Source organism: Pseudochaenichthys georgianus, chromosome 5, assembly GCF_902827115.2.
Source record: "Pseudochaenichthys georgianus chromosome 5, fPseGeo1.2, whole genome shotgun sequence".
Classification (NCBI taxonomy): domain Eukaryota; kingdom Metazoa; phylum Chordata; class Actinopteri; order Perciformes; family Channichthyidae; genus Pseudochaenichthys; species Pseudochaenichthys georgianus.
In genome coordinates this window covers 9,208,962-9,452,754 of record NC_047507.1, presented here as the reverse complement: position 1 = coordinate 9,452,754, position 243,793 = coordinate 9,208,962, and the positions used below count along the sequence as shown (strand labels likewise).

Sequence of the window (243,793 nt, the reverse complement as noted above, 5' to 3'; positions counted from 1 at the left end):
TCAGAATCAACGAATGAAGAAAAAACATTTTATTTTGTATTTATGCACGCCTGGAAGACCTTTTTTGTGTTTGCAACATTTAGCATTTTTGGCAAACTATTTGGCAAACTATTACAGTCTAATTCTGTATTTGTACATTGTTGATTATTGTTGTGATTAGTAACTCTCTCTTTGTGTTTCTCTTTCTTCTTTATGTTTACGATGTCATGTTGCTTTATACAGCACTTTGTTCAGCTCAAGCTTTTTTAAAGTGCTCCAGAAATACTCACTTTGCTTTCACAAAGGGAAGTGTTTACATTGGAACAGAATGGCACGTGCCCCCTCTGCTGGTTAACGTAGGTATTGCAACATAGACCTTGAAAATAATGGAAAAAAACGTCCTTTTTGTCAATTATAAAAACAAAAACAAATGGCACATCCATAATGTGTATTGTTGTTATTATTACCAAGCATAATTACACTGCCACCAACATTTTTTTACAAAACCCATTGTGTTGATTACTCCTATCTAACCGCAGAGTGCCTCTCATATTTATTATTTAGTAATCATTGAACTCATCACCAGTCATTTCCAGGAGGCATCTGGGAACATTACCACTGGGAGAATTAGGTGGTTTCCTAGGATGAGGAGACCAATTAGGAGGAAAAGACATGTCCCTCAGTGGAAAAAAAGATTACACTGAAAGAACTGTACTGGTGGAGTGTAATTAGCCATGTTTACCAGCCAAGCTATTAACGCTAATTTGTAATGGTGGAAAAACAAGGCGGAAATAAGTTCCTTGTTCAGTTGAGTTAATAATACAACTGTCATTTAATTATTGAAATATAGTAGAACAGAAAACAAGAAGAAAGTTTAAAATAACATTAAATGAAAAAACTCAATTAGGTTTACAATAAGTACCCCTTAATTTAATGTAATGTAAGTGACCTTCAACCAATGGCAGGGTGACCCATATAAATGATATAAGCTGGTTCTGATCCTTATATTAATGGCTGGCTTTTAAGGAAGGAGTTGATTATTAATAATCAAATGTTTTACGTGTTTGAGGCTTCATCGTTTACATTACATTACATTACATTGCATTTAGCTGACACTTTTATCCAAAGCGACTTACAATAAGTGCATTCGACCAGGAAGACACAACCTTGAAGAAAACAGAATCATAAAGTACATCAGGTTTCATAGAGCCAAGTATTTCAAGTGCTACTCAACTGGCTGTAGATAAGCCAGTCCTTTATTAGTATATAAGTGCTCTGTTAGCAGTTCTTCGTTAGTAATTCTATTGCTCGAAGTGGAGTCGAAAGAGATGAGTTTTCAGTCTGCGCCGGAAGGTGTGTAAGCTTTCTGCCGTCCTGATGTCAATGGGGAGCTCATTCCACCATTTAGGAGCCAGGATAGCAAACCCACGTGTTTTTGCTGATGGGAACTTGGGTCCCCCTCGCAGCGAGGGTGCAGCGAGTCGTTTGGCTGATGCAGAGCGAAGTGCACGCGCTGGGGTGTACAGTTTAACCATGTCCTGGATGTAGGAAGGGCCAGATCCATTCGCATTTTTTACATTATATTCACTGAATTTGAGTAGCACACGCACGTACTTACTCAATTACTCACTGTAATACGAAAGTAATAATTGGTTTACCAAAAAGAAAAGTAATTCCAGATAATTAGTGTAAATAATTTGCACAAAAAACTATTATTCTCATTTGAAGAGCACAGTGTTGTCTCATATTAATTATGCCTAAAAAGCTGATTTTTTAATTATTGCAATGAGTTAGAGTTAGAGGAAGAAAAAAAGGGTTGAATCTTACTCAATGGCTTTCTATCATATTGTGAGTCAGCGTGAATAAATTAAATAACTCAGTCGAAAAGTCAAATCTGGTGACAAAATTAAGTTGTCTTTTACTAATGTGATTATGTATGCTTCTTTTTGGGATCTAAAAAAATAAAGTGTACTCAATTTATTTACGTAGTTAATACTAAAATTATGATTTTATATTACATTTTAAGTATAATTTTCTCCCTTACAGTTCTATGTAATCAGAGTCAATGATGTTGAGGAGTTTTTTCGAGTTATTTTGAGGGTGTTATCTCATAAAACAAACACAGGATCAGCTCCTTGCTCGAGCCAATAGTTTTTAAGTAGCCTAGATTTCCATGAATTTGTGATAGAGACTTTACTCCATTCATCCATTATTTTTTTTGTTATAGCAATTCACCTTATGTCTTTAAACCCAACAGGAAGAACAATCAAACAAACAAAAAATCAAGTGAAGCTCAGCCAGGATTGCATCATAACAGGAGAAGTTGCAACATTTGGATCAGTCGTTTGAGATTACGTTTCATCCCAATAGCCGTTTGCTTTGACTTCTGACTAACTTGACCAGGAGAGGGCAAGCTGAATTACAGAAGGTTAGCATGAATGTTGATGGAGCAATTTATGGGAAGTGATGTATAGAAGCTCACTTTGTGATCAGGAGGGCAAAGATGATAGGAAGCCTTCATGATCGCTGACTTCCCCTGGAGGCGGAGGTCAGGTAAACAGGAAAAGAGTCCCAGTGGGTTTCCAGTTGAGCTCCAGGATGAGTCAAGGAAGGTGGGTTAACGTCACTTGCTATAAGTAAAAGGCCTGGTCATATGAAAACGAAAATCTTGCATGTTTAGCCACATTAACCATGTTTACATCCACAGGTTACAAGGAAACCAGAACGACATGAGTTTGATAAAGATAGAGGTCCCCTGAGACATGAATGCTTACCTATCGTTTAACCAAAAAACGACATTCAGCGCGTTCACACCGCAGTACTTTTCCCACTTTAGTTCCGATATAGTTCCGAAATGTTGCGTTCACATCAAAAAGAGCCGGAATTAGAACTTAGTTCATGAGAACCTTTTCACCCCGTTTTCCGTCCCTGCTAGAGATCAGGTACTTTCGTGGGAGAAAAAGGTTCCTATTTCTGATTGGCTGGGCGGATTGCAAACCACGCCCCGTAAAACTCCCAAAAAGTTTTGTGAAGCCGCCATTTTATTATCCTCGCATTAGCATTATTAGCATTAGCATTAGCCCAGCGCAGAAACGCAGAGAGACTAACTTATGGCAACACAAAATAAAACATGGGAGCGGTGGAGATGAGGAGGTGTCGGCGTTCTGGCGATATACTCGGAAGTCTTCAGTAGAAGATTCTTCTACTGAAGCCAGTCCCCAACTCCGGGGACTTCCGGCTGGGGACTTTGGGCGGCAGTATACGCCCTGAAGTGGTTTGCGGCCTGCCAGTAAACCCAAAGCAGAAGAAGAAGAAGTGACGTCAGTGGCTTCATTTGCCTAATCCACCCAAGCCCCCAGGAAGTGCGTCGGACTCAGATGAAAATATTCGTGCTGGCCAAACGGCGGTACTACACTTCCGTTTGGTTGCCAGGCCCGGAAACACTTTTTCCCATTGACTTACATGGGGAAAGAATGGTCTGTAAATCGTTGGATAATTTTTTTTAACTAAATAAACTATCCAGTATGAACACTTGTATAGCCCTTATTAAAAACATTCGTTCCTCAAGTTGTAATAATGTGCTAATAACGTTATTCTGAGAGTTATTTCCCTCTGCATTATGAACGGGCATCTATCCCACGGGACCGCGCTGCCCGGCACGTTCATGTTACGTGTCCCGACCAATCAGAGCACACTGTGCTCACAGGGAGGGTGGGGGCTGGAGCTATTGGAGCTACAACGAGCCGTTAATTATATAATAATCTCGCACATGCGCACTGCAGATCGGACAGAGCTGCAGATCGGTTAGTGACTGTCACTACCCGATCCGTCACCCTGCCCGATCGGTACTGCGCATGTGCGAGATGGTCCGCCATATTGGACAAGTCCGGACGGCAACCCAAGATGGACACTTGACACAGTGGCTTTTAGCAAAGCTCAAAAAGAAAAACCGAGAGAGATGAGTTATTGTTATTACAACGTGACTTCACTATTATTTAACAACTCTTTTTATTGGGTTCTTTTATTTGGGGTTAAGTACATTGTCAGAATAAGTGAGAAATGGATTTAACTTCTGTTATCATACTGAATACATATTTACTGTGAATGTATGCAAAAATGTATGACATATGGCTGTCCAACACAAGTTAAATTCTTTTCTCACTTATTCTGACAATGGACTTAACCCCAAATAAAAGAACCCAATAAAAAGAGTTGTTAAATAATAGTGAAGTCACGTTGTAATAACAATAACTCATCTCTCTCTCGTTTTCTTTTTGAGCTTTGCTAAAAGCCACTGTGTCAAGTGTCCATCTTCGGTTGCCGTCCGGAGTTGTCCAATATGGCGGACCATCTCGCACATGCGCAGTACCGATCGGGCAGGGGGACGGATCGGGTAGTGACAGTGACAACCGTGCTGTCATGAACATGCGGTGCTGTTACGTGTACGCAAATTGACGTGCTTGATGTGAACGAGCATTTTGGTTAAAGTTGCGCATGCGCTATGAGCGCACATACGGGTACTTCTCAGGCATGCCGGGTAATCTGTGACGTTTCGCTCTCTCAAAAGTTGGGCCATTTTATCATCATGCGCTAATGAGCAACTCTCATAGGAATGAATGAGGCCCCGCCTCCCACGCAGACTTATTCCGGTGTGAACGCGATCTGTACTTAGTTCATGAGAACTAAAGAGTTCTCATGAACTAAGTTCTCATGAACCTTTGTGGGAAAAGTACTGCGGTGTGAACGCGCCTATTGTGCTATATTGCTTGAAGAGTGCAATAATAATAGAAAATACTTTATTGTCTAGTTGTTGGTGCTAAAGGCAGAAATGTGTTTTTGGCTTGTGAAAACTATGAAATATCTGCTATTAAACACGGTATATATTAAAACACATTTTCCAGAGAAACACATCCACAGTAGAAGTTAGTATATCAATAGAAGCACCAGGTTATTCATAGTAAGGAGGTATAATAGCTTAAACAAGTTGCTTTTCTTACAGATTAAGATGTGTTACAACACGTTCTCTATAAATGTTCCTCTTTGTACGGGGGACTACCTTTTGGCTGAGGTCCGTAGATGAAAGTATTGATAAAGGACCTTTTCCACACAAGCAGCGGTGATGGGACATAGAGGTTTGTTTTGCAGTGTCTAATTGTGTAGCCAATTCAAGAGACTCTTTTTGCCTTACTTTTGACACATAGCTTGAACCATCACACAATATTCAAAGTGAGTATACTTCAACGTTTGTATAATCTGTTAAGACTACATTGGCTGAATGACCTGGTTCACAAAGAGTCTCTGCCCTCTCACTTTACAAACTAAGGGATTTTGAGGTGAGCCAATTCACTTCAAACGGAGTATACCAGTCCCTGATAGAAATTACCTCTATCCAGCCATTATAAATCACAATACTGCAGCCATTTAAAAAGCCCCAAACGATGTCCTACAAATGAAGGCTGCTCCGTCTCAGTTATATTGATGGAGGCAATTATGGCAAAGACAAATTGCGAAAATTAGCATGTTAATTGGTTATTATCACACAATCAAGTACATTGGTCCCAAAAGACCTTCTTCGAACACTGGTAGCTTGATGGAAGTGTTCCCATGTGTTGAAGATGGAAAGGAACAATATGTAGTGTTTGACAACTGACAAATTGGAAGAATATGAATTATGAATGCAGGGTTAATGAAACCACATGAGGGTGGTTCAATCACAATAGAACAATTTACTGTAATATGTGAATTTCTTGGTATGTAATTTTTATTTTTGCACTTTTTATTTTTCCATGAACAGAGAACTCGTGAGGCAAAGACAATCAGAGGTTCAGATAATAACAAAAAACTAACAATTGTCCTGATGATTACAACAATGCAATTTTTCCTAGCAATTTCCCTTTCCTCATTTGAAGTCAAGGAACAAAAGTAATTTCCTCCTAATTTGGATTTCTAGTTTGGGATAATTAAGAATCTGGGCTTATTTTTTGAGCAGAAATCCTCCAAAACAAGGATTTATGGGAAGTTGACTGGGTCTCCTATACATGAAGCCCATTTCCTCTAATATTAGAACATTAGATTATGTTCCAACACTGCCTTATGTAATTGATTATCAATTTTAAGACAATAAGGTGAAACTCCTTACAGTACCTATGAAGAACCATTATGTCTCTTTTGTTGCACTATTTTAACTTTATTTCTTTTATGTCTCAGGGAATAGTAGTTGCATACAAGACTTAAGGTTATCATTGCCATAACTATGATGTAGCTATTGTACATACTTCCCAATATGTAAGAAGCAAAGTGTAAAAGTAATGCTATATGACAAACAAACCTTGTCCCTATGAAATGCACAGCACATTCTCAGTGTACCATAAAACCACTGGGTGGCACTCTGACACCGCAGCAAAGCATCCCTCCCTGTACAGATGTTATTCAAATCTAAAGGTTAGCTTGTTCCTCTGTGCCGACTCTTTGCTGTTCGAAAGGTCATAATTTGCAAGCAGAGGACAATCTGATGTAACATTTATGTTGCTGAATCACAATCATGGTCTGAGAAAAGGGTGTGGAGTTGATCACTATCACAGTCGGATGACATTTGCAGACCCTCACAACGTTCTCGATGTAACCTCAAGGTGCATGTGGCGAAAAGAGGGCCATATTAATGTGTACAGCGTCATCCCTCCTACTCAGATAACAGGTCTCCTCTATGAGTTTTCCAGCGGCGTGAAATTATTTCCCCACATGCACAGTTACAGTTTGTTCAGAGTTCTCCTGTGACTAAAAGTGTGAGCGTGTCACACTGATGCCAGATTGGGGCCAGTGTATCGGCTCATGGAGGGATGAATCAAATGCCAGTGTGACAGGGAGCGCACGAGAGCAGATCCATATTTATATTAGGCTGCACAGATGGACCTGAAAGAATGCATGTTTGTGCATATGTTACTGTAATGCAGCTCCTCCATCTTCATTGACCTACAGAGGAGGTGATAGAGATGCCCCCGCGGAGTTAACACATATGGACAGGGATACACACTGTCCTCTTGTCCCGCTTTTATGTCCCGAATCGATCTGTACAAACCGAGATCTGTACATGCTACTGCCACAAGAGCCACTTTTCATTCTGGCTGAGGTGGGTGGGGGGAACTGGTGATATTGATCCATCTGCATGCAGCTGCCTAAAGGGAACGACTGTCTGATGAAATGTACTTGTTCACATCTGGTCCCTGTGCTGCAGAGGCCTTTAGCACAGTGTGGGCCACATTGGCAGGCCTCACATCAACTGTGAGCTCTCAGACCCTCATGACACCGGCGGATATTGACTGAGCGGAGAACTCTGAGGTGTGGTAGTAGGAATTACACTTGGGTGCACCAGGGGAGAAGTTTCAGCACAGCAAGAGGATTTATAGAAGGATCATCAAGGCTATAGTTGTGATACAAGTTGTCCAAGCTGTTTTTAATTGCCTCAACTAACTTCCTCTTTATATTGTATACCTTTATTTTGTGTGCATTATATTTCCAAGATATGTTTTATTTGAAATCACCTCTAATATGTGCATCTTATTTGTTGATATATGGCTAATTCCTTAATTAAAGCTTGGGTAGGTAACATTACAGACACCAGTTCGATTTTAAATAATATCCATTTCAAAAGCCAAACATTTTTACTGAAAAAAGCTAGCAACAATTTCTCCAAAAGTTGTGATGTGTTCTGCCCTTTTTGGCCACAGGGTGCAGTAGTAGTCCATTACAGTTTGATGCAATTGTATTGTAAGAAAAATAATACTTCTGAGGGTGATGAGATAATGGGTTGTTTGGCTAATGCACATCTTGTTAAATTCTTAAAAAGAGCATGAACATGACAGCTCTACTGAACTTTAAAAAGTCTGCATTGTATGTCTTCAGTGTTTATTTCTGTACAAGCAATCATCACAAATTGCTTTAGTCCACCGAACATGGATCACGGTGTCATATTAATAATAATGCATTTTATTTATATAGCGCTTTTCACAACTCAAAGACGCTTTACAGTATGAGGGAGGGTAGACAAACAAGGACAGGCAAACAAGTAAGTATAGTAAAATAAAAAAATAAAAAGGCAATCAAGAGGAAATTGATTGAGAGGGGGGGGGCTTATGGGTAGACAGAGTTGAAAAGATGTGTTTTGAGGCGGGACTGAAAGACTGTGAGGGACTCAGAGTCACGGAGATCTTGGGGGAGGGAATTCCAGAGCCTAGGAGCTGCCACTGAGAAGGCTCTGTCCCCAAAGCTGCAGAGTGTGGATGTGGGAATGAATAGGAGTCCGGCTGCGGTGGATCTGAGGGACCGTGGGGGTTGATAAGGAGTGAGAAGGTTTGTGAGATAAGGGGGGACCAGATGGTGGAGTGCTGTGTAGGTGAGGACCATCATTTTGTAGTTGATGCGATGGGAGACAGGAAGCCAGTGGAGGTCTTTGAGGACTGGGGTGATGTGATGCCATGATTTGGTATGCGTGAGGACACGTGCAGCTGCATTTTGAACCCGTTGGATTCTGTTGAGGGATGTAGTGCTGATGCCGTAAAGAAGTGAGTTGCAGTAGTCAAGGCGGGAGGAAATGAAGGCATGGATTAGCCGTTCGGCTGCGGGGCAGGTGAGAGAGGGGAGGATTTTTGCAATATTGCGGAGGTGGAAAAATGAGGTTTTGACTGTTTGGCGGATGTGAGGTTCGAGGGAGAGGGTGGGGTCAAAGATTACGCCAAGGTTGCGTGCCTAATTGGAGGGGGAAACAATGGTCCCATCGATGGTGAGTGTTATGTTAGTGACCTTGCTGAGGGTGGATTTGGAGCCGATTAGGAGGAGTTCTGTTTTTTTGCTGTTCAGTTTGAGGAGGTTATGTTGCATCCAAGTTTTAATAGCTGTCAGACAGGAATCGATGTGGGTAAGGGGTGGGTTATGGAGGGATTTGGTGCTGAGGTAGATCTGAGTGTCATCAGAATAGCAGTGGAAGTCCAGGTTGAAGTGGCGGAGTATCTGACCGAGGGGGAGGATGTAAATGATGAAGAGGAGGGGGCCAAGTACTGACCCTTGAGGAACGTCTTGAGTGACTGAAGCTGTGGCAGAGGAGTGGTTGGGGAGGGAGATGAAGTGGGATCATTCAGTGAGGTAGGACTGGAGCCATCTGAGTGCAATACCTTCAATACCAATGTCCCTGAGTCGGGTGAGCAGGATGTTGTGGCTCACGGTATCAAAGGCTACACTCAGGTCGAGGAGGATGAGAATATTGAGGGAACCAGTGTCAGCAGAGGTGAGGAGGTCATTGAGGACTTTGACGAGTGCAGTTTCTGTACTGTGGTGAGGACGAAATCCAGACTGAAGTGGTTCATAAAGCTGGTTGGTTTGGAGATAGCAGTGAATTTGTTTGGCTACAATGCGTTCAAGAGTTTTTGAGAGGTAGGTTGGAGATGAGGCGGTTGGAGATGAGGCGGTAATTAGTGAGGGAGGAGGGATCAAGACCAGGTGTTTTGAGGATTCGAGTAACGGCAGCAGTTTTGAAGGCAGAGGGGACGGTTCCATGGGACAGCGAGGAGTTGAAAAGGTTAGCAAGATAGGGGCAGAGGACGGGGAGGCAGGACTTCAGGAGAGGAGTGGGTAGAGGGTCAAGGGAACAGGTTGTGGGATTTGAGGAACCGATCAGATGGAGTATTTCAAGTGGGGTAACCAGGTTGAACTGGGAGAGGCGGCGCTGGGGAGAAGGAGTCAGGAGGTCAAGGGAGATGGGGGGAGAAATGGTAGCGGTGGAGGTTGGGGGAGATGCTTGTATATCAGATGGAGCTGAGAAGGAGTGGTTAATGGCGTTCATTTTGTCTGCGAAAAACTGGAGGAATGAGCTGCAAGTAGCGGAAGTAGAAGTAGGGAGGTTATCAGCACAGGGTTTGAAGAGCTTGTTAACTGTGGAGAAGAGGGTCCTGGGGTAACGGGAGGGGTCAGTGAAGATGTTGGAGAGGTAGGCAGATTTAGCGGCAATAAGAGCATCTTTGTATGCATTGAGATGGAGTTTGAAAAATCCTGGAGTGTACATTACGGAAGGTGATCTGGTGGGCAGGGGTTTCGGGTGGGGGGGGCAATGGTGAATTGTATGAGTTTGTGGTCGGAGAGGGGAAATGGGCAAGGGTGGAGGTCAATCACTGGGAGGTTGGTAGAGCAGACGAGATCAAGAATGTGTCCTTTGTCATGGGTGGGGAAGGTGACATGTTGGGTGATAGAGAAATTGTCCAGTAGGGTTGTGAATTCGGATGCCAGCTTGCAGGTGGGTGAGTCAAGGTGAATGTTGAGGTCACCAAGTAGTAACAGACGTTGAGAGAGGGATGATGCAAGTGTGAGGAATTCAGTGAAATCGGAGAGGAAGGAGGGATGAGGTTTAGGAGGCCGGTAGATGAGGATGACTGTCAGTGAGGGAGGGGCTTTGAAGGCAATGAATTCAAAGGATGATACTGAGGGGAGGGTTAGTTCTGTGATCTGGATGTTCTGATTGTGGATTACAGCAAGGCCGCCACCACGGCGGGAGGGGCGGGGTTTAGTGATGTATTTAAAGCCAGGGGGGGGGTGTTTGGTTGAGGGAGAAGAAGTCATCGGGCCGTTGCCAGGTTTCGGTGATATTAGGCAAAAACAGGAAAGATAATGTGAGCAAATCTCACTTTCAAGTATGTGTGTGTGTGAGAAAGTCTTGCAAGAGGCTAAATAAAGCATGAGAAATCGGTACAGTGTTGCACAAGGCTCTGTGGAGCGTCAAAGCAGCGCCACTAGACAGCAATCAGGCTTGGCAGGGATATCCGTCACTGCAGACACAAAGACAGAACGGCTTTAGCGGAACCAACGAGGTGTGTGTGACTCACATCACCCAAAACATGCCTCTAATTGGAAATGAGCATATTAGTCTACACAAAGTAATGGAACTTTAGATTTTAGTGCACAGGCTTTATTGTCCTTTAAATGAAGTTGTTTCGCCAGTCATGCATGAGAAACATCCCCCATTCTTCTCCATCAGACCATTAGCCTACGTCTCGAATGTGTGTTATCCATGGGGTAGAAAAGTGTCTTCTCAGTAGAAAATGCAAAAACCTGCTGGTGAATTATAAAGAAGTGAGACTTGGTGAAGTGATTTATCAAAGGGTACAGCATGCTGCAAACAAAGCTCCCCTGATTCATTTTGCAGCTTTTGTGTCTTTGTTGTTTGGGTGCTCTCACCTTCCTCCTCCTCAGCACTTAGGCCATGACAAATGCAAGTGTCATCTGTGACTAGGAACCAAAGCAGGGAAAGGCCAGTCAGTTAATACCAGCGGAGGGAGAAAGTCAGCCACACTAGTTGTGATGAATAGATACCGTATCTCCTTTGAGATAATTTTGTGTAAGTTGCTTTCTGTGAGGAGACTGGCTCTTCATTTTCTCCTGCTTTTACAATAGCGCATTTCTTCACAGAGGATTCAACATTTAGGCTTGATTTTGTCCACAATTACACTCTTTCAGAAACATTTTTAAATAAACATGAGGATTTTTCAAACTAAATATTGACCCAAATTGGATTTCTTAGTTTATCTCAAAATATAACATAGATAGTGTATAGGCCTAATAGCTGTGCTTTTACTAATGCTAACATTAGCATGATACATGCTCACAATTACAATCCTTCATGTTGAGGTTCAGCAGGTCACTGGTGAAATGTTTACCATTTTAGTTTAGTGTGTTTTTTCACGGCCAAAAAGCTTAACTCATTTGTGACACCTCACGAAGAAGGTAACGTCTGTCAATCTGACAACCAAAGCCAAACATTCACTTTTTCTGTTTACATGTTAACACTGAAGGAGTTAATAAAAATGTTGATGATTTTTTGTGATCTATAACAGAGTTTGCATGTAGAAGAAAGGCTAAGATGCATAGAAAAAGCTAAAAAAATAAATAAATAAATCACTTGTATAGCTGCGTCGACTAGGCCTAATATTCTACATGCTAGCAGCTGTGAAGCTTTGTGCTAAATGCTAACATCAGCTTGCTAACATACTCACAATTATCACCCAAACATGTTGATGTTCAACAGGTGTAATGTTTAACATGTTCGCCATTTTAGTTTTGAGGGTTAGTTAGCCAGAGAATCGTACAATAGAAAATATAAAGATCAATATCCAAGGAACACACAATGGAATGGGGGATGGACGTCACATCCTCTCGGGGGGTCCGGGGGTATGCCCCCCGGTAAGATTTTTTTTGAACATTTTAAAGTAAAATGCTTCAATCTGGTGCGCTTTGAGCAGAATTACTACTAGATCTAGGGGGTACAACTCTAAACACCCATATGAAAAAGATCGGTTTACATTTTATTAATCAAATAAGTATGTGAACATAACCAATAACAAATAAATGTAACTTATTTTATCTTTGTTGTTCTTTCATATCTTATTTGACCTATTAACATTTATTTATTTGTGTATATTTTTTTATCTCTCCAGTTTAAAACGATATTTTTGGTTTACTGTCCTACATTGGAATGATTTCAAACCTGTTTATCCCAATAATTATAAAGGAGTGCCTTGGAAATATTTGTTTACATAAATTGTGATCAAAACATTTGAGACCCACTGAGATAACAGACTAAAGTGAACTATCTAAACACTGAGAGTCCTTTACCTCACTGAGCTGTAGTCATCAGCCTCTCAGTCTGACAGGAGAGGACTCTCCCTCCACATTATTGTAGAAACATCTACTTCTTATATCCATTAGAGCAGCTAGCACCAGATTCTAATAACGACAGCGCCGGTACCGGTGCGCCCTTCCTTTCTCCCACGCTCACTCGCACTTTGGCTGTGAGCTGCGGGCGCCTGATAAGCCAACATCCCCCATTTTCATCACATACTGCGCCCATCGTACAGGGCAAATGAAAAGTGTAACCGGGGTGAAAAGGGTGTTACATTTACTTAATTATGAATATTGCTACATCAAGGCCGAAAATGCCGAGTGCCAACGGTCAAAAATGTTTTTCTACCAGCGCAGCGCCTCCACAGATCTGGCGCCCTAGGCGAACATACGCCAGTGCGTACAGAGTACAGTTGAATATAGGGACTGTCATTAATTGAAGTCTTAACAGTTCAATTATTGGACCCATTTTTTGAAATTTGACCTGATGGTTTAGGTCAATATTTGAAGGCTTAAAGTATATTTTATCTGCAACTAATATGAGAAAAAACTCAGGCATGTGACCATGGCCTTTACACTTATCTGTAATGCAAGCAAAAATAAATATTAGAATATAACTAAATTGTATCGAATCCAAATGTCACCAAAAATATTCCAAGCTTTATTGTCAGAGGGTGAAAGATGTCTTGACAACTGATGCCTCTATTGTGGCCCCTGCCAGTGGACAGCTATATTACAGGAGGGATTATACCCGTCTTGACAAATCAAAGCCATCACAGATCAATTTATGTGACAGCCCTTCGCTCAGCTCACCTACTCTTAGCGAAACGACGACAACCGAGCGCACAGTGTGCAATGTGGTGAAATGGTTCACTGTAATCAATACGAACCAGTGAAGCCATTGGCACCGCTGCAGCAAGAGGAGGCGGCATCAGGAGTGCTTTGCCTTGTCTGTGATCTATCTATCTTTAGGCGGGAGTTAGGCATGGGATCAATATGCTACAGGCAGCTCATATTTCACCGGTTCCCCAGCAGGGATGAGAGGGCATAGGACGGAGAGTTAGAAGGGAAGGGGAAGACGGGATGATGACAAGGCTTTGCAAGGCTCTCGGGGTCAATCCAGAGAGCAAAGGGCATGAAGCAGAAACAGGTGATATGAATGCAGGCAAAGGTGAGAAAAGAAGGGAGAAGTTTTGGGTGTGACGTAGGAGTCAATAGTGCAACAGAGGCTTATACGCTACATGGACGGCAGCGCAGCCTGACAGCTTGTCGATTCAGTGAATTTATAATGAATGTTCTTTTATTTATTCTCCTCTTTCCCTCTAACCTTTCTCTTCTCCTTTATCTCACCTCCCTCCTTCCTCTCCTCCTGTCACCTCCCTCCTCCCTCTCTCCCTCCCTGTCACCGACTCATATAGCCTATCATCCTGTGAGTAAAAACAAAGACTTATATGAAAGGCGCTTAGTCGCATTTCCCAGTACCCCTGCTGTTGCGGTGTCCTAATGATGCAAATGTTAGGCCGGCTAATGAGCAGGAGTTATGTTTCGGTTGAAGTTTGCAGCGCTGCTCGACCACCCTGTCTCATGAATAACATCACCGTGTCAGACTCAAGGTGTGTGTTCCTCTCATCTCACAAATAATGACCATTGCAGATGGTGCCTTCTTCAAATTACACATGAGAGGGAAAAAAGGAACATTGTTGGTGCACAGCGGTGTCTAAAATGAGCAACTCAGCCTTTAAAATTAAGGTAATAAAAATTAATTTAAAGAAATGTAAGCAATCTGCCCTTTCTGAAATAACACTCATACACACACAGGCATACAAGGTGTTTTAAAACTTCAGGTGGAAACATCTCTCCTGTGCAAGAAGCAACCTTTTGCCTCCGAGTTCATTCTGGCTGTCATCACACACACATGCCTCTAAAGGAGTGAAGCCAATAGATGTTGGCTCTCTGTTATTACAATAACCCTTATGGCTGCTTACATTTCTCTCCCTCCCCAAATCGTTGCTTAATCCTCCGCGCTTTTGCCCTTCAGATTTTCAAAGACAGCCTGCAGGCTAGAATTGCCCTTTGCCGACTTGTGGCTGACAGTGAATAAGTTCCCCTCTCGTCTCCTTCCTTTTATCTCTGAGATCATACTCAGAGTGGGTCAAGATCAATGGTGCTCCCTGCAAATCTGCCCAAGCTCTGGGTGCTTCTCATTGACCTTACACAGGAGTACCTGAACACTCTGACTCTCATCCAGCCACTTTTTACATTAACTTCCCTCGATATAATCACCCAATGCTGTGGGGATTTTATCCGAAAAGTCACAGAGCAGTTTCTGCTCCATTAAAGTTCAAACTGTAAGCTTTCAGCTGACATGTAACTGTGAAGTCACTCAGGATTAGATAAGGTAAAGCTAACAGCTTAATCATCACATGGAAATAAACACATATTTTAGAAGCAAAGGTTAGCAAACCACTTTCTTATTGACTCCACAAATCTTCAAGAAGTAAACACACTTATTGTGTCCAGCCTTGTTAAGAAACTTCTATGATTTGTACATTTTGAATGCCACCTAAGTCCATTGGGACTTACAGGTAGTATTTGGAGCACACATGACATAAGTCCCAATAAGCAAGGACGTACTGTGACGGGGTGATAAATGGCTTAACATGATGGAGCAGACAGGACTCGAGACACTGCAAACTTCTCAACAACAACCGAAGAAAAATCAATTTCAGGTATGGAGTAGAATTAATGCGATGTATTGACTAAACTGAGGGACAAAGTCTTCCTCTGGGATGGGCTGTAATGTAATCAGCGGCAAACTGACAGTGTCACAATAAATAACAGTTGCATTTACTTAGGGGAGTAAAACATGAATAAATAATGTTAAAGCCTGATACACCAAAGCAACAAAAACCGTTTTCTTTACAAGCAGTGTCATATTCTCTGAAGTCTATCTTATGAAGTGCTGCATCAAGATAATAAAAGCATGAAAGAAAGTGATGCTACTGCTGTCCTCGGGCCTAACACATATCAAGACAGCAGCCCAGTCCAGATCCAGCTGCGGCTCACATCCAATGGGATCCCTGCGAGACCCGCTTCAACAAGATGGATGAGGGGCACCGAGCCTCAAACTGGGCGCACTCAGCCCAGACATCATCAGGTCCGGGCTGAATAAAGAGGTGGCGGCCCCTCGCCTGCTCTTCTCTAATAGGAGGCGCTGCCTGGCTGACAGCAGCCCATAAATAACCCAGTCGGCGTGTCACTGGAAAAGAACACACTCACCTGAGCACACTCACTCAACAGGATCACGGGGGAAAGGGGCGCGAAAATATAAGTGCTCGCAGTAATGGGATAGCTACACCAGAGTGTGTGAAGGTGGGCACAGAAGCAGAGTAAAAATTGAAACAAAAATCTTAGTTTGTTGCAGACTTCTATATCGATTTGGCTGTTAAATAATACAGTATTAATTTAACAAGCACTTGTTTTTTCCCTATCTTTGTCAGAAGTGGAAACCCTCCATTCAAACAACAAAACGGTTATCTCGATTGGGACAGTCAGGCTACTTCATCATTTCTGAACAACACCTTATGAATCGCCTGTGGCTGAGAGGAAGAGCTGTTGTCTTTGAGTCAGAAGGTGGTGGGTTCAATCCCAGCCATGCAGTTTTCATGTTGATTTATCCTAGTGTGTAGTTTGCTGCTTGTTAAATGTGTGTGTTGTCTCACTGCTATAGTGGAGAAGAGCTTCAAAATCTAAAATCTCAAACCTGTTAAAAATCCCATCCCTTACACCTCTGTTACTGAGTTTCAGGTAGTAGCAACACCTTTAATAGCAACATATTTGATGCTAACAAACATTTATATCTGGCTCTTGAGGGCTCTGAAGTGAAGTGTACTTCTTGCACCAAATAGATCAAAGTAAATCAGAGTTTATTTATAAAAAAAATGTAGAAATACATTAAAGATACGAGTGTTCTATTTTATTCTTAACTATTTTTTTATTTATACATTTATTTATTTTTTCTAGTGTTTATTTATTCCTGTATTTACTTCCACATCTATTTATTTATTTCCTAATTCATTTATTATTTTATTTATTTATTCCTGTATTTATTCATACATACATACATTTATTTATTTATATACACTTATGTCAGGTTCCGTCTTCTATACACTTAATTCCCCTCTGAATATTGTTTGTTTGTATCACTTGCTGATGTTTGTACTGTTTAGGGCTGTGGGTGTGTAACGGAGCTGGGTCGAAGCGCAGCGGAATACATAGACACATCACTTAGTTTGGTTTCATAACCTGCTTATTTTTCCTGGTTTTAAATAAAGGTGTAGCACCAAATTACAAATAATATAATAATAATACACTTTATTTGTATACAAATATGAAGCGCTACATCTGTAGCACCTTTCATGCACAAAGCAGCCCAAAGTGCTTTACAGAAAACATATAAAAGCAAGACAGAAAGAAAATGCAGTAAAACATGGACAATGATACGAGTGACAATGGAAAGTTAACCCAAATTAAAAGCCATATTAAAAGATAGGTTTTTAATTTAAACATTTCAAGGGAGTTTGCTGTTCTAAGATCCACATGATCCGGGCCAAACACCTTTGGCTCAGGTAAAGCACCGGCTCCGGCATTGGTCGATGACAGCCACGGAAGAGTGGCAGCAGAGTCCGAGTCCTGTGACAGCCGAGAGGAGGGTGAGAGGGATGTCTGCATTTGACCCTGAATATACAGTATGTCTTAAAGTCACAATCACTATATGACAACAAACATATATTGCAAATTGTGTGAGTGTATTTGTATTCTTCTTAGTAATTTCTTTGTATATTACTTTTCTATGGAATTTTAAAACACAACCCCTACATACCTGCATGTTGATGACGAAGTCTTGGTGTCAACTGAAACTAACCTTCCTTTTTCTGCAACAAAAAAAGTCTGTTGTTCCTCCAGTTTGGAACATATTACATTACAAACACTTCAATACCGTAGACATGCCTACGGGAGCGATTTGTGCTAAAGTGTCTTGCTCAAGGACACATCGGCGTGTGACCCAGAGTCACATCCGCATAGGACTTTCTGTTTTCTTAATGACTTACCTGGTAGAGAATAGGTAAAGAAACAGAAGAAAACAAACCCTATTCTCCAACTCCTACTTTGTGTAAACGTCGGCACATGACACATTCCCTGTATCACATTTTACGAGTAGAGATGGTCACGTCTCAAGAATGCAACATCCGCCAATAATTTCCGTTTTCTTAATGACCTACCTGGTAAAGAATAGGAAAAGAGAGGGTCATTTGTGAGTCTGCCGCGTGTTCATCCACATTACATTACATGTAATTTAACTGACGCTTTCATCCAAAGCAACTTACAAATACTTCAATACCGTAGACATGCCTACGGGAGCGATTTGTGCTAAAGTGTCTTGCTCAAGGACACATCGGCATGCGACCCAGAGTCACATCCGCATAGGACTTTCTGTTTTCTTAATGACTTACCTGGTAGAGAATAGGTAAAGAAACAGAAGAAAACAAACCCTATTCTCCAGCTCCCTCAATATGCTAACAGCGGTACACTTGAGTTGTCTACTGAAACTAACCTTCCTTTTTCCGCAATAAAAAAAGTCTGTTGTTCCTCCAGTTGAACGTTTGGAACATATTACATTACAAACACTTCAATACCGTAGACATGCCTACGGGAGCGATTTGTGCTAAAGTGTCTTGCTCAAGGACACATCGGCATGTGACCCAGAGTCACATCCGCATAGGACTTTCTGTTTTCTTAATGACTTACCTGGTAGAGAATAGGTAAAGAAACAGAAGAAAACAAACCCTATTCTCCAACTCCTACTTTGTGTAAACGTCGGCACATGACACATTCCCTGTATCACATTTTACGAGTAGAGATGGTCACGTCTCAAGAATGCAACATCCGCCAATAATTTCCGTTTTCTTAATGACCTACCTGGTAAAGAATAGGAAAAGAGAGGGTCATTCGTGAGTCTTCTGTGTCTTCTTACACATTACATTACATGTAATTTAACTGACGCTTTCATCCAAAGCAACTTACAAACACTTCAATACCGTAGACATGCCTACGGGAGCGATTTGTGCTAAAGTGTCTTGCTCAAGGACACATCGGCATGCGACCCAAAGTCACATCCGCATAGGACTTTCTGTTTTCTTAATGACTTACCTGGTAGAGAATAGGTAAAGAAACAGAAGAAAACAAACCCTATTCTCCAACTCCCTCAATATGCAAACAGCGGTTCTTGAGTTGTCTACTGAAACTAACCTTCCTTTTTCCGCAATAAAAAAAGTCTGTTGTTCCTCCAGTTGAACATTTGGAACATATTACATTACAAACACTTCAATACCGTAGACATGCCTACGGGAGCGATGTGTGCTAAAGTGTCTTGCTCAAGGACACATCGGCATGCGACCCAGAGTCACATCCGCATAGGACTTTCTGTTTTCTTAATGACTTACCTGGTAGAGAATAGGTAAAGAAACAGAAGAAAACAAACCCTATTCTCCAACTCCTACTTTGTGTAAACGTCGGCACATGACACATTCCCTGTATCACATTTTACGAGTAGAGATGGTCACGTCTCAAGAATGCAACATCCGCCAATAATTTCCGTTTTCTTAATGACCTACCTGGTAAAGAATAGGAAAAGAGAGGGTCATTTGTGAGTCTGCCGCGTGTTCATCCACATTACATTACATGTAATTTAACTGACGCTTTCATCCAAAGCAACTTACAAACACTTCAATACCGTAGACATGCCTACGGGAGCGATTTGTGCTAAAGTGTCTTGCTCAAGGACACATCGGCATGCGACCCAGAGTCACATCCGCATAGGACTTTCTGTTTTCTTAATGACTTACCTGGTAGAGAATAGGTAAAGAAACAGAAGAAAACAAACCCTATTCTCCAGCTCCCTCAATATGCTAACAGCGGTACACTTGAGTTGTCTACTGAAACTAACCTTCCTTTTTCCGCAATAAAAAAAGTCTGTTGTTCCTCCAGTTGAACGTTTGGAACATATTACATTACAAACACTTCAATACCGTAGACATGCCTACGGGAGCGATTTGTGCTAAAGTGTCTTGCTCAAGGACACATCGGCATGTGACCCAGAGTCACATCCGCATAGGACTTTCTGTTTTCTTAATGACTTACCTGGTAGAGAATAGGTAAAGAAACAGAAGAAAACAAACCCTATTCTCCAATACTTATCATACTGTGTGAACGTCCGTGGGAGAAGAGATGGTCATTTGTGAGTCTTCTGTGTCTTCTCACACATTACATTACATATACAGATATTATCCAGAGCGACTTACAAACACTTCAATACCGTAGACATGCCTACGGGAGCAATTTGTGCTAAAGTGTCTTGCTCAAGGACACATCGGCATGTGACCCAGAGTCACATCCGCATAGGACTTTCTGTTTTCTTAATGACTTACCTGGTCGAGAATAGGTAAAGAAACAGAAGAAAACAAACCCTATTCTCCAACTCCTACTTTGTGTAAATGTCGGCACATGACACATTCCCTGTATCACATTTTACGAGTAGAGATGGTCACGTCTCAAGAATGCAACATCCGCCAATAATTTCCGTTTTCTTAATGACCTACCTGGTAAAGAATAGGAAAAGAGAGGGTCATTTGTGAGTCTGCCGCGTGTTCATCCACATTACATTACATGTAATTTAACTGACGCTTTCATCCAAAGCAACTTACAAACACTTCAATACCGTAGACATGCCTACGGGAGCGATTTGTGCTAAAGTGTCTTGCTCAAGGACACATCGGCATGCGACCCAAAGTCACATCCGCATAGGACTTTCTGTTTTCTTAATGACTTACCTGGTAGAGAATAGGTAAAGAAACAGAAGAAAACAAACCCTATTCTCCAACTCCCTCAATATGCAAACAGCGGTTCTTGAGTTGTCTACTGAAACTAACCTTCCTTTTTCCGCAATAAAAAAAGTCTGTTGTTCCTCCAGTTGAACATTTGGAACATATTACATTACAAACACTTCAATACCGTAGACATGCCTACGGGAGCGATGTGTGCTAAAGTGTCTTGCTCAAGGACACATCGGCATGTGACCCAGAGTCACATCCGCATAGGACTTTCTGTTTTCTTAATGACTTACCTGGTAGAGAATAGGTAAAGAAACAGAAGAAAACAAACCCTATTCTCCAACTCCTACTTTGTGTAAACGTCGGCACATGACACATTCCCTGTATCACATTTTACGAGTAGAGATGGTCACGTCTCAAGAATGCAACATCCGCCAATAATTTCCGTTTTCTTAATGACCTACCTGGTAAAGAATAGGAAAAGAGAGGGTCATTTGTGAGTCTGCCGCGTGTTCATCCACATTACATTACATGTAATTTAACTGACGCTTTCATCCAAAGCAACTTACAAACACTTCAATACCGTAGACATGCCTACGGGAGCGATTTGTGCTAAAGTGTCTTGCTCAAGGACACATCGGCATGCGACCCAGAGTCACATCCGCATAGGACTTTCTGTTTTCTTAATGACTTACCTGGTAGAGAATAGGTAAAGAAACAGAAGAAAACAAACCCTATTCTCCAGCTCCCTCAATATGCTAACAGCGGTTACCTTGAGTTGTCTACTGAAACTAACCTTCCTTTTTCCGCAATAAAAAAAGTCTGTTGTTCCTCCAGTTGAACGTTTGGAACATATTACATTACAAACACTTCAATACCGTAGACATGCCTACGGGAGCGATGTGTGCTAAAGTGTCTTGCTCAAGGACACATCGGCATGTGACCCAGAGTCACATCCGCATAGGACTTTCTGTTTTCTTAATGACTTACCTGGTAGAGAATAGGTAAAGAAACAGAAGAAAACAAACCCTATTCTCCAACTCCTACTTTGTGTAAACGTCGGCACATGACACATTCCCTGTATCACATTTTACGAGTAGAGATGGTCACGTCTCAAGAATGCAACATCCGCCAATAATTTCCGTTTTCTTAATGACCTACCTGGTAAAGAATAGGAAAAGAGAGGGTCATTTGTGAGTCTGCCGCGTGTTCATCCACATTACATTACATGTAATTTAACTGACGCTTTCATCCAAAGCAACTTACAAATACTTCAATACCGTAGACATGCCTACGGGAGCGATTTGTGCTAAAGTGTCTTGCTCAAGGACACATCGGCATGCGACCCAGAGTCACATCCGCATAGGACTTTCTGTTTTCTTAATGACTTACCTGGTAGAGAATAGGTAAAGAAACAGAAGAAAACAAACCCTATTCTCCAGCTCCCTCAATATGCTAACAGCGGTACACTTGAGTTGTCTACTGAAACTAACCTTCCTTTTTCCGCAATAAAAAAAGTCTGTTGTTCCTCCAGTTGAACGTTTGGAACATATTACATTACAAACACTTCAATACCGTAGACATGCCTACGGGAGCGATTTGTGCTAAAGTGTCTTGCTCAAGGACACATCGGCATGTGACCCAGAGTCACATCCGCATAGGACTTTCTGTTTTCTTAATGACTTACCTGGTAGAGAATAGGTAAAGAAACAGAAGAAAACAAACCCTATTCTCCAACTCCTACTTTGTGTAAACGTCGGCACATGACACATTCCCTGTATCACATTTTACGAGTAGAGATGGTCACGTCTCAAGAATGCAACATCCGCCAATAATTTCCGTTTTCTTAATGACCTACCTGGTAAAGAATAGGAAAAGAGAGGGTCATTCGTGAGTCTTCCTGTGTCTTCTTACACATTACATTACATGTAATTTAACTGACGCTTTCATCCAAAGCAACTTACAAACACTTCAATACCGTAGACATGCCTACGGGAGCGATTTGTGCTAAAGTGTCTTGCTCAAGGACACATCGGCATGCGACCCAAAGTCACATCCGCATAGGACTTTCTGTTTTCTTAATGACTTACCTGACGGAGAATAGGTAAAGAACAAATGAAAACAAACCCTATTCTCCAGACTCCCTCCCCCCAAATATGCAAACAGCAGGTACACTTGAGTTGTCTACTGAAACTTAACCGTCCTTTTCCTCCGCATAAAAAAAGGTTTTGTTCTTCCATTGAACACTTTGGAACATATTACAATACAAACACTTCAATACCGTAGACATGCCTACGGGAGCGATTTGTGCTAAGTGTCTTGCTCAAGGACCATCGGCATGGTGACCAAAGGCAAACATCCGCATAGGAACATGCTGTTTTCTATAATGGCCATTAGCCTGGTAGAGAATAGGGTTAGAAGAAACAGAAGAAAACGAAATCCCTGTATTCTCCAATACGTACTGTTGTGGGAAAACGTCGGGCACATGGACAAAGTCCCGTGTCTCACATTTATGTGAGAAAGAGATGGTGCACGGCAAATCAAGAAGCAACATCCGCAATGATTTCTGTTTTTCCGTAATTGAACTACCTGCCAGAGAATAGGTAAAGAAACAGAAGAAAACTAAACACTATTATCCATACCCCGCCTCAATTTGCAAACAGCAATAAACTTGAGGGTCTCTACTGTAAACTTAAAGTCCTTTTTCCCAAATAAAAAAGAAAATGGTTGTTCTTCCAGTTTGAACATTCAGACATAGTAACATTACAAACATTCAAATACCGTAGACATGCCTACGGGAGCGATGTGTGCTAAAGTGTCTTGCTCAAGGACACATCGGCATGCGACCCAGAGTCACATCCGCATAGGACTTTCTGTTTTCTTAATGACTTACCTGGTAGAGAATAGGTAAAGAAACAGAAGAAAACAAACCCTATTCTCCAATACTTATCATACTGTGTGAACGTCCGTGGGAGAAGAGATGGTCATTTGTGAGTCTTCTGTGTCTTCTCACACATTACATTACATATACAGATATTATCCAGAGCGACTTACAAACACTTCAATACCGTAGACATGCCTACGGGAGCAATTTGTGCTAAAGTGTCTTGCTCAAGGACACATCGGCATGTGACCCAGAGTCACATCCGCATAGGACTTTCTGTTTTCTTAATGACTTACCTGGTAGAGAATAGGTAAAGAAACAGAAGAAAACAAACCCTATTCTCCAACTCCTACTTTGTGTAAACGTCGGCACATGACACATTCCCTGTATCACATTTTACGAGTAGAGATGGTCACGTCTCAAGAATGCAACATCCGCCAATAATTTCCGTTTTCTTAATGACCTACCTGGTAAAGAATAGGAAAAGAGAGGGTCATTTGTGAGTCTGCCGCGTGTTCATCCACATTACATTACATGTAATTTAACTGACGCTTTCATCCAAAGCAACTTACAAACACTTCAATACCGTAGACATGCCTACGGGAGCGATTTGTGCTAAAGTGTCTTGCTCAAGGACACATCGGCATGCGACCCAAAGTCACATCCGCATAGGACTTTCTGTTTTCTTAATGACTTACCTGGTAGAGAATAGGTAAAGAAACAGAAGAAAACAAACCCTATTCTCCAACTCCCTCAATATGCAAACAGCGGTTCTTGAGTTGTCTACTGAAACTAACCTTCCTTTTTCCGCAATAAAAAAAGTCTGTTGTTCCTCCAGTTGAACATTTGGAACATATTACATTACAAACACTTCAATACCGTAGACATGCCTACGGGAGCGATGTGTGCTAAAGTGTCTTGCTCAAGGACACATCGGCATGTGACCCAGAGTCACATCCGCATAGGACTTTCTGTTTTCTTAATGACTTACCTGGTAGAGAATAGGTAAAGAAACAGAAGAAAACAAACCCTATTCTCCAACTCCTACTTTGTGTAAACGTCGGCACATGACACATTCCCTGTATCACATTTTACGAGTAGAGATGGTCACGTCTCAAGAATGCAACATCCGCCAATAATTTCCGTTTTCTTAATGACCTACCTGGTAAAGAATAGGAAAAGAGAGGGTCATTTGTGAGTCTGCCGCGTGTTCATCCACATTACATTACATGTAATTTAACTGACGCTTTCATCCAAAGCAACTTACAAACACTTCAATACCGTAGACATGCCTACGGGAGCGATTTGTGCTAAAGTGTCTTGCTCAAGGACACATCGGCATGCGACCCAGAGTCACATCCGCATAGGACTTTCTGTTTTCTTAATGACTTACCTGGTAGAGAATAGGTAAAGAAACAGAAGAAAACAAACCCTATTCTCCAGCTCCCTCAATATGCTAACAGCGGTACACTTGAGTTGTCTACTGAAACTAACCTTCCTTTTTCCGCAATAAAAAAAGTCTGTTGTTCCTCCAGTTGAACGTTTGGAACATATTACATTACAAACACTTCAATACCGTAGACATGCCTACGGGAGCGATTTGTGCTAAAGTGTCTTGCTCAAGGACACATCGGCATGTGACACAGAGTCACATCCGCATAGGACTTTCTGTTTTCTTAATGACTTACCTGGTAGAGAATAGGTAAAGAAACAGAAGAAAACAAACCCTATTCTCCAATACTTATCATACTGTGTGAACGTCCGTGGGAGAAGAGATGGTCATTTGTGAGTCTTCTGTGTCTTCTCACACATTACATTACATATACAGATATTATCCAGAGCGACTTACAAACACTTCAATACCGTAGACATGCCTACGGGAGCAATTTGTGCTAAAGTGTCTTGCTCAAGGACACATCGGCATGTGACCCAGAGTCACATCCGCATAGGACTTTCTGTTTTCTTAATGACTTACCTGGTAGAGAATAGGTAAAGAAACAGAAGAAAACAAACCCTATTCTCCAACTCCTACTTTGTGTAAACGTCGGCACATGACACATTCCCTGTATCACATTTTACGAGTAGAGATGGTCACGTCTCAAGAATGCAACATCCGCCAATAATTTCCGTTTTCTTAATGACCTACCTGGTAAAGAATAGGAAAAGAGAGGGTCATTTGTGAGTCTGCCGCGTGTTCATCCACATTACATTACATGTAATTTAACTGACGCTTTCATCCAAAGCAACTTACAAACACTTCAATACCGTAGACATGCCTACGGGAGCGATTTGTGCTAAAGTGTCTTGCTCAAGGACACATCGGCATGTGACCCAGAGTCACATCCGCATAGGACTTTCTGTTTTCTTAATGACTTACCTGGTAGAGAATAGGTAAAGAAACAGAAGAAAACAAACCCTATTCTCCAGCTCCCTCAATATGCTAACAGCGGTACACTTGAGTTGTCTACTGAAACTAACCTTCCGTTTTCCGCAATAAAAAAAGTCTGTTGTTCCTCCAGTTGAACGTTTGGAACATATTACATTACAAACACTTCAATACCGTAGACATGCCTACGGGAGCGATTTGTGCTAAAGTGTCTTGCTCAAGGACACATCGGCATGTGACCCAGAGTCACATCCGCATAGGACTTTCTGTTTTCTTAATGACTTACCTGGTAGAGAATAGGTAAAGAAACAGAAGAAAACAAACCCTATTCTCCAACTCCTACTTTGTGTAAACGTCGGCACATGACACATTCCCTGTATCACATTTTACGAGTAGAGATGGTCACGTCTCAAGAATGCAACATCCGCCAATAATTTCCGTTTTCTTAATGACCTACCTGGTAAAGAATAGGAAAAGAGAGGGTCATTTGTGAGTCTGCCGCGTGTTCATCCACATTACATTACATGTAATTTAACTGACGCTTTCATCCAAAGCAACTTACAAACACTTCAATACCGTAGACATGCCTACGGGAGCGATTTGTGCTAAAGTGTCTTGCTCAAGGACACATCGACATGTGACCCAGAGTCACATCCGCATAGGACTTTCTGTTTTCTTAATGACTTACCTAGTAGAGAATAGGTAAAGAAACAGAAGAAAACAAACCCTATTCTCCAACTCCTACTTTGTGTAAACGTCGGCACATGACACATTCCCTGTATCACATTTTACGAGTAGAGATGGTCCGCCAATAATTTCCGTTTTCTTATTGACCTACCTGGTAGAGAATAGGAAAATAAACAGTAGAAAACCAACACTATTCTCCCACCCCCTCAATGTGCAAAGAAAAAGAAAAAATACCTCCCATTTCCAATTTGCCTAACAGCTGTTGTGAATGAATACAGTATAGAAAGAAAAAACAAGAATAAAACAAACCTTGTTTTCTACCTAGAAAATTAAATGGAATTCTTCCTTGACTTATGCTACAATCTTTCACCAAGTTACATACAAAACCTGATATATGCAAGAGTAGTACAAACAACGAAATCTAAGGCTTTGCTCCAGACTCAAAAGTTGTCTTTCGTAATCCTGCGTAAACAACAAAACAACCTACAGAGCCAAACACATAACCTCTTTGGCAGAGGGAATAAAGCGCACACTTTCAAAAGGTAGTTCTCTAATATAGGCTTAGAAAATTAAATGTAGGTAGACACCTCAAGTATTTCAGCTTCAAAACACTCACACTTAAGGTGTATATGCACATTTGCAGGCACAATCTATCGTCTTCTAATAACTGAAGATGCCTATTTCACAGTGTTAACAAAAGGAAGAAAATCATCAACCTCCCCATTTAATTTAAATATCCCTCCCAAATGTAGCACTATTTTGCAAATAGTCCACTGCGGTGTCGTACCAAACCTGTTAGCTTTCCTTCATAATTAAAAATCCCCATCTTACTTAAAAAAACTCTCAAAATGATCACACACCTTCGTTCCTTGGCCTCCGCTGTCCAAATGAAGGAAGGACTGATCAGCCTGGACCTTATAGTCTGTCCCAACATTCCAGCCTTCCAGAATGCCAACACTCCAAAGCACATCCTAAATGACCATGTGCAACATCCTAAATGACCATATATGGACATCATTTTCTGGCTTCCTTCACATCTTCATCTTATAATTGACCGCAATAAGGAAAATTACAGTTTTTTCTCACACTCAACCTTTTTCCACCAAACCGGTTATGGTTCAAGATCCGTTCTTGCACTTGCAGACCCCTGAGTTAGAGGGAGGATAAGAGGGAAAGGGAGGATGAAATGAAGTCAGTTGAAGAGTTATTTGCAGCAAAATGGTTGGAGCTGTATGACAGTCAGGCCTACAGGTACATGCTTCTTCTGCAGGTTGATGAGGAGCTGTGGTCAGACCTAGTGAGGTAGTAAAATGCTTGCCCAAGTATTTTTCTCTCCTCTGTTTTTTTCTAAAAATATAATTTTTTATTTATTTTTCCTCAAAGTTTTCCTTACACTTACCTGCATTTGACAAAGGCATGTTTATGTTTACACAACTGTAACTATGTGTTGTGCAGGATAGTTTTACCAATTTATTTTGGTATATAACAACTATATTTGTGTTTCTGCCCATATCGACTTGAACAATCTTTTTATGCAGAATTCTCTACAGAGCACCATAAAAGAGGAGTGCGCTTTAGATAATGCACCACAGTGTTTAGTTGGTTGGACAAAGTGTATTGTATACTATAAGTGAAGTGTGTGCCATTTGCTGCAAACGTTTTGGTAAGTCGTTATGTAGTTTTGGGTACAGTGCTTCATTTCGCAAGAGATATATGATGTGCTTTGCACTTTGGGTGTGTGGTTTTGTGAATTGTGTTAAGTGTTTTGTCAAAAAAAGTGTTTTAGCAATTGAAAAAAACTGTAATACGAAAATTATTTAAATAATAAAATAAAATGGGAAAACATTATGCTTTAAACAGAGTTAAATAATAATAATAAAATACATAATACGATCATAAAAACTTTAAGGAAATGTAATATGATAGATATATCATATAATAAAACTAAATGGCCCAAACATATTATAATAAAATAATACACATGATAAACTGAGAAAACTCAGGTAAAGTACAGTACTTGAGTGAATGTACGTTGTTACTACCCACCACTGGATATCACCGATGCAAAATCTTGCATATTCTTGGTAGAGTTAAAGCAGAAAGCACAGATTTAATGTGATGTATTTATTTTTTGCTTTCCCTGTCACGTGATAAGCTTTTGTCATGACGTAATACGGAAGAGATCCAACCAAGATGGCAGCGTCCTTGACAGGCATGTTTTGATTATAGCCGGGTGTCAAACATGCTTAACAGTTGCATATTTACGGGCAAAGCAACACAATAGAGAGGGTTTTGAAAGCGGAGCATGGAGAGACGAGAGTTCGTCGCGTACATGGTGGTAAGTTTGCACATTTCAAAAGATATTAGTGCTATTTGTTAATATTTCTACAAACACAACCGGTAATTCCAACATGTTTAATGTCATCTCCTTTGCTCAGCGACTGACATTAATGTAACACACCCTCGAAAATACTAAATTATAGTCGGACATTACAGGACATAGTCATACATACATATATATAACTAACAATGCTGGACAAAATGATTTACAAAGACTTTTGCTTAAGGTTGAACCAGCTGCTTTTGTTACGTTTTAAACATAAACTGTGGGTTATAAACAGTTATTGTGGATGAGTAGAGCATCTCTGTGTGCACGAGCCAGGGGGCGGGGCCACTATAGATTATAATGACTTCTACTTTCACTGTTTAGGTGTTTGGGAAAATTGCAACCTTTTGTGTTCCTTCCTTGAAAATGAACCATGTTAAACAAGGAGTAGCAAAGGTCTGTCGCCAGTGTATCATTTAATTGTGTTTGCTACACTGATGTTTTTCTACTGGTTCTTAGACGAGGTGAAAGGCCAGTAATGGCAATTAGAAGTAATGTAATGGCATTACTTGGAGGGAAAACATGTTTGTGAGTGTAGTGACCTCCTTTACTTTCTTTGATATTGTGCAACATTTTTGTACTTTTACATTTAAAAAAGTATTGTACTGGAGTACCTTTTCATTTTTATATTTAGGTTACTTTATTCTCCCACCGTGTTACTTATCCACTCAGAAATAGTGGCATTAGGCCACTTTATTTACTGAAGACATAATCAGTGATGAAGAACATAATAGGACATATATATCTTACACCACCTTCTTACTCCTACATTTCTTTGGCATTCCTTTTCCCCCCCAAACAATAACTTTAAATAACGTATGATCTTGTTGTAAACTATGACGCATTGTTGTGTGTATATAAAGTAGGTACAATTAGCTCCATTATGACCCGCTGCAACATTTAAATGGTGCTTATTCTTGAACGTCTTAATAATTTAATAATGTTGCGTATTAAAAGACAGAATTCGATACTTTAGTGCATTCAACTTAAAATATTTGTCTTGTCATTATTGTGCTTCTACTGTGACTGTACCAAACTCAGAAAGACAGACCAAGTAAGGCGATTTAGCCGCTAAAAGGGCAGATATTTCCAGAGAGTTTTTACTATTTCACACAAATCGGGTGGCCAAGAACATGACTCATGTTGCCCTGTGTCTGCAACAGCTAACATATTTGCCATATCAAGATTCAAGGCTTTTATTGTCATTTGTACATAGTGTAGTTATGACAATGAACATCTTAGGTCACAGGCTCCTCCAACAGTGCAACACAATAAAACAGATAAAATAGTGCAAGTAAATACAATTACATATAATATAATATAATAGTGCAGAGTTGTCTATATACAAGTAATTGGAATAGAGTTGCAAACAGATGAATGTTATGGATGTTCTTTCAAAAGTGCAGGTGTGTACAGTAACAGTCTTATGGCCTGTGGGATGAAACTGCCCCTTAGTCTGGTGGTTATCCACTCAATAAGATGATTATATGTCAGCGTTGCATTTACAGCTTGGCCCCAAGTCATTCTACTTTAAGTAAAATATCTGTATCTCCCACCACTGGTGTGATTGAGTGTGTAAAGCAGCATTATATCTCACAAAGTGATTGTTTCTCCAGGCGGGGGGCTGCGCGGGGATGTGTGTGGATCTGACCCTCTTCCCCTTGGACACCATTAAGACACGACTGCAGAGTCCGCAGGGCTTCCAAAAGGCAGGAGGCTTCAGGGGCGTCTACGCTGGAGTCCCATCTGCTGCTGTCGGGTCCTTCCCTAATGGTACCACGCTCTGTGATAGCTAGATATATGATATGAAGCTCCATTGTTCATTGTTGTTGGTAATTGATATTCATACCACACAATTAAAGTTATTTTTCGTTGTGTGTGGGCGGGGGTGATTCCCAGAGATAACCTTGCACTGTGCTGTTCATAATCTCTGTGTTGAGAGCTTAGAGCTTCTTTGAACTGTTGCTCATGAATTACCTTGTTACCTTGTCTAAAGTAAAAGCACAGTGAGAATTATTCAGAGGGCCACTAGTGGACTTTTGTTGGTTTGTGGCTGTGTGGTGCATGGATTAGTTCTTCAGTTAAAAGTAGTTTGATTTCCTCTCTGCTTCATGAAATAATTTCAAGTGGTGGCAAACTCCTCTTCTTTATTTTCTGGAGGAGATCACCCTTAAGGACTCTTTTGTTCCTTGCTTTTGAGGATGCTTTGGTCACGTGATAGTTATGTACACGAGGGGCCTCTTTGCAGAAACCCAGTTTAGGATGACATTACAGAAGCATTTTTCCTTACTGTATGTCGGAAAAAAAACATTTAAGGATAGGAAGTAAGCTATTACAGAACTGTACTAACTATGTGATTTACACATGTGAGTACTGACTTAGGATGTCATACATAGACTAAGTCCTAAGTCCAAATAACTTCCAAAGATGGCAGCAGCCCTGTTGTTAGGTCCATATGACAATGAAGATTTGGAATTATATTAACACTGACATATAATCATTGAAAGCTTGCTTGTTCTGTAAGATGACACTTGTATAAACTGCCCAGTCAAATCATTTAAAACGTGAACGCTCTATTTGTTGTCACCTAGTTAATACATGCACTATAACCAAAGATACATGAAGTCTATATTCTGAACATAAATACAGGCATGACAGATGAGTGCTGATTGAAGAACTAACCAAGAAACCAAGATTGCTCACCAAGATTTCTCGTTTCAAATATTTGTATTGAGAAGAAGCATACAAGTGTAAGCAAGAGTACAGACTTCTTTGGGGTGGAAATCATGCTTCTCTTTTTCAACATGGAAGACAAACAGAACGGCCAACAAGAAATAATAAAGAAAACACATAGCATGACAGGAATACCATACTTATGACATACATAGTCATAGTGGGAAAGAACATACAAAATAGTATACATACAAAGAAACTTAAAGGGGGCGCAAATGAGCCCAGACTACCCCCCCCCCGCCCCCCGCCGCCCCCACCCTTCCCTCCCCGAACAGTGCCACCCAAGCCATTAAAAAAACGATTGTTTGTGCAATGCATCTCAGCCGACCGTCCCCCTTATGAATGAAACCATTGGACCCCACATCCTTTCCAATTTCCCCAGTCTATCTTTTAGGATATATCAAATTGTTTCCAAATGCAGAGTATCAGTCAATGTTGTTATCCAAGCTTTGCTCATCAAGTTTTCTGATGGGCGCAGTGGACCAGTGCGTTGGTGTTCGGATAAGGGGGAGCACAGGTTCAAACCCCACTGCAGTCAGCATGTCGTTGTGTCCCTGGGCAACACACTTCACCCTAAATTGCTCCTGTGGGGATTGCCCACAGTATGGAGCATGTAAGTCGCTTTGGATAAAAGCGTCTAACAAGTAACATGTAATGTAACATATTGATAATCCCGTTGGTGGGAAGTAGATCATCTGCATTTTAGAAGCTTCAACACATCCACCACTCTAATTTAAGTTTCTTCACAGCATAAACAAATGTTTAAATGTTTGTGATTGAAAATGCACCAAGTTCATTTCTTATTTTAAAGAATAATATTCGGTTGAAAGAAGTCATAATCAATGATACTATTCAATCAAACAGCTGCAAAAATCAGTATGACTGCCCTTTTTGAAGTGCATACCAGAGAACGACTGATAAAGATAAGACGTTAAAGTCCTATCGTGTTGGTTTGAATATAATTAAATCTATTTGTTGCCGTTTATAAATTAACACTCTTGCCGTGTGAATTTATGTGACTAATGGGAGTATAAAAGAACCGAACTCTATCCGCATGACACACACTTAACTTTCTTAGCTTTTACCCTAATTGTACAAGCAGACACACACACACACACACACACACACACACACACACACACACACACACACACACACACACACACACACACACACACACACACACACACACACACACACACACACACACACACACACACACACACACACACACACACACACACACACACACACACACACACACACACACACACACACACACACACACACACACACACACACACACACACACCGCAGTTTCTCCCCTGTCAGTGGTAGTGAGGGATATTAATTGCTGTATGCTGGTTGACTAATGGGCCTTAAATGGCTGTGGTTCTGCTTGGTTTCAGCCGCTGCTTTCTTTGTCACCTACGAATTCACAAAGTCCCTGCTCGGCACTGGGGGGGGGCTAGCAGCTCCACAAGCGGCACCTGTCACTCACATGATGGCCGCCTCCCTCGGAGAAGTAGTAAGTGTCCTTCATTCTTCCAACTTTTGCCTCCTCCACTTTGGATTTTGTTGAAATCATGTTTGTTTGACCCCCTTTTAGTTGTTCCAGAAGGCCAGCTGCCTTTTGTATTGTTGTTGCTCTTCCACGCACTCTTTTCCCTTCTTTGCTTCTTTCCCACAACCACAAGTCCCCTATGAACACCATTGGCATGTCTGTTGACGTAATTGCCTTTCAAATTTCACAGACCACTAGACAGGGGGGGCAGCAGGGAGCAGGGTGAGTATGCGGTTTTGGCTTTAGGCCGCGTAGTCCATCTGGGCGAGTTAAGGGGGCTTCCTCAAGACTGTCCCATCATTTCCCCCACTTGCTGGGTAAATAAGAACTCATTACTGCCTATTTACTCATATACTTCCCAGCTCAGACCCCAGACTCCGCCAATTTGATCTGGGGAATTCAGTCTTGAAACCAAACGAGGAGCAGCGCAATTTCCTCAGTCCATCCTGTCACAATCACTCGCAGTGAACCTCAGGATCTGAGCCATATGGGGGCCACGCGTATTCACATTGGCATGAAGGGGGGTCGAGGGATGGGGAATGAATGGAAAGAGGAATGCCCCCCTGCTATACCACCATGGCTTTCCTCAAAATACTGGGTTTTTAGTATTCATGGCTTTTGGATGGATGTAATTTAGCCAAGTTTTTGCATGTTTATGAAATGGATTATTCCATATGGGATTGTGTTGACTCACTTGAGTTTAGTGTCTCGCAGAGAACACGTTACTCTACAGAGTGGTGCAGGGCTGACGTATTTCTGAAGGCTGAATGGAAGTAAGCATGGCAAGTGCTCTCTCAAAAAGGCAATGGGATATTTCCATGACATCAAAGAAAAAGCTTTGTGGCAAACAAACTTTTTGATACCTCTATGTTCAGCAAGATAGTCTCTATTAACCACTTTCATCATAATTGAGGCGTAAATGCAATTGCCACAGGTAAATAGCTTATGTTAGGCAAACAACATCTTGGTTGCACCAACGCAATGCTAAATGGGGATTCGTGTTGGCCGTTTGTCGTTTAGCCACTTGTTAGCAATCTCTGTTTTTAAAATGCGTAAAAGTTTCAGATCTTCACAAGCGGGTATTTTTTGACGAAATTACAAAATCTAGTAAGCTTGTATTAACCACCGCCCTTTTGTCATTTCAACTAACTAAAAAACGATGTACTATGAGACGAGGAAACCCAGAAGTGCTAAAATGCTGACTCATTACCGGTTTTAGGACTCATTCCTGCACCACTCTTTTGCAGATAAGGCCGGAGTGCATCTTTTAACATTTTGGGCACTTTTTGTCTGTGGAACTTGAGTGTGAAAGGTGAGGCTGAGGTTGCGGCTACCTTTAACCCCTTCCCCGCTGTTCTGGATTTGAGCACATCAAAGGCACAAATCCTCGGAGTGGGGCTCAGCAGAGCAGGGGCGGTATCCCACTGCATTCTGAAGAAAACTGGATACGTCTTGTTCAAAGAGAGTAATCTTCAGGCTTAGCCATGAAAGGCCTACCCCGGTGTTGCCCTCGACTCGTATGAAAGGCCTAAACGCCCGCACTATGATGCAATTGCTGCCATATGACTGAGAATTTTGATTAAAAGTTATTTCCAAGGGTCTTACATAAGTTTGCTGAGCCTTGGGCAAGTGGGTGTGATGCATTTGTTTCGTCTCGTGATGAAACAACTGTAGTCATTTGCTTATTTATCGAAATGAATTGAATTGGCAGTGTTGTCCGCTTGTCTTTGTTAGTTGTAATTGTAAATTGAATAACTTTTGGCTTTGGATAATACAGTGAATCTATAAAAGTCACTTTGGCCTCTGAAAAATTGTAGCAGCCATTTTTTCAGCTATATTGAAAATGAACAGAAAAAAGTATTGCTCATCCCTAGTCCTTTGTTTTTTTCCATCGTACATTGTTTTGCACAATATATTGCATTATTTTGCTTTATCATTATGAGTTCTGTTGAGGTTGCATAATCTCTGCAAGACCATTCAAGCCATACCTTATGATATGATTCTCACAACATGCACATGAATAAAGTGCTGGAAAAAGCCTTTTCAAATGATTCCTTTACGTCCTTTTTATGCTCTGCATCATGTGCTGCCTATTTATCATCTACCTTGTGGTTTTATTTTGTTTAATTTCAGTGTGAAATGTAATCAAATGGCAGCTCCATTTGGAAGTTCCCTTATGTTGGTCTACTTAAAGCCCAGAGGCACAAAGACAAAGACAAACGGCATTGCCAACATGAATGCAAACTCAAACAGATTTTCATCAACATTTAGTTGTATCTTCCACTCTGCATTGCATGTTCCGTCATGCCAGTAAAAGACAAGGGTCACCCTTGTGTTTCCCTGGTCCCCTCCACCTGCTGGTCTTTCTGTTGCGTGGGTGGGCGCAGGCTTTGACACACAGAAACTTAAAGAAGCAGGAGAAGCTACTTGATTGTTGGTTCATGTCCTCACTTCCCGATTCCACCCCTTCATCAGCCCATCATCCTTTTCCCCAGGAGTCCATTTAGTTATGTTTGACCAACTGTTTCCATTCAGCAACATTCACAACAGGGGTTTTATGGGACTTTTTGCTTTAATAATCCAAACCCCCCAAGCCCCCCTCTATCTATGATGCACTCCACTTGGCACACACTTACTAGATGTGTACTTCAGTGTGTTATGATCATACCAGAGGGAGATATAACTTGTTGGAAGTATGAGATAGCTCTTGGACATACTTGCATCCAAGCACTCTTTTCTTTATTGTCGAGCCTTTAGGTTAGCAGATATTCATCCAGCATAAACAGTAAGAAAAAGCCACATCGGAGTAATATGTGAAATGGATGATCAAGAACTTCCATGAACCATTTTTTACAATAGATTTAAAGTTCACTAACTAAATACGTTCATCAACTAAATTCGGTTTTGAAGGTGGTTGAATTGTGTAGTTTAGATGGCTTTCTGATTCGTAACAAATAACGAAATGCGATTGTTTTGACTGACATTTCAATAGTAATATGATTCACCAAACTAAAGAGAACGACGATTTTTTGAACTTTATTTAGATAACCATTTACAAATAGGGTTATTTTATAAAGTTTGTAGAATACTGCTTGGTATTAGGGACTTATCTCAGCTCCACAATACTTCAATCAGAAGGATATTTGTTCATATTTTGCTCTTACCAAATATTTAGCTTACAACGATTTGGATATTCCAAATGTAATCCATATTGCGATCTTTTGGGTTGATTGTGCAACTCTACTTAAGTGTACAGATGCAAAGCAGAAATGTACTCCAGCTGTTTGGTATTGGTCTTCACATGTCATAACTAATTCCCTTTCTATGAACCTACTTAACGCCCGCCCTGTGTAACTTGCAGACAGAAGCAGGACAGACAGAAACGGTGAGGACAGAGAGGAGGAAAGTCATAAAAGAACAAGAGAGGGTCAAGACAATGAGAGAAATCTCCCCTCGCTCAAGCGTCCTGGTGTTTGTGTGAGTGCGGCGTTGGGACGCTCCTATAAAGAATGTGTTAGCTGATGGCGTCTGTCAGGCTCTAGCAGGCTGTTATCCAGCCATTAGATCAGATTTATCTTCATTCCCATTCGCTCGACGTCTGCCCTGAAAGCTCATTTGTCAAGGCCAGGCGGCGGGTTTCTCTCGCATCTATAAATCCCCCCCCCACCACCACCTCCACCACCACCACCTCCACCACATGTCTGTGCGAGGATGTACTGGAAAATACAGTGTGACATGACAAGATGGGGGGACAGTGAGAAGGAGGGAGGAGTTTTGGGGGTAGAAACTGGCAGCCACTTAACTTGGCACTGAGAAATAATCCATGCATCGCCTTCGAGCAGCGCCACACTCTGTGATTTATTGGCTGTTGTTTCAAAGTTGGAGACACTCGGCGTCCTCATCTCTTCCCCTTTTCTTCATGACCTTTTTTTTCTTCCATCTCTTCCTTCCTTTCTTTGTCAACTCGTATTTCAGCCTACCTTGGTATTATCATGCATATCTAGTTGTGGGCGTGTGAGCAAAACTCCTGAAAGAAGTAATGGGAATATGGTTCATGTGATGGGACATACTGTCGTGTGTTTCAGGGGCAAAGATGGAGATATTGAGTTTTTATATGAGCTTTATTGGAATTGGAATTAGTATGCCATCGAGTTGGAAGACACACTTTGTCTACCATTCAACTTTAGTCCAACGTATTGTCTCATGATCAATAGAAAAGTGAGAGTCTTTCAGCTGGATTTATTGTGTTTATTCAAAGTAAGCTAAGGCCAGGACCATTCTTCTCTTCACATGTGGGACTGCAGTATTTCCTGTTTGGAAAATGGTCTGTTTTGTGAATGCGGTATATTTTAATGACAAATAAATCCAAATAATTGAGGCCCATAACAGTTGTGGCTGCCAATATGTTTTTCCAACCTGTTGTCTCTTTATGGCGCCAAATGATAATTCTGTTCCTGATTGACTGACCACTGTGTCCTCCATGAGTGGTAAAAGAGCGATGGAGCGAGGGGGGTGGGGGTCTGAGGGATGTAATGACTCAATCTGCGCATTGATTCGCCGTCTATGCCCATAATGTGCTGTGAGTCTCTGCTAATTTCCCATTCCTCACTGTGGTTCGCCCGTGATTGAGCGCCGTCTTCTCACCTTGTTGTTTGGCGGCCAGGGCTGGAAATTGAAAACGCGCTCTGTCATTTGGATTAACAACAACAACAACAACAACAACCGGCCATGAGAAACTGAGAGGCTCCGATCACAGGCAGGCAGCCTCCTAATTAACGCTGCCTGACAAACCTAACAGCTTGTAAATAAAGATGAATGGTTGCAGGAATGCAAAAGACTTCCAACGGATTTATAATAACTCGACACGCCAGAGGAAAGCATCGAGAATGAAAGGCAGGCAAAGTAGGGGAAGAAACGGGCGTCTGTCTTCCTGACTGCTTTCTCCACGTACAGCCCTCTCGTGAACATGAGGGACACATATCTAAATCTTTCATTTTTTACTTTGGTGGGCTTTTAAAAATATGATGACATACACCGATAAGACTCTCATCCTTTTAAAGCCCCAGCCTTATCTTATCATGCCTGGATTTATCCGCATTGTTCCCCTATTTGCTGCTGCTTTCTTCTGAAAGGGTCTTGAAGGCTTTGAGGTGTATCTTCTATCCACTCGGCATCATTCTCTCCACCCCTAGACGCACAAATGACTCCCAAACAAACAATGTCCCTAATTTATTTAGTATAATCTCTGGCTCATTTTGCCTTCCCTTCTGCAGTGACAGCGGCGGAAAGGCGGTCTCAACTCCAGGCCCCCGATCCAATTACATCAGTAATTACTTGTCATAGGCACTTTCTTTCTATTTAGCTGCCTTATTCCGGTCCTTTGGAGAATTTGTTAGAGGGGGGAAATGATGTACAATGTATTATAAATGGTTACTTGACCAAAGGGAGGGCAAATGAGATCTTTGAGATAGATGCAGCCGGCTTTAGTTATCTCTACAAGGCAATGCAGATAAACGTCAGGCCACTTGGTGGTACTGTTGCACCATGGGAATGCTGCAGCTCGACTATGGTCACCTGAAATGCCAAACAGGATCGCTCTTTTTTGTTTTTGCTCTCATGTACACAGAATGAGGGTTTATGTTCTCATGTTGTATTGAAAAGTGAAAGAACCAACAATGAAAGTGTTGCAGTGAAGGTCAAACTAAAGTAATGCAGCATATAGTCATCGAGAGTCAATAATATTTTAAGAGACGCATGATCTTTTTCCATGTCATGTCTGCAAGGTCTCCTTCAGCCGAGTCTGTGATTTCACTTGACTTCCAGGACTGCTGACTTCTCCTTTTTTGCTCGACAAATATTCACGTTCCTGCTCATAAGGTGTCCTTGGTGTCTTGGAGAGGGTAGAGTGGTTGACAGACGGGAGCCCTCTAACAGCTGTCGGAGTAGCCTTCTCCCCCCCTCGCAATAGAGTCTTATCCTCCAGGGTCCATCACCTCCAGAACTACCTGAGGCGCCCAAACGCTAAATCAGTATGGATAGCTGAATGGAGATGGAGCAGAACAGGATTGGGTAGCATTTGTATCTTTATTGCAATGCCTACATCACTCTTTTTGCTGCTGTGGCGAGGGTGGCACTAGCAGACTGGCATCTTTATAACGTGGGGGAGTCGCAGCGAGGGGGCTGTCTCACCAATCGCTCTGTGAGATTGCTCTCCGTTAGCCGGTGTTTCCGCTCCGGTGCAGGATAAATGGAAAATCAAGTCGCCAGGTGGGCAGCTGTGCCCGCCCGCCTGCCTTTAGGGCGATGGGAGTTTGAAGCATAAATATTCATGTCTGTCTTCACTAGCTGTTGGCAGTCCATATTTGTGTTGACACATAGCGGATGGGTTGGAACTAGTGGCGGGGAGTGTGGTTACTGAGGTGAGCCTGAAACGATGAGTTTTGATGGCAGCACATGCATGTTTTTCACACACAGATACACAGGTGAACTTTTAACCTGTTGCTCAGGTGTCATGTCTTCTGTGTGCACTAGTTTGTTAATTGGCTCGACTCTAACTACAGCACTCGTTAGCCCGCCGGCTTGATGTAATTGCTCTCCTCAGGCTGTGCCACATCACGGCCACCTGCCATGTAGAAAGAAACACAGGCTAGCACTCGGTACCTGGGCGGCACCTGGGACATAGTGTGTGGCTCCTGACACACCCACTTGCAATAAGAACAATATGGATATCGTGGAAACCATTGGACATGATCTACTGCTACCACCCATTGATGTATGAAGGAACGATGATGTTGTCTTCACTTGCTTTACTGTAAAAGATGAGCATGAGCTAACTGGATACAGCGTAAGAGGCAGGGCCCCGTTCATTATAATAAAAGCCGCTCAGTGGCACATGAAGTCAAAATGGCTCAACTTTTGAGTGTAAACATTTTTTCAGGTGATCTTCCCCATCCATGGGGCCCATAAAGCTTGTGTTTTCCTTAAAGCCTGCTTCCATTCGCTGCGTCCTGGCTGTTCAATGATCATTGATATGGACAGAAAATAACTTGCAACCTAATAATTTAGGTGCTGAGAGTTATTGGCGTATAAATAGTCTTGCATGTGGTGTGTCGCTCCAAATCATATTCAATCACCTGCATTCGCGATTGGAATAAAACTAAAGCAAATTTGACAAAAAACTCTAAGAGAATAGCTTTCCCCGACTTCACACATAAATAAATACTTTCATCACACTTTTAGTAGCTGCAACTCCTTTTCTTTGTCATAGCTTCCATCATATTACGGTGAAAACAGATCAGTGGACCCTTGACCCCACCCTTTCTTGTGTTGATTGATCTGACACAGGCAATGGTGATAGCCCTATCCTGCTTTCTGAATTAGCCATTGGATAAAAGGCAAGTTTTAGAATGGCGACTGTCAATCAAATGTGGGATATCGGCTCGATTTGCAGGATTGAAAATGCTGAGCATGGCATCCCGTGACCGACACAGAAGTTGTAATTCTCTGGTTTGGTCACCACCAACATTTGCTTCAATGCCTGGCGCTCTTCCTTGGTCGTGGTTAATCCGTGTTCTTTCCATCCTGTAGGTGGCGTGTCTGATCCGGGTGCCCACTGAGGTGGTCAAACAGAGGACCCAGGCCTCTCCATCTTCCTCCACCTACAACATGCTGCTGGCTACACTCAGAGAGGAGGTATGCAGCAGTCAAAGGCACTTTTAAATCATAACTCCAGTTTATTATTGCTCTCATCTTTATTTCTAATGTGGATTTAGTCATCATTCCTATCATTAATACCATCCGGCAACTTCTCTGGTTTTTCCAATAACTAAATCCCAACCCAGTAACTTTAATAAGTCAAATATGTTCTGCCGTTTATGATGACATTTTAAAATGTCACCAAAGATGGTAGAAATTAAAGGCCATATTGAGAGAAATAAGTTATAAAAATGTGTAACTATTATACAATTTTTCTTCCAATTTGTTTTACAGAATCTTAAACTAAAACATTTCATTGGGTGTGGATTGAACTCTGCTGCTTGTACAACAATCACTTTTGTTATACTGTCTTGTGCTAAAGTTAAAGTTTGAGATTTCATTAACATTTTCTGTATTTCTGTTATTGTAATTTTGCTGTGTCCTGTTATTTTTGCACAGGGTTTCCGAGGCTTGTACAGAGGATACAGCAGCACGGTCCTCAGAGAGGTAGGTTTCTCTACGTTTGCTTTTCTCTCTCACATATTCATCATTCATAGTAATCACAACCAAAGTGACCACCAATGAGATCACACACTCGCCTTTCTCTGATTCGGGCGCGTGCGAAGCACTTCTTACAGATTCTATTGAAATCAATTTCAAGAGTTTGCACTAAAGACAATTACTCCTTCAAGGCTGTGTAGTGAATTCTTTCTGATAGGCTGAACGAATATTGTGGCTTTCCACTCTTCTGACTGAAGACGTTTTAATTTCCTCTGGGCTTTATTGAGGTTGGAAATATTGATTTACAGTTTTTTTTCATCTCATTCAATTACTCGAGCAAGATGCTCTCCCTCCTATTAGGGCTACATCTGATTAATTAATGCAATTAGTTGCGTTATAAATGCAAAACAAAACGCGGATAAACGAGCATTGGGCTGCACTCCCTTGATGGCCGCTCACCTTTTTGTAATGAAAAAGCCGCTCTAGTTCTTTGATTCATGATCTTCTGTTTAATAGAACTTGCATACAAAATAATTGTTGCAAAATGCTGCACGGATCTCTCAACCCGCCTGATTAGTTTGAATAGACCCGGAGAAGAACATGAGAAAGGGAGGCAGAGACGGAGAGAGAAGTGTATGAAGGTGACACTTGTCTTTCCATCCTATTTTTTGGGGAGGTGGGTGTAATCTAGTCCCCTCTGCTGTGCTAGCCTGTACTTGTTTTCTGCCTCACTAAACTGATGTTATTCACGCAAATTCCATCTGGACAGACGGGGAAGGGGGGAAAAAAGGACAACAAGACACTGTGATTTCTCCGAGGGGCTCTGAATAAATGAATACATTTGGAGGCTGGCGCACGGCCTGTGTGCATACTAACACTAGCAGATGAAACACAACGGTGGCGGCGGGGATTTTGGGGCGCGGGAACGGCGAGGGATGCTCCGCGGTGATTGGCTTTGACGTGTGTCAGGAAGGTAATTCATTTTCTCTCGGCCTCCTTCGCTATCCGCCTATCTCCCCCCTTTTTGTACAAGCGACCCTGTCAGGATAAGTTTGTTTTACGTGGTTTGGCGTGGCGCCTCCCCCCTCTCGCTGGTCCACTAATTGGGGTCCTCTCTGTGCTATATATTCATTAAGCTTCAGAAGGCATTTGTGATGGGCATGATATCACATTAGTGCAGGATGTGTGAGGCTGGCCTGGACATGGAAGGTGTGACCGAACCGTTTCACATTGTAACATCAGCCGACATTCAGATAATCATCCCTACCAGAACAAGTTTGAAAGAGTTATGGGGGATTTCACACGGCGCTCGCCATCAATGCTTTTAATCAAACCCCATATCTGGATTATTGACTGAAAGTAATTATTTTGTCTTTCGACCACATTGATCTCTACTGTGGTCTGCACTCTCCTTAAGAATAAACTGTCGAGCTGTCTGCTGTGTCTGCAACTGTTGCTTTCCGGCTGAATAGAGCATGAAATCGTGAGATTCAGATTGTGGTGGAAATATTGGTTGCCGAAAAAACACTTTATTCAAGTAAGACTTCATTCAGTGGAGAAACAGTCTTATCATGAAGCTCCCAAGACTTTGTTCCGAAGTAAGAGTCTACTTCTGCTGTTCATGCTGCCTGGGTCTTTATTCATTTGTATTCATTTTATGGAAATACAATCATACTTTGACTTTTTCTACATCTCGTGATGCCTGGCAACTTCACAAAGTCATGTATTCCAAGCTCTTTCAGGAAAATAAATACCTTTTACCACTAGATGGCATGCTTACATTATCACTGCTTTAGATTTGTGTCTCTTACTTTCTCTCATTTCACTCCAATCCCCTCTCTCCTGTACTCCCCCCTTCGCCTTCTTCCCTGCTTCTGCTCCCCCATCACACCAATCCAGCTTTATGACATTTATGAGCAGCAGTCACTGCACTGAAAATGATGACTTTTTTTTTTAATGGCCAGCCCTGTATATTTCTGATCTAAAGTGCTGTGAAGGGATCTTGGATTGGATCTAAACTGCTCCAATTTGAGTTTGAGTAATGAGGCTGGGATGGGTTATTAGATAGTCATTTAGTAATGTGGTGCTATGGGGGCTGTGCAGGGATAGGTGTAAGTGAAGCTGACAGTGTCTGACACAGTCGACTTAAGAGCCCGGAACATCGTCTGATTGGCTCCAGCTTACTGCCACACTACATATATCTCTCAGACTTGTGCTCTTTCACCCACTCAGTATGATAGCCACTTTATCCAAATCCATTTTCACATATTTAAGTGGGTAAGCAAGCACACAGACAAGGAAGGTAATTGGCCTGGCTAAATGAGACTTGCCAATGAAAAATGTGTTCCCGGTTTCCATGTACCGGTGTTATGTACACTTTTCCTGTGAAGCAGCCTTAAAGTTTCTCCACCCTAACAGCTGGGACCTGGCAACCCGAGGTTCAAGATTTGGCGATGGGTGCTTATGAAACACCTCTCCATCCAGGCTCCTCCCTACACATCTCTGCTTCCTCTTTATTCTCCTCCTCTTCAATTCCCTGGTTGATTCCTTCACTGCTTCCTCCATCAGAGGCGTTGGTTGTAATGCAAGACTTACCAACATTTGATTTAAATTATTACCTACAGGCCAAATTACATTGCTCCAACTTCTTGCCGTTATATTTAGTTTTAGAGCTGGTTTGAAGGTGTTAAGCAATCAGTTTTCCTTGAGTTGCCTTCCATCTACAGATCAGTAGCGTCTTCGGGTTCAAGAAAAGCGCTGTAGAAATAAAATGTATTATTATCAATGGGTGACCCAAACAATGTTTTACCAATGTGTTGGGCCACTACAAGCTTCAAGATCAGTTTCAGAGCTCCCTCCCCGATTCTTGGAATTTATTTAGCTGGCTTTCTGCCTTGTTATTGGATAGAATAGTTGAACAGGAATGCACAGCATGCTGCAAAGGGCAGAGAGTTCAATTGAAACTGCTGTTGTAACTCGTAAGGTCTAATCAGTAGATTGTTTTCTTGATTGATTATTTCATTGTTTGGTCTGAGTCCACTACACTTTTATAATCCCAAATGGACATACTGTACACAAACTGCTTATAGTGCGAAACCAAGTGTTCATTCATGGAAGATACAACAAACGGCACACATAGAGTACTGATTAGCTGGAACCATTTCTGCCTAAACAAGTTACATCATGCTACTGTTGCAACTATTTGCTTAGTTTCTTATCATTTGGACTTTAAAACATTAGAAACAAGATTAAAGGGCAAACGGCATCCAAAAGATTTTTTGTCGGAGTGACAATGCAAAACCTACAGATATTCATTTTATGTATGAAGAAAAGCTCTGAGTATTTGCTAATATTCACATTTCTAAGCTGGAAGCAATACAATACTTGGTATTTCTGCTTAAAAATGACTTTACCTATTATCAAAATATTTGCCTAATAATTTCTCTAGACACAGCACTCACCTGATCCCCGTCCCCTTATGTTCTCACTCTAATTCCTATAATCCTGTCTGGGCCCTTTTTCCACTCCAGGGTCCTAGTTGAACCTCCACCTCCTTCAGTGTTTGATTTCCCTTGCTACATCTCAGTTGTTGAAGTGTGTACATTGAGATATGATTGAGTTGTGAAGGGTCCATACTGAGCAGTGAGGGGGGTTCTGCTTCCTCTGCTGGGATGCTGAGGCTGAAACTGTATTAACAGACAGACAGACTGTATTAACAGCGGAGCAGATCTGACCCCCGTGTGGCCCTTTTTTGGAAAAGAGCCACCTTTCACCATCTGTGACGCATGTTCAAACGGGAGAGGTGAGGGGAATCACTCTCATCCTGTCTCTGTGCTCGCTGGACCACAGAGGCTCGTGTTTATACACCCTCATATGACTAAGGCAGAGGAGAGACGGAGCAGAAAGAAGACAGACAGGCCAGGGGAGGCTAAATGTGTTTATTTTTTCGCTACATACTGTATGTAAAGGCAAGATTTGTGGGACAAGTGTGAAGGCAAGGAGGCTTCCTCCTGCGCTGTGTTTAGAGTTGGACATCGTCAGAGCTGCTGCCGTTTGTCTCCGAGTCTGACGGCAAACCAACTCCTCTAAAAGGCTTCAACACCTCCGAAAGACTGGATTACATTTCATGGAAAATGTCATAAGATCACCCTGAAACAATGAAATGCTAAACCATGAAAATGATTAATATAAAAGCGGGATGTAATGCTTACAAGTGAGATAACTTTGTTTCAATGTGTTGCTCTTTGCAAACAGATTATTACAAAGAACAATATTTGAACAGCCTTTTCAAGTCAGTTGAACAACCACTTAAAGGAAGTATGGCTCTGTTGGTTTCAAAGATGGATCTGAATGTTTGAAAGCCTACGAGCTACTGGTGCTACCTTATCTGTTTACTCTGTGATCAATAAGACGCTCTAGAGACCTGAGAAAACCTGTTGACCTCTGTAGATCTGACCCTTGACTTGACTTGACTTGACCTATAGACGGGTGTTTGACCTCTTATGTGATAAGGACAAACAATAGAACAGTGTGTGCTATCTAGGTGTTTTGTCAGTATTGTGGACACAGTTAGATATGCAATGCCAATTAGCACATCATTAAATGATTCTCAACTTCGACATTGTTGTATACATGTTTGTATAAAAGGATTGTACATGAATGTAAAGGTATGAAGATGAAATGCTAAAGAGAGGCCTCAACCTGAAGTTTATATTCCCATTTTGAATTTTCCCAGCATTCATTTCTTTATGGATCATTATCTGTCTTCCTGCTGGAATATCATTTTGGAACGCCTCCCTCGTGTTGAGTTGTTTGCAGGTTGATCTGACCCTTGTTAGAAGACTGATGGCCTTCTTAAGCTTCAGAGAACGACTGCGTGATCTCTATCACTTTACCACACACGTCCCTCTGGGGATTAATGCTTTACTCCCTACGTCAATCTTGATGACGGATGGATGGGCTTCTGTTCACAGTGCACATGTCATTCACATTAGTGTTGTTTTTGGTATCCAATTTTGTGTTTTCACTTTCTTTTGTGCGTTTTCCTACATCCAAGCTGGCCTATGTGCCTCTTTTTTACATTCCCTTAAAACATCTGGCCTTCCTTGGGGTGAACTTTGGTGGCTTTTCCTGCTACAGTAATCCCACTAAACCTCAGTACCTTCCTAAGATCAACACGTGGTGTTATTAATGACCTCTACAGTCGGATGTATTTAAGGAGTTAGCTGCCATGCTGTCAGAGCCACATGTGTGCTTTCTGCTCGGTGCAGACTTGGCCGAAGGGACGGTGGCTCTCTGCGGTTCTCCGTTGAGGATGATGCATTGGAAGTCTGTCCCACTGTGAGCCATGCATCACACGCTTATGTTAAGTACGTTTGTCCCCATTGAGCTCTTCAATCCACTCTCAAATCCATCATTAAACTGTAACATGTAAAGAAAGGAATTCTCTGTGCATTTCTGCGTCTCCCTGTGGAGATGTATCACCAGATGCTAATGCCAGACATTTTTTTTCAGGAAGAAGACAATGTTTCTTTTTACACAGATAAAGTTGTTTTCATGCGTCTCCCCTCTTCTGTATGTGTGAGTGCTGTGAACATGACCACAGCAGCCAATATTAGTCAGTGTGTCTCTCCGGGTCTCGGGGCTATGTTTGCTTCCCACAACTTAAAGCATGTTTGTGTCAATCCGAGCAGAAAACCTTTGGTACTCCACATGTGTTTCTAATAATGCACAGCCTCAACCGCCAGGCAAGGGACTGGGAGAGGGGGGGGGGGGGGGGGGGGGGAGTGGGAGTATGTAACGGAGGGGGGTAGTAGGTCTGGATTGGAGGGAAAAGGGACAGCAGTGGTTTTGAATGTCATGTGGAAGGAAACTCGTGTCAAGAGTCTGCTGGAATCTGGTGCCAGTACACACGATTGAGTGTGATGCATTATTCCCCTGATGGCAATTCTTGCAATGTAGATTTTGTTTGAATTGGACACCTGTTCCACTCGAGTTCCACAGGCATTGAAGTGACATAATGCCCTAACTGTCTAAATACGGTAATCCCATCTCAATCAGCCAGCCTGTTATGCAGTCACTATAGGAAACCTTTACACGAGGTAAACCTTCAATCAGAGCCACTTTAAATAACAGTAACATCTTATTTTCACTTGGAGTGACAGGAGAAAGTGAGAGTTAAGGGAGTGGAAGCAGGATAAATCAGTGCTGTGCGATAACCAGACATGGGGAAGCAACCAGTAAATACACTGAAGGATTACAATGATGCATATCCCATCTCATTTCTCATTTCACAGTAACTTTGGATTCAATGAAACCTATGATCCACTGTGTCTTGCAGATACTTTTTACATTACATTGCATTTAGCTGACGCTTTTATCCAAAGCGACTTACAATAAGTGCATTCGACCAACAAAATACAAACTTGAAGAAAACAGAATCATATAAGTACATCCGGCTTCATAGAGCAAAAACATTTCAAGTGCTACTCAACTGGCTTTAGATAAGCCAGTCCTTTATTAGTATAGAAGTGCTTTGTTAATAGTTCTATCGCTTTCCACACTGTTTGTAGTTTGCTAGGTTTTCTGTTGCTCATTTTCCAAGACAGTCTTAGGAGTCTCTCCAGAAGCTGCACCTGCTCCCCCCCCCATACAGCCAGTCATATGCCTACCCCCTTTCTCCTCAGTCACAACCATCATCATGCTAGCAGCAGCGCTTGCGACCTACAAGCATCTGGAACAGCCCACCTGAATGTCAGGGGTCACGCTGTGATGTCACTGCTTAATGTCTAATGGAAAGAGAGAGATATAAAGTGTCACTAGCACCACGAGCGTTCACCTCGCTCAACCCCTGCAGAGGTTAGGGGTTCAAAACAATTCATAATTCAACACTCGTCTACATCCAAGGCAGTGAAACCTGGAGCGGCTGTTTATGTGAGCCGGGGGGCTTACATGGTTTAATACTTGGAGCTTGGTATACCACAGAAGTCATTCAAACCATGTCAGATTAATAACATGTACATGTTTGGTTCCAGCAATGAGTAAATCTTTACCAGACAAAGGAGCAGTGTTCTTGTAAAAGACAGTCGTAAAACACATCTATACAAGATTATAAAACGGACAAGTCAAATCAAGCAATCTGATTGGTTCTTAGCCGTGATATACTGAGCGTATACCACGGGTAGAATTGTAAGTTATTTTTCACAACAAGTCAGTATCCCTCCGCGTCTGAGAAAAACAGTATACAGTATACGGTTGAAAAGCAAACTGAAGGCAGTTTGCTTTTCATACTGGAACAAGAAAGCAGCGGAGAAGTAACGGGGCATAAACCCTCCTTTTTACGCAGCGGTCCAGACATAGACATCAAACGGCAAAACATATTCAGTGTGCAGTTCCTTTGGCATTAGGGCAGGGATATCTAGATACTTTCCAAAGTTTGACATAATGAATTGTGCTACTTTTAAAGCAAGCAACAATGTTTTCAAATCTGTAATCAAAGAGGTCCGCAAAAACGCTATCGAAGCAGTTCCTGCCGTTGCTACAAACAGTAACAACGGACTATTTTTCTTAGCGGATGCATGTCAATTTAAATCAATACATACAACTATTTTTTAAATCAATAAAATCATTTTCTAAATCCATAAAAGCATTTCAATTAATATTGGGAGTCATAACGTTACTTTGTTGAGAATGTGGCCATGTAATAAGCGGGATAATGTGCAGCGACTTGCCGATCTAGATCCCTCCGCTTCGCGTCGGGCTCCTGATCAGCCTGTCGGTGTTCTTTTCCCCATAATGACCGCGTCGCTGCACATTATCCCTTACTTATTAGCCTAACCGGCTGGGATCATCTACCACTTGGTTCAGAAGACAAATATCTCAACCATGGGATAGAACTGAGGTATCAAGACATGCATGCTCCCCAGAGGATGAATCCTACTGACTTGATCCTCTGAATGTTATCCATCTTATCTTTGCTAGGGTCAATCAATAATGAGGCAAATATTGGAAGTATTACGTATACATTTGGTTTAGATATTCAAGGTCCCCAGAGCATGGATTTCACTTTAACAAAGCTTTCTGACTGTGATCGCTTCTAACCAAAACATTGGCACTGCCCATAGAACATTTAAATTCCATCAACAAAAATCTGAGGGTTTTATCCCAGAGTTTCCAACTAAAGATGATTTCTGAGTTTCAGTCACCAGAAAATGGCAAATAAAGGGCAGCGAAGGACTTACACAATGACGTGGAAATGACTGAAATTACCCTGAATATCATGTTAGCTTAGCACCTTCGTTTTATTAATGTATTTTATTTTGGCTGTATTGCCTAAAAAGAGGAAGTTAGTGACTGGATGAGAAGTTAGATAATATTTAAAAACAGCTCGGGTGTCTTATCCATAACAGGCTGGTGTTTTCATATCCACAGATAGTGCAGCCCAGCTTTATGTTGAGCAGCCTTTGCCGAGGCCGTGAAGCACATTGATCAGGTCCATGCAAGGTTTTGTTTGACTAACTCATCTATCTGTGTGTGCTTTTTCAAAGTAGCTGCGTCACTGCCAGTATACACTTCTCTCAGTATGGAGATTCTGTTATTTCCAGCTGTGATGCTGCTGTTATTATCTGATTCCCAGCTGATAAGATGTTTCTGTTAGTGAGAGACAGAGAGAGAAGCATTTCTGTTGGCCGTCAGGCAGCGGTTGGTTTGCTGGAAGTACTGTGATCTGTGTTTTATTGCTGTGGGCAATGCTCCCAGAAAACATAGTGTGTGTGTGTGTGTGTGTGTGTGTGTGTGTGTGTGTGTGTGTGTGTGTGTGTGTGTGTGTGTGTGTGTGTGTGTGTGTGTGTGTGTGTGTGTGTGTGTGTGTGTGTGTGTGTGTGTGTGTGTGTGTGTGTGTGTGTGTGTGTGTGTGTGTGTGTGTGTGTGTGTGTGTGTGTGTGTGTGTGTGTGTGTGTGTGTGTGTGTGTGTGTGTGTGTGTGTGTGTGTGTGTGTGTGTGTGTGTGTGTGTGTGTGTGTGTGTGTGTGTGTGTGTGTGTGTGTGTGTGTGTGTGTGTGTGTGTGTGTGTGTGTACACCTCTGCCATGTGTGTTTAATACAGGCATCGGCGTGTGTTTGCCATGCTGGAGATATCAAAGCGGGAATCATTATTACCTACCTGCACGCTTCACTCTAGGTTATCTTACAGACTTGAATTTACCTTTGTTCATGTTCAAAAATAATACAGGAAAACCCATGTAATGCTTTCTGCCTGTAGCCAGCTTTTGGCTCATTAGAAATGTTTATAAAATAACCAGTATTCATTGCATTGCTGCTCCTGCGCAGTCCCACCCTATTTCAGTAAACCACAATTAGCATGCAAATGTCTTGCCTGACAAAACCACCCATATTTTTGTATAGAGTTCAAATACAAATAACTGTACAATATTGACATTTCGCTGTAAAATGAAAAAGCAAATCTTAATCACTTCATTTATGGTTGCCCTGTAAAAAAATCTGACTTTGTTTGTGCTGCCGTCCGCAATAGAATCCGACAGAAGTAATCAGCCTGTGGTAAATGTAACTACACCATACACCCACTACACCTGGGTTATTGATGTTCTTCAATAAAAGACAAAAAGAAGACTCGTTATGATGGGATTACACCAGCCACAATGCCAAATCAGGACGGGGGGAAAAAGTTGAGGGCTAAAAATGACAGTGTTTACATAGTTAGGTCAAAAGCTATGAGATATGTAATCATCCATCTTTGCTCAGTACACCTTATGCCCCGATACACCAAGCTAGGGCCTGCCGTTGGCTAATGTCGGTAAGTCAGTGAGTATCAGTGATCCCTTTCTTGCCTTGTGTCCCGCAGTGTTGGCTAAGTTCGTCCCATGTTAGCAGATTTTAGGCCAATTCAACATTTCAAGTCAAATGAACATGTTGAATTGGCAGCTAGACCCGTGGGAGAAATAACTCTGTGAATGACTTCAAATGTGGGATAATGACAAAGCACATTTCCCTTTTAAGCTCCAGCCTTTCCCAACTGAGACATATGCTGCTCAATAGCCTCTTTGCTTCTCCACCAGCTGTGTAGCTTGGGTAATGTTGCACCTTCAACCTCTCCCATGCCTTGCACCAACACATTTTCTCTCCGTCCACTCTCCCACGTCTTACTCCTCGCCTCAGCCAGACCCTCGGGCCGCCACACATCTCTCTTCCTGTCAGCAGCTAATTGGTCGACCCTCAGGGCATCCTGTGTCACACCACACCACCATTCATTGGCTAATATGCACTCTGCCATTGATGTCATCAGTCAGCGGCTGTGACGGATCCAAACTGTCATGTTTTAACCCAACTAAATCTTTCACCTGGTCAACATTGAACCAATAAATGATATGGTAAAACTGCATATTTTTTCATATACGCAAATTGTGAATATGTTTTTACAGAGTGAATCCCATTCATCTTGTTAAGCATTTAAAATGTAACGTCACATGGGAATTTGAACTAAAATGTTACATAAGCAGCAAGCTATACTGTACTTTATCCATGTACTAAAAGCTTTGCAGAAAAACAAGTCGTCTGTCAAGGAGAACGTTTCTGTTTTTCCCTTTCGTGCCTTTGCCTGTTCTGCTGTATCAGGCTCCCATTGGAAAGCAACAAGCTGCACACAGGTGGGAGGAAGAAAAAAAATCACCAGCACAACATAAATATTATTCGGAGTTTCTGGGAAGCATTTCTCTCATGTCGATGGAATTGCTCACTTGAATCCTTGCCAGCACACTGTTTCCCCCTCCACCTCCCCCTCTCTCCCCCTCTCCCCCCCTCCGCATCGGAACAAGTCTTAATTTGTCGGAAATATTACTGCCCTGTGCCGACATTCGCCTGGACTGTAGCGGCTTACGGGAGCAGGGACCAGGTGTGATTAGTTTTGCGCACGGGAGATATGCCGATACTTAAACCCCCTAGTTTGGCTTGTTTAAACAAACACACACACACACACACACACACACACACACACACACACACACACACACACACACACACACACACACACACACACACACACACACACACACACACACACACACACACACACACACACACACACACACACACACACACACACACACACACACACACACACACACATCATGCTGCTCTTGGCATTCAAAACTGTCAGATGGAATTCTTCAGCAAGTGCATGCACTCTCATTCTAGTTTTTACAGCACCGGGGAGCTGGGAACGTTGGGATGAGTGATTGCTTGTCGCTTAAGGCAGAACACTCCTCATAGTTGCACAGTTTAGGCCTTTAAGGGACGCATGCTCCTGCGCAGGATGCACGGCCTCATGCGCTTTAATCTGTGACAAATTTAGGTTTTAAGGAACCGCGCTGAGCACAGGGGGAGTTATGCTTTGTATGTGTTACATGTTTAAGTTTAGATAAGCATATGATTTGTGTGAAGTGTGCCTCAGGGGTGTGTGTGTGTGTGTGTGTGTGTGTGTGTGTGTGTGTGTGTGTGTGTGTGTGTGTGTGTGTGTGTGTGTGTGTGTGTGTGTGTGTGTGTGTGTGTGTGTGTGTGTGTGTGTGTGTGTGTGTGTGTGTGTGTGTGTGTGTGTGTGTGTGTGTGTGTGTGTGTGTGTGTGTGTGTGTGTGTGTGTGTGTGTGTGTGTGGTGTGTGTGTGTGTGTGTGTGTGTGTGTGTGTGTGTGTAAGATGGGGGGGGGTTCTGTTTTCTGTTATACTGTAGGGAGAGCAGGCCTTGGCTTTCACTAACCAGCACGATGCAACCACCAAGAGCGAAGTAATCCAACCTCCTCTCTCTCTCTCTCTCTCTCTCCCTGGCACTCTGTCCCCTCCCTTATCCCCCTTCTCCCCCCTCTCTCTCCCCCAGGCCTCTCTTATGAAGTGAGAGGCCAAACACAGGCCCGGAGTGCCGGATCAGGCTCCCTCTATCGATTGACTTTATTTATGTGTTTGTTTATTTATTTAAAAGGCCCTGAACCCCTCTGTCCCTGAGGTGTACTTAGGTGCCACACACACACACACACACACACACACACACACACACACACACACACACACACACACACACACACACACACACACACACACACACACACACACACACACACACACACACACACACACACACACACACACACACACACACACACACACACACACACACACACACACACACACACACACACACACACACACACACACACACACACACACTCTCTCTGTATCTCTTACTGGACTGTACAAATTGCTGTGCTCCTATGTTTAGCCAGGGTTTTTGCAGCGTCACTGCTGGGTGTAATGTGCGTCGTCACGGCAGTAACTAGGTGTGACATTAGCTCATGTGCGCACGCTAGCTAATGTCCTGTGTTTTAGAAGCATAACATAGTTCTGACCTTAATAGGAAAATAATTAACAGTTGAAAATGAATAGGGACAATGTTGAATTAATTTGGACAAAAATTCTTTTTTTTAATATTTTCTGTCAGAACTATTAATTGATCAAAATCAAATTATAGTTTTCGATAACTGGGAAGATGGAGCGTTCAAACAAAGCATATCAGTGAATATGTAATACATTGAAAAGGACAACAACAAATAAAGTAGAGAAATATATAAATAAATACAAAACAATAACATAAAATGTTATGTAAATGAATATGGACTGTTTACATTTTTTTTTCCATATCATTGTATATTTCAACATTAAACAATATTATTAAAGGTGGGGTAGGTAAGTTTGAGAAACCGGCTCGAGATCGCTAGAATTTGAAAATACACAACCGGAGAAAATCTGCCACTTCCTTACAGAGCCCCTCCTCCAACACACACGAACGCGCACATGACCAATGAGGGCACGAGATACGCGCTTAAGATATTCATATTCATTGCTATCAGGATGTTGAGAGCATTCCATGGAATATAACAAAAAGTGTATCTCGAGCCGGTTTCTGAAACTTACCTACCCCACCTTTAAGTGTTTGTGAGTTATTTTAAGGAAATAATGATTGCCTTCCAGCATTTACTCAAAGTGTATTTGGTATATTGCAGCATGGATCCTTATCGCAAATCTGTCCTACTTTATTTCTATGTACTTGTGCTTTCTCTGGCATGTACTGATCTTTTCATTAGTGCATGTTCTTGTATTTTTCCTACATGTACCAAATATGCATCCAGAGTGTCCATCAATCTTCTAAACAGGTCTGTCTTCCTCATGCTTCCTCTTTCTAAAACTTGGCACAGTCACATATAGAAGTGTCCAACACCACCTGCCTCCCTCTCATTCATGATTTATGACTTAATCAGCCTTCAACATATTAAAATCCGATCTCTTTGCTATCGGCGTGTCACCGCAGTCAGTTCCTCTTCAAACTTCGGTGACACGCAGCAGCAGGAATGTGTGTCTGAATGTTTCTGTGTATGAATTTGGCGATGAATCCAGTGTACAGCCCTGTTGCATTAGCAGGTAATAAATGTGGACTTAGCGCTCAGCTTTGCTCCGCCCGGTTAGTCCATATGAGGTTTTTTCATGTGTTTCTATGGTCTTCACGTGGCCTATAGTGATTCCTCATTTTTAATAAGGCTGCTGTTGATCGCTTCACCATCTGACTTCCATCTGCTTTCTGTTAAAATCTCCTCTCTCGTCTCTCCTCTCCTCTCCTCTCCTCTCTAGTCTCAACCTGAACTTGTCACTGACTCAATATCTCTTAAACTGACTACCTTAACATTTGAAAGGAGGCCTTGTTTATTTTATTTCATGTGTAAATTCAATTTGAGAGAGTATGCATGGTCTCATTCGAATGGTACATTTGGTAAATTCCAAATCTGTGGGTGTCGGAGATTTTTCTAAATGGATTTGGACTGGTCATTCAGTATCAAATACTAACGGCAGCCCTCTCTGGCTCATGAATCATTTGCTGCACATCTGGTGGCCACAGCAGAGCAGAATGAGCTGCAAGTGCGCACATTGTGGGGTTCAGGATTGCACCACAGTGTCTTGACTGAGTTAGAGCTCGAGTAGTGGTTTTCTGAATACTGTCATTAGTGTCTGGGATTTCATAATAAAGCAGTACAATCTGGGAGGGTATCCCTTTAGTCATTGTGATGATGACAGTAAACATGTCATTAATCGTAAACTATTGTTGTCACAGGCTTTTCGGTACCAGATAAAGACATACAAAGTAATTCAAATTGTTGGAGCAGCTTTTTGCTATTTAAAGGTCCCATGACCTGGCCATTTCTACTGATCTTAATGCCATTGTTGAGGTCTACGAGAATAGATTTATATTGTGCAATTTTCCAAACTCACATTGGTTTCTCATACAGCATCTCTGTATGGTATGTGTATTCACTCTCTGTCCTAAACGGCTTGTTGGAGCTCCTCCCCCCCCCCCTCCCTGTGAGCCCAGTGTGCTCTGATTGGTCAGCTCGCCCACTCTGTTCTGATGAGTCCTTCACCGTTACAGCGGAACATCAGTGTGTATGTGTTACAATGGCGTTAGCAACCAGGAAATGACACCAGCGAGACATCGCGAATGGAAGGGGGGGGGGGGGGGTGCTGAGAGGGCTGTAGCACCCCCATCTGCACGGCTCCACTAGTACCCGCACCCAAACGCGGCGCACCTACAGTGTAATGGTACATCCACACGGCAGCGTGCGTTGAAGCTTGCCGGTGGGGGTGTCTGGAGCGCGACCAACAACCAATCATAATCATCTCCCGCCCCGGACACACAAGCACGTGGTTTAATTAGCTAGAGCTTGTACTGGCATATGATTTGATTGGCTGACGCTTCCGTCAAAGCTTGAAAAGTTGAACTTTTCTCAACTTTCGAAGCGAGCAACGGAGGCAAAGCGATGCAACGGAACAACAATGCAGTTCGGCAAAGCCTGACGTCACCCCATTCAAAGTGAATGGGAAGCTGCCATGTGGACGGGCCGTAAGCGCGTGTGTGCGTGTGTGTGTGTGTGTGTGTGCGTGTGTGTGTGTGTGTGTGTCCACAGATTGGTCTATTTTGGTATGGTCACGTCACTGTACCCAGCAAGAAAAAAAATGGAAAAAGAAAAATCTCCAATGAGGCGTTCCGGGGCAGCATAGGCAGGTCTTTTCTGTGTTAGAGTTTTACTCGCTACAGGGTGTACATGCAGAAAAAGCTACACAACACACAAGGGGACTATTTTCATCGATGTTAACCATTTAGATATTTAGCTTGGTCCAATCTCCAGACTGAGATATCTTAACAACTATTGGATGGATTGTCATGAAATAAGTTACAGATGGTGCACAGATGATGGATGTTCATGACTACGATGATCCAAGGACTTTTCCTCTAGCACCACAAACAGGTTTCATACTGGTTTGTGGTTTAATATGAAATGTCTCAATAACCTTTTTGACGCATTGTCACTAAGTCTGGGACAGAAACTCATGCTCCTCTGAGAGTGATTTTTTCCATATTGTGTTTTAAACGTGTACATATTGTTTTGTCAGAAATATGTCATCAGCCTCAGCATGCTAATTGCTAACACCCCAAGCTAAGATGGTGTACACAGGTCCACTTAAACATTTAGCTCATTGGCTTCAGAGGCACTAGCATGTCGTTACACTCTTTAGCTGCGTTCAGATCAGCTTGAGCCCTGCCTGAATAAAAGTAACCCGATCTCATTCATTTCAATGAGGTCAACCCATCACACAGCGGGGGTGCCTATGCAGAAGGTTCCAGCAAAAAGTTGAACTACAGAACGAAACATAATTTCATCTCCAAATCATTGAGATGAAACCGGCTCTATATCACCTCAGTGGCTCTATTTCATGCTAACTATAAGACATGCTGAGATAAATTCTTACATTTTGTTGGAAAGCATCAGATATTTTGTTTCCAATAAGGTTGTTCTTGGACAGCGATGCCACGCTACCAGCAGGTAGATGTTTTAAAGTAGAAGAACTGTGAACATTAAGGCATGAGGTACTTTATTTTGGAAAGGGATCTGTTGGAAAATATGAATAATGTCCCATCTGTTGATTTGTCTGCTTGTCTCTCCATCTTCACATCCATCTTCCTCACTCTTTCTCTCCCTTTCTAATCACTCATCAGTATGCAGAGGGTACAGTATGACCTATTAAATGTCATTTGTCAAATTGCAGCCAACTGGCTTGCCTGCAATCAGGCTCAATGTGAATATATTTTGACATGTGTTTTTCCTGCCCTCCGCTGAGTGCCTAAGGACCTGTGACAGCCCTGAGCCGCTCTGAATGCTAATAAAGTTAGCGCTAATACAGTTGGCAAGGACGCATACAAACACACACAAACTGGAGCACTGTCAGCAAAATGACACAGCCGACGCAATCTCCATATTCCTATATAGTACCTGACAGTCACAGCAAGTGGCGCTGTCACCTTTGATCAGTGACAAAATGTGTCAGCCAGCTCACACTAAATCCCGCTCTTCAGCACACACGTACGGCTGAAATATGATTAAGCGTGCCTACATATTCATACCAAAATGCAAACACACACACGCAGGATAGCTGGTCATGTGTTTCCCAGCAGTAGAATCCGCTCCCTGGAGGCCAGCTGGATGACACAGATGTTTGTGGGTTTTGGGAGCAGATGCTAAGTTCCTGGAGCACTGTTTTCACTTTGTGGCCAAGATGCACACTCATACTTGGGGATGATTTGATCTAAAGGAGGTATATAGTGAATATATGAATGCAGCTCTTTCCAAAAAAAGTGACAAATTGTGATTTATTGACTTTGGGGTACAGCAAAATGCATCAAAAGAAGACAGTGGTTAGGAGAATGGAGAGGGTAGATGGAGAAGGAATAATTTGATGGAGGTTTGAAGCAGACGGTGAACAGGAAGATATACAGTAGTTCAGACGGCCAGATGTATTAAAGGAAAGCATGAAAGCGTGACGTTGACGTGGCGCCTGGCCATGCACCTCCACATGTTTGTAACTATAGGCAGGGTATTTCAAACAGGACTCTCCAGAATAATGATAAAAAACAATAACTTTAATTATATAAATGTTTAAGTGAAGTAATGATTCCATTTTACAGATTATTATGTGTAAGAATGTTCTTACAAATCTGTTTTGAGTAAATATATCTATACAAGAGAATCTAATTGGTAGCAGACAGTATATGCAACCTTTAATCCATTATTATACATATTTTGGTTCCAGGTATATTCATAGGGATTGTAATAAGGCAAAAAGTGCCTTTTATAGTTCATCCTCCAAGGCCTTGAGGACTGTCATGTTTGGTTTATGGAGTTTTGCAAGTAGGCCTTGTTGACTTTTTGAGAGTATAATGTAATGTTCGCCGTGTATTTTGTTTGCACTTCCCCTGGCAATTTGGAATAACAGGCAAGAGAGCTGCAGCTGATGATTATATCCCACAATCTGTTCTAAATATATAAATAAGCTATGGTCCAAAACCATGAAAATTGCAATTCACTGTGAAAAATCACAGTCAGTAAGAATGACTCTTCTGGGGAACATGTGTACAATTTATCAAAGCATCCAATAGTCATTGCTTGCATGTCTGAATAATCCACTACAGTTTGTGTACATTTTTTGCAATTGCAACTCTTCTTATTCCATAGCTCTAGAAAAATACCTGCTTATGCCTCTGTTTCTTGAAAGTGTGTTTTCTATGTCAACATTTTTATGTTAAGTGAAAGGTCATGTTTGCAAACCTCAACTACGTGTAAAACGCACTGGGTGTGTTCGTCGCCATGGTTATCGTTACGATTCGCTTGCTGCTCACATGGCCATGCAAGTCCACTGATTGGCTCAAGCTGGAGTTTAGTGCACTAGTAAAGTTTTGGCAGGCAGAGGAAAACCTCAGTCGTTTTCAATGGACATAAACATCACTGCTGCTCTGCCTTCAGAGTGGTGATTTCTTCTGCTAACTGATCATTTTTATGACTTTATACACATGCATGGAAATGACACACTAAAACCAAATATGTTTTCTCATCTTTGCAAGGAAATATTTTGACAGTGGGGTCTAGATTGTTTATGTCCCGACGATGTCGTTTTTTTACTTGCATTCATGGAGTTTAGCTTTTTTTTTGGGATAACAGTACATATCTGGATTGAGGGTTAGTGAATTTGGCTTGGCTTCATGGCTCTGAACAGGCCATGGTAGCTGAGGCATTATACTATGCAGGGGTGTGAGACAGAGTCAGCAGTTAGCACCATGGAGCAGTGTGGATTTTATGCTGCCTGGCTGCCTTTATGCTAGCCTAGCGTAGCACGACCCTGGCCGTCTGCGTGGCTGTGTGCTAGTGTACCATGACTTAGCTCAGGTCTAAATGTGCCTTCAACACTTGGAGCAGACCTCTGTGTAACTCTAGAATATCAAAACCATGCGTTTCTGCCACTGGTCCACTGGTTAGAGAAAATGTCCCCTTTTGACTTCAGGTTTGGCACCTGCAACCATTTACAACCAGGTGGTCCCTCACACTGTCCTTAAGCAATATGCTGAGCCCCTAAATCGTTTAGTCACAAGCTACAAAGGGTAACAGTGTAACTGTATGAGGTGTGTGGAATGGAAGCTTAGTAATGGTTGGGTTAATATTTGCTTTTTGATATTGATTTTAAAAATGCATAATCAACTTTTTATTTATTTTTAATTCATTTATTCACAAACGGTTAAAATACATTACAAAAATAGGTAGAACCCTAAGACATAATGTAGATATGTGAAATGGGACATCCCGATAAGCTGTCCAAAACATAGGAATAGGGGCCCAGACATTAAACGGAAAGCATTGGCACTATATTTTACCAACACGTCTAAAAGTGAAAGGAGTTCATGTATTATACAGAAATATTATAAGGTAAGAAACACTAACTCCAAGCACACTAACCAAATACTTTCAAAACATTTATTTAATCAGTCTAAACAGTGGTTTCAAATAGGTAAGGTATAGTAAACACAGACACACGAAAAAGGAAAATAATGGTACAAATAACATGGTCCCTAGCCATTTAGTGTGAAGCTTTGACATATTTGATTAGCAACTACTGCCGTACGCACTAACATTTAAAAGCATTCCAATCTCTAAAAACGACTAAATCTATTATATAGTATTATAACTAGAATAATCTAGATGCTTCAGTAATGAACAATTACAGGCCCACATCAAACCTGCCATTTCTAGGTAAAATCATTGAAAAAGTTGTTTTTCAACAATTGAGTAATTTCTTGCATTTAAATAACTTTTTCAATGTGTTCCAGTCAGGCTTTCGTCCAAACCACAGCACTGAGACTGCTCTTTTAAAGGTCTTCAATGACATCCACTTAAACACAGACAGTGGCAGAACTTCATTGTTAGTATTATTAGATCTCAGTGCTGCGTTTGACACTGTTGACCACAACATATTACTAGACCGACTAGAAACCTGGGTGGGACTTTCGGAAACAGTTCTAAATTGGTTTGAATCCTACTTAAAGGACAGAACAAACTTTGTTTCTATAGGTAAATACATATCTGAGTTGACAAATATGACATGTGGGGTACCTCAAGGCTCCATCTTGGGGCCTCTTCTCTTTAACATCTACATGCTACCACTGGCTCAGATAATGAAGAACAACAAAATAAGTTACCATAGCTATGCGGATGACACAAACATTTACGTAACAATTTCACCAGGAGACTATGCTCCAATTCAAACACTGAGTAAGTGCATTGAACAAATCAATGACTGGATGTGTCAGAACTTTCTCCAATTAAACAAAGATAAAACTGAGGTAATGGTTTTTGGAGCCAAGGCAGAACGTATAAAAGTTACCGCTGAGCTTCAGTCTGCAATGTTCAAACCAACAGATAAAGCCAGAAATCTAGGTGTAGTCATGGACTCTGACCTGAGTTTCAACAGTCACATTAAAACAGTTACTAAATCAGCCTACTATCACCTAAAGAATATATCTAGGATTAAAAGACTAATGTCACAGCAGGATTTGGAAAAACTTGTCCATGCTTTTATCTTCAGTAGACTGGACTACTGCAATGGTGTCTTTACAGGTCTCACTAAAAAATCTATTAGAAAGTTGCAGCTGATTCAGAACGCCGCTGCTCGAGTCCTCACTGACACTAAGAAAGTGGATCACATCACTCCTGTTCTGAAGTCGTTACACTGGCTTCCTGTGTGTCAAAGAATAGATTTCAAAATACTGCTGCTGCCGGTTTATAAAGCTTTGAATGGTTTAGGCCCAAAATACATTTCTGACCTCCTGCTAAATTATGAACCATCCAGATCTCTCAGGTCTTCAGGGACTGGTCAGCTTTCTGTCCCCAGAGTCAGAACTAAACATGGAGAAGCAGCGTTCAGTTATTATGCTCCAAAATATCTGGAACAAACTCCCAGAAACCTGCAGGTCCGCTGCAACTCTTACTACTTTTAAATCCAGACTAAAGACTTTTCTTTTTGCCGCTGCTTTTAATTGAACTATTCACATCTTAAACTTTTATCCATGTATTTTTTCTTTTAATGTTTCTTTTATTATCTTTTCTTTTTAATGACTGATTTTAAATGCCATTTTCTTAATGTCTTTCATTTTTTGTAAAGCACTTTGAATTGCCTTGTGTTGAAAAGTGCTATATAAATAAACTTGCCTTGCCTTGACTATAACTAGTATATGCTTTTGAGTCAACAAAGCAAACACGTACAAAATTATTCTTACAATTTTCAAATCTAGAGAAACTTGATTTTTTTTCTGGTTGCCTGAAACATTGTATCCTCGCGCATTTGAATGCTTGTTTGCCAGAATCTGTCATTGACATTGTATACGATTTCTAGCCACATTTTATATACTTTTTTGATCTTTTTCTGTTTTAAATTGTATATTTTCAAAATAACATACAGTCCATTTAAACGTGTTTCAAAGCACAATAATGAATGTCCATTGTGATGAAATACTGTTAGTCTGAGTTGTTTCTGATGGAGTGATATGCAGTCCCTGGTTCCCCATGTGTCTTCTGAGAGGCTACACTTCATTAAAGTTTCATTAAATGTTAGATAAGTAAACTTGGAACTGATACAGATGTTTTTTTTGTTATTTATTTGTACTGATTATTATCTGTCCCTCGGTTGAGAAACACAGTGATTATTTTGAATCTTCTCTCAGCGGCAGAGTTTGTCGTCTGGTTATTCCACCTAAGGCATTTGCACAACGATCTAATTAAATAATAACCGTCACACATTCATCTTAAAGAGTTTATTATCTAATCTCTGATATTGCGCAGAGATTATCTGTTTTGCCTGAGGAGTTGAACGCAGATTTAACATCTCAGTTCCCACAATGTCTAACTCTAATTCTGGATCAGACACTGTGATGATAATTCCTGTATGCACTTCTTGTATGATGTGTGAGGGTTTGTCTTTCTACCTTTTTTAAAGGTTTATTATACAACCTGTAGATTGCCTAAAATGTATTATCAGGCAAATTCTTTAAAGGCCGTATTATGCTTTCTGGGGTGTTCCCTTGCCTGTAGTGTGTTCTATAGGTTTGTGTGCATGTAAATGGTCTGCAAAGGCTAAAATCCCAAAGTTCCCTCAAGACCGAGTTTCTCTCCCGCACACTCTCACCCCCTGCCTGAAACGCCTCCATTGGACTCCTTTGTTTACTTTTGTAACATAGTGACATCACTATCTAACACTAATCACATCACTATCTAACACTAATCAACAAATCAACTAATCAACACCACTCGGAGCAGACTGGGCTCTGGTTTCAGACTGAGGGTGAAAAGAGGTGCTGTTGAGAAAAATAACACACTTTTTGAACATTAAAGCACTGACTTGGCAACATACCTCTGAGTTTAAATAATCCCTCCTCCCCTAAAAACTGCAGTAGTAGTATGGTTATGAGCAATGTTCGCTCTATCAGGTGCTGTGGTGTGCTGTGGCACAAGTCTATCTCCAGGGTTACCCCACATCAAAAACAATAGCAGAAGCAAAACAAAAAAAAGCTTGCTCCCTTGGGCTGTTTTCAGAAAGCTTGCTTGTTTATTTTAGCAAGTCAGAGCAGTGACACAAGGATTGAAGTTGTTTTGAAATTGTCTACAGCGCCACTTACAGGCCTGGCATATGTACTACAGTGTCTCCAGTGCTTTCGAGCGGTCTCGTGTGAACGGACACGTTTCTGGTGCCTGTTGCGTGTGGACGGAAGACTTTTATGATAACGATTGAGGTCCGTTTGCGTTATCGTCCTCGTGTGGCTCCAGCCTTAGTATCCCCATGGTACTAAGAGCCGATCGCGTTCACACCGGAATAAGTTCCCGCTGACGTCACTTCTTCTGCTTCGGGTTAACTGGCAGGCCGCAAACAACTTCACGGCGAATACTGCCACCCGAAGTCCCCGGAGTTGGGGACTGGCTTCAGTAAAAGCTGCTGGGACTCCCAGCAGCTTTTTTTTGTTGTGTTGCCATAAGTTAGTCTCTCTCCGTTGGTGCGCTGGGCTAATGCTAATGCCAGCAAATACAATTGCGGCTTCACAAAACGTTTCAGTTTTACGGGGCGTGGTTTGCAATTTGCCCAGCCAATCAGAAATTGGAACTTTTTTCACTCCAGGAAAGTACCACCTCTCTAGCAGGCAATACAAAGGGGGTAAAAGTTCTCATGAACTAAGTTTTATTTTTGGTGTGAGCGCAAAATCTCAGGAACTATTGGAACTAAATTGGAAAAGTACTCCGGTGTGAAAGCGCCTATTGCACACATTTCTCACCTCGACAGAAAATAAGGCTCCGGCCACACGAGGACGAAAATGGCTAAACGCATAGGATTAACGCAAACGCAATCGCAAAAAAGCTTCAGTCCACATGCAATATTCACCGGATAGTGTCTGTCCACACGAGACCGCTCCGTTTAGCTCCAACCGCTGGAGAAGCTGCAGTACATATGCAGCAGCCTGTACGTGGCGCTGTAACTTCCTCCACAAAAGCAGCGAAGAAGCATGGTTGTCATGGTTGCCCTTCTGTTTATTCTCCGCGGTGAGGGCCGAGGGAACCGGGCAGAGTTTTTCGCCAGTCAGCGTGTATTAAAGTTGAAATCTTCCAGACAAAATTATAAAAGTGCCGCTCAAAGGTCTTCTTTGTTATTTATTGAGCTTTAAAACAAATGAATAACGACTCTATATAATATAATAATAAAATACACGGAGCCTCTCTTTTTCCTCCCTCTCTTCGGACAGCGTCAGTGTCTGTCTCATGCAACAGCTGATCCAGTAATGAGTGACCCGGCCGACAGTACAAATAAACATATTTATAAATAGTTTAGGGAGTTTGAGAGGTAATTAAAATAGCTAAGGGTGATGATCTGACTTGAAGTGTGTGTTTTGCTGCAGCGGGAGGAGCTGCAGGTGAGCAGAGCTGCGTGTCTCCGTCCTGTCAGATTAGACTTCACTCGCGTTTATGTCCATATCGAGAGAAAGATAAATAATCTGAATTCAGTGTGCAGTTTACTTTGACGCGGGGGTGAGCAGCAGAGGTGGGGAGAGGCGGGGCTATTGCCTCATCATTATCAGAAAATGATCGTATAGGGCGTACACACGGAGCTGTTTGACCCCCCAGAGCGTTGCGTATGCCGTTCTATCCACCTTGGGACCCGTTATCGTTACCGTAGTCGTTTAGTGCCGTATGCTGTCGTCCTCGTGTGGCCGGGGCCTAAAAATGCTTCAGGTTCGTTTTTGATTGGGATGATACTTTGGTTCAAGACGATAACAAGAAATACAGATGGGAATACTTGTCCATTTCCATTTCTTCACCACTTCTCTGTCTGTCTCTCATTGCTCACTCAGCTTAGAGATGTATTACATCTGTCATCTCCTTCCATCACTTCCAACATCAGGTGAAAGCATTGCATTGGTAGGTCGGAGCGTGTTGATGTGAGACGAGCAGAAAGCGCTTCAGCACTGGAAAAAATAACACTGCAGTGATGAACTAACAGTGATTTGTATATTAAATGTCTTAACTCAGAACAAACAGAAAGTTACGATCTGCTTTACGCTTCAGGTTCAAACACGTTTAAAGTGTTTGTGTGCCTCCAGCCTGCTCTGAACTACAAATTGCTCATCAATTGAATCAGACTACACCTCTGCAAGGTTACACACACACACCGTTTCAATGATTTTGAAAACGTTATGTTCTCTCGAAGGGCAGATGAAGCACATTCCTTTAGGTTACTTCAGAGTGTTTATATGAGCCGCTTATTACGCTCGTTAAGAGTCGTAAACACAGCTCATGTATTGTTTTCTTTCTTCGGCTGCCTCTGAGTTGTATCAGTTCAGCTTACACCGACGCGCTGACGTAGTCTGATGGAACATGTTGGAGGAGGCGGAGCAGAAAGATGAATGATCCTCGTGTTACTGTGATCAAAGACTGATGACACAACTCAGTGTCACTTTTATTTATTTGTCTCTTTGGTTTTTGTTTTTCTTCCCCTCTCTTCCTTCCTGTCCCGCTCTGCCCCATTCCTGCAGTGCAAGATGACAGAACGTGTGTGTGTGTGTGTGTGTGTGTGTGTGTGTGTGTGTGTGTGTGTGTGTGTGTGTGTGTGTGTGTGTGTGTGTGTGTGTGTGTGTGTGTGTGTGTGTGTGTGTGTGTGTGTGTGTGTGTGTGTGTGTGTGTGTGTGTGTGTGTGTGTGTGTGTGTGTGTGTGTGTGTGTGTGTGTGTGTGTGTGTGTGTGTTTTTCTATATGTTCTATAAAATGTGCCCATTCCTTTTCATGTGTCTAAATATATATGTGTTTGTGTGCTGGCACATGTCCCCCGCTGTATCTTCCTGCCTGAGCTGATTTTGTGTTTTCAATGGCCACACTCTGGCTCCAACCATCACTTTAGTTTCCTCCCTCCATGCCTCTATTCCTCCAACTTTGCTCCATCTATCTGGCCATCCATCCATCCATCCATCCATCCGACTCTCCACTGAGAACTGCCAGACCACAGCCCGTCTCATTCATTAATCATCAGCAGTGAGAAGGAACAAGGGAGCAGTCAGACGAGAAAGAGAGAAAACAGAGAAAGGTGTCAGGAATGACAAGTGCAGGAGATTGGAGGTTAAAGATGAAACATGATCCTTTAAGGGGCCTTAAGTTGGAATGCTCTCTTTCAGGTTCATGTGTATTGTGTGTCTCTACTGTGACATGTCTCCATGCTTTAATGTTCAAAAAGCTCTTTCTTTTTCTCATACTGCCTGTGTTGCAGCACCTCTTTTCACCCTCTGTCTGAAACCAGAGCCCAGTCTGCTCTGATTGGTAAGCTGACCAGCTCCATTGTGATTGGTCAACCACTTAGAGATGTCCCTCCCCTTACCCTTATCACATACAGTGTGTTGGAGTGCTAGCCAATAATAGCTTGAATGTTACATAGTGTTGTCGTTATGTTACGGAAGTACAACGAGGAGTCTAATCTAGGCGTTACATGCACACAAACCTAAACAACACACTACAGGGTTACAACTCCAATTAAATCTCTTGTCTCTTTGTTTTTCAGATCCCGTTCTCGCTGGTGCAGTTTCCACTTTGGGAATATCTAAAGGTATGTATTAGATATTTGCCTAACTGGCCTTATCCCCTCTCTTTCTTTATTATCCATCTGTTTGTATCCCCTCCCCTCTCCACCATTCCTCAGCACAGTTGTTTACAGTAATTATTCTGTGTGATCAATCCGCTGTAAAGTTATCGTGTGCTAACACTCTGACACATTTATAGCAGGCTCGCCCTCTGTACTCCCCTCTTTCATTGTGGCAGGGGGAAATGGGACTTTTACACACGGCTTTAATGGGTTGTCACGACTGCCATCAAACCGGATTTCAATTTATCAAGAGAATATCCGGCCCTTCATTTATGTCTCCTCCTAGCGTTGTCCCCCCTTGCCCTTTCTCTCTTTTCATTGTTTGGCCCTAACCACATAAAAAGCTGTTCCTCTTTGATAAAGATGGCGTTTTGTCGGAGTGACATCATGTCTCAAGGGCGCGAGAGGCGGACAGTCGAACATTCCTCCAACGTTAGGAGCTAACGGCCGAGCTAAGACGAACAATACACTTCACAGCTGTATGCGTCCATACATTTGTGAGAGTCCGATTTTGTCGTTCACAAGTGTCTCTTTGTGCCTCAGTCAAAGGCCCTCTCTCTCCAGGCCATCTGGACACGTCCGTTGGCGGAGAGCTGAGCTGCTGGAATCTGGACTTCTCCTCTCTTTCTCCTTGTCCTCTTCTCCATCCAATTGGCTTCAGTACTCCCAGTCCTCCCATATGTATCCTCTGCTCTGAATAGCTAATGAGCCGTTTCCTCAGTTACAATGGCACAGCCTGGCTGACTAGTCAAGGAAGGAGAGGACAAAAACAACCAAAGAAGATTTCGTTTTGCTGCCAATCCTTTCAGAGTGACCACCAAGAGGTTCAGAGGCTCTCATTATCAAGAATAATGTCATTTAATATGAGAAATGCCAGAGTGAAGGAATTTTAGAGTGAGTGCATGTGTGTGGCAAGATCTCACATCTGTTTCGTGGGATGGTAATGTGCTGCGTTTTCCCTTTCGGCACAGCTGTTAGTGAGAGCGTCAGAAAGGGAGAAAGACCAACCAATTAAAGGCCTGTTAGAAAAGGAGCGAGCAGACACATCGTAGAGAGCATTGAGTTCAACATGTCCGTGCATTTCTTAAATATTAAAGGTGCCCTTGCGCTTATTTCCAGGTTCATATTTGTATTTTGTGCCTCTACTGTGACATGTTTACATGCGACTGTGGCTGCGAGGGAGTGCGGTCATCTTTCAACCAGAAGGTTGTGGGTTCGATCCCAGCCCATGCAGCCAACATGTCGATGTATCCTTGGGCAAGATACTTAACCCTGAGTTTCTCCCGATGGCATGGCCAACGGTGTGTGAATGTGTATGTATGTTAGTGCATGTCCTAACATACACTGCTCTGTATGAATGGGTGAACGACATGTAGTATGTAAAGCGCTTTGAGGGGTCTTAAAGACTGGATAAAGCGCTATATAAGTACAGTCCATTTACCATTTTCATGTTTAAAAAGTGATTTATTTGTCTCATACTGCCTCTGTCTGAAATCAGATCCCAGTCTGCTCTGATTGGTTAGCTGGCCTGCTCTGTTGTGATTGGTCAACTGCTTAGAGATGTCCTGCCCCTTAGCCCATCATATTAAATGTGTTGGAGCACTAGCCAATAGCAAGTTTAACATAGTGATGTTGCTATTCTGTGGAAGTAAACAAAGGACTCAAATAGAGGCAAACCTAAAGAACACATTAAAGTCAAGGGAAAAGGCCAAAAAGCATTGTAGGGCCTCTTTAAACAAATGATACATTCATCATCAGGAAAATCACACAATATGAAATAATGTTATTCCATTCCTTATCGATGTGAATAATTCTCACTGTTTCTCCACACATTCATTGCACAATATTGCGGTGTTTACTCCAACAGCAGCTGTAGAATAACACTTATAGTTAACACCATCTGTTGAGACCTCAAAAACAACATTAGTAAAACAGGAGGGTGTAACACTTTTAGGACTGCACACCAAGAAGAGGCCGCAGAAAATTCAAGGAATCTGCGTCCAAAGGCATGCTGGGAACTCAAAATGAACCAATGACACAAACATGATGCACTGAAACCCTCCCATGCACACAGACAACTGCTTTCCTGTGGGAAGTCGTCCAGGTGCAAACTCCGACCCTGACACAAGGGTTCAAAGGTCAAACTGTTTGTTTTCCCAGGTTTACCCCTTATTATTTATTCATGAAACCGAGAGGAAGGGAGGGAGGGACTCGCAGAAGGAGAGAGATGGAGAGGAATCCCCCAGCGTGAAGCCTTTGATGTGGGAAAAAAAATCTCCTTTTTTAATCTGCCCTCTAATGGAACACACATGACACATCCTGAGCCAGCGCGCACTCTGCCAGTGTTTACTTGTTTGTGTCTGCATGTGTTGCGCACACACACATGGGTTCTGTGATGTCCACATGTGTGTGTGAGAGAGGAGGAGAATGAGATAACGTGCTGCCGATTAAACTCACAGGGGGGGAACGGACAAAGAAAATATTAGTAATCGCTCCATGCTGTTGCTCAATTGCTCTCCCTGAGAAGTAATCATACCTTAAAGAGCCCGAGGCACCACAGCTGTCCACATGCATTTCAGACAAAGGCTAACCCCGCGTAGTCGCTCTCCTCGTCGCTTTGCTGAAACTAGTTAGGGGAGAGGAAAAACAACGTGTTTATTCTCGGAATATTCAAAGGTTTCACTCCAAGCTGCCCTGTGGTGGGAGCATTTTTCAGACACACAAAGTGCTTGTTAAATGCATTCAATGTCCTTTTCATTGACAAAATCCTAATAAAACTACCCTTTGTAAAGAAGGGCTGCCCCACTACCAGACCACATCCGACTACGGGTCAGTTTCACAACACCCCCTCCCCCCCAATCTCTTATTACCTCCACCAAGGAGGGAATGTGTTCTGCTTCGTGTGTCTGTTTGTCTCTCAGCAGGATTACGGAATAACTACTGGCTTGATTTTCATCAAACTTCTTTCTATGCTCAGGACCCCATCAGGAATTACAATTTGTTTACTTTACCCCGTGATTGGCTCTCCAAATGCCCTTAAGGTTTTTCACAAAAATTTCCTCTTTATTGGATGTTTAACGTCATTTACCGCTGTCAGCATAAAGACTTTTAAGAAAAGTTGAACTGGAGCACAGACAGTTTTAAGAGGCATGGACAAATTAGTATTATAGAATGTGGTGCTACTTCACGCTACAGCTCTCCAGGAGTATAATACATCTATTACTACGATAATAGAAATGGCACAAGAGTATATTATGTAGGAGGGAAACGTGAAGAAAAAGGTTTCCTAGTGTATATAGTTGCATATATTTCTATATTTTGTTCTGTAGGATGTTTAAGTGGCCCCACTTGGACCGTACAATCTAGACCACATGTGTCAAACTCAAGGCCCGGGGGCCAAATCAGGCCCTTGGTGGATTTAATTTCGGCCCGCAGGATAATTTCTAATTACTATTAGATCCGGCCCGCCGGTATATTGCACGCACACCTTCACTCCATCCTGAGGGTCTCCTCCGCTCAGAGCCTGAGCCCAAACATTGATGAACTTGCACCCAAGTCTCTGGCTTGAGCTAGCATCACAGAGCAGCAAACTGAGCTCAATGGATGTTTCCTTCTGCACTTTTGTTCTTGAGACAACAAGGCATGTTTGGTTTTCTCTTTGAGGGGAATTGTTTTTTTGAAGCTGTTGTTGGCCTGTGGGAAAATGTAATCATAAGAAATGACTCTGGAAAAGCTGCAGATAGAGCCATAAGAAATTAATGCAATTGATTATTTAATGTTTAATGTTGTTTTTATTGGCAATAATTGAAGCTTTGTTAGTTCCAGGTTTAATATGTGCAATAAGTTCATTTCAATACGTTCTGCAATAAACATTGAACCAGTCCGGCCCTCGACTAGTACCGTTTATTTTTATTTTGGCCCACTGTGTATTTGAGTTTGACACCCCTGATCTAGACAGTGGCCAGTATTTCTTTAGCCCCCAGTTATATAGCCTATATTTATATCGCTCTACTTTTTTAATGATATTTTCATTTAATAAATTAAAGAATGTGTTGATATGTTAACACTGTAAGCATTGACATACTGTGTAGATGATCGAGTGAGAGTGCTGCAGCACATTCTCATGTTTTCTCCCTCTTGTCCCGTCCAAGTTCTTGGGAAACAAGTAGCATGACATCACTGGGGAGAAAAGAAACACAAAAATAGCCCGACAGCCCGGTTCCCAGCCGCGCGCTGGACCCCCGACCAAACCAGGGTTCACAATGTGTTTTCAATGTGTCTGATATCTCCGCTAACTACAATCTTCTCTCTCTTTGTTTCCCTCCCTTTCTCTTGCCCTTTCATCCTCCTCCTCTATCGACAAACTCTCCCTTTCTCTCTCGACATGTTCCCTCTCTTTCTTCCCAGACTCTGTGGTCACGGAGGCAAGGTCACACGCTCTACTCTTGGCAGTCTGCAGTGTGCGGAGCTTTTGCAGGTGCAGGGGATTATTTGCTGCTTTGGGAAAGAGGCGGAGAGGGAGGAGAGGGGGGGTGAGGGAAGAAGGAAGGGGAGGAATGGATAGTGAAATCAATGGAAGGATGGAAGGTGAAGAGATGGCCACAGGGTCAAAACAAGTTTACTCAAAGCCACATTCTTGAAAGATTTCTCAAAGGTGAGCTCAGTTTGCAAATCCCATTCTCACCTGCACAGCAGATTAAAGCAACAACAACAAAAGTATATAAGAATGGATAAAGGTAATGACAACAGGCTATTCGAGCTATTTCCTTTAACATTGCTTTTTACAGCGCTAATCTACCATCTCCTCAACTCAGTGATTCTGCAGTGCCGTCTCAAAAAAACATCTCATTATCACATTTCCCAAGCCCTTCAGCCAATGAAAAGCAGACCATAGCCAGTTTGAATGATTCTGTCCTAGCCCGGATGTGTATCAGGGGAGGGACGGACAACAGAGGGAGGAGAGAGCAGGGACGAGGGGCCGGTTCCTGGGTATGGGCCCCTGCAGCTGTGCGACCTCCTGAGCACTGGGGCCTGAAGTGGTTTAAGAGAGAAAGAGAGGCGTAGGAAGGGAGTGAAAGAGGGGAATGGGAGTGGACTAAAACAAGAAGAACAGGGGAAAGGAAAAGACAACAGCTAGAGAGGATTAGATCAGACTGTAAAATGAGAGATACAGAAAAAAAGTTAGTTTGTCAGAAATTGTTAGCGTTTAAAATGTGCAATTTGACAAGTTAAAGGTCTCACAAATAAAAGAGAAAAGTCCCAGCCCATTGTATACCGTACCATAGGTAGACCATTGTTTTATGATTATACATTTGAATGTATATATTGCATATTTAGTTTGTAGACACACTTTTAAAGTATTCACAAGAAGGTGTAGAAGTGCTTGTTCCCTTACTCACCGTGCTATGGTTGCTTTTGTCTTACAAACACGAAAACAAAGGTGGTAGTGACCGTAGAGCTCATGTTCAGGACATTCAGTATGTACATATGACCAACAAGTAACGCTCCCTGCCCGCTCATCCACTCCAAAAGGTTCAGCCTTTATCTAAACTCCAACTGTAGATGCATAACACAACGGGACTCCTGAGTCTGCTTTATACCAGTTGTTATTGAAAGGCTTTTAATAAGCATGTAGGAATGTGCAATTCTATAAAAGCACTTTATTCTGCATTGCACAATCCCGAACTTTATTGATTTGAAAGCCTCTGCATAGCCCGGTTAAACCCACACAGGTGTTTTCACTTAATACGCTGGATCACACTGGAGGTGGTTGGCATCTCCCCGACTCTCCTGTTCGTTGAGATGCATCTGTCGGGGCGGGACAAGTTACAGCGTCTCGCACAACACTCATTCTTATTGGCTCGTAGAGTCTAGACATCATAGCTCCTCCCTCTATGAGGCAGAAGTCAAGTCCATCAAGTGAAGACACCTGTGTGGATGTGAGGTGCACTTCATTCAGGTGATTGTTTGAACTTATTTAGGTTGATGGATATGTTTTGCTTATATGTGTAAATCACAAGTGTGCTTTTGGATCTCTTTTTACTGCTTTTAGGAAGTTAGATTTTCCTCCATAAAGTTTTAAGTTGATGGAGAGGCATCGGCAGGGGAAATAAATCATTATTTAGAAAAACAAAAACACTGCACTCAGTGTAGTGGACATTATCTCTGCAACCAGAGACAATAAACCCACAGGGTGCATGTACTGTAGCAACATGGCGTGTAGCGTTCATATGATAGACCTGGGTAATTTTTTGTACACATCATCTATCTTTCCACTCAGTCTTCACCTTGTTCTCGATGAAAAGCTAGAACCACGACCAAAATACATATTTTCAGAAGAACAGTTTTGCAGAAGTGGAGAATTTGTTGGACAATTTAAATCTATAACTCTTGCGACGCCACAAACGCGCCAGACAGGACAGGAAGACTGAGGTTAGCTTCTCCAGGGGCGATGGAGACATGGAGATGGAAGTTAGGGAGAGGAGAGGGGATAAGGAAACGGCACCCTGAGGAGCTGAGACGTGGCCGTGCGCCACCCAGCCTGGAAACAGAGGAGCCAGGAGATGTGGATGAGTGGGCGTCAGGCTCAGACTAAAGAATTGAGTGAAGATTAAAATCTTAATGATAATATAGTAGTTGTAAATATTTATGGACGTTTTAAGATGTGCACTATTAGGACAGTTTTAGTATTCCCTCTTACCTGTAGTGCTATTTTCAATCGAGATGGTTTAAGTGTGAGTTGCACTGTTGGAGATACCCAATTGTCATGTCTTCCTCCTCTGAAACATAATGGATCGACAAGGCACTTGACTTTTGGTACTCAAAGTGAAGAAGACATAAGTCAAAAACTCAACAGCAATTTCTCTTACAAGAAATCATGACCCATTTCCTAAAGATACCAGACTACCGTTTTCTGTAGGAACTGTTTTATTTCTACTGAGTCACTGAGCAGACAGAAGTGTGTATCTTCTTTGAACAAGGTAACATTACCTTTATTATGGTTAATAGTTACATCTCTCACCTTCATGAGCATGAAGCTCTCCTCCATGAGTAGAGACACGTTTATGGTTTGCTGAGTCTGCTAAAAATAAAACATGAAACCGTTCCCTTTTAGGTCTGTAGATTTTCTTGACTGAAATGGTCATGAATTCAGATTTGAGCATGTATTTGTTGGTGCTTTGAGTACACAAGCCAAGTGCCATCTAGTTCCATACATTTTGTATAGAAAATGTTTAGGCTGATATTCACAACACTTGTATCAAAACAATTTAGATAAATTAATAGCTAAGAGGACAAAGATGTACTTTGGATTTCTTAGTGAATTTAGCTTTTTAAGTAACCGCTCAAAACGACCAGGCAGCCTTATTATCCAGTAGAATGGCAGAGTTGTCAATTGGGATATGAAGGCGAAGTGATTGAGAAATATGTATTGGAAGATAACAATCTGAAACACAAGGAGGAGAGAAGGGGGGGTGGGGGTCCATGGTGGGAATCGAGTTCACGTCCCTCTGCGCTGGAGCTGCTGTCCAAGAGAGATCCTCGAGTTTCAGTCACTTCCTCTTACATCGCGCTTCACACTCTTCCCCTCACACATACTCTGGCCAACTCTGGAAATGCTCACTCCTTTAATCAGCCCATATATCTCCAGTTGAACCCTGCGTTGACTTACGACGGACTTGACCCGGTCTGAACCGCCTACAAAAGAAATCTCCCCGGCCCGAGACGGGATGACATCACCGTCTGATTCATCCTAACCTTCATCACATCACATGTTTCTTCCAGACACATTTAGATCCTCCAAAGTCAGCGCTCGGCATGTAGATTTGTTTCTCGAATGCATCCTTTTTACTGCGATCCAATTATAATAAAACACAGGCTGCAGTCCAGGCTGTACACTTAATGCTCGATGAAGTTTAATCTGGGGGAAAACATCATATAAATCTTATAACTATATTAGCTAATAAAATGTAACGGTGTGTTACTTCACAATAATCCCAGCGCTTTCCTCAGCTCACTTACAGTCACATTGTTCCTCGGTGGCCCAATGGATATGTTTACTGAGAGCAGTTGCTATGTTTGCGGCGGAGTGACACACACACACAGTTTATCACTTTAGATACACACTGCAGCTCAGTGTGGACACCTCTGCTGCCCATGCAGCTTCCAAGTTGGAGGGATGGAAGGAAGTTGGGGTGTAACTGCTCAATAAAATTAATTGTGTGTGTGTGTGTGTGTGTGTGTGTGTGTGTGTGTGTGTGTGTGTGTGTGTGTGTGTGTGTGTGTGTGTGTGTGTGTGTGTGTGTGTGTGTGTGTGTGTGTGTGTGTGTGTGTGTGTGTGTGTGTGTGTGTGTGTGTGTGTGTGTGTGTGTGTGTGTGTGTGTGTGTGTGTGTGTGTGTGTGTGTGTGTGTGTGTGTGTGTGTGTGTGTGTGTGTGTGTGTGTGTCATGTATCAGAATTTATCATTTTTTCACACGTCTTATTTTTGTTTTAATCCTTTCATTTGTTTACCTTTTTTTGTCTGAAAGGAAAATGATGTAACATGTTGAAATATAGAATGAAGGGAGTTTATACCCTCACTCAGTTCATAAACTTATGTTATATTATTAAACAAAGATATAAACCTCTGAAAGGTGTGGCTTGGATGAGGCTTGGATGAGGGGATAAGAGTGTGACTGTCCAGTATTAGAGGTCTAAAAACAGTGAAGGTCTCAAATGGGGAATATTTTCATTTTTATGAAGTTAATGTAGCGTTAGGGGCAGAGAGTTCCACTTTTTATTGCTGAAATAATAAGTTTCTGTAACTGTGATTAAGTAATTGGACGTTTTTATGGTTTTATTTTCAGTATTTAAACTAAAGACTCTTCGGAGAGCAGAGAGAGGGCCTTTTATGTTTGCACTTCGCTTAATGTGTGTGTATGTGTCTCTTTAAGGTGCGGTAGCAGCATTTGTTACCACTCCTCTTGACGTGGCGAAGACCAGGATCATGCTCGCGAAGGTACACACACACACACACACACACACACACACACACCACCTTCCCTGGCAGCGACTTTTAAACACTGCTGTCAGGTGATGCCTCACAGGCAGAGAGCCTGAGCAAATTTCAACGGTGTCCGCTCACTGGACGGAGCTAAGGTAGCACCGGGACAGGAGTGAGACGCACACACACACACACACACACACACACACACACACACACACACACACACACACACACACACACACACACACACACACACACACACACACACACACACACACACACACACACACACACACACACACACACACACACACACATCCATCATCCGATCCGGACTATGCTCAGTGTTCGGGAAGACATGTTTGGGTGCATGGTTATTGTAAGAACGAGAACTTGTTGCTGCTCCAGAGGAATTTCCATCTCAAGGCTGCTTGTCACTGAGAGGTGAAGCAGAAGGCCACTGTCCCTCCTGTTAACTCTTCTACCCTCCGTCTTCTTAAACAGCCCCCCCCTTCTCTTTCTCTCTCTCTATTTCCATGTAGTGGTGTCCCTACTTTTTCTCCCTCTCTCCCCCACTCTTGGCTCGCCGCAACTGTACGTCTGGCTTCCCTCACGATGTGTGTGTGAAAAGGGTAGTGAGTTCAGAGTTACCCCCCCCCAATCAGCCCCCCCACAATCAAACACACACACACACACACACACACACACGCACGCACGCACGCACGCACGCACGCACGCACACAAACAGACCGTCCTAGGAGGAGACACAGTGTTCCATTCCTCAGCAACCCCCCCATCCTAACTAATGAGATACAGGAATTAACAAAACACTCAGACGGTCTTGATCTGTGGTGAGAAGCCGTTGGCTGAAGGTGGAACAGCGCGTTTCCAAAGCTTCCTGTAAACATGATTTGAAATGCAGCTGCTGTAATTCACCACCAGCAGAGGACCTGGCCTGTGCTGCCTCCACGGGGTTCAGTTATAACTTTATAAGGCCAAGATGTTGATGCACTTGAAGGCTCCACAGGTAGGCTGGGAACTAAACTGGAGTGAGAGTCAATACTCCTTAAGGCTTTGCTAGTAGAAAGTTAGCTGATAGCACCCCAGCACTACAGTATGTATTTACTTTGTATTCTACAAAGCCAGGATGATAAAGCCAGGTATATTTCAATCCATTCAAGGTGCATTTTCCTACATTCTTTGACATTTTTTTGTAGCCTGGAATTGCCTAAGAAACCGGGAATAGTATTTTTTTGCTTTTGATAAAGTCTATATACATTCCTTTGTGTAATATTTTACGTTTAGTTATGAACACAAGCAGCATGCTGGATTTGGTGGTTACATTGTTAACCTTTTACAGGAAGTAATAATAGGAATCTGCTGCTCAATATTAGCCATAACACATAATTGTTCTGTCCTTATTTGAACTAGCTGGTGCATACAGTACATTGCCACTTACATGTACTGCATATTGAGCTGTTATTCATTTAAAGATTCATCGTTAAGTTCCATTAATGTAAAGAAATGTCTCATTTGAGCTAACCAACACTATAAAATGTGATACTTTTCATCACATATGACAAAGAAAAACAACAAAACCTCACAATGGAAGAAGTTGGATCTAGCAAATGATGGTCATTGACGGTAGTTTGGAACATGACTATAATGATTACATTATATCTATATCACTTTTGCACCTAAAGTGCTTCGCCTAAAAAGGTAACATGTCATTAAAAGGGTGTCAGACTTAAGCTTGGTTTAGTTGTATAAACTCGCGCAGAGGCTGACAGGTCCAGGCTGGAGGGAAACCGGCAGAGAGCGGCTGGTGTTGATGGGTATGGATGCTTTGGATTGGATGAAAGGAGGAAGTATGGGTGCTGGAACGTGTCACATTAGTTTCTGTCACTGCAGTAGCAGTAGCCTTCTTTTTCTACGGCCTGCAGAATGAAAGAGCGGTGTTGTCCAGCAGGCGGATGTCCAGGGCGTAGCTGGACGTGAAAACCCCCTCCAGGGCTCCACTGCTGCCTGGCGCTCCACGCTGCTACTGTACAACACGGCTCTTCTCCTCGGGGCTGGCGTGTTTCCTGCCGGTTCACCACACGGCTGCCATCAGTGCCATGTTCTCCACCCTCCAACATCCGGCTGGTGCGCTCCAACACCGTGTTTATCAGTCATCTCGTTTTATTGGAGGACATGGAAAGGTTTTTACTATTCACACATAACTGTAAGGAACTCCGATAACAAAGCAGCAAGCCAATATAAGCAGGAAGAAACTTAAAGATGTAATATTTTTATATGTCAGCGTTAAGTTACACAGGGGTTGTGTGTGTGTGTGTGTGTGTGTGTGTGTGTGTGTGTGTGTGTGTGTGTGTGTGTGTGTGTGTGTGTGTGTGTGTGTGTGTGTGTGTGTGTGTGTGTGTGTGTGTGTGTGTGTGTGTGTGTGTGTGTGTGTGTGTGTGTGTGTGTGTGTGTGTGTGTGTGTGTGTGTGTGTTGGACACCTTTCTCCTCCATTCCCTCCTCCCTCCAGCGGTAAAGGAAAAGAAAACTTGTCAGACGAGGAGAGAGTCATTTCTCAGCCACCTGTCTCCAACAGAAACAAAAGACATAGGGGTGTTTCCCCCCCCCCGCTCTCTTGAAAGAAATGTGGAAATCATCCTCTCGTTCCTCTCAGCAGATCTGGGAGTCACAATTTACGGCAGTGGCTACAAACTGTTTCCTACATGCTCAGTGAGCTGTAGATTGCCGTGCATGCACACACACTCAAACACACACACACACACGCGCCTTTTTTTCTTTCCCTCTCCTGTCGGCAGAGGTGGAAAAGTACTTTTTAGATTTTGCACTTTAGTAAAAGTAGAAAATGATTGGCATCAAAATCTACTTAAAGTACCAACAGTAAAGTACTCATTATACAGATTGGCCAATTTCAGAATAATACACATTATAGCATATGTTTTGATTATAAATATTGCTGCATTTAGGAATTATCAAAGCTTTTCATCACTTTGTGAACTACAGGATAGCATGGTGAATTTGACTCCAGGTGTAACTTAAGTCTTATTTAAGTGTTGATTATATTTCACATCATTATTCTAAATATGCAAAGTAACTGAAGTTATTTAAAAAATGTAGTGGAGTAAAAGTACACTATTGACCTCTGAGTTGTAGTGGAGTAGAAGAGCAAAGTAGCAAGAAATGCCCCCCCTCACTTAACCCCGGCACCCCTCTCCTGCAGCTCTCAGACCCCTGTGCCACTCCACAGTGATGGATTAGAAACTCTCTGGCCGGCTAAGCCTTATTATGTAAATAAAAGTTCTAGACTGACAGGTGGGGAGGGAGAACTTGTCGCGTGTGTTTTTGGGTGGGCAAATGGTTGGGTGTTTCTCCAACGGGTGCCTGGGTGGGTGTTGGAGGTGTCACCTTCGCTGACCCAGCTGTCCATGAGGAGAAATGAAGGGATACAAAAAGAAGACTAAACAGGGTGTCCGTTGGGGGGGCAGGAAGGGAAGGAGACGATCCATCCGTCATCATACCTTTATTTTCTCTTTCTGTCTCCCTCTCTATAGGCCGGGTCGAGCGAGGCGGGGGGGAACATCCCCAGGGTGCTCTGCAACGTGTGGAGGAGCCGCGGCCTACCAGGGTGAGTCTTCATTTCAGAGGGATTGCCAACGTGACAGCTGAACAGCCTCTTTACACAAACCGCTTTTAAAAACCTCTTATTTTACATGATTTGATTGAAGCCGCGCCGGATCCCTCACGTAATCAAGTTTGATGATAGAGTCGCTACTCTGGGAGCAGGCGAATTTACAGCCGCAGCTGAAAAATTAGACTTATAAAAGCTTTTCCCGCCCACTCGCTGCACCGGCCTATTGATTAAGGTGTTACAGGGGCCAAGTGGAAGGGGTTCTTTGAGTGTGTTTATGATGCGCACCGGACAAAAGGCCGGTCTAATGGGGCCGCCGAGGGCTGCCAGCACTAAAACAAACACTCAGCCGGCGTGAATAATAGCCCCGCTTGTGTACAAGCCGCCATCACTTAGTTAGGATGCACCTCGGCTTAACGCTCATAGCAGATTTGGTTTGGGACTGGGCCAAGCACCAGTGAGACGCACAAACACACACTCTTACAAACACAAACCTCTGTTTGTTTGTGCGGGCTGCAGCGCTGGAATCTAATCAAAGACAAACTACATTTCAGCTTTGTGTTTAATGTGAGCCAAGGGTGATTCCCTACGAACCGCTCTCGAGCATCAGTAATAAGCCAGCCGTCAATTTTAATAAAGAACATGTTTGAGACTACTGCACGTTCTCGATGAGGTGATAGTTGGCGGGCCCCGATGGAAAAGGCCTGAATCCCACTCTCCCAGCTGCAACAGTAACCCACGGAAATGGACGGAGGTGCTTTGATGCCAGTCCCCCACCTCTGCACCACGCTTTGAAGTTTTCCTATCTTTCCACTCCTCTATCTCCTCCGGCGCTCCCCTGGGTCCAGCTGTAAAACTCACTCATAATGTGCATCGCTATAAGCCGTACAACACGAGGAACCCCTGAAGAAACTCCTCTGATATTGATGTAACCAGAGAAGGTGACGAATGAGAAGAAAGAGAGCAACTAATATAATGAAATGCAGAGACAGGGGAGAGTGTGTAAAAAGGGTGGAGGGGGGAGGGGGCTTTTTCTCCGCAGGGCCAAAGGCCTGGTGGTTGCGCTGGTGCATGCCTGATACAAATTGCTGGGGCTTTAAAGCTGTAATTATGGTAATAGGCCCAATTGCAGTGTAGTGAAGCTCTAAAGTGCTTCCATGTGTGTGCCATGCCCCAGAGACCCCGGGTTAGCAGAGAGTAGGGGAGCTCACCCCGCACCCCCCCTCCATCTCTAGTAACCAAACTGCACCAGGAATCATGTCAAAACAAAGACTAATAAGCAACATGGCCTCCGGGCTGCGTCCGCTTTGTGCCTCATGTAAAGCAAAATGGAGGAAAAGTAAACAAAGGACTCGTTTGTGCCGCATACACACAACAAAAGGATGTTTTTGTATGAACTTAATTATACTTGTATGGCCCAAGGAATATTTGTTTTTCACCATATCAAAAAAGAAAAGGTAAGTTGGGCGATTTGAGCACTTTTGACAAAGGGAAAAATATAATATTACTAATAAAGTTGTCTGTCTTCATTTTGAGGTTAATTACCTGTTGGAAAAACTAGTCAGTACTCCAATTGAATCACAATTATTAAGTTACTGCAAATAAAGTCAGAGAATTCCCCAGTCAGTCTAAAGCAGAAGGGGAACACCATCGCAGTACAGTGCAAGTTCTGCCTTCCAGATGTGAAAATGCTGTCATCATCCTGGGACTCGAATCATTCGGCACATCTCAGTTACTGGATTTAACTTGGAGCAGCAGCAGTACCCGTATAAATCATATTTAATTAACTTACACTGAACAAAAATATAAACGCAACACTTTTGTTTTTGCTCCCATTTTTCATGAGATGAACTCAAAGATCTAAAACATTTTCTATATACACAAAATAACCATTTCTCTCAAATATTGTTCACAAATCTGAAAAATAGATAGTGAGCACTTCTCCTTTGCCGAGATAATCCATCCCACCTCACAGGTGTGGCATATCAAGATGCTGATTAGACAGCATGATTATTGCACAGGTGTGCCTTAGGCTGGCCACAATAAAAGGCCACTGTGAAACGTGCATTTTTGCTTTATTAGGGGGGTCTGGGGGATCCGAAAACCAGTCAGTATCTGGTGTGAGGGGTAGGGTTAGGGTTAGGGTAATGTTGTGAATCGAGTGGCCTGTGTTCGTCATCCATAACATACGCCTGCCCATACCATAACCCCACCACCACCATGGGCCACTCGATTCACAACATTACCCTAACCCTAACCCTACCCCTCACACCAGATACTGACTGGTTTTCGGACCCCCCAGACCCCCCCAATAAAGCAAAAATGCACGTTTCAGAGTGGCCTTTTATTGTGGCCAGCCTAAGGCACACCTGTGCAATAATCCTGCTGTCTAATCAGCATCTTGATATGCCACACCTGTGAGGTGGGATGGATTATCTCGGCAAAGGAGAAGTGCTCACGATCACAGATGTTTTCAGATTTGTGAACAATATTTGAGAGAAATGGTTATGTTGTGTATATAGAAAATGTTTTAGATCTTTGAGTTCATCTCATGAAAAATGGGAGCAAAAACAAAAGTGTTGCGTTTATATTTTTGTTCAGTGTAGATGCAAATGTCCCCGTTTGTCCTGAATTGCTTTTTTTTGGCAAAATGTTTTTCACCCATTGGAGCAATTTTCCTGTAATAGACTTTTTAGGTTGGTTGTATATCCTTCTTACTACAAAATGTATTTTAAACTCCTGTTAATATCCACCATTTGTGTTAAACGTATCGCCAATCTGATTATTTTTTTGTACAGTTTCTTTTTTATCCTAATAAAACAACACTATTGCATGTATTCTGTTTATCCCCAAGCCTGAATACTAGACTTATGAAGGTGTTTTGCTGGAAAATATATGAAAGCACCCCTTTTCCAAAGACCATCCCCAACACCTCACATACTTTACATTTAATCCTTTTCCTGCGATGTCTGTTTGGGCTGACAAAGTTAGGTTTCGTGTTTTTAGAGACATGACGGTACATCTGTGTTTCTTACTTTTTGTTATTTTGTTATTATCACGTTTTGTCCCAGAAGTTCAAGTCGACCCACTCTCTACTGAAGGGATGTGTAAAACATCACACTGATGTAACTTCTTTAGTTTAGTCTCTTCCTTTTGAACTTATCCTCTGAAAATGTTAACCTCAGCATTCCTGCTCTTCAACAAGTACCACAAATGTACTCTAATATGTAATATTTCCACCCTTGTTCTTCGAGTACCCCAGGCTTTTTCTACTCCCTTATCTGAGACATTTATTGGAGTCTACCACTGTTCTCATGCACTCTCCTGTCATGCAATGGAACTATATTTAGTCCGATCCTCAGGAGAGGTGATTTGCCGACAATAGGGGGCTGACAGCTCTGAGTCGCTGGCCAGGCTGTGATGTCAGAGCGAGTCAGGGCACCCGGGGGAGCCGAGGGGGAATATTGAGCTCTGCTCTGATGTCCCGGACTCCACAGGTGGGCCTGATCCCAGACAGGACATGTAACAGTAGTCCGGAGCCGAGACAAAACAAGAGCGTTGAGTTTAAAATTAGTTCATTCCTCACACTGCTGGCGATCAGATCCATCACATGAGACGTTAGAGGTGAATACGTCCAGACTTGTTGTGTCTATCACGTTGTTTAGCTGCCCAGCTGCTCTGTGTACGTGATTTTATCTTTTTGATTAGCTTTGGATATCATATGTAATATTGCTGTGTCAGTAATGCTAAGTCATTTCCTGCAGCGGGCCTGTGGCTTATGTTTCAGCAGATGGTGACGGAAAGCTGTGTTGGGATGGAAAGAGCTCGCTGAAGGGCAGGACAGCAACCTCTGACTAATGTCTCGCTCTTTATTTGGAGCCTTTACTCCAGTCACAAACACACTAGGATTCTCCTTGTCTCACACAAGCACACTTTTTGCCTCTCCCACACAACTAAACCCTTCACTTGACGTCTTTTAGAAAACACCCGATCCGGGCCTTGGCATTCTGTGAATACTTGGGATGACTGAGAGATCCCTGACACGCTTTGCCCCTTGTACAGCTTTGCATTTGCAGTGTCTGTTGGTGACCTAAACCTTACATTAACAGTGAAAGCTGAAGTGTCAAAACCTCAACTTAAGATCCACGTAGTAGCTTTTTGTTCTTGTTTCTTGGTTGTCAGGAAAACAGTTAGTGCATCATTGTAAAAGGTAACGGACTGCCAAGCTAAGATCAATCAAAGATGTCCAATTGTGATGATAAGATCTTTTGAAAGACTTATGCTGTTTCCCACGGGCCCTTGAACGTTTTGAAAATGACTCATGTTCTTTTGATATTTAGTTTTCTTAACCTTAGTCAATAGACTGCAATCCACTGCATGGGTCTTCCTTCATTGTATCACGTGCCGTCTGCCTTGTGAAGAGCGATGGTCACATGTTATTTTAAACTTTAACAATTCATTTTACTGTTAGTGGGCCTGATAGTCCTTCAATTTGAGAAGGTGTTGCGACCCAACATGACAATGCATGTTCTTTCATGTCTAATGCTCATTATTCTCAAAGAGGAACTCCCGTAACTTAGTGTTGCACCCACATAAATGAAAGAGACTCCTGAATGACGGGTTAAATTAAGAATATTCAAAATGCAAGCAACATATGTAGTGTACTGACTGCAGAGGTATACAAACTGTTAGTCCCTAGTATGGGTCAAACTCCAGAGAAAAATAGTCCTCAATTTCCCATCAATCGGTTGAATCAGAGACTGGATGTCATAAAATAAAGCCCAACGTTGCTCATCTCAAAATTAGATCAAAACTGAATGACATGATCGTCCAATTGCCTCTGTAATTGGTTTCATCTCATGAAACAACAGACAATAATGTAACATTTGACAGTTTGAAAAGCACAGCTGTAAAAAGTTATATCAAAAATGGTTGAATTGCATTTAGCTGCTTCAGTTTCAGGGTCCTGGTGTTGTTACATGACTCAATTGGACAAGTGATCAGAACAGAGCCATCGTTACAGTTATAAGTAACACTTGTGCTTTTTCTATTATAACAATTCAAACCTCTGCCATGAAAGCAGGACCATACAAAAGCCTCTGCTCACCCACAGGTGATGGAAAAATAAGTTTCACAAAATGGGACAGAAACACAAGAACTTACACAAACACCAACCCAAATGATGAATGCAGACTGACATTCTGTGTGCATCTCCCCTCACACACACACACACACACACACACACACACACACACACACACACACACACACACACGCACACGCACACGCACACGCACACGCACACACACACACTTACAGGCAAACATCCCTGTAGGCACAATCCTCTTCATCCATTACTTCGAGCTTGGCCGGGGTCAGACCATGTGAGCGTGGAGGCGTGTTGGCAAGCAGAAGGTGTTGGTAGGCAAATACACGACTAGGGAGAGACAAGGCAGAGAGAATAGTGGAATGAAAAGAAGAGCGAGACATGGAAAGCCAGACTGGACAACGTGAGCATGTGTCTGAGAAATGGATGACGCAGCAAGAAAACGGAGATGTTGGAGGAGAAATCCCCGGACAATGGAGCCAGCTGAGGGGGCCGCCGCTGGCCGGAGGACAGCGGAGGGACATGTGTGGATGTCATCCGGCCATCAGTCATGCACAGAGGGAGAAATAAGGGTGGGGGTGAGAGTTCCAGGGAGGCCTCAGGGTGGGGGCTTTATGCCTAATCCCAAAAACAGCTGTGTGGAGCGGTTCTTGGGAGACTGGTGCTTTCTCATAGCTCATCACATCCTTCGACCCCCGCAACGTCGATAGCTTTTTATTTTGCCTTAGTTGCTGTAACGTGGGCTCTTATTGCTCTCTATGAGGTGGAGGCAACATGATTGACCCACACCTGAAGGCACGGTAAATTACCCACAAATACTGTGGAAGAGTACCTGAGACAGTCGGAGCAGCTCTCAGCTCTGTTCAAAGGGTTTCTTTAAGCTACAACTGGTACATTTTGGAGGTGTGATCACGAAAAGAAAAGAAAAACGACTTCCTCCTGTAACATGTGCTTCTTGATGAGCTTCAGGTGTGTGCATGTGGCAAAGTAATTCCAAACATTTTGTGGAAATGAAACACTCACATTCATGCTTAGCTTAGTAGGCCTACGGGCCGTGTTATGAAATGAACTATATGCCATAGAGTGAAGCCTTCTTTTTTGGTTAGAAACAGTTAGTTATCCTGAAATCCTTGAAACTCGAAAAATTTGAGAAGGCCTACCCAAATCAGAAAATGAATCAGCAATTTTGCACTTTTGTTTCCCTTATCTCTTTTCAATTCAATGTGCTTTTTGAGTAGTTTTTGGTAAGCCGTCTAAATACTTGTGAATTTTTAAGCTTTGATGTGTCTGAAAAGAAGCTAACAAGTGGCAACATGAGACGATTAGCTCCAACACTAGTTCGCCTTTAGCCCCAAGTTATCTTTTTGCTTTTTCTTTAGCCATAGACTGTGGTGTGATCCTCCATCACTGTGCAGTACTGTGTTAGTGTTTGGTTGGAACCTGCACAGTTCAACTTTATTAATGCAGATGCACTTGTGAACGCTGCCTTGCACAACAGTGAGAGATTAATGTGTGTCATGTGTCCTCTTGGTTTTAGTATTTAGCAAAACCATTTAGCAAAACTCTTTTACAAAATGTGATTCCAGCAATAACACGTATCGTTCTTTCTCTTCTTTGTCTGCAGTCTGTTTGCAGGCTGCATACCGAGGATGACCTTCATCAGTGTGGGCGGTTTCATCTTCCTGGGAGCTTACGAGAAAGTCCGCTGCACTTTACTGTAGCAGCTCGTCCTCTGACAGAATCCTGAGCCCCAGCCTGGTGGAGGAACAGCGGAGGAAGCATCTCTTGGAGAAGCACCCTCTTCCTCTGGGGGCCCCTGCACCTCCATGCTGCTGGGCCCCGAAAAGCAAGGAACACCTGGTGCTCGAGGGAAGAGTCGTCCAGGGCCTATCGCTGCATTCCTGCTCATCAGTGCTGTTGAGTTTAACAGCCTGAGCTCACACTCCTGTAACAAATGGTAGCGTGTTAAATGGAGCCACACCCTGTCCCACAAGTCTAGCATCTTTACTGTTCAACATGTATGTGTGGGAACCAATGAGTGATGTAATTAAAGACTATTTTTATGTTTTAAGGTGAGGTTTGTTGATTTGATTCCCAATAGAAGGCCCTGTTAAGCTTCCAATATGTGATTTCATGATCATTTTAATGTGTAATCCATATTTTTCTCTTAGCTAAGTCTGGCCACCTGTTTTAAGACCCACCGGGGGGAGACGGAGTAATATCTCATCATTGTTACAATCCCGCTGGAGCACAACTGAGCTCATCCACCTGCAAGGGCTTTCATTTTATACTAAGGATCCCTACAACAATGAGCACTTTGTCAAATTAACAAGGCTCTAGTTGTATTATTAGCCTCTGGTGTATTACAGTTTGGGATAGGCTATAGCTGTCTGATTTATTGTGAAATATTTGTATCAGGTCGTTAGCCTGATTGATTTGACATTGTAGTGACTCCTAAAGCTCAAACCTATAAACTTGCCAGTTAAAAAAGTTAGCTTGACAAAACAACAGCTATTCAACAATACAGCTTTGTGTGACCTCAGTCGCTTTAGTTTTGAGGAGACATACATTTTCTTCTCCACTTAAAGATGTATATTCAGGATAAAACATTATTGTTAGGATACTGTTAGCTTAGCGCAACAACTTGAAGCAGGGGGAAGAGCTAGCCTGGCTCAGTCCAATAGCAACACAATCTGTCTTTAGCACCTCTGAAGCTTACTAACTAACTCTTTATAGCCAGGCAGGCTAGCTGTTCCGTTGTTTCAGTCTTTAATATGCTAGGCTAAGCTAGCAGTCTGCTAGCTATAGCTAAATCGGCTTACTGCACAGGCATCTGTATTTTTTTGTAATGTATGTTGGATATAGTATCCACATTTTACTATAGGAAAAAGGAAGGCTCTAAAATGTACTGCAATAACGGAGGAAGGGTTTAAAATGTATAATGTCGGTGGTTTTCTCAGATTCATTTAATGGTAGCCTATGTGTTTAAGTTGCACATGATCTTTTCTTGTACTGTAGTGTAGCTGCAGTAAAAATACACCTTCCTCTGCAATTGCCAGTCAAATGCATACTGTTGCCAATCTCCACTAACGTTCCCTCTTTTCAAATTGAGAGCACACCAAGATAACCTACGCTGATTTAAGAAGGAATATTTAAACATGTAGGAACAGTTAGCCATAGTCAAGTGTTTTCCCTTCTTGTATTTAGTGAATGAGCTCAGTGTTGTCCTTCGGAGGTAAAACTGAAGACTTAAATCCTGTCAGGACTGGAGACGGATGGCCTCACAGGTGGGAGCGTTTGTCATGCTGCTTGTCACTGGGCTGTTGGACAACAATGGTCAGTGTGTGATTGGTGGAGGCCACGGCCGGGAGCATGTCAATCATCCGGTGACAAACATCCATCTGGAATGCACATTCTGGCCAGCCACTGACCCTCAGTCAGCTACGACCTATGGCTACGACTCAATGGCAAATATTTTAAACAGCCCGCAGAAGGAAAAAGTATGCCTGCTGTCTTTGGAGCTTCAGAGAGCCAGGACACATTCCTGGTCGGAAGATTAGCGTTGTGTGTACGTGTTATCCAGGCACAAGCGTCTTCAGTGCTTTGAAGATCAAGGTCTCTTGGATTTCATGTCTTGGTGCATGCTCCATTAATTGATGGCTTCTCCATGACCACTGTGACGTGACGGTTGCTAAATGCTAACTCAGCTGTTTGTGACTACTACTGTCACTCTTTCCATACAAAAAAACACATGAAGACACATCCCATAATAGCAAAATGTGATTTTTATTAGACACTTCAATGCCATGTTAGACACTTCACTGTTTCAGCTTCGACATTGGTACAACGGTTTTTCGAACAGTTTTCAATAAATTACTCGGAACATGAACTGCCCCTCCCTCCCTTTTGTCCCTTTTATCTGCTACACTGGGATTAGCTTTCCAAACCGGGATCTCTGATTGGTCTTGCTGGTAAAATCACCTCTGATAGGTGCCATCAGGTGTAACCAGAGGAGCATGTCCTCCAGTTTACCTTGATAAGGCCACTGGTAACGGAACACAGTTTGAACAACTGGCGAAACGCATGAATACAATGATTGGACGATGTAACTACTTTTGACTGAATTCTGACCCAGTGTATGCAGGGATTGTAGACACACACGATTGTATTATTCCTCCAATAGTTTGGTTAGAGCACATTTCACAAACGTCCCAACTGTTCACAGCATCAACCTTTTAGATACCTTAAACAATATTCAACTGAAGTGATGATGATGAAGTTATTGTTACACTGTGGTGATGAGACGGAGGCAGCGTACTGGCCGTTTGCCTGTGAATTGCACAATGGTGGATGTTGAGGCACATTACAGCAGTAAAACAATTAAACATTCTCCGTCTTTCTAAAGCCCCTTTCACACATGCCCTGCAACTTTTAACTAGGACAGCATTTTAACAAGGAAGACTAAATATAAAAACGGACTTTAACCAGCCAGATCCCTAGTACGAAGTCTATGAAATGTCCGATGTCTGGGGGCGTTGATGACATTTCTAAAGCAAAACTTAAAAGGAACGCAGAACTGCAGAAAGCAATTAAAAAAAAAAAAAAACCCCGCTTACAATAAGGATTACGGTTTAGACCAGATTCTCACACTTCTAGCTGGCATCGGAATTGGCAGACACATTACGAACTGGCTACATGATCACAGTGTGGTGTGTCATGTAGGGCCTCCTACAAAACAAACTAAATATTTCCAGGAAGTGAGACATTGTCTGACACGACTAATCTTCTGTTGTGTGTGACATGTGTGAAAGGGAAACTCCAGACAATGTGCAGACCTGATTCTCTGGACATTGAAGAAAATGTCAGCATGGAATAACATAATTAAGCATTCTGCCAATTAAATGTCACATAGCTGTAGATTTCCCAATGAACGTGAACAAGAACACATAGCAGGTGTTCCATTTCTGAATGAGCAGTACTGGCTTCTTGCAGCTTTTAAATGAGCTGTTAGAATGAATTTGAACACATTTTGTTGAAAACTTACAAACGTTTGTCTCCAGTACCTTTCTTGGACAAATAAAGAAACAAATCAGACTCAGAGAGGAACATGTTCTACCTCGGAACAGCTTGGCAGTAATTTGTAGAATTGTGAAACAGGTGGAAGAGCCTTAATGGTAGAGTATGTACTGTATCCTTTACCGTGTCAAAATAAGACGAATGTCTCCTCACATAGAGGGGGCTCCCGCATTCCCATTGGCAGATATCATGTTCACAATCTGCTTGCTTATGACGTGAATACAAAAAGTGCTTGAACTGACCGCCCACAAATATCCCAGCGTGAACCGTACCGAAATAATTGACATCAAAGCTCTTCCTTCATAAAACAACAACGAATGTGAACTGTGTTTCTGTAAGGCCATGTTTGGCAGCGATAAAACATTCAAGTGCAATCAAGTGTTTGTTTTGTTTGCTATAAGAGTGTACCACTGTCTCTCACAAAGTCTCTGGATATAGGCTTTACAAGATGAGTTGTCTTTGATCATGCATTAAGGCACCGCAGCTGAATGTTGGTCAAAGCTGAAAATGGCTGTTTTTTTTGACGAAAAATAAAAATACCATCACTCCTTTCTTTGTCATGCACATAAATTCAAATACTCTTTTGTAAAAGTTATATAATATATAATATAACAAAACTCTTATGTACAGTCAAATGTCCAAAGGTATATTTCTCTTTTCCCCTGCACATACGTATACTGTACAAGATTCCCTACATTTACATGCTTCAAATGCAAGTCACATTTTTAGGAGCTAGAACTTTTTTTTAATTGGTCACCTCCCAGAGGAAGGTTTTTAAACTATGTACAGCTGATAACGCTCAGATGGGACACCACCCACACAAGCTCCACCTTCAAACTCCGGATGCCCCCCCCTGTGCCTCCCCCCCCTCCTGGTGCTCTCTTGTAGTCCAGATCCAGGAGGCTAGGGATCGATCGCCCTCGATATGAGGTAGCAGTTTATTTTCCCAGTGCAAAAAAATATATAGAAAGTCCACTCGGCTACTGCGAGTCCGCTTTGTTGGGGCTGGATGGAGCGCCTGCTAGTCGCTGGCTCTCCTTAGGGGGGCGCACTCATTCTGCGAGGCTCTGACGGCGTGTCCGTTAGACAGCAGAGTCTGTCGGAGCTCAGGCTCAAAGTCACTGTCCGGGCGGCCGGGGCTCGCCAGCTTCACCGGCTTGTGGAAGGAGTCCTCCTGCGACGGGGAGAACGATGAAGTCTGTCTCACTGATGGAGAAGAAAGAAGAAATCAGTCAGTGAGGTGGTGAAGAAGACAAATATGCATTCAGCTTTAGGATACAAAGGCGGTGGAATGTGTGCATAGCGCTGCGTTGACATGTGGAGGTGAGAATTGGTATTCGGAGGCCATTTTCCCCTCGCTGCAATCCCAGAACGGGCCCGGGCGTGCGACTGCAGCAGTTTGGCAGCAGCTGAGGACGCGGAGCTTCTTTCGAGTTTCCAAAGAGATGTCCCGAGGGGCTCTGAGCGAGCAGCTATCATATTGTGTCAAATTCTGGTAGAAGCCAATCCATCAACAATCACATTCAACGGAATTTGCCTTGACAAGAGATCGTACATTCCTAATCGTTTCTCAGGGTATCGCCTGATATAAATCATATTCCAGGAAAGACCGCTTTTAGCCTTCAGGAGGAGTGTTTTTGTCTCAAGCTGTTGCATGTATCTGCACTGCCGCTCATTTGAGTCGCACTGGATGCTGTATCGCCGTACCTTTTCTATCGTGTTGGTTCATCTGTAACGTGTTGTGGTTTTTTGGGAGCGTGGAGCCTTGGTTGTCCTTCCGGATCCCGTTGGGGGTCCCGTTGCAGAGCGGGATGGAGTACGGCTCCCCGGGGTAACAGTGAGGGTGTGGGGGGGGCAAAGAGTGCTGCTGGTACTCCAAGCCTCCAGCGTGGCCGTACCCGTGCGTCAGGTAGTCCGAGTCTTTGGAGTAGCTGCTGCCGTTCTCCATGCAATCTGTGCACACCACGGCGGGGTCGAAACCTGCAGGCAGAGAGAAGGAATTATTTAGAGGCAGAGAATCAACACTGTGGTTAGAATGTCTGCTGTAATTATTTCTGATGCAGAGCAGGCCTGTAGAGACGAAGGTGTTGCGCAACACGCCAACTTTTTGCTCATGGGATCTGGGAGAAACTGCAGGGTAGCATAAACATGTGTCACGTACCTGTGGGGTCCACGATGTGTCCGTTGGGCTGAGGTCCCGCCTCCACGCGGATACACACATCCTGCCGCTCGGACAGCGTGCCCTGCGACGAGAGGTAGCTGGGGACGTCTGGAGGAACTATCGTCTCATCTGGGGGGGAATAGACGGGACGTTACTACCAGAGCTGGGGGGGGGGGAGTATTCTGAACTAAAACTACTAATAACACACTTTGAATATACTCCACTACAATTACACACCCTTACTTCTGTAAACGGATGCAAGGAGTCGTTACGCAGTCAAATGTTCCCTGACCGTTTTTTTAACAATCATAAAGGATGTTTATAATATTACTATTGCAGTGTATGTTACATTTTACTGCTGTTTATGGTTGTTCTAATTGTAACTATATGCTGTAGGGTTCATTAATCAACATCACTGCATTATATTGTAAAATCCTCCCATGTTTTCCGTGTTGCTGTCCCATGAGACATGTTTCTCAGAAATGTCCCCTTTTCATGAGCTTCCCAAAAAAACAGCCCTGTTTTTATTTTTTAAAGTCAAAGCTTTGTTCAGCTTTCTGACTTGGCTCAGTGCATTTTCCATTAGTTTCCCATTGTTTATTTAGCTAGAGAAATAGGAGAACCTTCTTAACCCCTACTGGAACACTTTATCCTTCAGTTTATCACACATATTCAAAATCTACTTATCTGGAGATACATGGATTTTAGTGGGCATAAAAAACAGTGACTCTCATGTGTAACTAAATCAAATGGAAACAGTCAAGTAAAGTCCCATTTGTACTGAAATACAGTACTTGAATTAAGGTGCTGAGTGATACATGTTTTTATTTTCACATCGCTCCTCCTAAATGGCCTTAAAAGAAATCCCAGCGTTTGCTTCCACCCCTGCTATCAGGACCGAGCAGTCACCTGTGTTGGTGACGCTGCACTCCTCGCTCTTCTTCCTGGTCTGGTAGATGATGCACACCCACACCAGCGACGTCACCACGATGCTGGTCACCACGGCGATGACAATGATCCCTATAGTGACGGTGCTCGGGCCGGAGGGGGAGGGGCAGGGTCCGCGGCGGCGCGTCACCAGCAGCTGGCTGTGGGCGCGCTCCGTGCCCAGCGTGTTGGACATCATGCAGGTGTAGCGCCCCGCGTCCTCCACAGAGGCGGCGCCGATCACCAGCAGCTGGTTGCCGGGGGTGAAGTGGTGTCTGTCGGAGGGGCGCAGCGGCTGGTCGTTGCGCAGCCAGGTGATGCGGGGTGGCGGGCTCCCAAGGGCCTTGCACTGCAGGGCCACCGTGTCGCCCACCACCACGCTGCGGTCCTCCATCTCCTGCGCCAGGTGGGGCGTTTCTGAGGGGCAGAGGGGAGGGATTCTGTTACTCTCGGGTTATTTTACAACATCAGTCACACAAATACTGCTGCTGTTGCTACTTTTCTACCCGAATGTGTACTTATACTATACTCTTACCTAAATTATTATAATTTGTATTCATGACCTATCTGTGGCCATATAGTGGTTATGTCTGTTGGGGAAATACTTTCCAAGGTCCATAACTTTGACCCAGTTTATCAGTTCAAACCGTCCTGACTGAGCACACGCACCTGTAACCGTGGCTGCTGTGCCCTCAGTGTTCTGTCTCCCTGTTCCTGCCTGGTGGCGTCAGCTGATTGAGGTGTTATGGTTCTATCTTGTTGTGCAGCATGTTGATGATTCTCTCTGAACTAGCTAAATACACGGGTCGGGGGTAGAGTTCTTCAGAATTGACGTGAAGTCAGAACCTCTGACTCTTTGACTTGTTTTGTGAATTCTCTGGCCGAAGCTCCAAATAAACCCGTCAGTGTTTGCCATCAAAGCTCCAGCTCTCCATCGTGTCTCTCTTTGAGTCCTGACTCCAATGGCTTCAGAAGTGTCCCCCACAATGTCCACATTTGTATTGTATAACATTTTTGTCTCTGATTGATTTTATTGTATTATTCTTTTCCAATTTTGTTTTACTGTCTTGCTATTTGTTATATATGTAAGGCCTCCCTTGACAATGAGATGGTCCATTTCAAGTTGTCTATCCTAAATAAATACATCTCAGTTATAACAAATAGGTACTGTAATTTTTATTTTAAATATTATGTGCATGCCATTTATCTAATAGTGTTTTCTTTGTTGTCTCTATCTTAACTCTTGCTGTAACAATGTACACCCCCCCTCTGTGGGGCGAATAAAGGAACTGTATGAATTACAGACAGGTGAGGCAGTCGAGCACAGAGTGAGATGTCCCACCACTTCTCAGTCTCATCTAACTATCCTATTTCTACACCTGAGATGTTATCTGAAACAGGTTCTCACATCACTTCACTTCATCATACATTTTAATTACAGCACACAAACAAGATCTCCCTCGGGACGGGATCCTCTCAGGAACAATGTTGTCGGTGTTTCCCCGGCAACTTCTCAATATGCTCAATGGGGCACGTTGAGAGAGAGAGAGAGTGTGTGTGTGTGTGTGTGTGTGTGTGTGTGTCCTCTCAGACAGAGCACTTCCCTTCACAGTGGGACATACACAGATTAAGAGATCTCACTTAACCCACTTCAGATGCCCCTCTCTCCTCCATCAATACTTTCTCCATCTCTATCAACCCCCCCCCCCTCTTTCTTTTCTCTAAGTCCCACTCACCTCCCCCCCCAATCACACACACACCAACTTCACCATTCCAGTTCTTCTTTGGCTCTCATTTTTCTCCCCCGCCACTCTTTTCCAGACATGGGGCCCCTCGACTGCAGCCCCCCCCCTTTCATCCTCTCCTTCCCCCTCCATCTCTCAAACCCAAACATCACAGATTCGGTCCGGAGGCATGGCCGCCTGCTTCAATATTTGACATTGTTGAGTGGATTAGCACTCGGTCTGAACTGTTGTAAATTCTCCCACAAGTCGCACAATGTCTCACAGAAACGTCCACGTTAAATATAGAAACCTCCGAGCCCTAAAGGGGAACTTTAAGGCCTGTCACTATTTAGCAAAGAACCCCCCCCCCCCCCCACCCTCTGGTCAACAAGGGACTGCTTTTCCCGAGACAAAGCACAAAGATGATCTGTGTCCTGATGGTTATAGGAGAGCCGCTCCGTTGTGTTTGATTTAACAGTGTAAAACAGCCAATAAAGTGGGAGCACTGAGGCCTGCAGTGAAGCAGCCATAACTGTCCCTCCCACCGAGAGAGGAGAACGGGGGTGGGGTGGGAATGCCTAACAAACACCCCTCTGTGAGACCCCCCCTTTGCTTCATCACCATCCCCCCCTTTGACCCCCCAACTGTGACCTTTGGCCCTTGACCTGCAGCAAGGCCACAGCTGCCGAGAAAAGAAAAATATAAAGCTCTCATTCTGCGGCCTCGGACCGACCGAATCCCAAGTGAACGCCATGCGAGGCTGTTGGAACGCTATCAACACTGGAGTCAAACATGTGTCGATATTAGCTCAACTAAACACAGAGAAAGAGGTAGAGGAAAGAAAAGGGGGCTCTTACCCAACACGGTGAGAGTGGCGTTGGCGGAGACGGTGCCGGCGGTGTTCTTGGCGGTGCAGCTGTACACGCCCATGTCCTCCGGCTTCACGTCCATGATGAAGAACACGTCGTCGTCGGGCATCACGTGCATTCGGCGCTCCCGGGCGGCGGGGAAGTCCGTGCCGCCGTCTTTCTGCCAGGCGATCTGCGGCGTCGGGTGGCCCTCTGCGGCGCACTCCAGCCTCGCCGTGTGGCCCGTCCGGATGGTGCTGTCCCGGGGCGTCTTCATGAAGGACGGCAGGACTGTGGGCAGAAGAGACATGTCCGGACCGGCTGTGAGAAAACATCTCCAACGGAACTGTGTTTTTAGTTGAGAAGCGATTCCCTCAATCCTAGTTCTACACTTTCACACCTGCAGTTATTTTGCGTTAAGAACCTTCACAGCTGTTGTCCGGGATTACAGAGCATTACACGCTCTTCACACTTCTACCCACGCATTCACAGCTGGTGCTGGCATCTGAACGTCGGAGCACAAGCCCCTGAACCTACTTAACTGTTACATGTATGACGTGTACGCCACCACAGCAAGAAACCACTAACCCTAATTCTGCCATTTCACTTCAAAGCTAAGACTCAGGATCTCAACGTGAATACCCTCCACTCGCAGGAAAGCCGAGTGACAGAGTGCAGAGGAGCTGGCCACTGTTAGCCGCTGACATGCAGATACATCTAATTGGTCCGAATACCATCCTGGGAGAGAAGGAGGCCGAGCAAGAAAGAGAAGACTTTATTCAATGGAAAGAGAAATAACACTAATCTCAATTGCTCCGCTGTCACACTCAGATTAGTGTAACATAAACAGGCATTTCATTCGGTGGAAATGATGTAATCACACACATATCAACAGGGAGGTTGGAGGGGTTTCTCTCTCTTTCTTGTCTTAGCTTCGCATGATGCTGGACCTCCAATATTCCCCTTCACGCCTATTTAATGCTTTAATACAACCTTTTGTTTTAGAAACCTACCGTTGACGATGAGGCGGGCCTTGGTGGAGTAGGTGGAGCCGAAGTGGTTGGTGATGATGCACTGGTAGCGGCCCTCGTGGGCGAAGGTGACGTGCCGCAGGTGCAGGATGGTGGTGTACTCCATCACGTCTCCGTTTGCACTCGGCACGTCGGACGTCGCGCCTTGGTGATGAGCGCGCACGTGGGCGTAGTTCTCCGTCTCGGCGTGGCGAAGCAGCTCCTGGTCTTTCCGCCAGGCGAAGCTCATGGGGGAGGTGCTGCTGCTCGCCGCCGTGCACGTGAGACGCACGTCGCTGCCGAGGACCGTCACAGAGGTCTCCGGCTGCACCGTGATCTGGGGCTTTGGGAGGTCGTCTGAAGGGGGACGGATAGGAATAAGTTAGGGTTAGAAGAGCTCAAGCGTAAGATAGAGAGTCAAGATATAAAGAGTGGACTCGGAGTGAGGGACGAGATGAAAAGAGAAGACGTTGGATGCATACATCCCAGTCGACCAGTCTCTCAGCAGTAGGTGTCTGCTTGCTATGCTTACATGGACTAAAAGCGGCGAATAAAACACACATAAGGATCCATTAGCAAGAGTTCCAAAACACCACACAAACAAATATGTGCAACTATGTAAATAACAGAACAGCGCCAAGCTGCTAGCTCGGCCCGCCGCTGCCTCCTTTCACAACACATCCGCCCACATAAACAGTCGGCATGCGCTTCACTCACCGCACACGAAGCTGCTGGGCGGAGCCTGGAACACGCTGGTGCCTTTGAGGCTCTCGGGATGAGCGCAGGAAGCGTTGGCGCCGGCCGCCAGACCGCGGGTCACCAGCCAGTCGGGCAGCCATTGGAGCTGGCAGTCACACAGGAAGCTGTCGCTCTGGAGGATACTGCAGAGGAGTGTGTGTGTTATACATCACGTTTATTGCACCTGTAACTGATATGTGTTTCTGACGCCAAAAGGCACCGAGGGAATGAGTGTGAAGCTTCGAGTTCCTGCATGTATGAGACTTCTGATGTGTATTTGTGTGAATGCATCGACAGAACTCACAGTGTTTTGAGGTTCTTCATTTTGCTGAAGGCGTCGGGCTGGATGGAACGGATAGCATTCTCCCCCAAGTTCCTGTTGGGACATGACACAGCGTCTCATCCACTGTATTCACATGACACAGTGTCTCATCCACTGCATTCACATGACAGCAGCTCTCATTAGCGAGGATCTGACTCGAGGCCCGTGTATCTGAGGATGCATGTCAGCGTTTCCTTCCCTCCCTGCCCTGGTTTGACACGAGGCCTGTGAAAGAGCTTATAGGAATATCATTTCTTCTGCGGATCTGGCCATATGCTCAATAACTTTGTTCCTGCGCGGCGGCCGAAAAAAAAGGCCAAAGTTGAGATTGCTCTAGGCTAACGAGAGCGAGGCGTCTCAAAAGCCTCGGTCTTCTCCTTTTACAAAGACGCTATTAAATTGCTAGCCGCCTGCTCTCTGCCAGCTACTTTTGGCAATCCCTGTACCCACCACCCCGACCCCTACACGGCACCCTCTCCTCCTTACTTTCTCTCTCTGGCTTTGGGAGGAGGGGCAGAAAAGCATTGTGGGATACTCACAGGTGTTCCAGGGTCTCCAAGCCAGCGAAGGCTTTCTTGGCCACCGACTTGATCTTGTTTCCAAACAGAGTCCTGCCGTGTCCAAACATGAAGGGTGTGGATAGATGAAGAGAGAGAGAGAGGGAGAGGGTGACAAGAGAGAGAAGGGGGGGGGGGGGGGAGAGAAGCACAATTAGCAAGGCTGAATCTGATAAGGGGGGGGGGGGGGGGGTTTAAGTATTGGAAATCTGAACTGTGTGGAGATTAGCGGGGAGGAAGGGTTGGAGTGTGAGGAAGGGGGGGGGGGGGTCACCTGGGCTCTGCGCTGCTCTTCAAAGACCACTTTTATCTTTATTAGAATTCAATAGCATTGACCGGAGCAGTGTGTGTGTGTGTGTGTGTGTAAGTTCCTTTCCCCTGCGGAGCTTGTAAGAACATACGTGAAGCCATACGAGTGTGTCGGGTCGGGGAGAAGTGAGTTTGCTGATTTGAGGTCATAATCCCCCCCCCCCCTCCCTCTCTCCCCCCCCCCCCCCTCCCCTCCTGTTGTAGCCTTCACTTCACAGGAAGAGGAGACACGGCTGGCTGCTTCACAATGAGACCGCGGTGCTCCCGCCCATCCATATGTACACACAAACAAACGGCTGTCTTATCACGGGGACGACAAGTGTGGATGTTTTAGTTTTAGGGAATATCCTAAATCAGGATAACACATCCAACCCAGGATCTAATCCTCATGTTCCTTGGCTTAGATCTGTCACTTCCCTCCCACGGGGCGACAAGCAGCTTTACGGAAAGCCAGTGTGAGAGGTGGACACTTTGAAGTCTCAGCCCTTCCCTTTTGCATCTTTTTGGTTTTCCCATGGCTCCCTCTGCCAGCGCTGGGATGCAGTGGGCAGCTTCCGCCAACGCCGTGCACCAACGGGGGCCGGGGCAGAGGGCGGGGCGTGCGAGGCGTTTGATGTTGATGACTGAATGCAGCCTTCGATTTTACCCTCTGTTAGTTCCTAACAACGGGGACTGGGAAACAGGGGGACGAGAGGAATAGAAATAAGCCTGTATTGGGGAGCGAACCCCTGCCAGCGAAGAAGAAAAGCCCCTTTCTGCCTCTCTCTCTCCCGTTCCTTCTCTTTCAGCCGCGCTCACACTGGGAACCATCTTGGCTGGACGTCATCTTTTCATCCTGAAGGTTGATGATTGCCGCTCAGTGCCAGAGAAGCCTCGTCCGCGGCAATTTATCAACGTGCCAACTCTCGACATTGAACCTTTTTTTTTTATCAGCCGTCACTGATGAGAAATGGTGAAAAGATGTAGAGAAACGACTCGCACTCGATCTCCTTGTTAGCAGCTAAGAAAGCCCAGGTTGGCTATAAGGCTGGGTGAAACAATGCAATCATGATATGAAAGCCAGATAGAGCTGGCACAACTTTTACAGGAAGTAGCGAGTACATAATTGGCTTTGGAAGTTTCATGAACGCAGCTTGTCAAAAAACCCAGAGGGGCCATATAAATCATTGTCAGTGCCGACACTTCCCTACCAATTAAAGTGTGGGGTCCTGAGGGGACAGATAACTCCTTACATTGGACTATACTAAGCTGGCAATGAGGGGTGAGTTCAGATTGGGAGGTGAAACGTTTGGGCGCAACATGAGAACTCATTCTGTGTCTTCGGGACAGCACAGAGAGAATCAGTGGCAGGGGAGGACAGAGGGATGAAAAGGAGGGGTTGGTCGAGAAGGAGAGAGGTAGGAGAAAGAAAGGAGAGGGAGACACTTACAGCTTGTTGAGGCTGTCCAATCCAGAGAAGGCCCCGTTGGTGTCCTCTATTATCCCCGAGATGTCGTTATGGTCCAGCTCCCTGTGGAGAAAGAGAGAAAAGACGGGGATAAGAGAGATGGAAGGAGGGAGGGGAAACGGGGACAGGGTCTGTCGGCGCTGAAGCGTTTCACAGCCCTGGCAGAGGCTGGCCTGGATGTCACGGGTTACCCCTTTCGCCCACACTCCCTCCCCCCCGCGCCCTTCCAACACAATCCCCCCCCTCTGCACCTGGCCTTAAGAGCCCCTCTGCCGCTCTGCTCTGCCAACCAAGCGCATTCTTTCCTTAGAGGGGGGGAGGGGGAGCGCGCGTGTTGGTGTGTTGAGGGAGAAATCAGCACAGGGCAACACATGTATAATTCATGACGCCATGGAGAGACTGGCGGGAACACAGCGCTCAGGCAACGGTTGAGATTGCTTGTCTGATGGCACAGGCAAAACTAAAAGATTGTTAATAAGGTCAGTGGCCTTCTAAGAGAAAATGGATTCTATGGAGAGAAAGAAGGCTTTGGGGGTTTCCAAACACTTGTTGGATGCCCTTCATTTCCACTTGCAAAGGTCTAAGAACTACCTCTGGAGGTGAAGCCATCGCTAATCGAGAAGAAAAACAACAGAGTGGGATTCCTCCGAACCATTAAAAGACTTCCTTTCAAACTTGAGAAAAAGGTATTTGCGGTTGATGATCAGCCACACCCTCAAAGTTCTCCACAATAGCCCCCCCCCTTCATCTCCCCTTTGCTGTTCGAGCTTCCCTCTGATTCTTTTCAGTCCCCATTGGCTGCTTTCTTAGTCTGGGCCCGACAGAGGCTGCCAATGTCCTCCTCTTTCTGGCTGGTTGGATGTGAATGGCCGTTGCCTTGTTGAAGCAAGGCCAGTGGTGGGGGCTGTAGAGCATGGAGACCCGGAGCACTGAGAAGAGGGGGGGGCGCTCTGATGAGCCAACGACCCCCGTGGCCGAATTAGAGAGCAGGCTGGCTTGTTTTGAGCTTTCACACCCCGTCGCAGGCTCCAGCCCCATGCCAGCACGACCAGCAGCGCGGGCCCAATTAAAGCTCCCCCCGGCCTCTTCTCGGGGCCCGGCCTAGGCCCGCGCTCCCCTCCACTGATTAGATTAGGGCCTGTCTCAAAGACAAGGAGCGCAGCGGTGATACAAGAGGAGAGATCATGCAAACAAATGAAGGAAGGAAAACACGATGATAGGTCTCATGTTGTCAGCTCCCTCTCGGTCCCCTCCTCTGTCGCTGGTCTCACCCTTCTGTGCGTTGGCTTGTCACCCTGCTGTTAGTGAGAGCTTGTCTAGCGAGCTCTGGCACGACTCCCCTCTCTGGCTCGGTCACTGCTACAGCCAAAAGGACATTGGTTAGGAACCAAGACCCCAAGTCTTTCTCCTGGATTTATCCCCCTGACTTTCTCCCTTTCCCTCTCTCCTTGTCCTTCCTGTTTGGAGCTTTTTGTGCAAAAAGGTGGATTGGCGGGGAACGAAAACCTCTGTCTTAATTCATGGCTTCTCATAGGATCGTGAGGGAGCTGGGCGACACAGAACACTTTTAGATCCAAGTTATTTGGAGAGAAAAATAACAGAACCAAACCAATTGAACAAAGTGGGGAAAAGAAGGAGTTGCCACAGAAACTGAAGTAATCATGAACGCCTCGAAAGAGTAAAAGGAAAAGTCATGAGTGCAAATGAGATCAAACCCGTGTTGAAAAGTAACCTCCTCCAGCTTTCTGAAGTCTAATGAAGGGAGTTATATCAAATATCACAGAGGCAAAACCAATATAAATCACCTCGGCTCTCATTGCTCCCAAATGGCACATCCTAGCCTTATTGCCAGCAGGGGGAAAGCCGTAATGAGTGGGTTGTTTGGGGGCTGGGGGGGGGTACTTACAGGGTGCGTACGGACTTGAGGCCTCTGAAGGCTCCCTCGGTGATGTGGCTGATGGAGTTGTGGCCCAGACGGAGCGAGTGGAGATCTCCCAGCACGGCCAGGCTGCCTTCATCCAGACGAGTCAAGTTGTTATAGGACAGATTCCTGGAGAGAGAATCATAGTGTGAGACACACAGCAGGCAGACAGAGCGAGAGGGGGAAAATGGGGAGAGAAGTGTTCTGTGTGAGGTCCTGAAGGAGAAGACGGGTTGGCAAAACGCTGAGGCAGCAGCTCACGACATCATTATACTTGAATTTCACGGCTGATATAATGTCCATTTGCCACTCTGTCATGTGCTTTTCCATTGTGATTTCCCCCTCACCACAAGACGTGACCAGAGAATGGGCTCAGCAGACCTTTAGAGCTCAGGCGAGGTCTTAACCGTTCGACAGGGAAGAAAATAAACTCTCGGTTGGAACTTTACTTGTCTACAACCTCCATGTATAGGCCTACTTGAGTGTGTGGTAAACCCCAGGGGAATATGACGACGCTTAAGGGTACTGCAGCCCTCACTATGCTACATATCTTCATATCTAGCCGTCAAGGCTCAGGCTTAAGGATATCCAAATGGGGCAAAAACAGTAGCTTCTTCAACAAAAAAGTGACTGAATGTTGTTTCGTAGCATGCATGTAATACCTGTTGATATGTACTGATTATAAGCAACAATAGGTAGCTTTCAAACAGTAGTCAAAGGCAGTATTGTGCATTTCATTGCCCTCCCTGTGGCCCTCGCTGTCCGGGGGCCTCCGGTTTGCTTGACCAGTCATGTGTGCAGAGTAGATTCTCCTCCGATGCCCAGCGCTGCCAGCTTTGGGAATGCACTATGAGGCTCTCCAGAAGGACGAGGCACTCTCCTCTCTCAGTCATGGGGGTTATCATCATTCTAGAAAGGAATAATAGAACCGCTGCCTGGGGGATGATTCAGGGGACGGCGCTGGGAGCAATCTGTCATGCACAGACGTGCGCACAGGAAGCGGCATTGAGAGCAAGCTAACATCTACCTCTTTATCCCATCTGACTGTTACACATAAACAAACAGCGGCGCCACGGATACCCCAGGCCGCCTCGCAGTTAGCAACGCCTCAGCTGAGCAGAGCACTTTAGAGCAGCGAGAGCACCGCCGTGTCAGCGGAACAGGAAAGACTCTCAGATAATGACTCCTCGTTGGGTAGACAAAGGCCGCGAAGGTGATCCCTCGGTGTAATTACCACAACACGAGCGCAAGAGGATTACACGCTGGTTTGACAAACCCTCTGCGCTTCAGAATCCAGAACAAAAACTCTTGTCGGAGGGTTTGAGTGCTGTTGAGCCCGGCTCTAATTATAGGATAAACAGGCTTATTCTGAGAAGAGCGTGGTGTATTGAGTGTTAAAGCACAATGTCATTTAACCCTAAGGCGGATAGGTGATACAGTTGTGGGTGGGGAGTGTTGAACTCTCAGGATATAGGATGACGGTTTAAATCCCAAGAGACGGACAGGAAAGATTTTAAAAAGGGATGTTTCTGCTTCTGTAACTATGTAGCACATGTTGACTTCTCTTCAACTGCAGCTATCATTCCAGGGCTAGAAAATATAGTTAATGTTTTTGCGAGAGGAGGGGCTCTGGCTCGTGTATATGCTTGTACTCACAGTTCCCTCAGCTTCTGGCAGAACTTCCACCCGTCAGGGTTGATGCGGGCTATAGAGTTGTTACCGAGGAATAACTGCTGGAGGGAGGAGAGGCCGTACAGGGAGCCGCTGTTCACCTCCGTCAGGCTGTTGTAGTCCAGGTGACTGCACGAGAGAACAATGAGCAGAATAAGTGTTAGTGAATGTTTCAGGATCTTGAAAAAATAGTTTACGGGCAGCAGGATGTCGGGAATTTCAATTCTGATAAGTGCAATGCAATTTGTGACAATTACTTTGTTATGTTGCACGTAATTGGAGTAATGTGTAGAAATGGCAGGTTTACAGGAATGGGTGTTGCGAGTGGGAAAGTTCAGGAAGGAACAAAAAGCCCTTATATGGTTTGGTAGGTGAGTATTTAAGTGTATTTAGTAACTGGTCAGTTTAGGTGGCGCTAATTGATTGTAAAAGTGTTCATAATTCTGAGCTGGAGGGACAGTTGTGCAAAAGAATCAAATTGACACGTTTGTCATTTCACGTAAATATATAAGATACCGTTTCAGTTTGTTTTGTTTTTTACGTACAGGACTTTCATCTTGGCCAGGTCCCAGAAGGCGCCGTCGGTCAGTTTGTTGATGTTGTTTCTGTGCAGCTTGAGCACCTCCAGGCTGGACAGACCCTTGAAGGTGAGACCCTCCACCAGACGGATACGGTTCCTGTTCAGCTCACTGCGGGACAGACAGAAGAAATGCATCAAACTGATCATGGGAAAAAAACTGTACAGCAATGAATCATTCTTAGTAAAAATCTGTCAAAATATTACCCACATCTTAAAGCAGGAAACACACTTTTTTCCACTCTCTTTTTGACTGAGGAATGTTTCACCCTCATTCTATATTACCATCCATCACACTGAAGTCAAAACTAAGGAATCCTGTAGCCTGAACAAACCCCCAGATGAACAGGCTTTCCTCAGTGGTGTCCTTTCCAGTTGTGCCGTGAGGCCACAGGCTGTAGCTTACAAACAACTTATGAAATAACAATTTAACTATAACATATCTAACACCAGCTTCTTTTATTCTTGCATATAAAGGCGTGAGACCTCTCTGCAATGATTCTGTACATATGCTATGTGTGTGCGAAGGTTTTAAAAGCCCTCAGGTTGATAAGATAAACATCCTCATAAGTTTGTACAAGTGTCACTGGGACCACCTGTCCAACAAAGAGGCACCTGGGGGAGCTGCTGGAGCCACAATGGGGGAAGACTCCCATGGCAGGAGTCCGTTGGGTCTCCAGAGAGGAGGCGTTGAGGTACAAATTGGTCGACTTCACCGCTAGGCCGAAGGGGGGGTTTAGGAAGATAATGGAGCAGGGAATGAGCCGACTACTGAAGAAGGCAATAAATCACTAATAATGTGGCTCCGGTGTTTGCCTAGCCAGACCTTATCCGTCCCTAAAGGTGTAGCTCACACTAATAGCGCTCTAAACGGTAAACACACAGAGCTCGATCTACAGACACGACTCCTCAATTCAACTCTTAAATACTTCCAATTCCATAATGTCTTCATATCGGCTACAATTGGGATCATTTTCAGGCTAAAATGACAGAAATATTTAGTTTTTGCAGATCGAAACATAACTGTGTGTTGTCATCGTGATGGCATCCAGTGGTACTCACAGCTGGGTGAGCCTGGGGAGCTGGAAGGCCTTCACGGGGATCTGGCTGATGCGGTTTCGGTTCAGTCTCAGGACCTGGAGAGTCGCGCCCAGATGGTCCAGAGCTCCGAGCTCCAACAAAGAGATTTTGTTGTTGCTAAGGTACCTGAAGGCAGACAGCGTACAATGTGGCATTAGAGAGTTGTAACAAACCTCAAGGGCCCCGTTTCTAAAAAGAAATATTGCATCATAATCCATTACATTTATGCAGCTTTGGATACAAATCAGAATCAGATCACTATATGTATCCCTGGGGAAATTGATTTTCATGAAAGTTGCTCTTTTGCAGAACGAAATCAATCTACAAAATATTTGAATGTGAAGTATTTAGTTAAAGTTAAAGTAAGAATGTGCAATAAAAAGATACATTAAAGTAAACATATTTATAAAAAAACCTAGTTAAAGTAATCATGTGCACATTGAACAACAATATATATTGCATATTACAATATAAACTGTTTATTATTATATATTAGTAAAAATAAGATATTAATGCTGAATTGCACTAATTAGGGAGATTTTCCCCTAGAAAACGTTATTTTGACCCCTTAAGTTAAATATCATCTTATTTGATTGAAGTGCCTTTATTTTTAAAGATGGTGTCACAGTCATAATTAGATATTGTACTTACAGGTGTCTGATTTGCAGGCCTGCAGGAAAGCAGTGCCCGCGCAGCTCAGCGATGTCATTGTTGCTCAGGTCCAGGGTTTCCACAGAAGCCAGCTCTCCGGTCCGCCTGCCGTCTATACTGCGGATCTTATTATGATGGCTGGAAAATAAAAAACACATACAAAAAAGCATTAGGGCAGTGTGGAAACAACTGCACTCACAGACCTCTAACTCCACCCTACCGAGTGTCCATATCACAGCCTGAAAATAAATCACCCTGCTCAACTTCACTGTCCTTTCCCCATCACCAACAGAAGACAATCCAAACCCCCCGCCTTCTCTAAACCCACTCTCAGACACAAAGAGAGCAGAGCACACAGAATAAAGTGCTCTTCATCCACCACAAAGTGTGTACTTTAAGAGCTTCCCAACAGAGGCTGGCCTTCTTTAAACAATCCCAAGGACACCTGTGCTTCAGAGCTTAGACGCAAAATAAATCTAGATGGACGGGGCCTCGGTGATCAACCACAGCCACTTGAAGGGGTTTTTGGAGTACTTCAGTGTGTGATGGAATGGGGAGAGGGCTGTGTGACTTTCAAGAAGTTCTAGCCAAATAACAAACGAGTGGGAAGTACTGACTAAATAAATAAGAAGGGAAACTCAACTATCTTGAAAAGGCTCCCAAAAAATTTAAATGACTAAATTGATTGGTGTGAAATCTGAAAATGAAGCTCGTTGTACCAGAAGGGGGACATTGCATTTCCTTCTACGTTTAAAATGGGTAGTTTCTCCACTCCAATTTGAAGGTTCTCCACTCAAGAACGTGTTAGACTAACAATTTAATTTTGGAGAATCAGAAGGCAGACTTACGACAGGTGTTTACAGTACATATAGAATATGCAAAGCAGACAAACACTGAACACACACACAGGCATCCATGTTGCTCCAGCAGGTCTATGTGTCTGTGTAGGCATGTGTGCACGTGTATGTGCACACATGAGCGTGATAGCCAGTGTTATCTGAGCACACATGAAAGCCTTTGCCGGGTGCCACATTTGACACATGCCTGGGTGCTAACTAGGGATGGGAATTTCATTTGGTATCACTTTCATTTACCCGACTGGTCTAAAAACAACAACTAAAAAAGCCACGACTAACGAGTGAGAGAGTAGCTCTTTTCACATAGCCTATTAAAAGAGGGAATGTTGTATTCTGCGTGGTACAAAGGGTACGAGCACAGATTGGGGGACAGTGTTGTTCCAACCCTTACCCTCGGCCCGCCACAGAGATAGTCACAGAGCTGAACTGGGACAGCCAGCATGGCAGGATATCTTAAGGGTATTACAGCGATCTCTGTGTAAAACGGGTTCGTGAAAAGGTGTATGACAACAGCCATGACTTCATGTACTGGGGGTTCCTTCATGTGGAAGCTACAAAGTCTGTTCTTTAGCTGTTGGTTTTAAGCAAGATGTGGTATTTCAATCCCTTCTGTTCCCCAAGGCCCGGCGATTATGCCCTCATGTCCCAACATGGAGCTGTCCTAAATGGATCCAAACCTGATGATCCACACCGATGACCCAAAGTCAAGTCATCCCACAATATGCAGGCATGAGACACAACAGGCGGTGTTTCTATGACCTGCATCACAAGCCGCCTCAACTGTATGTAGGATCAATTACCTCAACCAATAGAGTTTGACAGCATGTGAAAATGACTTGACAAAAGACTTCCTTCATTCTAAAGTTCAGAGATTGTTCTCTTGACTTTTCAGCAAGGTGTGTGTGCGAGTGTGTGACAGAGAGAGCCAGAGGGAAAGAGAGAGAGAGAGAGAGAGAGAGCAGGTGTTCCACCAGTCAAACTCGTCAAAACAAGGTCAGTCCCTCCTTCCTGCTTCCTTTCTAGCCTTCAGCCAGGACACACACGCACGCACGCACGCACGCACGCACGCACGCACGCACGCACGCACACACACACACACACACACACACACACACACACACACACACACACACACACACACACACACACACACACACACACACACACACACACACACACACACACACAGATATTCATTGGTGTCTGAGCGGAGGAGGGGTCGCACCACAGTGGCCCACCTGAATAAACAGTGGCAGAAATGGTTAAGGATGAGCCATGCAAGCAGGCCTGGGCAAACACACACACACACACACACACACACACACACACACACACACACACACACACACACACACACACACACACACACACACAAATAACAGACGCACACATGGGACAGAGCAACAGACAGTGGCTACAGTGAGCCTGAGCAAAGAGGGGAGGGAAAGAATGGGGGAGGAGAAAGAGAGGGGGAGATGAAGGGGTGAGGAGGGGTCAACAGCTGGTGACCTTTGATGGGAAAAACAGATCAGTCTCAAACTAGTGGGAGAGGCCGACCTCCCTCACTCGTTCTCTCGCCCCGTTCTCCTTTACACCACTCAACCCAGATCCTCTCTCTCTCTCTCTCCCTCCCTCCCTCCCTCCCAAAGTCAGGGCCCAGCTGTGTGTGAGAGACGGATAAAGCCTTGTCGCGTTTGAAGTCCGCGCATACAATAGTAGCGTTTATAAAATCTGATTATCATACCGCCGGGGACATTTCTGATAAAGACGCGCTCGGCTCACCCGTGTTCCCTTTGATGTCCGGGGGCCTTATTCGCCTTGATTCCACTTAATTCCAAATCTCATTACCCCGCCCCATTGACCATCTGATTAGCATGAGCCGGCTCGTTTTGACACTTCTTTTGATGTATGGAAAGTGCAACAGCAGTTTACACTAGCGAGCCCATTCCACGGTTTCCAGTGTCATCTCTGGGTTTGGCCCGTCCCTCGCGCTTGAAGCCGGCGGCGGGGACAAAAGGAGAATTATTTCAAAATCAGATCATCCAGCGGGCCATATGATTTCTACCCCGAGCTGTTTTAAAGAAGCGCTTTGATGTCGGCTGGCCCGGCGATGAGCACAATGGGAAAGTTTGTGCTGCTCTGCTGTCACTTTGACACTGTGTTTTTAAAACTGTTTTTTTGGGCATCCTGCTGAGGCATTCTGGGAGTCTGCGGGGTGGCGCTGGGCTCACCAAGTGCATTGTGGGACTGTGGGAGTCTGGCATTTGGCTGGTTTGTCCTGTGACTTTTTATTTTAAGAGTGTTGCTGATGATATGTTTCTGTTGTGATGGATCTATGATAGTTTAAAAGCTTCAACTACAGTTCTTCACTCATAACGTCAGGCTTATCTGTACCTAATGAATTCCAGGAGAACGGCAGTAATCAAAAAGAACTGCTGGACATGTCAGTTTAAGGATGGGGATGAAAGCTACAGGAAGCGGAGCACAGGCCAAATAAAAGTCACTTCTCAACCAAGCATGAGATTAAAAACAAAGAGAAAAGGGAAGCAGGGAAAAGAAGTCCAGCTCACTCCTTTATTTTTGTTTTAATAGTGCTGAGCTATTTTATATTTTCCGATATGGGACTCGTCCACAGGAGTGAGTCGGCTTCTTTGTAAGTGTCAGCTCTCGGAGATTCTGAGTCAGATAGCTTCAAATAGCAACGTGCTGATAACATTTCAGTCTGATGATTATCTTTGTACATTTTTTAAAAATGAGCAACCCTGACAGCTGCTGGATTGAAATAAAAAGTAATATTTAGTAACATTACTAATAGAAATAATGATAAATGTCTATAAAAAGGTTTGTTTACACGTCACACGTTAAATGCAACCATATTTATTTTTGAAATGTCTCTTTCTGTTTCTGCCGAAAAAAAATATAATAATAATAACTTATTTCAAGGTGTTTTATTGAGTCCAGCGAGTGGCAAAGTAGGATACTTGCAGTAATTAAAACCAAAAATATACGATTAAAATGTTTTTACTTTTCCCAGCACCGCCCGTCACCGCAGGAATTTACTCAATTGAACAATTAGAATGCCAGAAATCCTGGAAACTTGGCGTTTAACATCAGCCCACTGATACACTCGTGTAACCGCAGATAATGGGACCTCAGCGGGTTTACTGTGGGATAAGGGTCTGAAGACAGATTCTCCGTCTGTCCGTCCGTGTGTGTGTGTGTGTGTGTGTGTGTGTGTGTGTGTGTGTGTGTGTGTGTGTGTGTGTGTTAACCACTGTCTCGCACAAACTTGTAGTCAGGCGACATTCCAGACGAACTCCACCAATGGCACAGAAACACTCCAGCCTCACACACACCGTCTCACTACGGAGTGCTTGATGGTTGGCGAGGGGGAGGCTGAGCATTGCATTTTGGGAATAGCCCTAAGCATGAGCTCGCCTTCTTTCGTACCCTCCTGCTGCCTCCTCCACCATTCCTCTTTCGACATGTTGGTGATGTCACCCTGATCTGACACTACTCACATCCCCCGTCCCTTCCTCCCTCCCTATTTTCTCATCCTTCCTCCCCTTCTCACTGTCACCCATTTTACTGTAAGCCATGTGACTGACAGCTGCAGCTGCAAGTGCTTCAGCGGGCCTTCGCTTCAGCTGTTTGGCTTTGTAAAGATCTGACCCTCCCTCCAGCCTCCCGCCTGCAGGCCTTCCCCTAGCAACAGGCCTCAAGTCAGGCCAAAAAAAGACACCCCGATCATTTGGGGGATTGGCTCTGCACGGTTTGTGTAAGTTAAGGTGAACTCCAACCAGAAGAGGAGTTTGGGCTACAGATCACGACGGATAAGAAACCACATCAACAAAAGCTCAACACTTTTGGGAATAGATGTCAGCGTTGCTTAATCAAACCTCAAATTCCCCTTTAATAACTGTACACACAGCTTACAGAAATGGTCTGACCACATAAGTGCATCACAATCAATTCTGAGAAGCGGTCAGACATCAGGAGTGCAAAGGTGTAACTCACCACTGAAAATGATATGACTCTGAGCAACATTACAGGAACCAGCAGCTGCACGCTTTACCACCAGGCAGTGGGCCGGCATGCGAGCAAGGTGTGAAGAGATGCTATCGGTTAGCACTGCGCTAGCTTAGGGGAGTTTAACTGTCTTGTTTCAGGTTGAGTTAGATGCTAGAATGTTTCCGAGTCACACAAATGGAAAAAGCTACGGCACGCTGGAAACAACCGTCAACACAACAGATCATACAAAAGTGTGTGTGGGTGTAAGTGTGTAATCAGAAACCATGAAGCATCGCCATTTATCTTGTCATAAGGATTGTTATAAGCTTTCCTATCAGCTTAAGCCGTTTGAATTTTTATCTTAAGCCTATTTTGGTGTCACCTTTGTAAGCTGTTCATTGGACTGTGTTTGAATTCCTTTAGACATTGTTGAGCATCATAACAACACAGCAAACTGTTGCTACTGAGTTAACATTAATGACTTCAATGAAAGTGTTGAAAGAATAATGAGGTCTGCCTTGCGCAAGTATGGCGTTAACCATTTAGGGCGGGTCAGGAGGCGGAGAAGGTTTTCCACCAACTGGAGGATTAGTGGTCATGTACCTGGCTCTTCCAGTCCGCATGTTGAAGATATTGAACCCCTACTTGCTCCGTAAGGCCGATGTATGAACGTGTGTGTGACTGGGTTAGGGTTAGCATGTCATTTTAAAGTGTTTTGAGTGGTCGGACGCTATATGAATGCAATCCCATTCAAGTGGCAGTAGCTCAGTTATTATAACTTCATTATCTCAAATGTATCATCCAACTAAAAAAGTGTGATGAACAAGTATCACCATAATCATAAAAGGGAACATGATACCTTTTTGAGCATTTCCCTCAGAGGTAGCATTTACTCAACCAGAGTGCAACTTGAATAAAGTCCTCACACTACCGCATGACTTTCCCTCAACGGCGTAAGAACTGTTGATAAACTACCAACTTGACGTTCGTGACGTCCACAAGCGCTCACACGCCCCACCTAAATAAGGCAGTAAATCTGGAGTGAGATGCCAGTGCAGGCAGGCAGTCCCCACAGGCACAGTTTCACAACCGGGAGCAAGCGAAGTATAAACGAGCTGACACTCGGAGCAGCCAGCACTGCTCACTGTAGACACAAGCACATGGCAAGCCAACAAGAGCAGTCAGTTACTTGAGCACATACAGAGCTCAATAGTTACGCCAACAGAGCCCAAGAGGAGAGATTTCCAATGTAGATCAGTGTAGCACAGTCACATTCATAGCCAGCTTCTGCAAAGGCATATGCATCGTCCATACACGTAAAGAGACTATTTCAGGAGCATTTCAAGGAGGCCAGTGACCTTAGAATACAGAAACAGAGAGCCAGATCATTCTGGTACTGTTAGCACTAGAAGCAGTAAAGGAAGTACTTACAGGTAGAGAGATACAATCTTGGAAGCAGCCTGTCCTAAATCTGGTATAGACATGAGCTCATTGTGGTCCAGCCGCCTGAAAGGGACAAAGCAGTGGGTTAGAGAACAACAAATACAAATAAAGACATACACAAGAATGATATGTTGTTATGAGGTGAGAGGACTTCACAGGCATTTTCAAGTAGTCAAAAGTTCCAAAAGTAAAATAATGAAGAGTGCAGAAAAGAATTTAAGTAGTCATTTTTTGTTACATCTCAAAATCCAGACACTAGCATAGAGCCTGGGTTAAAGCCAAGCTACACCTATGTTAGTGACGTTTTAATTTCTATACAACATGTGCATTATAGCTGAGATTACACAGTGTCCTTGGTGCTATTCCACACTTCTCATGAAGATGGATTCAATCAAAAACTTTAATATCGATTTGAGAATTAAATATCTAACACACGACTTGTCACTTCTGACGCAGAGCAAGTCATCCTTTTAAAAGACCAAAATAACACGGGAGTAAAACAGATGTCCAGGAGCGTATGACCTGCCAGAGATGTCACCAGTGTGTGTATCACCAGTTAGCCTGTGCGTGTGTGCGTGTGTGTGTGTCTTGAGTACTGGCGCTGACTGACACAAAGCCAAGCCCTCTCCTCACCGTATCAAATATTTACAAGGCCAGCGTTCGCCACAGTATCGGGTGGTGGAGCGGAGGCTTAATATAGAAAACCACCACTTTATTCTCAATTGGACTTAGTTCAAGGAAACACATACGAGGACGTTACTAGGAAGTAGAGTGCACACCGTTTGTCAGAATTAAGTCATTGATAAAACGCTAAAAGAAATGGCCACATTCAGAGCAAACCCTCACAACAGAAACAAAAAGACAGGGCCATGTCATGGTCTTCTGTCTGTGACTACTTACAGCTCTCTCAGGTTGGGAAGGTTGTCCAAAGCTTCAACATCAATAGAGGTCAGCTTGTTGTGGCCAAGATTTCTGGAAAAAGAGAAGACAAGAGGAGATGTAAATACAAATGTAGAACCTTCAGCGCAGACAAGGATGACATTTAAAAACACGCACAATATCTGTCATAACTGTTTTTGTATTTGTCCTTGCCATTTTTCACTTGTTTGAATAGAGATCCTGATCGATGACACCAATTATGTCTCCCATTTGACAAACGGCCTCATACGTCCGTATTAAGTATGTCTGAAAACACTGCAGTACATCCATTGGGCTGGCCTTCTCGGAGAGCCGGATCAATACTGTCGATACAGATTGTCTCTCTCTCCTGGCTCACTTTCCAAACACCACCCGCAGGCCATTCATCTGCATTAGTCAATTTGCACTTTAGGCAAACAGTGTATTTAATCGCTGGCACTTGACTTGCACGGAGGCTTATCGCCGAGCGACTTGTCCGGTGATATAGCGTTACCACCGTCACAGAGTGGGGAGGAGGGGGTGAACCAACCGAACACCGCATTTTGGATTGAGCTTCCCACGGCACATGAATCAAATGTACTTCACGCACAAACAAGTGCTATCTGTGTCACACACCTCCTGCCCGGCTGGCATGCGGCTGGTCAGTTGGCAGAGAGACGGCTGCAGTGAGAGTGCTGCCTGTGCATTGGGGTGAGGCCAGACGAGACAAAGGGAGCCCACAGCTCCGAGCCGCTCGCCTCCCCGCCCCTCCATCCCTCTGTCCATACGTGAGAGACGGCCCAGGAATGCTTCACAGGCCTGCTGAGAGTTGGCTGCTTGTTCCCAGACACTGGGGACACTTTTACCTGATGCAACACATTCCTCATCCTCTTGTCCCACGAAAAGACCGCAGAGGGTTTAGGGGCTGCTGAACCCTGTTACTTCATGTCATTAATTCTTCATTTAAGAGGAAGTAGGCATGGATATTATGGAGGTAAATGTGAGGAGGCTGCAAAGGCCTGTAAACGATGTAAACTGTTTATGCCCATCAATCTCAATCTCCACCCCACTTGACAGATTTCCCTTTCTTGTCTTCTGTGTTTGATTGCAGATAATGACAGCCTCGCTCCGCAAATCTTCCTCCCTGCCCGTGTGTGTGTGTGTGTGGGGGGGGGGGGGGTGTGAGGAGATAATAGCAGGGCATGTGTCTAGCCTGCAGGCATTGGCCTGACAGGGAGCTGAGCATGTGTGTTGCTGGATTAGCCAGATGCACGCAACCTATCTTTTACTGGATTTATATTAGCAAAAGCCGGGATAATACATGATACTTTTTTGGGTACCGCCTCTAATAAGGTTCAAAGCAAGCAGACACTGATTGGTCAGAGAGAACTGTCATTTTTGCGACATGGGACATCCTGAAATGTTTAAGTAACCAACCATACCATCACATATGTGTTTGTTCCATCAATCCAGCAAACCTAAGCTGTACACTACAGTTGACGAAAAGCTCCCATTTTCTCTTCTGGTTGCCAATAAGGATTCAGCACCGAGAGGGCATTACCAGCTTCGAAAACAAAATAGAAAACTAGTACCATTATTGAGGCGGGTCGATCCCAAACTACGCTTTGAAAGCATAGGATGTGAAGGTCATTTACTGGGGAGCCTCACATTGCAACCCAGTTCACTAATGGCACATTTCCACTGCAGCGGGGTAGCCCCATTTAAGTGTCCTCGCTCAGGCCTCGGGCTGCCTCGCTGGCCGTCCGAGGCCGTGGCACATTTCCATTACAGTTTAGGACCTGGGGTAGCAACGCAGTGTAGGCGGGGCGATCGGCTTCACATTTCGAGTTGTTCCGTCAAGCTCCCGCTGGATTTTATCATCCCCAATGAGATTTAGGAACGTCGTCAACTCCTCCGTCATCAACTCCTCCGTCATCAACTCCTCCGTCGACCACGGTGTGCTTTTCTTTGACGTTGCCATTTTTGTAGCTCCTCCGTTTACAAAAATGCTGTGTATAAAAATGATGCAAGCTTGCTTCTAGATCTAGATATATATATATATATATATATATATATATATATATGCAACGCTAGGGATGATCTCACGCACGATCTTGTGACGATTCTCTCTGACCAATCAGCAGTCGAGAGTGTTGACGTCACTAGTTCAGCCCTGGCCTGATAGAACCACGATTTTATGGGGCCGGAAAAAGAGGAAAAAGTACCCGCTAGCCGGTGCTACGCTATATGGAAAGGCCACCAAAAACTGGCCTGGCCACTTGAGGACGCTTAAACGGGGCTACCCGCTGCAGTGGAAATGCGCCATAAATCGTTGTACAGGAGGCAATTACCTCGTTATGGTGGAGCTAAGTGAAAAATGACAGCTTTCCAATGGGCCGCCTCTGCCTGGAGGTACATTAATTCACACACACGGCTCAGACAAGTTGAACTTGGTATAGCGGTGTCATCTGGAAGAGCAATCTGTAGCTTTTATCAACCTGCTTTTGGCACAAAACAGGTTGAGATATTTTACCCAGTGAACCTTGAGTTACAAGCGTATAAAAGATGTATCCAGGGACACCGACTCCAAAGGGGTTTTTTATCTAGCATTTTAAGGTGGAGGAAATTGGCTATGCACATATTCATAGCTCCTCAATCTCAACACTTACAATAAAAAACTGGGCAAAACAGAACGACTAAGAAAGAAAGGCAAGTCACGTTTGAGAGCCAAACCTGCCGTACTGGTGCTAAAGGCCACGGCAACAAACAGAACGGGCCCTTTGTGTGAGTGTGCAAGCATGCATGTGCCTCTTTCTCAGTCACCGCTGGTGTTTACACAACTGAGACTTTTCCCCTTCATCTCACTCTCTTTATTTTCTTGCCTATCAGATTAGATAAGTTTCACAGCTTTCTAACACCTACTGTATGAAGCGATGGTGATAACACCCATTTCCCTCCCTCTACCTTCCCCCCTCACTGCTGTGGAAGGAGGGGAGGACTCCAGTGCTATGTGTGGTTAATGCTTTCCAGAAAGTGACCTTACAATCATGCCGTTTCTGGAAGAAGCCTTGAAACCATTAGAGTTTTGGACTTTGAGAGATGTAGACACCAACACTGTCAGGAACAAACACACAGAGAGAACAAACCGGCGACCTCCACAGGTTTACGTCATATTATTTAACCAGCCGGGGGGGGGGGGAAGGATATATCGAGATGTGAACAGTCGCTGTGATTAACCACGGCAAACACTACAAAGCAGTTTCACTTAAAGCTTCAAACGCAGCATTCCATTGTACGGTACAACTAGTTTAGACAAATGGGCAGGACTGTTTGAGATTAGTCAGCAGGATCTAAATCAAAAGATCTCTCTGCCAGGTACTTAACCGAAGAAAGTGTGTGATAATTCAAGGCCGCATGTTGAGCCAAATGCTTACTTTCCCACTGAAGTCAAGCCGTTCTGACTGGTGCCAAGCCAGGTGGGCACATTCTTTTTAAATCATTTGTATTTACTCAAAATAATGAAAAGGTGCAGTCGTGGCATTCATCCCTTTGTGAGGAAAAAGTGTTTTAACCACAGAAACATCGTATAGTTGTACTGCCGGTACACTCCAAGACAACATTTCTGAAGTTAAAACTACAAAATATTCACAAATATAAAAAACAGGCCCCGTTTACCATGGACCATCTGTTCTAAGCAGCTCTCGCCAACACTTCAACTGTGTTTAACAAACTGCTTGCCATCAGTGAGCACAAAGGTCAGCACAACCTCTTTCTGTCGGCAGAGCTGGAAACGTGAAACGAGAGGGCCGGTCTGGGATAAAGAGGTGCGGTTACACTTCCACCTTCCAACTCAAAACACCCGCCACCACCCAAACACCTCCCCACACCTTACAAACAATAAACACAAACAGTGAGAGACTGTTAAATATCAAGAAGGGAAATAGCATTGCTGCAAAACAAGAACACCCCAAATAGGCAAATGTCAGAAACAACAAATAATCAACCGCTTGTTGCCCTGAAGCTGTGCCACGAGTTCCAATCAGTTAAACAATCAACTACTCTTAAGATGAACTCGTCCATCAAGAATAAAAAACAAGTTTGTTTATTTCCGGTATGCGGTCGGTTTCCTTTTTCTCTGGTGAATATGCAGAACTCTGGGTTTTCTGAGTGTCTAACAATTGCTACTTGTGATTAGAGCTAAATGAGTAATCAAGAAAAATCCAAATGAGGATTAGTCGACTTTGATTTATGTCGCGGATCAGTGGTTTTTGTGTGACTTTAAGTGCTTTGTTTCCAAGAAACTTATGAACACATCCGTGGTAAATACAACCACATTGAAAGTGGTGCTTCTTCTCAGTGTTGATCAGCTAACAGCCCCATGTGTGACCCTAATAACTCTTTTTATCTTTAATTGTTGCTTTTATAAGCCTCAACAAAAATAGTTGCTAGATCGTCAGCCAACTCTGGGAAAGATACGTAAGCAATCTAAAAAGTTAGCTTCAATCTTGGAAATAAGTCTTCAAAAGACGACTCGTAAAACAAGGCTGCCTGACGAAGCAGAGTCTGAGGAAGAAAAAGAGGGCTCAGCGCCTGCAATAGGCCGTCATTGCTGGACCATGTAGCTGATCTGACATATAAAACTCATTAAAAGCCTTTAAAACATAGCTGTGTTATGGCTGCCGTGGGAGTAGAGGAAATCTGAGAGTGCAGGAGTGATGTCATAGCATATTACACTACTCTTGTAAGTCAGCACTGTGTGTGTGGGAGAGGGGAGATGTGGGGAGGGAGAACGAGCGCGGGGACTTGCACACACAGAGATACATCATCATTATCTCCCCCTTCGCTATCGTAGACAAATGCAGCGTGAACTTTGCTCGCTCAAAGTGTGAAGTGATGTCAGTGATGAGCCTTCTGTAGTCCGGCCGGGAGACGAAGGCCCTTTAATGTGGTCGATTTCAAAGCATCGTAAAAACTAGTCAAATAATAACCTCAGTGTCGGAAGGCCAGACACACACACACACACACACACACACACACACACACACACACACACACACACACACACACACACACACACACACACACACACACACACACACACACACACACACACACACACACACACACACACACACACACACACACACACACACACACACACACACACACACACACACACACACACACACACACACACACACACACACACACACACACACACACAACACTCTTCCTGTCATTAAGGGCCAGTTTATAGCCGGGCAACTGCAGTGAGAGTGTACACAAAGCCAGCTCCAGGACTCCATTTTACACAGCAGTCAAACAGAGGAAGGAAACAGGCAGAACAATATCTTATCAACTTTGACAAGGATAGAAGCATGAGCCGACAAACAACATTTCAGTCATAATTGTGATGATAAATGCGACAGGGGGATCTTAGGTGCAAGACCAGCGGAGTGTAGCGCTGATGGGATATTTCACCATTTGCATTACAGATTCCAAACGCCCCCCCCACACACACCCACACACACACACAACTCCACAAAGGAGCTTCACCAGCCTTTGAAATCAGTGAGGCTAGGGGGAGCGTGACTCTGTTTCTGAAGTTTTCCAAAGCAGGAAGCCGGGTTACATCTTGGGGCCATGTGCACGGACCATTCTTCACGCTGCTGCTTATGGGCTGACGCATGGGGATGGAGCGGGGCCCTCCAAACAAACAGGGAGATGGTTGGGAAAAGGGTCTGCAGTAGCCCCCGAGGCACTGTGCACCGACGACGCCAGCCTGGACCCTCCTCACGAGAGGCCAATAACACTATTGTTGTCTCGAGTTTAACACTGGATTACAGTGGTTTGTTCCACACAGCGCCACATGACTTCATCGTGAGTAAAAAGGCAATGGGCGACGTCCCCAATTCGTCTGAAAGAACAACATAAATACGGCACGTCTCTTCAGTGTATTGTTTCAGTATTGTGCAGACAGTTGACCCGACGCTCCCGACTTCAAAGCAAAGCAAAGAACGGTTTGATTAGTCAACTTTTCCCCCGCTTCATGTTTATTATACTAGCATGGAGCCATTGTCCACAGATTACACTCAATGATGAAAAAAAGGGTTTAAATAATGGACTTCAGATATATGTGAACATGTGGGTGTCTAGACAGTGAAGGTCTAATTTCTACAGAATCAGAAAGTACAGGGAGAGGTCGGAAATAACCCTGCTCACTTCTCGGAGGACTGGGGAGAAGCTGCTTCACTTGCGCAGACCCTCTCCCTCTCCGTCCAAGTCACGCTTTTTTTTTTCTCCCTAACATCTTCTCCAGATTTCCAAACTCTTACCAGATGTACAAAATTCACAGATGATTCATCGATCAAGCCCACTTTGTAGACACCGACTTTGGGGGAGAGGGAAAGGTGGAAGGGGAAAAAAAACTTGGCGCCCCAAAGTGTCTTCACAAAAGGGCCATCTATTCTGCTGACTAGATTCCTGGAGAATGACTTGAGGCAGCAGCTGTTTGATTAAAGCCAGTGCGAGGCCATGAGCTCACTTCCATGTCTTCATGTAAAAGTCTGACTTTATCAGTTGTTATTGGAGTAAGGGCTCAACCTTAGCTGGTCCTACTTAATTTGTTCACAGCTAATGTTATGCATGAATCATCTCAGTCGGTTAAAAGAGGTATCCATTACAACAGAAAATAGATTGCCGTTTGTTTTAAATTTCCATTTCGACACTCGTGGTGCTTTTACTGTCCGGCTTAACACCGAACAGCCTGATAAGGAAAAGAAAACTTAAAGAGCAGCAGATTAAAATCTGTGCCAAAGATAATAGCATTTTAAACCCTTCCAAGTTCTCGAGTTTGACTTTAATCTATCCACAAGGGCTAAGGAAACAATGACAATAAACAAACTTAGTATAATCACTCCCATTACCACAAGATTACAAGGCCGCGCAGCGAGAAATGTGCTGGAAACCACAATGGGCTCGGCCCTGCAGAGTATTGCCTCTCTCCCCCAACTGCTGAAATGTTCACCTGTTTAAGCGGAGAGAAGCATTTATGAAGTTCATGGACTTGACAAAATCGGTTAGGGTTAGGGGGGTACTTGGCCAAGATAGAAACACTGTGGGTTGCACAATCCTGCGGTGGTAATTCACTTGAGCTGTGTCTGATAGTGACATACAAGCAGACAGTCCTGTAATGTTTCATTTCCTCTGGGTTTTCCCAGTGTGTTACAACATGTGCGACAGTGGTTGAGGTTTCTGACCACCGACAGGACTTTCACCCACCAGAGGAACCAGCCTGAAGGAACCAGCCGCAGCCGCAGCAGACCGTGTCATTGACAAAACACTTCCATGCAGTGGGTGGAAAATATCCTCCTACCTCGCCCCATATTGCCCACAGGCCAGGTGATCTGTGGCCCCACCCTACGCCGACCAATCCGCAACCAGCAAGCAGAGCTCCCGGCCCCTGTCAGGAAACCGCCAACACAAACCCATTTCCTGAGGGTAGAAGCCAAAACCAACTGCTGGGGGTGGTGTTTACCAATAAGACTGCACTGTGAGGTTTAAGGCTACGACTTGGGGTCGAGTCGCGGAAGAACGCTGGGTGTACACCAAGCATTATGGCCAGCACGTTGGGAGTCTTGGGAAACCACTTGGGAAATGCTTTGGTTACAAAGGGGACCATTCAAGATCAGACTACTTCTTGCTTTTCAACAGAGTTTCTGCAAGTTAATAATGCAAGGACTTCAACTTCAACAAAGGACAATTAAGACAAACTTCTTTCTTTAACAATAAATAACAAAAGGATTTACAGTCCCAGGAGAGAAAGTAGAGGCGCTGGCAGAAAAACAAACAGACACGTATCTGCTTTATCTCTATCCAGCCACAGCAATCTCAGCCAGCAGAATTAGTAATGTTCATGCTTTTATTAACTCGCAAAATCCCATTACGCCAGTGGCTCTGTGGGTAAAAATGCTTTTCATACACATTACTCTGGCTGCAAATAAGATAAGGCACCACTCCTGAGAGGGAATATGTGACTGTGTGAGAGCAAACTTGCTTTGAATGTTATTAGGCTATTCATCAATCAGAAACAAGAGACAGACATCTGAGACGGGGTCAGGTTGACAAATGTTAGAAGCACTGCTGTAAAACAGCAACGGATAGGTTTAAAAAAACATACATAAAAAGGCAAAGGCCTAAGGAGAGAAACGATTTTCTTGCTATGTATCATTAGCTCATTATTATTGCAATAAGTCGTTACTATGTTGCAGTAAATAATTGTTTTTACCAAACGTAGTCAATCACACTTTTTCCCAACTAACCCTTATCCATCTTATCTCAGTCTGTTTTTTCAGGATTTGCCTCTTTATCACTATATCCACTTTTTAACATCCTCTGGACTTTAAGGATATCTACCAATGGATACATTTTGAAGATCTACCCCCTAGCTGCCTAACTCCTCTGGTTCTTGGAGTGACTTAAATACAGTGCATTATGGAACTTTTTTAATGAGGTCTAACGCCACTTAGATTAAATCCTAACGTCTTTTAAAGATGCAGATTTTTAAGAACATTACACAAACTTAAAGGTGGGGTAGGTAAGTTTGAGAAACCGGCTCGAGATCGCTAGAATTTGAAAATACACAACCGGAGAAAATCTGCCACTTCCTTATAGAGCCCCTCCTCCAACACACACGAACGCGCACATGACCAATGAGGGCACGAGATAAGTTTGTGCCCCGATGGAAGGCTGACAGGCAGGTAGGCCATCCAATCGATTGGTTGTACTTTTTACAGTATTACGGCTTCTACAGATGACTTTTTTTAATGGATTTTTTGTCAAAGCACTTCAGATATTCATTGCTATCGGGATGTTAAGGGCATTCCATGGAATATAACAAAAAGTGTACCTCGAGCCGGTTTCTGAAACTTACCTACCCCACCTTTAAGGCAGGAAACAAACGCATAGAAGTGTAACTTGTCGGGGCATCAAAGCCTACTTCTTTCTAGCTGTAAAATGTGCACTAAAAGCTATAAATACATTTGTCAGTGAGCAATATTATTCCACACCTGCACAAAACTCCCACATCCTGACAGATGATGACTCTCCTTAAGAACTATTTCCCCCTGTAAGCTGCAGTACAAATGCAGGTCCTGAGGTACCACTGCTGTGTTCATTACTGTTATCCCAATTTAAGAGCCTGTGTAAAGATAATTGCAGCAAATACATGGCAGCGCAATCCTTCTCCACCCACACAAAAGGGTGGGAAATCTCCATTCATTTTAAGCTGGGTTTATCCTCTCTGCTTGAACTACTGCAAACAGAGAGGATGTGGAACATGCACACATGCTTGTCAAATTCCTTTTTGGGGGGTTTGTTCTTTATTACTAAATGCAGTCATAGGTACTGTTTTAGCTACTTGTTGAAGTCAACCTAGGTGACATGTGTTTTCTGTCCCCAATACTGTCCTCCCTCCCACTACTGCTGCTGCTGCTGCTGCTCCCTCCCCGGGGTAAACATAACAGAGATAGTTGATTTCACACTGATTTAGCTTGGCTCAGATGCCTGAAGGTAGATCTGCACAAACACACTTTGTTTTAGAACAAGGCATTTGGCAAATGGACACTCAGTGAGCTCCATTGACACGATGAGCTATTATTATTGCACTCAGCACTTACTATATCAACTTTAACTTTCAACAGTACTAGTTCCCCTCTTGTATGAGAATAACTTACACTCACAAGCAGCACCTACACACGTTGTTTTGCACAGGCAGCACTCAGAAACTGAAATAACTTTCAAAAAGACATGTTAGCCACTCAAGTGGACAGGACTCTACGAATGGTACCTTATAATGGGATCACACCGGGCCACAAATTGTTCATACTTGTCTCTTTGTGTGTAGTAATCATCTGCTAATCTGGCTCGTTTACAGACCCCGAAGGAACTGAGCTGGTTCCCTTTGAGTCACGTCCCAGCGTTACGTGACTATCTCAAGCGGTGTGGAAATATTCAACCTAGGTGTTTTAAAAAGATAATTCAAAGCCATAAAGCCATTCCCTTTGAAAACAACAAGATTGCGGGTCCTTAAATCTTGACCGATAAGGTTTGTGTGAGATAACAGAAGTAGACTCGCGTTTTTGAGGTTTCATGCAGCTGTTTCACACGGGACATTTGTCCAATAGTAGTTGTCCTTTGTCCAGGAGAACAGGAGGAGCAGTGTGTGTCTACGTACTTGCATGATAAACAGCGTCTACACTTGAACTTGGCTAAGTGGTGCTTCAGGGCAATGAGGCTACACGGGCACAAGTGCCGTTATTCATGTTTTTAAAGGACTTTTTTAAAGTTGCATTCCTTACTTCCCAGGGGAAGATAAACTGCCTAACACAGGAACATGGGAGCCAGAGAAGTCTTTGGGTCTCTGGTCTTTAACCCCACGTTCCCAGAAGAAACACACACAAACAGATGCTGATGATTCTGCAACAAGATGCCCAATTGTCACAGAGGATTCACAAATGTCAATGTACAGAGGTGAGACAAATTGTTGATTCGGAGGACAGAGAGCTGTGTATTTCTGAAAATCAATTGTCGCAAAGAAGGGGCTTAGCCGTTATGACATGTGTAGCTGATTTTGTTTACTCAGCCTGATGGGACTGTTTGTTCATTCGAACATTGGAAATGCAAATACACGTTTGGATAGATACAAAAAGCGCACATCTTGTAATGTCTCCTAACTGCAATATGTCTGCAATATAATCCAACTTTTATTCAAAGACACTATTATACTACGAATTTCAAACTGATTTTTTTAAGAATAGTTTAAAAATAATGTTCAAACCAACAGGATAAGTTCAAGACACAATACACAGATGTGCCCCTATATGTCAATGTGCCCTTGAGCAAGGCATTTAACCTACAAAATAAATAATGTCCACAAACACAGTGGTCTATTTTGTGTATGTTTGTTCCACTTTCTGCAGCTATCTTTACACCTGTTACAATACATGAGAATACAAGCCTGAATTAAATTAAATTAAAGAAAACGGATACTGAAAGGTACATTTGGCCTACAGTCAAACACATAAAGAAACCAGTTTGCCTGTTGTCTTGTTATGAAAGAATAGGTGCTAACTTAATTCATGCATTGCATAAACAATTTGTTATCAAGTTACAACGTGATGGGTCAGAGCTGTGTGTACAAACATGGCTTGTGGTTTGTTGTTCCATTAGTTTCCAGAGAGGGGTGCAGGGACCTCCGAGGGGCTATAATGGGGTAAAAGGAGGTCCCACCAGGAACATTTGAAAAACTTAAATGTTACACCTAAAAACGTACTCAAAGTTACTGTTATGAAGAAAGAATACACATGACAACTGGCTCTTCTCACCCTGCAACACTTGATAGACAATTATGCAAATCCTAACCACATCTTCTCATACAGGATTCCTTCAGAGGAAACCGTATCGAAACCTGTCTCGTACGTATTAATACATTTGTGGTTAAGTTTTCTATGTTATTACGCACTTTTTGTTTCGTTATAAACATTGTTACCCACTTATGGGCCAGTCAATAAATAGGCTAGGTCAAAGTAAGCGCTTTACTTACAAGGAAACAGTCCGGACAGGAAGGTCCAGAGGCGTAGCTGTCAGCTCCAGGTTACTACAGTCCACTGCATCTCCGTCGCAGGTACAGTTCTGGGCACACGGCAAGTCTGAACTCAATCCATAACTGATAAACAGTTCGATCGACAAAATTAAATAAAAAACACATCGAGAAACATATCCAAATCGTCCCAGGGACGCCGCCATTTTGTATCCAGTTTTAATAGCGCGGCCGTTGAGATCTCTCCTCGCACCCACAAACTTGAATATTAATGTCTCTTCGGAAAAACTGGGAGACTTTTAGAGCACATTAATTGTCTTCTTGTGCTACGTGGGCTAGGAGAAACAACTGCAGTGCGGTAGTAAGTTTTCCATCCCAGTAATAAGTCATTTAGGACACAAGTTCCCGGTCCAACTTTCTCCTCTGCTGTCCGACGCGGGCTAAAAAAAAATCAAAGGTGATTCACAGAACTAGCAAAAGTAGAAGTCGTCCTTAAGTCACATTAAGTTAAAAAACAGTGTTCATGAAAGTCGTTTAACTACTTTCTTGATAGGATATCTGCTTTTGGTGACATGTTGTTAAAACATGCAACAGCAAAGTGTTAAAGGACACAGTAACTGTTGATCAATAGAGCAGCAGCGAGTTTGAAATGTTGCAAACCGGTTACACGTTGACTTCTCACTGCGTTACAACACGTCCACTACAAAGTTGTAAATGTAAAATATAAGTTAAGACCCGCGGGAATAGTGCCGAAAACTCCAGCGTTGGTCTCTCAAGCCGAGCGCTGCAGATCGTCCATATCTACCCAGCACTTCGCCGCTGTTAGCTGAATAAATCCAACTTTGAAACACACACAGTCCGATCCAGAAGAACTCAGCCGACAGCTTATCAGGTGCAGTCTGCGGTCACAAAATCTCCACGATCCGATTAATAGCAATATAGAGTGCCCCCTCCTTACGAACGTGTAGCACCACCATGAGTTTTTTCCTTTCTTGAGTTACTTTTCCTTTTTTTCCCTGGGAGATCGTTCCGTAGTCCCACGTTGGATGCACAACAGCGATTCCAGGGTCCTCCCCTGGCTCGCAGTGATTGGCTGTTGTGTTTGCTGGGCGGGTCAAGCCCTCACCTCATTGGTCAATGTGGGTTCTTCGAGTCGGAGAGCCTTTGAACGGCTGTCAGTCAGCGGTGGTTGGCCCCGCCCATGTTTCCCACCCCGGGGTGTGAAACCGCACCGCCACCTCCTCTCACTCTCACTGCTTCTTAAAGAGACAATCACCGGGATCAGGCTCTGTAATCGCATTATAACAAGCCATAATAACATAATTGGTTTGAATGCCATAATAATTCCATTTAAAGTGTTAGTTAGTAAGACTTAAATCAAGATTTTCATGTAAAAGAAAAAAAGAGAGAGGAAGTAATAAACAGCTTTTCCTCCACGCTTCACACAGGGCATTTGAAGAAGAATGCCAACAATTAGTTGGCCTAATTATACCCACACTTTTATTAACATTGCATTTACCACCAGTGAATAATGTTTTAATAGGTGTGCCTTTGCAAAATGATTGTAAACATACTTATTAGCTCTGTCAACAATCAACTGTTGAGTGTAGCAACTGTAACAACTGATTCGTTTGATGTGCCCAACATCAAAGCTCATTCTGAAGGAATAGTTCACTTTTCATTAACAGAATTGATATGGTCAGAAGCGCTAGGTTCATCTCAAAAAGGTTGCAACCGCTTTACATCCTCCTTGATGTGAGCCTAAATGAATAACAACTCCAAATGTTTGATCAAATAAGATACAATTACAGTTGAGTATTATATAAATAAGGAAAAGGCAAACATTTGTTTAAGTAAGTTGAGTGTAACCAATTGAAGACATATCTTTATGTTTGGAAAACAGTGTTTTTACTTGTATGTGACAACAATTACTCATTTGCAAGTACATTTTGTTCCATGCAAAGCATATTTAACCTACCAAGTGCATATGTATTACAATCAAATATATACTTAAAGTCCCAAAAGTAAAATTAATAGCTTATTTCAGAAATAAATAAAACGTATATGTATACCTGCTATAACTGTTTTGTATTGATAAGTATCTTAAATTGGCAAATATGAATACATAATAATGTAATAGTTTCTTAAATAGTGTCTTGATAATCTTAATCTGCAACATAACTAACTCCAGCTGTCAAATGAATGTAGTGGAATAACAATATAACATGCATATTGGCATAATAAGACTTAAGTAAAGTACCCTAAAATTGTTGTTACCTCGAGTACTTGAGTAAATGTGCTGTTTTACTCGGATTGTTACATCTTTCACCAGATGTGATTATTGAGCAAATGTTTTGTGCAGGTGTGTCAGAGCATCACATGATTGTGTGCTAACTAGGTGTGTACACTTGTGTGCAGTCACACCCACGCATGCATGCCTGTGTGTTTCATGCATCCACACTGACCTCTCTACCATTTGAGATCATGCCCTATAATGGCCACATGATAGCACATAATTCTTCCCAAATGTTGAAGTCATGTTTGCCCGTTTCTCTCAGAAATGCACATCTGTGATAAATCAGACTCCTGGCCCCATGAACACTTTTTTTCTCTTCAGATTTTTTCCTGGCACCGACAGACTGTATTGATTGACTTTGTCAGAGATATTGTGATAGCTCTGTGTTTGGAGAAGCCCCACATTTCATTGCTATTAATCACGGTAGCGAGGACACAGATATTCACACCTGCAGCACTGCAGGCGCTTTGCACAGTTCCTCGTTCCTTTTTTCCAGTGAATAGGCGAAGGTTTCACATTGCATCATGCATGTGTGAGTGAGCCTGCAGGTGAGGCCCTGCAGCTATAGAAGCAAAGAAAATATCTGAGAAATGAGACCCTGTTAAAACATGATTCATAATGGAAAACTGAGGTGTGGAGGACAAACAATATGTACAAGTTTGCACTGAAATCCTATTAGTTTCAGACTTTAGAAAGGTTTGGAGGTGTAAAATGACTTTAAATAGAATACTCTCTTAGGATAACTTCATCAAATGTCTGTATATCGAATCTGCACTTAACAATAAATGTCAGAAATACATAACATTTCTAAAGTTGACAAACGGCACAGTAGTTTTTTCCTCCACTGAGAAAAGACTCAGGCTTGCTTTGATAGAAATATTTGTTATGATAAGATTTGATACAATATAACTATTTTATACTATTTATACTATTATTTTTCTAATGAGCATATGTCTGTATGTGGCATGTTGGATAATTATGTATACATCATAATGTTTCAGCATATAGACTTTACAATAGTATCTTCCTCATAACTATCTATGACGTGTAATTTGAAGTGTTTGCCTAATAATAAAGTTAGTTAATTATGCAGCCTTTAAATAATAATTAGAATAAGTTAAGAAGCTTTACTACAATACCCCACTGCTATAAAATGTTGTACATTGACATTGTAAGAAAAAGTAAGTATCATCAACAAAAGGTATTTAAAGTTAAATTGCCCAATGCAGAAATAATAAATTAAAAAAACATCCAGAAAACCAAAAAAAAGAATACTTCACATGTAAAATGTTTATATATGGCAATTCATCATCTCTCAAAAGTCTAGTTGATTAATAGTCTAATGTTCTGCATGATATTTTGGCTGGTTTGACTTATAAGGGACATTATATTTGTCATAATTTCAGTGCTGGTTGTCTTGGTGGTGCCCAGCAAACAATGTGGGCTTCGTAAATAATTGGACAGCCTTCTGGGGAAAACCTGGTCTGATTAAGAGAGATGGCATTCATCCTACTTTGGATGGTGCAGATCTCATTTCGGCAAACATTTCATGGCTTTGTGGACTTAATCCATGACAAACTGGAGTTGAGACCAGGAGGCGGAGTCGCAGTCTTACACGCTTCTCTGCGCTCTCTCCTAGGCAGTCATCCATAGGAATCCCGAACCCAATAAAATACCCAATATTAGCGGTGTGTGTGTCTGCCCAAGGACAATTTAAGGTAAAACCTAATAGAGGTGTCATACATAATAACCTAATAAAAGTAAATGTAACAACTACTACAGTGCAACAAAACAGGAAGATTAAATGTGGTCTCTTAAACATAAGATTTCTAGCATCTAAAGCAATATTGGTAAATGAGTTAATATCAGATTATAATATTGATATATGCTGTCTCACTGAAACTTGGTTGAGACATGAAGAATATGTCAGCATAAATGAGGCTACTCCACGCAGCCATATCAACACTCATATTGCTCGAGGCACGGGCCGAGGAGGTGGAGTTGCAGCAATCTTTGACTCAAGTTTACTTATCAATACTAAACCAAAATTAAATTATACCTCCTTTGAAAGCCTCTTTTTTAGTCTTACGCATCCGACCTGGAACATTTGCAGCCAATCTTATTTGTTACAGTGTATCGTGCACCAGGTCCTTATTCAGAATTCTTATCAGAATTCTCTGAGTTTTTATCAACTTTGGTTCTTAAAACAGACAAAGTAATTATCGTAGGTGACTTTAATATTCATGTTGACGATGATAAAAATAGCCTTACTGTTGCATTTAACTCTATATTAGATTCTGTTGGTTTCTGTCAGAGTGTAAATAAACCAACCCACTGCTATAATCACACTCTCGACCTTGTTCTGACTTATGGTATTGAAATTGAGCAACTATTAGTCGAACCGCATAATCCTGCTTTATCCGACCATTTCTTAGTAACTTTTTAGTACTATTACGAGACTACAAAGCATTAGTCAAAAGCTCTTGCAGCAGAAACCTATCTGTTAGTGCTATAGCCACATTTAAGGAAGAGATTCCACCAATACTTAACTCGATAGCATGTCTGCTTGTAGGGGAGGAAACTTATACAAAATGTACACCACCCCAAATTGATCATGTTGTTGATAGTGCTATAGATGCGCTGCGAATAAAATTAGACTCTGTTGCTCCTTTGAAAAAGAAGAAAATAAAACAACATAGATTAGCTCCATGGCATAATGCCGAAACCCGCAAAATAAAGCAAAAGTCTAGACAACTTGAAAGGATATGGCGTTCCACTAAACTTGAAGAATCTCGTTTAATTTGGCATATTACTCTCAATGAATATAAGAAAGCACTGCGTAAAGCGAGAGCAGCCTACTACTCTTCATTAATAGATGAGAATAAGAATAATGCAAGATTTCTTTTCAGCACTGTAGCCAGGCAGAGAGCCACAGCTCGATTGAGCCTTCTATTCCCATAGCACTCAGTAGTAATGATTTTATGTGCTTTTTTAACGATAAAATTGTTACTCTTAGAAACAAAATTAATGACCTCTTGCCTTTTACCAGTATAGTGTTATCAACAGCTCCCGGAAACGTAAGTTCTAATATTACACTAGATAGGAAACTAGAATGCTTTTCAGCCATAAGCCTTGAACAATTACATTCAATGATTCTCTCTTCTAAACCATCAACGTGCATGTTAGACCCAATTCCAACTAAGCTGTTGAAGGAAGTTTTTCCATTAATTAGCTTCTTTATTAAATATTATGAATATGTCTTTATTATCAGGCTATGTTCCACAATCATTCAAAGTAGCAGTGATAAAACCGCTTCTTAAAAAGCACAACCTCGATCCAGAGGTTTTAGCCAACTATAGACCTATTTCTAATCTTCCGTTCCTCTCAAAAATTCTTGAGAAAGCGGTCGCAAAACAGTTGTGTGATTACTTAAAAAACAATGATTTATTTGAAGATTTTCAGTCTGGCTTTAGAACACATCATAGCACAGAGACAGCTCAAGTCACAAATGACATTCTAATAGCCTCAGACAAGGGACTTGTCTCTATTCTTGTTTTGCTCGATCTCAGTGCTGCATTTGATACTATCGACCATGATATCCTATTGCAAAGACTAGAGCACTTAGTTGGCATACAGGGAACTGCTTTAGGCTGGTTTAGGTCCTATCTATCTGAACGCTCTCAGTTTGTACGTGTTAACGATGAATCTTCCACGCAAACCAAAGTTAGCCATGGAGTGCCACAGGGATCAGTGCTCGGACCTATTTTGTTCATATTATATATGCTTCCGTTAGGCAATATTATAAGGAATCATTCTGTAAACTTTCATTGTTATGCGGATGATACTCAACTATATTTATCAATCAAGCCTGATGAAATTAATCATCTAAATAAAATTCAAGACTGCCTTAAGGACTTAAAAACGTGGATGACCTTAAACTTTTTGATGTTAAACACGACCAAAACTGAAGTTATTGTACTTGGCCCGAAGAATCTACGAAAAAATTATCTAAAGATATACTAACTATGGATGGCATTAATTTGGCCTCCAGTGAGACTGTAAGGAATCTTGGTGTTATATTTGATCAGGATTTATCCTTTAACGCCCACATAAAATCAATTTCAAGGACCGCCTACTTCCATCTACGTAACATTGCAAAAATCAGGCATATCTTGCCTCAAAACGATGCAGAGAAACTAGTCCATGCATTTGTTACTTCTAGGCTGGATTATTGTAACTCTTTATTATCAGGGAGTACCAAGAAGTCAGTCAAGTCGCTTCAGCTGATTCAAAATTCTGCGGCTCGTGTACTAACCAGAGTTAGGAAAAGGGACCACATTACTCCTGTTCTGGCTGCCTTACACTGGCTCCCTATAGAACACAGGATAGAATTTAAAATTCTTCTTCTCGCCTACAAAGCCCTTAATGGGCAGGCGCCATCTTACCTTAAAGAACTCATTATACCCTACTGTCCTACTAGGGCATTGCGTTCCAAGAATGCAGGGTTGTTGGTTGTTCCTAGAATCTCTAAAAGTACAATGGGAGCCAGAGCCTTTTCTTATCAAGCTCCACATTTGTGGAATCAGCTTCCAGTTTGTGTTCGGGCGGCAGACACCCTATCCGTTTTTAAGAGTGCGCTTAAGACCTTCCTTTTTGATAAAGCTTATAGTTAGGGCTGATTAGATTCAGCCCCTAGTTTTGCTGATATAGGCTTAGTTTGTCGGGGGACATCTTACTTCTTCCTTCTCTCTGTCTATACCTTTGTACTCTCATGTTCCGATTAACCCAGCTTCCCCAAATGTCTTTCTTTTTGGTGTCTATATACGCTGGGATCCGGAGTCATGGATGATCCTGCGGTCCTGTGTCCTGGATCGCGAGCGCTGGACCTTGAGTCGTGGCTGTGGTCCTGGATCATCGGTCCTGGATGGATATCCTCGTGGATTCATCTTCCTATTATACACACATGCATTTCCAAACATTTGGACTACCTATGTTGCAAATGTATTATCTTTTCAATTTACACACGGCATCTATTGCACGTCTGTCCGTCCTGGGAGAGGGATCCCTCCTCTGTTGCTCTCCCTGAGGTTTCTCCCATTTTTCCCTTTAAACTTTTTTTTTTCTTCAGAAGTTTTTCCTTGTACGATGTGAGGGTCTAAGGACAGAGGGTGTCGTATTGTCATACTGATATTCTGTACACACTGTCAAGTAAAAATAAGAATATTTACTTTGGATGGAAGTATAAAGTGGCATAAAGAATACTCAAGTGCAAGTCCCTAAAACCGGCCAAGAAGAATACTTGAGAGAAAATGTTCTTGGTAACATTCCACCACTGATAATAAGACTAAATTGCCATTTAATTTTCTCTTCTCTATTCCAGACTTTCTGTGTCCTTTACATATCTTCAGTCCAAGCTTACACGTGACAGGAGGTCAGCTATCCCGAGTATGCTGCCTTCTGCGTTTTGATGTTCCTTCGACAGATACGGTATGTGGACCCGGTACTCTGGGGTCTATTTTGAGGGGACTGTTGACACGTCTTTTAATGTGATTTATTTGGGGGATGACCTGCTCTGGATGACCTGGCACACAAATAACTTTACTCATGCAGCAGGAAAATACGAGGTTAACATTTTGACCAGCACACCAAGCTCAGGTTAAAGTGTCTTTCACAAAAAATGTGAGGGCAAGCTAAATGTGGTGCTTGGCATCCTTTTCTTAAATCCAAGTAACATAAAAAAGTTTGCTGGAGCAAAAGTTGATAAATGATAGAAACTGTTAAATGCAATCATATGAATTTAAATGTTCTATATTTGTTCATCCTTTCCAGATGAAAGCTAATTTTAACTGACAGTGTCTTACTGAATCTTCCATTAACGTACCAAGAATTCCAATGTTTTGTCACAGATAACACAAGAGAAAACCATTTATTTTACTGTTTTACATTTGATTAGATTAGATGTGGTAGATCTAGCTGGTAGAAATAAAGACAGTTTGATAAAATACGTATATCTGATACATTTATGGCACTGATTTTTTCCGTTGGCCCTTTTTCGTTTTCCTTCCTTGAGTGCTCAGACAATACACATGGCACCATTGTGAGGGATATTTCTTCTAGAGTACAGATTGATTTATAATCTAAGAAACAGAGCACCCTGCAAAGAATTCACATAGTAAGGAATGCATTAACAGCTTTTGCTACCATATCTGGTCCACTCTTCATACTCGCCCAGCACCCATCCTCTGGTGAGCTGCTGTGTGAAGTTGTGACTGATGAGAAGAGTGGACGTGGGTCTGTCATGAGAGCGCATTGTAAACGGGATAATGACTGCACCAGATGAGCCCTTGTCTTTTTTCTGTAAAGATGTTTTTAACACCAACCATATTGGCGTTTACACAGCTGGAATGGAGTGAACGTGTCAATGCTGACATGTCCAAAGATTTTGAGATGGCATGAGAAGTGAAAGCTGTAGATTCATTGGTGTTTCGTGACGAGCCAACTACATATTGTACACATTTCAACTTTTTTTTTTGTGCCAGAGGGGCAACGTTATGGCGTCGGCAGTGGGGATGGGGAGAGGGCCGATGGATGCGTAAGGCCTGGGACGATTCATCACGCTCGTCTTACTGGAATCTTCAAAGATAAGAAAACCATCTGCTGCAGCTATTCATCAACTATAAAATGGAGAGGTGTGAAACCCGGCCTGCTCATCACACTGGGACTGGATAGCTAACGGGTGTTGCAGGAGCGTGGAGATGCTTTGCTAATAGGAAGCAGGAATGGTTTAGGCATTTCTGTCGATACCATGCTGCATGCTAAGTGGCATGATGCACGGCCTATAAGGAAGCGGGAGCGTAGTTGAGAGGGGAAAAGGTATCGCGAGACAGATGTAGAGTAAGAGAGAATATGCGTTTTCGGATCAGCAAAACCCTTCTTTGTTTGCCTTTAATGCAAGAACTAGGAACAATTGTAGTTATTTGAAACATGTTTTGAGGGTCTTTTTTTTGCTCCTATTTCAGAAAGGGCTCTCTTCCTGGTCAAGATTTCGGTGACTGGTCGAACATTTGAGCCATTGCAAGACAATGTTTTACAAACCTGTTTGTAAAACTTTGTAAACAGATAACACTCGTTATAAAAAACTCTGATGTTTAGAAGAAAACACAAATTGGCCCACAGACTAATGAACCGTCAGTGAAGTCTAGATTTTACTTTGCGTATAAGCGACGGCACGATTTTTACTTTAAGATGCAATATGTTTTTAATATTTTTTCTAATATACCGAGATTCAGGCAGTATTTGCAGGCCCGGTTCTACGGGGGTGCATAAGGGTGCATTGCACCCTCAGTTGAGTCGTTATGCACCCTCATTTGAAAAACGAAAAGTGAAACAAATTCTAAAGTGAAAAAAAAAAAAATTATAAAGTGAAAAATATTAAATATATAATAACAATAATAATAATAATTGTAGTACTAACAAGAATAAGAAGAAGAATATAGTCAATGATGGACCTCAGAAAATGGTTAAAACAACCAGCTCTTATCGCCAGCAGTAACACTGCATCTACTGCAGGTAATAACAGTTCAGATCATGGGGACATTACATTACCCGCGGCCACTGTCGAGTACCCAACTCGCCTGTACAGTGGGGTAAGGCGCTCATTTTGCAGCTCATGGTTTAAAAACAGAGATTGGCTGGAATATTCATGTGAAAAAGATGTCATCTTCTGCTATGCATGTAGACATTTCGGTTCAAGTACGTCAGATGCCTTCACCACAACTGTACCATGAGTACCAACCGCTGTCTCCTGGTACTCATCTGAGTAACTCACTCACTATAAATGAAATACTATATGACAGTAAAACAAGAATGCCGTTTGAAAGAAGAGTGATTTGTAAAATATCCATAAAGAAAAAGTAAATCTGTTTACAGTTCTGTTTCATATGGGTGTTGAGATGTATCCATAGATCTCTTAAGTTTGCTCTCAAAGTGCACCAGATTGATGCTTTTAACTTCAATATTTAAAAAAAAAAAAAATCTTCCCGGGGGAGCATGCCCCCGGACCCCCCAAGAGGAGGTGAGGTCCCACCCCCCACTTATAAAAATACTTTTTTACCCCTGCAGCCTCTCTAATCTCAGATGCACCCTGAGTCATTTTGTTCTGGAACCGGGCCTGAGTATTTGGGTTATCATGTTTGGTTCATCATTGTTGGCACACTATCAGCAGCACTCCTATCTTCTTCCTCTAATCTTTTTGGCATCAACCTTCTGTGAGGCTTATATTAGATAAGACCCTCCATCTGGAAGTTTGGCAACCAATCGAAATGAGAAATAAAACCCTGCCATCATGACACAAGATGGCCTACTATCATTGGTAAGCCACACATTTAGGAAGCATTTCGATGTGTTCAAAGTTGGAGGATGTGTTAACCTTGAACCTTAATGTGAGGACAGAACTTTTTGATTTGTTTTTGTAAACCTAGAAGTGAAAGACTTGCCTATTAGAATAATTAATTATAATTATGTCTAAAAAGGGATTAGGTCTAATATGTTAAAGCTAAAGCCCACACCTTTTCAGTCTATACTTTTCTTTTATAGTAATCAATGAACATGTATCTCACCCAGGTCATGAACTATAAACAGCTGTTAATGGAGGACGTGAAAACAAAATGATGTCTGAATACAGAATGCTCAACCGTGATGTGGCTGTAAGCGTTCAGCACTGCCACATGATGCCCAGGTGTCCAAACATCACAGCCTGCCTTTTCTTCTCCCAGTATTAAACACAAAAGTCTATATTCAAAATATGTGCCAACATTTACATTTCTCATCACTTTTTGAGCGAATCAGGATGTGCTAAGTTCCTGTCAGGAGGTAAGGCCTGCAGCTCGGCCGCCCAACAGCAAGCGATCAGAGACAAACCATACCAGCTCTCTAACCTGTTCCATCACGAGGTGGTCTGTCTGTTATGCTTACAGTGTCAGCTCAAATGAAGGTATGCTTTGTTGAAAGTTGGGCCAAAATTGCAGTTAGTTTCCACGTCCTTTCAACAGATGTTTACTTGTGACTACATTACTCACATCCTCACCCTGATAAGACAAAGTTGAAGCCGTGGTTTGTTGGTTTTCAGCTTCTTCGACAGTTAGGGTGGGGAAGGGTGACTCTCTTGTGTATTTGGCTATGGTTGTTTTAATAGGCCTTGTCAATAGAATATTTCATAAAAGAAGCGATGGCCCGGAACAGTTTTTGTTCTGTGCAGGGCGAGGAATGTGCTTGTTTCACTCTTTGAAAGGTGACTTCTGTGTTGCACGGCTGCGGCGGCAAAAGATCTTTTTGTCTGCCAGCACTCTTTGTTTCTTAGTGTGAATGCATTTGTACCAAGAAGGGATCTCATTCTCTCTTTTGTCTTTGCCTCTCCCTCTTGCGCTTTCTTCAGTGTGTAAAGGGGCTTAAACACAGCATTTATTGCTGTATAGAATTTAATTATCACTGCGAGAATTATTGAACCCAGTGCCCTTTCTGTACTCAACCATGCATGTTTTACTCCGAAAAACTAACATTTAGAAAAAACAATTTTCTAGTGTTTCACATTGAAGTCTTGCAATTACTCTTTTTAACCCCGTGAAATATAAAATCACTAGACCTATACCTTTGACCTGTCACATTTCATGGTTGGTTTCACATAGGCCCAGTGTTTAGACATCCGCTCAGGGCTTTAATTAGCCGGCTAAATCAGTTGGCCAGTCTAAATTCAATTTGGTCTTCAAACGCACTCAATGGCACCACAGGCCAGAGGTGGAAAATTCAATTTATTTGAAGTAACTGGATACCCATTAACTGCATGGGGGACCATATGGCCTCTCCCTTGGTGTGCTTTATGTATGTTTACGGGCAATTCATTCAGCAACATTACATTATCTTAAGTGTGTTATTAACTGTGGAGAACTGGTAATTAGGCGAAGAGTTAACTGATGCCGCAAACTGAGTGTGTGTTTGTGTTTAACAGCCACTGGGAAAAGAGAAAAGGAAGACATTTTTATTTTTATTTTGAGAACTGATTGGACACAAACGTTTCCGGAACCACACAAATGACTGTAATTCAATAAAACAGTTCACTGCATTTGCACTTGTACTTTAATAAAAAACGTTAATTGGTAAGCTTGCCTTATAAATATTCTTAAGGAGACATTCACAACACAAAACATACTTTTTGAAGCAAACCCACCCAGTAGGCTAATGAACCAAAGACTGACGGTCCATCCGAGAGGAGAATGAACCCCATATTAATCAAACCCTTTCTCTTTCACAAACCTGCTTCTCTCCCCACTCACAACACTGCGGAGGCCAACTCATTAGCGGAGGCTTTGGGGACGCTTGTATAGCTATGTGGAGTACAAAGAGAGAAAAGGCTGATCCCTCCTTTTTCTCTTTGCTCCCTTGCTCCTGACAAAGTAGGGCCTTGGTGAATAGCGGAGGAAAAAGCGGCGCTGAATGGAGCTGAAGGAGTGGGGCTCGCTCATGCAAAGAGCTCCCAGCCCCTCTATACCTGCCCTGGAGAAAAGAGTGGCCAGCTGCTGCTGCTGAGCCTTTTTCCCTAGCTTCAATAGAGACTTTGTAAAAAGAGCCTGGACAGGGTAGCTGAATACGGAGAGAGAAAGTGAGGAATGGAAGTTGGGGAGGGAAGGAAGGAAGGAAGAAAGAGAAAGGAGGGGGTTTGAAGAAGTAATTGGTAGGACAGAGGGTTCAGAGTTTGCATAAGCCCATCGTTATGCCCCCACTGTGCACAGAGCTCTTGGGGTTGGTCTGTGGAGGAAAAGAAGAGCAGCTTGGTTTAATCAATCTTAATGGAAATTAACATGTTATAATGAAGCTGTTGGGGAAGTCCATGTATTGAGGCAGTTCAAAGGGGATATTGACTTTGGAGCTGAAGATGCCATCCAAATCAAGCTTAGCGAGGTTCAAGCTCAAACTGTAAATAAGTACTTTAAAGAGTTTTCAAATTCATGTCTATTACAGTACTAATAATATTCACGCAGTATCCCAATGCTTTTTTCCCTTAAGACTGTTTATAAGAAGTGGATGCAGTTGTTGGATGTCACCCTTTGGTTCGTGGACTGCTGTTTTGAAGACTTGAGTTCAGCACTTTGATTTTCCCCACCTTGTTTTTTTGCAACTAGAAGTGAGGGTGGAGCTTGGTACAAAGTTATCTGTAGGCGACCAAATGGTTACAATTATCTTTCATTAACCAAAAACACACTGGAAGGCTTGCAGTTGATGAAATACTAAAACACAGACAATACTATGGTGGTAGCTATACCTGTCAATCCTGTTAGCCCTTAAAGGTGGGGTAGGTAAGTTTGAGAAACCGGCTCGAGATCGCTAGAATTTGAAAATACACAACCGGAGAAAATCTGCCACTTACTTATAGAGCCCCTGCTCCAACACACACGAACGCGCACATGACCAATGAGGGCACGAGATAAGTTTGTGCCCCCGATGGAGGGCTGACAGGCAGGTAGGCCGGCTAAACGGATTGGTTGTACTTTTTACAGTATTACGGCTTCTACAGATGAAATTTTGTTATGGATTTTTTGTCAAAGCACTTCAGATATTCATTGCTATCGGGATGTTAAGAGCATTCCATGGAATATAACAAAAAGTGTATCTCGAGCCGGTTTCTGAAACTTACCTACCCCACCTTTAAGTAAACCCTTCTTTATCGTCTAATTTACTCAAAATGTTTGCAAATTCGACATCATGTTGTATTGAAGAAGACTTAGAATTAGTGATCGATATCATGATGTTAACAATGTTAACTTAGGTTAAAAAACATAATGCAGTCATTTTCTCATAGACTTCTATACAATCTGACCTTTTTTGCAACCTGTTGAGTTTCCCCTGGAGGTCATAACAAAGAATGCCATTTTAAGACAATTCAACTTTTAACTCAGTTCTTTCTCTGTGTTACTTATTCCTTCCTCGCCGATATCTGTCTCCCTCCTTTTACCCATGGTGTTAGAGCCATTTTCTGTGTTGACAATGAGTGTATTATTTTCTTATTAATTTAGATCTTAATATATTCTTTCCATTTATGTATTAGTACCGAATTAAATATTCGGAGAAAAACCTTGATTTACTGCGAGCCACACCTGTGATATAAGGAAGGGGTGGGACTGAGCGTGAGTAGGACATTGTCTCCAGCAATGAACGGGGAATCGGAACAGTCTTTGACCTCACGTTACACTGATCATTTTATTGTTGTAAATAAATCGGCCAAGGAAGGCAAAGAATTCAGCGCCTACAGAGCTTTATTTGGATGGTTTCTACCGTGTGAGTCAAGAAGCGGATCCCTGTTGACGTGGCACAGTTTTTAGATATCCCACAAGAATGGGCCACGACACATGGGTTGCTGCTTCCCCTCCTTCCGTTGACTGTACCTCCTTTTTTCTAATACAAGTTTCTTCACTGCTTTATTCGCTCTTTCCCCCCTGCCTGCCCCCCAGGTCTCTGCTGCTGCTAATAGGATAATGGCTGCCATGTTATGCACACTTAAGACCCACAGCGCAGCGCTGAGGGCTGTGTGCATGTGTCAGATTGAATGTGTGTGTGCTTTCCTTTTCCAACGAGCTGTGGGGAATGCGTTTACAAGTATGTGAAATTATTTTTCACGGTTTGCACGGAGAAGGGATTTCTTCATAACCGCAAGAGTAAAACATTAAGAAACGCACACGCACTTGCTGTTACATTCAGGATTCCACGGAGCATTTAACAACCACAGAGATAAAGGCATTATTAAAAGCCTGTTGTTCACAATGGCCGCTCAGCCTGGGGCTGGAGGCTATAACTCATACTGTGTAATTGGGGAATTCCTATTCACTTGACTGTATAAACTGACTGAATAGTGGGGTTTTTCTGTTTTAAAAAAACGTAATGTAATTGTTAGACCAAATTGTATGTCTTAGTTATTTGTCAAATTCAACCTAATTAAAGAAAAAAAACAACGTTTAGGAATCCTTAAAGTGTAGTATTACGTTGCATAACACATTTCATTTTTAGAGACTGAACTCTTTAAGAAATGAAGAGGGAAGTAGGTGAGATAGGGAATGATTTACAGTGTCCTGAAAATATACTCCATTTATCTGCATCTGTTTATTGGAAAAGGGAGACATTAACAAAAGGGCCTTTTGCGCTTTCCTGAGTTTCGGCCAGATTTAAACTACCTAGCAGATGTTCAATGCTTCTGATGTACAGCCAGTTCCTTTGCAGCGCAGGGGACCTCTCGGCCCCTCACAACTGGGTGTTGGAATCCTGCAAGCCCTGCACCCCCCTCCCGAAACACTGTCAAAGTTAAACAACAAGGCACATGTATGAGGGGAAAAGACTGAGGGAATGAGTCAATGAGCAAGCACTGGAGATAAAGTGGAGCGAACGCAGAACTACAAACTGACAGGGTTTTTGATCCAGCAGGAAAAAACTCCCTTTGGACTTTCATAACCTTTTAGCATGCACCTCCGCTTTATTCTTTTGGATCTGGTACTGGAGGAATGCTGGAGTTCAAGAAATGAAACACACAGCGTACTGAACTTACATCAAGTACTTCACATGTAGAGCCAACAATGTACACATGCACACACTTACAAACACACATAGGACCATGTAGATGAACAGGCTCTCTTATGCACACACACACACACACACACACACACACACACACCACACACACACACACACACACACACACACACACACACACACACACACACACACACACACACACACACACACACACACACACACACACACACACACACACACACACACACACACACACACACACACACACACACACACACACACACACACACACACACACACACACACACACACATATACAAACATAGATATGCACCTTTTGCTTGTTGCTGGACATGTCATATAGAGAACTCTTTAGAGCTAATCATAAAACTGTCATCCAAAAAACTCAAATGAGGACGGCCATACGTTTCAAATTAACATTCCTTAGCACCTCGACAAATTTGAAGCGTTCTGACAAACACGTTTGCACAATCTAATTTGCCATGTGATAATTTAACATCTAGCATTACACAATATCTCGACAATGTCTTCCATATGCAAACTCCTGAACTGACTCCTCTACTGGCTGGTAGTATTTGGCGTGACATAAAAAAGCCACAAACTACAACGATGAGTAAGAAGTATATTGGTGTTTTAGGTTGAACAATATATGGTTTCTATGAACACAACAGATGCATAGATCTGTGGAGGAGAGGCATTGTTATCACTGTAATAACGTGATATGGACATTTGAGACACATGTTATAAGTTCAATTTTTTCAACAGTCCAAGTCATTCAACAGGTTGCATTCATTGCTTGTTAGCTCATTACAGTCGCTGACAGCAATGGATTATCATTCACACTTCTCTGGACAGTTTCCATCGCGACTTAACGCCTGTAGATCAATATAACCTTTTGCTCTCAAGACATGACGAGGTGATTAGTTGTGCCGTTAAGGTGCTGCTACGTGTCAAACTCGCCTGATCTTCCTCATTCCAAGCACACACACACACACACGCACACACGCACACACACACACACACACACACACACACACACACACACACACACACACACACACACACACACACACACACACACACACACACACACACACACACACACACACACACACACACACACACACACCACACACACACACACACACACACACACACACACACACACACACACACACACACACACACACACACACACGCACACACACACACACACACCAGCCCCGTCCTTATTTAGCGTGGGCACCTCAGGCAGTTAGAGGCCAGGAGCGTGAAGGCAGATGCACTGCAGTTCCGCATGTCTAACTCCAACCAGACACTCACAATTTGTCTCTCTCTGTCTTTTGCTTTCTCTCCTCTGTTTCTTTAAATTAATCTCCTTGTATGTTTAGACTAATAGCAAAGGTCAAAAATAGTTGCTAGGTACAATATAAACAACAATAATCGTCAACAAGCAACACTTTTCAGAATATATGCATATTGTACTTCTCATTTTCTGTTTTTGTAATATCAATAAATACTCACCTGCCAAAAATGGGTAAAACCAATCAGTCTGAGGAGGGTAGAAGCAGTTCCACCTCCCTGTTAACATCAAGCAGTAACAAACAAGTCTAAATATGAAGCAAATGCAGCCATGAGTTCAACTTGCATGCTTTTTAAAGGCTGGTAAAGGGCGACTCCACTGATCTATTTGTATAGAAGTCTGTGAGAAAATGATGCTACATCTAATTTCATTCATCACCTTGTCAAAAGTGTACCAAAGAATGGTGCCAAGTAAAATAGACGAGCAGCAGCAGGGTTAGCTACAGGGCGATGGCTACCTTGTGATTGACAGGTCGCTACAACATGGTGTTCCTGTTTTATTTCTTCCAGTGCGTCTTCAGTTATTAAAAGTTAATTTAAACATTTTGGTCACCTTAAAATGGCGAACAAAATGTCACTTTTTTGATGGTGTCAAGTAAAATATGTGATTGATCATTGAGTATGCATAGCAGACATTACATTGAACAAGCTCTACTTTAAAGGTCCCCTATTATACTGTTTTTCATCAATATATTATAGGTCTCAGATATATACAAAACATGTACCTGAAGTGTTTGGCTCCAAATGCCAAACAGATCATTGCAGCATTACCCATAATCCCCTCTGTTTCAGCCCTGTTTCAAAAGTGCTGATTCTCTGTCTGTTACACAAGCCAACACATCGTTATGACATCATAAAGTGGCCAAAATCTGATCAGCTCATTTTCAGACAGGTTTTTTATATAAATGGATCAGGAGAAAAAGAGAGGGGGTATGTTTTCCTGAAACTTGCAAAATCTCTTTCCACAGAGGGGACACATGTTTATGTTTAAAAGACGTGACAAAGTGGATTTTGCATAATAGGTCCCCTTTAAGTATTGTAAAACTTAAATGTAGCTAGAACGCATGCCGTGTGTTGTACTGGTTTCCCTTTATACCCTGGAGTAAATATTGCACCCCCCTATTGTATAATACACATTCAGACTCCATGCACAGATAAATATATTTCTTGACACCTGCAAGCAGGGGCACCGTAAGGGGGTGAAAAGTTACGACGATTCTAAGGGCCCGTGACTGACAAACAATTTTAGAACATTAAGAAAAAAATCTTTAAGTAACCAATGTGATTATCTTTTCATGGGGCCCAAAATCCATGGCGGCGCCCCTGCCTGCAAGAAGCCTCCAAGGCAAACACACCAAGTTTGATTAAAACATGACCATAACAGGACATTTGCAGTTGAAATCAAACTTGGCGCTGAGGTGAGATGCGGAGCGCTGAAGTCATTTAGGGGAGAAGATTGATTGTCTTGGATTAAACACACTCGTCTCACATTTCATTTTGGACCTGTAGTAGGGACTCCCCTACTTAAAACGTCATATTAGACGGATTCAATATGAATTATATTTCAGAAAAGATATTTATTTGTGTCTTCTATAATACTGTTTAAAAGTGTGATTTCAAACTGGAGGAACATAACTCTAGCTGCCTTTCAGGTTTGTATTGCGTGCACTATTGTGTTTCTTCACATGGCCGTTATGTGTGTGTATGTCAACATGCATGAATGCACATATGCAGGCATGTGAATGAACATTTGTTCTGCGGGTTACTGACCCATTTGCAGGTGTGAATATGCCTGTGCGTGCCTGCAGACACGGACAGTACGCTGCAGTAAAGACACCATTTCCTGTTAGGTTTCTCCCCCCCCCCCTCCATCAGTAGCTTCAGTCCCCTTCCCTCTCTTTTTGACAGTAGAACAGACGGGAAATGCCTGCCTGATTGGAAAGATTAGTGAAGCCTCTGCCATCTGTTGAACAAAGATTTGAAGAAGATTGTTAGGAGATACATTCCCCTCTGCATGTGCTTTCTTAGATTTATATTGTCTCTGCAAAAAAAAAAATACGATGGGTAGCTACTGCAGGGAATGAAAGTGTCTGTTCGCTGAAATTACCAAAATAAATCTTAGAGTCTATAGCCATGCTAGCTGCTCTAGTTGCATTTTGATGCCTTGGTCCTAAAACAACGTTTGGACATAAACTATGTGCCCTTAAATGACATTTTGTATTTCCAGTGGTGATTGCAAGCTCCACCGGGTCTCACAGGTGAAGCCAACTCCTCTGGTTTCAAAAATAAGTCTGATTGTATCCAAGTCTATGAGAAAAGGACCCTTCTTTCTCACTGGATCTATTACCTCAAAAACATATGAACATTAAACGCTATTTCAAAGTCCTTTGAAATACTTGTTATTGATATTGTAAAATAAGGTCCCATTAGAATAAAATAGATGATAAGACATTGTTCTAATGCTGTCTTGACATTTTTTCTTTTTACAAGGAGTTTACAGTCCATGGAAGTAAATGATTATATTGTGTTTGTTCAGTTGTACTTCATTGACCGTGCCAATTGCAGATATCATGGTGACTACGTCCACATATATGCAAATGCCAGAAAAAACATCCTAAGCAAAACATCTAAAGATATTTTCTAATATCCCTCCAACTGTTAAAACTAAATGATATATAATATACTATAAACATTATTTTGTCGTGGGTCACAGTTTTTTCTCTATATTTCATTATATCTTAAGAAAACAGCAGTCACATATGGCCAAAGACTAAATATAATATTATGGGAGGATGGCTGTGCCTTGTTTATGAACATCAGTACAACATTTCAAAGCAATCCACTCAGTCGAGATATTTGAGTCTTGACCAAAGTGGTGGACCTGCCTACTGATCATATAGTAATGCTAGCTACAATTGATGATGCTGATTCTGAAATGCCAGTGAGAGGAAATAAGTCCATTACGCCACACAGGGATTTATGAGAAATGCTAGCTTTTACTGTTCCTTTAAACTGTGAGAGTTATTTCTTATAGTGCCAGTTTGTCTTCGTATTTCCACAGAGTATAATGAAAACGGCATCCAGTGACAGTTATATGGGCTCATGTGGAAGACACTGTCGGATGGGAGTCTGTGTGTCTGTGCCAAACTTACCTCTTCGATCCATTTCTTCTTTGGAAGATTATCAATCACTGTGTGGTCTTCTCTACTTATTGCAGGTCAGGCTCAGCAGAAAATAAATCTGCTCATCCTGCTCCGTGCACACATTTCATATCATTTCACCAGATTGTCATTTGATCTGTTCCCCAATTGGACACCTGGTGTGATAAAAGGATGTAAATACTATCAAGAACAGGCTTTAATCACCTTTTACTAATTGAGCATAAACGCAAGAAACTACTTATCATTCATACAGCCATCTTAACCTCGTCCACAAAGTCTCTGTATCACGTTTCAAACACCTCAAATGAAGCGGAGGGTTAATAATGTATCGGAATGTGGAAATGTAATGCAGTGTTCGTCATGGCAGAAACGTGATCTGCACCTGGGGATGGTTGCTTACTCAACCTTCACACCTGCATGCTCTGGACTTGTTTGGATTGTGTATATCGTTTGTCTGCTTGACAACAAGAGAAAGAGACAAAGAGCCACAGGAAAATAACAACAAGGGATATTACTTTTGAGGAAACAGACAATAAAAGCGATGAGACCAAGACAAACAGAAACTATATATGACGGCGGAGGCTCCAGGCGGCCTTATTCTCCCATGCTGTTTCTGGGAGAAGGTCTAAAGTTTCTGTTAGTGTTCAAGATGTTTTTCAGGGTCCGAGACCTTTTTTTCTTTTCCATTTATTTTTGTTTTTGTTTTGATATACTTTATTAATCCCCGTGAGGAAATTGTTTCTCTACATTTGACCCATCCTAGTGTTAGGAGCAGTGTGCTGCCATTTTGAACGGCGCCCCTAGGGAGCAGTGTTAGGTGACCGGTGCCTTGCTCAGGGACACCTCGGTAGCACTTGGTCTTGCCGAGACTTGAACTGGTGACCTTCCAGTTGCCAAGTCCCTATCCGACTTCCGCCACCACCGCCCCTCAATCACCTAACACAACCTGATCTCACCAACATGCGTGACTCCACCACGACTCCTTAACACCACAATGCGTGGGGACTCACGAACTTTTGTTACATTTGCGTGTCGGCACCACGCAAACAAGCCTAATGTAAAGTGAATGAGGCTCCTTTGTCGTGGTGCACACACGCATTTCTACAACGTCCTTCAGGGAGCTTTTATTCTATAAAACGTTTTTAAAATATACTTTATAGCTTGTAGTAACTCGCGGGAGGCTTATTTTATTTTATTTGTATTCATAATAATTTTTATTTTTCGTCAGAATGTATTATGTTGCATTAGTTACGATTTTTTGTTCTAAAAAAACAGTGCATTGTGTGTAATACAACTGGGATTTGTATTAAATTAGTTAGTTTTTAAGGAAGGCCAGAGCTTCAGCTGTGTCCAATAGATTGTTCCCTTTAGTTAACGTTTTTTAAAAGAACATTATATTCCAATTTGATCATGTCCCCTTTATTGTATTACGGAGAGCAATGTGAGCATCCATTCCCATTGGATAACGGAGAATTTTACCCCGGAAGTAAGTATTATCCTTACTGTCGATTGATGTCACAGTGATATCTGCACGACTCATCAACTAAAAAACACCAGATTATCCTTGTTGATTACACAACATTGATTGGTTTAAGTTGTGTACAATACTTTTGTAATTTTCCCCTTCGATTCGGAGAAACAAAGATTTGTTCAGTTTAGGATGGCCGAAGACACTACACTACCCAGAATCCTCAGCTATTGTTCCACGTTGCCTCAAGCTCTGTGATTGGTTGACCTCCAACTGCATTCCATATGAAAAAAAACGTTTCGTTAAAGATAAATCATACTTTATTCAGCAGTGCTTGCTTTACTCTTTGAAAGTCATCACATGAATGCATTGTAAATAGTACACATCTGTCGTAGTTCTTTCTTTATCTACAGAGATCTGGCCTCAAAATAGACCGGAAACTATTCTTTTACCGTTCTGTTTTAATTTCACAATAAAGTTAGTAGTAATAATTTGTTTGATATTATTGTTTTTTATTAACTACTCATGTTAAGACTATCTTTTCTGTGTTGCTGTGGGGTTTTTCCATCGCTTTTGTGTTACAAATATCAAAACAATAACTAAATATACGTCGTAAACTAAACCAGAAACAGCAGTATATTTTATTTTGTTAACACTGTAAACTTGACAGCTGTTTAACCCAAACCACCTACTGGTTAAAGCACGTTATTACACGTTAGAGTAATATTGAAATCTTGAAAAGGGATGTCCAAAATAGCAATTATATACAGTTTTAATTAACTAATTAATTTGTAGAGAATAACGAGTAATGTATATACTTTATAGGGATCTGCAGATAAATATTTAGTCTTCTCAAGCACCAACAATCATTACATTACATTACATTGCATTTAGCTGACGCTTTTATCCAAAGCGACTTACAATAAGTGCGTTCGACCAACAAAATACAACCTTGAAGAAAACAGAATAAAAAGTACATCAGGCTTCATAGAGCAAAAACATTTCAAGTGCTACTCAACTGGCTTTAGATAAGCCAGTCCTCCAATCAATTATCTCTCCTGATTGTTGACACTTGACAATCACCTTCCCTGAATTTTACTCAGGTGTAACTAAAGTCTGCTTTAAGGGTTGTTTATATTTCACATCATTAATCAGAATCTGTAAAGTAACTAAAATAAATGTAGTGGAGTAAAAATACCAGGTTAACCTTAAAGAAAGCCCTCATACTGACGCTGTGTACAAGAAGGGGATGAACAGACTCTATTTTCTGAGGAAGCTGAGATCCTTCCACGTGTGCAGCAAGATGCTGGAGATCTTCTAGTCTGTTGTGGCCAGTGCACTCTTCTTTGCTGGGGGGGGGGGGGGGGGGGGAAGTGATCAGGAAAGCTGGGTCTGTCATCGGCATCAAGTTGGACCCCTTTGAAGCTGTGTTGGAGAGGAGGACACTGAACAGGCTGTTGTCCATGATGGATAACCCACCCATCCTCTCCACCTGCAGCTGGACAGACAGATAACCCCACCCATCCTCTCCACCTGCAGCTGGACATCCCACAGGCCATACAACTATTAAACACCTGAACTTTGAAATAACATCCATAGCATTAATCTGGCTGCTACTTAGAAATGATTTGTTTAATATATCATATTCCAATCCCTTGTATAGACTCTTATTGCACTATTTCACTTTTTACTATTTTTACTAATTTTCTTTTTGTATTGACTTGCACTATTTTTTCTGTGTATCTGTTTTATTGTGTTGCACTGTTGGAGGAGCCTGTGACCTAAGGGGGGGGGGGGGGGGGGGGGGGGGGGGGGGGGTAGGACACGTTCGATTCCTGTTTTGAATAGTGTGGCGTCGATGGGTTTCATTCCATTTCAAAATGCTGTTTGTTGCTCAGCGTACACTTCGCGCACTGCCACTCCAACATCCAATCACAGAGGTTGAGGACAAATCACGGGGTTTGTCAAGCAAAGCACATGGTGGAGTCCCAAACGATAGCTGAGGATTCTGGGTAGTGTAGTGTCTTCGGCCATCCTAAACTGAACACATATTTGTTTCTCCGAATCGAAGGGGGAAATTACAAAAGCATTGCACACAATTTAAACCAATCAATGTTGTGTAATTAACAAGGATAATCTGGTGTTTTTGAGTCGATGAGTAGTGCAGATAGCACTGTAAAATTAATCGACAGTAAGGGGAATACTTACTTCCGGGTGTACAATCCTCCGTTATCCAATGGGAATGGATGCTCACATTGCTCTCCGTAATACAATAAAGGGGACATGATCAAATAGGAATATAATGTTCTTTTAAAAACCGTTAACTAAAGGGAACAATCTATTGGACACAGCTGAAGCTCTGGCCTTCCTTAAAAACTAACTAATTTAATACAAATCCCAGTTGTATTACACACAATGCACTGTTTTTTTAGAACAAAAAATCGTAAATAATGCACCATAATACATTCTGACGAAAAATAAAAATTATTATGAATACAAATAAAATAAAAGAAGCCTCCCGCGAGTTACTCCAAGCTATAAAGTATATTTATTATATATAATTAAAAACGTTTTATAGAATAAAAGCTCCCTGAAGGACGTTGTAGAAATGCGTGTGTGCACCACGACAAAGGAGCCTCATTCACTTTACATTGGGCTTGTTTGCGTGGTGCAGACACGCAAATGTAACAAAGTTCGTGAGTCCACCACGCATTGTGGTGTTAAGGAGTCGTGGTGGAGTCACGCATTCTGGTGAGATCAGGTTGACCTAACAACACTCAACCTGCAAAGCATTACATCCTCATTAAGCTCTCTTCTCACACTATCTGTTTTACAGGCCCATGAGTCAGAACAAGGACTGTTGTAGTCGATACATCTTTACTTTGGAATCTTTACTATAGTTGGAACGGTTTTGTTGGTGCAACACAGCCTCTGATATGTTTGGTATTACATGCTTGTAGCGGGTGAGATAAACTGACGCTCTGAAGTAGTCCTATGCATTCTGAACACTGGCGTTCATTCACAGGCTCAGCTGCCCCGCGACGCACAGACAGATGGGAAATAAGCCATCATTACTTACTATTGCTCATTTATCTTTAAATGGCTACATTTAAATGTAATTATCTCTATTGCAGAGCCATCAAGACGGGACAAAATAGGACATCTGTGTGTGTGTGTGTGTGTGTGTGTGTGTGTGTGTGTGTGTGTGTGTGTGTGTGTGTGTGTGTGTGTGTGTGTGTGTGTGTGTTCGCTTGCATATGTGCTGCCGAGCCCGGGGACTGCTGGAAAATTGAGATGATGACGTTCCACGTATTTTCCTTGGTCGGAAATTGCTATATATTTCACCCTCACTCTCACTAAAACACACACACAACAGATGTTTTCGTGTGTACCGCCTTGTTTTTACAGCTTTGAAATAGTCACGGCCCCTTCTGATAATTCATCTAATGTGCTGTCGTGTTCTACCTCGAACCGTAACTTCATGCTTGTTAGAGGACTGATCCGATGTCTGAAAGAACCGGCTATGTTGAGTTAACCATTACGGCATCCTTTATGGTTACTTTTCATATTTATTTCAGTTGCTAGTTAGCGTTGAAACAAATATTAAGATCATTGATCATTAAGATCTAAGTGAAAGAAACAGTTGTATAATGTCCACATCAAATAAGGTCTGGCAAGGTAATGTAAAGAGCTTGACAGTTCTTTATTGGTCTTGTGTTTGCTGAAAACAAGTACCTGTTGCTTCTGGATATGAGGTTGATGAAAGCAGAGACTGAACCAAAACAGTAAAGTTGCGGGCTCTAAACACAAAACAGAGCTGAAAATCACTCAAATCTTCTCAACTTAAGGACACTTCAGGTTGTATAGCCAATACTATGTGGCTTTGTCAACACGTACAACCCCTAATATATAAAAATATCTTGGCTAGTGTACTTTTAAGTATTTAAAGTATTACCTATGATCTCTCTTTACTCCTAATGTCTTGAGTCATTTATTTGTACATTACTGCTGGTCAACAGGATCTTGTGAGCCCCAGTTTACATTAAACTATTCAAACAAAATCCCATCTGCCCATAAATGAAGGCCACCATTTGAAATTAGCTTTAAATTACTTGTGGCCAACAAGCAATCAGACCTCATTGTGAAGATATGGAAGTCACCCAAGAGCTGTATAAATGAGCTGTGCAGCTTCCATAGAAAATGCTCCACTGGCCACACAGTTTGTACAATGGACTGAAGGGAGGAGGCATGTGTGCATGAACACGTTCAATGTGATGATTAGGCTGGATCTATACAAAACACCCAGCTGGAGGGTGGCTACCAGTCCGGAGGCACTTGTAGCACAGGTGCAGCTCTGGTGTCTCCCCCAACATAAAAAGTCGACCCTGTGACATTCAAACAAAAACAAACACTGAGCTGTGCACCGATGGTGGCCTTGGTTTTCCTTTAAAAAATGTTTTCTCCCTCACCCTGCTGCAGCATTTTTTGGGGCAGCTTCCCCTCACAAAGCTACAAAGCAAACAGAGTAGTGTGAACACACGGGGGTGGACTGAGGGTAAACACGGGTTGTTGTGACGTGTGTGCTGAGTGAGTGAGGGTCCGTGTGTGGTGGACATTCCTCATATTGAGCCTCTGGTGCTATTTTTTTTCTTGCCGGGTGAGATGTTTTGAGAAGCTTGGTCCCCCACCCAGGGCTCACCTGTTTGGCCATGACAACCAAACTAATGGCTTCTATCGCTGCTCACTGTGACCTCTGACCCCTGGGCTTTGAGTTGCCCTGCAGAGAGGGGCCTTCCTGGTTCAATAACATATTTTCCCCCGGAGCAGCTAAAGCGCTTAACTGTTTAACACCTGTGGCTCCATCCATTGAGCTCCAACACAACTGCTCATATCTTCCACACATCCTCACACAATGTGAAGTCGTTTGTCATGCTTGTTCTTTGGACACCTAAATGCAGCAACAATTAAAGCAACAGTTAAATATTTTTGTGGGATTGACTGACAAAGCCACATGACAGATATATGTCTTGTAACCTTGTTTTAAAGATTCAATATCTATTTATTGAAATCTCCAGCAGGATGCCAAACGACAAAAACAAAATACTGTCAGGGTTGAGTGAAGCAGGCAGGACCCAACTGCAGATTTAAACAGAAAATACCTTTATGTCAAGGCTAATGTAACAGCAACTCTTCCCAGTGAACACAGTCAAGACAAACAACAACAAGGATCCAACAATGACAGACAGAAAAACCAGAACTTAAATGCACACAAGACTAATCACACAAACAAGACACAGGTGAGGAGGGGGGAGAAAACACAGGGGCAGTTAAATACATTCAAATTATCAAATGGCCTGGATATAAAATGACAGCACATTACCGTACTTTTCGGACTATAAGCCGCGACTTTTCCCCCCATTTTTTTTGTACAGCTAACGGCCACTAGGGAACCTCCTAGATCTATGGATTTCACAGGTAAAATTAACCACCTTAACGCTATGGGCTCTATGACCGGTCCACGCCCGCCACCTTTAAGCGGCGGGCTCCAGCAGGAAAAGCTGGAGGCCGGAAAAGAGTGAGACAGGTAGCGCGCCAAAGTAAAAGTGGAACCGAGAGACAGAACGAGAGCAAGACAGACGGACAATTTAGCTGCTGCGGCTTATATGCAGGTGCGCTTTATAGTCCGAAAAGTACGGTAAATCACACTGTTATATTACAATTAACATCAAACCAACACTCCAATATTTAACTAGTTTGTAACATCTAATTCAAACTGTGAATCTTTTATGCAGAATTGTTTTATTGCAGTATTGTTTTATCTGGATTGTTTTTGGAAAGACTTTGACAATGCTACAAAAGTTGTGAAATGTGTTTGTTTGATGTTTTAATTATTACATTACATTACATTGCATTTAGCTGACGCTTTTATCCAAAGCGACTTACAATAAGTGCGTTCGACCAACAAAATACAAACTTGAAGAAAACAGAATCATATAAGTACATCAGGTTTCATAGAGCAAAAACATTTCAAGTGCTACTCAACTGGCTTTAGATAAGCCAGTGCTTTATTAGTATATAAGTGCTTTGTTAGTAATTCTATCGCTCGAAGTGGAGTCGAAAGAGATGAGTTTTCAGTCTGCGCCAATGTTTTTTTACAGTCCCCAATTTACCTAAATTCATCAAGATTTTTCCGCTTTTGGATTATTTTATCATTGTGGAGGCATGTGAGAAAAAAGGTTGACCACAGGATGAGTTCCTGTTTTTTGAATGCTCATTTTGGGGATGAAGTATTCCATGAGTGTGTGAACAGAGCAGTTTTGGCTGATGGAACTTCAAAAGAAATACCAAGCTTCGAGAGCTGATCAAAGGTATTGCAGCTAGACAGGTCTGAGGTGTATTGAGGTAGGTTGTGTCTGTGGACATGAGACATCTGGACAAAGTATACTGCATCCTCCAATTCTTTATTTCCCTGGCCCTCCACCAATTGTGTCATTGTGGCACATCCACCTTTCTCCTCTTGTTAAACAGCCGAAACTCATGAGCTTCTAACCGGGAGGAAATTACCCCACACTCACGCATGAGTGCACTCAATCTGAGGCCAATATTCACTCACCTACTGACAAACAATCCCTGTCGTACTTCACGAAATAAAATAAATAATCCATTTTGTAATTTACAAAGGAAACTTCTTACGAGCAGACTTGAGACACACAACCACACGCTCTGTCTAAGGTCACACACACACAAGTGTATCAATATTCTCTCCATGCCCCGACTCCCCATATGTGTTTTTTGCAATGTTTGATATGCAGATTTATGAGCCGCAGCCAGGGGCGGACTGGGGGGGAAAAGTGGCCCGGGGTGATTAATTAACAGACGGGCCCACTTAATGCGCCGCATGTATCGGCCGGCCGGCGACGAAAGTATGTTACTTAACAAGTTAATTTTGGACCATTATTCATATAGTAATCACATTACCTGAGCCCTTGAGTTGCCTGGATAAAAATAGTTACAGCATATATTTAGTGATTTTAATGTTAACAGATAATTGATGCAATAACATTTGGACCCAATTTGCCTGACTTGACACATGGAATAAAGCATGGGCGTAGGAAGCATCCTCACTGTGGGTGAGACAATTTAACAGGGGGTGTGAGCAGGTGGTGGACCTCACCTCCTCTAGGGGGGTCCGGGGGCAAGCTCCCCCGGGACGATTTGTTTTTAAATGTTGAAGTTAAATGCATCTATCTGGTGCACTTTGAGAGCAAAATTAGGGACTAAATCTGGATACATCTCTCAACACCCATATGAAACAGAACTGTAAACAGATTCACTTTTTCTTTCAACATTTATTTGAACAGCAAGTGGAGGCAAAAGTGACTGCACGCAAAACAATAAACCTGCTAGCTAACTAGCCTAAACTCAGTAACAGAATGTGGGCAACACGTTCTTCTCCACAGCCGCGCGACCTCTGAGTCAGACGTCACTCACTTCCCCCTTTTCTATCCTACGGGTACAGCCACTCCCCCTGAACCCCGTTTCCCTGCCAACCGGCCCACGCACAGCACCGGCCCACTGGGAAAACTCCCGGTATTCCCAATGGCCAGTCCGCCCCTGTCCGCAGCACCTCAAATGTTGCTGCTTGACTCATTCTTGGAAACCTTGAGGAAAACTGTTTTCCTTCACACCTAGGTGATGTGGTATAACCCCAGGAAGGACCGCACAAGCTCTATGTACAATAGTATAACACATACTCTATCATATGTAACAACAACACATGGTGTGTGAGCTGAGCTGTGTTACTTTTTTGTATGCTTTGTTTTATCTATTTGCCTGTACAGCACTTTGGTCTGGAGGTTTAAAGTGCTTTATAAATAAAGTTGTATTGTATTATATATAACCGCAAGTAGATACTAAGAAACACAGAAAGATACTGAATGCATTTTGGTAACCATTTTATTATGTGCAAACAGTCATTGTCTAAGAGGTGTAAAACATTTGTAGAATTCCCGTTCAGATTGAGAAACTTTATCCTAAACACTTAGGCCCTGTGAGTGAGCTCTGCAGCATACCACCAGGAACACGTAATTGCTCATATCAAGCTGATACAGATGCACAGAACTGCTGCAATCCAAGACTTTTCTGCCAAGAGCTCCGGCAAACAACAGCAGCACCTGCCTGAAATCTGGGAGTGAGTTGAGCGTAATGCCTTGGCTTCAGTGAGGGGGATGTGTATTTCAGTGTGTGTGTGTGTGTGTGTGTGTGTGTGTGTGTGTGTGTGTGTTTGTGTGTGTGTGTGTGTGTGAGTTTGGATGTTCCTCCAGGACTGATCATGATGAAGCAGGACTTGCATTAGGTCATCAGTTATGCTGGCGTCTCTGCAGCTGCTGGGCTTGACTGGTGGAGACATGTCCACATATGGAGGTTCTTGCTGCAGACAAAATATTTAATATGAACCGCACTTTGCTCTGAATTGGAACCAGAGATGTGACTTTCTGGGTCAGAATTTTGGAGGTTTGTTTTGCTCTCAATAATCTTTTTAACCACCGGCTATCAGTCTAACAACCGTTTGGCCTATGAATAAAATAACCATTCGTGGGTTTTCGTTTTCAGGTCATTACTTACAGACTGCTTAGCCAGTTAAGATGCAAGGATGGCGTTGAATTTGAGAGATGATGTCCAACACTAAAATTGTTTCACTAGTAGTCTGTTTACCAACTCATTTGTAGCTAGCAGAAAGCAAAACCTTTTCCAACAATACCCAACGGCTTCCAAGATTCATTTCGGCCAATATGTTATGTCTCTGTAGTTCTTCACACGTTACCTGTATACAACCATAACCAACTCACAAACATTGGTCAACACTTCTCTGACAAGAAAAAGCAAGCAATTGTATTTCCTTTTATGAGAGAGTTTGAGAAAATGTGAGATTAACAGCATTGTAATGTCAAGTGTTGATGCAGGGAGTTCTTTTTTCAGTCAGGCTCAATTGAACAGGAAACACACTGGCTCATCAGCAGTACGTCTGTTCGCTGACTCATTATCCATATGCTCACAGCTCATCAAACAAAACAACAACCACTCACAAACTCCTTTGTACCCCCACTTCCACACACAGTCAAACAGTACCAGTGCCATTGCTATTCCACAGAAGCTGTGTGAATCTGTGCTGTGTTTAGCGAAGACAGACTGTGTATTTTGAGAGGGTATTGGGAGTACAGCAGGTCAATAAATATTTGATGACAGTGCCACCTCTCCTCAGCGCCCAAGCAGATGATCTCCTGACCTTCAGACACCCAGGGCCAGATAAATTATTAAGAGCAGAGCTGTCAGTCACGAGTGCCGGGCCAGGTCCAGGTGGAATAGAGAGGCAGGGCTATCTGTGATCACATCTCGCTCAGATGTCAATCTCTAGACCGCCACCTGCTGATTGGACACTTTGACCGAGAGGGAAAAGAGTTTCTGAGAGCTCAGCAGAATTATCTTTGTGATAAATTCACAATGTAAAGCTGATTAAGTATGGGTAGATGGATTAAAGAGTGACCAATGTATGTTAAAAATAGTGTCTTTTTCATCTTTTCGTATGATGATAGTATAAGAACTGACATCCGAGATTAATGGGATTCTTTCATCCTTTAGGAATGTATACTGCATCTCATGGAAATCTTTTGATATGCCAAATGTCTTGATTGTCTTCTACGAGACTTCTGTTTTTCATTATCCTCTTATTTCCTGCTTAGATATTTGCTATTGCATGACTGTCTGATGTTTGATGAGATTATACGGTAAATGATTGTCTAGTGTTTTGCACATGGTGCGGAGTTCCTGTGAGGGACAGCAGACTATTGAACTGATTGTGAACTGCTAAGCTTTGTTTGGGGTGGAGCCCTCCAGTTTCACCACTCAGCTGTTAGGAGCCGCTGTGTTTGTGCTAGCCCATATGGATTAATCAATTAGTGTGTGCTGGCAAACGCCACTTTTGCTGAGAATGTTATTTTGTTTCCGCTTTCAGTTTATCTGTGTGTTTATCATGTATGCGTATCAGTTTGTGTGGACTTGTGTGTATCCGTCAGCTTTTCCCGAGGCCTGTGGTCCAGGAGGCTGCCTCAGCCCGGAGTAACCTTCTCGCATGAAGGTGTCGCATATGATACTTCCTCAGGCCTCGGCCTAACATCACCCAATCCCTCATCCAACACTCCTGCCTGATCCCTTCCATCCCTCTGTAATCCCTTTCTGCACTCCAACCACCACCCCTTCCCTTTTCCCTGCACTGGACATTTAGTTGCCACCCCACCCTACTCTCTGCTCCACTTCTCCCAGCCCCAGCAACAGCTGTGCTCAACTTGCAGCTGATCAGCACTTTTGCTTTGTTTGGCTGTGCCTCCATGCTGTAGCTGGGTGACTGGGGACTGGGGCCAGCTTCTCTATCCAGAGAAAGTTGTATCTCACACTGAGACCTGACATAAGCTTAGGGGCTAATCTCAATAGAATTGTTTAACACAAATATAAAACAGTTTTTAAGGATGTGTTGATTAGCAGGACAAACACATGGGCTGCGACCCTGACTTAACCCAGAGGGGCTGCATGGGAGAACGCATTCTGACCGAACATCAAAAGGACTCAACCCTGCCAACTTCTTGACAAGCAGATTTGGGAATATATGTCAGTAACAGACGACTCAAAAAGAATCAGACCGGAAACAAGAGAGTTGTTTATGAATTACGAGCGATGTGACCTGCGTCATGTCAAGCGTCCTGCACCCTCTACCCAGGTGCCACCCCTCACGTAAACTAAACAGAGAATATCCAGAAACGCTTCTGACATGGACAAACTATGTGGGCTACGAATGTCAAAGGGAAGCTCCTGAGTTCATATGTGAATAACACTGATCAATTTATCTCTTTTATCAGTTTGTTACGATTGCTCAATTCTCAAAGATATGTGTCATAAAAGAGGAAACTATCTGACGATCAAGTGAGTGAATTACTTCATTGATCCTTTCTGAGTACTAACTGCACATTCAAACAAACCTCGCATGCATTTCAGAGTAAAACATGCCTCCTTGAACGCATCTAATAAACCACATCTCTACCTTAAACTTACTATCTTGTCTTTCTGACCAGCTTCAGTGCTGTTGACTGCAGGGTATCAACCACGATAAGCAGGGACAACAGCAGGGCATCTCATCTTCTCAGTGAGTTAAATGCTGGCAGGCCCACTTAATCAGATCTCCCGGGGGGACTGATTGGTTTAATGGTGCTTGTGAGTGACAGGTGACATTGTCGTTTTTCAAAGGCACGTCCCTTTGAGAAGAAATGGGTTGGCATGGTTGATACATGGCAGATTGCCTCTGTCATTGTGTGGTTTTTAAAAAAGGCTAAGGATGTTCCCCTTCTTGGATCTGACAAACTACATTAGAGCGAAATGGACTGAGCCTTATGGATTGGACTTCAGAAGAAGCAGATTGATATGACAATCACAAAATGAATGGTGGAAATGAATAGTGGATTTTGTGGCTCCTTGTGGTTTAGCATTCATGCTACGAGAAGGTTGAAGGAAGGGTATCATGTTAATGTGATGTGTCCTTCAAGGAAGCTCTCCTGCATCCTTCAAATGTGCACTTTTAATTGCATGAAACCTCAGACATTCACACTTAAAGGTGGGGTAGGTAAGTTTGAGAAACCGGCTCGAGATACACTTTTTGTTATATTCCATGGAATGCTCTTAACATCCCGATAGCAATGAATATCTGAAGTGCTTTGACAACAAATCCATACAAAAATGTCATCTGTGGAAGCCGTGGTATTGTAAAAAGCACGACCAATCATCTGAGCCGGCCCGGCTAAAGTAACTGGATGGCCTACCTGCCTGTCAGCCTTCCATCGGGGCACAAACTTATCTCGTGCCCTCATTGGTCATGTGTGCGTTCGTGTGTGTTGGAGGAGGGGCTCTGTAAGGAAGTGACAGATTTTCTCCAGTTGGGTATTTTCAAATTCTAGCGCACTCGAGCTGGTTTCTCCAAAATGACCTACTCCACCTTTAAGCATGCACACTTGTTTGCAATGTCTAGAAATAATTCTCTTGTTGTTTGAGAGTGATTATCCTAGCATCAGCCTTATTGTGCCCAGCGGACACACGGTTTGTGTTTATTTCAAACACACTGGCTCTACTGCCGTCTCTGCTATCTCAGAAATGGGCGTCAGGGGAGACATTCTGCTCAGGGCTTGGATTCTTATGGGTTTACTAAGTGAAAAGACAGGCCCTGCCAGGATTACTCCTCCACTTTACTGCAATGGCTTTTCCAGTGACTGGACACTACAGTAAAGCTCTTTCATAGGCTGTTTGTAAGCTGTCAGCTCTTTTTTTGGACAAAGCCTCCACAAAAGATCAAGCTCAACACTGGTCTGTCTGCTTTCTAGATCTCTTGTATCTGGCAGGGGAAGACATATTTCATGTAACTTGTTATCAGCTGGGACCACAGAATAATTTGTCAGTGTCTGATGTCTCGAGCAATGCATTGCTACAAGGTCAGCAAAAAATTATCAGCCTTATCATTTTACCTCCATCAACGCTCAGCCGCTGTAATATAATCACGTTAAAAACACAGGTGCTGAATATGACTGATAGTCATATTCCGAAGTGTGTCCACTTTCATTACCCGTGAAGAAGACTTATGGCTGGTATCAGTCTCTTTGGCAAATGATCACCCCTACTATATCTTGCTTGATTTTCAAATTCATATTTCTCACTTTCTTGACGTCTCGTTAACACGTATCCCTATCCATCACTTTTCACCTTTACCATTTCTCATTTTCTCCAGTTGCTTTTCTCTTCTCCCTTTCCCTCCTCTGTGTCTGTACTTCCTCTCTCTATTGCTGTGGCTCCTCATCATTTCACTCCACGTCTTTGCTGGTGTGTGTCTCGCAGTCGCACCTGTGGGGTTTCAGATTCCTGCCTGTGCATGGAGAAACACTTATTTCACAATTAAACCGAGCACAACCTATTAGCACAAAGCCTGAGGGCACAGCTAAGGAGAGGCGGTGACAAATTGCCATTTGAATGGAGGAGGCCTTATTATGAGTGTATTCAGTGTTTGTTTATCTCTGACAATGCCATGTCTTTTTATGCTGCTGCAACACAACAACTTCCCAAATTGGGATCAATAAAGTTCTATCTTATCTAGGGACAAGGAGTTTCAGCCTTCTCCCCAAATACATTACGGAGTAAATTCTCCTTACACTGGTTACAATTATTCTTCAACTTCAACTGGCAGGATAATAAGACTCTCCTTGAACATTGATATCCACTCATTTAATCACCCAATATCTAACTCTGTCTGTTCCAAAGGCCCTATATTTCCTATCAGGATGAGAATACCATGAGTTACAGTATAGACGAATCCAAGGAACATACTTCATCTTGTATTTCCGTGGGAGGCTCTCGGAGAGAAACAGAGACGAGGAGAGAGATTGTGAAAAAGAGTTTGGCGGCTGTGATGTTGAACTTTTCCCCAGTTCCACCTGGCTGCGGCGCAGGGCTTTTCAGCCACGGCGGGCCCCTGGGATCTGGTGCTCAGCGGAGCAGACCACGGATATGGGCTGTGATCCTGGGTGTGTATGTGTGTGTGTGTTTATATGTGTGTCTAGAGGGACAGCTGTCCAGCTCATCTTCCCCCCTTGCGGCCTGCTACATTTATAATTAACCCAGATGACCAGGTGGCTATGTCCCTCTGTCCCTGCCAAGGCATGCTTCGTTCTGACCTCTGAACTTCTATCAGACATTCCTCGGCTCATATTAACTGCTCATGTACTGCTTGGTTGACTAGACATCTCTGCCCTGGTTTGCAACAGTACAGCGGATACTTAATGAAAAAGTATACAAGACAGAGTCAGGGCATCAGTTTGCTTCAACATAAAATGCTTGTAGTCAATCTGAAACCCTGGCTCCCCAAAAGGTTTAACTTGAGTAGGAGGCTCCCTGAAATCCATTGTCAGGTCAAGGCAATAGCAAGTTATATTGCCACCTGCTACTCTCATTCCTATTCCCTTTGTGATGACAACTCGTGCAATGGTGCTCAACCAGTGGAGAATGCATTGTATTTGCACCATTGTGATAAGATTGTCGTTTCAATCCTTTTTTCCAGCTTTGACCAGGGAGGACCTCAAAAGCCCGGATAAGATGGACATAGGCTGTATGGGTCCGGTGATCTGCCTGATCAAATTCAACCTGCAGCCTAACCTTCGACTTCTCTAGCGCTCATGTTTCTATCCCAGCCATCCCTAACTCATCATCGCCCTATCCCCCTTCATGTCATCGCCATGGTAACAGACTTTTCCAGATGTGTCTGGACATTTGGCTTACAAACAAACTGTGCAAAAGCTCCATGCAACCTTTCCTCCACAAATGTGTCCTTACAGCCAATGGAGCTGCCCACCAGTGTTCGGTCCAGAATAGGTTGAAGCTCACACATTCTCTGTGCCCTTCTTTCGTCGCCCTCATAATGGTACCAGGGGGGGCTGAGGGCATGACAGGGACCCAAGGTTAGCGAACAAGGCGTATCCAGTGTCTGTTGTGTAACAGCAATACCTCCAAGCTTCCTGTGCACATGTTCTGTGTAATGCTCATGTCCTGGTGATTGGGTGGGCCATTAGAGGACATGAGGCAAGTGAAACTCTACCTGATTCATACTTCCTCCCACTGCTGCTGCTGCAAGTTGGAGCTGGACTTCAAAGTTGTCTAACAAGTGCAAGGAGATGAAGAGTTGATTGCCCTTCAAACACTGCTTCTTTGTTTGACCAGGGAATTAAAGCTGACTTGGACATTTCTCATTTTCCGCCTTGCGTTATTTCATATTGAACTCTATTCTGAGGTCGTTCCGCTGGGCATGATGCAGCAGAATGTGACCCTGTGTCCTGACACCTCTCTTTTTCCCTTCCAACACCTCCTCTGGGCTCCCTCCCCTTCCCCTCTCTCTAAAGGGCAGGGCCATGGCACACTAATCTCCCCATACCCGCTCTACCCTTCTGACTGCCCCACCCTGACCCCACCTCGCCTCACTGTGTTTGCTTTGGCACTTCACGGGACATCCGTCACAGCACCTGCCACTGCGGCCCGCGGCCTGCCTTCACCCATACTCCCTCAAGCGTGCTAAAGGGCGAGCCACGTGTCCCCAGCAACCTCTAACTGGGTGACAATACCTCTGTCCTCGCCCGTCCGGATTAAGCACCGGTACAATCTGCTCCAAGGGGCGGGAGTGGGTCAGGCGTGAAAAGGGGAGAAACCGGTGTATGTTGTTTTTAGCCCCCCCCCCCCAAATATTTCTCTCTGTCCCAGCAAAGTAACACTGGGGGGAAGGTGAACAAGACCAGGGGTTTTAGTCAAGGCTAAAATACATTTAGCTTTTGTGACTATTACGTATGAATTTCCATGGCTAGATTCAATGCTGAATGATACAACAGATCAGGATTTGGACCAAACAACATTTAAATTACTGAACACCATCCACAACACATAGGGTGGTCTACTTAAAAAATGGTCTTTCCATTGAATGGACGAGGTAAAAGAAGGCCTTTAGGGGCCTCTGTTGCTTTGTCCCTTTGTTGAAAGTAACCTAAAACAAGGGTTGAACCCAGCACAGAGACTAGTCCAAATGACTGGCACCTCTTGACACCTGCATCAAGGCCTCTTTGTGTAGGTATCCATATGTGCAGCGTAGTGGCCTTGCATCGGCCACAACTAGGCCACACTGAAAAGGAGAGAAGCTGCTTTTGTCCTCATGAGTCTGTAATGGACTGATAGCATCGTGCTGACCTCCCTCCTTCCCCACCTGTTTCCCTTCCTCTCTTTATCCTGCTGGCTGTTAAAGGCCCCATTTAGGGCTGCTGATACTCTCAACCTTTGGCTATCAGCGACGGAGGGCCAGTGAGAGGTGCAGATTGTGTGCTGCGATAGATGAGGTAAGGGAGTGGGGAGAATACACAGTAAACCCTTGTTGTGAGTGAACACTGTCTTTAACTAGTGTTTCACATTCTGTAACATTATATGGTATGCATTTATTCTCCAAGATACTAGCTCATAAATAAAGCTTTAAGAGGACACAATTGATGTCACTGTGGAGGCGATATCTGAAGGTCGGGCCAAACTGAAAACAAGATCCTTTTCAATTTTTCGATGTGTATCAGCGATGATGGCTTTGCAATCCTTTTGGACTTCATAATATCATCGCCTTAGTAGCTCCCGCCTCTTACACCAACCGGGAAGGGGATGACAGGGGCCAGCATCAGACCTCCCGTGGGGGTTATTAGGTCCCCCGACCTGTGTGACAGCCAACGTCATATCAGGACTCTTTCACTGTGTGAGAAGACCTCTGTCCTCGCAACCCAGTATGAAAGAGACCATTTTGTTCTCCCCTCGCCGGGCCATCTGACAATCCAATCAACCAGGCCAGCAGTAACATAATATCCCTCTTCTGATAGGGGCTCTCTCCCACTCTCCTTGCTTTTCTTCTCTGTCTTTCCCCTCCTTGTTGCTGTGGCAGGGATCTGCAGAGAGGGGCGAAGGTTGGCAGGGCAGGTGTCTGATTTTCATTAGAATTGCAAATAGGAGTGAGTGGATGCCCGATCAGATAAGAAGGAGAGGCGAGAACAATGTGGGAGAGGAGAGGGGAGAGAATAGTAGACGGGAGGAGAGGAGACGGCCTGACTGTGCTTCCTTTGATCCCTGTGGGGTACAGCCGAGGCTCATCTAACTCCCCACCGCACCCAGGAGACCGACTCTTTACCTCACCTCATCCTTCCTACTTCCCTCAGATCATCCACTGGAGACCCATCGGTCGGAGCAAAGGGCTGACGAAACACCAACATGGTTTGGAAAATATCTTCAAAATCTTGCTGGTTTAATGATTACAAGTCCAGTGCTTTCAAACCTCATCACGGCTCTTTCCAATCTCTCTCAATCTTGCTCATATTATGTCAAAGGCAGAATTAATAGGTGAACATCGTACTTTATTACATTAGCAATGAAGAAAAATGATCTTAACAGATATAACTTTCCGGATATGAACCATTGTATAAGTATCTGACACACACACACACACACACACGCACGCACGCACGCACGCACGCACACCCACACACCCACACAGGAACAGACCCAGACCAGCTGTGCACTAAAGCTGTCAAACCCAACAGCTGGACTTAACAATTCTCCCCTCTCAGTGAAATATCACACCACATTTCTGGCACTGAAACTCAAATTAACAAAAACAAATGTACTCAGCATGTCTGAAAACTAAGTTTCAGAGGGCCTAGCCATTTTCACGGGTGCGTGAAATCACTATGTTCAGGCAATGTTTCGCATGATTCAAGAACATTCCCTAATTACCCGGTTTTTTAATCTCATTGATTTGTGTTATAGGCTTTTTCATTGACACACCTTGCAGTCCCCATCGTCAGCAATCCACACACTCCCTGAGGGGGAAGTGTTGAAAATCATCAATTCCTCCGGGCTTGTTGCCGTGGTGAAGGCTTGCAGCGACAAGGTCTGTTGGGTGTGTTTGTGAAAGAACAGGACGGGCCGGAACGAAGGAACAGCTATGTCAATACCGCCAAAATGGGAAAAACAAACATTTCTAGGTGAGGTGTTGTTTCAGTTATTTCCCCCCTGAATAGCTTTCCCTCCGTACATGTCCCCCCAGTGTGCCGACTGTACTCAGATAAAACCATTTGCCTGCAAATATTTCAATTTTTCCGAATAATTCCTGCAAAAACTGCACATTAAACATCTTCTGTCTTGCTTTCCACACAGCGGTTGTTTTGACAGACAGGGATATGAAGGAGTTAGAAGAAGCTTGGTGAGTATCAGTCTCCTCACGAGGCACTGTTGGCCTGCGTGGGCGATCTGGCCCCGTCTTAAATGCTGCTCTGTTCGGGATCAAGTTTGCAGTTCTGGTTGGTTGAATAAAGCGGATTCCCCCCCCCTCAGATGGACATGGCTCTGGAGCACCTGGCCTGCTCCCAGTGGCTCTGTTCTTCTCACGACACCGTACCGCGCTGCAGCACCTGTTGCTCGGACCTCTGGCAGCAGATGTTCCAGCTACATTCCATCCCAAAAAGCATGACTATTGATTTGGAGGAAATCCCTGCCAGAATCCATCTTCTTGTTTGCTTTGAATTTTGAAATCTGCTCCAATTTGTCCTGCTCTTGAATTGGCGGGAAGCGGACATACTTTTTTCGCGAGGTGGAATCTCTTACCTGAATGTCATACGTACTTTAAGGAAACGGATGGATGGGTTGAGAGTAAGACAGACACCCAGCAACATGTGCATTTAAACACACTACAAACTCTTTTTTTCTTCCCCCTGCTCTATAATCTGTCTCTTTCATACAAATCAGCAATTGTCTGGTATCTGATGCATCCCCCGTGACATGAATCATAAACGATATTAATACGGACATTAACCAGCAATAGGTGGTGTTTTCCCTGCCACTGCTGACAGTAAATGGGCTCAGCTCAGATATGGAACTCAGAGCTTGTTAGCTCGCGGATAGGAGTGTCCAAACGAAGCAGATCCGACAGCCTAACAAGTGGCTGACTTATGGAGCAAAAGGGATGTACAGGCGCATGGTTATCTTGTCACAAGCAGAGGTAACTGACAGGGAGAAAGAGAGAGGGGATGTGGGAGGGAAAGGGGAGTGAATGACAGAATGAGTGAAAAGAGTAAAGAGGCCTTGTGACAGAGCTGCTGACATATTTGCGGGTGAGGTGGGAAAGTGAGTGAGTGGCAGAAACAAGCCAAAGAAATGAGAGTGGGTGCGGAGAAAGAAGAAGAAAAAAAGGAGGGAAAAACTTGAAGCTTTTGAAAGCTTGAAAAACTCTGAGGCCCCCATTAACACACACACAGACAACCCACCCCTGCCTTCAACTCCCTCTCCTTGCCATTATCCCCACTGGCCAAAACATGGCTCTTTTAGAGAAGAGCCTGCAGCTGCAAGCTTTAAAGTACTAACAGACAATTACAGGCCCTGGTTGCCTTGGCAATATGTTGCTTTCTTCCAAGCCCTGCTACTTACCACAATGTCCAATAATGTGAACAAAGCCAAGGAAAGGCCAAACAATAGACCTTTGACCGTTGCCTTCCTCTGTCCCCCTTTTCCAAAAAATGATGCATTCTCGCTCAATGCCTTCAAACGTCCCAGTTACAAAAACATTATTGAATGTTCTGTGCGTTTCAGACCCGGGGATTCAGGGGTTTAAGGGGACTCCTCAAGCTTCTCTTGTTATTGTGTCACTTTTTGTTGTTAATGGGGCATGAGAAGGGTCTGGCATGGGTGTGTGGCATGTCCTGTGGTCGGACGCACTGTGTGAGTGGACGTTTGTAGGCAGTGTGTGCACGTGTGTGTCCGCTGCATACAGACCCCATCTGTTTGGTGGCCGGACACAGTCTGGGAAAGTGTGTGCAGGCGAATAATTCACACACAGCACAAAGGTCCAATTATGAGCCCCCACTCAGAGAAGGAGCAGGGGGGTAGAAGAGGGGATAATAGGGGCTTGTCCATCTCGGAAGGGGGTATGATGGTTTCCTTGCCTCTCACCTCGCCCTCCCCTCGGCTCCCTGCCCCACCACAAACAAAAATGTGTCAACAAGAGCTGAGCATGGAGGAATTTCCCCCTGGAGAAAAACAGGCCTGCTATTTCAGCATTTCATTCTGTGAATCAACAGTTGTTAAAAAGTAACATTTTGAGTTAAAGGCATAGTGTGCAGGATTTGACGGCATCAATGCGGTCATCCAACTTAAAACCGCTCACCCCTCCAAATGCATAACGTCTGTCAAATGCAAGACCGTGGTAATGTTTTGGTATCTTTTAGGACTTTCGCCTTGCTCAAAAGTCATCACATTTAAGCTGTGGATGGTGTTAGCATCGGGTAAAATGTGTTATTTGCATACATCTCTGGAACAGATATCAGAACGTTGGATAAAGCCAGGTTTACATTTATTATTTTGTTGACAAATGGATATCTCTTTGTATCCAGCAGCCGCAAAATAAAAATGTTTGTCGTATGGTAGGAATAAATTGTTTACAATAGTCGTAATTTTACATTGAAATCTGTGAAATGTTGGATTATTTAGGATATAAATATACCAACGAGAACAGAGAAAATTCATTTAAAACATTTTTGTTTTCTTTGATGTGGTCTGAAAAAAGGAGGAATCAAAATAGCCCAAACAAAGTTTAGTCTGTAATGTCTCGCCTAAAGCCAAACCATAAAGGATATATACAAATATATAAAACACAATTAATTAAATTCTACAAATAGTTTAATCTCTTGTTTATGTGCATTCAAAGTGCCGCTTCCCTCTGTAGTCTCTTCCTGGAGACTGTCTGAAGTCTCGTCTGATGTGAGTTTAATCTCTGGAGTGTTTGGCTTCTGGCCTCCATTATGTTTCACCTCCAGTCTGTCTTTACTGTAATAAGTGTGATAAGATTAGCTTGTATGGAAGGAAGTGATAGTAGCTCTGCTAGCGTCATTCTTCAAGCCCCATGGTGGCTTGAATGGTGCCAGCTCCACTTTGATTTCTTATCTCCAACTCCAGCTACACACTTTTGGCAAATTGCTGTTTGATTCAGGATTGTGACACGCCTGTTTTATCTCAGCAAAATGTCAGGCGACTCTGACAGCAAAGTCCTGCGGTAGCTACGAGTCTAGACAGTCTTTGATCTTACGGGTCTTGTTTGAAGCGGTCAGGACAATGTGTGAATTCCCTTAACGTGTTATCAGGGGAAAGCTGTGTGCATTGGTACAAACCTCAACACTTGTGGCTCGGTGCTTGGCTGGAACAAAGTCAACATGACCCAGTTATGAATTACGAGGGCAATGTCAAAGACTCTGTTAAAGTGTAGCAAACAAGTGTTACTGAGTCAGAGAATCAATTAATTCCGCACTGGGCCTATCAATCGTTTGCAAACATCCGCAATACATGTTTCAGTCAACAGGTTAATTTTCTGAAAACTAGTATGTCCAAAAAAACATGTTAAACACATTTTATGAATTAAATGGAAAGAGCGAATAACTATAATGACAATCAAATTCAGAACTAATTAGGAATAGTATGACTTTTTGGGAAATGTACATCTTTATCTGCTTTTGTGAGAAGATTGATACCACTCTCTTATTTGTTGGCAAGTATAAAGCTACAACTAGCAGCTGGTGAAGCTTAGCTTAGGGACTGGAAACTTGGGGGATCAGCTCGCCTGTTCAGAAGAAGAAAAATCAACCAAAGTGAAAAGACAAAGTGTTGTCAGCACTGTGATGGTGAGTTTTACACAGTTCTTTTGTTGCCAGGCTAGCTGTCTCCAACTGTTTCCAGTCTTTATGCTAAGCTAACATGCTGCTCTATCCGACTTTATAAGGTTCACATACTGAAAAGCGGTATCGATCTTCTCAACTAAATCTCAGCAAGAAAGTAAATCATGATTATAGGATTGTATAATAAGTTTTCCCTCTGCATCAAACTATTATTTAAAGCTCATTAAATAATAAATTAGAAAATATTGATTATTTAAAAAGTCTATTATAGTGCAGATCGTGTCACACAGTGCATTCAGGAGGAGCTGCACTGAATATCTCATTGCAGAGCGTGTCATTCTTTGTTGCACTTGTGATGGCAGAAATATGCATTCATACAGTATGCTGTGCGTGACACGAAGGAGCATATGTCAGTGCTAGGGCATATGTATACATGTGCACATGTGTAAAGAATGGAATGAACCAATATGCAGTTGTGTGTGTACGCTATGAATGTGTATCTCTGTGAATGTGTGTGTGTCTCTGTGTGAGCATCTGACACTCAAGCATCAGCAGCTGGTGAACTGCTCTCACACACCAGGTGCGACTTGTAGCTCTAGGCGCTGTGTCAGCACATAGCGTGGCAATATGACACTCTAAAGCACAAACACACACGTACACACAAACATTCACCATATGTGCACACGGATACACACATGCAACAATTCTGAAGCAGTGGTGCGCACAGATGTACATACAGAATGCAGCAGGTTTAAATATGAATATCATAAATCACTGATCGTATCACAGCATTCAGTTTGATCTGATAGGCTGACCACCTCGGGTACTTTGCAGAGAGAGAGAGAGAGAGAGAGAGAGAGAGAGAGAGAGAGAGAGCGCGCTTCATGTCATGTCGTCCCTGCAGTGTTCATGACTGACACACAAGTGGTAAAGGCAGGCAATAAAAGGCATTTGGTTGCCATCTGTCTCTGTGGCCTCAGTGTCAAACAGTTGGCTCTCAGGCTCATGCCATAGACACACAACCAGGATAACCATTAGTCCATAAACAGGCGCCCTTCTATAGACAAATGCTTAGGGATTTCTATGGTCATGTATGTGGTGAGATAATGGCCATAAAGGTATGACGTACAGCTGTTCACGTGAAATACAGCCTAAGTGGAACTGGAATCAAGAGAAAATGCCTTTAAGGAGCCTTTGTTTATGTGTCAAAGAATAACTGTGTGAATTATTGAGGATCATCTAGGATACTGGGATGTGGCTTGCAGCACCAGGACTAGTCATGTGGAGACTAGAAATAACCCAAATATTCTGACTGGTCTCCTTGTATTGCTGTTTGTCACATTGTTTCTTATTCATTGTAATTCGTCAGAAAAGAAACGTTCGGTGTTGCGTTAGGCGTGCTGGTATCAACTTGTTGCACCTGTCTTTTCTTTTCTTTGTTTTGATTGAAATGCCTCAAACGACACAGGCAGTAACACTTATTTCAATTTGCCAGATACTGATGCAATCATTTTCTCATACTATTATTTCTTAATTTCCCTTTTACACTAGTATTTAAAAATTTCATTAAAAACAATATTTTATTGTTGGTAACATTATAAACATTTTCACATATTTGCATTTTTAATCAGTATCCTTTACTAACCACCCCACCCACACCTATACATACATTAAAACTGTGGAGAAAATAGAAGAATATCACTTGGAAAGTAAATTAAAAGTAATAAATCAATATAATAAAAATGTTGTTGGGGGTTTAAGCCCATATTATAGCTTACATCATGAGTGATGATATCCTGTGATCTATTAGGAGGTTAGACACATGGTTCAGTCAACTGAGTCAAGTGAACATATCAATCTGAATAATCTTGAGATGCAGACTGCATTTTGTGGAAACTAGAGATGAGTGGTTGCCATTATGATAAGAACTTGTCAGCAGAGCCTCTGGTTCTTTTTTTTGTTGCACGGTGTAAAAGAGACAGGTTATTATGTTACCAGTATGTCGTTGGTTTGGTTTCTTGTGTGGGAGTATTCTTAGGTGGTATATTAAACAGGCAAACCATGACTCCAAAATGGGGTGGGAACTTTAGATATATAGTCTATGGGTAGGAACCATACAACTATTTGATGAGATATGAAATCTTAAAAATCAAAATGCAACAAGAATTGGCAAACTTTAAATTGCATGAGAACCCTGAAGGAAGTCTTATGATATTTCTTCTTTCCGCTATTTCAGCTTGTTTCTAGACTCCATGTGTTCCTTGTTTGGTCTGCTGATGGTCTATTTATTTATCTAATGTCCTTCTGCCAATTCCTACATTTAAGTGTCTACATGTTGTCTTTACAGGTGTAGTAGAGCAGTGATTCTCAAACTTTTTTCAATAATGTACCCCCTTTGAATTTTTTGTCCAGCCAATTACCCCTGATCAGCGCAAAAACAATTTGCCTATATAAAGAGGTACAGCACAGCGCTGCACCATCGGTGTCTGATTTATTAAAACAACAACATTGTAACTGAGAAACACTTAAATGCTACATTTCAAATGTTTACAATCCATCACTAAATTCATGGCAAACCAATTTTAACATCATGCCATAACACTAAGACGACATTAGTTGTATTTAACTGATCTTTTTAATAAATTGTACTTACAATGTAGTGAAACATGGGCTTGTGCTTCACTGAGGATCTTTGTTATTCTCAGTGACAGGAAGGCCACCGCAGTTATTACACTTCACGTTTTGAAATATGTGTAACTCTGTTAATATAAAACCCACACTGCTCAAACTTCGTTACTTTTCCTAAAATAGTTTTTCTTTTTTCTTTTTCATTAACATAAAATAAATCTCACGTACCCCCTGCAGTACTCCAACGTACCCCTAGGGGTCCGCGTACCCCCATTTGAGAACCACTGTAAGTAGAGTACCTTATTGAGATTCATTAAAGGTGTATATGTGTCTACCGCCCATCGAGCACGTCTGGACAAGGCATCAACTTCTCCAAACTGCTAACAGTAAGTACTTTATTGGAGCTTGATAATCTGCAGAATTAATCTTTTTCTTATGAGGAAAGCAGAGTGGGCGGCAGGAGCGCCGCTGACAGACACACTGAGGACACAAACACCGCCGGCCCCCACATCTAGACCCCTCAGCAGAAGACTTCCCAATCGTCTCCGGCTTCACATAAGCCAGTCGTCGGGATTTAGAGGTTATTACTTTGTGTTCCCTTCTTTGTCCGAGGGGTCATCTTTCTGAGTCCAGGTGAGACCGGGGTGAACCCAAGAGAATCTCTGTGTAACTGGGTAATGCTGTATTGATGCTAAAAACACAGGGAAATGACAAATGTGGGAGGGTGGAGTTACCCTAATATTTGTCAGTGGGAGGATAAATGGTGAAGTAGCTTGTGAAGAGACTAGACCCCCTCGGCCCCCCTTGGAGCGTCCCTGATTGTGAGGCCTGTAGTGTTTGAGCACTGAAGGTCATGGGTGACACCTGTTTCCCGTCTCATCTCCCAACATCAAGTTGAGTTGCCGGGAGGGGTGGGGGGTTTCAACCCCCACAGCGGCACGGCACAAAACCTCCTGTGTTCGTTTCCTGCCTCGAGCAAGAAAAAATCACTGAAAAGGGGATGAAACACAAGTTTGTATATCAGGGTGGGAAATTAATCTCCGAGGTGAAAGAAAAGGCATGCATGCCTTTGAAGGAAAAAAAGGAGTTGCTCCGATTTAAACTTTGTTGGAAGACGGACTCAAAGTGGAAGCCATGCTCCTACTGGAATACCTGAGCCAAACATTTGTGCCACTTTTGTCAAACTTTGAAGACAATTCTGTTTGAGTAACTGCATTGAACTGTGCTCATGAGTCCAGTCAAAGCAGGATCTACATGCGAACATTGGAGAGAGTTTGCCCCCTTGTGGAGGAAAATAGCACCTTGTGTGAGCCTGCAAAATCAGACAGTATAATGATCACTTGTGCAATGTAAAATATATTTAGTATGACGTGAATATCCTCAGTTAATCTCTAAACAGTCACAACAAGGTATGTTTGCCAAAGGCTGTCAGATTTTATTGGAGCTCAGTTCAGGAGAGTCGTACCTGTTTGTGCTGTTCTGCATAGAACCATCTGGTTTTTTGTTGTCATGGTCGGGATCAGGCCCTTGTCCTTTTACCATATGGTGTTGTAAAAAAAGAAGAAAAACAATAGAATACGCTCAGACACATCTACAGATTTACACGGTATGAGTCCAACACCTTTAAAACAGACCTGTTGAGGGGGAAAGCTGTGCAAAAGCAGACAATCATCTGCTCCCAGTCTTTTTATTAGCCCCCTGTTTCCCAGTTGCCTTCTCTGCGGCTGAGGCGTGAAACTGCTCCGTGTTTAGGCCTGGTCTGGCCTAAGCCCCTGTGCTTGCAGCTGTATCCTGACTCAAGGTACAACCCCAGCTGGTTCTCCTTTCCTAACTCTCCTCCTCTTCCTCCTTTTTTCCCTCTCTTCTCTCGATTTCTTCTTCGCCCCTCCTTCCATCCACATGCCAAACCACTTATATTTCAGTTTAATAGCCTCTCTCACACTTGCCCTCTCTGCCTCCAAGCCATTATATGGTTTTCACAATGCATCCATATGTATGCCACGCTTACTGAGAGAACTGTTGGACCAACACTTCCTATGACTCGCAAAGTATTACACATTTCTAATGGAAACAATACTTTAGCATTTGTTCCTATATTCTTCAGGTTTTCAGGTGTAACTATAACTAACTAAAATCTGTTTTCAGACCTTAAAAGATCTTATTCTATATGTGGCAAATGGCAATTGTGGTGCTGAATCTTATTTTTGCACAATTTCGAGTAGTAAAAAGTCTTTAGATGATACTTGGATTCCATCCTCTTGCTCTTCTTGAAGTTGGTATTTAAAAACATCCAACGTCTCCTTATTTTGATGATTATTCATATTTTGATGATTATTCATATTTCATGAAACGCCTTTTAGAATCCTAAAATGTTTAAGTGCATTGACTACGACACAATGGTAAGGATTAATTGAAGTGCTCATAAGTTGGCTCCCTTCCTAAAGCTTTGATAATGAACCAGGATGGTTTATTTGTTTACTATTTAATTGATGTAGCTACTCTGATTTCTGGTCTACTGAATGATTGCCATTACAGTGTGTTGGCAAGCAGTACTTCATACCAAATAGTGCTCTGAAACAAGAGTACTTTCTGCTCAGTTTTAGGGGGCAGACAGCAGATGGCATCAGAGCGCCAAACCTCTGTGTGTTTTCAGCGGAGCTCTGACTCGGTTGGTCTCTTGCTCAGGTTATTGTAAAGATGACATCATGAGCTAAATGTATCACTAAAACTGACCTCTAGTTGATTTAGTACCAATCATATATCAATTAAAGGATAACAAGTACAAGAGCAGTGAGTCAGAGAACATCAGCTACAACATAAATGGTACCTCACAGGCTGCACTGGCAAACAGCTTCATCAAGAGAAGGGAGTCACACGGTAATAAATACGCCGCACACCACATGAGCGTTGCAACCTATTCTTTAATCTTGTCATTATAATGTCAGCTTTTTCACTCCTCCACCCACTGTATCCAGGTGTTTTCACGGGAACAGGCCATAGATAGGAGCTGACAGGTGTTTGGGTCTCGTAAAATTACTCAGACAATCTGGCAACCCCGCCTCCTGGACAGATGGAGAGGTTGGCAAGGTAGAGATCGCATTTAGCAATGTCACACAACACTCGCAGCCAAACTCCTCCCATCATTTCCCCCCAAGAAAAAAGAACTGGCTGTGTTTTAAAAAATATATATTTCGAAGAGAATATTAAATTGTAGAAATGAAGAATGAATGAATGGGATTCAGCTGAAGTCCATTGAGGGAGCACAGATGGACAGACTAACTGCTTCCTTATGTTTTAAAAAAGGGGCCATTAAACATTTAGCTTAACAGAGATACTCTAAATCTATTCATTTGATATTATTAAACATTCTGTGAGGCTGACCTTATAACATGTTGATGTTCAGCTGGTATAATATTCATCATGGTCTGTAGTTTAGTTTTGTGTTTAATCATGCTAACATGTGCATATAGAAGGACGCTCGGAGACAGTAGGCCTCCCACAAGGCTTACGGTGCATTCAAATGCTCCTTGAAAGGTTCAATCTCCATAATTCCTCCCAGACTAAATATGTCTGATCTACGTGGTGTGTTCAAGGACTGTGGAACAAGTTGTCTTTGTTGAGGCAACGTTTAGTCACTTTTCCAAGTTAGAAACCATTCTTTTCTGATCGGATCCCCCTCCAAAATCGAATGTGATCTGGCACATGCTTAATCATCTCACCAAGTTTCGATCCAGTCGTTCTTCTCTCAATCCTGCAGAGAAAAAAATAAAACGGACTATACATAACCTCCTTAGCAGAGGTTATTAGCGCTAAACCATAGTACATACGTGGCTTATGGGAACGTCTTTCGCACTGTAGGTATTTTTCACCTAAACCAAATATTGGACACGGTTTTGATCTAATGATTAGATGAAATGTCAATCATTACAATTTATCCTAAGGGGGATATTAATGTCTGCACCAAATGTTATGGCAGTCAGCCAAGTTTGTTAGAACAATGTCAACCTGTCACTATAGGAAAAGCCAGGGCGTCATTTGTCCTGGAATGTTTGTATAAAACGATGTGCCAATCCATTTGGCAGAGAGGTTGAGGATCAGTACAGTAGGCACTGATTCAACTACATTTCTCTCTATTTCACTTTGTGTAAGCTACGTATCCTCTAGTCAGAAAATGCTACACAGGCAGTTCTTTGGAGAAGTCTTACACCGGGGTGTTAGTGGATTATTCCTGAGCAGGAGCAGCACTCTCTAATTTTGGCTCATCAGAGGAATTTATCGATTTGGCCGCCAAAGACCTCGTTTGTCTCCTACTTGGTGAAGTCTCAGATGACAGAGCACTTGCATTTTACCCCCTGCGAGTGGCAGCCAACCTCAGACAGAGCGACTGTGTATTAATCAGGCTTTGCTTTTCCCCCCCTCTCCTACAGCCTCACCCCTCTGGATGTTTCCACAGAATGGGCATCTGTGGCCAGCACTGGAAATGAGCCTTGAAAGTGTAATTAATGAGTGCAATGGGGAGATAATTAGAGAGAACAAAATTATTGATCAGGCCAGAAAACTCCTGAGTCTTAAAAATGTCTGACCTGAGAGGTCTTACCTCATACTGTCAGGAAATATGGAGAGTGAGGTAATGTAATAGAGTGGACCCCACCTGGGAGATTATTGAAGCTAATAAAAAATGTCTGACAGCGGAAAAGGTCCTTGAACTCTGACCTTTGATTCCTGCAGAGTGAATATCTGTCTTTGCTGGAATGATTTCTGATTACACTTGGGGTTGTTGCAGAAAGATGATGCCAAAGGTTAACTATAGTGTGTATGGTGCTAATGTAGCACAGTATTAAGTCAAAATAGAAGTGCATTTTGCCATAAGTCTAATGGTAAAGTATACAATAAGATTAAATAATTGAGTAGTTTGTCCAAAAATACTTGCTGAGAGTATGTGATTATTAATTGTGACATAGCAGATGAAATGCCAGCATGTTGACCTCCAAGGAACTCAGTTTACAAGTTGTGTGGATGGAAGACACCTTTTTGGGGAATTTAAATTAGGCCACCATCGAGTGAACTGCTGTGGTTGTGATGCTTGATCTAAACACTTGACTAATGAAAGTCATAATGTTAGCATGCTGATGTTAGCATGCTGATGTTAGCATGCTGATGTTAGCATTTAGAGCCAAGCCAATTTTGTGTTTTTTTGGTTTATTTATTGAAATGTTGAAGACATAACAAACCTATAGCAATACTACCGAGATTTAACAACCAACAACTTTTCTCAGAAAACTTTACACCTTTCAGTTTTAGCACACACTTTTTTGTTTGTTTTTCATTTAAAAACGGTATTGCACTAAATCCTTTCGGTATCGTTAATGACTGTCACTAAATGAAGTGCATGTGTGTAGGGGTTAGATCTGTAGAGCGTTCGACGTGGCAAAGTGGGCTGTGATATAGTGATCACACAAACATGCATAAGTGATTACAGGCATTTTGCGGTAATGCCTCGGAGAACTTGTTTCACAGAAATGATAGAAACTTCTTCGTACATCCAACATCCGAGGGTAACTATCATAAATTAACCTTACAAACCTCTGTCTTCACTGAATCACAAAACCCTTTGCAATGCATCACGACTTCACTTTGGGACCGAAAATGAAACTGAAATATTGATTACAGGACAGGGGAAAGATGATGATATTGCCTGAAATGAGATCAAATGATTGTCTGACATAGTGCTGGAGACCTGTGAAAAAGCGAGGCGTGCGTGTAAGAGACCGAGTGAGAGAGCGATAGAAAGTATTTAAGTGTGTTTTCTCCTCTCTTCTCTCCTATGTTCGTTCCTTTCCTTCCTTCCCTCACCTGTCCTGCAAGCTGATGACCAGATGAAAGATGAACAGTGGGAGTGACAGGTTTATTTTTGGCCTTCTGAAACAGCACCAAGCATGAACAATTACGTGCCAGCTTGCATAATTAAACAGCTTCAGAGCTCCACTCATCCACCTGTCCACAGATCAATAGACAACATTCAGGTGGAGCGTGGCATATGTTCTCAAGTGGCACCACACCACCTCAAACCTGAGGGAGGATGTCCAATTCAATTCTGGCAAGAAGCTGCTTATCATTGCAGATAGCTTAAAGGAACAGTTGTACCATGAGTTCTTAAATAAAACGTTAACTCATGCTTCCATTGTGTACAAAGAATAAGAAATAAAGTAAATGGAGGGCAAGTTTGACAACAGCAAAACTGAATTTGCAGATGTGTTTATAAAAAAAGGTTTTAGTAAATGCAGGTGCTTGGGAATAAGTGTTTAATAAAGACTGGTTGCACGAGTTGATAAAAGAGTTGGCAAAGCAGTCATTTCGGTATCATGTTGCTGTTGTTAAACCTAGCATCTGTTAACTTCAATTGATCAAAATCAAACTCCAAATCTCCATTGAACAATGTTTTCTTCAACAATGTAAGGTAGCTCTGCGTGAGTTACTGAGTTATTCCTTCGTCCAGCATCACATTTTCAGATCACATCACATTTTTCTTTCAGCAAGAAGCCTGTTCAAGTATCACCTTGTTTGACCACTAAAGGTTGTGAAACACATATCTAATAATAATTCTGTAATACCCTTTCTTCCCTGTTCACTCATGGGTTAATACCTAATGAATACCCTTACTGCCAGTGCTCTGTTCTCAGGGCTCAGTTTTCTATTCTATTTCTGTGTATTGAACATCAAATGCTGTGCAGGGCCCTTGTGCGGGATTAGAGGGCTTGTTCCTTCCTAATAGGCCCTTGACCTTCGCGGCTCCCTGGCATTAGCCCTCTGCGTCCGCTGTCCGGGCTCCCATGATGCAAATTTCATGTCACAACATCAAACGGCGTGCTGATCAAAGGTCATCCCTCCTTTGTGTAGGTGCTTGATATCAAAATTTCTATTTCATCTCCAGCTGTCAAGGGCTGTTAGAGTTGAAGAGCAAAGGACGAAGGGAGGGAAAGGAGAGCCGCAGTCTGATTAAAATATCCATTCTGCAGATGTATAGCAGCGCAGAAATGATAGCAAGTTGCACACAGCAGTGTAATCAAATACTACATCTGAAATAGCCATACTATTTTTTTAGGGAGTTTGTCTGCTTTGATTGTGTTTCTGTTTCCCCATGCATTCCTCAAAATAACTTATAAATTGCGGAGGAAAGGGGAAAAATGAAGTTGGAATCGATGCATCATTCCGATTAAATAGGGGCATGATTTACAGAGGCGTCTCAAAAATAAACCTATCTGAATGTGGAATTAGGATTCAGGGCCGCGCAGCATCCCGATCTGTGGCGTTATGCATGACGGCTAAGAAAGTCGAGATGAGACACTCCTGTGAGTGTCTCTGAGAGTGGATGGGTGCACTTTATGTGTTTGCATGTGTGCTTGGAAAACAATAAAAACAAAAAGGTCATACATCAAATACTCTGCCATCTCAGCCACTGAGCAAACACAGCGCCAAAACAGCCACATGTTTAATCAACCGCACCCCCTTCACTTGTAATCTCTCACGCAGACAGACGGCCCACTCAATAAACTAAACTCCTCGCTAAATTAGCCGGGAGAAATTCAATCAGATCCATACGAGACACCGGTGGGACTTTTGGGACCGGCAGAAAAACATTTGACAATGTGGCTGCATCGCCGCATCCCATGCAAATATGCAGGTCTGAGGAATACATCTCCCAAACAAGGCCACGGTGGAGGCATTTCATGCATGAGGAATGTCAGTGCAGGAGTCTACTCTACAAGCTATTTTAAGAAATCTTATGTATAAATGTATTTGCCGGCTTAATGACTCTGATAATGACCTTCTTGGCCTTATCGAACATAAGGTTTAGTACTACACGCTACCATTCACAGCTGTGGAGACATTGGTATAGTTGTCTCTTTGTAGGACACTGATTTAAATTATTCTTAAACTATGAATTATTTTTACGCTGTGTATGTAATTGATTAAATGTAATGCCTTGTCTTTTATCTGGACCCTGAGTCTGTAATAAAGTTTTCATTCATTAATTCAGTCAGTACCATCAGTTTGTCAGTCAGGTTCAAGTGATAGGAGGAAGGGCTTGCTTGCTCTTTTGATCACTTTTTACCTGCTTTGTTGTCATGGATACTCATTCAGTCCCATTGACTTCATTCTTCCTTCATTGTTGTGTTACCTTGTTTTGCTATTGTATCATAAAGGCAGACAAGACACTGAGATTGTGTAAGCATTCTGTCAAAATACATCTTCAGTTTTCTCGTGAGTCCTCATCTGGACACTCATCTGATTTCAGAAACTCAATGTGAGTCTTTGCGGTGTATCTGCATTTCTGTTTCTCAGTGATAGATGGCAATGTTGCTCTTCCATAGAAAACCACTCAGCTCTCCTCAATGGTTTGGGGTTTATTTTCAAATAGCTGCTTCTTAGAAACTTTTTTACTCAGTAATTCTACAATTTAAACCCATCAGAACGCACTGGCAAAAATATTGTTGAAGAGAAACACAAATGAAGGAAGCAATTGAAGTTATGAAGGAAGGAAATGAGGATGTAGAACTTCCAGATTAAAAGAAAAACAGATCCAATACTCTCCGTTGCCACTCTAACTCAAAGTGTGTTAATGTTATACTTGAGCAGTCATGTATAACACAAAAACAAACATTTAATTTATATTTGAGCATAATACATATTTTGGTCTTTCTCTCTTCAGTCTTGTTTTCCTCATATTTTTAGATGACAAATTCCAACGTTTGTACTCAAAAACTTTGACTTTTGAATGTTTTCTTTCTCGTACTGCCTCATGAAAGCTCTTTATCCAACAGTTGCTGTCACATTTAGTTATGTTTTTAGTGAACTAGAAAATATTTAAACGACGTTTTACTACATCTGCATGAATCCCTGCACGTACCACTTACTAAAATGTGATAGAGTTACCGGGTAGCTATAGAGACTATAGCCTTCTGGGAGAGTGGCATACATTTGCACTGGTGGAATTTTCTCTCCGTAATTTATAATGTTCCTTGGAAAAATGAATTAAACCGTGACAAAATGGGGGATGCCTGCTTAAAAAGGTTGCTAGAAAATGAATCAGTGGCTGCAGAGATAGATTAGTTGCATAGGGGGTCATTACTCTCCCCCTGATACACATGAAGGCACAGGGGTTATCTCCCTGCTCATGAATAGGCTTTGTTTATAATGGAGAGACTCCTCATAGCCACACAAATAGCCTGATAATCCCAGCCCTTACCATGTTCATTGAAAGGCATAAGTAGCGGAAAGAGGGATCAGTCTCTTTCTTTTCTTTCTTTTGTTTTTGCTGGCCCCACCACCTGTAGAGAGAAGGGGAGCGATGGAGGTTGTACAGAATTTAAATGAAGTTGAAAAGTTGGGGGAGAGAGAAACGTTAGGCAGAGAAACATAGAAGATCCGGGCTGACAGAAACATCATCAACGGTAAAATGAAACTGAAAAACAAGCGGAGAGGTAAAGGGAGCGGAGACAGCGAGAAAGAAAGACATCGCTTCCAGATGCTCCTCAAATCCTCCTGCTCCACCAACTCATCCCTGATGCGGATGGGGGCTTCTTTTAGGGCTGAACAACTCATAACGTTCACACACACACACACACACACACACACACACACACACACACACACACACACACACACACACACACACACACACACACACACACACACACACACACACACACACACACACACACACACACACACACACACACACACACACACACACACACACACACACACACACACACACACACGCACGCACGCGCGCACGCACACACACACACACACACACATCCACACACACTCGTGGAGTTGTGTCAGTGTGACAGATAATATGTCCCCGAGAAACTACAGTATGCCTTTCAAGGAGTTACAAAAAGTCTCCAGTAAGTGAGATATAATGGAAAACATCTCACTCTCGCTGCAGAGAAATCCCCATAATAGGAGAGATGAGACGCAAGTGTAGTTATATCAGCAACAACCGACTGAGGGCAAGCCAAGCCAGAGGCAATAAACTCTGACATGTCCAGTCTTATTGTGGCAGAAGGTGTCTGCTGCACTCCACCCAACCACTCCTTAGTCTGCGCTCTATCCCGACACCTCAGGTCAGTAACTTTGACTCGCTAACCACCCTCATTAGTATTCTAGAAAGCTCCGTGGCAGACATCCAGTTTCTGTGTGAGTATAACAAAGGCTGCTGGTGTAGTCGTACAGTAGGATTACTGCTTCTTCCAAATCGCTGTGATATGACTATACGGTGGAGCTCAAGGCTGAGGAGAATGGGGAATTGTATCTGCAATTAGATTCTCCCAGAACTACTGCTCTAGTGTATATCCAAACATTTGTGTTTAAATTGAAGGGCTACTGTTTGGGCCTATGCCTCGGAGGGTGTGGAAACCACTGGTGGATTGCAACTAAACACATGTACCGTATTTGAGTACAATTGGCTTGTAGTGCTTGTACTTTACTTATATTTCCATTTTAAGAAATTCCAACATGGTTTTTATTTGTCCACCTTTCATGAACTTTAGATACAAATGACTTTGAAGTTTGTACATGCAAACAAATATGTATAGGCTACAGTGTGGTATTGTTAATTTGACTGAAAATTGACATATTTCACCCCGCAGTGTTTTCAATACGCCTGTATCTCAAAAACTCTTGCTTCCCATGTTCCTCAGTGCCTAGCAACTGTCTTCCACATTTGCTTTTCTACTTTGGTTGATCCACTGTACACCACACCAAGTCTTAAATGATGTAGACCTTTTTAACAAAGACTGACTAACACAGTGTGTTTTTTTCATTTCATGGGAATGGTAGACATTAAGAGAGATAGAATAACATTAACTCAAAATAAAAGAAACCTCAGAAGGCTGTACAAATAGGAACTAATAGTTACACAGGAATACATTTTGGCAAAAAAACCATCAAGGCGGTAAGTCAGCTCAGTGGCAATAGGCAAAATGAATTATCTAAAAGAAGACATACTTCAACAAAAGAAGATTACAATTATCAAATGTCAGGCCGTCACGACAGACCAAAGAAAACCCTGCTTCCAGTTGCTTGGGAGTTCTCTATCTTTAGACCTGGATAAAAAACAAATCCTTGAGAGAACTGTGACTTGATGTGATTTATTCATTAACACATTGCCATAACATTTGTTTGATTGGGGCAGTTTATAAAACCCAGCCATCCACTCGCCCCAATGCTTTTCTTTCATATTCTACATCAATTGCAGCCACAAGGAGAAATGAATGAATCTGCAGCTGTTTTAAAAAATAGTTTCCAGAAAATATACAAAGTACGTTCATGGCAGCAATTCATCTTTTGCATTGATCCTACACATGTTTAAATATGTCCTAAAACACTGTAGGCTTTTACAACCAAGCATATTCGTCAAACAAATAGCTTTTGGATAAATCTCCTGGTTAAACAACCTTGCCCCTGCAGTTTGAGCAGCACTGTTATGCCTTGCTTATCCACTAATTCAGTGACTTGCCCTGCGGTGATGGGATTAAAAGAGATAAGCACTGGTGAATATTCCACTGCTTCTGCAATGGAGGTCCCGCATTCATCACCCAGTGAGACCAGTGAATAATACATGGGCTTGTCCAGTCCACACACAGTAAAGCAAGGGCACTTGTGGTAAAAAAGTATCGCCCTTGTCTAACCAGTTAGGCCTCCCCAGGCTGATTCCGACAGGTCTATTTGGAACAGTCTTGTTTGACCTCTCCCTATGTCTTCCCTTGAAGCCATACGTGCAGCCGCTCAATCACTTGATAATACACACACAACTCCCTGTTCATTCCTATGCACGCACACACACACACACACGCACGCACGCACGCCCGCACGCACACGCACGCACACACAGCACGCACACACACACACACACACACACACACACACACACACACACACACACACACACACACACACACACACACACACACACACACACACACACACACACACACACACACACACACACACACACACACACACACACACACACACACACACACACGCACGCACACACGCACGCACACACTACTACTTTTGTCTGTCTCTTACTCTGCTTGGACAAACACATTAGAGTTTTATTGTATGTTTCCTATCAAACATGAACTCAGTGACATCGAAACATTAAACCGTAATGTCTGGTATGCATGTAAGCCAATATCAATGAAGCCCTACATCACTCTGCTCCGGCACACGGTCTTCCTCAGCGCCGCCGCATTGATCACACTAGAATGACTCTGATTGCGGGGAGGAGATGGGACTCATGAATCCAAATGATTCAGCAGGTGTCGGCAGGTAACATCGCTCCCAACTGAGGTATTTTTCCGCATGGGCTGAATTGATACATAAGCACAGGTCTTAGGCAGAGAAATCGCTGATCTTCAAATGTGTGTATGGAAAGCCCCCAACCATGGGGGATGCACAACAGCATGCCCACCATGAGGGATCTGGTTTCATATTGTGTGGAAAACCTTCCCATAGACTGGTGCAGCAGCTATGGGTGAGATGATTAAGTGCTAAAGTTGCATTTTCTCCTCCAAGCAGGCAGCCCTGAGGCCAGAGAGGCTGCATGATTGCCTCTGTGTGCTACATTACATTGACATGATGGAGAATACTCTCCTGGGGCCTGAAATAATGTAAAAGGAAAGTGGGAGAGAGCGGAAAAAAAGCCCATCCCAGGCTTTTCTGCCGGGACCTCAGAATTCTCTGCGTGCAATCGGATTTGCTGATAGATCTCCCTGCGCCACCGCCTCTGTATTGATGACAGGCAGAGCATTCACACACGGTTGCATGGCACCACACACCAGGGGAGTCCTATAATCCGATACTGCTATTAGAGCCCCAGACCTCCCCGCCGGGTGTCTTGAGCCCCCCGGCCACTCAGGCTCACCCTGACACAGGGAGAGCTCAACCATGCTGCGGATGCACAGGTCTGCGAAGAGGACCACAGGAGAACGATTTAGAAGGAGAAAAAAGAGGCTTGTCAAATTGGACAAAATGTGCGGAGTACATGGTTTTTTTTCTCCCTTAACTAATTAGCGGGAAGCTAAAAAAAGCCAACATTTATAAAACCAAATCCATCAGCCGGACAAGTGGAACAAATGAGTCGACCTCACAGTGGGAGGTAGCGCAGCCTTATTTGTTTGCTTTTACCACTTGAAGGGCAGACGATGCAGGGTCACCCAGCAGCAGCATTCTGAAATTCTCATTAAAAACTCATGCAGCTCCCAACTGGTATTTGTGCTATCTTATCTTTCCTCAAACAAACTTAGTCTTGAGGAATTATTGGCAGTGTCTATAGAGTATTACATTGTAAATATAAATGTTTATTTCAAACCTTTCAACTCTTTGGTGCCACTGAGGTGTGACGTAAACTAAACAAGATTTGGTGCTTCAATGATCCCCAGTTAAGCGGGCTGAATCCTTATCGCAAGGTCCGGTATTGAATCGGAAAAAGCTAGACATGATAAGATTAGCCTGACCATTGAAGACTAGTTTGACATTTTGGAAATAGACTTGCCAAGAGTGCAGTAAAAATAATCTTAACTCTCTCATGTCCGTGTGTTACTTCAGCCAGGAGTCAGTTAGCTTAGTTAAGAGAAAAGATAGAAACACAGAAAGATTTACTGTAAGAATGTTAATTGAAGTTTACTCAAAACAAAATACAAAGGGTTACAACGTGTAATAGGGGGTTATGGGTGGGACTCCAGAAAGTAAGGCTCAGGAATAGTCCAGCATTTAAATTGATTTTTTTTTATTGAGCCAGGCTACATTGTCCAGTGGTTTTACTATAAGCTAAGCTAACAGACTGCTGGATTTAGCTTGATATTTGCCTTACCGACCAAGAGTGCAATCAAAATGATGTTCTATCTCTCGGCGTGAAGCAAGTATAGTTACAATATTCCTAAAAAATATATACAATCAACAAAGTCTTCAACAAAACCAGAAATACTTATATAGAGTTATGCATCCATCAGCAAACAACTTTGTTACCAGTGTGAGTTATGGTGGGATTGAGTGGAAGTGAAGGGGGTGTTAGGGAGACTCAAACCATCTGCATCAGCTCCAGTGAAAAAAATGTCAGACGAAAAGAACATGAAATGGACATTTTAAACATGGAGAAGGACCTCCAGGTCTGTATTTACAGCAGCCTCCCATAGTGCTCCTATTTGTCTCCTCCTGAGTCTCAGGGTGGGGGAGCCCGTGGCTCTTCACAACATCTCTGGGCATTCTTACATAGGCCCCGGAAGCATATAATAACCCATTACCTCCATCTCTGACAAAAACACACATTTAAATGGCGATTACACCCCCTGCCTCCTCTTGCTCATGCATCCCATCTTGTCTCCTCTTTTTCTGTTCTGCAATTCAAACGTCGCCAACATGGGACTCGACTTTTTAACCCCCCGCATGGTCTTTTCTCTCATCGTCCCAAAAGATTACAAGAGACAAGCTCACAACAAAAGAAGGGCCTTATAGAGAAGAGGACAACACTTAAGACAAATGATACTCCTTCTTTGTGCACTTTCAGATCAAAAACCCTCATTAAAGATGTATTCTTCAGATAAACAACACATGTTCAACAGTGATTAATATACATGTTTACTACACTTAGAAGAACCTAAATGACAGAAATACTTGCACTAGAATGACACATGTCTTGTTCACAGTGCTGTGACCACAACATTCTGTTCAATATGTGCATAAAGCAGAATCTGCAAATATAAGGTTATCAGTTTCAATGTATCAAAAGGGACATCTTTGGAGGAGTAAACAGAAACCGGAGCAATTATCAAATGACAGCAAGGCCAGGAAGCCTTTTTCTCTCATTCAACAGTAGGTAGGCCCAATTTCACGGGCAGCACTGTGGCTGAATGGTAAGAAATTGGGGGAAAGTGAAATCGATTGCCTAGATTGCAGTTGTACTTTTATTGGTCTCCCTTTCTGTCATTTTACAGTGTTATGCAGTGTTAGAGTGCAATTCCAGCCTGCACAGCACTGATTATTGAACCACACAAATATATTCCAGGTAGGAATGTAGGCCAAATGTTGGCTGCTAGTGCTGGCTCTGACATTGTATTGCAACAGTTGCAACACTTAGCATATCAATGTTCTTCACACAGTAATAGTCTTCAACTAATGTCCATCAACACTATAAAAGCACAGCAAACAACTATTGTTGCTATCCATGTCTGGCTGTTTCCCCTTATAGCTAGGTGAATGGGAGTTTGTCCCTGCCGCCATTTTGGCTCAAAAACCTCCATGTTTGTGATGCCAAAGGAGAGAGCTGTGTGCAGCCGGAGCCTCTAAACCAATTAATTTACTTGTTTATTTATACTTTGTATTAGCTTATAACATGAATGTGAAAAGTAACTAAAGCTGTCAAATAAAAGTAGTAAAAGTACAATATTGGTTTCCAAAACGTATATAGTGTAGTAAAAGTAAATAGTAGTTTATAATGGAAATACCTCAAACTGTCCTCGAGTAAATGTACTTAATTACTTTAGAATATTGTTTCTGTACCATCAAATTGGAGACACAAGGTTTCATAATGTTAGACTCGAGCACTCTTTTGTTCACCAGTCAACCCTTAAAATCATGGAGCTTATCACAGATCAAAATATAAGTTGAAGGATCTTGAAAACATAGTCACTGTAGATTGTAATGTTAAGTGTTAATATATCCTTGTTTTTTGTCTTACATTTAGTGTTTTGTTGCAAATAGAACTGCTGTGACGCAAGAAGCATTTCAGACTTGATCCGACAATTAAGTCTTTCTTATAAATAAGATTACAATGGTGCAGCTGGCCATGTTCCACTGTGCCTTTACTAGTTGGCACACCATTTCAAGGATCCGTAGTGCTGTGCAGGCAGACAGAAGCTGAACAGTGACACATTTTCTATTATTGGACTGTGTATTGAGGGAGACTGGTTTTGAAATGGATTTGAAAAAAACAACCAAAAAACAGTCTGAAGTGCTGACTTTCTGTGGGTGTTTGAGAGTTTCCAGGTTCATTTTGGGCAACAGTCTGGTATGGATCTCTTTATGGGCCTACGTAGTTCTACATTTAAATATCACACAAAAAAGGATGATAGGAGCCCCTTTCCAAAAGTATGTTTGTAGTACATGTAAAAACCCTGAAGAAATTGTAAACTAGCATTATAACCTCCTCAAATACAGTATGTGCTAAGAAGAGTATAGGGCTTTCTAAATACCGTTGAACAGCATTGTACAACTAGAGAATGCAATTCCTGAAGAAATTGCTAGTGGGAATTCTTTATGCTGAAAAGCTGACGCTAAACTGCTATGCTGAAATGTAATGTATAAGAAGAAATTGAAGAATTTAGTTTGAAATGATACATGAACACTGGGGGCTTGAATGTGTGATGAGAAAAGAAAAGAAAGTAATAAGGCTTGGAAAAGCAGCAGAATATTTGAACTGCAAACTTTTGAAGTAACTTAATGGCGAATGATCTGTCATCATGCCAACGGCATTTGATGACATCCCATATTACGCTTAGATGCGTTGATGGCTGCACTGTTACCAAACCTGTGAAGTTTTGGGCCGTTTGGAGCATTTTCACTGACATTTTGAGAAAACTGTGTTTCATGGCGAGCATTGTGTTGCCATGGCAACATCATTTGAAGAAATCTCAAAACTGTCCCGTAGATGTCTTCACTGCTGGACTGTTAGCACACATGTGAAGTTTGAGCACTTTTTGAATATTTTCATAGGAGTTATCGTTATAGTTATATCGTCTTTTATGGCGAGGGATGCGTTTCCATGGAAACGGCATATGATGAAACCCCATAATTGACGTAGAGCTGTTGAGGGCTGGACCGTTAACCATTATCTGAAGTGTGCTGCTGTTTTGACCCTTTTCATAGGCATTACAACAACATCGTGTTTTATGGCGAGGGATGCGTTTCCATGGAAAAGGCATATGGTGAGATGTCAGATTTGACGTAGAGCTGTTGAGGCATGGAGAGGTGATATACCGGTGAAGATTGTGGGACGACCGGGCCGTGTCCATTGGAGCTAATAGCGACATCGTGTTCCATGGCAACAGCCTATGGTGAGATCTCAGATTTGGCGTAGAGCTGTTGGGGCAGGACCATTAACCATTATCTGAAGTCTGCTGCTCTGAGCATGTCAGTTGTAGTTATGACATCATCGTGTTCCATGACACAGGTGTTTATATTTGAGCTAATGACGTGTCCAGCGATCAAAGGTTTCCATGGTGATCAGTAATCAGTGAGAGGAGAGCATTTTCATTGTTCTGAATGAGAGATAAACCTCTTACATGGGAAACGTTTTGTTGAAGAACCGTAACAGATATCGGTGACATTTCAAAGCGTGAAGCATGTCAAGGAACTTGAGCATCTGAAGTGTACTTTTTGTGTACTTTCGGGTTAATAATGTGGCCTTTTTGGTAACTAAAAGTGTGCGGCTGCTGTGGTGGGGAAAGATGAGGCTGAATTTACAATGGGGTTTAATGGAGACATGTTGAACGTTTTTGTCACTTCATGCCCTCAAGAGACATTTTGTTTAATTATTTTGCTTAATTTTTTTTATTTCAAGCTACGAGGTGTTTTCCTACGTTTCTCATGAACAATTATGTCTCAGGAATGTGGTTTGGGAATTATGGCAGGTTTAAAAGAAATTATGAAGGCAAAATTAAATCTGTCACACACATCACACACTGTAAAATCTGAAGAAGGCCTCTTTACCAAGGTCTGAGCAATGTTTAATATCTCTAAAAGTACGAATCAGATTTAAAAGTTGTGTTACACGAATAATGTGAGACAGATGTGTAACATTTTAAAGTTGGATTGAGGTTTCTGAGTGAAAGTATGAAGGAGCAGTTAGCAGTTGAAATTGCATGAAGATTGTTCAAGTCTGAAGAGTTTCTCCATTGACTTCCATGTTAAAAATGTGATGAATTATGGGATGTATCTCTGGAAATATGAAAGTTGTGAATAAGAAAAGTAATAGCCATCGATTCCCGACCGAGCTGAACGTTTTGATGTTTGAACGGAGTTTCTGCGATGTGGAATGTGGGAGAAGAAGAGGTGCAAAATAACCCCGCAGAATAATAAAGAATTTTGTGCGTAGCATAACAGATAGTTGGAATGCTGTATCAGCATTCCAACTAAAATACTCAAAGTTGTTGAAATGTCTCCCCCATCCAGTACATTGATAGCATCTTACAGGGCTATATGTCCTACTCTCTGTCTCTCCCCTTATAAAAGCACTTTTTGGACCAAAACACATCTTTGAAAAAAGCCAGTGCTAAGAGAAGTTAGAGTATCAGTTTAAGTCTGAGTAAAGGTGAAGTGTCAGTTTAAGTCTAAGTGTTGAGTGAACCTGAAGTATCAGCTGAGGGAACGGCACTGAAAGTAAAAAAAAAAAGTTAAAAAAAAGTTTACAGTTGCAAATTGAAAGCATTATAAAAGGTCTGTCTAAGATGGAAACTGTACTTGACCAATCTGTTTCTCGTGTTAATAAGCCCAACTACCAGTTTACTGCAGATGGCGAACCCATTTGCCTCCGCTGTCGGAAGCCTGGGCATGTCCTCCGCCAGGGTCAGAGGCCACAAGCATCCAGCGTACACAGTGACCGGCCAGAATGCAACCCGGCTCCAGCTGCTGTAATATCGTCAGGTATGGGTTTTGCAGAAGAATCAATTGCTAATGATCACATTGTTTATGATGGTCATCCTAAGCAGGCCCCTCCCCTTGCAAACAACCTAAGACCCCTCATAGGTAAATGTCCTGTGGTAGAGGTACAGATGGGTGGTGTAAAGGTAAAGTGTTTGCTGGACACAGGTTCCATGGTCACAACCATAACAGAGTCACTCTTTAAAAAGGTGTTTCAACACTGGGATGCCCCTAAACTTAAAACATGCGGGTGGTTAGCTTTGAAGGCTGCCAACGGCCTAGAGATTCCCTATGTTGGATATCTTGAGTTGGATATCCAGGTGTTGGGTAAAAAGATTCCAAGTCGTGGGGTCTTGGTGTTAAAAGACACTGCTTCTGCCTTACAGCAGCACAATGTGCCAGGGCTTTTGGGGATGAATGTAATCACAGAATGCTACAGAGAGCTATTTGCCCAACAAGGGGACGCATTGTTTGCTTCTTTGTCTGCCATCCAGGCAGAGACAGGCTGGGGGCCAGCTCTCTGCTACTATCACAGACTCAAGGCCTGCCCACTAGTTCCGGGGGGTGGTCCTCAACAGGACTGGGGAGTTTATACCAGCTGGATCAGTAAAGTTTGTGCAGGTGACCTGCCCAAAAATTCCATACGCTCCGCCCACCACCATGCTTTTAGAGCCTGGGGGCTCAGATCTTGCTCCAGGCCTGCTTTTGTCCCCTTCCCTAGTGACAGTCGAAAACGGTGTTGCTTTTGTGCCAGTGGTTAATGTGGGAGCCGCCGGAACTGCAGTCCACTTTAAACAGGTGTCAGGTACATTGCATGTTGTGGGGATTGAGGGGTCAGAACTGAGTTTTGAGGAGGAACATGTTGAGGGGGAAGTGGAGGAAGTCATGACCAGAGTTGGGTGTAACGCGTTACAAAGTAATTACTGTAATAATATTACTTTTGTTGATAACGGAGTAGTATAAAGCGCTACTTTTATAATTCAGTAATCACACTACAGTTACTAACATTAACTAATTGTCATAATCAAACCTCAACAAACACCTGCAAAGAACACATGCTAAGGTGAAGCTAATGCACAGCTATTTGTTGTTTGTTTATATCACGTAGTCTGTTCTTCTTCTCTGTTTTCCGGTTGTTGCCTGTTTTGAATGACGAATACACACTACCGCCGCCTGCTGGTAAGGAGAGTTATTGCCACTCACGCATGCGCAGTTCGTACGTGCTCGGCTGAAGTCTTTGCGGTGTCTGGTTCCAGTGCAACACATGGCCAACACGCAGGAGAACACGCCGACGCAACAGCGTGAGCAGAGATAGACTGCGCAAAATATACAGATAGCAGGAGACAGAGGACAGCCACGGTCAGATAGCAGGAGACAGAGGACAGCCAAGGTCAGATAGCAGGAGACAGAGGACAGCCATGGTCAGATAGGAAAACATTCAGGATCTATCTGGATCAGTCTTATGCGACAATGGAAACTGAACTAAAGAGAACATTTGAAACTTTAGCAGTCTGCGTGATCTGCCTGTAGGGAGGGGCGGGCCGGCCCTGCGAGTAAAGTAACGAGTAAAGTAACGAGTAAAGTAACGAGTTTATGTAGAGAGTAACGAAGTAGTGTAATATATTACTTTTTTTAAAGTAATATATTACTTTTTTTTAGTAACGACCCCATCTCTGGTCGTGACGGTGACAGGTTGTTGCAGAGGCCCCAGTTACCATTTCTGAAACTATTTCAGCCTTACGTTGGCCAGGGCTTTCACCCGCAGAAGAAATACAGGCAAGGGAGCTGATGGAGAAGTATAGTCAAGTCTTCGCTAAACATGAGGGAGACCTAGGGTGTACTGATGAGATTGTACATGAGATTCCACTTCTTGATGAGGTCCCTGTCCGCCAAAGATATAGACGAATTCAGTTAAGGATCACATTAAGCAGCTGCTTGATAGTAAAGTCATCCGGGAGAGCAGCAGTCCTTATGCTTCCCCCATTGTGTTGGTGCGCAAGAAAACTGGAGAGATTAGGATGTGTGTGGATTACCGGCAACTCAATTCTAAAACTCGGAAAGATGCCTACCCACTACCCCGCATCGAGGAAACTCTGGATGCTCTTGCTGGCGCTCAATGGTTCTCCACATTAGATCTGGCAAGCGGCTACAATCAGGTCCCTGTCGCTGAGAAGGATAGAGCCAAGACGGCCTTTTGTACGCCTTTTGGACTGTTTGAGTTTGAGAGAATGCCTTTTGGCTTTTGTAATGCTCCTGGGACTTTTCAGAGACTTATGGAAAGAATATTTGGTGACAAGAGCCTTCAGTCAGTCCTTCTCTATCTGGATAATGTCATTGTTTTCTCTACCTCTATAGAACAGCATCTGCAGCGGTTGGAGATGGTCCTCAGCAGATTCCAAATGAAAGGCCTGAAGGCCAAAATGAGCAAATGCCACTTCTTTCAGAGAGAGGTGCAGTACCTTGGACACCGGGTGTCCAGTGAAGGAGTGGCAACTGATCCAGACAAGATTTCTGCCGTGGAGAACTGGAGGGTACCCCGAGATGTGACTGAAGTAAGATCTTTCCTTGGGTTCTGCAGCTATTACCGTCGCTTTGTAAAGGGGTTTGCACAATTGGCTGCGTCCCTACATCAACTGGTGGAAAATGTGATCAAAGTAGCCAAAGAAAGCAGAAAAAGGCCAGCAGCTGTACTGCCTACCATGTGGACAGAGGAATGCAATCACAGTTTCAGTGAATTGAAGAGGATGTTTACTAGTACACCCATCTTAGCCTTTGCCGACTTCACAAAACCTTTTGTCCTTGAGGTGGATGCTCGTCATCAGGGACTAGGAGCTGTACTGTCACAAGACCACCAGGGCAAATTAAGACCAGTGGCCTATGCAAGTCTTTCCCTGAGGGGTTCAGAGCGCAACATGGAGAACTATAGCTCTATGAAACTAGAGTTCCTGGCACTGAAGTGGGCAATATCAGAGAAATGCAGGGAATATTTGTTGGGCAGTATGTGCACAGTGTACACTGATAACAATCCCCTAAGCCATTTTCAGAACATTAAGCTGGGGGCCACTGAGCAAAGAGGGGCAGCAGCAGCTTTTGACTTCACTGTGCATTACAAACCTGGAAGAAACAATGGAAATTCTGACTCTCTCTCTCGCCAATACAGTGACCAGGATGTGCCTCAAGAGCAGCCGAACCAACAGCACACCTCCTCAAATATTCCGCCTGACGTCGAGAAACCTGTGGTAGTGGCACAGCAGCAAATCGGAGTCTTCCCAAGCAGATCACCAGACGATCTGGCTACACTGCAAGGTGCTGACCTCACCATTGAAGTCTTTCTTTCATTCTGGAAAAGAGGAAAGCCACCAAATAAGGAAGAGAGGTTACTACTCTCAAAGGATGTCAAGCGTCTTGTCCAGCAATGGGTTCGCATCCTGGAAAAATAGGGTGTACTGCAGATCACAGCCCCTCATGGGGAAGTCTATGCACAACTGCTTCTGCCCATGTGCCTGCACGAAGAACTTGTAAATAACCTCCACGACAAACATGGACACCAAGGTGTGCGACGGACCACTGACCTGGCCAGGCAGCGATGTTACTGGCCTGGTATGGGGGCTGATATAGAGAACCACTGTCAGAGTTGCCAACGCTGTGTATTGTCGAAAGCTGTCCAGCCTGGGGTGAAGACCTACCAGGGTACTCTGTTGGCCACCCAACCAATGGAGATACTGGCCATAGATTTCACCTTGCTGGAGTCTGCAACTGACGGTAAAGAGAATGTGCTGGTCATGACCGACGTGTTCTCGAAATACACGCAGGCGGTGCCAACTAAGGACCAGACTGCTCTCACGGTAGCGAAAGTCCTAGTCGACAGCTGGTTCAACCGGTTCGGGGTACCAAAGAGAATACACTCTGATCAGGGGAGAAACTTTGAGAGTGCCCTTATCCGGCAGGTTTGCCAGTTATATGGGATTGAGAAGTCCAGGACTACGCCATACCATCCACAGGGAAATGGCCAATGTGAGAGATTCAACCGGACACTTCACGACCTGCTCCGATCTCTTCCCCCGGAGAAGGCCACTGAGGCTGGTGGGCCGTACACCATTACCAGAGCTGATGGCACTGCTGATGTTCGGCGGGTGCATAGGGCCGAGATGAGGGCAGCGCATCTTGAAATTCTACCATCTGCACCAATGACACCTAACCCATGTCTGTCGTCCAGCAACCAAGACATCCCTGCCAGTGACTCTGGCAGTAGTGAAGATGAAGAGATCCTGGGTTGGAGAAGTAAAGGAAGACCCCCTCAAAACCCTGATTCAACTCCACAGGATGTCCCACAGCCCTTCCCCAACAGAACATCCAGCAGTCAATGGCGATTCAATCATACTCCCTGGTAGGCAGGAGGCACTACCATCCCAAAGAGAGGCGTCAGCTCCCAGAAGAACAACCCGGGCTACTGCTGGAAGAAACCTAGACCCACATAACCTTCCAAGGTCCACAGTGACTAGCACCAACGCAATGGGTGTGGTGAGGGCGGCTGCTCCCTGGGTGCCTGAAATGGTTAATGACCACTTGTTTAGACCCTGGTTGTGACACTTTTTGATGGGGTGAATGTGGGAATCTGACGTCATTGTCAGCTGACGGTGTCACCTGATGCGGTCACATGACCGGTGACCGGGTAAACAGGAAGCCATAAAAAGTCTGCTGTCAGTTCAAGAAAGTCTCTCTTGGCTCCCTGTCACTGGTTCTTCTCCCTCTCACAAAGGGCGAGTGCAAGACGAGATTTTACCATTGACCGGAGCTTAATGTACACAACCGGCCCAGCTACCCGGGATATTAAGTGCTCACAGGAACCCGCAAGTTTGACCATATCACACCAGTTCTGGCTTCGCTCCACTGGCTTCTTGTCCATTTTAGAGTCCATTTTAAGATTTTATTGTTTGTTTTTAAATCTCTTAATGGGCTGGCCCCAGAGTACATCTCCGACCTCTTACAGGTGTACACCCCCTCAAGGGCTTTGAGGTCGGCTGATCAGCTGCGGCTGATAGTCCCAAAAACAAAGAAAAAGACCAGGGGAGACCGAGCGTTCTCATCGGTAGCCCCCAGGCTCTGGAACGACCTGCCCCCTCATGTTAAATTGTCGCCCACTCTTGAAGCTTTTAAGTCCCGCCTAAAAACCCACCTATTTTCCCTCGCTTACCAGTCAGTCTGAGCTGAGCTATGTCATACCTATTTGTATGCTTTCACTGTCTGTCCATGGCCTTTATGTGCCTTGTTTTTATTCTTATGTGTGCTTTTTTTATCTATTCGTGTAATATTATATTTTATTATAATGTTATGTTCATTGTGAAGCACTTTGGCAAACCCTCTGTTTTTAAACTGTGCTATACAAATAAAGTGGATTGGATTGGATTGGATTAAGTGACCATTTCCCCGGCAGGATTAAGCTGAGTTGGAAATCTACTCTGTGGAAGACCAGGCCAGCCACTGTCCTATAGTGTTTCTTGTTCATTTTCTTCATGTGCAGTGTATGGCAGTATAATCATTTTATTGTTTGTGTCGTAGGTTGCGCTCCTCTGCGGCGTAGGCTTGGGTCCGGGTGGAACGCTGCCTGCCTTCAGTGTAGGGACTGCACGGTGTGACACTTTCTTTTCTGTATGCTAAACATCTCACTGTTATTATTTTATAGAGATTGTGGTTTAAATATTGCATGCTTATGTTGTTTTGGTGTGTGGCTTTTCTTGTTTTTGTCCGATTAGCAGGCACTGCAACCCAGCGGACCGGGCCTGCCCAATTGAGGAGGATAACTTATGTGTTGAATTGTATTTGCCATTTTTATACTTTACATGAATTGACATTTTCAACAGTTTCCAACACTTGTTAAATAAAGCTGTGTTATGTTTTTGGAATTCATGCTTCTGTCATATTGAACCCATTAAGGGAAGCTTTAAAATCGATCCATGACTTACATTAGGGTCCACGGGTTCCTCCTGCCCCTTAGCAGGAGGTGGCGTTGTCAGTGACTAGCTTTACATACGGTAACCTCAGTCACGGTTACCACATTTAGATTATGTTAAATGATGGAGACATTAGTGTTGTTTGAAATAGGAAGGAGTAAAGAGAGCAGATGAAGTGTAATGAGTGAAAGCAAATTAACACTAAATGAAATAAAGAGATGAAAGCTCTGTCTGGGTTGACAAACAGGAAAATAAAATGAAGCAGCAAGTTAATGATTTGGTTATTTGAAAGGACAATCTGTGATGCTAACATCATCAGACAGGTTTGGGTAATTATTTGTACAAGTCCATTAGTAAATTAATATTTATTAAGAGCACTAGTCTAGCACTGCATGACAGGACGTTGAACACAAACATTTTATGGAAATCATTCTGTTCAACAAAAACAGTAGTCTCATCTTGACAGTTTGAGTCTGCGGGTGCTCCCAAATGTTGTAAATGTCAGAAGAGCCACCCGAGCCAAACTCCCAACTCGACTTTGATAGAAAGCTTAAATTGCAATGAATTATAAGCGGCCATCATCCCAAATGTTATTGTCTCATTATTGTTGACAGTTTGTGTGAAGAGCCTGAAATATAAAGTCAACATAATAATAGAGATTTCAAATGAAACATTCAAGGTTGACATAATTGGAGGATGAAAGATGCATGTTTCCTGTAGCAACTATTAATATTTAATCTTACATTTCCCATTTGTATGGAGAGATTGAATAACACTTGCTTATTTGCTTGTGTTAAATCTGAATAATTCATGTATCTATTTAAGTGAGATTTGTTATGGTATATTACTGACATGTTGACCACAAAACATAATAAATTAGGCAATGACATTTACATATTTTTTCTCTTGATTTTCCATTACCATCCAGGGTGGTGGTCATAAAGTATGCCCAACCTGGTCTGACAGTAAGTGTAATTTGTGTGGGTTGGATGTTTGTTAATACTGTTCAGTTTTCCGCTATCATTAAGTCTTATTTATTGTAATACCAATTTATATATACAAACTGCAGGAGCATGTTGACAAGGATTGGGGGTTATAGAATAAAGTTCCACTAAGCAAGAGATTGGCATTTAAAGAAAAATACTGGATGCTTTGTGGGGAGAAAATTGTAATAACTTGAGTAAATAATACATTTACACTTTCAATTATATTTGAACTGTGACAAGATAACTTTTATTTTAAATAACATTACTGTCAGCACCTATTTATTATATAATTACACAGTTTCATTTTACTTAGTTGATCACTTTATTGTTTTAATTAATTTTCTCAAGTTATCTGAACTCATTGACCTTCTCGCCTACAGTACATGACTTGAGGTGGGAAATTGGAGGTACAGATTTAGCTGAATTTCCCTTACCGGTACCACTTTACAATAAGACTTCCCTTATAAAGGATTCATAAAGGGTTTATAATTAGGTTATTAATTAGGTTGTAAACACTTTATTAATCATTAAGAACCATTTATAAACCAGTTCTAACATAGTTTTCATACATCAACACAGGCTCACTATTTCGCAAGATGACTAAGCCTTATATTGGCTACCTAACTTACTTCGTCTTCTTCATCAGCCAGCATCCTTGGTATCTGTTGTTGATGAGTTGATGAATCATGAGTTGATTCCCCCCCATCCATCTTGATCTTTCTTGGCGTCTCTTTATGACCATTTATTTACGAGTTACTAACATTTATAGTTGCCAAAAGGGAGCCTTGTTGTAAAGTGTAAAACACATTCCCATTTATTAATGAGTTACTACCATTTATAATAAGGCTTAGCAGTACAGATAAATGTGGGCTCACTATTTGGCAAGCAACCGGTCACAGTTGCCCTGTTTATCTCATGTCTTATAAAAGCTTATTAAGGATTTATAAAGTGTTCACAACCTAATTAATAAATGAATTACAAACTATTCGCAAACCCTTTATAAGGGTAGTCTTATTGTAAAGTGGTACCCAATTACCTGCTCCCATTCACTCATGACCCCTTTGTGGGAATAGACCGTTTCCCTTTAATAACTTAGACTGTGGCAGCCCACCAGAGTCTATTGAAAATGTCTGCAGCCCACTAGGCTCATACCACTTGAGCCAGGGCCGTATTCATGGAGTCAACATTGGGGGGGACCAAAAATTCAATACAAATTTGAATACTAATTTCCTGCCATTCTAAAGCAAAATACATAAAAAATCACTAACACATTGGATACTTTAAAACCTGTTAAAGCCCATGCCCCTGCCTCTGGGGGCAAAACACAACAATAGGTTGGGGGATCTAACCTCCACTAGGGGGGGTCCAGGTGCATGCTCCGGGAATATCTTTTTTTAAATGTTGAAGTTAAAAGCATCAATCTGGTGCACTTTGAGAGCAACATTAGGGATTAAATCTATGGATACATCTCAACAACACCCATGTGAAACAGAACTGAACAGATTTACTTTTTCTTTATGCATATTTTACAAATCACTCCCTTTTTAAACTGTAGTATGAGTTGGAATGATTCCATACCTGTTATTCTCTTATTTTGTATAACTATAATGATCATATAAAGGTGTGCCTTGGAAATACTTGTGTTGCATCAATCTTGATACAGGGTACTTATTATATGTTATAGTTTGGATTCCTAAAGCTTTTAGTCTACTATCCCATCATTCAAGGGTGGTTTTCACAATAAGTAATGGTTTATTTTTTGCACGGACACTATAATTGACATTTTTTTTACTATGTTCAATCTGAATTTACTTTAAAAACATCTATATTGATATCTATATTATATACTGACACTAGCCCGCCAAACCCTGGCTAACAACTGAAACCAGCTAGCCCACAGCTAGTTAGCTACTATTCCTGAAAAGTTCGGTTTTAACATCAGAACTACAAGTTACTTACACAGAGAAGCTAAACCGGAGGGTTCATTAACATTACCATTACGAAATAAAATAATATAGATTACTTTAGGGCTAACTAGAAAAGATACCAGAACTGATGGAGGGCAAATTAAAACATGACTGACCTGCTTGGAGCATCAAGCTAACTGAAGGTGGACTCAGACGTGCAACAGCGAAATACACCCACGGGTACAAAATAAGGAACCAATTTACATATGAAAAGAAATATCATTTTGGTGAAGCTCACAATAACAGAAAATATAGATTTTCAAGTATACAAATAACCAAAATAAAGAAGTCATAGAATAGTAATTTTATTTAAATTAAAAAATCAAAACTTTTTTTTCTATTTATTGGGGGGGACATTTTGAGTGTATTTTGGGGGGGATGTGAGCCATGATTTGATAGTGTGACTTTTTTACAATGTCTTCACCAAACATAGTGAAAACTTACATGTTACTTGTTAGACGCTTTTATCCAAAGCAACTTACATACAATACTGTGGGCAATCCCCACATGAGCAATTTGGGGTGAAGTGTCTTGCCCAGGGACACAACGACATACTGACTGCAGTGGGGTTTGAACCTGTGACCCCCAGAACCGAACACCTACGGACAACCCACGCCACACACCTCCCATTAATTGTCATATAACAGCTAAAACAAGTATTTTTTTCCTGGTTAACTTTGTGTGTGTGGAGGGAGTGGAGTGGGGGCAGTGCATTATATTTTTTTAAATGTAAATGACACAACTTTTTTTTTTTTTTTACCAGAAATTGATTACAAAATTACAATGATCCTCATAAATCAAACCTATTTTAATTGTTCTCGTTAAGCACCAGATTGATGCATTTACTTTAAAATGTATGGTATAAAATATATGGAAACATCCCCCGGCCTTACCCAAGGCTTCTGCCAACATGAATGTATGTGAATGGTTAAAGAAAGATAAAAGGGACACATGAAAAGAAGATGGATTCCTCCCAGATAAAATAATTGTCTGTCTCTAGTGATCCTACATGTTTATAATAACACACAGCCGCTTCAATCAGAGAGATTCCACTCTGCTTATAACTAGTCTGTATCCAGCTGTCAACATTGCCCGCTTTGGGTTTTTAATGGTATCATATCGTGTGTATCCGTTGCCGTGAATAATTTGCCCATACGGCGATCAACTTTTTTCCTATTTCAGAAGAAAGGGATCTGATTGGCTGTGAGATCCGTGATCCTCTTCTGATTGGTTTCCGGGGCCCCGCTGTGCCATCACTGACGTTTCTCGGTCTGCCCCGAGATAGACTGGAGAGAATGGCTGCCAGTGGAGGTTAGCAAAAAAAATCTTCATTGTTTTGTGTAGTAATCTGACTTAAATCATGCGTTTTAAAGTTATAATTTGTGTGTTTAGATGCTTGTGAAGTGTCGTATTATAGAGTACTAGAACGAGTCGTGACATGTTTTATTCTTGTTTAAAAAGGGCAGGCTGTAAACGACTCCGAAAAGTGTTGGTTATCGTTAGCCTCGCTATGCGGCTAACGTTAGCTGTCTGGCTAACTTTCGGCCGGTTAGCCTGCTACCCACAGCTGATTGTGTAAACACTTGTTTATGACGAGACGAATGTGAGACAAGAAGTACTAATACTTACTGTTATCAGCAGTAATGCAGTAGACAGTGTGCTAAATACAGATGTGTTTGTCTAAGATTGAGACTGGTCTGGCAGCATTTGAGTTGTAATAGCCCTTTATATCGCAATGTGTCAAAGAAAGCTTGCTAACATTAGCTTGGTACCTAGCTGCTAAAAGTTAAGCTTGTTGTCAACTAGCTAAGGTAACGGGTAGCATTGCTGTTTTTGTGATACTCGATCATTACAACGAACCATTTTAATTTATGAAATGGTTGGTTTTCTTCCAGTTGCCTTTAAGTTAATTGAGCCCCCCGACACAGTTTCGGCAGTCACCGGGCAATGATCATAGATGTTAGCGAGCTAGCTACCACCTGGTGAGACAGTAGTTTTCAATGCACTCATCGCGAGCCTTTGTCCTGTCAAGGAGTTAGCGTCGAACAACACGAGCTATTAGTTAGAAAAGTATGTGCTCCTCGGCTGTTGACGTTATAAGACGACCGTGAAACATTAGAGAAGAATGACGTTTGGCTGCCACTTGTTTAACTTTCCATTCCACGCGTGATAAGAAACGTGTTTACTTTGCAGACATTTCTATAGGGGAACTGGATGCACGAGTTGATAGGCCCATATGTTATCCGTGGGTTCAGTCGGTCAGCGAGACAACAACATTAGCCCGAAGTCAGAAACAAAAATAACTTGTAGGAATTTCTTCTAGTTGCCACAGTCTGGCCAAATCATAATACCTCAAATAACAGATTTATTTTAAGTATTTTTTGAAACCTTAATAAATGGTCTACCTTTCTGTTTTAATAGCATTCAAAGTATACAACTAAACCTGTTTCTCCATTGTGTTAAATTAATACTAATGGTTGTCAGTATTTTAAATAATCATCTCGGTGTCATCTCATATTCTCTGTTGTTTAAATGCATGAAACAGTACATGTGTTACTATTACACCATGTTTTATTTGCATAACCTTTTTAATGTGATTTGAATTATTATTAAAGCTCTCTAAAAGAAATGGAACAGGAATGACTGTTTACCAGTAAAAACTGCATTAACTCAAATTAAATCGTTTGTATTTATGATTGATTCTGGTCTTTCAATGTATTTTTTGATGTCCACACTGTTTTCATGGGTGCTATTGTAATGTTTGTATCTCTCTTTGCACTGTGTTTACAGAGGTAGGGAAGCTGTTACAAGTACAAAATGGGACACCTCCAAACAACAACTACAACGGAGTAGATGCTGTTCATGCCTGTCACCTCCTTCAACAGCTGAAATCCTTGTATGATGAAGCACAGCTCACAGACATAGTCGTAGAAGTGGACCATGGCAAGACTTTCTCATGTCACAGAAATGTCCTTGCAGCAATCAGCCCATATTTTCGGTGGGTAATGTTGAATGTTTATAAGTGTTTGTATTTTCAATATTTTGTAGCTGGTAAAACATTACTTGGCTGCTCTAGAGTGGGCTTCGGTACAGCTTAATCGATAAATGTTAACATATTAAGATTAAACTTCCATGTCAAGTTGTAGCATGTTTGAATTGAAATGCTGTAGTTACGTGATGATTGAAGTATAGTTGCATCATTTGTGTTTTCTCCACCATCACCACCAGGTCCATGTTCACCAGTGGCCTTACAGAGAGCAGCCAGCGTGAGGTCAGAATCGTCGGGGTGGAATCTGAATCCATGCACCTCGTCCTGGACTATGCCTACACATCCAGGGTCACGCTCTCTGAGTGCAATGTCCAGGCCCTGTTCACTGCTGCCAGTATTTTCCAGATTCCTGCCTTGCAGGACCAGTGTGCCCAGTTCATGATCAGCAGACTTGACCCCCAGAACTGTATTGGGGTCTACATGTTTGCTGATGCTTATGGACATCAGGAGCTGAAGGAAAGCTCACAGGACTACATTCGCAAGAAGGTCAGTTTAGGAATGTTTGTCGTTCGTATTATATCCTTACCACACTTACAGGGACTCCTTATTAATTTGGTTATTTATCAATACTCTTATTCTGTTCTTTTTTCAGTACTAAAAATAGTTTTTTAAAAGAATCAATTCAGAACAGGACAACAATTTATTTTCATTTAAACTACAAGTATATTTTGAATACAAGCAACATTTGTGGCAACTGTCATTTTTACCAAACACCAAAGTCACCATATAGAAGAGAGACTGGATGTGTTGGTGTCATTTATTATCCTGACAAAGTACAGATTAAAAAACCTGTAACGATATAGTTATACAAAATACTGCGTTAAATCATTTAGCTCTAAGGCCCATTTAAGACCTGGTGTCTGCCCATCCCCAGTTATTAGTAATTACATGTTTACTTCCCCTGTTCATGTAGTCATGCTTTCTCTTATGAGTCCGTTTGGATGCTAAACACTGAAACCTTTTTTTGTTTTTGTCGTAGTTCTTGTGTGTGTCATGGGAGCAAGAGTTCCTCCAGATGAACAAGGAGCAGCTGGTCAGCATTTTGAACAATGATGACCTCAACGTGGAGAAAGAAGAGCACGTTTATGAGAGCATAATTCGCTGGCTGGAGCATGATCTTTCTGGTCGTCAGGCCTCCCTCGCTGAGGTGTTTACCGAATGCATCCGTCTGCCCTTGCTGGATGAGGCCTTCCTAAGTCAGGTACCTGCCCCCTTCGCCTGTGCCCTATCCCTGTCTACCGACCCTGCTGAGGCCAAAACCCGCCTGACTGGCACCAATGGTTGCCCGCAGCGCCTGGGTATGACTGCTTCTGAGATGGTCATCTGCTTTGATGCCGCTCACAAACACTCAGGGAAGAAGCAGACCGTGCCTTGCCTTGATACAACCACAGGACGGGTGTTCAAGCTCTGCAAACCCCCCAATGATCTCCGGGAGGTCGGTATCTTGGTGTCTTCAGAGAACGACATCTTCATCGCTGGAGGTTACAGGCCGAGCAACAGCGAAGTGTCCATAGATCATCGGGCAGAGAGCGACTTCTGGCAGTACGAACACGCGGGCAACCGATGGCTTTCACGTGCTCCGCTGCTGAGGGCCAGGATCGGCTGCAGGCTTTTGCTCTGCTGTGGGAAGCTTTATGCACTGGGAGGCCGGGTATATGAAGGCGATGGACGAAATGCTTTAAAGTCAGTCGAGTGCTATGATGCCAGAGACAACTGTTGGACAGCAGTGAGTGCTATGCCCGCGGCCATGGAGTTTCACAGTGCTGTGGAGTACAGGGACCGCATCTATGTCCTCCAAGGTGAGTCCATGCTGCACATGTGAAACTACACTGAACAAAAATATAAATGCAACTCTTTTGTGTTTGGTCCCATTTTTCATGATGAACTCAAAGATCTAAAACATTTTCTATATACACAAAATAACCATTTCTCTCAAATATTGTTCACAAATCTGAAAAAATCTGTGATAGTAAGCACTTCTCCTTTGCCGAGATAATCCATCCCACCTCACAGGTGTGGCATATCAAGATGCTGATTAGACAGCATGATTATTGCACAGGTGTGCCTTAGGCTGGCCACAATAAAAGGCCACTCTGAAACGTTCAGTTTTATCACACAGCACAATGCCACAGATGTCGCAAGTTTTGAGGGAGCGTGCAATTGGCATGCTGACAGCAGGAATGTCCACCAGAGCTGTTGCCCGTGAATTGAATGTTCATTTCTCTACCATAAGCCGTCTCCAAAGGCGTTTCAGAGAATTTGGCAGTACATCCAACCGGCCTCACAACCGCAGACCACATGTAACCACACCAGCCCAGGACCTCCACATCCAGCATGTTCACCTCCAAGATCGTCTGAGACCAGCCACTCGGACAGCTGCTGCAACAATCGGTTTGCATAACCAAAGAATTTCTGCACAAACTGTCAGAAACCGTCTCAGGGAAGCTCATCTGCATGCTCGTCGTCCTCATCGGGGTCTCGACCTGACTCGACCTGACTCCGGTTCGTCGTCGTAACCGACTTGAGTGGGCAAATGCTCACATTCGATGGCGTCTGGCACGTTGGAGAGGTGTTCTCTTCACGGATGAATCCCGGTTACAAACGGCGATGAAAATGAAAATGACTGCACGTTTTGTGTAGCACACAGTTATTAAACCTCCTTGTCAACATAAACACACACGCACAAAACATTTAGAAACCCGCGAAATACACACACATGTAGCTACAGCTGTGCCGCTGGCTGCCAGCTGGGCGGCTGGCTGTGCCCGCAAATTCGCAGGTCTAGCTATGTACTGAGTGTGTGTATTTCGCGGGTTGAGTGATGTACAATGGCATCCCGTGGAGGAATTCTGAAATGTTTTACCGTTACATCACAAAAACGCACAGCAGAACCAGACCCTGGAGCGCCGGCCTCTTTATTTACTTACTCCTCTTCATCCCCTATGGGTAATAAGGCTGAGATGAGAACTCTCCATCGTATGTAGTCCTTAGCAATATGCTGCGCCTCTCCCCATGTAGGGATGGGTACCGAGCCCCGGTATTAAACGGGCCCCGGGCCGGAATTATTAAAGACAGTGGTAACGTTAAGCTCCGACGTTATCTGACTTTTTATCGGGACTGGAGACATTTAAAAAATATGTCATGTATTATTACTACATACACATTATATCGCAGTTTTAGTTTCACCAACTCCGTTTCTAATATGCAATAAGACTACAACATGCGTCTATGATGTATTTTCGAGCTTTCCAATCCAGACGAGATCTCTCTCTCCCGTCTGTGTGCGAGGGGGCGGGGCCGTTTGTAAGGGTCTCCTGACTGACAGACTGTCATCCTGGTTAGTGGTTACTCTGGGTTCTGTCTTCAGGACAGTGTTGGATGTTTTTGTTAATTGGATGGGACTTGATTGGATTCAATATTAGAGTAATTTTCTCGTTTGTGTGTTTGTTTAAATATATTTGGCCTTTGTTTATCTGATTGAATGGTTTACTCAAATAAAAAGGTTGATGAATTATCATCTAATGATTTGTATGATGTTTTATTTATGTTAAAGGTCACTTTGAATGATTTTAACTAATGATAATGTAGAAAAACTAACATTTTAAATTCGGGACGGTCCACATTAATTTCGGGACGGCTTAGATTGTATTTCGGGACGGTTCCGGGAGGATGGGGAAAAAAGTTAGTCGAGAGCCCTGATGGTGGTCGTGGGGTTATGGTATGGACGACGAACACAGGTGCATTTTATTGATGGCATTGTGAATGCACAGAGATACCGTGACGACATCCTGAGGCCCATTGTTGTGCCATTCATCCACGACCATCACCTCATGTTGCAGCGTGATAATGCACGGCCCCATGTTGCAAGGATCTGTACACAATTCCTGGAGGCTGGAAACATCCCAGTTCTTGCATGGCCAGCATACTCACCGGACATGTCACCCATTGAGCATGTTTGGGATGCTCTGGATCGGCGTATACATTACATTACATTGCATTTAGCTGACGCTTTTATCCAAAGCGACTTACAATAAGTACGTTCGACCAGGAAGACACAACCTTGAAGAAAATAGAATCATATAAGTACATCAGGTTTCATAGAGCCAAGCATTTCAAGTGCTACTCAACTGGCTATAGATACGCCAGTCCTTTATTAGTATATAAGTGCTCTGTTAGCAGTTCTTTGTTAGTAATTCTATTGCTCGAAGTGGAGTCGAAAGAGATGAGTTTTCAGTCTGCGCCGGAAGGTGTGTAAGCTTTCTGCCGTCCTGATGTCAATGGGAGCTCATTCCACCATTTTGGAGCCAGGATAGCAAACCCACGTGTTTTTGCCGATCGGAACTTGGGTCCCCCTCACAGCGAGGGTGCAGCGAGTCGTTTGGCTGATGCAGAGCGTAGTGCACGCGCTTGGGTGTACGGTTTAACCATGTCCTGGATGTAGGAAGGGCCAGATCCATTCACAGCATGGTACGCAAGTATCATTGTCTTGAAGTGGATTCTAGCAGTTACCGGAAGCCAGTGGAGGGAGCGGAGGAGCGGCGTGGTGTGGGAGAATTTAGGAAGGTTGAAGACCAGACGAGCCGCTGCATTCTGGATGAGCTGCAGAGGTCGGATGGCACATGCAGGTAGACCAGCCAGGAGGCAGTTGCAGTAGTCTAGGCGTGAGATGACGAGAGCCTAGACCAGAACCTGCGTCGCTTTCTGGGTCAGCTGGGGACGCATCCTCCTGATGTTGTAAAGCGTGTATCTGCAGCAGCGGGTTGTAGCAGCGATGTTTGCAGTGAAGGACAGGTTGTTATCTAGGGTCACACCCAGATTCCTTGCAGTCTGGGTCGGGGAAACAACAGAGGTGCCGATGTTGATTGTTAGGTCAAGAGTGGGACAATCTTTTCCCGGAAGGAAAAGCAGTTCAGTCTTGTCAAGGTTGAGCTTGAGGTGATGACTGCGTGTTCCAGTTCCTGCCAATATCCAGCAACTTCGCACAGCCATTGAAGAGGAGTGGACCAACATTCCACAGGCCACAATCAACAACCTGATCAACTCTATGCGAAGGACATGTGTTGCACTGCGTGAGGCAAATGGTGGTCACACCAGATACTGACTGGTTTTCGGACCCCCCCAATAAAGCAAAACTGCATGTTTCAGAGTGGCCTTTTATTATGGCCAGCCTAAGGCACACCTGTGCAATAATCATGTTGTCTAATCAGCATCTTGATATGCCACACCTGTGAGGTGGGATGGATTATCTCGGCAAAGGAGAAGTGCTCGCTATCACAGATTTTTTTCAGATTTGTGAACAATATTTGAGAGAAATGGTTATTTTGTGTGTCTAGAAAATGTTTTAGGTCTTTGAGTTCATCTCATGAAAAATGGGAGCAAAAAACAAAAGTGTTGCATTTATATTTTTGTTCAGTGTATATGATCTCTACTTGACGCTGAAGACAATGTGGTCATGTCATATTTCTCATTAATTTAAATGTTCAGAAAATATGCACAGTATTTAAATCTTATATGAAAAAGATTTAAGAAAAAGTATGTTGGAGAGACTGTTTATTTTTAGAACTTTTTTTCTGTGTTGGATATATCAGTTTTAGGGATGTCTGCCTTCTCTGGAATATAATTGTAACTAGAATGCAGAGATGTTCACAAGTCTTTTTATGCAAGTCCAAGTTAAGTCTCAAGTCTTTGTGGGGTGAGACTTGATCAAGTCTCAAGTCTTTGGTCACGAGTCCAAGTCAAGTCTCAAGTCTCTAAAAAAATAAAAGTCTCATGTCTCTTCTGGTTGTAATAAGCCTTCTATTGTCTGCTGCTATCCAGTCTGTTAAGAATACTGCACAGCTATATCTAAGACATTCAAAGCATTTACTGTGTTATTATCACTCCTATATCTATGAGCATACAGTATCAGTACTGATTAGTTGTTTGTTATATGATCACTTTAAACGGGCTATTGCAATGCAATGTGAGGAAAAACATCACACTTTAGCTAAATGCAAACAACTTATAAGCAAAACACTTCAGAATCAGAAATCAGTATCACAAATATAAAGCTAGTAGCAAGCTAAGTTAGCATTACATAGCTGATGCTGAGCTAAACATGTTTGCTAACCGTCCATGCGTTAATGTGACTGACCTCTCTGGGTGAGTTTAAGTGCCTGATGAAATTCGACGTTGTTGCGCCAGCATCCTTGATTTTGATATTGCAGACTTTGCAGTGTGCGCTCCTTTTGTTGGTGCCGCCGGCGTTTTGTTCGAAGTTTTTGTAGTTGAACCTAATTACAAGCGGTACAGCCGCAGGTGTGCCGCCGGTCGCTATTGTGTTACTACGAGGTAGTAACAGAGGCGCGCACGTCTGCGTAATGAGCCCGGCTAAAGTAACTGGATGGCCTACCTGCCTGTCAGCCTTCCATCTGGGCACAAACTTATCTCGTTCCCTCATTGGTCATATGCGCGTTCTTGTGTGTTGGAGGAGGCGGGCTCTATAAGGAAGTAGCAGCCTCTAGCAGATTATCTCCGGTTGTGTATTTTAAAATTCTAGCGATCTCGAGCCGGTTTCTCTCAAATGTACCTACCCCACCTTTAATACGCCAAAAATAGAAAACACAATGATTGTTCACGAGTCCCAACACACGAGTCCAAGTCGAGTCTGAAGTCTTTTGGTCACGAGTCCAAGTCAAGTCTGAAGTCTCTGTGTGTGCGACTTAAGTGCGACTCGAGTCCGAGTCGCAGACTCGAGTCCCCATCTCTGCTAGAATGCGATTTATTTTTGAAATAAACGTAATGGCATGTGTCTTTCCGGATATCATGACTCGGTTACTCAAGATAACCCACAGACATTTTTTTAATTAATTAATATGGTGAGACATTTCTTATAAAAAGAAAATAGTCCCTACATAATGGGCTTAAACAAGGTTTGTGGACAACGTATATGCGAGAGAAGGCAGACCTGTGTATTAGTATTTCCAAAACTCACCCCAAAACAATCAAGCTTTGATAAATAGCACTAAATGTAGAAGTTCAAATATGTATTGTTGAATGAGAAGACGTTTCCCTTTTTATTAAAGCAATTGAACACATCTCTAAATAACGCCTTTCCTTTGTTTTCAGGAGAGTACTTCTTCTGCTTCGATCCCCGTAAGGACTATTGGAGTCACCTCGCCCCAATGAGCGTCCCTCGGAGTCAGGGTCTGGCTACCTTGCATAAGAACTGTATCTACTACATCGCCGGCATCTGCAAGAACCACCAGCGCACCTTCACCGTGGAGGTCTACGACATCGAGAAGAGCACATGGAGCCGTAAGAAAGATCTGCCCTTTGACCAAGCCACCAGCCCGTATATAAAGGCCATGCTGCTTCAGAGCAGGCTGCACCTGTTTGTCCGGGCCACACAGGTCATGGTGGAAGAGCACGTGTTTCGCACCAGCCGCAAGAACTCCCTTTACCAGTACGATGACGACGACGAGGCAGACGCATGGACCAAAGTCTACGAGACGCCCGACCGCCTCTGGGATTTGGGCCGCCATTTTGAATGTGTGGTGGGCAAACTGTACCCACAATGTCTCCAGAAAGTGCTTTGAGGTCGCTGGATTTGTGAACCCCAATCTCTGAGGCAGAGGGAGATGTGTGGTCCTGCCTGCCTTGTGCCTGGTGTTTCCTTGGGTTTGCACCACAAGGACCATTTTTTGGTTACGTCTTAAGTCTTTCAAACTTGGTTTAACATGATCAAACTGGGGTGCTTTTAAAGATTGCAGTATTTCTTTTTTTTCAGACTGCACCAACTACCCTACATGGATGCTTGTTTAAAAAACAATACAATGAATCATAAGTGCAATTATCATATGTTTTGCTTGTTGTTGAGCCATGTTCTATTTTTTGTTTTAGATGGATATAGGTAAGGATTTTTACAAATGATAAGCATGCAAATGAGGGTATTGGCAAGATAAAAGGGCCCTCTGGAGATGTGGATGCTACATGTCAGCATAAAGTGAAAATCTATATATATAAATAACTATATAAACTATATATTCATACGGGTAAGATGATCACCATAGCTCATTAGTAGGTTGCTGGCTCTGAGGTTTGTGTGTGTTTTTTTCCTGTTCTGTTCTCTAGTCTTTTCACCTTATTTTATAGACTAGTTTTAATTTGAAGTGTTCTTGTGATTTACATTACCTTTGTATTTTTGAAGCTTGTATGACATTTTTTTTAAAGCCCCCCCTGTTCCTTCACAACAACTGTGTCAAACAATACACTATGTGTGGCTTCCGAGCTATTTTTAAGTTTTGTTTGAGATTCCAGTTGCATGGGGGCTCATAACCTCCCTCTCTTTAAGTTGGCATCCATTCTGTGTCACATGCGAAGACAACTTAAGTGAAATGTTAGGATACTCACTCTCCACATTGGAGAAATAAGGACGGAGTCAAATTGTGGCAACACTAAGTGGAACGTTCAGACCAACTAACAGGCTTACCTCAGAAACTTCAGACATGTTTGATTAGGAGAAAAGGGACATTTAAGGCTATAGTGTTGATGAAGCAACTGTGAAAAGCTCAGTGGAGCATTGAGCTCTGTTGAGGTTGTTTTTCAACATTGGATTATAATCATTAGAAAAAGGTTAAAAGAGCCTTCCTCTTAAATGTTAAAACAAGCATTTGAGGTCTTGTTATAGTTGATCTGGACATTGAAAATAATTGTGTGGTAGCAATAAGTCATGGAACTGTGCTTAGGCTATATTACATTATATTACCTTAGTAAAAGTGCATTAATTGTTTTGTGTGCTTGTCTGCTCGTGAAAATCACAGTAGTTCCAATGATTGTGTGGCTGTTGCAGGCTTGAAGTGATGTGTCATTTAGTGCAGATTATTTCGGATGCCAATGTGCCTGTGGCTTGAAAAAAAAGAAAGAGGGGGGAACAGTATCAAAAACTGCTCCTTGTGATGAAGAATATCTCAACAGTCTTACTCAGCATTGCACTGAATAACCCTCCACTTCAGCGGCCCTTCACTGCAGACTCTCTGGAGCACCCTCCCGAACAAGCAGACTATGAAAAAGCGAGGGTCGCTCTTGGGTCGTGTGCTAATTCATCCAAGAGCCATGAATCCGTCTTCACACGCCATCACACCGAGGACACAAAATTGTTGGTGCTGCTTCTTTTTTTTTTTGTGACAATCTTGTATAGAAGAATTAATACCACCACTGAGTGGCGTTCCCTGTGAAAGTGTGACATTTTTCAGTGCCGTCAATTTCCTCATGCAGGTTCCTGTGTCATCTTTGCACTACACATTTCTCCTGTATTTTATCTTAGCGGAAAAGAACCCCTCTATCACAAAAAATGTTTGAATAACCACATTAGCAATCATCTAAGAGATTTACATGGAAATTAAGACCGGAAGAGTCACACTCGCTAAGGACTTGAGGATATGACTTCTCCAAGAGAAGATCCACGGTTTTGACTGACTTGGAGCTCATTTTAAATTGACCTGGCTCGAACAATGCTCTCTTAACAGCCACATCCACATGTCTACAGACAGCCATTTGAGAACCAGAAACGGAGAACTCAGGATTTCTACTGATACACAGTACTGTATTTAAATATTTTTGTTATGTGTAATATACTGTACTATAGGTTTGCTGTACTTGCACAGTTTTTTAAAACTTCTCTTCAGTTTTCTTTTATAACTTGAAAAAAAATAGATGTGATTTTTTCTTTTTGTTGTCTTCAGTGGCTGTTTTCTTTTTCTTTTTTTATGTGTTTACCTATTTAGTTATAGTAGAGTAATCCTGCTCTGTTGAGAAAAAATGATAACCCGCACAAGTGATGCATTTTGATTTCCTCCCCTCAGTAGTACAGTAGTATTTCTTTGTAACATCTCACCGAAACTAAGCATTACAGATCGCGTAACTCCAATGTTACGTCACGTTTTCAAACACCAGTCATGTAATACAACAAGCTAAAAACTGCTTTCTGTGTTCAAAAGTTCTACATGGCTAATTTAGGTCATTACACGCATCACTTAAGGGTGCTATGCCATTGTGCTCATGCTTTTTCTTTGCTGGTTTGTATGTGTCCGGGTTCGGGGTTATAGTGGTGGTTGAGCTCAACTGTGAAATTCACATTGCACATCATTTGAAAATAAAACTATTAAAAGTGAAATGTGTTCCTTTTTTTCTCGCCCCTATTTTCTTCTTTTGCACCCAAGTCTAACCCAAGTCACAACTAGAGATGTGGTGTATGTGAGAACTAGAGTCTCCACACTGTAAACTATATAGACAAAGATGCTGTAACAAGGTCAGACACAACAGTGTGACCTTTATAATTGAAGACATGCAGAAGAGTCAAAGCTACTAATCATGTAACAAGTCAAAACTACGAGGAAGTCCCCGGGCCATCAGTGTAACACGTGACGACACTTCAAATAAGGAAGGAGGAGGTTGAAACCATGGATGTATAAAGAAAGCTGTTGAAACAGAGACGCTCATTCAAAGGTAACATATTTTAAACATGTGTATTCGCGTGTCAGTGTTTAGTTCTTTAATAGTCTTAAGTTTAACGCAGCAGTGACGTGTTATCGTTGATTTCGCTCATTGTCCACGTGTGTGAATATTTCCTCCTGTGCGACTACACACGATACTTTCTTTCATTGGAAACTTATATTTTTTATTTGCCTTGACACCTTGTTGTGTTACAATTGTACAGTTTTTGGAGGAAACGCTCGTTAGGAGGACAAAAGGGTAACGTAGCGTCTCTCGCTTACATTCTTTGTTCTATATTAACTTTGTGAATTCAGGCAAATATCTGACGTAACTTGGGATGCTATTGGCCTGTTTAACCCTATGGTTTCACACACGACTGAAAACACACGACTGAAAACTTCAGTTTTAAACTGCTTTTAACAGACTTAAGTTACTCTTGTCAACGTTGTGACGCTCATTATTTTGCACACTGTCAGATGCTGGCTCTGTATTCGGGAGAATTTACAAAACATTATAATTTAAAGGCGCAGTAAATAAATGATCATATGAATGACCGGCGTTTTCACATTTATGTAAATAAACGTTTCACAGCCACCTAAATGTACTTGTCATATACTTGTATTGTTTGAAACTTTATACACACTGTCACATGCTTGCTGTTTATTTGCCATCAAGCCGGTCTTTTATTTTGAAATTTGGCAACACCGTTGTGTTTGCAGAGTGAATCAATAGAGTCTGGCTGCAGACCGCAGCAAGGAGGCGGATCGTATAGGGGCGGATCCTATAGGTAGCAGTGGTAGCAGGGGCGGACTGGGGGGAAAAAGTGGCCCGGGGATTAATTGACAGACAGGCCCACTTAATGCGCGGTATATATCGGCCGGCCGGCGGCGAAAGTATATTACTTAACAAAAAACCCTATGCATTTTATGTTATTTTGGTCCATTACTCATATCGTAATCACATTACCTGAGCAGCCCTTGAGTTGCCTATAGAGCAACATAGTTGGAGCATATATTTAGTGATTTTAATGTTAACAGATCATTGATGCAATAACATTTTGACCCAATTTGCCTCACTTGACACATGGAATAAAACATGGGCGTAGGAAGCATCCTCAATGTGGGTGAGACAATTTAACAGGGGGTGTGGGCAGGTGCTGGACCTCACCTCCTCTAGGGGGGTCCGGGGGCAAGCTCCCCCGGGAAGATTTTTTTAAAATGTTGACGTTAAATGCATCAATCTGGTCCATTTTGAGAGCAAGATTAGGGACTAAATCTATGGCAGTCAGTGGGGGCTTGGACTGTGAGCCGTAGGGTCGCCGGTTCAAGTCCCCGACCAGACCTATTTGGAGTGTGTACTTCTACTTGGAGAGGTCCCAGTTCACCTCCTGCCCTGCCGTGGTGCCCTTGAGCAAGGCACCGGACATCCCCCTTCCCCCCTCACTCCCATTGCTCCCTGGGCGCTGTGCAATAGCTGCCCACTGCTCCTATTACTAGACTCCTGGTACTAGGATGGGTTAAAAGCAGAGAACACATTTCACTGTGTGTGCTCTGCATGTGTGACCATTAAAGAGGGTTTCATCCCTCCCAATTCTTCTCTTCTTCTTCTTCTTCTTCTTCTTCTTCTTCTTCTTCTTCTTCTTCTTCTTCTTCTTCTTCTTCTTCTTCTTCTTCTTCTTCTTCTTCTTCCATATAAAACAGAACTGTAAACAGATTAACTTTTTCTTTCAACATTTATTTGAACAGCAAGTTGAGGCAAAAGTGACTGCACCCAAAACAATAAACCTGCTAGCTAACTAGCCTAAACTCAGTAACAGAATGTGGGCAACACGTTCTTCTCCACAGCCGCGCGACCTCTGAGTCAGACGTCACTTCCCCCTTTTCTATCCTACTGTACGGGTGCAGCCACTCCCCCTGAACCCTGTTGTAACAACATAATACACTTTTTGGGGAAGCAGCTTGGGATGTGAGGACATGGCTTAGAAAGGGCGTGTCGCCTTCTGTCCTGCCAGTGTTGGCAGGACATGAATTAAAATGTCGAACTCTGACTTCATTTTAAGGACATTTCGGCCAGGGGTGTAGAGCTATATTTGTTTAAGCACCGGATTGGCAAAACAGGAGAGTGTGTGCACCAGTCTGCCTTGATCTATGTATTCATGTCTGTGACTCTCACAGTATCTGCTGCCCGCAGCTGTTTTATAGAAGGAAAACCTCCTTCACTTCATGACATCTCTGCAGCGCCAGGAGGCAGCGGGAGGGTTAACTCAGCCTCTGAGAAGACGAGCGTGCCGTGCCTTTCACGCACCGCCTTCGCTGTGTTTACCTTCAGAATCATTAGAAAGGCTAAAGAGCGACCGCAGGCTGATGTGTTTTAATCACACACACCTCTACACACACAATTTAAATGCAGATTTTGTTCCTCCATGTTACGTTGTTATTGTTTCACTGAGCGGACCCGTACATTTTTTCAAACGCTCGCCTTTTTGGTCTATCTGCGCGGTTTTGTGCGCTGTGAGGCTGTACCTTTAGTAATGAATATTAAATGTTGTGAGGAAATCTTTCCACCAATAATTCCGATAAGTCATCCAAAATGTATTCACTTCAGGTTTACGAAAGTAACTGTCATCAGATTACTCGTTTTTCAAATGTAACACAAGCTGAATACAGTTACTTGATTTTTGTATTCTGATTACGTAACACCGTTACATGTATTCTGTTACAACCCAACCCTGGCCACACCCCACTGGGCTGGGCCGGAACACTTACAAATGTGGGCCGGTAGGATTTAGGCAAAAAAACGCCCCATTCACTTTGAATGGGGTGACGTCACGTTGCCTCGCTTTTTCGCCGAACTGAATTGTGGGTAGCATAGCGGTCCGTCTCCGCCGTCTCCGGCGTCAGAAGTTGAACATTGTTCAACCGCGTCTAAGCTGGGAGAGATATCCCGCCGTTCATTTCTATATTTCAAAAAAAGTTGGAGGAGAAACTAATTATCGCTGTAGCAAATCACCCGGTTTTGTATGACCAGACCCTCTTCACCTACCGGGATACAAACCGGAGGAACCAGGCATGGAGGGAGGTGGCAGAGACAGTGGGTGAAACTGGTAGGTTTTCGCCTGTTTGGGGAGTTTATATATATATATATATATATATATATATATATTGCTCCCATAAAATCTCCGGGGTTTTTTGCTTTGTATGTCGGGGGCGGGAGATTCATGTGATTGGTTGTTGGTCGTGTTGCTTGAATAAAATCCCCAAGCTACAGACACGCCCAGCTTCAAGCTTTTTTTGAAGCTGTAGTGTGGACGCTCCGTGAGAGCGAGGCGAGGCGCGGCCAAGCGCGGTTCCGCTCCACGGGCTGCCGAAGCGAAATGCTTGATGGGGAAACGACTCGCTGGTATCTCGAGCTGAGCGCTCATTGGTGGTTTTTACCACGTGCTAGTGATGAAACTCTCCAATTGCCTCGGCAAAAGTTTGTTGTTGTTTTGTGTCAGTTTTACGTTGCCCCCTCCATTAACATTTTTCATAATTGTTCCACAATGTTTATCATCATGAAATTCATATCTATATATTTTATACTATACTTGCACTGCTTACCGTTTTCATACTTTATATATCTTAGCATATTCATACACACTGTTCATACTGCTCACAAGCTGCTGTGTATATTCATACCCCTCACTGTTTATTCATCATTCAATTCATTCTATATTTTATTCTGTAGATTGTGTACATTACTTTTCACTTTACTGCAGGGGTGTCAAACTCAAGGCCCGGGGGCCAAATCCGGCCCGCGGCTTCATTTTATGTGGCCCGGCAAGAGCTTGCAAAACATATAATACGTTTATTATACGGTTACAGGCCACTTTACAGAAGCAGGATGCCCATAAACTACATGTCCCACAATGCATCTCGTTTTGTGACATGCACACTGAAGAGACTTGCAATTATTTGCACTGGACTTCTGCTTTCAGACAGAGTTAATTACTAAGTTATTATCCTATCCGATAATAATCCAATTCAGAGGCAATAATGTAATATAATACATTATTTTATATAATATAGTTACAACCGGCCCTTTGAGTGCAACCTTTATGCGAATGAGGCCCGCGATGAAATTGAGTTTGACACCCCTGCTTTACTGCTTGTTGCACTCCTGGTTGGAAGCTAAACTGCATTTCGTTGTCTCAGTACCTGTAATATGTGCAATAACAATAAAGTTGAATCTAATCTTGAGCAGGAACAAATGTATTTACTTAGTACAGTACATATCTGACATTAACGATTAAACACATGTGTGCATTCTTTATAAATGCAAACCGAGTCAAGCCGACTCCGGAAGTGGCGGTATGCACCTTAAAGTTGTTTGCAATCCGCCAAAAAAACCGAGAGGCGAAGAAGAAGCCGACTCGGAGCTGTCCGACTTCAGGCGAGCTTTTTGAGACCTCCCCCGGCTGCGATCGGCTATTCTCGTCTACTTTCGAGGCGAGCCGCAACGCGTCTCAAACCAGCCTAATAGTTAAGGCAAAGGGATCAATTCTGCATTCAAATATTCTACTTTTTTTTTTGGGAAGGTACAGCCTATATTTTGTTGTTTTAATAATAAACACTTCATGTGTGTTTTCCTCTCCTTGAACAGGAACATGTCCCCTGCTCCAGCAGATGAGTTGGACCACAAACCCCTGGATGGAGGTTGGGGCTGGATGGTTGTTGTCGCGGCTCACATTTCCATAGGATTTGCATACTCCACTCCCAAAGTGCTATCCATTTTCTACAAAGAGATACAGGAGAATTTAGGGGCCAGCTCCAGTGAAATAGCATGGATTTCCTCTATCATGCTAGCTGCCATGTATGCAGGCGGTGAGTTGACTCAGACTTGTTTCTTACAACACAATCATACACACACCATGTGTTTTGGTGAGGTACAATGCAGACTACCTGTCTATCTTCATTTATGCTACGGCATTTGTAATGATCAGTGTTATTATCTAAAATTGTAAACCACATTGTTGTTATGTTTTCTTATACATCAGTAGGACGTACAGTTCATCTTGTGGTGAGCACGGTTTAATATATGTTTCACCTTATTACAAACTATTTAGTCTTCTTTTTTCGATTGGGATAAATGTTGATACTGCTCATCTTTCAGGAGTTTCTTTTTTATAAAAAAGTGTAAACAAAAAAGGAAAGAATCAATCTCGAAAAAGAATACACTACATATGCAAAACTTTTTTTTAAATAATTGTGACCATGATATGAACTGACTACAATTTTAAATTGATGATAGTTCTCTCTGATGGACAAAGTGATGTAACTTTCACCTCAAACATGTCTCGATATATCTATCTATATACAGTGGGGCAAAAAAGTATTTAGTCAGCCACCAATTGTGCAAGTTCTCCCACTTAAAAAGATGAGAGAGAGGCCTGTAATTTTCATCCTAGGTACACTTCAACTATGCGAGACAAAATGAGAAGAAAAAAAGAAAAATCCAGAAAATCACATTGTCTGTCTGATTTTTAAAGAATTTATTTGCAAATTATGGTGGAAAATAACAAAAGTTCATCTCAATACTTTGTTATATACCCTTTGTTGGCATTGACAGAGGTCAAACGTTTTCTGTAAGTCTTCACAAGGTTTTCACACACTGTTGCTGGTATTTTGGCCCATTCCTCCATGCAGATCTCCTCTAGAGTAGTGATGTCTTGGGGCTGTCGCTGGGCAACACGGACTTTCAACTCCCTCCAAAGATTTTCTATGGGGTTGAGATCTGGAGATTGGCTAGGCCACTCCAGGACCTTGAAATGCTTCTTACGAAGCCACTCCTTCGTTGCCCGGGCGGTAGGGCTGTGCATCTTCACTGGTCTCACGATTCGATTCGATTACGATTATCCTGTCTTCGATTCGGTTCGATATCCCGGTGCATCACGGTGCATCACGATTCATACCAATGCGTTGCATCCTCAATTTTCTATATTACTGCACATGGCTTATTTTTCATCAATGCATACATGCAGTAAATACATATGAACTCTCTTTTTATTATTTAGAAAGTGCTTCAGAAATCAATAACATAAATGTCTTGACATTAATTTATAAACCAAAATAAATTAATTGTATCAGTCTAGCCTCCGTGTGTGAAGTTGTTCCATCCTCAAAAACAAAAAGCTAATGCTTCTGCAGTCTAGCTGCAGCTTCTAGCCACGGCCTTCTGTTAAGAAAGGACACTGAATGTCCTGAATGTGGCCTCACACACAGGACTTGAGTCTGAACACAGCAGACAACAGGAGTATTTACAACAGCATATACAAACAACATACTGCATGTGGGTGCACACATACATTCTCTGTCTTACTGTTACATAAATCCCATGAATGTATGAGATTAAATTAGCTTCATTATATCTCAGTGATTAAGTGAATAATAAAGTTTCTATCGGGTCACCATCAGCATGTCACTCATTATTTTCAGGGAGGGGGCGGGGCTTGGAGCAGCAGAGAGGAGACGGTGATCGCGGAAGCTTTTTTCCTCCTGCCTTCACAAACTTTACACACGTATATATCGTCTGAAAATTGCTAGAGAACATTCATACTTTGCAATCCAAGACTTAATTAAATCCACCAAAAACCTGACATGATTGTAACGCGATTATTTTTGAAAAACATAAATCCCTGTCTGTGTCTCTGAGCCGCAGCGACACGGAGTGATTCGGAGCGGGTCCTTCTGCTGCTGGTTCTGGACTGGTGTTCTTGTGTTGGTGGATAAAGCAGACTGCTCCGTGTTCGGTGTTGCTGTGCCGCTGTCACGTCTGTTCCCTGATCTCTGCGTCACCGACCGATTTGATATTAAAGTGTCAGAAAAAACGTTATAGTAAAGCCGCGGCCGGAAAATCAGGAAGCAACGTTACTACTCTATAACCGATTATCTTCCGTCACTGCATCGAGACCGAATCGTCCACGTCCGCATCGCAATGCATCGTAGAAACGATTATTTTCAACACCCCTACCGGGCGGTGTGTTTGGGATCATTGTCATGCTGAAAGACCCAGCCACGTTTCATCTTCAATGCCCTTGCTGATGGAAGGAGGTTGTCACTCAAAATCTCACGATACATGGCCCCATTAATTATTGCCTTTACACGGATCAGTCGTCCTGGTCCCTTTGCAGAAAAACAGCCCCAAAGCATGATGTTTCCACCCCCATGTTTCACAGTAGGTATAATAATAATAATATATTTAATTTATATAGCGCTTCTCATCTGCCAAGACAAATCTCGAAGTGCTTCACAACAAGGGATACTGATACACTTTGAGAGATTAAACAAATAATTGTAATAATAATAAGAAATCAAAAAATAAAATATAAAATAGAGTACAAAAATAAAAGTCGGAGATAGCGATAAAAATGGCAGTACTCCAGGTGTACCAGGTATGGTGTTCTTTGGATGCAACTCAGCATTCTTTCTCCTCCAAACACGTCTAGTTGAGTTTTTACCAAAACGTTCTATTTTGGTTTCATCTGACCATATGACATTCTCCCAATCCTCTTCTGGATCATCTAAATGCTCTCTAGCAAACTTCAGAGGGGCCTGGATATGTACTGGCTTAAGCAGGGAGACACGTCTGGCACTGCAGGATTTGAGTCCCTGGCGGCGTAGTGTGTTACTGATGGTAGCCTTTGTTACTTTGGTCCCAGCTCTCTGCAGGTCATAGGTCCCCCCGTGTGGTTCTGGGATGTCTGCTCACCGTTCTTGTGATCATTTTGACCCCACGGGGTGAGATCTTGCGTGGAGCCCCAGATCGAGGGAGATTATCAGTGGTCTTGTATGTCTTCCATTTTCGAATAATTGCTCCCACAGTTGATTTCTTCACACCAAGCTGCTTACCTGTTGCAGATTCAGTCTTCCCAGCCTGGTGCAGGTCTACAATTTTGTTTCTGGTGTCCTTTGACAGCTCTTTAGTCTTGGCCATCGTGGAGTTTGGAGTGTGACTGTTTGAGGTTGTGGACAGGTGTCTTTTTATACTGAGTTCAAACAGGTGCCATTAATACAGTTAACGAGTGGAGGACAGAGGAGGCTCTTAAAGAAGAAGTTACAGGTCTGTGAGAGCCAGAAATCTTGTTTGTTTGTAGGTGACCAAATACTTATTTTACCGAGGAATTTACCAATTAATTCATTAAAAATCCTACAATGTGATTTCCTGGATTCTTTCCCCCCATTCTGTCTCTCATAGTTGAAGTGTACCTAGGATGAAAATTACAGGCCTCTCTCATCTTTTTAAGTGGGAGAACTTGCACAATTGGTGGCTGGCTAAATACTTTTTTGCCCCACTGTATACATATGTACCGTATATATAGTTGTACTGCTTTTAAAAAAAAAAAAAAAAAAAAATCGGCTCATATGTGCACCTAAAATAACCTTATATCACCAGATATAGGCTATATATATATATATTATATTATTATATATATATATATATATATATTATCCAAAAAACTCCATGGTACTTTAAATATAATAACTTCAAACCCAGAGTTGACGCAGAGAGGTTTTGAACTCAGTGAAAGTTAATGTACCTTCAAGCCATTATTGGTTCTGCAGCCAACACCTCTAAATCAATCATCTTAACACGAGTTGAGAACATCTTTGTCCTGCGGGTTAGAATTCTGAGCATTTGTTTTTCTGTCTAGGTCTCTTTGTATTGTATCGTGTGCTCTCATCGCTCTTACAAACCAAGTTCACCTCCAAGATATACCTCTGATAATGGTCTCTGATCAAACTCCTTAAATGCCTCACATCTCTTCAAAGTTGCACTTGAACACACCACAATGAGTAATGCTAAGGGCCATTGTCTACAGAGTAAATACCAGTTTTGCAGCAAATAATTCCGGTATTGGGCCATCATGTCTACAAGTATAACAACAGTTGTGCTGTATAGTCATTTGGACTTGATAGATAATGGATAAATTGTCTTCACATGACTAACTGCACCCACTCAAATAGTGTTAGGCTGCCTAATAAGAAGAATGATGTTTGCATGTGTTGCTCACCTGACTCAAATTTAACTTTCTGCCACAGACAGGTTACTTTGAGTCATTTATGAGAAGTCTTCATCTTTAAGACTTAACAAATGTTCCCTTTCTTAAAGTAACATCACTACTGGCTGTTCAACTACACTCGAGCTGTTAGACTAAAGAAAGTTGTCAGCATTTTTAGCTTTTACCCATTCTTAGCAAAGCATTGTCTGCTAGTATTCAAAAGCCTTTTTCATTGGTTGAAAATGTAAGTTAAGCCATACAAAGATGTTCTCTTCCAAAGATGTTCAGTAAAATAGTTTTTTTGTTTAACGGTTAAAACTTGAGAAGCGTTGGGTTTTGTGGACAATCCTTTTTATGTCTTCTTTCCAATCCTGTCAATAATCTTGCGACCATATCTTGTGATCCCTTCAGACATACCACTAGACGCAGCAAACAACACAACACTTCTCTGCGTTTGCAATATGGGGGTGCCAACACACAGTGCACATGCAGGCTTAGGGATGCATTGGCAAATGTAACATGTGCAAACCATAGACTGTTTATATATATATATATATATATATATATATATATATATAAAGGCACAAGCTTAATTATTGGTAAATTACATCGTAATGGGATAGCTGTTTTTTTATACTTGGCATAACACAACCACAGCTTTTTAAGTTCGTGTTGGAATCATGTTTGTTTTTTGTTCCCTCAAGCTAAAACTGGAATACTTGGAAAACTCATTAGATTACATAAAATTAAAAATAATTAGAGGTCTCGTGGAAGATTCCCTTGAATAACTAGCTGCTTTCAAGGTTACAGCACAAACTGGGTATGTGACTCACCTGCACTCAGCTCAGAGGCCTAACTGGTGAAATATTCCTCTCCACTGTGGCTCAGGCGCAGGGCTTTATCATATTGTCCTTGGCAAGGCTTCAGCAATGTCACCCAGTGGAGGAGAGAGACAGGGGGAATATATCAGAGGAAGGTTCAGCACACTTGGGTCTGACTCCAGGGTCCCATGGGAGACATGACGGCCTTCTCTGAGAACCTCTGACTCAAGAAGTCCGAATGATAAAGTTATAATGGAAGTAGAAATGGTGGCAGTGCAGGAGACGCCCTATTGTGACACAGCTACAGTGGGAGAGATGATCTATCTTTGACCCCAAGGGCTGCTGGTTAACTGTATAAACAGCAGGATGGATATTTTTATTGCATGTGGTGGAGTGAATGTGGTACAGCAGGTACAGTTTTGTGGACAATTCAGCAAGAAGTGGCTCAAGGAAAGACAAAAACTCTCCATTGGGACTCAGCTGTGACTAATCTGACCCCGGTGTTCATGCATGAAAGTGCATAAAGAATCGTTTTTGGTTTACAGTTAAAGACATGAGCACAAACAAAAATAAATTCAGTTGTGATTTCAGTACTAACTTCTCAATAGTTTAAATTTGAAACAATTAGTCGATTCTAGGGATGTAACGATATACCGAATATCGCGGTAAATAAACGTCCCAATACCGTCGTGAGACTGACAATCTACCGCGATTTTTTTTTTGAAATACATTTTTTTTTAAACACTTTTTTTGTTTTAAACCTTTATTTAACCAGGTGGTTGAGATCATTGATCTCTTTTTCAAGAGAGACCTGTCCAACATGGCAGCAATTAGGTTACAACATGAACATAAAACTACAGAACACAAAAGGACATCGTATTTACAGGGCTACATTTACATACCTAGAGACATTGACAAGTACCAATAGTATATTTATATCTCGCCCTGTCAATAAGCCTCAACTTCTTCGCAAAAACTGTATTGTTTTTGAAGTGGTGGAGAGACAATGCACAGTTTGACCCACTGCTGTTGTAACAGCCTAGTGAGGCCTGTTAACATCACATTTATATTAAAAGATTTGGATTCCCGGCCACACCAATACAGTGAGAAGGACAGCACAATGGGTGTAAAATGGTTTATTTATACAAAGTTACTTTAAAAACACTCCTTTGATAAATACTTAAAATAACGTAAGGTTAAAATAATGTTCAATAAATATAAACCAGTTACTTAAGAATTACAGTTCTAGCAGGGGTTGATAAAATCCTGAAAGTCCTGTCCGCTTGGAAGCGAACTCAACTCCGGGTTTTTGCCAGGCAGAAGTGCAAGGTTCAAGTCCCTTCCGGGAAATCCAGTGCCAGGATTTCCACATTGCCGGCCCGCCGCACTCTGTCCGTCAGCCTCTGTTCGCGGAGCCCTCGGTAAACAACAAAAGGAAAATCAGGGGAGGGGACAACAATGCAACTTTCGTGACGTAAAACTAGACGCCCAAAAGCAGGAGAAATAGCCACTTCCCTTTATCTGGAGTTTGTTTGAATCCGATGGTTAGAGGAGGGTCTGGTCCAGCCGACAGGAAGAGGAACTGCAGGGGTCCGTTCTTTGCGAGGAGCAGGAAGGATCCGGTCCGGTCCGATCTGCGGCGAGGTGAGGCAGCAACTGTCAGGAGAAGAATAGCTGCCGTCTAGCAGGTAGTCGGTGTATTTATGGGGGAGTGGATTTGGCAACTGGCGTATGAGATCGCTGATTTTCACTCGGTGCCGGTGTGTCAATCAGCAGTGTCTGTGTCTTTGTTGTGACAGTTCGTTGAGGAGGTTAAACAAGCATGCAAATAAAAAGAGTTCATCGCTAAATAGCGCACAACATTAAAATCACAACACTATATGTAACATGCAACAATTATATAAAAGGTTTAACCATCCGTCCCACTGTCTAACATTCTGACTTTATTCACTTTGTGACACTCCTCGCCCCTTTAACAGTTGTCGTCCCGACAATCTTACTGTCCATACCTGTCTGCAGGCCTACCCCTGTTTTGCCTCTGAGACCTTCGTAGGGGTGATGCATTTCTGTGCTCTTGTGGGGCCACAGGGTCCTCTCCTACGGGACCTGTGGGAGGAGCAATTACTATGGTCACAAGGGTCAAAGGCAACAACAGGGGCCTGGGAAGTAGCGAATTGGGGAAGATTGAGTTTGTTTCAATCTCTGGGGCATGATATGGTACTTCAGGTGGATCGAAAGGGCAAGGCCTAAGATGGCTACGATGGATTGTCTTAATAGGGCCTTCTTTTCCTTCTGGCCTGATCTGGAAAACTGGCAGGCCGGGGCGTAGTTGATCATGAACAACATAGAGTTGGGACTGCCAGTGGGGCGCCAACTTTCCCTCCCCTCTGCGGCGGAAATTTCGCAACAGCACCCGCTCTCCGGGTAACAAGGGGAGGTGCTTTGCTTTCCGATCGTACCTGTCCTTGTCTCGCAGTCTGTTTGCTTTGGTCCTTGCTGCCACTTGTTTGTAGACTCTCTGAAAGGTCAGGTTATGCTGATGTACCCAGCCTACCAGGTCATGTCTCAGTGGTGGTGCTCTCACTGCAGTTTCAACAGCCAGGCGGGCATGCCGGCCAAACATTACAAAATGTGGGGTCATTCCAGTTGTCTTATGAGTGGTATTGTTATACTCTGGAGCAGAGAAGGCACGTGGTCTGGCCAGTGTACTTGGTCTTTGCGAAGTAGGCAAAGGCCAAAACTGGGGCACTCACCAACGCAGTCTTCAGAGCATCGAATGCCACCTGGCAGTCTGCAGTCCAATCCAAGGCATTCTTCCCTTGTCGCATGCTAGCAGAACCTACTAGGAGAGCGTTAAGGGGTGCAGCGATTTTGGAGAAGCCCTTCACCAATCTATGGTAATATCCTACAAATCCAAGGAATGACCGTACCTGCTTGATGGTTGAAGGGGTTGCCCAGTTCCTTACAGCGGCGGTCTTTTCAGGGTCTGTGGATACTCCGTCCTTCGAGATGACGTGTCCGAGGTAGGTGACCTTTTTCCGAAACAAGGGCATTTATGGGGCTGCAACTTCAGGCCGTGGGCGGCCAGCTTTTCGAAAACCTTCTCCAGGTGTTCAATGTGGGTGTCAAAATCAGGGGAGTATACTACCACGTCATCCAAATAGATCAGTAGAGACTCCTGGACCTGTCCTCCCAGGCAGCGCTGCATTAGTCTTTGGAAAGTCGCTGGGGCATTACAAAGGCCAAAGGGCATCCTCTGGAACTCGTAGAGGCCCATGGGGGTGGTGAATGCCGTCTTCTCCCGATCTTTTGGGTCCATTTCCACCTGCCCAAATCCACTGGCGAGGCCCAGAGTGGAGTACCAAGCAGCTTGTTTGAGACTTGTGAGGGATTCTTCAATTCTTGGCAGGGGGTAGGCATCTTTGTGAGTCAGAGAATTGAGCCTTCTGTAATCGACACAGAAGCGCCAGGATCCATCTTTCTTCCTTACCAATACGATGGGTGCTGCCCAAGGGCTGGAGCTTTCCTTGATAACATCTGTGTCCAACATGTTTTGGATGAGGCTCCTCAACTCAGGGTAGAGGGTTGGTGGGATTGGCCTGTAGCGCTCCCGGCTAGGTGGTGCAGCGCCTGTGGGGATGGAGTGGAGGACTGCATCAGTTTAACCAAAATCCTCATCCCCTGCTGCAAAGACATCCCGCCATCGCTGCAACAGGGAGTCCATTTTCTGCTGTTGTTCGGTCAACAATCCCTCCCCTTTTAGCAGGTTGACTGGATGCTGGCCTTCAACGGTGACCCGGTTCACCTGGACATCCACCTCTACTACACCTGGGTCTGAGGCTTTCAGTACAAGGTCCTTTTCTCCCCGAATTTGGCTTGGTTCAACCTGGAAGACATTAGCAAGCGGGCGCCGTTGGGGTATTGTGACTGGGTAAGGATTTGTGTTACATACCCTTATGGGGAGCTGTCCTTTCACCACCCAGGCGGCGGTGCGGGCTACCTGCCACTTGTCATCTCTTTCTGGTCCTTCCACCAGGGCACAAAAATCTGACTTGGTCTCCACCCCATACAGCTGTGTCCAGAGCACCATCTCGCTGTTTGGAGGCACAACCACTGATTCCTGGCGGGTCAACCTGGCCACTCCCACCGGTCCATCCGAGGAATCGATTTGTGAGACCTTTTGGCAGACAGCAAAGGCACGTTCCCACTCTCCTTTGGCTTGTTGGGACATGGTGGCTCCGAATGCTGTCAGCCCGCGGTGGACACCCTGAAACAGTTCTTTCCAGCAGTGTGAAATCACATTCATCCCTAGTATACCTCCAGACACTCATCTTTGACAATGATGACTCCTTTTCCTGGCACAGTGACTCCTCCCACTGAGAAATCCAGGATGGCGTACCCGGTGTAGGGGATCTTTAGTCCATTAGCTGCCTTGAGCGTTAGCCAGTGCAGATCTTGTGGGTTTCTTTTCTGTTCTCCACTCAATCATTTCTGAAAGAAAGTTTCACTGAACAGCATAACTTGTGAGCCTGTATCAAGCAAGCAGGGCAATTTTACTCCTGCTACTAGTATGTCAACCCCTGGGCACTCCCCAACAATAGAGGGCCTGTCTGCTTGGTTTCCCCGATTCCCCTCCCCAACCACATGGCTCTCAGTGGCTGAGGCTGTTAGTTTAACGGCCCCCTTACATGCTGGCAGTTTCTCTGAATATGGCCAGCCTGCCCACAGCCTCTGCAAATAGGTTGGCCACGTTGGTCCCACTCGAGCCTTTGTTGCCTGGGGGAGGATGCGTTATGGCCTCTCTGAGCTAGTCTGTTAGGGGGTGGGGTAGAGTCTCTGTGCCCAACTGGGGCATTTTGTGGTGAGAATTGGCATCTGATCTCTTCTGTAAGAGTCTCTGTAATAATGGACAGTTGGTCTTTCATTTCTTTCCTGAGTTCAGTTCTTACCGTTTCTCTCCATTCTTCCAGGCTAGGTGGTGCCATGGCCGGTCGTGGCTGTGGCACTGAAACACGTGATGCACAGGCAGACTCCATCCTTAGTTCAGTTTCTAATGCTTTAACTTCACCAGACACCTCACGGAAGGACATTGTAGGATTTCTACGCACCTGCCATTGAAGTTCCTGTTGTACCATACCAGCCTTCAAACCAAGGACAAGCTGGTCTCGGATAGTCCTCTCATCCTGGGCTGAGCCAGCTGGTTCAACTTCTTCCCTATTGGTGGAATAGTTCACGTAGCCGAAGGAGGAAAGAAGCAGCAGTTTCCTCTTCCTGTTGGAAAAGAAAAGAGTAGAAAATACATTAAAGATGTTATGTTCTGCTGTTGTCATTCAAAGCTGTGTTTAATGTAGATAAACTAATATGTCCACTCTTTAAATTAAATCAGAGCACACGTGTTTAGTATGAGATTACATACATTTACATACAACAGTTTCCTTACGCAGTGAGTCATCAATCATAAGCCAAGGTGAACATGTTGCTGAAGACAGTAGGTGTCTTCTAAACATGTAATCCTTTTACGGCTTACTGGCTTGTTTTCAATAATCACCCTCCACACAGAACCTCTACATTCAAAAGCCTCTGCATGTTAAGGTTTCAATAATCCTGGCAGCCCATTTAGCAGTTTGATTGATTCTATGCCCATTGTTCTATATAGATCTTGTGAAATAAATATATATTCAAATGATTGGTTTTTATGGCAAGGAGAAGAAAGAAGTTTTCATTATGACATGCTGCAGAAAGACTGGTGGTGCAATGTCACTCTTTCAGGCAAGGTTATGAACGCAGGGAAGACTGACAGCATATAAAAAGCTGTTTAATTGCTGATTGATCACGGAGTGTTGCATTTTACATCATATGAGGAGATATTAATGAATCGCCAAGATGTGTCGCAAACGTGTGGTTGTTTTTCATTATCCTCTATGATGTCCTTCTGACCTTGCTTTAATCCTAGAAGGAGAACTGCTGTGTAAACCCTTGATCAAAAGCAGCACTTAATTTAACCACTAACTAGCTACTCACTTTAAAGTGTGACACGGTTGATCATTCTGAATCCCTCTCTTTGCCTTTCTCTTTGCAGGACCGGTGAGCGGCATGTTGGTGACTCGCTTTGGAAGCCGACCAATAGTCATGGCGGGTGGATTGATGTGTGGGGTATCTATGGTAACCGCTACTTTTGGGAACTCCATGGTTTACCTCTACCTTTGCATTGGCATCATTGGAGGTATAGTGCTTAGATTTATTTTTATTTATTACAATGTCCTGAAGCTTAACATTCAATCAATCAATCAAAGTTTATTTATTTGGCCCAATATCACACATTTTACATTTGTCCCCGTGGACTTTACAGTTGGTACACAATATGAATACGACACCCTCTCTCCTTGGACCCTCAATTCAGACAAGGAAAAATTCCAAAGAAATCCCACAGTTAATGGGAAGAAATTGAAGAAACCTAGCAACAGAGGAGGGACCCCTCTCCCAGGACGGACAGACGTGCACTAGATGCTCTGTGTAAATTGAAAACATAATACATTTACAACATGGGTAGTCCAAATGCTTGAAAACTGATGTTATTCTGCAGCCCCTATTCGAAGGCAGGGCCTGCCATACCAGGTGCAAACACCCAATGACACTAGGGATCGAACCATCGTTTTTCCTCAGCCGCCCCAATATGGATCCCAGACGCTTTTTTACCCCTTAGCTTACTATTCCCACTAGCCCGGGTTAAGCAGCTCCTAGGTTAGAGAAAGTCTGCATCTTTCATATCCTTCCAGACGCTCTGGTTTGCCAGATCTGCTTCCCCTGCTGATGGTCGGGGCCCAGGGCATCGGCTCTGGCTCCTGAAGTGCTGTAAGCGCACAGAGGGGACCAGGAAGGTAATTAAGACAGAAGCATCCCTGATCCCAGAGAGCATGGTCTTCCGTGGCCCTCTGTACTCTCCCGTAGGCTCCCATCACGGCCGTCACATGGGGTCTGCCTGCCACCCTGCGAGCCTCATTACCCTGCCAAGGACTGCCGTGAAGGATTAATAGGCCCAGCAAGTGCCTGGGCCAAGTGCGGGGCCCGAGGGCGTGTGTGTGCCCGGCTCTGCTCCCCTGCGCCCGGGCACACCTAGCAGACGTGCAGACATATGTTTATACATGTGCAGACTCAAATACACACATATAAGCAACAATATAAAGTCAACGTCAACTTTATTGTCAATATTTCAGGTTGTGTGTACAGACAGAGATCGAAATACTGTTCCCTCAATCCCGAATACAAAAACAAATATATATAACTGTGTGTGTGTGTGTGTGTGTATATATGTATGTATGTATGTACACACACAATCAAAGACACATTTATACATATGCACACATTAAGGCCTAATTAAAAGCACAACAATCAATATATACAAAAATAACAGTCACTTCAATATCTTTGAGAATGTACATTAGTGAAAGACTTGTCCATGGCAACGTAAAAAAAAAACAGACCAGAATTTTTGTTTCCCCTCTGCACCTTTTGCATTAAAGAGATGGTTGGAAGCTGGTGAGGGATCATGCCCTTCACTATGGAGTCATATTGGTTGGTTAGTGTAGCTACTGAAGCTAGTGCAGTTAGCGGTGTGTGAGAAAACCGCCTGAAATAGAAACAGTCGACTGTTGATTAGAGGCTGCTCGGGGGGCTCTGGCTGGCTGATGGACTTTACACCATGTGATGATAATCTGCTCCACCAGTAAACACAAGGTGGAACAGGGTGGAGTATTCCTTTTTAACAAGACTAAATTAAAACCAAACAGTCAGAAGTTAACATATGTATATCTACCATTTGTAATCAAAGTTTGTAAATGAGTTTTGAAACATTTTATTTATAAGGTTTCATCCATTTACTCGTACGTTACATGTATCTTAATCTTCCTTCATTTAACTAGTTTTCAGCTTCCCTTCACACATTCTTAATTAAAAAGGATGATTAGTATCTTCTTAACATTTACTGATAAAAGGTGAACCGTTGTAAATTAAATAAAGTCAGCCTAAATAATAATGTATTCCTTCATAAAATGTAAAAGGGTATTGTAAAATCATGATTTATTTGTATATTAGAAAGCTATTCCTGTAATACATGTCTACTCTATACATGTGTTTATGAATGATCTGTTTGGACACACTTTGCTAAATTCACAAGAACACAAAAGCCCTTTTTCCTTGCGCTTCATCATGAGACCAGAGAAGATGATTAGATTGACATTGGAGAGGAAGAATATAGCACCCATAACAATCTACCTGCAGCTCTTCATGTTCATGGAAAATAAAATGCTATTAAATTGAATTTTTGGGTGAAGAGGCAAGCGAGGGAATGTATTACCCAGGCTCTCTAATTTATTTCTACTTAAATGGAGAAATTATTTCTGCAATAATTCCAGCTTTCTGTAGTGAGATTTTATCCAGCTGAAGTGAGATGGAACCTTAAAGAGCTTACGAAATGAAGGACAATACTGTTCTTATTACGATAATATATATACTATTATTAATGGGAAATCATGTCATTCATGACAATATGCCCGCAGTATTTATAAATCGTGGTTTATTACAACTTTCCATGCTCACTTCCGATGTTACACGACCGCTCCGAACAAAACAGCTTTCGCCGGTTAGTGACGTCACGCACGTCACGAGTAGAACACCTGTTGAATAATACACTACCTCTGTGGCTGATGTCGGACTCTGGAGACAGAATCGAGTGACAGACAAGACTCATTTGGCGGAGATCCGATGCGGCAACAGAACACAGACTGGTATACATTTGACTAAAATTCATAGAGATTCTCAAAAAATAGTAAATAAATAATAATGACTGCTGAAATAACCAGTTTAGATACATGTAGCTGGTCAGGCTGTTGTAAATTGACCAGCCAGTAGATATTAGGCTGGAATGGTTGGCTGGAGAGGGGTTTTGGACACTTCAGCTGGCCAGGAGGGCTGGTTTATCCATCTATCACCAGCTTATGTTTAATAATAGTATTAAATATACCCTGCTGGGAGCTTACCAGGATTCCAGGTGACCAGCATACATTAAATACTGGTATGATTATTTAAACAAGAGAACATAAATATATTACAAAGATTCATTGTGTCATGTATTCTGGTATCTACAAAATAAAGACATTGTATAGTGTTCATAACAGTATTTTAATTTAATAAATAGCTAGTTAATATAATAAAATACACAGTAACAATACAATAATTATACAAATAACAACCAACCTGCAAATCAACCTACACATCAAAATAAATATTATCTAAAACCGGTGCATTTGATTTAAAATAAAAGTAATAAATAGAATTCAATATTTAAATGGTAACAAACCGTAACACTATGTATGATAAGAACAAGGCAACAAAGAAAGTGTTTGTTGTTTTTCCTTGTTCATGTCTATAATGTTTCCCATTGTGTAGCGTCCAGCCTTTCCCAATCTGGCCTGCACTTCTGTCTGCTGAAGCCACTTCTTGAAGCAAACAGAAAAGAAATGTACAGATATAAGTACACTGTAAAAAGAAAACTTAATATTTACGTTAACATTTGGGCTGCTGTGGTTGCCAGAACCGTTAAAGTATAATACATTACAAATTACAGTTGGTTGGCATAGAGTCTAGACGTTACAGTCAACAATTGCTTATGGTGAATTACAATGGCAAAAACAAATAGAGCTAGTGTACACGGTGCAGCTGTATTATCTGGGAAATAGAAGAATCGGATCAGGATTCGGTATTGGCAGACAATCAATATCAAATGAATCGGATCATTATTAGCATCTGATCACCTTTGTCGACTTGCAGCCTAAATACAAAGATAACTCCACTCCTCTCCTACCACTCTTACCTCTAATAAGCCTTGGTAGAACTAGTGTCCGAGTCATAGGGTCCAGAGGCCTGTACTACGAAGCCGGTTCAACCTAACCTGGATATGTTTGAGTTAGCCGGTTGGCCTAATCCAAAACATACGTGCTCTCGCTAAACGGTTCTACGACGCGGGTTATCAAGTGGATCGCTCAAGCCAGCCGTGTCCTATCTAGTTAGGTGCGCGTTCACATGAAAGGGGTGGTATCTGGAGCATTCGACCAATCACAAACATGGAGAAGCGTACTGACAGTGCAGCGTCATACTTCCTGAATGAAAAGTGCACTTTAATACTAGTCAAAAATGAAGAAGTTAAACTTTAAACATCCATGACTTAAACACTTGATCAGGATCAAAGCCACAGAGCTGCACCTGCAAGGTGAACACAGCTGGTAAAAGAAAAAGTGTTTGAATGCGTACATTAACAGGTTTATGATATCACTGCCCCGTCTAAAACACGATCTGACTTTCATTACATTTGACTCGAGTGTTTCCTCAACTTAATGTGTTGCTTAAAATAATACTTCTGCATACAGTATGTGACACTGAGTGTTGCACGGCCAGATACGGCTCAGCTGACTCAGATCAGGAGATATGTGATACATTATGATGTGATATGCCGCGGACTGTACTTAATGTTACTCTGATCCGGGTTCTTATGTTGTGGCCGATATTTAAGTAAGCTTTCTTAACGCTAATGTTATAATAGTCAGATTGCTCTGAAGATGGGAGGTGATATTCTGTTCATGTTCACGTTCACACAGTCGGTGATTTTTGCCGGCCGTCTTTCCTGCGACGGCAGCTTTTCTGTGTTTCCTTTCTCCTGTAATATGACTTGATCGCTTTAAACTCTGCACACTGAGCTCTGATTGGTCAGCAGGCGGTGCTTTCACTGAGTTGAGCTCTTAGCCTGCAACATAACCTGCTCCGGGGCAGTTTAGCCATTCAGCATAAGTTACCATGGAGATCTAGCCCGCTAAGAAGAGAACCAGCTTCGTAGGACCGGAAAGCCGGAGTTTTCCCTGAAGTTAGCCGCGAAGAGAACATCCTGCTTCGTAGTACAGGCCTCAGGACTGACTGAAGACATGTGGAACAGAGGACAGGCATGGTTCCATGTACAGGAAACTGGAACTTTGAACAGGTGTTTTCATCTTTTCTGCCTGAAGATTCACAAGTTCTTGATCAGGTGTTTGATGTGGGCTGGCATGATCCTTTCTGCAGCGATAAATAAAGAAAACAAAGACATTTTTTTAAATAATGGTAATGATGGTAACAACAATAATATTAGTATAATTATGTATATAGCACTTACACAATTGCAAAGTGATTCTCACAACAAAAATAAAGAACAAAACAATATCAACAATAAAAAAAACAAATTATTACAGGAATGTTGAGACAAATAAATGTTTTTTCAGTCTTTACAATGCACGGAAAATGACCTTCCAAAGGCTAAATTTAAACTCAATACCATAAATAACTGGGTACCAAAGTGCTTTACCTGATAGAACACGCTCCACACGGAGCAGCAACCTCGGCCTTTTGCTGCATATCATCTCCTCCCTCTATCTTTGGTGTTAGGTTCCAGTAGATTTCTACTATCCAATAAAACAGAAATTCCCCAAAAAATCATATTACAAAAGTTAAAAACAATGACTGGCTGTTGGCATTGAAATGGATTAGAATCTCACCTTTTTCCTGGATGTCAGGAAGGCCATGGAGTCGTTCCCTTCAAGTCCGCAACCAGTCATAGGAGTTAAAATGCAAAGCCTGAATGATGACAAGAGCGAGAGACATACATTTTACAATTATATTTTTAATTCATACCAGAGCAGTGTGTACAGGCCCTGTACGACATGCAAAGAACAGATCAAATCCCCTGACAGACTCACACACTTTGGTGATGTCCTCATCTGATAATGTTTCATTTTTTAGCAGCATAGTAACATTACTCAAAGTATATGTCAGACCCAACTCATTTACAGTATGTTTTGCATCTCCTCAACAATGGTCTGTATAGTTGAGTAGAAAAAAACTGTCCCTACAATTTCAGGTAGATTAACACACATTTGTAAGAAAAGTTTACAATGAAGCACAAAATCCCTCTTTGTATTAAGCGAGCTGCCACAGAAAGTGCAGCTTAACATGCTAACCTTTGGTGAGCTACAGTAAAGCTAACTTCATGCTCAACACAAAACCTTTAACGTGCATTACATTGACGATTTTAAACACAACTTAACTTTCTCTACTTGTAAGATAACGTTTAGTTAACTTACCCTTAAATAACTACATCACGTTTTTCAGTGGAAACACAAACTGCAGAAAACGTTAGCTGCTAACTGTTTTTAGCTAAGACAGCTAGCTCTTAAGGGAAGTAACATAGCCTCATGGCAAACGTAAGGTTGAGTTAACGTAACGTTGTAAGAAAGCAAAACGAACCTTCGAGAAAGCGTTTACTCTCTCTCCTTAGCGGGCATTGTTGATTGTGCGAAACACGATCTCTCGATGTGCTGCCCCACACATCGTCGGTTTCATCGACCCCGGGTTACCTGGTCTAGCAAACGTCCGCCTAGTACGACGCACTTGTTTTGTCCATATACGCAACATTTGATAATTTTTGGGCCACAAAAACATCCCATAACCAGATGTTGAGACGGCCCCACATCCCCATACAACATATCGCTTGCCAATTATTCTTGGCGTCTTATTGCTGTGCATTCTTTGTCGTAATATTTGGCCCTTCAATGCATTCAAACGGGACTGAGCTCAGCTGTGTTCCACTCATGACGTCACCGCCGGAAATGGCCGAAGTTGATGTTTCCGGCGCAACGAACGATTGTTACTAACTGACAACTTTTGTATGCTGTTATAATCGTGATTTATTAAAAATAGATCAATAATAAAAAAATCATATGGCACATTCCACAATACAAATGCAACCTCTATCATATACTAAGCCCACTAACAGGTGCTAAAAGCATTTCGTAAGCTCTTTAATGAGCACCAAGCAGAATCAGTCTTGATTTGATTTAGCGAGTACCCTTTGGAGTTTAGGTTCAGGATGGTTTTCTTACATTTTAATCTCTCTCCACACAGGCTGCGGACTCTCCTTAAACCTCAACACATCTCTCACCATCATCAGCAAGTATTTCCTGGTCAAGCGGCCGTTGGCTAACGGACTAGTCATGGCCGGGAGTCCCGTGTTTACGGTTGTCCTGGCCCCTCTAAACCAATATTTACTGAACAGATATGGCTGGAGAGGAAGTTTCCTTATCTTCGGGGGTCTGATGCTCAATTGTTGTGTCGCTGGGGCCCTGATGAGGCCTGTCATTGCGCGTTGTAAGACATCCAACTGTGCACCACAGAAGAACGTGGAGGACGAGCCAAATGAGTCCAACACCAAACTAAAAGAAAGCTGTATGAAGAGTGCTATGAGCTTCTTCGATTGGACCTTCTTCAAAGATAGAGGCTTCGTCATTTACCTCGTTGGGAGCATAATGTTCATCTTTGGCGCTTATGCACCAATTTTATTCCTATCAGCCTATGCTATAGACCAAGGGGTAGATGAATTCTCCGCAGCCAATCTGCTCACTTTCATGGCCCTTGCGGACATGTTTGTTAGGCCTGCCACCGGCCTGATAGCCAGTAGCAAGCGGGTCAGGCCCAGGATCCAGTACTTCTTCAGCTTCGCCATGGTTTTCACCGGCACGGTCCACTTACTGTGCCCAATGATTACCATGTTCAAAAGCTACTCCTACACCTTCCTGGTGACCTACACTGTCTTTTTTGGCATTGGGTTCGGCATGGTTTTTGCCCTAATATTCGAATGCCTGATGGACCTGATGGGAAAGGAACGCTTCCCCAGTGCTTTTGGAGTGGTCACCATGATCGAGTGCATCCCCCTGCTACTGGGACCGCCTGTTGCAGGTAACACACTCAACATGCACTATCCATTCAAACACATGACCGAATCCTACTGACTCACTGAAAAATCAAAACCTCTTGGAAAAACATGTCTGGATTGCAAAGTTTGAAAAGCTTAAATACTTACTTTAAACTCACTTTGTATTGCCTTACACTGATGCTTTCTGCAAATAAAGGGCCAAGGGAAGATAATAGGGCTGCTCAATTATGGCAAAAATCATAATCTTGATTATTTGGGTCAATAATTGATATCACGATTATTAAAAACGATTATCCATCTAATTTTTTTTTAACAGTATGTTTTTAACATTTGATTACCCTGAACTTTCAGTATAATTCAACTGAAAAACCAATGAAAAAAAAAGTAATAATAATAAAAAAATAATCGTTTTATTTCGATTACGTTGTTTTCGTAATCGTTGCAAGCCATAATCGTAATTGCGATTAAAATACGATTAATTGAGCAGCCCTAGAAGAGAATAATGTTCACAAACTGTACACAAACATAAGACAAAACTCAGTACACTAAATTTCAGCTGTCTTCTCCCATCCCTATCTCAGTCACTGGGTGTCCATTGTGTTGCATTTGAGCTCTTGTCTGCTCGAGCGTCAACAGAGCAGGATTATCACCGATTGATATTACATATAGGATATTCAAAACTACTGTCAATAATTCTAACAATAAAACTTCTCGCTTGAATCTTTGAAAAAAACTAAAAGATGCCAAACTGTAGCCATGTGATCCTTTTCAAAAGTTATTATGAGAATATTTAGTGTTTGATATAAAAGTGAAAGTCTCTACACCACCTTAACTTAGAAAGATCATTGGCTGTCACAAGGTGGACCCTTTAGTCTTCAATGGATCATTTTATATATATTTTAATAAATATAATATTGATCATAAAAGAGGGACTCCCTTACCTTAGTTGTTTTGTTCAGCATCGACCTAAGCTGAACTGTGTTTGCGTACCAGGACGGCAACAAACAAGAAAAAGTAGTTTTTCCTCTGCTGTCTTTATCTCCAGCGTTGGTTTGTCTCTGACAGAGCTTTGGACTGAAGTGTGGGCCCGCTCCCTTCATGGTGTAAACAACTGTGTAATCAGAGGGATATTGTTCACCGTCTCTGCTTCATTGCCATTTTCAAGATTAGTGTACTTTTGAAGCCAGCACTCTAAAACAGTCTTCATGGCACATAATGACAGTAACTGGTTTTGAAAAAGGAGTTTCAGAGAAAATAGTTTTAGTGACAATTTTTCAAAAATGGAACAAAAACTCTTTGAATGTAAGTCTTGCTTTTGTCCTCCGTGCCTGCAACAGCTGCCAGAGGGAAACGCAGATTCTTCTTGCATTCAAATGTATAAATACTTTCTGCCGAGGTCACTACGTTGTTGTGAAATAATCTTAAAGATGTTAGGTCCATGTTTTGTAACAAACTGCACAGAAAGTAGTAGTACCACGCAGTGTCAATGCATTTTTAAAGTTACCAGCAAAGTGAGGCTCTTTTAGGGATCTGTTTAAAGCCTGAAAGATTCATGATGTTTTACATGACAGTTAAATGTAGTCATTGAACAATTGCAGTTGTATTTATAAGAAAAAGGTAATTATTGAATGTTGCACTATAACCATTTTTGATAGAAGCCTGCCATTTTTCCCAGTTGAAGACTTTTAGAAGATGTTGAACAAAAAAAAACCTTCAGATTTATCTACAGTGAAACAACAACCTATTAACCATCCCCTCCCCCCTCAAATAAGAAAATACATGTGAGTTCATGGCTACTGTAGACAACGTTCTTGTTTCTCTGTGTTGCGTTGTTAAAGGTGGGGTAGGTACGTTTGAGAAACCGGCTCGAGATACACTTTTTGTTATATTCCATGGAATGCTCTTAACATCCCGATAGCAATGAATATCTGAAGTGCTTTGACAACAAATCCATAAAAACATGTCATCTGTGGAACCCGTAATACTGTAAAAAGTACAACCTTGCCGTCTGTCAGCCTTCCATCTCGTGCACGCACAAATGTATCTCGTGCCCTCATTGGGCGTGCCGTAATTGGGCGTGCATTGTGCGTTCATGTGTGTCGGAGGAGGTGCTCTGTAAGGAAGTCTGAAGGAAGGGGCGGATTCTTTTCGGCTGTGTACTTTCAAATTGTAGTGCACTCGAGCCGGTTTCTGAAACTTACCTACTCCACCTTTAATGAGTGAGACACACCGGAGTTGAGGATCTGTGGGGTTTAATCTCCCAAAAACAATTTAGGCATTTAGCAGACGCCTTATTCCAAAACGACTTGCAATGACTGATCACAGGGACATTCTCCCTGGAGTAACTGAGGGCTAAGTGCCTTACTCAAGGTCACACTAGTAGTGGTGTTCCAGGCGGGATTTGAACTCGCAACCTTCCGATCATCAGCCCACCTTAGACCACCAAAAAAAAATCCATTTGTGGCGGACGATATTTAATTGTGACGGCCCGCCACAAATAAATCAATGTATGGGAAACACTGATGGATCATTATGTATAACAATAGAGCAAGATAACAAACCAAAACAATACCAACGTTTCCAACACCTTCTTCACATTTAGCTAGCAATTACACTAACCACATGCATCTCTAAAATGTTAACATACAGTTTTGGAAGTATGCGTGTTAGCAGTTTCAATAGAATAAAAGTATCTCTCTCAACGATAACGCTAGTATAGAGTAAGTTGAAACTGTTTTAGAAACAGTTGGACACAGAATAAACTAGCTATTCAAATATATTTAGTTCTCCTAGTAAGTACACTGAGGATGTATCTGCACGTGACTTCATCAGCTCTCAGGCACGGTTCCAGAACAAAATACTCAGGGTGCATCTGAGATTAGAGAGGGTGCAGGGGTAAAGTGCTATTTGTATAAGTGGGGAGTGTACCTAACACCCTCTAGTCTAGGAGGATCCTCACCTCCTCCTTACTTACCGTTTAAATTGACCAAATAAATGCAGCAGACAATGTTATTTAACCACAATTACAATTTATTTGATTTCAACTAAATTCTTCTTCTTCTTCTTCTTCTTCTTCTTATTATTATTATATATATATTTTTCACTTTTAATTTTTCAAATGAGGGTGCATAACGACTCAACTGAGGATGCACCCCCGTAGAACCGGGCCTGTCAGCTGTACACATTAACGCTGCTCCTTTGCCTCCACCCTGAGTTTTAATGAGGTGAAAATGTGTAGGCCCCCCAGTCCCATTTAATAGGGTAAATAAGCGCCTCCCTGCATGTCTAACGCTCTCCTCCAGAGGGCACAATCGTTATGTCTCCCCTAACTATTCTGCTTGTTACTGCACCCCCAAAACCTCCGGGTCAATCCAATTAGGAGGAAGTGAGGTAAGTGGGTGTAATTAGCCTCTTGCTTTGGGTGTTTAATGACGCTAGGTTCAAACTCTCATTGAAGTCCTGTACCTGGGCCATAATTAAGCTGTGAATGCATTAAAAAGAGAAAGAGGTAACTATGCCAGATGGACTTAATTACCCCTCAGCCAATCAAGGGCTGCCTTAATGAGGGTGATGGTTATTGTCGTACCCGTGCCAGATGAGTGCTATCAATCAGATGATACACGTTCAAAAACAAAGTGACCCCTCCAAGTGCACAGGACAAGCACACGCCACTATATCGTTGTTGTTGTTGTGAAGATGGTATTTAGTTAAAATGTACGAGACCTACCAAGGAAACTTTAAATATATTAGATTTTGATAAAAACTTGCTATGATATAAAGGCGCCTGTAAAAGCTGAGAAGTCATTGAGATGGCGGGTCATAGACATTTGGGGAGGGAAACAGAAACCCTCCTGAGTTTGGTGATAATGTATATCAAGTACAAAGAATGTATTTTGTATTTTAGTTGAATAATGCTGATGCTGAGTAAGAGATATATCTTCCTTATACTGAAGTCGTTGAACTTTTGTTGGATCATTTTGCATAACGTTAAATAAATATTCCTTTAAGATGATTCAGATATACGATCTAAAATGGTATGAATTAGGTATCTAACATATGGACAGATAGACATACTGTTAAGATAGCGCCAGTATCTTAACACGTCTCGAGGTGGGGGGGTCGGAGTGTGGTTGAGACTCTGAAAACCTGGAGGCCTAAATCTGATCTAAACTACATTTGTCACTTTTCTGCTCGATATTTATGGCTCTGAGAATGGGCTTCTCTTCTGATTCGTTTCGGTAGCGGCCGGCCAAATTGCCTTCCCGGAGACGCAGGGAGAGCCAGTGAGGGGGTAATGGCCCTCTGTCATATCCGACATGGCTCTCCTCAAATTGGCTCACTCTCACTTTTGCACACGCACACTCACAGAAGCCAAATCAGAGTTTGGTCTTGTTGCTCACCTTCAAACTTGTAAAGTGGCCGAATGAAGATGCTATTCCGTGACATATTTGTGTTTTTCTTTTCCATGGTGTTCAACTATTCCAAGTGTTTTTTGTTTCGACATAGTGACGCATAACATGGGCAAAACTGACACTTGTTTGATGGAATATTCTTATCACGCTTCTATCTTTCTCCACACAGGCTTACTGGTGGACATCTTCGGTGACTACAAGTACCTTTTCTTCATGTGTGGCACTGTGATCTTGACCGGCGGGCTCTTCCTCTTCGTCATGAACATCTACAACTATCACATGCTGGAGAAAGAGAAGCCAGGAAAGGATGGAGCGCAGAACCAAATGAACGTAGAGAGCCAGGAGCATGTGAGCGCCTTAGAGGTGGAGATGAAACACACCCCCGAGGCAGGGATGGAACGAAGTGAGCCCGAGGCTAAATAGGCAAACGGGGTCCAGAGAGAGCCACAGCCGGAGAGCGCAGAAACGCCACATTAATTGGGAGTCAAATGTAACTCTCCAGTCGGGTGCTTTTTAAAGCTCGCAGGTGAAGATGATGCAATCAGGTGACGCAATTAAACGCACGCCAGTCCAACCTGGAACTTTGTTTAGGTTCTCCTCGGCCGCCATAAGTGGAAGTTGGTGTTAAATAAGTAACACTTCATGTCCACCAGAACTTATTCACAAAGTCTGTTTTCATTTCATTTTGTCGCATTTTAATTTGCGACAAAATAAAATAAAAGTTCAGTCATTTAACAAGCAACAACAGTAAGAGCCTATAGTCATGCTTTTGACTCTGTTAAGCGGTATGCCAGCGCAGAAGTGTGTGCCGACACTGATGGGTATGCCATTAGTCTTGCAATTATTTGTTTTACTTCATTTGTAGTATTTTTTTTTCCATTTCCTTTTTAACATTTTGACCTGCTGATGGCATCAGAAGGAAAGTGAAAGCGTCCCCAGAGTTGTTTTTGATTCATCTTTAGGGGAACATCAGTGTCTACTAAATTCCAGAGCAATCACTTTCAATGTTTAAGTGTCAGCGGTGACTGCAGAAGTCATAGGCGTTCTTGTGTGGGGACCATGGGTGTTTTGGTACAAAATCCAAGCAGTTTCAGAGAATGCACACACCCTTGATATCTGGAAGGGAATGTTTGCACTCTAAACAGACACCTTTCTCTCCCATAACTTACTTACTTACTTATTGTAAGTCGCTTTGGATAAAAGCGTCAGCTAAATGCAATGTAATGTAATAACTGTGAACACACACTTTGTGTTTTGTCACTCTTGTGATGTTGTTCATTAGTCTTATGCATTTTTAATTGTTCTTGCCTTAAAGGTGGGGTAGGTAAGTTTGAGAAACCGGCTCGAGATCGCTAGAATTTGAAAATACACAACCGGAGAAAATCTGCCACTTCCTCACAGAGCCCCTCCTCCAACACACACGAACGCGCACATGACCAATGAGGGCACGAGATAAGTTTGTGCCCCGATGGGAGGCTGATAGGCAGGTAGGCCATCCAGTCCAATCCGATTGGTTGTACTTTTTACAGTACTACGGCTTCTACAGATGACATTTTTTTATGGATTTTTTGTCAAAGCACTTCAGATATTCATTGCTATCGGGATGTGAAGAGCATTCCATGGAATATAACAAAAAGTGTATCTCGAGCCGGTTTCTCAAACTTACCTACCCCACCTTTAATGCACATAATCTCAGGAGACTATCACAAGATATTTTGCACTTGCAGTGTTTACATAACGAAACTGACAATTGGTGGAACTCATTAAATACTGTAGCTGCTAGCAAAGACATTGACATATTTAAAGTGTGTCTTGGAACACAACCTGTTACAGAACCTGAAGTTTATATTGACTTGGGTGTTATGAAAGGCGCCCCTGAAAATAAATGTTGTATTATTATTATTTATTAAAAAGGATTCTCTAAAGTAAATAATACTGTCTTTAAATAGCTGTGAGCATTTATTTAATTTGAATGTTGATGCTGTAACATATTATAATCTATGGTGTGTGTGTTCTGTAATCATTTCCTGTTGACATTTAGAAGTGACTTTTGTTTTTCTGGGCGAGAATGGATTTCTGCACGCTGTTACTTGATCTGAAGCTGTGTGTGTTTGCATTAAGTGAACGAGTGACTGACAAAAAGAGTGTGTTCATAAGATAATCCTACATTTAGATCATGTGGAGTTTTAGTTATTAGCTTTTAGATTTGTGTTGTTTAGAATTCATTTAAATTAGAATTATTAGTTTGATTATCAGAGCTGTGACTACTGACGTCTTATTCGCACTTACACAATATACAATTGGATACTATGGTGAACCCTACTTTGTTAAATAAAACACATGTCTTCCATTTTATTCGTATCATTTATTTTGTCATATCAGAAATGTGGCTTGCCCCAGCAAAGTCAGACCTATTTGTTGTTGGCGATGGGTTTGTTCTGCAAATGAGGACAACAAATAGTCCAGGAGTCATTTCCTGCATCACTTACTGTAGAGTTTTTACATTTCACATCCAAGCAACAAGGTAAATGACACCCAGACACGAGGGAAATGTCGTCAAAATCAAGATCTACCACGCAGCTTCTCTATGTTGGTGGCCGTGTCCAATTTTTCACGACAATTAGAATACTGGGAAACAAGTTTGGAAATGTCAGCAGCTTAAGGGCGTGAGCACCTAATGAAGCAGGGCCCGGTGTTCCAGCCTGGTGCTCCAAGTTGAGCCCCACACACATCAGCAAATCAGTGGGCCAATAAATTAGAAGTGCATGTACACACACACACACACACACACACACACACACACACACACACACACACACACACACACACACACACACACACACACACACACACACACACACACACACACACACACACACACACACACACACACACACACACACACACACACACTGGTGCTATGTCCCATCCCAGTGCTGAGTGTGAGGCAAGGTCTTTGGACATGACAAGGTGGAAAGGTACCCCAGAGAGAAGGCGATGGGCGCTGTGACCGGAAATCTGTTTATCATTATTATATTTTCCTCTCCCCTCCTGTTCCCCTCTGGCCTGCTAACCCTCCTCTACAGCCCCCCCCCCCCCCCCTACAATGTGTGTTCTCTATGAACTTCATGACAGTTGTCCTTCATGCTAAATGGTAGAAAAAAAGACTGGGGCCTCCAGAGTCTTGTAGAGTTAGGTGGCATTGCTTGGAGAAAAAAATATATAAATAATTGTGAATAACATGCCTTTAGATAGTTTGCCTTTTAGTTTATACTTGCTGCAGTGTTATGCTGTCAATAAACACACATCACATCTCACCTTAGGGAGGACAACTCTATTTTAGCTTTGAGTTCCATTGCCTTGCTAAAGACATTAGGATGGTTGATGACATTGTGGCAACATTTAATTGAATTAGAAAATAGCTTGGATCACACTAATTGTTATCCATGTCTGCAAATTAAAAAAGGTGGGTTCATTAACTGGAAGAGAAGCTGTGATCCACTTTCTTACTCATGAAGACTACCATTAGAGTTGATCAGCATGTGTTCAGGCTAATCGACAGCCATCAGGTAGCTTTCAGCCTCTGTTAAACTAGTGGCAAACTTGGGAGTGCGTTATAATAACTTGGTATCACTCTTCAGGAAATCAACCCGCCTGTGTGCGCCAAACATGTTGACTTCCTCACCATCTGCCTTCATAAATGTAGCGATAGCGAACAAGCACCTGGTGTCTGGATGTTGGTTATCGGCCCCGTCTCCTGACCTTTGGATCTGTGAGAATCAGATCTCGGTTGTTTACAATAGGTAGCTGACCTGATGAATCTGGAGAGGTTTTACACAAGCGCAGAGTGGGACAAGCGGGAAGGAAAGAATGTGCTCCCAGAGGGCCCAAAGAGCACCGGCATCTATCAACAGAAGAAATTGAATGTGATGTCTCAGCGCGGCAGAGATAGGCCCTCGGTGTTGAGCAAGCACGGGCTACCAATGTAAAGCTTCCCTCGTCAACCTGAGGTCAAACTTACAGAACACAGTGAGAAAGGTATAGTACACACACACACACACACACACACACACACACACACACACACACACACACACACACACACACACACACACACACACACACACACACACACACACACACACACACACACACACACACACACACACACACACACACACACACACACACACACACACACACACGCACTGGCCTTTCGGTTTGAAGTACAGATGCTTTGTTATTTGTTCAGGGAATACACTGAGGGAT

General features: G+C 42.8%; 4 protein-coding genes and 2 long non-coding RNA genes across 18 annotated transcripts; 3 read left to right on the top strand and 3 right to left on the bottom strand.

The window, feature by feature from the left end:
- Positions 1-17,177: 17,177 nt before the first annotated feature.
- Positions 17,178-22,415, bottom strand: LOC117446075 (uncharacterized). 11 transcript variants are annotated; one of them, XR_011643211.1, is made up of 6 exons: positions 21,516-22,415; positions 20,819-20,989; positions 18,847-20,294; positions 18,150-18,615; positions 17,748-17,918; positions 17,178-17,570 (listed from the first exon to the last, which is right to left on the bottom strand). It is a non-coding gene; the product is annotated as an uncharacterized lncRNA (long non-coding RNA). The 11 variants fall into 11 exon arrangements; XR_011643214.1 differs by having other exon boundaries at positions 18,445-18,615; XR_011643216.1 differs by having other exon boundaries at positions 18,483-18,615.
- Positions 22,416-23,391: 976 nt separating this feature from the next.
- Positions 23,392-26,350, bottom strand: LOC117446073 (uncharacterized). Of its 3 annotated transcripts, none has more exons than XR_011643249.1 (4): positions 26,082-26,350; positions 25,385-25,555; positions 24,108-24,571; positions 23,392-23,876 (listed from the first exon to the last, which is right to left on the bottom strand). It is a non-coding gene; the product is annotated as an uncharacterized lncRNA (long non-coding RNA). The 3 variants fall into 3 exon arrangements; XR_011643251.1 differs by having other exon boundaries at positions 23,393-23,876; positions 25,423-25,555; XR_011643250.1 differs by having other exon boundaries at positions 23,393-23,876; positions 26,120-26,350.
- Positions 26,351-28,663: 2,313 nt separating this feature from the next.
- Positions 28,664-86,757, top strand: slc25a26 (solute carrier family 25 member 26). The gene is made up of 10 exons (XM_034082350.2): positions 28,664-28,820; positions 30,485-30,641; positions 33,011-33,129; positions 40,753-40,857; positions 41,320-41,367; positions 66,872-66,916; positions 71,360-71,429; positions 75,883-75,947; positions 79,503-79,576; positions 86,311-86,757. The coding sequence occupies exons 1-10, from the start codon at positions 28,788-28,790 to the stop codon at positions 86,405-86,407; spliced, it is 813 nt and encodes a 270-aa protein (XP_033938241.1). The 5' UTR covers positions 28,664-28,787; the 3' UTR covers positions 86,408-86,757.
- Positions 86,758-88,453: 1,696 nt separating this feature from the next.
- Positions 88,454-125,554, bottom strand: lrig1 (leucine-rich repeats and immunoglobulin-like domains 1). Its single transcript, XM_034082349.1, has 18 exons — positions 124,516-125,554; positions 112,917-112,988; positions 112,005-112,079; positions 105,706-105,843; positions 105,037-105,180; positions 103,943-104,086; positions 103,383-103,526; positions 101,712-101,855; positions 99,788-99,868; positions 98,032-98,103; positions 97,475-97,546; positions 97,150-97,313; positions 96,436-96,789; positions 95,432-95,713; positions 92,833-93,267; positions 91,924-92,052; positions 91,470-91,742; positions 88,454-90,968 (listed from the first exon to the last, which is right to left on the bottom strand). The coding sequence occupies exons 1-18, from the start codon at positions 124,716-124,718 to the stop codon at positions 90,784-90,786; spliced, it is 3,111 nt and encodes a 1,036-aa protein (XP_033938240.1). The 5' UTR covers positions 124,719-125,554; the 3' UTR covers positions 88,454-90,783.
- Positions 125,555-199,187: 73,633 nt separating this feature from the next.
- Positions 199,188-211,145, top strand: kbtbd8 (kelch repeat and BTB (POZ) domain containing 8). The gene is made up of 5 exons (XM_034083547.2): positions 199,188-199,254; positions 200,734-200,941; positions 201,172-201,478; positions 201,972-202,791; positions 208,100-211,145. Exons 1-5 carry the CDS (start codon positions 199,239-199,241, stop codon positions 208,567-208,569), a joined length of 1,821 nt encoding a protein of 606 aa, XP_033939438.1. The 5' UTR covers positions 199,188-199,238; the 3' UTR covers positions 208,570-211,145.
- A 257-nt stretch (positions 211,146-211,402) lies between these two features.
- On the top strand, positions 211,403-241,879 carry LOC117446883 (monocarboxylate transporter 2-like). The gene is made up of 5 exons (XM_034083367.2): positions 211,403-211,477; positions 216,107-216,327; positions 227,403-227,546; positions 234,305-235,135; positions 239,694-241,879. Exons 2-5 carry the CDS (start codon positions 216,111-216,113, stop codon positions 239,945-239,947), a joined length of 1,446 nt encoding a protein of 481 aa, XP_033939258.1. The 5' UTR covers positions 211,403-211,477; positions 216,107-216,110; the 3' UTR covers positions 239,948-241,879.
- Positions 241,880-243,793: the final 1,914 nt, after the last annotated feature.

Excerpts from the sequence above, each read along its gene's own strand:
- slc25a26 (XM_034082350.2), top strand. The coding sequence starts at position 28,788 with ATGGAGAGACGAGAGTTCGTCGCGTACATGGTG. Across the intron at positions 28,821-30,484 it reads AGTTCGTCGCGTACATGGTG|GCGGGGGGCTGCGCGGGGAT; the intron begins GTAAGTTTGCAC and ends TTGTTTCTCCAG. Across the intron at positions 33,130-40,752 it reads CCGCCTCCCTCGGAGAAGTA|GTGGCGTGTCTGATCCGGGT; the intron begins GTAAGTGTCCTT and ends TCCATCCTGTAG.
- lrig1 (XM_034082349.1), bottom strand. The coding sequence starts at position 124,718 with ATGGCGGCGTCCCTGGGACGATTTGGATATGTTTCTCGATGTGTTTTT. Across the intron at positions 103,527-103,942 it reads CTGGCCAAGATGAAAGTCCT|TCACCTGGACTACAACAGCC; the intron begins GTACGTAAAAAA and ends TCTCTCGTGCAG. Across the intron at positions 90,969-91,469 it reads GAACCAACACGATAGAAAAG|TGAGACAGACTTCATCGTTC; the intron begins GTACGGCGATAC and ends CTTCTCCATCAG.
- kbtbd8 (XM_034083547.2), top strand. Across the intron at positions 200,942-201,171 it reads GCAATCAGCCCATATTTTCG|GTCCATGTTCACCAGTGGCC; the intron begins GTGGGTAATGTT and ends CATCACCACCAG. Across the intron at positions 202,792-208,099 it reads CCGCATCTATGTCCTCCAAG|GAGAGTACTTCTTCTGCTTC; the intron begins GTGAGTCCATGC and ends CTTTGTTTTCAG.
- LOC117446883 (XM_034083367.2), top strand. The coding sequence starts at position 216,111 with ATGTCCCCTGCTCCAGCAGATGAGTTGGACCACAAACCCCTGGATGGA. Across the intron at positions 216,328-227,402 it reads AGCTGCCATGTATGCAGGCG|GACCGGTGAGCGGCATGTTG; the intron begins GTGAGTTGACTC and ends TTCTCTTTGCAG. Across the intron at positions 235,136-239,693 it reads ACTGGGACCGCCTGTTGCAG|GCTTACTGGTGGACATCTTC; the intron begins GTAACACACTCA and ends TTCTCCACACAG.